General features: G+C 42.9%; 4 protein-coding genes and 3 pseudogenes across 18 annotated transcripts; 4 read left to right on the top strand and 3 right to left on the bottom strand.

Annotated features, from left to right (window-relative positions):
- The first annotated feature begins 615 nt into the window (after positions 1–615).
- PIK3R5 (phosphoinositide-3-kinase regulatory subunit 5) lies at positions 616–69,598 on the top strand. Of its 6 annotated transcripts, XM_039847335.1 has the most exons (21): positions 618–936; positions 12,682–12,791; positions 39,822–40,131; positions 43,876–43,991; positions 45,884–45,984; positions 48,129–48,197; positions 48,967–49,105; positions 58,423–58,492; positions 61,000–61,174; positions 61,769–61,922; positions 62,628–62,711; positions 63,000–63,711; positions 63,842–64,004; positions 64,302–64,427; positions 64,928–65,056; positions 65,261–65,354; positions 65,573–65,649; positions 68,061–68,154; positions 68,233–68,315; positions 68,685–68,797; positions 68,938–69,598. In XM_039847335.1, the coding sequence occupies exons 4-21, from the start codon at positions 43,889–43,891 to the stop codon at positions 69,083–69,085; spliced, it is 2,634 nt and encodes an 877-aa protein (XP_039703269.1). In that variant the 5' UTR covers positions 618–936; positions 12,682–12,791; positions 39,822–40,131; positions 43,876–43,888; the 3' UTR covers positions 69,086–69,598. The 6 variants fall into 6 exon arrangements, with proteins under 6 accessions (XP_039703272.1, XP_039703271.1, XP_039703269.1 ...); XM_039847337.1 differs by lacking the exon at positions 39,822–40,131 and having other exon boundaries at positions 617–936; XM_039847336.1 differs by lacking the exon at positions 12,682–12,791.
- A 5,913-nt stretch (positions 69,599–75,511) lies between these two features.
- LOC120589942 (uncharacterized) lies at positions 75,512–75,630 on the bottom strand (annotated as a pseudogene).
- Positions 75,631–81,662: 6,032 nt separating this feature from the next.
- On the top strand, positions 81,663–141,203 carry PIK3R6 (phosphoinositide-3-kinase regulatory subunit 6). Of its 9 annotated transcripts, none has more exons than XM_039847328.1 (20): positions 81,663–82,576; positions 95,892–95,993; positions 107,207–107,290; positions 107,849–107,893; positions 108,625–108,677; positions 109,087–109,219; positions 109,390–109,459; positions 110,494–110,677; positions 115,865–116,030; positions 118,295–118,381; positions 119,559–119,982; positions 120,277–120,355; positions 120,913–121,035; positions 124,609–124,719; positions 126,290–126,380; positions 126,696–126,766; positions 127,269–127,359; positions 129,704–129,774; positions 138,767–138,879; positions 139,442–141,203. In XM_039847328.1, the coding sequence occupies exons 2-20, from the start codon at positions 95,981–95,983 to the stop codon at positions 139,596–139,598; spliced, it is 2,166 nt and encodes a 721-aa protein (XP_039703262.1). In that variant the 5' UTR covers positions 81,663–82,576; positions 95,892–95,980; the 3' UTR covers positions 139,599–141,203. The 9 variants fall into 9 exon arrangements, with proteins under 9 accessions (XP_039703262.1, XP_039703258.1, XP_039703260.1 ...); XM_039847324.1 differs by having other exon boundaries at positions 107,849–107,940; positions 108,629–108,677; XM_039847326.1 differs by having other exon boundaries at positions 108,625–108,693; positions 139,442–141,202.
- Positions 112,103–112,221, bottom strand: LOC120590010 (uncharacterized; annotated as a pseudogene).
- Positions 141,204–141,992: 789 nt separating the features above from the next.
- On the top strand, positions 141,993–144,643 carry MFSD6L (major facilitator superfamily domain containing 6 like). Its single transcript, XM_039847333.1, has one exon. The coding sequence runs from the start codon at positions 142,650–142,652 to the stop codon at positions 144,441–144,443; it is 1,794 nt and encodes a 597-aa protein (XP_039703267.1). The 5' UTR covers positions 141,993–142,649; the 3' UTR covers positions 144,444–144,643.
- Positions 144,644–180,137: 35,494 nt separating this feature from the next.
- On the top strand, positions 180,138–191,783 carry CCDC42 (coiled-coil domain containing 42). Of its 2 annotated transcripts, XM_039847321.1 has the most exons (7): positions 180,311–180,393; positions 180,742–180,847; positions 181,155–181,259; positions 182,819–183,016; positions 187,669–187,890; positions 188,103–188,261; positions 191,574–191,783. In XM_039847321.1, exons 1-7 carry the CDS (start codon positions 180,311–180,313, stop codon positions 191,649–191,651), a joined length of 951 nt encoding a protein of 316 aa, XP_039703255.1. In that variant the 3' UTR covers positions 191,652–191,783. The 2 variants fall into 2 exon arrangements, with proteins under 2 accessions (XP_039703256.1, XP_039703255.1); XM_039847322.1 differs by lacking the exon at positions 187,669–187,890 and having other exon boundaries at positions 180,138–180,393.
- A 19,931-nt stretch (positions 191,784–211,714) lies between these two features.
- LOC120589928 (uncharacterized) lies at positions 211,715–211,833 on the bottom strand (annotated as a pseudogene).
- Between the last annotated feature and the right edge of the window lie 21,244 nt (positions 211,834–233,077).

Here is a 233,077-nt window from a genome sequence, read left to right as displayed (position 1 = left end):
TATGCAGTGACTTCCAGGATTCTGTGACCCAGCTCTTGATTTAACAACATCCGTTACGACGTCCGTAGGGAGAGCAGGGGAGGCAAGAAGAGGGCCTTGACTCTAGGGATGATCCCCCTCTCCCTTCAGGGGCTGAAAAATGGCTGAAGTGACGGCCACTGGTGAAAGAAGGTGGTAACGTCAGACCAGAGGCTGGAGCAGTAGTGCTGAAAGTCTGGATTGGCTGTAATTTCTAGGAAGGTTTCTGCAGAAGGGTAAGGGTCAAAGCATCCGTCTGCACAGCAGGGGTGCAGTCATTTTAAATGTTAGCACCCAAAGAAAATAGAAGTAGGAGGAGGAAGTGGGGCGCTGGGTCGCAGTGACAGAAGGAAGCAGCTCGTGGGAGCTTCCCCTTTCTCCTCCTTCCCCGAAGCCCCCACCCCAAGTCTCTCTCCTGCTCCGCCCACCTCTCCTGCGAGGTCAAAGCCGCGCTTCCGCTCCTTTGACGGAACCGCACCTTACTCCTGGGGGTTTCGGTGTTGGTGCTCCGTGCTGGCATCCCTCTTCCGACAGTGGCCGCCCACCCTCCAAGGCCTGTCCCTTCTGAAGGCAGACAGACTCAGAACTGGGGTTTGCTTTATAGGCGCTCGGCTGGCTGCGGCGAGACTCTGAGGACACATGTGCTAAACTGGCACTTCGTGGACATTGCCCGGCCACCAGATGGCGTGAGAGGCCCGCTGGGTGGCCAGCCCCGCCCAGGGCCCGACCTAAATCAAAGCCCTGCCCTTCAGTGTGGCCCCGCCCCGGTCCCCGCCCCCAGCCCACCATTGGCGCGGAGCCTGGGCAGATGCCGGGACCTGCCTCCCAACTCGAGCCCCCGCGCAGTGGTCCTGACCGTAACCGGAATCGCAGGGAATCGCCGCTGGAGAGGGGCTCGGCGCCCGGCAGGGACTGCAGGTGTGAGACCGCGCGGCCGGGACGAGGGTAGCTGAGGGCACGCGTAGGGCTCATCTGAGGGCTGGGAACCGTCGGGGAGCAGTGAGCTCTGAGAGCAGTGGCTACAGCGAGTAGGCTGGACAGATCCTGCTGTCTAACGGCTTCGTGGATAGGGAACACTGCCCAGGCACGGGTTCCGCACACTAGCGTTCTCAATAATCCCGGAGACAGAAGGGGACCGTCCACCGTTATCTAGGTGGCCACTGCTGGACCGTCTCTGTGCGGTCCGAATGTGGCCGAAGCTTCCTGACTCCTTCGCAGGCCGCCAAGTGTCGCGGAGTCAAGGAGTCTGCTTCCCTCGTCCTGAGAATTCTCTCTGTAAGCATTAGCCACTGGGTCTTTTGCCATGAAGTCTCTGAAAGTGCCTGCCTCAGCCCTCTCCTGATAGCGAGCATGGGCCCCCAGACAGTGGCTGCTCTTCTAGAAAACTGCTCGACGCTGTCAGAGGACCAGTCTTTACACCTTGGCTGTCCCTTGCGTGACGCTGTGTGTGCATGTGTGCATGTGTTTGCGCGTGCGCGTGCGGGCTGGCCCATCCCAGGGCTGGGGTAAATAAGCAAGAAGTTCAGGTCAGTAGGAGGAAGGAGTTTGTTCAGAGGGAAAAGGAAGGCGAGATGAAAGCAGCAGGATGTGGTATCTAGTGAGTTAACAAGCCTCTGTACAGAGAGGAGGGGTGGGTTTAGGCTAAATGAGGGCTAAAAGTAGGCCAGGTCTGCTTCCAGGGCCCCTTTTGGATGGCCCTTCTCTTCCTCCCTCCCATGGTCTCTGTATCTTCCCATCCAGCTTTCCTTACTCCTGGTCTGGGACCATCTGGTAAGGCGTTGGTTCCCAGAGCTTGTAAAACACACATTCTCCAGGCCCCGGTCCCACAGTATAGCTTTCCAGGGGTGGGGTCTGGAATCCATATTCTAACATTTGAGTAAGCTTGAGTGATGACAATGAAGCCATTGCTTGGTGACTCTGTGTGATGTGGAAAGGAGACCTGGGTTCCAGCCAGGCCCAGCTTTGTGACCTAGAGCATCTTACTGCCCCTCTCCCAGCCTGTTTTCCTGTCTGTATAATGGACTCTAATAGAGACCTCAGAGGGCTGTGGAAAAATTAAATGAGGTAAGTATGGGTGTTTGCAGAAGAAGAGTGTCAAGGGCTTATCTGCTTCCTCAGCATGGCCACCATAGTGTGGAATGGTCAAGCTCTCTCTTCCTGCTTCAGGACACCCTCACTTGCTTTTTGAAGCATAACTGGCCAGGACTGTGGGTCAGGAAGGCTTGGGTCTTTGTGTACTGGGCCTCATAGGGCTTTTAAGAAATCTCTCTCTCTTATCTCTAGTTGAGATGGGGGTGGGGGGTGATTAATATCTTTTCTCCCCAAGCTGCAGTGGAAGCCACAACTTCTGCCTCCCCTGCCTGCCTCTCATGAGCCCCTTTTGTTTCTTTCAAGAATAATAGGTAGTATTGGGCAAAAGCATGTTTGGGGTTATTGATGAGGAGGCTCCACAGTGAAGGCTGTGGAGGAGGTTGGCTGTTGGAGGCTGCTCTACAGTTTCAGCTTAGTCATTGATTGTGGGATCTGCTGGCTGAGAAGTGGGAGAAGAAAGCCAGTAGCTTTTTTGCCTGGGCAACCTAGAGTTGGAAGCCCCAGCTTGGATTCAGCTGAGTACTCAATCTGTGCAAATTTGGACTTGATTTAAAGAGGTTCACCCCAAGGGGATAAGCTGGTGGCTCAGTAGGACCCCTGTAAACCTAAGACTTGTTTAGCTTAGTTCTGGATGAGCTGAAAATCTGGATCAGCTTCTTGAGAGAGGAAGCTTCTGGAGTGGCCAGATAGAGTGATCACCAGGTTAAGGAAGAAGTGTTATGTTTGATTTTTGATCCTTTGGCATAGATGAAGGTAGGGAAGGGGGTATGAAGAAAAACTATATTTTCTGCTCAAGAGGAAAATGAGACATTCTCACAACAAACATATATTGCATATTAGGATTTCCATTGACTTGGAGATATACATACTTTCACATTTTAACAGCTCTGAAATCAAGATGCATCTTACTATCTGTGGCATCTTAACAGCAATATTTCTTTCTTAGTGATACACGAAATGTCGCATCTTACAATTAATAGCATCTTAGATTCTGTTAAACATGATGTGTGTTTTATAAATTTGGGGGGCATTTTAGACCTACACAGGTACACACAGAATTATCTCATTCCCATATGCAAATTTGCATACATTAATTTTCCCAGTAGCGCTACCTTCTAAACACCAAAACTTTTCACTATATCTAGTTTTAAAGGAAATCTTATAAAATGTGTTGCTTGAATTTATAAATACAGCATATTATGTCTTATTTAATAAGTTCTTGAAAATATCACATGGTTCTACCTACCATTCTCTTTTGTACCTCGGATCTGCTCAGGACACAGTTTCTACCTTTTTCTTTCATCTTTCTTTTTGCCCTTTTTCCCAGTACGTCATCGTCTTTAATCTTCACAGCCACACTCTGAAGTAGCGACAGCTATTGCTCTCATTTTATGCATGAGGAGACTCAGGACCAAGCCCGCATGGCTAGAAAGTGGCAGAGTTGGGATGTCTCTAGCTGGCATCTACTCTTGACCAGAGATGACTAAGCCTGAGTGGCAGACTGCATGTGCCCTTGGGTGTGAAGTGCATGCCCTGTAGGGCACAACGTTTGGGACATGAATGTGGCGGTCCATAGGTCTTTTTTGTTTGCTTCCAGGCTAACAGCTAGGTTCTGGATAGTCGGGATTATCAGTTAAGTGACTTCTGGGTGAGATGTAGCTATAGCAAGGTGCACCCAATAGGAATGTGGGGGCAATGAATAGGAAGAAGTGGGTGATTTTGCTGGCACAAAGCAGACACTTGGTCCTTCTTGAGTCTGAGTCTACCATTTGGGGCAATAGCTTTTGGGCTTTAGAGTTTGGCCTCAGTGGGAGGCTCCTGCCTCCAGCCTCTAGCCTCCAGCCTCCCCCCACTCCCAGTCCAACCCCTCTCCTGCTGTCATGGTGATGAAAGACAACAAATCAGAGCAAGTCACTTTTCAACTGCAAACCCTGCAGAGCTGCCATTGCCCTCTGGAGAAGACCAATACCCCCTAGCATGACTAGCAAGGCCTCCCGCCACCTAGCCTGCTTCATCTTCTGAATCTCAAGCCAACCTCTGTGCCTTTGCATGTGCTATTCCTTCTCCCCACTCTCCATTGCCCTTCTTCTACCTGCCTAGTGGATCATGAATTCATCCTTGGATGCTCAGATCAAATATTGTCATCTTCAAAGTCTTCCTTAACCCCCTCCTCACTCCACAGCACTGACTACCCCTTCCTTCTGTCTTTGCCATGCCTGTTATTGTCTTACTATCAGAGCACTCACTGCCCTGGCCTACAAGGTCTGACCAGTGACTTGGTGGCTTGCTCATGATAGCCTCCTGATGCTCAATGTGGCTAAGCTGTCACCATGAAACTCTCTAGGATCTCATAAGCAAGAGGTCCATGCACATCAACAGTGGAAGCTGCCTGAACGCAGTGTCGGGGGACAGTGTCGGGGGGAGAAGGGTGGGGTCAGGAGGGAGTGGTGTGCTTTTTATTTTCATGTACTCCAGAGTCTTCTTGCTGTTGTTGTTGATCTAGGCAAATGAGCCTGTGTGGGTTTCTTGTGGGGGCAGGGCTGGTGTGAGAGCTGATGGTGGCTTCTAGGCTTCTGCCTCCCATGGAGTCAGGGAGCCTCATTGTTGCCTGAATCTTCCACTCCTAGCCATGGGATCTTGGGTAAGTCCAAGTCTGGGTGTCAGTTTCCCCATCTGTATAGCAGCATGGCACCAGATGCTTTCTGTAGCCCCTTTCTAACCTCTGACATTCCATACATTGGCTCAGCACTTCAGCATGGAGCACTTTCTACGTGCCAAGCTTGTGCTGAACTCTGAGATCCTGAGCAAGACATATTACGCTTCTGCTCTCTGGAAATTAGCCCTCTGGAAATGACAGTCTAGTAGGCAAGACACAATATACACGTATCATTTAATTACAGTCATGAGAATTATGGAGTCCTGTGAGCTACAAAGTAAAGAAAATGGTAACACTAATAATAGTAATACCTAACATTTAGCAGACACGTGCTAAATGCTCTTTGGGTGCATCCTCTGAGGTATTCTTTTCAACAACTCGGCGGGATATGTAGACTTCCTGTTCTGTGAGAATTAGATGAGATAACTGCTAGCAAGTACCTTGTCCATTATCTGGCATAGACCAGGGGCTCATCCCCTCTTCATCTCCTATATCTCCTGCATTTCTTCCTTCCCTGCCTCCCCCATACTGCAATGTCCAGCTTAACTACGTTAAGGCCATTCATACTATTACAGGGTGTCTCCCTTTTCCTTTTACTGCTCATCACCAGAGAACATGTTTCAGAGCTACTGCTGCAGGCTCCATGCTGGAGTCCTCTGCCTGTGTGCTTTCATGCTGGCCATCAACAGCAGAAAGAGCCCCCGTCCACAGAAGACCACTGCGTCGTTTGCTCGGCCTTGCTTTTGTCTCTCTCTAGCTGCTCTTCTTAAAGGGTTAATAAACCTTGTTCTTCTGTCTCATCTAAGAAGTCACCTGTTCAGTCCCCACATCCTTCTTCTTTATCCAAAGTTGTTGCCCCAGAACCACGAAGTCTGCAGACGTATTTTTAGGTTTTAGGTTTGAGCATTTGTTCCTGAATGGCTTGGTGGTTTTGTCTCTAGTCAGGCAGATCTTCACATAGCCACTTCCATGCAAGCTAACTGAGGTGACTTGCCTCCTTGTTGCATTTTCTGGGTTCGTTAGATCACATCTACACCTACAACTCTTAAAGGCAAGTTTCAAACTCTCTCTAGATAGTGTGTTGTAGGAAGTGACACCCGACAGAGGAAATTGGACACTCAGACAACTTTGTTAGAGGAAGGAGAATTTATTAGGATGGGGTGGGGGAGCTTCTGGTGGTGGGGTGCAAGCGGGGGAGTAATTTCCAGACCACTGGTCTTACAGGTCGTTTGTCTTGCGACCTTGGCATTGTCAGCACTATTATAGGATTCTCGAACAGAGAGACAGGGCATTGAGGCTATAAGTAGGAAGCAACACTTATTGATGCCGACACCTTCTCAGCATATTCCTATCCAACGGCTGAGCTCTAATTGTAACATAACAAGCAGTTTTACACAGTCTTCTTATTCCTACACAGCTACAGAGATAAGAACATTAGTTGGATAGCAAGCTATGAATCAACAGATGTGAGCTGGAGAGTCCTTGAGGTGGGGGAGGTAGCTATGGGAAAACATGTTAGCTGGAGAGCATAGGGCAGAATCGGGGGAGAGTTGGTTATTTCTGCAGGCCCTTTCCTTTGCATTTTTTCAGATACCTCCTCTCCTCTCTCTAGTGGGCCTCTTTGAAAAACTGATAAAAGTGACAGATCCTCCCCATCTCCCCGCAAAGCACACGTGTGCATGTGCATGCATGATTTCTCTCCTTCTCTCTTTCAAAGTTTTGCATAAAACTTCAGGGTCTTCTCAGACCTCTGCAGTCAACTGAGGAACTCAAGTTAATAATTCCTGCATCATAAAACAGGACTTTCTCTACACCAATTTCTTTGGATGCTTCCCAGCACCGCTCCACAGAAATATAAGCTGTTGTGAGAGGCAAACTGGGGGTGATAATAGGTAATGGAAATCTGCAGACTGCAGAGGAGGTCACTGGTGACTCACTGGTGAGATATCCAGGGAGCGTGCAGGGAGCTGAGCTCCCCGACCGCTCACCGAGCCACCGTCATGCGTATGCTTCCTGGATTTCTCAAGTCTTGAATTCGACTCATTTCCAATTTGATTAAAGAACATTACCTTTGCTAGTGGTGTCCTTACAAGAGGCCCTCTGTTCTTGTCCCCAAACCAGAGAACTAGATTTAAGGCCAGGAATGAAAGAGAAAATGTGTGTTTGTGACTATTCACCTCAATAGAGATGGTTTAGGATAGAGATGGCTGCCCTACTGTTTTTTTTTTTTTGCCATAGACATTCACAGCCTCTTGAGTTCTCAGGGTCTGGCATAGGCTTAGGGCTTTGTTTCTCTGATGTGGTCACAGCTCTTGAGACCTAGTGCCTTGAAGTCAGGTACCACATGAAGTTTGCTTTAGTTCCCTGTTTCTAAGGATTTTTAAAAGCAGGAATGGAAGTTAAGGTGGTCAAATACTTCTTTAAGCACCTACTAGGAAATTCTTGTATTCTTTTACCCCGAGATAGATTTTTGTGATGCATTATATCATTAACTTCCTTATATTGACCCCTCCTTGCACTTCTGGAATAAACTCCATTTGGTCAAGGTGTTTTATTCCTTTAACACAGCTAGGTTTGATTTGCTATGATTCTATGTAGAATTTTTACATCTATACTCATAAGTAAGGTCAGCTTGTATTTTCCTTTCTGTCTTGCTGTTGTTGACAGGCCTTGATGTGCTGGCTTTGCAAAGTGATTCTGAATGCATTTCACCTTTTGTACCCTGGGCCAGCTTATACTACAGTGGAATGATCTGTTTCTTGAAAGTTGGGTGAATGGTTCTGGTCTGTAGGTCCTCTGCTGCCAGATTCTTGGTTTCCCACTCCGCAAGCCTTCTTCTTCTCTTCTCCCTTCCTCAGTCATCCCAGGGATATACCTATCACCTCAGTGCTCCAGAACTGAGAGCCATCTTGACTCTTGGTCCATTTCCACACCGAGCTGCTTAGAGCCATCTGGAGTGCAGTTTAACTCCATTTAATGCAGGTACTGCATTTAATGGGGATGCTGGTCAACCACTTTATACCCAGAGAAAGGTAGCCAAAATGGTGATGCTATAATACGAAATGGTTAAAGAGGTAGAGATGTTTACCTCTAGGAAAAGGACACAAGGGAGAAGTAATATCTATCTTCAGATGTTTGAAGGGCAGCATGCTTTGGAAAAGGTGAAGACCTACTCTGTGGAGGTCTTTCTCCAGGAAGCAAAAGGGACTAATGAAGGGAAATTGTAGGAAATAGACTATAGCTCACTACAGGGAAGATTTTGGAGAAATCCAGAGCAGATCAACAATGGAATAGGTGGCCTTGTTGGAGTGAGTTCCCTGTCGGGGAAAGTGTTCAGGGAAAATACAAGTCAGATGGAGAAATGATGGTGGTGAGAATGAAGACGAAGATCACTCCATTTCTAAGAGTCTCTAGTTCTCTAAATCATAGTGGCTGTGTCTGACAGGTTGTATAAAAATTGTTTGTTCTGAGAACATAATTTTAATTTAAGAAGTTCAGTGGCCTTGAATAAACAAATCCCAAAGCTGGGAAGTTCCCTCACAAATCCCATAGCCCTGCTTCACCGCTCGTTCCCTCAGAGCAGGAGCAATTTGGTGTTTAGAAAATCATAGCCATTCGTGATGAGCAACCTTGGAGCCATCACTGGATGCAGGAACCCTCACCCCTATCCTATGCTGGAGCATGAGCTGTTCTTGAGATCTCTTGTTCTCGCTCTCCCAGTACCTAGTGAAGTACACTAATTGAGCTCCACTTCAGAATTGCCTTCCTATGTGGCTGACCCAGATAAGCTCTCGAGGTCAACCTACCCAATCTGCACGTTGAGCTGGGAATTAATGGCCTCTTGTTCTTGGGGTTTTCAAGCCAATGTTTCACAGACCTTTGCATTTTGCATTCACTTCTGTACTGACATCTTGGGACTTTCGTTCTGAGAAAACTAAAAGCTCAGAGCTTTCCTTGGCCTATTATTGTGCTTAAGAAAACATAGGGGGCTGTGCTGTGATGTTCAGACTACATGAAGGGAATAGGAGATATGATCTCTGGTCCTAACTGTTCCCTGCTTACCTCCTCATCTCTCTGAGTCTGTTCCCTCCTGGATCAAATGGACTCTACTTTTCTGACATCCTATGAGTTTTCAAAGTCTACTCTTCAGGATTAGATTTGTAGAAGTTGGTCAGATGGGCTGAGCAGAGAGGGGACTTACTCCTTCCCTCAAGGTGCCCCTTTTATGGCAGGACGACCAGTGACTATGAATCCTTCTTCAGACCACAGTAGGGTCATGCTTTCTTCTGCCCATGCTTCTCTTTTGGATGGCTTCATCTAAGGTCATTGGTGGCTTTGTAATGGCAAATGCCAATGGCCTTCTCCCAACCTGCATCTCTCTTTGAAGTTTCTGTAGCGTTTGTTGCCTAACACTTTCACCTGGAGCCTTTTTTCTCACTACTTACACCTCCCACTGTTCCTCTGCAGACTCCTGTTCTTGTCATACTCAATATGCTTGTCTCTCTCACCCAAACCCTGTCTCCAAGTCCATACTGGTTATTTTCACTATTTCATCTTCAACATATGTCCAGAGCCCAACTCTTCTTCCACAAAGTAGGCTTCCTCTGCAGACTTCCCCATTTTGTCTCTAGTGAAACCAGACTCCCAGTCTTGAAACCTTGGCATCATCTCTGAGTCTGCCCTTCACCTTCCTATTCTCCTATCCAGCCAGTTTTTTAAAAACCAAATTTGTTGGAGTAACATTGGTTAATAAAATTATATAAGTTTCAAGTGTACAATTCTATAATACATTATCTGTAAATTGCATTGTGTGCTCACCACCCAAAGTCTAGTCTCCTTCATCAGCTTCGATGGTGCTTCTTTCCTTAGGGTTCTTGCTTCTCTCACTTCCCTATTCTTCATTCTGCCACCTAATCCGGCTTTCGTCATTGTATGCCTGCTCGTGGGCCTTCCGGCCACAGTCTCTTCCTAGCTTCAGCAGGAGATTCTTCTTATGAAAACTCCTTCATCACTATGTTCAGAAGCCTTCGATGCTGATGCACCTCATAGGGAAAGTCCAGAACGTTGGTCTTCTGTCCAAGTGTCAAAGCCAAGTCCCACTCTTTCAGTCGTCTCCATGAATCTTCACCTTCTCCCCCAGCCAGACTGCCTGACTCACTTTCCCCAAGACTTAACGTGTGCTCTTTCCTCTTTCATCCCACTCCTGATGAAGAAAACTTCCCTGCCATTTTGTCCAGCACTGACTCCCCAGTGCCTAGCAGAGCCAATGTTGGGTGCTCCACTGGCGTTTGCTGAATGAAAAATTGCCTGGTTGAGCAGCCAGCACAGAGGAGGCCTGGCCCTCAACCTTGGATTTTTTGGCTACCCTCCGTCTGAGATCTTTCTGGGGTTCAGTCATCCTCACCCTCAGGGATTGCACCCTGCAGGCACCTCATTGGTCTTCTATGGGCATTTGAAGGGGCGGAACCATGTGTCTTTGCCCTTCAATACACAGCAAGGCAGATGTCCTCCTCTGGACTGCTTTAGACCCCATGAGCCTTTATTCCTTGGGAATCTCTTCCCATTCTCCAGGTTAGTCAGATTTATGATGAGCAGTTCACTAAGTCTGACAGGCGTAAGACCTGGGGAACTGTCCCCAAATAAGCCACTCCCAGACTGGTGACCTCTGCTTTACAGGAGCCTGGGGAAGTATCTGTTTGCAACATGGTGTTTACAAGGTAGAGGGGCTTCCTGTCCCGCCTGCCCAGCCTGCTGTGGGGCAATCAGGAGCTGTGTTTTCAGGGGGAGTGGGGCAAAGAAATGCTTGGAGGATTTCCGGGGATTCTTCAAAGATCCCCAGGAGGTGCCTGCCCATACTGACCCTGGAGGAGGTCAAGGAAAATGTAGAACTCAAGTTTTTAAATTGGGAGAAAAGAAAGCATTACTAATAATTATTATCAATTTGCATATTGCCCTTTACAGCTTTTAAACCATTGTTCACTAATGTGGCCCTATGTGTGTAATGTAGAACTATTTAGAGCAAAAAAGGACTCTCTCTTCTATTTTTCCCAAGCAGGGGGCATGGAGAAAAGACAGTGTTTTGATTTGTTTTGTTTTGTTTTATTTTGAAGGGGAGAGGAAAGAGGACTTTCTAGGGTAGGGAGAGAGTGGTGGAAAGGACTTCTCTGGGGACAGAAACCTCTCATTCCAATTCAGAGTTCACTCAAGATGGAGAGTTATGTCTTCTTCATACACACCTGAGAAATGAGCTAAGGAGGCAAAGACTGGCCTCCCTATTTCCTCAGAGGGCCTTGGCAGCCCTGGGGCACCCACCCACCAGCCTGGAACCACTGCTATGGCACCCACAAGAACACAAGCTTGTTTCCAGGGCCCCTTGCTATCTCCATTCCTAATATGAGCAGCTGGAAAGATCTGGCAAAGTGCTTCAGGCTCTCTTGGTCCTGAGGAGAGGAATACTCTGTGTTCCCTCTCAGGTGAGTGGGAAGTCCAAGAGTAGATGATCCAAAGATGGTGCTCACCCTTACCGCCTGAGTTTTAATGACCAGAGGTCGTTTTCTGTGGTTAATTCTTTTTCTGAACTCGTTAGAGAAGAATGAAGAACAAGAGCTGCCCAGCTGCAGGGCAGAGGTGCAAAGGACTCCTGTGATGTCAGCATGTGAGCCTGTGGGCCATGGTGTGATAATACTGTTTTGTGTAGGGAGGTTTCCCATAAAGTGCAAAAGAAGAAAAAGGATAAGGTCATGGCCTTTTAAAGAAACTGATAGTAAAAAATCTCCTATATGAGTGAGAGAGAGAGATTGGCCTGAGGGGTGGCGTTGAGGAGGGTGATGAGACGTCGAGCAAGGACGAACTTTGTGTGGCATCAAGAAGACACATTTCTGAACTAGTGAGGCTAAAGAGCTCAGGTCCAAGGCACGTGAGCTGTTTGGGGGTCAGAAGAGGAGGTTGTCCTAGAAGATACCTGAATCAGCTAGAAAAACAAGATGATGGAGACTGTGAGAGTTGATAGAAGTAAGCTCTCAGTATGGGACCATATTCTGGATCCAGTGGACATTGCATTCTCCCATCTCTGGCTCAAGGCAATTATGGTTCAACATTCTTCTCTGAGATGGTTGTATCTGACTGAGAATGCCCCTTCTTGGGTCATGGCTCAACTCTACTGGGTTTTCATCAAGAATATACTGAAGGTTGTAGCCACAGTTCAGTTTCACCTTGGGTCCAGAGCTCAGTCACCTCGGAGAGTTCTGTTCCATCCAACATTTTTAAAAATGAAGGATTACTTATTGTTGGTTGTGTATTCCTAAGATCTGCTCAGTATGTGGAGGTGGGAACATCATCATTATTTTTTATAAAGACTTAAGTTTTTAGAGCAATTTTAGGGTTACAACAAAATTGAGAGGAGATTTCCCATATAACCTTGGACACTGAACATGCTTAGCCTTCACCATTATCAACATCACTCATCAGAATTATATATATATATATATATATATATATATATATATATATATATATATATTTATTTATTTTATTTTTTTTTACCAACGATGAACCTACATCGACACATCATAATCACTCAAAGTCCATAGTTTACCTTAGAGTTCATTCTTGGTGTTGTACATTCTATGGGTTTAGATAAATGTATAATGACAAATATCCATCATTATAATACCATAGAATATCTTCACTACCCTAAAATTTCTCTGTGCTCTGCCTATTCATGTCTTCCTCTCTCCCTGCCCCTGGCAATCATCGATCTTTTTATTGTCTCCAGAATTTTGTCTTGGGAACATTATTTTCTTTAAACTATTTGATCTTGTTTAAGAAGGAAAAGTTTGGTAATGCCCATACTTTATTTTCATGGCACCTTCTTATTAACCACTAAGAGATTATCTCCAATTCTTTTACCAAAACAGTACTCTCTCAACTTGAATTGCTTCACTACTGGCCAACTCAGTTTGCTCCAAAGAATGCCTTTAAATGACTTGATCTCTGTTGTTGCTGCCCCAGAGTAGGATACAAAGAGGTGGGTATGCCATACAGAGAGTATATGTTACTTTTCTGGAGGATGACTTCAGCCTTTATGAGCTGTCCCCTTACAAGGGAATTTTGGGTACACCATGTGGCCTCTATCTAAGGTCAGACCATAAAACATACTCCACAAATTTGGGGAAAATCCCACTAGCTGTATCTAAATGACACAGTAGCAGACAAACAAAAACATAATTTTGCTTCATAGATTAACTCAGTGTTGACTGAAAAATTAGTTAGTATATTAGTATGTCTGTTATAGCGGAGAGACCCAAAATAGTAGCCACTTAAACAGGATAGAGGTTAATTTCTCCCTCATGTAACAGTCTGAGAATAAGTGAATAAGTGATGACATCTTCGTAAGTTTGGAACCTATGCTACTTCTTTCTTGTTGCTCCTCCTTCCTCAACATGTAGCTGTTATGTCATGGCCCATGCTGGCTGTTCTAGCAATTACAATTACATCTGAATTCTAGCTAGCAGGAGGAGGAAAGAAAAAGAAGAAGGTATGCTTTTTCCATTTAAAAGCATTTGGAAATTGTAACCGTCAGTGTTTACTCATATTTCATTGGCTAGAATGGAGTCATATGGCCACATTTAGCGATAAGAGAATCTGAGAAATGTAATCTAAAATTTCTAAAAATATTACTACAGAAGAAGGGAGAATGAATTCAGAAGGAATATATATATATATATAATATATAAATATATATATATAAAGATTTTTATATATATATAAAATATATATATAAAGATATATATATATAAAATATATATATATAAAGATATATATATATAAAAAATATATATATATATATATATATATAAAGATTTTTTTCATCCCTTCTGTTGTGCAATAAGCATGCCTTCTAAGTTCTATTGAAAACTGTTCATTAAAAAAATGGCACGCTATACCAAAAGGTGGAATCAAGCCAAATATCCATCTACAGATGAATGGGTAAACAAAATGTGGCGTATACATACAAGGGAATAATATTAATTACCCTTAAAAAGGAAAGAAATTCTGACACATGCTATAACATGGAAGAAACGTAAAGATGTTATGCTAGGTGAAATAAGCCAGACACAGAAGAACAAATACTGTATTATTCCATTTATATTAGGTACTTATGAGTCAAACTCATAGAGGCAGAAAGTAGAATGGTGGTTACAGTGGGCTGGGAGGAGGGAGAATGGGGAGTTGATGTTTAATGGGTACAGAGTTTCAGTTTGGGAAGATGAAAAAGTTCTGGAGGTAATGGTGGTAATGGTTTTAAACAGTGCAAATGTTCTTAATGCCACAGAACTGTACGTTTAAAATGGGAAATCTTATGTTATTTATATTTTGCCACAAATTTTTTAAATTAAAAGATCGAAAAACAGAATTCTCTGGCATTTTAGGAGAGATTCCCTGCAGATCAAGATCCTCATTTGGGTGAAGTTATTAAGCCAGTGGTGAATCCATCTGTCTGTGTTACCATTCGGCTCACATTTTGCTACATGGTCATGAGACTATAGTAAGGTTTCCTAAAATTCAGGTATGCTCTTTTTGTGGCATTTTTGTGTATTACCTGTTCAGTTAGTGAATCCATTCTTGCCTCTGGTGGTTCCTAGATCCCTTGCTGAGTGTTCACGAACTGCTTCTTAATATGTGTAGAGAATGTTGCCAGGGGGCTGGTGGGCTCAGAGACTGTAGTTTCCAGACACTAGCCTTCTCTAGTGTCTGTCTCCATTTTTCTCTATCTCACTCTCTGTCTCTCTTGTACATCTTTCATTTTCTCTGATTCTTCAGAGATTATCAGTAGCAGTTCCCTTTCACAACCTCAAGTTTCTTTATGACTCTGAGATGTATTTATCCTCATCTGCAACCCTCAACTTGTCTTCAGCAGTGAACTCCCTGTTTGACTTTAGGGCCCTCTCTGTTGGACCTTCTCCCTCAGTCTCCCCCTCACCCCCTTGCTGTTGTCGACTTCTAAATCCCCGAGCCGATGCATCATTCACCAGTCGAACATTTGGCAATAGCTCCACATGGTCCTTGAGTAAACCCTTAAGCACTTTGCTTGGCATTTAAAGCCATGTGCAATCTGCCACCCCAGCCTGTGCAGCTTAATCTCCCGTTGTGCCCCATGTCATACTTTATCCTGCACTGGGGCTGAACACCCAGCTGTTTCCTCAAGGAACCATGCTGGCTCATGCCTCTTGCCTCTGTCCATTTTCTCACCACTGTGCCTGAATCCTGGGGCAACTTCTCCTTCCTGAAGAGTTCTCTCAGGAGTGATCCTCTTGGAGAAACTTTGCTAATTGATTTTCTCCTTCCTCCAAGTTTCTATTGCACCTGTCTCATATTAACCTCCACTGGGATGCCTTACCCATTGAGTAGTGTCTGGTTTGAAGGTTATTTTGAATGATGCTGCTGTGAAGTTTCTGGCACATGTCCTTTTAGTTCATGTCCTAGGAGTACATTCCTAGTTGTGGAATTGCTGTATCATGGGGTATGCAGTTTTAGTGGGTACTGCTAAATGGTTTTCCATTTGGAAATTGGCTGTACCAGTTTACACTCCCACCTGCAGTTGTAAGGGCTTCACATTCTCACAAACAGTGTTTTACTCTTTTTCATTTGAGCCATTCTGGTGGGTGTATAGTGATATCACACCATGGTTTGAATTTGCATTTATGTAATGACTAATGAAATTGAGCACCTTTTTATGTTTATTGCCCATTTGGATATCTTCTTTTGTAAACAGTCTATTCAAGCCTTTTGCCCATTTTTCTATCCGGTTGTCTGTCTTTTTCGTATTTGCTGTAGTTCCTAATACTCCTCTCAGGAGCCCATCTTTCCCTCTGGCCATGAGCTCCTTGAGATTTCTGGACACCCCCCCCCACCGCCCCCGCCAATAAAGTCCCTCAAATAATAGACCCTCCATGCACATCTGCTTTTGACTCAATAAACCATCTTTGATCCATACTTTCTCGTAGGAAAATCATCCCCCTGGAGGAAAAAGATGGAGGGAATAGCATGGGAGCAGTTCTGCTCTCTCTTGGGCATCTGTGACTACTGCCCCACCTGTCCTGAGTGGTTAGCCTAATCTCTCCAAGTTTCGGCTCTGAAGATAACTCCATGGACCCTTCTTGATGTCTTCAGTGTTCTTCTCAAGCCTTTCTTTTGTGACCTGCTCACTCTTGCTCTTTCATGTCCATTCTTATTTGGAACTTTGCTTCTATCCTCTGTGCATGCCCCAGGAAGTCATGCTAGCCCTCTACATTCTCATGAAACTCTGTGACTGTGCCTTTAGAATTTAATTTTCAGAGTTTTCTTTTCCTGTTACGCCATCCTCTCTGATTCCTGGCCTCTTAGAAATCTGCTTTCTTGAAATCTAAGTTATATGTCTGACTATGTCTAGCATTTTCTTCCATGATTAGCCCAAACTTTGATGTGATGTGGTCATTTTCTCATCTTCCCCTCACTCCTGCTTTACGAACTTTTAGTTATTCTTGGTCGGAATCAAAGACCAAAAAAATGAAATGGTTTTCCTCATTGCTTCCTAAACCTTCCAAGACATGAGATGATCAGAGGAGCAAGTGTTTATCAGACAACCTCGTTTTAACATAATGAGACCTCCAGCTACTGTCCAGGTGAAATGCTGCATCCCTGGGCTTTGCCGTGGGTCAGTTTTATGATTCATATGAGAAAAGCGACATCCACATTTCAGTTAAGCTCTCTGTGTATGATCCCATGTGTTTCTCTCTGCTATCTTCCTTCAAACCTCTGTATCAGTTACTTATTCATTCATTATTCATCCATCCAGCAAATATGTACCAGGCACTCTTCTAAGCCCTCATGGAGTTTACAATTTAATGGGGCTGGAGAAGAGAGACAGATAATAAACAAGATAAGTAATAAGTAACAATGTTTTGTGTGTCCGTTGCTGTCAGAGGGATAGAGAAATAAAGCACGATGTACCAGAGGTGGGGTTTGCCAGAAGGCCTTGTTGAGAACATAACATAAATACTGGAAATTGGTGAGGAAACAAGCCAAGTAGACATCTGGGAAAAGAGCACTGCGGGCAGATGGAATAGCAAGTGCAAAGATCCTGAGGCAGGAGCATGCCTGGTGTGTTGCTGTGGTCATTCTAGTCCTCAGAATGTGGCAACTTCCATGATGGCATCAGTGGAGCTTAATATCTGAAATGAGAGATAGTGTATTAGTCATCTTTGGATCTACCACAGCATCTAGCAAATTATCTTGTGGTCATATTCACTCAGTAAGAAAACTTTATTTGAGTCAATGAATTTAGGTTAGACAACCTTTAAGGGCTCTTTCACCTCAGAATTGCTGTGATTATATGAGCTGCCTGACACCCATTTCTGAGCAGCTTTCTCTCTGAACACATGGTCGGTCGCTCCTGGCCCTATGGCCTGGTCTCTGTCAAAGTGTGAGGCCTATACCAAGTACGTATGTTCCAGATACTATTGCTGTGTAACAAATTACACAATACAGTGGTAGAAGACTAAGTATTTTAGTATGCTCGTGGATTCTGTGGGCATTTGGGCAGGGCACAGTGTCTGCTTTGCACCCTGTTCAGTGTAAATGCTCAAGGTAAGATGGTTGCTGGGTCCAGCAGCCTCCTTCCTCCCACTGCTTGCCACCTGTATGGATGAGGTCCTCGAGGCATGGGGAAGGTGGGTTGTCAGGCACAGAGCAGGCTTGTCTGTGTTCAACAATGTCTGGGAAGGCTTGTACAGCTGGGGACTGAAACTGTAGTCAGAGTGCCTACATGGACCTCTCCATGTGGCTTGGGCTTCCTCGCATCATGACAACATTCAGATGAATGGTCAGATTACTTACAGGACAGCTCAGAGCTCCAAGTGCCAGTGTTAGCAAATGAGGCAGTAGCTTCATCGTCTTAATGACCTAGCTTGGAAAGCCGCACAGTGTCACCTCTACTGTAATCTATTGGTCGAAGCAGTTACAAGCCTAGCCAGATTTATGGAGAGGGGAATTAGATTCTACCTCTTCATGGGGAAGTAGCAAGGCTGCACTGTAGAAGAGGAAATGGGAAATGTGACCATCTTTGGAAAATGGAATCTCATAATGTGCCTTGTATTTCCCTGGAGAGAATTTCTCATTTTGTGTTGTCGCTGGGCTGTGGTGGATTTTCAGATGTCTACTTTGCACCCTGTCCAGTGTAAACTCTCAGTGTAAGATGGTTGCTGGGACCAGTGGCCTCCTTCCTCCCACTGCTTGCCACCTGTATGGATGAGGTCCCCTAGGCATGGAGAAGGCAGGCAGTCAGGCACAGGGCGGGTGCTCTGTAAGAGTATGTATGCCCCTGGGGCATAGCAGATGACATAGTGTCATTGTTATTCTTTTACTAAGTGTAATTAATAATGGTCTCAGGGTGGAGAATGTACTTGTTCTTAAGGGATGCATGCTAAAATATTAGAACGAACCATATGAACTTGATAACATGTGCTCCTGTTTAATATGATTCAATCTATTTTTTTTTGTCATAATATCTGCAACTTGCAACTTACTTTCAAGTGGTTCAGCACAATATGTGTGTGTATGTGTGTGTGTGTGTGTGTGTGTGTGTGTGTGTGTGTGTGATTGATCTGAGGATATGGTCTGGCCACTGGAGTAACAGCCAAATGGGAATAAGGCTACAGGCAGATAGAGGCTGAGCTCTCTGTCTCCTTTTCGTCCATCTATGACTCCTACCCACAGCCTGCCTCCCAGCCTTGCCTCCAGGGAGGGTGTGTGCTGATGGGGCTCAGTGGGGCCTCAGCAGGCTGGGTCTATATAGGCCCAAATTCCCCCAGCCTGAATGGGTAAGGCAAGATAGCTCAATAGCTCAATTTTCTGGGTGGGCAAACCCCTGGCTCCCCATCGGGAAGAGCGGGCAGGGAAGGCATTGGTGAAGCAGCAGGAGTGGGGAGAGGCATTCCTGAGGAGGAGGCTCTGGTTACCAATGAAAGAGGAAAGAAGGCACAGGGTGGGGTGGGGAGTGGAAACAGAGATGGGCTTTCCTGGGGGTAGCTGTGTATTCCTGGAAGGGGCTGAGCGGGCAGAGGCAGGGTGTGGTTCTTGGGGAGGCTGTGAGAGGAGCAGGTGGCTGAAGCGAGAAGGGGTGGGGGTCCTGGGCTGAGGAGACTTATAATCTTTGGTCCCAGCTCTGGGGTCTACCGATTCCTCCAGGGGCTATTGAAAGAGCCCAGGACCCTGTGAGACCCTAGCAGCAAGAGGGAGAGAAGCTGAGATGGAGTGGGGAGGGATGATGGCCAGGGGCCCACTTGTGCGGAGGTGTAGGGTGTCTTGTCTTTCCTGGGCTGTCTACTCCCAGGCATTCAGGACACCTGACACCACTGGGCCTCCCTGGAGCCCCCAAACCCTGCCGACTGGAAATTCTCAGAGAATTCAGATGAGCCTGGAGAAGCCCATCCATATGAGTTTTCAAAAGGTTCATCTAAGCACCAGGGAATCTTCTTGCTTTCCTGGGGGTCCTGAGGATACTGATGGAGCAGGCAAGCAGTGGATCCCCAAGCACTCCTGGCCTGTGCCCTTGCGCCTCTTCAAGCTGCAGACCTTTCGGAGACTCTGCCACATCCTGTGCCCGGTCCTGCCGTGTGCTCTCGAAGCACAGGCCAGATGTGCAAATTCTGCGGCTGTGCCCAGGGCTGAGCAGAGCACAACTTGCTTTTCTTGGAAATCATTGGTGATTTGTTAGAAAAACAGGAAACATTGGGGCTGCTGGTGTACATTTTGACTTTTTTGTTTTTGTTTTTGAACCCCTTTCATCTGTCTCAGCCTCGGGACATTTTTTGGGTATTTCTGCTCTGCCCTGCCCTTCAAGCCTCCTCCTTATCAATCTACCCCCTCCCATGCATCCTCTGTTGTCTCTCTCCCTCTTGCCTCTGCCACCTTCTCTCCCCACCCCAATCACTGCTGTGGTGAGGAGGCAGGTCTGGGGAACCATGGAAACAGGTGTCATATCTTGGTCACATATGTAACTTGGGGCATGTGCTTCTGTGGAGTTGGGCTTCCCTGCACCTGTCATTCTCCCCCCGCCCCGTGCTCCCTACACCTTTATCACGGTGGTTAGACAGGAAGCAGAGTGGTCTTCAAGCCCCGGGACTTGCAGCAGCTGGGGCAGCTGTCCTGGTGCTGACAAATGGGGATGATATGGCTGGGAAGGGAAATCCTTCATCCCTCTTAGGTCGACTGGAGCTGGAGGGGCCTTCGGAAGTCACTTCATCTATGGAGACACTGAGGCTGAGAGAGGAGGAGAACTCTCTAAGGGCCCCATATTGGATGCCTTGATTAAAGAAGAGGAATGGGAAGGGGTGAGGAAATCTGATCTAAGCTCTGGCTCTGCCCAGACCGTCCATTCCCTAGCTGTCTCAGAAATGCACTAGGCAGGAGGTGGGGTGGGGGGAACTGTGTTTATTTTGTGCCTTGGGTCTTCAGTAAAGTGTGGAAAGCACTGCTGCTTCTTGATGCTCCTTGGAGAGTTTTTTCTGGTTCTCATCGTGTTGGAGGTGAGCATATCCAGTGGTTGGTCTGAGGGTATAGTCAAGCCTTCTTGCTGTCCATTCCCCACCCTATAATGTGCCAATGCGGAGAGACCCATCTCCCATTTATGGGCAAAGAAATAGATACAGAGAGGTTTCATGGCTTAACCTATTGTTCTCCCCAAGCCAGCCCCCACAAGGCAAGAAGGCCAGTGGCTCTCTGCACAAGGAGCTGCTGTGCCCCCGGTCCCCACCCCCATCCCCTTGCTGGGCTGTGCCCTGGGCCTTCATTCAGTGCCTCTGCACCACACCTTCAGCTGGGGCCTCCCCGTCTCCCAGGGGAACCGCTTTAGGGGCTGCCCTTCTGAAGTCATTTGAGAAGTCTGATATGAGAGATGAGAAACTCCCCAAACCTCACAGGGGATTGTTTTAAAAGATATTTAACTGTCTAGAGACAGAGAGGATGTGTAAGACTAAGACCGAGTTGGGGACCAGCATGAGAAACTAAAACACATTTAGGGAGCTTGCCATTAAAGAAGTGGACTTGAGGAATTCTGGATTAGAGAGGGAGAGTGGGCAGGAAGGTGACCCCTCCTCACACCAGGACTCCTGAATATAGTAGACATCTGAAGGCACCAAAAGGCCCTGCAAGGGGTGGGATTTTCCTCCTCTTTCTGATTACGTTCCCATTTCTTTGGATGGCAGAGACTCTTACCAGGGGTTCGTGGCCTTGGATGGGAAACATATGACATCTTTATTTGCATTCACCTCTAACTGAACTTCAGTGTTTCCTTCCATTATGAATGTAGGCAACAAACTATAGTCATATTACTAGCACCTGTGACTTGGTCCAGATGTTTTGTTATCCAGATGTTTTTATATCACTTTGTAGTTGTGCAGGTACCGCAACTGTCATTTATGTTTTTTACTACTTCAAAGTGATAATAGTGATTACACTCATGCTAGATTTTATTTAATGTGTTAATGAGGAGAGCATATATTAACATTTCACAAATCTGATTATTAAAAAAATTGATAATTCTATATCAGTGTAATTCACTTCCTCTACAGTTCGATGTATTTTATTTCGTGTATTTAAAACTGAATGTTATCCTGGAGAGGGGTCTAAAAACTTCTCCAGATTGCCAAATGAGTCTAGAGCAAAAAAAGTTAGGAATTCCTGCTACTAGAGCAATTAGATAAAAAATTCTAGGTGTTACCTGACAGCTAAGGAGGGCTTTGGTGTTAGGCAGATCCGAGTTGACATCCTTGCTGCAGGCCCTGAAAAAAGTGACTTTAGCTCTCAGAGCCATAGTTTCCTTATGTGTAAATGGGGGTAAAAGGTCTACTCTGAAGGATCATTCCATATGCAAGTACCTGTCTGGTCCGGTGCCTGGCAAGAAGTGGGAACTTCATCATGGATAGTAGCTTGTAGCAGTGGCAGCAGTTTATTTAAGCTCACAAGACTCAAGCAGAATTGTTTTTTATTAAAAGAGGAAACTCAAGGCCAAGTTAATTACTTACTGTCCCTCATGCAGAAGGGAAAACTACTAGGACGATGTCTCTTATCTTTTTCTTTGGCTCTGGGCTGGTAGCCCCCAGGTATCCAATATGAATCTTGGTCCATAAATTGAAGTAGTTAAAAACTAGCCATGGTATTTCCATACGATGAAATATTATTCAGTCATAAAAGTACTGTTACATGCTACAACTTGGGTGAACCTAGATAACATGCTAAGGAAAAAAAAAAAAACAGATGCCAAAGACCACATATTTTAGGATTTCATTTTATATGAAATGTTCAGAATGAGGAAATTTATAGAAACAGAGAAAAGATTAGTGGTTGCTGCATGGTAAGGGGAGGGAGAATGGAGAGTGACTGCTAATTGGGGGGTGATGGAAATGTTCTAGATTTAAGTCATGGTGATTGTTGCACAGCATAGTGAATATGATAAAAATTCCTGGAGCACATACTTTAAAATGGCGAAATTTATATTATAGAATTATATATAAATTTAAAAAGTTAAAAACCACTATCAATTCCATGGACATAACAAAGAAATATTGAAAGCATATCTATGCCCACAAATTTGGTAACTTAGGTGAAATGGACCAATTCTTTGAAAGACACAATCTGTCAAAGCTCATGTAATATATCTGAATCTATTAAAGAAATTTAATCAATTATTAGTAACTTTTCAAAGCAGAAAGCACTAGGATCAGATATTTTCACTGGTAAATTTGACCAAACATTTAAGGAACAAATAATACCAATTCTCTACAATATATTCCAGAAAATAGAAGCAGGAGGACACTTCCTAAAACATTCAATGAGGTCTGTGTTACTTTAATACCAAAATCGCCAAAGATATTATAAGAAAGGAAAACTACAAACCAATATCTTTCATGAACATAGATGTAAAAACCCTCAACAAAAGTTTAACAAATTGAATCCAATAATGTATAAAAATAATTATATACCACGACTAAGTGAGATTTATTCCTGGTATGCAGTCTGCTTCAACATTTGAAAGTCAGTTAGTCTAGTCCATTACATCAACAGGATAAAGAAGAAAAATCATATGATCATCAATTGATACAGAAAAACTATTTGACAGAATCTAACATGCATTCATCATAAAATCTCTCCGCAAGCTAGGAATAGAGGGGAAACTTCCTGAACTAGTTAACGAATATCTACAAAAACCCTACAGCCAATATCATACTTATGGTGAGAAACTAGATGCTTTCTCCCTAAAATAGGAACAAGGTAAGGATGTCCCCTCTCATTCCTCTTATTCAACATTGTAATAGAAGTCATAGCTAATGCAATAAGACAAGGAAATAAAAGGATTGGGAAGAAAGAAATGAAACTACCTTTATTTACAGATGACATGGTCGTCTATGTAGAAAATCCCAAAGAATTGACAAAAAAACTCCTGGAACTCATAAGCAATAATGGGAAGGTTGCGAAGTACAAGATTTATATAAAGAAATCTATTGTTTTCCTATATGCCAGGAATGAGCTATTGGCATTTGAAATTTAAAAAAAAAAAATCATTGACATTAGTACCAAAAAAGTTAAATACTTAGGTGTAAATCTAACAAAATATGTGGAAGATCTATATGAAGAATACGTCAAAACTCTGATGAACAAAGTCAAAGAAGATTTAAATAAATGGAAAGATATTCCATGGTTATGGATAGGCAGACTCAGTATTGTTACCATGCCAGTTCTTCCCTTGCTGGATCTATAACAGATTCAATGCCATTCCTCTCAGAATCCCAGAAAATTACTTTTTCTATTGCAACAAACTGATTCTAAAGTTTACATGGAAAGGCAAAAGACCCAGAATAGCCAAAACAATCTTAAAGTAAAAGAATAAAGTTAGAGAAAGGATATTACCTGACTCCAAGACTTACTATAAAGTTACAGTAATACAAACAGTGTGATACAAGTGAGAGAATAGGCAAACAAATCAATGGGACAGAATAGAGAGCTTAGAAATAGACCCACACAAATATAAGCAACTGATCTTTGACAAATTAACAAAGGCAATTCAATCAAGACAGGATAGTTTTGTTTTGTTTTGTTTTAAACAAACGATGCTGGAACAACTGGTATCCATAGCAAAAAGTGAATTGATACACTAACCTTAAACCTTTCACAAAAATGAACTCAAAAATGGATCATAAACCTAAAGGTAAAATGCAAAACTATAAAACTTCTAGAAGATGACAGGAGAAAACCTAGATGTTTTTGGAGATCTTAGGTATAACACCAAAAGCATAACCCATGAAAGAATATTTTAATAAGCTGAATTTTGTTAAAATTAAAACTTCTGCTCCATGCAGAACACCATTAAAAGAATGAAAAGAGAAGCCATAGACTGGGAGAAAGTATTTACAAAACATTTATCTGTAAAAGACTTGTATCCAAAACATACAAAGAATTTTTAAAACTTAACAATAAGAAAATAAGTAACCCAATTTTAAAAAGTAGGCAAAAGTTCTGAATCACTCACCACAGAAGATACACAAATGGCAAATAAGCATATTAAGAGATACTCAACATCATATGTCATTAGGGATTGGAAGTTAAAACAACAATGAGATACTGCTATATCTGTATCTATTAAAGAAATTTAATCTATTGTTAGTAACCTTCTAAAACAGAAAGCACCAGGACCAGATGTTTTCACTGGTAAATTTTAGTTTACTTATTAGAATGGCTAAAATCTAAAATACTGACAACTACAAATGCTGATGAGGATGCTGATTCATTGCTGGTAGGCATGCAAAATGGCACAGCTGCTTCAGAAGACAGTCGGCAGTTTCTTAGAAAGCTAAGAAATCTTGCCCTGTGATCCAGCAATCATGCTTCTAAGTACTTACCCAAATAAATTGAAAACTTTGTTCCACACAAAAACCTGCACATGACTGTTTATAGCAGCTTTATTCATAATTGCCAAAAGTTAGAAGCAACCAAGATGTCCTACAGTAGGTGAATGGGTAAACAAAGCATCCATAGAATAGAACATTATTTAGCGATAGAAAGAAATGAGCTATTAAGCCATGAAAAGACATTGATTAGCCTTAAATGCATGTTGCTAAGAGAACGAATCTAGTCTGAAAAATCTACACTATGTGTAATGCCAGCTGTGTGACATTCTAGAAAAGGGAAAATTATAGAGACAGTAAAAAGATCCATGGTTGCCAGCGGGTGGAGAGAAGAGAAGGTATCACAGGGGATTTTTAAGGCGGTGAAATTATTCTGTGTGATACTGTAATGGTGGATACATGATGTTTTGTTTTTGGCAAAACCTGTAGAACTGTACAACACAAAGAGTGAACCCTAATGTAAACTGTGGGCTTTAATTAATACTATTGCATCAATATTAGCTCATCAATTCTAACAAATATACCACACTAATGGAAGATATTAATAATAGGGGAAACTGTGGGTGGGAGAGGCAGGTGGGAGGTGCAGAAGGAGTGTATGGGAACTTTATTTTCTGTTCAGTTTTTCTATAAACCTAAAACTGCTCTAAGAATTACAGAAAAAAGAGGAAAAAAGATTTTTTATCTTCTTACATCAACTGAAATCCAGCTCTGAGCCCCATCCGTCCTGCTAGGAGTTATCTATGAGCTCAGAGTTTTCTACTTTCCTGACACAAGCTTCCCCAAAGTGGTTGCTTTATAAGTGTAGGGACAGAGTGAGGGAAGAGAACAATGTACAGAAAGAAATAAATTAGTAGCACCATACGTTGTCCTGTAGTCATACACTGTGGCCTGAGGAACAGCTCCTAGAAAGCATGAGTTCTGACCTGAATCCCTTCCTTTGGCCTCTGGCAGAGGAAATACAGGAGGAAGCCAGTTCTCCCAGTCAACCTGCCCACTCCATGGGTGGCCAAAAATGACTCGTTCAACACCTCCGAGGACTGACTCACTGGGAAGTTACAATAGACGTGATTTCCCCTTGAGGCCTGGGGAATCTCCCCTATTGCTCGTATGGTCATAACATCATGGCCACATATTTGGGTGGGGCTTTTGGTTTGCATAGCACATTTGCACACTCATGTAACTGCCCAGGGAGAATCCGGCGGGGTGCTGTGCTTGACGCTGGGGTTAGAACTGTTTGCATAGTGGACAGTTTATTGTCAAAGCTGAAAATCCAGGAGAGGAAACAGTTACAAAGTAGGCAAAGGGGAAGCAAAGAGGGTGGGTGGGCACCTAACCCAACCTGGAGTCAGGAAGCCTTCCCTGAAAAAGTGACCTTGTAAATGGAAGATGAAAAAAATGTATATTAGGAGCCTCATCCAAAGCAGCAGAAGATGGTGGAAATGTTTCAGGCAGAGGGCACACAGGCAGGAAGAGGTTCATGTTAGAGAAGAAAGATAAAGGGATGAGACTGGTCAAGCGGGAAGGGCCCAGACTTCTCGGGGTCATGTAAACTGGTTTAGGGGGTCAGACTTTGTCCTAAGGCATTGGAAAACAATTAGAAAGCTTTAAGTGGCAAGGGGGAAATGACAATCAGATGCACTCTTTTGGAGACAACTCTGCGTAGAACAATGTCTATGCTGTGATCCCATGAACATAAGAAGAAATGCATGTGTGTGGGGATGTATGCAGGCATATAAATGCATTAAAAAGGACTGGAAGGATAAGAGGCCAAATTGAGGTGGAGAATGTGTGTGTTTGAAAAAGGAAAGTGGAACACAGGTAAATGGTCAGAAAAACTTTAAAGATTTATTTTATATACTTAGTATTGCATGACACTTTAAAAAAACATTTGCATTGAGGTATAGTTTATATGTAGCGAAATGCACCAATTTTACAGTTTGCTGAGTAATGGGAGATTATCTATCTATCTATCTATCTATCTATCTATCTATCTATCTATCTATCTATCTACCCATGTAACCTGTACTCTTATCAAGTTGTAGAATATTTCCATCATCCCATAAAGTTCCTTCATGCTCATTCCTGGTCAACTCTCCCTGTACCTCCTAGAGACAACTACCATTGTGGTTTATTTCTCCATAGGTTAGTTTTTGCCTGTTCTAGAACTTCTTGTAAATGAAGTTCCAGCTTCATTTGTATAACATGTTTTTGGTATTCATCTATGTTGTTACATGTATTAGTGGTTTGTTATTTTTTATTCCTTGCATTGCTAAATAGTAATATATTGTATTAATATACCAAATATATTTATTCATTCTCCTGTTGATGGATCAGGTTGTTTCTAGATTGAGGCTATTGTGAATAAAGATGCTATGAACATCATTGCACAAGTCTTTTTGTCAACATGTGTTTTTATTTATTTTGGGTAAAGATGTGGAATTATTGGGTCAAAAGATATTTGCTAACTTTATTAAATCTCAAACTGATTTTCAAAGCAGTTCCACCAATAATGTATGGTTGCTCCATATCCTCGCCAGCTTGGTATTGTTCATCTTTTTTAATTTTAGCTACTCTAGCGTAGTATAATCTCATTGTGGTTTTAGATTTGCATTTTCCTGATGATTAATGATGATAAGCATATTTTCATGTATTTATTGACTATTTGGATATCTTTTGTGAAGTTCCGATCTTATTCGTCTATTCAGTTCTGGGATACAACTCATTTGTCAGATATATGTATTGTGAATATTTTCTCCCAGTCTGTGGTCATTATACAATTTTGTCATTTCAAAATGTTATATACATGGAAGCATACAGTAGATAATCTTTTGGGATTGGCTTTTTTATTCAGCATAATTTTCTGGAGATTCATCCAAGTTTTTCTACGTATCAATAATTATTTCCTTTTTATTGCTGAATGGTATAGAGATGTACCATAGTTTAATTTTTCACCCACTGAAGAACATCTGGGTTGTTTCCAGTTTTTGGCTATTCTGAATAAAGCTGCTATAAACATTCATGCACAGGGTTTTGTGTGAACATAAGTTTTCATTTCCAGGAGTGCAATTGCTGGGCCATGTATTTCTGACATATATATTTAGCTATAACTTTAGCTATGTCCCATGAATTTTGATATGTTGTATATTCATTTGCATTCTGTTAAATGTATTTTTGTATTTCCCTTGAGACTTCCTCCTTGGCCCGTTATTTAGTTGTGTGTTTAGTTTCTAAGTGTATGGAGATTTTCTGTTATCTGTTATCGCTTTGTAGTTTGATTCCATTGTGGTTACAGAACTGACTCTGCATGATTTCAATTATTTTAAATGTGTTGAGGTTAGTTTTATGGCCCAGAATATGGTCTATCTTGGTACATGTTCCATGGATACTTGAATGTGTATTCTGTTGTTGGGCAGAGTGTTCCAGAAATATTGATTAGGTTCAGTTGATTGATGGTACTAGTCAGTTCTTATGTATCCTTGCTGAATTTCTGTATAGTTGTTCTATCAATTATTGAAAGAGAGATTTTGAAGTCTTCAACTGTAATTATGGATTTGTCTATTTCTCTTTTCGATTTTATCAACTTTTACTTTGCATATTTTGCAACTCAGTCGTTTGGTAAATCACATTTAGGATTACAGTGTCTTCTTGGTAGGTTGACTTTTTAGTTATTATATAATGTACCTCTCTGTCACTGGTAATTTTTCTTGCTTTGATGTCTGCTTTGTCTGATATTAATATAGCCACTTCTTTCTTTTGATTAATATTTACATGATATATCTTTGTACATTTATTACTTTCAACTTTCCTGTATCATTATATTTGGAAGCGAGTCCATTGACGATGGCAGATAGTTGGGTCATATTTTGTAATCTATTACCACTCTGTCTTTTAATTGGTATATTTGGCCCAATTAAAGTTAATGTAATTATTGATATTTTGGAGCTTAAGTGCTATTTTATTATTTGTTTTCTGTTCTTTTCCTTTGCTTTTGTTGTTGCTTCTGTTTTTTCTGCCTTTATGGATTGCTTGAATATTTTTAAATTCATTTTGATTTCTCTATAATGTTTTTGTACGTATCTTTTGAATAGCTTTTTTAGTGGTTGCTCAAGGCGTTATATTATACCTACATAATTTATCACAGTCTAATGATATCATAAATTTACCAGTTCTAATAAAGTGTGAAAGCCTTACCTCCCTATATGCCCGTTTACCTTTTCCCATTTATAATAAAATTGCCTTAAATATTTACTCTGCATACATTTAGAACCACATCAGATAATGTTATAATTTTTGATTCAGTCATCAAACAATTTAGAAAACTCAAGAAGAGAAGGAAAGTCTATTGTATTTATCTAGATTTTAGCTTGCCATGTTCTTCAATCTTGATGTTTCAAGATATTTTTCCTTTATCATCCTCTTTCTGTTTAGAGAATCTCCTATAGCCCTTCTTTTAGAGTAGGTATACAGTTGACAAATTCTCTTAGTTCCCCCTTCATTCCTGAAGGATATTTTTTCTGGCTACAGGATTCCAAGTTGACAGTGCTTTTCTTTCGGCACTTGAAAAATGTTGTTCTATTCCTTTTGGCCTTTGTGACTCCTGATGAGAAATCTACTGTCATTTGAATTGTTTTTTTCTCTAAGAAAAGATATTGTTCCTCTCTTGCTGCTTTCAAGATTTTTTTCTTTGTCTTTAGTTTTCAGAAGTCTGACTGTAATGTGTCTTAGTGTGTATTTCTTAGCTTTATTCTACCTAGGATCATATGGCTTCTTGAATCTGTAGTTTTATATATTTTGCCAAATTTGCCTAGTTTTTTGTCATTATTTCTTTGAATACTTTTTAATCTCTACCCTCTCCCACTGGGACTCTGATCACATGAATATTAGACCTTTTGTTATAGTCCCACAGTTTCCTGAGGCTCTGTTCATTTTTCTTCAATTTATTTTCTCTCTATTGTTCAGACTGGGTAATGTTATTATTTTATATTCAAGTTCATTGATTCTTCCCTCTGTCCCCTCCATTCTGGTGTTGAGCCCATCCACTGAGTTTTTTATTTAAGTTATTATATTTTTCCATTCAAAAATTTCCATTTGAAACTTATTTATCTCTTCTATTTCTTTGCTGAGATTTTTCTAGTTTTTATTCATTTATAAATGTTCATTGAAATATTTATAATTGCTCATTGAAGGATTTCTAATGATGACTGCTTTAAAATCTTTGTTAGATAACTTTAATATCTCATTCTGGTGTTGGCATCTATCGATTGCCTTTTTTCATTCAGTTGGAGATCTCCCTTGGTCTTGAGATGACAAATTATTTTCTATTGAAACCTGGACATTTTGGGTATTATGAGAGTTATGAGGTTCTGGGTCTTATTTAAACCTTCTATTTTAGTTTGCTTTCTCTGACGCTTTTCTGGAAAGGGAAGTAGGGATGGGGGATACCACCACCTTACTGCTAGGTGAAGGTGCAAGTCCAGGTTCTATTCTCAGCTTCCACTGGAATCTGGGAGGTGCTCCTTATTACTGCTGGATGGGGTAAGAATTCCAGCTCCCATTAGGTCTCTACTGATACCTCCTTAGCTGAGAGGTACAGGAGTGCCTCATTACTGTCCATTGATCCCATATCATGGAGAAAATGACTTCATCACCACTGGACAGTAGCAAAAGTCTTGACTCCCTCACTAGGCTTCCTCTGACACTACCCCAGGGTGGGGTGCGGGGGCCTTTATTGTTGGGTGGGACTAGAAGTTCAGGCTCCCCAGAGGTTTCCAGTGACACCACAGGGTGAAGGGGGCTCATTATTGCCAGTGGATATGAAAAGCCTGGCTCCCTATTTGGCTTTCTCAGACACCACCCATGGTTGGGGAGAAGGGTTGGGGCACCTCATTATAGCCTGGCTGGAGTGAAATCTAGGCTCCCTACTTGGCCTTTGCTAGTGGAGATTGAGCCACAGTTTTTTCTGTAGTGTTTGGCTGGAGTGGAGTGGAGTGGTTATTGTCCAAAAATGTTTTGTCTTGCTAAACTACCTTTCCTGGTCTTTTGCTAGAGAGAGTAGGCTTTTCTCTGGGTCTTTGTTTTTTTGTTTGCACCCACTAGTGTTTCCAACTTGCTGGCTTTTGAGCTCCAAGTCTGAGATATACAAGCCAAAATAATAATAATAATAATAATAATAATAATAATAATAATAATAATAATAAATTTCACTACCATGTCACTTTTTGCTCCCAAGGTCCCTATCTGCTCTGTCTTATTCTCCCCAACTTTAGAGTCTTTTATGTTAGTTTTTTATATAATGCCCAGGGTTTGTAGTTGTATTTAGTAAGAGGAATAGGAAAAACTACATCTTCTCCACTTTACCAGAACCACTGTTTATTTTTTATGTACCTAACACCTATTATTTGTATGATTAAAAAATAATGCATAAAATTAGTTATTAAAATGTTTGTAGAAAAAAATAAAAAGTATACCTAATCTTGTCTCTCAGAGATAACCACTGTTAACACTTTGGCAAGTAATTATATAGAGTAGTTTCTTTTTAGATGTAGATAGAGATCTTTAAAAAAACATAATTGGAAACATCTTAGGGTCCTTTTGGTCACAATTACCAGAAATGAACTTCTGCTATGTAGAGAAAAAAGAAGAGATTCAGCAAAAGGATACTGGCGCATCTCATAAAACCCAGTTTTAAACAAAACTTCTTAACAGAGTTGCCTCTCTCTCACCTCCCTTTGTCTTCTCAGTCTATTATTCCCGGCCTCTACATGTTCATCTAAGATCACCAAAAACCTCCATGTCTTCAAACGCAATGGCCACTTCTCTGCCCACATTTTATGGATTTCGCAGCAGCGTTCCACACTCCCTCTTTGAAACACCCTTGTTTTGAGTTTCCATGACATTGCATTCTCCTCTTACTTTATGAGTTGCACCTTCTCAGTGTCCTTTTGCTGATTATTCATGTGCTACCTCTTATCATCGGATGCCCCAGGGCTGAGCCCTAGGCTCTTCACTCCCTCATCACACAGTTCATAGCCTCAGTGACCAGTATATTAACCCTCAGATTTAGAGCTGCATCCCAGACCTCTCCATTGGGGTCAAAATGTGATACAACTTGGACTCTTGTTTTCCCCTCTCAAATTGTCCTTTCCCCAAATTCCTCCATCTCAACAAATGTGACCTGCCAATCTTCACTGAAGAAAAAGACAGAAGTGGATCAAATATATGAAAAGGCTGCACACCCTCTTGGGTGCCACACTTTAATCATCCATGATGCACGATCCACCCACCTATAGATATCTTGACCACTCTATAGATCAAAATTTGGGCCTGAACTGAAGTCTAGACTTCCTTAACCCATTTCTTTCTGATTTAGACATAATGTCAACCCCTGACTCTGGCCTGTCAGTATTGATTTTCAGTTTGGATTGTGTGCATATATCCTCCTTTTTTTCTAGTCTTCATAGGTATATTTGATAAGAAGTTGGGAGAGACTGCCTCAATGCCTGCTGTCCTCATGTCATAGTAAATAGCCCCTTAGAGTCCTAGAGAGTTCTAGACTGGGCTAAATGGGACTCTTGAAATCAGTGTCTGTTTCATAAAAAGTTGTAAATATCTCACTTGGCCAAGTATCAGGAAGTGTGTCTGATTTCAGTTCTGTCCACAAACATTGATGTTTTCTTTTCTTGTTAGAGAAGTTTCTCTTGCACTAATAAACCATATTCATGAATGGGATAGAGAAGGGAAAAGCGAGATTTCTCTTACATAATTGGCCAAGAATTTAAAGAGAAGAGGAGACTAAAGAAGGTGAGAATAATAACCTGCTGTGGATTAACAGAGACAATGGGGCAGTAAATGGTTTCACTCTGGGAGAAGGAAAGATGATGGAGAGAAGAGATAATGAATTTGAACAATCTATGCCTATTTTTTTTTCAACCTGTAAAGCTTCTGGAAGTCACAGTGCTCTATAAAATCTTTGCCCAAAACTATGATATATTCTCGTCTGTCTTACAAACTGAAAATGATTCTGCAGATGGTGATCAGCCTATAATGATTGCAGTTTGTCACAACCACAATCTTTTTCCATATACAGAAGGACCAGAAAACTGCCAATATGTGGGTAATTGCCCTTTCTTGAGTTTTTATGTTTACATTCACTTGTTGCTTTGTTACTGGGCTGTCATTTGATGGCAAACAAGACAGGCTGTACATTTGAAAGGTGGTGTATTAAACACCCAGGGCCAGGTATCCATGGTTTAGCCTAGGGACTCATAAAATTTGGTTACTGCCTGGAGTTATAACTTGGTAAACTCTTAAAGTCTTTCTCTGGTCCCCTCATCTTTAATATGGGAATAAGAAAGTATCTATCTCATGTGGATTCACTGAATTAATTCATAGAAAACACCTAGAACAGTGCCTGACACATAGTAAGCCCTCAATTAACATTTGCTACTATTATTATAATTATTATATGCAAAGCCAACATCATGCATTCTGTTTTCTTTTTACTACTCTTCTAGATGATTACCTGGGTAGAAGGGAGTCAAGTAGACCTAGGTTCAAGTTCTGTCTAGGCTACTTGCTAGTTGTATGAACTTGGGAAAGTCATTTAGTTACCAGGAGCTGCACTTGCTTATCCATATATGTTTAGTGTTTTATGGGGTTGTTCAGAATCAATATCATGTGCTCTAAGCCCTAAGCACAGTGTCTGGCATAGTCAGTGCTGCATACGTGTTAGCATCTTTCTCCTTCCCTCCTCCATTTCTCATCTCATTTCTTCTTGGTCTTAACTACAACTTTGTCTTCCTGAGCATTCCTGGGCCTTTTCCTTGGTAAAGAAGAGCATGAGCAAAGTCGGGAAGTAGGAAAAGGCTTATCTATGCTCTCTGTAGCGGTTCTCCCATTTTGCACACTTCTACTTCATCCAGCTCCTTCCCTGTTCCCCCACCCCATCCCACGCCAACTCCACCTACCTTTTCATATTTCCTTCCTCTTCTGGCCCTAGAGTCCTTCCTCTGCCCAATATCCCACTGTTGCTGCTGTAATAAACTCATCTGTTAGCTAAATGTCCCTCCAGGAATCTTATATCTTGAAAAATAAGCTAGGATAGAGGAAGTGAGTCACCCTAACCCATGGGGAATGAATCACTGACAATGAGAATTCAGACACTTGTCATGAAAGATGGCTTCCCTGGAAGCCTCAAATTATAACACTGAGGCGAAACTGCATATACTCTTTTGAGTGTCTAGAAAACAGTACAAATGATTTCCTATGAACATGGCATAGGAAAGAACACGGGCTATGGGAGTCAGGCCAACAGGGGTCAGGCACGCTTCCAGCTCAGGCCATAGGAACTATGACTGCAGGAACTCGGGCAAATAAATGGCTCATTCTCCCTGTTCTACAAGAATTGTGGAAAACTAGGATTATATTATGGGGTGATTATGATCCTTAAACTAGATAATCAAGTGAAAATGCCCAGCATAGTACCGTACATAGAATAGCCACTTAGTAATAGCCAGTTTGCCTGCTTCCTCTCTCTCTCCCTTCCTCCCTTCCTTTCTCCTTTCTTCTTTCCTTCCTGTTCTCTGGATAAAAACTTATACACAATTGACATTCCTATGTTATATCAAAATATGTTAATTCTTTTCTTAAACTCTTTTTTAAAATTGTGGTAAAATACATGACATAAAATGTACCAACTCAACTATTTGTAAGTGTACAGTTCAATAGTGTTAAATACATTTACATTGTGCAACCAATCTACAGAGAACTCTTTTCATCTTGGAAAACTGGAAGTCCGTACCCATTAAACAATAACTCTCCATCCCCTTCTCCCACCCAGCCCCCGGCAACCACTATTCTGCCTTCTGTCTCTATGAATTTAACTGCTCTAGGTACCCCATATAAGTGGAACCAAACATTGTTTTCTTTTTTTGTGACTGGCTTATTTCACTTAACATAATGTCCTCAGTGTTCATCAATGTTGTAGCATGTGTCAGAAATCTCTTCCTTTTTAAGGTCAAATAATATTCCATTGTATGTATATACCCCATTTTATTTATCCATTCATCTGTCGATGGATATTTGGGTTGCTTCTACCTTTTGGCTATTGTAAATAATACTACTGTGAACATGAGTGCACAATATCTGTTCAAGTACCTGATTTCAATTCTTTTGGGTATATACCCAGAAGTGGAATTACTGGATCATATAATAATTCTATTTTTAATTTTTTGAGGAACCCCATACCGTTTTTCATAGTGGCTGCAGCATATTACATTTCTACCAGCAGTGCTCAAAAGTTCCAATTTTTTCACATCCTTGCTAACATTTATCTTCGTTTTGTTTTATTTTTGATAATAGCCATCCTAATGGGTATGAGATTGTATCTCACTGTGGTTTTGATTTGCATTTCCCTAATGATTAGTGATGTTGAGCATCTTTTCATGGGCTTATTGGCCATTTGTGTATCTTCTTTGGAAAAATGTTTATTCAAGTACTTTGTCCATTTTTAAATTAGATTGTTTATTTTTGTTGTTCTCGAGTTTATAGGAGTTCTTATATATTCTGGATATTAACTCCTTATCAGATATATGATTTGCAAATATGTCCCCTTGTTCTGCAGATTGTCTTTTCATTCTGTTGTTTCCTTTGACACACAGTTTTAAATTTTGATGTAGTCCAAATGATCATTTTTAAGAGTTTTATAGTTTAAGCTCTTTACATTTAGTCTCTGATTCATTTTGAATTAATTCTTCATGTTATTGAATCTTCCTACCTAACAATGGGGTAGGCATTTTCATTTATTTGTTTGCTTTTTTTGTCCCTCAGAAGTTTTATTTCATTGAAATCTTGCACATTTTTAAAGCTTATTTTCTCTTATTTGTTCTTTTTGTTACTATTATATGTGGGATCTTTTTCTAACATAATTTCTGTTTTTTATTTGTATAATTGAACAACATCAATTTCTATTCTAATTTGTACCCAATCACCTTACTTAATTCTATTTTTTGCTATAGCCACTTTTCAGTTGATTATTTTGGGTTTACATGAATATATTGAGGGTGAAAAAAATGAATTATGCCAATTTTATATTTGGCAAAGCTATAATTCATACTGAGCCTCAGTGAATGACATATGACACATAAAGTCTTAGAAAGTGCCTCACCCACACACTCATCCTGAAGTTACTCGAAATACCTGAGCTGAGCAAGAAATGAATTACAATAAAGACCTTGTAAACAGGGACAGCATGGTAGGAAACAAACAAATAAAACAGTGAGCAATGAAATAACTCAAACTTAAAGCCCCTGTCCAAAAACAAACGAACAATTGCTGTTATCATAGTTATTCTACTTACTATGAATGTCAAAAATAATTATATAAAGAATTGTGATGTAGTGTAAAGATATTTAATAAAATCTGGACCTGTATTTAAAAAAAAATTGTAATGTTAGGACATTAAGATTAAAAGAGAAGCTAAAATCATAGACTCAGAAATAATTTTTAATATTGTTTAGGAATTCTAGATCCAGATCTTTGCTAATAAAATTTTAAATCTTGATTAAAGTGAATGATATTGTCAAAACTTAAATTCACAAAATCAACACATGAAGAAATTGAATACCTAAAGAGCCCCAAAACTCCAGAAGAAATTTGAAAAAGGATTCCAAAAATAACCTTGAGGAGAGGCACTCACTGCTTGGCAGCAGAGGCTGATTCTCACCTAAGCAAGAGGTACTGTGACTATGAGTTTCGAGGCTCAGATTCTAGTTATAAATTTGACACTTCCTAACCTAGGCAAGTCCCTCCACTGCCCAGAGCCTCCATCTTTTCATCTGTAGAATGGGAGAGTTGCACTAGATGATCTCTAAGGTGCCCTCCTCATCTTACAGTCCAGTGTATGTATATATTTGTAAAATAGAAAATATTTCCAAGCCTCATTGTGCATCAGAATCATCCAGGGAGTGTTTTATTTCTTGGCCCAATCTCAAAGGCATCTAGATTTGGGCAGCAGAATTGTGTACGTTAAGAAAGTACCCTGATAGTTAATAGATAGCATTTATTGAACGTTTATTATGTGCCAGGCACTATTCTAAACATTTTCCATATATTAACTCATTCTGCTCAACCTTGAGCTCTTGCAGACCCCAAGGACACACCTAGCATGTTCGGTCCTTTTAGGTGACATCAAAACAGTGACAGACACAAATACAAACTGGGCATCAACATTGTATGGTACCATTTGGTCGTAGGTATCATCAAGATGTTCCAGAATGTATTCATTATTAAGTTTTTCTAGATTGCCATCAAAATGTAAAACAACATAACCATTCTCATAGAGAGCCCTCAGAAACCCTCCAGAAACCCCAGAGATTCTCAGCCCCAGTTAGGGGATTTTAAGGCAGCTAGACCTGCATGGTCCACTCACCAGTAATTAGGAACAGTGACTATACATGAAATAGCAACTTGTTTAAACAAGTTCATGAAGGGCAGCAAGACATTGGATAACTGAGAAAGATATATAAAGGATATGTAAGAGTACGTAACTGTATAAAGGGTCATAGAGCCATGTATGCCCTCCACCCAGCTTCCCCTAATGTTCACAACTTACATTACATGGTGCTGTTATCAAAACCTGGTACAATACTGTTAACTAAACTACAGACCTTATTTGGATGTTAGTTGTTTCCCCTGCCATTTTCCCTTTCAGTTCCAGAATCCAGCCCAGGATCTCACATTGCATTTAGTTTTTATGTCTCCTAAGTATCCTCCAATCTGTGACAGTTCCTCAGCTTTTCCTTATCTTTTATGACCTTGACATTTTGGTGAGTACTGGTCAGTTAGAATTTCTCTCAAATGGATTTTAAATAATGTTTTCTCATAGTTATGCATTTTTGGAAGCATCTCACAAAAGTGATGTCATATCCCTCTCGGTGCATCATATTAGGGCATACATGATGTTGATATGTCTTATTATTGGTGATATTAACTTTGATCAAGGTGGTGCTGGGTTTCTCCACTCTAAAGTTATTATTTTCTCCTTTGTAATTGATCAATTTCTTGGGGTGGGATACTCCGATACTATGCAAATATCCTGTTTCCTCTCAGATTTTCACCCACAGATTTTAGCATCCATCAATGGCTTTGCCTGCAGAATTATTACCATTGTGTTTACCTAATGGCGCTTTTGTATTTCTCTCATTCTTCCCACATTTATTAATTGAAATTCTTTTGTAAAAGAGACCTGTTTTCCACCTCTATTTATTTTTAATTTTATTATTTATAACAATAATGTAACTCATGGGTATTTATTTCAAACTATGAATTATAATTCAACCCTTTTGTTATGTAGTTTTTCAAGTTATCCTGGCTTTGGCCATTAATAGCTTCTTCAAGCTAGCTCTCATGTCCTTTTGACATTCCTTATCCTTTTGCAAGTATTGATTTATTTTCTGCAATACAAGATGCTCCAGGTTTATCTTATATATTTTCTGCCCCAGTCCTAGAATCAGCCATTGGTTCCTTTGACTGGAGAGTGGTATTTAGAAACCAAGATCTGGGCATTAAGTGTGCTCATACCTTCTGGGATGTTGTTTCTAGGCTCTCTCAGTTGACAGCTAGAAAATATACGTGTGCATATTAATCCAAGCATATACACATTTTTATTACTTATATACGTACCTACCTATATATACATTAAAAATCATGAGTTCATATTGATTTCTCCAATTCCGGTCTAACACGATAAGATTGGTTCATTCTAGACCTCCCTCTTTTCCTTATTTGTAACTTCTTTCTCTAACAATAAGAAATCGGCTCTTGTTATCTATGTATATTTACTTATTTGTTCAATTCTAGCATACATATAATGAAGTTTCAGGATGTTTAACTCATATCCCTATGAAAAACAGGTATAATAACTAAAAAAAACCAATATTTGTCTATAGTTCTTTTTGTCTTTAGCCTCATAGTATTCTGTCAAAATGCTATTTTCCAAAGTTACTCAGGTTAGTTCTTTTACTTTCTGTCACTTTCAATGTGGTTATGTTAATCATTTATAATACAGATAGGTAAATTTGTTATTGTTTGTATTTCATTTTTGCCCTCCCCCCCTTAACATCCTGTTTTATTTGAGTTATTTATTTAGTTTGGGATCTGTAAAATATTGCTATGGTTCTAAGAGTCAAAATGATACATAAAGGAATTCCCAGAGAAGTGTTGCCCCTTCTGATCCCTGCCCCCATGTCACTCCTCTCTGCTTTCAACCCCTTTCTCATCCCAATCTATTTAGTTTCTGATGCATCCTTCCTGTATTGGAAGTGAGAATTTTTAAAATTAGGTCACAGTCATGAGGAGCTGAATGGGGGCAGGAAGGGAGGTTAAGCCACAAGGGACAAGAGAAAGGGGGAGAGGAAAGACTGACCTAGGACTGAAGCAAGTGGGGTCAGCACAAAACCACCTGCCTTGGTGTCTCTCTTATTTCTACCTGTGGGACTAAGGCTTCAATGCATAGTCCTAGAACATTCCAGAACACCAAGGAAGCACCGTGGGATGCCTGCCAGAGCCTGGAGGCCCATGCTTCTCTCCTTGTGAGATTTGGCCCTTCCAATTCTGCCATTCTGCACTGTTTGAGAAGTCCCCCAATAAAAGAAGCCCTCCTCCCTGCCTCCCATGGGGCTGCCTCAGGAAGTGGGCCTCAGGCCGATCTTGACTCTCTGACTAATCCTGCATGTTATGGAAGACGACCCGTTCTGTATCATGGGGTCATGTCAACATGTGAAGAGGAGGTCTCCCTCGGCCCATTTCTCCAAACTGTTATATTCAGTGTCCCCAGTAAAGACTCATCCTTCCTAGGTCAGAAGAGGAACTTGGAGGTGGGGGCAAGCCCTGTTTTTGAGTTTCAGCACTGTCCCACGGTGGATGGGGTGGGCATTCCCATTCCCAGCAGCCAATGGCATTTCACAACAGAAACTCTTCTGGGCAAGGTGGTGAGGGGTGCTGGAAATTGCGTGCTGGGAGAAGCCAAGTCTTGCTTGCCAAGCCTTTGAAAAAGGCATCATCCCTAGAGAGAGAGAGGGATGCTACCTTTTTTCCCCTTCATCTCCATCCCAAAGCCAATGGAGTTCTGCTGACAAGTCACAAGAAACGGCTGATGACTGACTCATCAAACGGAAATGAGCGTGCCATAGGACTAGGCAGTGAGCTGGGTCAACCCCCAGGGTGGCTCAGATGAGGATCCCCAGCTGGGCCTCCACTTCCCTCAGCTGCCAGGGTCCTGCCTCTCAGAGAAGCCGGGGGCAAGTTCTAGATGGCCTCAGGATGCCAGGTAAGCTGGCACGCCAGGAAATCTGTCCAGTGCCCATCCGTGGAGAAGGCCGTAATTGCCTCAAGTGAACAACCAGTGACATTGGGACCAGGAGATGGGTAAGTCACAGGGGCCCAGAGAAGGGAAGAAGCATGAACCAGCAGGCATTGGAGGTGTGTGGGAGCAGTCTTTAGCCTCTGTGGAGGACACTGTGTTCTGACCCATAAGGACGGGGGTGAGGCAGAAGGGGTGTTGGCTGAGACTGTTCATTTGCATCTTGCACATTTGTATCAGTTACTGTGGGACATAATAGGGCAGGGTGACTCATTCCTACCTCATTGCACAACAGACTTGTCCATTGTCGTGGGGGCGGAGCGGGTATTTAAACCCAATTCCCACGGTAAAGCCCTTGTTCCAGACTAGAGACAACTGGGCCCCATAGGCCACCGTGGTCATTGCCCAATTTAGCCAGGAGTGCCACTTCTGTGACCCCTGGACCTATCGCAGGACTGTGGGCAGCTGTGAAGACAGACGTGGTGGCCTCAAGATTCTGAGGAGTTGGGAGTCTGGGTCTCTTAAAGCAAGATCATGTTATATAGTTAACTGAGCCTTCACTTGAGGGGTAGAAGCATGAACTGATTTTATTTTCTTCCAGTAACTGCATTTGATGGTGCCAAGGGGCAGTGTGTGGTAGTGGTCAAGAGCCAGACTCCCTGGCTTCATATCCTGGCTTTGCCACATCCTAGCTGTGTGACCTGAGACCGGTTGTTTCACTTCTCTGTGCCACAAATTTCCCAGTCTCTTCATCCAACTCCCTAGAGCTTCCCCTAAAGGTGGTCCAACCTGCATCAGACTCTTACTGCTAAACCTTTCCTCACCTGCCAGGAGCCCTCCAGGGTGAAGTATCAACAAAACGGATCCAGTCCAGCTTTTGTTCCTAGTGTCTACCACCTGCCTCGCCTCCCCCATACACACACACAAGAGCTCACATCTTTGCTTTACCCAGCAGTGGGCCTGCAAGCTGCCCCTCTGGTCCTCCTCCCAGCCCTGCCATGTCTCATGGGGAGCACAGAAGGAAGCGTGCTGGCTGTGTAGAGGGAGAACTGAGAACAAAATGGCAGCATCCCCACCCAACAGTCTGAATGAGGGATTCTCTGAAAGCCCCTGTGCCCTTGGCGGACAACCCCTCCTCTCTTCCCAGTGTTCTTGTACTGACTGGGGCAGGTGGGCAGCTGTGTTGGTTCTGGAGCGACACCTCCCAGCAAGATCCCCAGTGTTGTTGCTAGTCCCCATTCCTTACAGCTCACTGTGACTCTCAGAACTTTAGCATGCAGGTCATTTTGCTCTTTGAGTTGGGCCTCATCTACAGTTTCAGAATACAGAAGTCTTACTTGACATCCTTGTCTGCGGTGCCCATGTTGACCCCGCCCCAGGTTAGCCCCACCCTGCCTGCCCCTCCTCCTCTCTGGGTCTCAGATGCCCCTTCTGTGAAAGGAAGGACTTACAGGGGGCTGACCTTTGAGCTGCCTCCAAGAACCTGCCCTGGGGCTGAAAGGAAGAGATCAGCCTTTGGGGACAAAAGCCTTCGGTGACATCTGGGCCAGCCAGTCATGTCCCAAACTCACCCATTTGAAAGTGCCTTGTCTTCCAACTCTTCCAGCAGGTGCCATTAGTTCTGAGCCTGAGAAGGACCAGGCTTGAGAGGGTCTTGTATTTGGGCTGCCACTGAAGGTAGAAGGGTGAACACAAGTGTTCATCCCTAGGGACACACATCCATGCCGGCTACCGGCACAATTCAGGTGAGGGAGGAGCCAAAAAGCCTGAAATCCGCCCAACCTGGCTCAGGGTCAGTGGACTCACGGCCTGGACTACCTGTGGAGGAGTCAGCAGACAAAAAGCCCCAAGGCAACTGTGAAAGTTGCCCTGGAAGGTCCCAAGGACATCTTTGGGCATCCAGGCACTACTAGTGGAAACACCCAAGGTCCATGGTCCGGAGAGTTTTTCTGAACTTAATCTGCTACCTCAGCAACTAGAAGGTGTGGAACATGGAAGGCTAGTGTGTGCTCCAGGGTTGCACTTACTGGCAGGCTCATTCCTGCACCCAGACCTTTGCACATGTCTCTTCTTTCTGGAATGTTTTTCCCCTAACTTCACTTTTGGCTTCCTCATTTAGCGGAAATATCCCTTCTGAGAGGCTTTCCTGACATCCAACAACCTAGAGTGGGCTCCTGTTTTGGCCCCTCCCGGCACCATCTCTTTCTTCATAGCATGATCACCTGCTGTGACGACCTCTTTTTTTGGTCTGTTAAGTTGTTTAGTGTCTCTGTCTCTCACCAAGTAGCTTGCCTGCTTTATTCACTGCTGTGTCGCTAGTGCTTGACACATAGTAGATGGTCAGTAAATATATGAAAAAACAAATGCATGCATTCTGCTTCCTGTGTGCCCACCCCTACACCATCCCAGGGACATCACTGAAGTCATGTGATGCTGGACAGCTCACAAAGGGCTTATGTTTCCCTGGGCTCATGTTTCCTCCCAGGTCGGGGGAGGAGGAAGATTTGCCTACCGGGCTGTCTGTAAGATGAATGCCCCAGCCATGCAGCTGGGCTCAGGTTAGGATTTTGTAGCTCTTTGCATGTTGTTTACATGGCTTAGCTCTGAGCTCTGTGTTTCTGCTTGTGGTTTCCTGGTCTGTCCCCAGTTCCACGGAGCTGGACCACTACTTCCTCAGCTTCCCTCTATGACCTGGTCTAATTGGTGAGAAACAGGGTCTTCCTGGAAGGGTGAATGCAGTGAAATTCCTGAAGGAAAGAATGATGTGGCAAAGACTGTGGCGTGATAGCTTTTTTGCCTTGAAAACTTTCTCAACACATTCACTATGGCATTTAATCTTCACAGCAGCCTTTTAGGGTTGGTACTCTCTTCATCCCATTTTACAGATAAGTAAACTGAGGTTCATAAAAGTTTAAAAATTGGTCCAAAGGCACATGACTAGCAAATATCTGAGTCAAGATCTAAGTCCAAGTCTGTGGATACCAGAGGCCAGGCTTATTCACTGCGCTAAATGACCCGTCATGGCTTCCCAAGGGACCCAGGGGCCCTCACACATAACTAAGAAGCTAGGCTGACCTGCTGGGGGCTCTCGGTAGAACAAGATAGGGGTGCCAAGTGGGGGTCTTTGGGAAACGGATAACACTGCCAAGGCTAAGAGAAAGCAAAGGAAAATGGCAACAGTGGAGGTGAGGGCACTAAAAGAACAGGTGCCTGTGGCCTGGGCACCCAAGCAGAGGGTGGGGTGGGGTGAGGTGGGGGATGTATGAAGGCAGTTCCCACCAGACCTTAGAGTTGGAGCACTCAGTGCACTGAGGGAGATCTCTGTGCTCTTTTCATCAGGAACAGATTCCTTATCCATCTCTGGAGGGTGGGGGGCGGGGGGAATGCAGGCCTGGAAATTCAGAAAAAGTCCCCCAAGTAATTTTGATTTTTCCCTTGGTGTCCTCCTGCCCAGCCTACTGAGGTCTGGCCACTTTCCGGGCACTCCCTAGGCTCTTGGAGACACTTGCCACTGCCAGGTGGGACAGGTGCCTCTCCATTCCTGTCCTTGACCCCTCACTTCCTATAGCATTGAGCTGATGGGCTGCAGGAGGGCCCCTTCCTGCCATTCAGAGCAGCACCTCCAGGAGCCATTCCAGCCCTGAAGGCAGCTGTAAGCCCCCTCATTCTGCATTCATGGCGCTCAAGCTATAACAAGGTTGATGGCACCGGGCCGTGAGTGCCCATTGTCTGTGCCATCTGCCCTGCTAGTCAATGTGCAACTCAGACATGGGAGTCTCTAGGCTGACTGGTGTTTGTCCCCCATGCAGGCAATGACTCAAGATGCAGCCAGGAGCCACAACATGCACAGAAGACCGCATCCGGCATGCTCTGGAGCGCTGCTTGCACGGGCTCAGCCTCAACCGCCGTTCCACCTCCTGGTCAGGTAGGTCCGAGGAAGCTGAGGAGGTGCTCTTAGGGCCCAAAGAAGCCTCAGGCATTGCTGTGAGCACTGGACCAGGCATAGAAGCTGGCAGATTCTGATTCCAACTGTGTGTGACTTGAGCAAACCCTGGACCTTACCTGGGCAGGTGCTCAGCACAGGTGCCCTTGGTATGTTGCAGTTTCTCCTTTCTTCCATGCTGTCTTCCTCATACTCCTCAGGGCTGTATCTTGCTTCCTTAGCATGTGCTAGAAGCATAGCAGTTATTGAACCTGCTTAGGGATACCACAACTGCTGATTCCAGAAGAGCACCTGGGAATTCATAAACAGCTTTCCCCAGAATTCTGTTTTCTTGATTTTTAGTTCATTCCACATCCCCATCCTTCTCTTCCCCATAGAACAAGGAACAGTCTTAGCAGAGCTTCAGGGAGCAAGAGGCCTCCATGCTCCATGTTCCTCAGGACTGAGAAATGGAGGGTATCTGCAGTCTGGGGCAGTTGTTTGTGTCCCTGAAGGCTGGTGCCTAATTGTAATAATTCTTTATATTTGTAAAGATTTTTCACATCCTGTATCTCATTTGCCTCCCGAACTACCCCATGAGATAGACACCCTCTGCTCCTTGAATGTATGTGGTTCCTTTCCATCTCACGATCTTTGCATTCTGCTGCTAGGAACTCTCCCCTCAGAACTGCACACAGCTGGCCCTTCCTCATCCAGGTCTCAGCTCAAATATCACCTCCTCTGAGAGGCTTTCCTTGTCTTTCAGATTAAACAGATCTGAAACTGTCTCTCACTGGCTATTAAACTTGTACAAGACACTTAACCTCTCAGGACCTCACCTGCCTTGTCTATAAAATGAGAATAATAACTACAGGAACCACCTTCCTTAAGGGAGGATGGGAGACTCATGGGGGTAATGTATGCAAAGGACTAGCACACAGTAGGTCATTTATAAATGGTAGTCGTTGTTTTTTTTTTAATTGCTTCCTATCCAGAGTTTGATGGAGCCTAAGCTGATGGAATCGAGGGGGCCATCATTAAGTAAAAGAATATCTGTAAAATATTCTTTTTGTATCTGTAAAAGTCAGATCCAAAAATATCTGACTTTTGCAAATTTTACAAAAACTTATGACCATATGAACACACTGCTGGGATCCTCAGGACTTTGGAAGGAGCCTATACATATGAGGGGGCCTGGAAATTAAGCTCCATGAAACTCATCGTCAAGCCACTTCCACCTCTACTGTTTTCACTCCCCACTACACAGACACAGAGACACACACACACACACACAGAGGCCTCCATGACCACTTCTTTAAATATTAGGGGTTTACACTTGCTGACTCCAGGGAAACAGAGATTGACAAAATAAGAAAGTTTCGGGGAAGTTACAGATGACAAAGTGCTCATTGTAGTTTTCAAAATACAAATTAATTTAGCTTCCCCTTCCTGGAGTCCATTCCAGGCAGTCCTGGGAAGTCCCATGGACTCAGCTCTGTGTTGGGGTGTGTGTGAGGATGTCACCATGGTTCCTCTCCTTATTCTTCCAGCAGTCTCTGCCTCTGTCTTCCTTCCCTGCATCTCAGAGTTCCAGCACCCAATGTAGGAAACTGAGGCACAGAGGTGGTGGGAGAATGGGTGCTCTCCAGAGGCACTGGAAGCAGAATCATGGCTGGTTCATCGGCCTCTGAATGGAATTCCAGCCCCTCTCTACATCTCTCAAGACTCCAGGAATAAGAAACTTGTCATTATGTCTTGATGGGGCATAATAGGATTGAGTGTTGGTCCTGAATTTTCTGAGACTCTTACTTTTAAGGAATGCCCCAGTGCAGCCCCAGGGGTTCCCAATCCTCTCCAACCCCAAACTGACCAATGACCTCTCTCTCTCTTTTCAGCTGGGCTATGTCTGAACTGCTGGAGCCTACAGGAGCTGGTCAGCAGGGATCCAGGCCATTTCCTTATCCTCCTGGAACAGATCCTGCAGAAAACCCGAGAGGTGAGGGCCAGCCAAGGACTGAAAAGTAGAGCTGGGATTGGCCTTGTAGAATCGAGAAAGAGGTCCTCACAGATGGTCAGTTCTAGGGTGCCTGGGACACCAAAGGGCTTGGCAAAGGCACTGAGAATCTGTGAGTTCTCTGTTTTAGTGGTACTTGTGGATCGAAGGTTTCTGGGAAGGGATGTTGTCCTTCAATGAGAACACGTGATATGTGAGCCAGGGTCCTGAGTTTAAGCTGCTGCTTTAGACAGGCATTGCTTATAAGTCAACGTATTGACTAGAAAGGAGGGAGGAAGCCATACTGAATTCCTTTCCTCCAAAAGATCCGTATAAACAAAGACACAAAAGAGAAAACTGATTAGAGAAGTAAACTGATACCTCTTCTAACAATTAAGAAAAAAATAGGCTTTTATGACTAAGAGGAAGAGTGCATTTAATGCTGAGCTACGCTGAGGTTTCAGAATAGCTGTGAGTCCCTAAAGAGGATTCTGGCTCTTTCATAAAGAATTCTCTTTAAAGTTTTGGGTTTTTTTTTTTTTTTCGTAAGTACATAACTGAGTTGGAAAACACTTGACTTTCTCAGTTTGCTTTCCCTTTACCTATAAGAAGAAAGTCTTGGTTTATTGAGACTCCCAAGGTTCCAGTTCTGACGTGGCCATTTGCCTGGTGCATTTATACCCTGATCACAAGCAAACCAATTCAGAATTGCTAAACCACCTCTTACAAACCTAAATATGAGAGATCAACTGCTGTGCAGTGATAAGAGGAAGGTTTCGTAGAAGGGACTGGGCAGCAGGTGGAGCAGAAACATGGTCCATCCAGAATAAATTTGAGCCTGTAGAGGTCACCAGGTGCAGCAGAGATGGTGAGGCTTTCTCTGCATCTTCAACCCCTTGAGTTCTAGAATGAGCTGAGAGACCAAAGAATTCTAAATCATGTGTGTGCACATGTGTGTGTGGTATGTTGGGTAAGCTCTATCAAAGAGACAACGCACAAAAGAATAATTAGAACTTGTAAACAAATACGGGAAAAATGTTGCCCCAGTTATAATAAAATAAATGCAAATTAAAACCATAATGTGAAAGCCTTTGCCTGGCAAATTAGCAAAAAATGATAATAACCAGTACAGAAAAGGGTATAGTGAAACTGGTACTTTCATACATATAAGATATTATAAATAGCAAAATCCTTTTGGGAAGCAATTAGACAATATATTTCAAAGATCATAATCATATTTATAGTCTTCGATTGATTTATTCCACTTCTTGAACTCTATCCTAAATAAATAATACAAATTACAGAAAAAGAAATTTACTCGAAGGTTTCATTACATAAGTATTTAAATAGCAATAAATAATCTAAAATGTCTAAAATGAAACTAATAAATCATAGATATCTACCAGAAGGAATATTCTGCAGCTAATAAAAATAATGGATATTAGCCAAGGATATAAACAAAATTTAATATGCCATAAAATGGTATCAGTAATATTTATTAAATGGCTTAGGGGAAATTGATTAAACATTTGGAAAAATACAAAGTGAGATGCCTAATTCATACTATATAGCAGATGGAATTCTAGGTGTATTAAATATTTAAATTTAAGAAAATTAAGCTTCAAGGAAAAAAGAAGATATTTCAGAGTAGTCACATGATCCTTGCATGCCAAAGCAAAAATCTATAGAAGAAAAAATTAACACTTGTAATTTATATAATCAAAAAAATCCATAAAATTAAAAGACAACAAACTGGAAAAAAATATTTACGATAGAAATAACAAGTAAATCTATAACCAGGAGGGGGAAAAACATCGCCTTAGAGACCATGTAGCAAAACAGAAATTCATTTATAATATTATATGTAGAAGACATTAAGAGTAAAAATATACACACTATGATGACAACTTTGCAGAGGAAAATACATAGAGGAAAATGGTGTAAGGAGAAGTACGTCGAAACATTAGCTGTGGTTGAGTTTGGAAAGGGGGTATTGTGAATGTTTTTTTTTCTAACTTCTATTTTCCAAATTTTTGTCTTGTGGTTACACTGCTTTTCACTTAAAAAAGAGAGAATAAAACAAGAAAGCACTACTGTTGTACACCCTGTGAATGAGCCTAACCCCTCCTCTACTGTCCTCTTCACAGGTCCAAGAGCAGGGTACCTATGACCTCCTCGCCCCCTTGGCCCTACTCTTCTACTCCACTGTCCTCTGTGTAAGTACCAGGGTGGGCCATGGGCGTGGAGGGAAGAAAGGAAAGAACATCCATGGGGTGGGGGAGTGCATAGCCCTCATAACTCTGAGGATAAACGCTGAGAGAGAAACTGTCAAGCAATGACACTTGAGATGGGTGTCAATCCTCTGATGGCTTCAGTAACTCCATGTGGATGCCATTGTGCTTGGCATGTCTGGTTGGGCACCCATGGAGGAACTGCTGTCACATCCTGTTCACGAGCCATGAAAGATATTCTGTTAAGAGATGTTATGTCCACCTCAATTTGTACCCCAACAGTTAGTTTCACACTATGTAATCAGCCTTTGTATTTGCCAGATTAGTGGCACCAAATGATTCCATGTACACTGAGTCAATCCACTTCAAAGAATAAACATATGCCTCTAGTGAGAATAATGTGGTGAAGACCATTCCCCAGAATAAGAGGCAGCAATGGCACCATTTAAGATGACCTCCAAGGTGACAGCTTTTCAGAGAAGTTCTCTCATATATTGGGTAAACTGTGTTATGATTGGTGAAAAAACAAGGCCTTTATAGTAGAGACATCCTTGGGAGCCATGTTGTCCATCTGTAACTCTTTCTCTCTGTGAGTTACTTCCAGTTCTTCCTGACCTTGTCCTTGGACATACTGCTGCCAGCAAATGTGTGCCCTTTGTGGAACATACCAGAAAAGTTGCAGGTTCTATTTTGGAATATCAGTGAGCTTTCTCTCACTCAGACTTCTCTGCTTTCCACTCCCTCTCCATTTCAGACTCCACACTTCCCACCAGACTCAGATCTCCTTCTGAAAGCAGCCAGAACCTACCACCGATTCCTGACCTGGCCTGTTCCCTACTGCAGCATCTGCCAGGAACTGCTCACCTTCATCGATGCTGAACTCAAGGCCCCAGGTAAGTGTTGAGTTAGCTGGCACGTGGAGCAGGGATCGGGAGGTTTCCAGCTCTTCAGAAACTATTCTTTGGCTATGATCTTTCTCACCTTTCATCCTTTAGCTCATCCCTCCCCATGGCCTTGCTTCAGAATCTTGGAGTTTCCTCTTCATGTGCTGTGTACACCATGTGTGCATCAGTTTCAGGTGGCTGAAAGCAGTGAACATAGGCAGTAACTCAAGGATGAATTCTTAGGGGAAGCCAAGCAGGGTTTCAGGTCAAGGAGACCCCACCATGTGACCTATGCCTCTGCTCCAGTTGTCCAAGGGGTCTCTGAGGCTTCCCAAGTCAGAAGGAGAAGCCCCCACCATATTGACAAGAGGCCCTCATTTGTTTTCTTTGCCTCAGGAGCAAACAGGGAAATGTATGTGTGGATAGATTTAGTCCTGGCTGGGGAGGGTGGCTGGTGTTAGGAATTGATAGGTTGATGGTTGATGGGCACCATGATAAGTGTGTACAATGGCCTGATACTGTCTAAATTTTCATATGCGACGCCTGAAAAGTAGGAATTCTTGAGAAATTGCAGGTTCTATAATAGACATGAAAACGAAGTCTTAGAAAACTATTGTAAGCAAGAGAAAATATTGAGAGGTGGCCTGATACTGTAGTAATTCAGCACGTCAATAGCTCAAAGGAATAAAGTAACATAAACATCTTGATAGATGCCTCTAAAGCTTTTGATGGAATTAAAAATCCATTCCTGATATTCAACCTCTCTAATATATGGAAATTACTAATATGTGGAAATGTTCTTAATAATAAAGTAACAGCCCACAATGAAATAGTAGAGGCATTTCCATTTAAGTCAGTAATCTTCCCCTTCATGCGTATAGGTACTTTGGACTAGAAAACAGGTAGGTAAGAGCTTTCCTGGATAATGGCATTAACCAGAAAAAAAACATAATGGAAAAAAATTATAATAGCAACTAAAAATATAAAAGAAATAGAAGAAATGTGAATAACCTACATAGAGAAAACAAGCCTAACTGAAGGATAAATAATTTAAGAGACATGTTGCTAGATTCAATCAGTATTGTAATAACATTAGGTGTTACGGAAATAAATGTAACCATGATTGAAATACCAACATCTTTTAAAACCTTTAACAAAACAGATAAAGTCTGTCTGAAAGAATTCATCCTCTACAGCAGCATTTTTTGATGTATTTATTATGTATTTACATATTCTTAAAGAAGATTAAGAATGAGATATTTTTCTTACTAGGTCTTTGAAGGTACTCTAAGGCTATAGTTATTAAAATAGCACGCTATTGGTATAAGAATAGATAAATTAGTGAAACAACATAATAAAATAGCTAGAAACAAATTAAATATATAAAATTTTATTACTTGACAAAGTGGCATGCTCAGACCAGTGATAAAAAAAAAATCGGTCATTTAATAAATGGTATTAGGATAAGTGACAGGCCATAAAAAGTGAGTTAGAATTCTATCTCAAAAAAAAAAAATTGACTTCTATCTCAAACATAAAAGTAACTTACAAATAGATTAAAGATTTAAGTGTGGAAAACAAGACCATAAAAGTAATGGAAGAAAAATATGTTATATCAGCATGGAGTGGAGAAGAGCTGCCAAACATGTCCCTCCAAAGCAAAAATTATAAAAGGCCAACAGATTTGAGGGCATAAAATTTAAAGCTTTTATGTGGCAAAACCCACTATAAGTAAATGACAGACTAAGAAAAATATTTGTAATATAAATGAATAGTATTCGAACCCACAAAAAGTTCTTTTAAGTTGATTAAAAATAAGGCAAACACACTAATGAAAATATAGACAAAGAACATGATTCAAGCACTTCAAAAAAGAACCATAAACAGCTGAGCAACACCCCCCAAAATATTTACCCTCACTAGTAATAAAGACAATGCAAAACTAAACAGCGTGACACCTTTTTCCCCCTATCAAATTGGCAAACATAAGAAGGAACAAAAAGACCAGTGTTGGTCAGGAAAATGGAGTTCATTCTCTAAAACATTATTTTTTTCACCCAGCAATTCCATTCCTGGAAATTTATCCTGACGAATAATTTGGATATGCAAAAATTTTTTCTACAAGGTTGTTTATCGATGAGTTATTTCTAATCAACCAATCCCCAAAGACCTAAATATTGAACTTGGTTGAGGTATATTGTAGCAAAGTCGTTAAAAATAATTAAAAATAATATCATAGAAGCACAGTTACTGAGATCAAAAGTTGTTCAGTAACTTGAGTGGGGAGAAAAAAAAGAGCCGGTCCAAAAAATCTATGCGTGTGGTATAGTATTAAAAAATTTTTTAAATTTATTGGAGGGTGACATTGAATAATAAAATTATATAGATTTGAAGTGTACAATTCAATAATACATCATCTGTATATTGTGTTGTGTGTTTACCATCCAAAATCAAATTTCCTTCTGTCACCATATATTTGACTCCGTTTACCCTTATCTACCTCTCTCCTCCCCTCTTTCCCTCTGGTGGCCATGAACCTGTTGTGTGTGTCTATGAGTTTTTATTTTTTGCTTATTTGTTTGTTGCTTTCAGTTTTATATCCCACATATGAGTGAAATCATATAATTCTCAACATTTTCTGTCTGACTTATTTTGCTTAGCGTGATTACCTCAAGATCCATTCATGTTGCAAATTGCAGTATTTCATCTCTTCTTATGGCTGAGTAATATTCTATTATATATATGTACCACATCTTTATCCAACTGAATTCTTTATCCAGTCATCTATCAAAGAACATTTTAGTTGTTTCCATGTCTTGGCCACTGTGAAAAATACTGCAGTGGACATTGGGGTGCATATATCTTTATGGATATGTTTTCGAATTTTTGAGGTAGATACCCAGAAGAGAGATTGCTGGTGCATATGGTAATTCTATTCTTAATTCTGTTCTTTTTAAGGAACTTCCATACTGTTTAATCTATATATGCACCACACTTTATTTAGACGTTTAATTCTCATTGTACACATTAAACACACAGGACAAAAGTAGCAAACCTTATTCCCCAATGATTCATGAACCCTAGAAAGCTCAGGACTGAAGCTTTGTCTTTAAATTCTTTCAGTGAGGTTCCTGACTACCTTCCCCAACCAATCATCTGATTTGTCTGCCCCCAACCAATCAGCTGAACTGTTAGCCCAATCGATCAGCTGATCTGCCTTCCCTCAGTCATTCAACCATCTGTTGTTACAGAGGAGCAGAGGAGGCACAGGCTAAGGCTGGCCATAACCTATGTCTACTTATTATATGGACTTCACCTCATAGGAGAGACTTGGGCAGAAGAATTAAGAAATCAGGAAGACCCTGAGAAAGTGTTGAACTAGGAAAGGTGCTCAGGCACATGCTGACTTGACAGACTGCCATCCTAACTTTCCAAGACACCCTAAATGAACAAACCAGTTTAAGAACCTCTTTCATTGCTGTCCTCCCCACTGCCTCCCAAATCAAGCAGATCTAGATCACTTCTGGGCTTCTAGCTTGTGACCAGAATTCCTTTAACAAGAATGCAAAGCTTTTCTTCCCATCTGTAATTGAGACAGAAAAGACTTAACATGCAAAGGCCTTGGCAGGGCCTTCAGTCTATACTAAAGATTTAAACGACTCTTTCTTACTTTGAAATAGGGATACAGAGATGTTGGGTTTGGGGAGGGCTGTCACCTGTGTGTGGGGAAATCACTTCCCAGTTTCAAGTGGAACCAGCTGGCTCTCCTCCACTGAATGCACACTATGCTCGGAGATACTTTTGTGGGCAGCTGAGCAGGAACTCTGCTCTGGGCAGCTGCGAGCAGATGTGGAGCAAGGGGGCAGGCTATGGAGAGGCCCAGACTCTGAGACATGGGGTTCTAAGCCTGGAGATAAGAGCCAGGCAGAGCAGCAACTGGAGATGGAAATGGTATGAAGGTCCTTTGGACTCAGAGCAGGGAGGACCCTTGGAACTCTTGCCATTCACTGCTGAGGGCCTCCCCCTGAACGTTGCCCCTGAGACAATATGCTGGTGACCTAGGAGAAGGCAAAGGTCTAGAGAAGGATGTACAGACCAGGCTGCCTGTGGTAAGAATTTCTCCTCTTCCAGGGAAAGCAGATCTGAAACAGGAAACCATTAACTCTGTCTTGTCAGAGAGTTGTCTTCAAACAATTAAAAAAGCCTAATTCACACAAATGTATATTGAGCCTATGTCAAAGATATGTTCGACTCCCTTACTGAGGGAGCCAGTAAGATGGTAGTGCTGGTTTAAAGGAGAATACGAAAAACTAAAATAAGTTTCTCACATAAGCTAGAGTAAGATTGCAAAATTAGAAACAAAATTAGTTAAAATTATATAGGGGAATAAAACTGTTACTGTTGAGGTTATCTTTTATACTGAAAAAAATTACTGATCTCACATCCACAAGTTAACCTCTAATTTCACAGAGCCTGAGCCTTCATCAACAGCAAATAGTAAGTTAAACTAAATTACAATCTTCTACATGAGCCTTAAATGGGCTTGTTAGAAAACGTGGTTTTGTAAAGGCATGTGGTAATATTTTTTCCTTATTTCTGGGTGCCCCCACCCCCAATGAGCCCAACTGAAGGAGGCAATGGGAGGGAGTAGGAAGGGGGCCAGAATGGAGGCTGAGGGATGAGCTCTCAGAGGAGAGGCTGGGGCTGAATAGCTTAGTGGTTACCAGTACTTGGTATTAGACCATTGTGGTTTCAAATCCTGGAGCTGTAGGGCCTTTGGTGAGACATTTTACTTATAGGAGCCTCAGTTTCCTGACCTATAAAATGGGAATATAATAATATCTCCCTTTCTGATAAGTTTGTGAGGATAAATGCTAAGGCACATTGATTTCACATTGCTGGGGCACTAAGGTTTGGGGTGGTGTTAGCTTAAGAGAAAGGTCCTGGCAAGATCATAGGGAGAAGATGACAAGGGACTTGAAGAGCTGGGCCCTCCACCAAGGGAGACTTACGGATCTAGTTGCCATGGAGATTAGTGAAACAGTTTATCCTACTTTGATGTGGCTGGGTGCCAGAGGAAGTGGGCAGGTTATGAAGCCCATGGGCCTCCCCCTTTTTCCTGACTCCACCCCCCAATAGAGTGCCTACTGCTTCTACTGTGAAGGTGGCAGGAAACCTCACGTCAGTATTGCTGGGTCCTGCCCACCACAGCTCTCTTGAGTTGAGCCCACATGTTTGTTGAATGTTTACTCTATGCTGGCATGGCTGTGCAGACCACAATACTTGCCTGCAAAGAATTTATCTGTAATCCTGAGGGGCAACAGTGTGCATCATATGTGGGAGTCACTCAAAAGCACACAAGCCTCAGTGATTGCATCTCACCCAGACCACAGCCCTATGGAGTAAGAGGAAAAAGCAATATTATTCCCATTTCATACACGAGACAATCAAGACTCAGGGAAGTTTAGTGTTTCTTGCTAAAGCTATAAAGTCAAGTGTGAAAGAGGGAACATGGGTCTTGGTATGTCAGAGACCTGTGCTTTGTCACTTATTGGCCAATGACCTGGGACAGGTTATGTAAGTTCTCTGAGCCTCCTGGTCAAAATTAGAACTGTAATCATTGTTGATGATAATGATGATGATGATGACGGCAATAGTTGCGTTAACTGTGTGCTTATGGTGCATTAAACCCTGCTAAGGGTCAGTCTCATCTATCCTCAGAACATTCCCCTGTATAGTTACTATTATTTCCATCTTTCAGATGATGAAACTGAAGACTAGACAACCAAGTAGTTTGCACATGGTCACATTGCTAACAAGAGCTCTACCACTAGAACCCACGTCTTCTCGATTCCAAAACCTGTAAACTTTGATTCCAAAAACCACATTCTCACATTTGCATAAAGCTGTGTTTCTACCAAGAGGCCTAGGCAGGTGACTGCATGGCTGAAAGTCTCTGGGCTGTCCTGGCTGCCAAGTGCTTTCTGCCTTTAGGCAATTTCTCCTGTCCCTTTCCTTTTCACTTAGTGCCTTCCTACTTTTTGACCTCCTGTCAAAGCTGGAACAAACCTGAATTAGGTTAGTTTTGCCTATCAGCTGGTGGCAGGTGAATTCTGAATATTCTTTCCCAGTAATACGTTTCTTTTGGGACATTACTAGTCATAAACATTTGCACTTTCTCCTTTTTGTCTCTGATTGTGGAACAAAAGGTTTAAACCCCTTGAAAGAACACCAACCAACATTGACTAATAGGTGAGCATCTGTGCCATTTTTACCCACAGAATACTCTGACACCAGACACATGGGTCCCCCACCTCATCCTGCCACCCCACATACCAACCAATTCTCCAGCCCTCCAACCACCAGCTGGGTATCCAACAATTCAGTTCAATTCTGACACTAACTACCTGGAGTCGGCACAGATTCCACAGGTTAAGGGCCTCAGCCCATAAGACTGCCCTCACTTCAAATGCCAATAACAAGTCCGGGCCTCCCTTACTACTGACCAACTAGCTACAAATCAGGGTTCTCATGACCCCCTCCTCAGGTTCAATAATTTGATAGAACATTTCACAGGACTCAGCAAAGCACTTTAGTCACATTCGTTATAAAGGATACAGATGAACAGCCAGGCGAAAAGGTATACAGGACAAGGTCTGGAAGGGTCCTGAGTTCAGGAGCTTCTGTCTCTGTAGAGTTGGGGCACATTTACCTCTTGGCACATGGATGCATTTACCAATCTGGAAGCTCTCTGAACTCCATTGTTTAGGGTTTTTATGGGGGTTCTATTAAGTAGGCATGATTGATTAAAATTTAGCTATTAACTCAGTCATCTCACCCATTAAGCTCCTCTACCCTTCCTGAAAGTTCCAATTACATGGTTGGTTCCATAGGGCAACTAGCCCTTACCAGAAGCTACATAGGGACCCACCAAGAGTCACCTCATTAGCATAAACTCAGGTCCAGTTAAAAGGGGCTAGTTATAAATAACAAAAGATGCTCCTTTCACACCTATCACACATAAAATTACAAGGATTTAGAAGCCCTGTCCCAGGAATTGGGGATTAATACGTACGTACATACATACATACATACATATATTTCTTATTATATCACATGATCACAAGGGGAGATTTAAGGAAAGGAGTGAAAGGCAGCTGTTCAAGAAATCATAGGGTGTGATCAGCTGGAACTGAACAAGCTGCCTATAACAGGAAGCCCAAAATAACAGTGACTTAAACTTTTTGCAACCCCCCTCACTTTTTCCTTTCTGTGTACTGGAATGAGGACATGATGGTCAGAACTCCAGCAGCCATCTTAGACCATGAAGTGATCTTGAGGATGGTATCTCCTGCTAAGGATGGTGGAGCAGAAAAATGGGAGAAGCTTGGTCCAGGATGTTCGTGGGACCACTGTGATCACCCTGGACTGCCTCCTACTGGATTTTAAAAATGTTTTTGTGGTGGGGTGGGGGAGAGGAGGGAGTTCTATCTGATGCTCTGTGCTCCACTTGGGAACTGCTGGTGTCTAGGATATTTAGCTCTGGAAATAACTCCCTCTGGGTGAGGGTGTGTCAAGGGGCACAGCTATCCTCCTAAAAGTCCCCTAGCAGCAAAATCAGGCAAACAGCAAGATTATATGGAGCCAGTATAGCTGATAAGAAGCAGGTCCCAGCTCTAACCACACTACAATTCCCAAATGAGACTATTAGGGTATCCTAAGATAAACAGGTAGAGAAATATAAGATGTGGAAGAATGTTCCTTGTCATGAAGACTAATGGTGAAAAGCAAGCTTCGCTTCAAGTAAAAAGTGGTCAACAGTATCAAACACTCAAAAAAATATTATTCAAGGAGAATGATGATAAGGTCGAGGTGTTGGGCTTTGTGAGTTCAGGAGGGCAGTTCCAGGAGTACCATGGGATTGGATGCTGATGGTCGGTGTTTGGGGGAAACCTGATGTGAAGGGAGAGTGATCTTACCATCTGCTTCCCACCGCCCTCCCCTCAGGAGTGTGACCAGCTGTGTGGCCTGTGTCAATAGAGGCACAATTAAAGGTGAAGCGATTGGCCCACGGAGTGCGGGCTACCTGTTATGCAGTAAAAGAAAAGTGCAGAAGAGTCAAGAGAAGGCTGTCTGTGTGTTCTGCCTCGGAGCCTCTGGAGGGATGGGTGTTCCCGTTCGATACAGCATTTTACTGGGGAGTTGAGGGGGCGATGAGGGGAGCTTTTGCATGTTGTTCATGTTAGCAGCTACCAGACGGTGTTCCAAGTCCTGATAGTAACAGCCACTGTTTCAGGGACTTTACTATCAAAGTAGACATAACATTAACCTCTAAACATATGACAATCACCTAAAAGAAACATCCAACGAAAGGCTCCAAATCAAAGCAATCAGGTTCTAAATTAGAACAGAGCATACATCGGTAATTTTCTGCCATTTGTGGCTGTCTCTAACCCCAGTCTTGGCTGTGTACTTTCCGAGATTTCCTTTCTACTCCCAGCTCACACCCAGTCCAGGGCAGCTCTGTTCCCCACAGCAGGGACCACCATGAGAATTTCCAAGCTCTAACAAGAGGCTACCAGCCTCCCTGAGTCCCATCGCCTGCTTCTGTTCCCTTGTTGGTGCCGAGAGTGAACTATTGTTTAATCTCCTCACCGAGGTTGACACAGAACTGAATACATACTGTTATGGGTCTATTTTCCAGCTGCAGAACTGAATCAAGTTGCAAGCAAAAAGGAAAAACTTTTGACTCATTTCTTCTCCACACTTTTGAAATCAGAGGAGATGGAAAGGTAGATGAGGCTGGAGAGGAAGGCTGGGAGGAGGACCATGGTGCAGAGGCTCAACCTTAGAGATAGACAGTCCCCTCAGGGTCCCCTGAAAGAGTGTGAGGAGCCAGGCAGAGAAGCTGAGGGGAAGGTAGGGAGCTGTGGAAGGTGCTGAAACTGAGTGAACAGGTCGAGGAGTGCCTGGCACACCTTGCAGGTCACCAAGACTGAGAGAGGGGAGCAGTGACAGGAACTAGGAGCAGCTGGACCTCAGTTCTCCTCCTAGTGTGCTCAGCGCCACAATCTGAAGAGAAAAGCTTTGCAGGGTGGCTCAAGCCATGGTAGGGACTCATACCATTAAAAGCCATGGAGGCCTCAGGTCTAATCTGCCCCTTGTCCTGAACCTCATCCAGGAACTCCCAACCTCATTGTCCAGTGCTGGGCTTGCTGCAAGGTGCAGGGCCATGATTTCTGAAGTAACAGGTAAACTATGAACTCTTTTTTTCTTTTTCTTTCCTTCCTTATTTTTTTTTATTTTTTTATTTTTTTTGGCCACAGGAATCTCCTACCAGAGACTGGTGAGGGCTGAGCAGGGCCTGCCCGTTAGGAGTCACCGAAGCTCCACTGTGTGAGTGCTCTTAGGCAGGGAAAACAGGGGGTGGGGATGGGAGGACCCCTTCCCCATCGTTTTGCTATTGTTATAGCACCCCACTCCATGCATCTGGCATTCCTTCCATCACTGCACGCCCTCTTACCCCAGCCACCAACAAACAAGCTTCAGGGGGACACCCCTGGAATGGCTGGTGATGTTTTGTGCACAGGTTTGTTTTTCTGGGCTGAGGGCCTTTCATCAGATTCCTAAACTGGTCAGAGACTTTTTTTAAAAAAAGGTTAAGAACCACCTGAATTGATTGGGGCAGGTGCTGGGCACACATTACCTCACTTTACCCCACTTTTCAGATGAGGAAACTGGGGGTCGGAGAGGCCAAGTAACTTCCCCAAGGTCACACAGCTAGTTAAGTGTCTGAGCCAGGATTTGAACCTCAGTATTACCCAAAAACTCACATTCTTTTCAAATGTCTTTCTGCTTGTAACTAAAAAAGTAATTTCCAAACATTTTTTACCAGAATCTACAATAAAAAAATCATTTTATATGACAACCTGACGCGTCTTAGTGTCGCATGTGCATTACACACACACACACACACACACACACACACACACACACACACACACACAGCGCTACACCTGAAACAAGTTTCAGGAAATAAACTTACTCTTACTTCATACGATGGGCTCTGTTCCATTCTATTCCATTTCATTTAAAAGGCAGTTCTGGTTGTGATTTAATTACCTGCTCATGGGTCCCGGCTTACGGTTTGACAAGCACTGGAGAAGCCTCCATTCTGAAGACCCTCTGGAAGGTCTCCAAGCATGTGGGTGCTGTCTTGCTTTGACACTTGGAAGCCCAGAGACCCCAGACTCCACCGGCTTAGAAATTAGAGTCACCCCAGTCCCTCCCCATCCTCAGCCCCGGGGTTCACTGAACATTGACACCACTGAGCAAACATCTATCGAGTCCCTCCCAGGTAAAAACAAACAAGCAAGCCAGTGGTAGGTTTTGAGAGAGACAGGGCATACAAATGTTTAGTAACTAACGTTAGGTTAGTATATAAATAAGACACCTCCCGGGGGCTGGATCAGGTGAATGGTGAGTAGTCACCAACACCTGTCGGGCCCTTGCTGAGATCTGGGCACTGCTGTAAGCATTGCTACAGCATCCACTCCTCAAGTTAACTCTATGAGAAAGGTATTTTTTAGATTGGGGACCTGAGGAGCAGGGAGGTTAATAGAAAGGGCTTGGTGCTGAGAGATGGTCTCATTTTCATTCTGTAAGATGGGAACAATGGCAAGTTCTTCGGCAGTGAAAGCATGCAGTGGCGAGAGCACAGGCTTGCCTGGCCTGGTCCTGCACGCAGCGCGGCTCAGAGCGTGTCTGTGGAAGGAATGATCTAGTGCTCAGTGGAGAGGGCCTCAGTTAGAGGCTGCTCAAGTGGGCCTACCGCCTTTTTCTTATAGAGAAATCAAATATAGTTTCTCCCCAAATGATGGGGACTTTGACAGAGCCTGGTCCTGTCCCTGTGCCTTAAGCCCAGGGCCCTGCTCTGGGACAGATGTCCACAGAAATCAGAGGGAATGCTACCTACCTGGTGCTTCTCTGCACTGAGTTTAAACATAGCATGGATTTGTAAGAGAGCAGGAGCGAGTGTGAGAGGTTCATACTAAAGCATTTATAGGTATAAGACCATCATGGTTTGAACATACTTCGAGAAAATGCAGTGATGAGGGTTGACATGGGCGAAGTGAGAACAGTTTGGTGTTGTTTACTGTTAACTGCGTGATCCACACCCTCGGGGTTCATGACTCTCTTAACATTTGGGTGTGTTTGAAAGTTTCATAATGAACACATTTCAACACTGGCACCAAGGAGGAGCCCAGGGTGCAGCGGGAGGAGAGTTGGCTGAGCACACCACTCCCTCCCCAGCCTGATACTAGCCTGTGCGAGTAACTAGCTTTGGCAATTTAGAAAAGGTGTCCCCTGGGAGTGGAGGACTCAGACGCAGCCCTGACTTGGCTCCCCTTCCTCCTGGCATACGCTACTCCATGCCACAACCCTTGGCTTTTTCTCTCATGACCATTTCCTGAGGCCACATTAGGCCACACTGCACCATGGTGTGTGTCTGCCCTCCTTCCCCCTCCACGGAATTATCGCTTGGCTTCAAGTCACCTCACCTAAAATACAACCCTCTTTTGAGTAATCTTGTATCTATTTAGATGTGCTGTAAGAACAATGTTTATATAAAAATTAAGGTAAAATTAATTTTTGAAAATCGAGTTCAATTTTTAAAAAGATCTTTGAAAATACCTGGTTAAAAAAAAACAAAACTGAAAAGTAGACCATAAACTTTCTTCTTGGAACTAGGACCCTCGAGCCCCATCACCACCAACCCCCCTCACTCTGGCCTCAGGCCCTGCCTGGGCTATGGGGAGGCCTTGGCCTCAACGGGGCCCAGCACCAGTTTGAGGTGCGTGGCTGTGCCCCCAATGCCCACAGCCACTCCTCTGTGCCCTCAGCACTGTACTATTGCTGAACCCAGTGGAAGTGCAGGCTGAGTTCCTCACCGTAGCTAACAAGCTGAGCACGCCCGGGCACACGCCCCACAGCGCCTACATCACCCTGCTCCTGCACGCCTTCCAGGCCACCTTTGGGACCAACTGTGACCTCCCAGGTCTGCACCGTAGGCTGCAGGTATGTGTCTGGTGTCCTGGGGCTACACACCATCCCCTTCCAGCAGAGCACTCCTTCCGAGAGGCACGCTCCCCTGTCTGCTTCATCTCAGTGCTACAGTCTCCAGTGCACTCAGGCCTCCCTTACCCCAAGGGACATGGCAGGGCAGTGGCTGGAGAATTGGCCTGGTCAAGAGGCTTTTGTTGTGCTGGGTCTGGACCAGGGTGGTTGGCCCCCTGGGCAGTGGGGCTGGGCACAGAGCCTCAGAGGAATGAGATTTAGGCTGAAGCTGGCTGAGCTGGTTTCTAGTCCTAGCTCTGTGACAGGGCAGTTGTGAGACCCTGGTCAGCCTTGTTTCCTCTCTGGCCTGCAGTAGTGAACGCTGAAGTCCCTCCCAACTCTGCAGTGCTCTGGCTCTGGGCCTTTCTCTCATGACCATTTCCTGAGAATAGAGTAAGGGGAGGCGTGGCTCCCTGGTCAGTGGTGGGTAAAGGTGGGTGATGAGGTCAGGGAGGGGATTGGTCATTGATGCCCTCAGTAAGGCCCTGGGAGGTAGAGAAGTCGGGCAGCCACACGGTGGTACAGGAGCAAGCCTGTCTCCTCCTGGGACTTCAGTCCAAGACCCTGGCAGAGCTTGAGGACATTTTCACGGAGACTGCAGAGGCACAGGAGCTGGCTTCTGGCATCGGGGATGCAGCCGAGGCCCGGCAGTGGCTAAGGACCAAGCTGCAGGCAGTGGGAGAGAAAGCTGGCTTCCGTGGTGTCTTAGGTAAGGCTCTTGGGAGAGTGGGGCCCACTTTCCCCATCGCCAGCTCTGGCTCCCTCAGCGAGCAGTCCAGGTCTGTCTTCTGGTTGTGCTCCACACAGTCACTCAAGGACCTGCATTCCTCAACATCTCCTTGCTCCACCATCCTCTGGGACATTGTTACTGTCTGCAGGGTTAGGGTTTGGCTGCCATCATGTGGTGGCTTGTGGGAGGAGGAAAAGAGAATGCTAATCTAGGGCAAGGCACTTCCTTTTTACATAGTTTACATATTTAGATAATGCAGAAGTTGCAAGCATTATGTCTACACATACCCCTTGTCTCACTTTGGTCACATGGCCACACCTCACCCCAAGGAGTCTGGGAAACTTCCTTTCCACAACTTTATTACCATAGAAGAGGGATACAATATTCCTCACAACACCTGAAGACATAGTGCCATTGTTTTTCTGCTTGGACCCTGTAAAAGGAGCCTCAGATGTTGTGTTGGCCACATTTACACAGTTTACAAAGGGTTATGGCATCCACATGGTGCCCTTGAAAGAAGGTCTTCTGGCTGCAAGCTAGGCATCCCAGCTTCCAGCTCAGCTTCGGCCCACTCGGCTGCGTGGCCTGTGCCAGTCCTCTGCCAACTCTAAGACGAGAGGACAGGGCTGGCCAATCTCAAGACCCCTTCCCAGGCCTTACCCACTGCCTGCCCTGTTCTTACAGACACTGCAAAACCCGGCAAGCTCCACACCATCCCCATTCCTGTCGCCAGGTGCTATACTTACGACTGGAACCAGGACAGCTTTGGTAAGCAGCTGGCTGGGGCCCTCATGGTGCCTGCCCCCCAAACTGCCTGGGCTCTCTTCCTGGTCCTGGTCTGTGCAGCTGCCTCCCATACCCCAGCAGCCCTCCCACCTGAGCAGGCTCTAAGCAGAGCAGAGGGAAGTACTCTGAGTCCTAGGCTGGCCTGGACCCTCCTTCTGCCCTCTTGTCCCCAAGTCCATTGTGTCTTAGCCTGTCGCCCCTCCCAAGGGCGAGCAAGAGGGGTTTCAAGGGTCCGGACACCCAAATGATGCCTCCCTTTCTCGCCTGCAGACATCTTGCAGGAAATCCTGCTCAAGGAACAGGAGCTGCTCCAGCCAGGGATCCTGGGGGACGATGAGGAAGAGGAAGAGGAGGAGGAAGAGGACTTGGAAACAGATGGGCATTGTGCCAAGAGGGACTCGCTGCTTTCCACCAGCTCAGAGGCCTTCCACGACTCCTCCCTGTCCCTTGCCTCATCTCAGGCCTCCGGGGCCACCCTCTCCCGCCAGTTGCTGACCTCCTTTGTCTCGGGCCTCTCGGATGGTATGGACAGTGGCTACATGGAAGACAGTGAGGAGAGCTCCTCAGAGTGGCCCAAGAGGCCTGGTAGTCGAGAACGCCGGGGCTGCCGCAGGCCTGGGCAGAAGTTTAACAGGATCTATAAACTCTTCAAGAGCACCAGCCAGCTGGTAATGCGGAGGGACTCTCGGGGCCTGGAAGGCAGCTCGGACACAGCCCTGCCCCTGAGGCGGGCTGGGAGCCTATGCAGCCCCCTGGACACCCCAGCACTGCCCCCTGCCCGAGCCCAGCGCTCCCTCTCCCTGCCCCAGCCCAAGCTCAACGCCCAGCTGCCCAGCTGGCTCCTGGCCCCTGCCTCTCGCCATCAGCGCCGCCGCCCCTTCCTGAGTGGGGACGAGGACCCCAAGGCTTCCACACTACGTGTTGTGGTCTTCGGCTCCGATCGGATTTCGGGGAAGGTGGCTCGGGCATACAGCAACCTGCGGTAAGAACTGGAATAGGGGGCATCACTCTGCCCTGGGTAGCAGAGTGATGGTGCTGGCGGAATGTGGGTCTTGAAGCTTAAGTCCAAGAGGGACCAAGGAGCTCCCTTCTCACCATCTTCTTCTTGCCAGGCGGCTGGAGAACAACCGCCCGCTCCTCACACGGTTCTTCAAGCTTCAGTTCTTCTATGTTCCTGTGAAGCGAAGCCAGGGGACCAGCTCTAACGCCTGCCCAACCCCTCGGAGCCAGACACCCCCACTTCCCACAGACTCCTCAAAGCACCCCGGCTCTGCAGTATGTCCCCAGCCTTGGACCAAATGGGGTGGGGAAGGTAGAGTAGACATGAGTAGGTTTCAGTTCCCTGAGGGTGCTACTTGGAAGTCACCAAGAGCAATCACCTATGTTTACAGGATGTCTCCTCCTGCCTGGTCCTGGCTTCCAGAAATGGTCCCTGCCCTGCACTTGGGGGTGGCATTTTGCTGTATGGCATACTGAAAGTTGTCAGACTTCTCCAAGAGCAGGGGGAAGCTCAGATTGAGGCTGCAAGTGCCGTCCAGGGTAGCTGGGAATGACTCTCACCCCTTGTCCCAGGAGCTGGGCACGGCCCCATGGGAGGAGAGTACCAATGACATTTCCTACTACCTCGGCATGCTCGACCCCTGGTATGAGCGCAACGTGCTGGGCCTCATGCACCTGCCCCCTGAAGTCCTGTGCCAGGTAAGTGGCCCCTGGGATGAGTGAGAGGACCACTGGCTGCAGTCACACAACCTCGCTTAGAAGGCTCTGGTTTGGGGAGATCAAGCTTCAGGCCTCCAAGGAGGATCAGGGCTCACTTGGAAATAAGCAGGGAGGGTAGGTGAGAGGCAGGACCGATCCTGAACCCAGGACACTGAGGGCCAGGGACAGAGTCACTATAGCGACAGGGAAAGTCCTCAAAAGGATCTAGGGCACCCATCTTCAACTCCCAGCTTTGTCCATCTCAGCCAGGGGCCTCCCTGGAGGCCCGTGTGCCAAGTGAGGGAGGGATATGGAGACCAGGCTGTGGGTCCTCCCCTGACCATTCTGTTTCCTGCTTCCATCTCACCTGGCCCTCTCTGGCCGTTTGCCTGTGTACCTCATGTCTGTGTGTGCGTTCCTCTCTTTTCCTCTCATATTCTCTTTCTCTCTTGCTCTCTCTCCACCTGTTCCTCTGGCTCCGGCCCCCCACCCCCCACCAGCAGTCCCTGAAGGCTGACTCCCGGCCCCTGGAGGGCTCCCTCACCCAGCTGCCCATCCTGGCCGACATGCTGCTCTATTACTGCCGCTTCGCTGCACGGCCGGTGCTGCTGCAGGTCTATCAGACAGAGGTAAGGCCTGTCCTGCCACTCCATGCCACCTCCTCCATCAGACTCACTGGCAGGCCTTCCTCAGCATTGCCAGGTTCCAGCCTGTGCCCTGCTGGGCCTGTACGGCCTGCCCTTACCCCATAGCAGCCCCCGGCCCTGTGCTGGAGGAGCCTGGTGGGCCCCTGCAGGAGGTCCACACTGATGCCCTGGTCCTGCCCTCTCCAGCTGACTTTTATTACCGGGGAGAAGACGACAGAGATCTTCATTCATTCCCTGGAACTTGGTCACTCTGCTGCCACTCGTGCCATCAAGGCTTCAGGTAGGTGCTGCCTGACCCTGGGTGGAGACAGATGGGGAGAGTGGGGAGGCGGGGCCAAAGAGGCAGGGCCACAAAGAGACAGAGTTCTGGGAAAGTGGGACCCCCTGAAAGGTTGGGTCATCAGAAGGCAGGGCCAAAGGTGGGGGTGAGGGTAGGCGAAGCCCTTGGGTCTGAGAGGCACTAAGAGAGAGTAAAAGGTCTGTCTGTGTGTGGCACAGGTCCCGGCAGCAAGAGGCTGGGCATTGATGGGGACCGGGAGGCCGTCCCTTTAACACTACAGATAATTTACAGCAAGGTAAGACTTCTGGGGTCTGTTCCTGATCTTCCCTTACACAGAGCCAGACTCTTAGGTTCCTGGACCCCAGTTTTTAAGCTGGAAGGCTACAGAAGGCTCCCCTGGACCCTGAGAGAAGGGGGGAAGGGGTGGGAGAGGACATCTTTCTCCCCCGCACCTCCAAAGCCTCCCCACTTCTGTGTTCTCCCCACACCTGAATGTGCTCAGCAGCTTCCGTGAAGTGTCAGGGCCTGGCTACAGGGCTAAGGTGAGAGTGGGGCCAGGGTGGGTCTTCCAGAGGCACAGAGCAAGGCAGAGGCCAGAGTCTGTGGGCTGGGGCACCTGGCTAGGTGCATGGGAGGTGGGACTGGTATGAAAAGAGAGTGAGGATATTTGTGGGGTAGGGGTGGGAGGGGATGCGCATGAGCACACCGGAGGGCATGAGTCTCTGAGCACGTCTCGCCCTGGAGTACAGGCCACGAGAGGCTCAACCTCACCAGTGGGGAGGCTTCTTGCTTTCTTTTCTTTCTTCCTTCCTTCGAGCATTCAAAAGATAGTCATTTAACACCTATTCTTGCCAGGCTCTGTGCTGGGCAAGGGGAAATGCAGTAAGCAGAAAGGGCTAGGCCCTTCATGTAACTTTTTTAGAGGAGAGAGACAGACAAGAAACAAGTAAATGGCCAAGATAATGTCAAAGAGTGGTGAGTGATGACAAGGCAATAAAAGGGCTGAATGGGATAGTGATGATGGGGCTACTTTACTTGTGGTGGCAATGGAGACGGGCAGGAGGGACTAACCTTGGGACCTGTGTGTCAGGTGTTCAATACTTACTGTGTCTCAGAAGTCTTTCTAGGCACAGGCATGTTGTGAAGAGTGAACAAAATGCTTACAGCCTAGAGGGGATGGTAGGCATTTGTTAGATGAACCTACAGATGTATAATTACAACTGTGAAAAAGAGATGAAGGAGAAGTACATGGTACTGTGAGAACCTCTAAGGGGGTAATTCGACCCAGTCAGGGAAGCTAGACAAGACTTCCTAGAGAAGAGACAATGAGTCAGTATTAGAAAGAGCACCAGGAGTTCATTAATTCAGCTAAGAAGTGAGGGATGTGTTCTCCAGGCAGAGGGGCCAGCATGTGCAAAGGCCCTAAAATGGGAGAGAACATGAACATCCAAGGGCACGGAAGGAAGGCCAGAGAGGCTGGAGCAGAGAGAGTGGGTGTGAACGTGATGACGAGGGGAGGCTACAGAGATCGGCGGGGCCGGAATACCAAGGGCCTTGATCGTAATGAGAGGAGTGATGGGTATCCTTTGATGTGGCTTAAGTTTGAGGTGGGGCTGGGAATGTGTGGGACATGATCAGATTTGAGGTTTGGAAGCTCCCTCTGGCAGCTCTGTGAAGAACAGAGTGGTGGGGTCCACGGGTGACATGGTTAGGCCAATAGGTTTTCCAGGAGAGAAATGTGGGTGGCCTGCATTAGACTGGTGGTGGTGGTAGTGGTGGAGATGGAAAGAAATGGGAGCTGTATCTGGATTATGTAAGCCTCAGGGCTTAGGGATTGGAAAAGGAGAGACTTGGACTTCTGGATTTCAGTGTTCTGCGACTTATAGTACCACATTCTCGGAAGCAGCCCAAGTCCAATGGGGGAAGATCATGAGTTTGGGATATGTTGAGTCTGAGGTGCCTTTGAGAAGTAGAAGGAGAAAGTTAGAACAGGCAATTGGATGAATGTACCTGAACTCAGACATGAAACATGAAGATGGGTGTATAGGTAGTCATGGCAAAAAAGCACAGGGGAGGTTCCCTAATGGAGAAAGTAGTAATGCAAAGAGCAGAGGACCCAGGAGAAGTTCCTGAGCCCTGCATCATGTGACAGACAAAGGAGGGCGATCACACAGAGCAGAGGCTCCAGCTAGAAAAGTGGTGGGGAAACCAGGAGTTTGCCATCAAGAAAGCCCAGGAGAGGAGAGGGGTGAACAGATTCAAATTTTCTTGTGAGGTCAAGTAAGCTGACCTTGAGACTGATCAAGGACTGAGAAATGATCTTGGGTTTGGTAACATGGAGGTCCCTGGTGAAAGAGACATTCAGACAAGTACCCAAAGAGGGGGTTCTCCAGTCCCATGGACCCCCCTCTTCCTTGCTCTGGGCTCAGCGAGAGATAATCAAGACCACCCCTTGAGGTGCTCTCAGCTCTCCTGCCCTGTGACCCATAGACTAAGCCTGGTGCTCCTCCCTGGAGTCACCAAGATCTATACAGGGGTAAGGGGCTCTTAGTGAGGAAGCCAGCAGACTCAGGTGAATGAGGGAGAGCTTCCTGGGTGTGCCGACTGTGGGCAGCTCCCTGGTGATCTGGAGCCTCCACTTTGAAGGGAAGGCAGCAGGTACTGGGGCCTCCAGGCTGAGAGGATCTGGCTTTGCCACAATTCCAGGGGGCCATCAGTGGACGAAGTCGCTGGAGTAACATTGAGAAGGTCTGTACCTCCATCAACCTCAACAAAGCCTGCCGGAGACAGGAGGAGCTAGGTGAGTAGGACGGCCAGGGCACAGGGGTGATGGCAGGGAGGGGTTCTGAGCCTGGCCTGAGCCACCCCTACCCTTCAGATGCCAGCGTGGAGGCCCTGACGCTAAACCTGACAGAAGTGGTGAAAAGGCAAAACCCCAAATCCAAGAAGGGCTTTAACCAGGTATGGCTCTCCTCGTGAGGGGAGATATGTGTGTGGAAAGTTTCTGCCCTGAGTCTGAGGCAGAGCTGGCTGTGTCAGAGAACTGCAGGGCTCTCATGGTGAGGGCAGTGGGTAGTGCAGTTTTTCCTCGGGGGACACTTGCTTCTTCCAGGCTCGGGAAAGGACAGAGGCTGGAGAGAAGTCAGGGCCTGATGGAGTCCTCAGGACCCCTCCTTGGAGCTGGCCTTTAGCCTTAGAGTGCTGCCAAGCAAACTCCTGCTCCCACCCCCCAGGCCTTGTTGGCCGTTCCAAGGGAGGGAACTGGGAACAGCTATGGGCTGGGAGCTCTGTGGCCAGGGCTCTGGAGGCTGAACTGGGCCTTCCTTCCAGATCAGCACATCGCAGATCAAAGTGGACAAGGTACAGATTATTGGATCCAACAGCTGCCCCTTTGCCGTGTGTCTGGACCAAGATGAGAGGAAAATCCTGCAGAGTGTGATCAGGTAGGAAAGGGGGTCCCCTAGCTCTGCTTCAGCAAAGTATGATAGCAGAGAAGGGGTCAGTTCCTGCACACCCCCACCCAGAGGCCTAGAGGTTGCCGGAGGGATGGGAGGCTTGCCCTTATGCCTGCCTTGCCCCACAGGTGTGAGGTCTCACCTTGCTACAAGCCAGAGAAGAGCACTCTCTGTACCCAACTGCAGAGGTCCCCCGACCCAGCTGTCCAGGCTGCACCCGACCTCTGCTCCCTCCTCTGCCTGCCCATCATGACTTTCAGTGGAGCGCTACCTTAGCGAGACCCTGCACCAGCCTGGACAGAAAGCCCTGAAGCAGTTTCTTCTGAGCCCCTCTCCGAACAGTCGGCTGTGAGGGTCTCACTCTTCGTGGAGAAGCAAATGGCCTTGTGCTGGGTCAGGGTCTTGCTGTGGGCCCTGCACTGGGCAGGGGGCAAGGGGTTGATTGTTTCTGGGGCCTTGGGGCTCTGTTTGGGACAGAAACAGGCATTAAGGAGAACGGGCCTGGTCACACACCCCTCAGATTCCTTGAAGTAGAAAGGGGAGCTGACCTCCAAAGGCCCTGGGCACTACCGTGGTCTAGGATCCTTTCTAGAATGGATCCTTTCTAAATATGTAAGGCTTTTGTGGTCTGGGTTATGGTTTAGGCCTCTTTTCCCAACCCCTTCCTTTGTCAAAGACTTGGGGAACCCTTTGGGTCTGGAATTCAGTCTCCTCTACTCTAGAAACATGAGTGAGACTTACAAACTTAAGTACCACCCCCAAACTCCTCTCTCTCTCACTCACACACACACACACACACACACACACATGCTATACAAAGATAACGCATATGCTGCACATGACTTTTTTTCTCTCAGGTTCCCTGGGTCTTCTGAAAAACAGCACTAACTCTTTACTTGTCTACTCTCAGGACCCGGTACAGATTCTCTCTGGAGCCCCATTCTGGATCCGAGGTCCTTGGGAGATAGGACAGGCTTAGATTCAGCTGTGACCGAACGACCAGAAGGAAGTTAATTAGCTTCTTCGAGCCTCCCTTTCCTCAGCACTAAACTGGGGGGAAATAAGTCCTTCTTAAAGGGTTGAAAAGGGATTTCAAAGTGCCTGGCCCCCTGGCTGGCTCACAGCTGGTGCTCAGTAAAGATCAACAGCCTTGCTCTCTAAACCTTGACTCCCCTGTCTGGTACTAGGGTGCCAGAGCTCTCATGACCTCTGGGAGGCTCTTCATTCACTGTTTTCTAATTTATCAAGACTAAGGGGGTGAGGAGTGCTCAGATGTATCCTATGGAGGAGGAATTGCCTGTGTCAGCGTGAGAGGAGGGTTGCACAGGTGCTCCCAGCCTTCACCTCCTTCTCTCCCAGGTTGGTCCTTATGCCCCCCACTTCCATGTCACTCCTTGGGCTCCCCAGAGGAATAGAGGATGGAGTGCCTGGCCTCGCGGAGCTTAGAACCTGATTAGGGGAAAATGGGTGATAGAACATGAGAGCAAAAAATGTAAAACTGCCCGGTTAGAGTGCTTTGAGAAGTTTGAAGTTAATATGGGCTAGGGTGATAGGGTGGAGAGCAGGGCTTGGGGCCAGGATTTGAACTGGTAGGAGTGGGGAAAGGAATCATGGAAGCAGACAGTTGGATCCCACACAGAGACCCTCCTCCCTCTCCTTCTGCTTCATCCTGCTCCAAAGGTTCTGGGCGTATCTAGCCCATGAAACCCCAGCCAAGAGAGCTCACACTTGAGAGAAATAGACAAAGCCAGCTCCTACCCAGTTTGACATTCCTCCCCCGTCCTGGCCAGGCTCCAGAGAATGATCAGATATATACCTTCAATATTTTCTATGTGTGAGCAGATTGCCTACTACATGACCAATGGGTATCCAAGAACAAGTAAATGGAATTTAATATTATTGTCAAATAAAACTTATTAGTCTTGTATTTAATGATCTAGAGTTATTTTGCTATATGGCAATTACATAAATCATTCATATATAGCAGAAATAAGATTGTCGAGTGATTGTTTTATTTACCTTTTTGTAATTTTCCTCTCTATAGCAAATATATTTGCACTGAAATTTTCCCTGACACTAATCCATTTAAGCCTCATCATGCTGCTGAGAGGAAGAGAAGTGAACTCTGGATCTGGGGCAGTTTTAGTCTTGGATCATAGGGAGGGAGAGAAGAAAAGGGGAAGGGATGGTGGAATATACCTGTGACCGGGGAGAAGTAGGTAAGCACCAGGCTTCAAACACAACTGCTTGGGATGGAGGAAGAAGGAACTATGAGATGCTCTAGCTCTGCATCAGCTATAGCTACTACAACCATAAAGCACACCTGACACTCAGTGGACTAAAACTATGATTATTTATTCTTGCTCATGCATCTATAGGACATTTAGGGATTCCTTGGGCTCAGAGTAGCTTGACTCCAAGCTGCAGGCGTGTTCAGGTCTGCTTAGTGGGCCTCTCAGGCGCCTTGGGCCAGCACATTAGCACAAGAGACAGGTAAGCAGAGACACGTGATGCTTTCCAGGGCCAGGGCCTGGAACTGGCACAATATTTCTTCTCCCAGCATTCAACTGGCCAAAATTGATGGAGCGCATCAACCCACATATTCAGTAAAATTGGCATAGCTCACAGGATCAAAAGAATTACATGATAAGAGCACCTCGCCAATGATATTCTTTCCAAAGTCCCATAACCCCCATCTAATCATGAGAAAAATATAAGATTAACCCAGATTGTGGGACATTCTATGGGATAATCTGACTAATACTCTTCTAGATAGTCAGCGTTGTGAAAATCAAGGAGGGACTAAGAAACTCACAGACCAAAGGAGACCGAAAACTAAATGCAGCGTGGTGCCCTGGATTGGTTCCTGAAACAGAAAGAGGATACTGATGGAACACTGGCGAAACCTCAATAAAGTCTGGAGTTTGGTTTTTAACACACACACGCACACACGCACGCACGGACTCACGCACAGGCACACACAGGCACCTTGTCGTCAAACTCCTGAGGGGAAAAAAAGGTTTTATCTTCAAAGCATCAACAATTAAACTGAGAGCTCTCTTCTCAACAGAAAAAAATGGAAGCCAGAAGGCAATGAAAAGTGCTGAAAAAAAAAATCCATCAACTTTGAATTCCATACCTAGAATAGCCCGATGATTTTTAAAAATTATACACTGCTCGCAAGAGACACACTTAAAATCTAAGAACGCAGAAAAGCTAAAAGCAAAAGGATAATACCATGCAAACTTGACCAAAAAAGCTGGTGGTGCTACCCTAAAATCAGACAAAGATTTTAAGGCATGAAGCACTACAAAAGATTAAGAGAGACATTTAATAAAGAACGAAGAGTCAATTCAACAAAAAGATATCACAATCATAAATCTGCATGTACCCAATAACATACATTTAAACTATAAAGCAAAAACTGACAGAACTAAGTCTCCATAGCCATAGTGAAAGGATTTAACACGCCTCTCTCAATAGCTGATAGAACAAATAGACTCACACACACACACACACACACACACACACACACACACACACACACACTCAGTAGCGGTATAGAGGATCTGGACAAAACAATAAATGTGATCTCATTGAAATAGAACACTGTGACCTACAACAATTTACATTATTTTTAAGTACGAGTAAAATATGAAACTTCAAGTGATGGAAATCAAAGTACATTCTCTGACTACAATGAAATTAAACTATCAATAACAAAAAGATTACTAGAAGATCCCAACTACCTGGGAATTAAGCACTACATCTCAATAATTTACAGGTCAAAAAAATAAAAATAGAAGCTAGAAAATATATTGAACTGGTTAATAATATATGATATTGAAACTCATGGGATGCTAAAGCAATGCTTAGGAGGAAATTTATTGCCATGAAAAGCATATCTTAGAATGAAGCAAAAGCTAAAAATCATTTACATTTACATCTCATAAAGCTAGAGGAAGAACAGTAGGTCAATCCTAAAGAAAGTGAAAAGAAGGAAATAAGCGTAAGAATAGAAATCTGAGGTAGAAAGCCAACATACTAATTGATAAACCCCCAGAAAGACGGAGAGAGGACAAGTTATCAATATCAGGAATAAAAAGGAAGACATTTCTACAGAGCCTACACACACTAAAAAGATAATAAAAAATATTATGTATTCACCAATAAATTGGCAATTTGGATAAAATAGAGACATTACTCAAAATTACAATTTGCAAATTTGACAAAAGAAATGGATATCCGGAGTAAGCTGATATATATTAAAGAAATTGAAAACATTATTTTCTTAATTAGACTAGCAACAAATCATCTTTTTTACTGTCTCCTAGTTACACATTTTCCAGAATATCATATAGTTAGAACTATATAGTATATAGCTTTTTCATATTGACTTTCTTCACTTAGCAATGTGCATTTAAGGTTCCTTCATGTCTTTTCATTTCATAGTTTATTTTTTTTGTCGCTGAGTAATATTCCATTGTATTGATGTACCCAAGTTTGTTTATTCATTCACTTACTGAAGGACATCTTGGTTGATGCCAATTTTTGGCAATTATGAATAAATTACTATAAACATTCATGTGCTGATTTTTGTGTGGATATGTTTCCACCTCATTTGAGTAAATACCAAAAAGCACAATTACTCAATTATCTGGTATAAGTATACTTAGTTTAAAAAACAAAAACAAAAACAAATTTTCTTCCTAAGGAGCTGTGTCCTTTTTCATTCTTACCAAATGGATGAGAGTTCCTGTGGTTCCACATCTTCATCAGCATTTGGTGTTGTCACTGTCTTGGGTTTTATCTGTTCTAATGGATGTGCATAAGATCTCATTGTTCTTTTAATTTACAATTCCCTAACGACTATGATGTTGAGCGTTTTTTCATGTTTATTTGCCATGGTGTATCTCTTTGGCGAGGTGTCTGTTCAGATCTTTTGCCCATTTTTAATTGGGTTGTTTGTTTTCTTATCGTTGAATTTTAAGCTTTCTTTGTATATTTTGGATACTAGTGTTTTTTTTTTATCAGAGAAATGTTTTGCAAATGTTTTCTTCCAGTTTGTGGCTTCTCTTTTCATTCTCTTAACCTTTTGCAGAGCAGATAGTCTTAATTGTAATAAAGTCCAGTTTATCAATTTGTTCTCTTCTGGAAGCTTGGAGCTTCTTCTGGAGCCTGGAACATAAGGATCTGTCACCATCCTCAGACCACTCCCTGAGGTCCCTGACATCCAAGTCATGCCTCCTCCAGAGCAACAGCCCTCTCACCACCCTGGGGCAAGGAACATCCACAGTCTGCTCTAAGCAGAGGAGACAGAGGTTTCCAGCTGCTACACCTTCACACCTGCAGGGGATGAGTGTGGCCCCCCACCTGCTTGGTGCCTCTCCCAGGGCTCCAGGCTTCTTGTCCCTCACTGTCACACCAACCACACCCTCCGCTGCTGGGAGTTAGCTGTTGCCCTCAGAAGAGGGCTTCTTGGTTTTCCTGGGAAGAAGATGCTCCCTCCTTTCTCAAGTCTCTGAATCCCTCTATTTCCTCCCCCAAACCTACCTATAAAATCGGGTTCCCTTTACAACCCCTCTGGGGGCAAAGGCAGTGTGATAGAATTTCAATTTAAAATGGAACCAGAGAATATGAAATGGAAAATCGCACACATACACCATCAGGAAAACAAAACTTTAGAACTGAGAGACTGGTTTTTCATAAATGCCTGATTTACAAAAAACTGGTAATATTGGAATTCCTTAAATGACAGGGAGTTGGTCAGGGGTTGCCTCATATCAACCTTGGGAAGTTTTGCTTGTGGTTTCCAGAGGCATGAACAAGAAATGACCCAGGTTGGGTTAATCTCACAAAATCAGCTGAATGGAGCTTTGTTTGTATAACTGGACTCATTTTGTCTACTCAGAGAATTTTTAAGGCTGGTCTCCATTTGTTTTTTATTTTAACAGACTCTATCTGAATTCTTCCCTTTTTACATTCCCTGCTCATAAATACAGCCTCCCCCAAATCCTCAAGGGACTCACCTGTAGCTTATTACAGTTTGTATGTCCCAAATTGCAATTCCTCTGCTATCACCGAATAAACTCATCTTTTTTGACAATTTTGAGCTTGTCTCAGTTTACCTTTTTATTTAGGTTGACGACAGGCAGGCGGCAGACTGGCCCTACCCATGCCACTTTAGTTCTGTTTGGTGCAGCAGGCACACTTGTGTCCCTGCGCAGACCACAGCCCCTTTGTGTTAGTTATCTCAGGTTGCCATGACAAAATACCATAGAGTGGGTGCCTTTAACACAGACATTTATTTTTCACAGTTCTGAAGGCTGGGATGTCCAAGATCAAGGTGCTGGCAGATTCGGTATCTGGTGAGACCTCCTCCTTGTTTACAGACAGCCACCTTCTCATTGTGTCTTTGCATGGTGGAAAGAGGAAGTTCTGGTCTCTTTTCTTCTTATAAGGACAGTAATCTCATCACAGGAGCTCCACCCTCATAATGTCACCTAAACTTAATTACCCACCCCCCCCCAGAGGCCCCACCTCCTAATACCATCATATTGGAGGTTCAACATATGAATGTTCAGAGGACGCTGTAAATATATATGTGTAATGCAGTGTGTGTGTGTGTGTGTGTGTGTGTGCGCGCACGTGTGTAGAGAGAGAGGAGAGAGAGGTGGGAGGGGTTGTTTGGGTTTTTTTTAATGCCCGTAGCACCTGGTATTCCTAGGTGGTCTCCTATCCAACTACTAACCAGGCCTGACCCTGCTTAGCTTCCAAGATCAGACGAGATCGGATACATTCAGGGTGGCATAGCCGTAGATGAGAAAGGGATTTTAAAATGGAGCCAGAGCTGCCATCCCAGAGGAACTGCTTTGCATGTCTTATTCCTCTTACTCTTCAAACCTTTGGAATATTATAACAGGGCAAAATAACCTTTGGACTAGGCCCAAAGCAAACAACTGTAAAGATGACAAGAAAGCAGATATTATAACTACTAGACTGATGACTACCGAACTAAAAATTAAAAACATTATTTGGAATTAGTGTCACTATGTCAGCTTATCTGCATCAATAGAAATGCCTTTCTTTTACTGACGTCATTATTCCCCTCTCTTTCTCATAAATACCCCTTGCCTTTATCTCCCAATCAGAATGCTATTTGGGCTTCTGCCTGAACCAGTGCTTCCCAAGAAAAGTTATTCTTTTGACCTCAAATAAATGCTTGTTGCCTCTCACTTTGGCCTTTTATTTTTAGGTTAGCAACACATCCATAACATAGTGAGTGTGTAGTCCCTGGAGGGGTGTCTGCGGCCACATCCATGTGTGTGCGCCTCTCTCTGCACAGAATGAGTAGGAAGAGACAGTGTCCATTTGGGAAATCTCAGAAATTCAAAGCTGGAAGGCTGAGCTTCCTAGTCGTTGTTGCAACCCAACCAGGAAATTGCCACTGAATGTCAAATTAGCACAAACTGAGACATTAGCAAACACTTTATAGCACTCACTGTACACATGCCAAGTTCTGTCTCTGTGCTTTGCATGCTTATGTCATCTCACTCATGCCTCCCAACAGCCAATGAGGCAGGTGGTATTATGCTCCCATTTTCCAGATGGAAAAACTGAGACAAGGTAAGGAGCTTGCCCAAGATCACAGAAATAGCAAAAAGGGGAAGCCAGGATTCAAGCTCAGGCACTGGGGTCCCAGAGTCCCTAAGCTATGCTGCTCCCTCAACTCCCTAATGTGAGTTGTGGGGAAACCAAGGCCCAGAAAAGTAAAGTTCACACAGGTATTGAAGAGTGATGGCTTTATTTTAATAGAATTCTGCAAGAGCTCTGACTAAGCTGGAAGCTACACTATTCCCGCCTCCTCAGGAATGGTGGAGGTGGGGAGGGAAGGTGTGTGTGGAAGCGCAGGGCTGGGGGGCGGCGTGGGGATGGGTAGGGATGGGGGAGGGGAGTAGTTGGAAGAGGACAGGAAAGCTGGGCCAGAATGGATTGGCAGAGTTCCAGGCAAGTCTGACTGTCCACTACCAAGGGGAGGCAGTCAGGAAGGAAGCCCTAAGTGAACGTCGTTCCAGGCCCAAGAACTGGCCCAAGGTGGGTCCCCTGAGACTCCTGGAGATAGGAAAGTAGAAGGGAAGCAGCCCTACCCATTCCCCCAACCCCAACCCACACCCCGCACACCTAAGCAAAGAGACTTTTTGTCACCAGGACCAGAGGCCTTCTCTGAGCAAACTGTAACACCAAGTCTCTGAGGCCAGAACCAAGATTATCTAGAAGCTGAGAAAGTTGGCAAGGGCTTTGCAGACACCCTCTCCAATCCCTCTGGTTACAGATGAGGAAATTGATACCCAGAGAGGAGGAGGGCCTATGCAGCTAAAAGCAAGCAAGGATGAGAGCCCGGCCAGGTCGCTTGTTCCCCCCTTTTAGGGTATGTCTGTGTGTGTAAGCACGTATGTGTACATGTGCAAGGGACAGCGTGTTAGGCAATTTGCATAGATAATAAAGGGTTGGGATATTTCAGTTTTCTCACTGATCTCTTAGTCGACTCCTAGCCTTCTTGATCTGCTGGCCAGTCCCTCTTCTTGGTGGAAATTCATTTGCAAGAGGAGAGCAGTGACTGTAATGGGTATTTTATACAGACGAGAGGCTTCAGCGCCTCCTTTGAATTCTGGGAAGCTGGCAGACTTCCTCCCAAGCTCAGCTTCTCCAGCTCCAGGAGGAACCTACAGTATTAGGGAGGTAAAGACTTAGGGCTGAGTAAGAGAAGGAGAGTCCACATGGCCTCCCTTTCCAAGCTGACCTGAGAACAGCGGAAGCAAGGGGAGACCAGGCCCTGTGCTCCATGGCAATGCCAAGTTCTCTCTGTCCCTCATCCAGTTCCAGAGTGGCCTGAGGGTACAAGGAGTTTGGAAATGGGGCAGGCGCACCTGCAGAAAGAAGCAGTGGCGGGGGGCAAGAAGGATGTTCACAAGGTTTTCTTCACCAACTTGAAGGTCATCTTATAGAAGAGAGTGGGCTAATTTTCTCTGTATCTTTCCATTCTTGACCCAAGTAAAGGTATTACTACTCCAGAAGATATAGACATTTATATTTAAGAAAAGAATGTGGTTGTTCTGTAAATACTGATACATAATGATCTCAAAAGAAACTAAGCTACTTGAAGAACAGTTTGTATAAATCACCCCCAGATACTGACTGTGGTTATCATTGGGTGGGGAGAGAAAAGAAACTGTCAACCCCAAGAAAGAATATACCTGCCAAGAAGGACTCTTTTTGTTTAACTGGGCTTAAATTCATAACCAGAGACTAACAGCCATTGGTTACAGAGGTCCCTCATGCACACTGCATTCAAGGGATAGCCACAGACTGAGCTGTCAGCCTCCTGCACTCTTTTTCTTTGGTCTGTGCTAACCCTCAGAAGAGAGCTCCTAGGAGAGAAATTTAACCAATGGGCTGAAGACCTGCCCCATCCAATCAGGGCTGCACAACGATTCCTCATTTGCATATTTGCTGACCAATCAGAATGTATAGAGCAGACCAATCAGGACAGTGCTATTTGAGCCAATAAACTCGGTGAATTTAGATTCTTCATCTGCATGAAAATGGACCAGTGAGGGACGGATGCTGGAACTTTTCTTTACATAAGCCAGCCTACTCTGTGCCTTGGCGGTGGACCTGGCTGTTTTTGCAAACTGAACTCTAACACCTGAGGCACCTTGCTTGCGCTGTCTCAGCCCAACTGTTTCGTAATTGACCAGTATCACAGTTGAGCTGTTTCAGCCAAGTTGTTCCACAGCCAAGCTGTTTAACTATGGAGCAGTTTTCACTGAATAAAGCTCCTACCCTGACCTCAGGCCAAATTGGGAATTTCTGTTGTTGGACTGGCAGCAATGATCTTTGGTTGACAAAACTGGGGAGAGTAAAGAGGGAGCTCTCTTTTTTACTTTATGTATTGCTATAATGTTTGAGAGTTTTTATGATGAAATTTAAAAAAAAGTCGATGGTGTTTAAAATCAAAACGCCTCCCTACCAAATGAGAAGAGTGGCTAAAAGCGTGAGCAGATGGATATAAATCACAAATCTGCTTTCCATGACTATCACCCCAGTTAGTTCTAATTCTACGTGCTTGCACACAGCACAGGACAACACTGTTGGAAGAATGGAAAATTCCCAGCATGTGTACTGTTCCTTCCTTCCCACATTCACAACAGATAGTACTAGTTGCTAAAAAGTTCCTAGGTGATGCCGGTGCTGCTGCTCCAGGAACCACACTTTGCTAATCACTGGTTTAGAGTATGACTTTGTCCTGCTACCCCTGCTTCCCTGGGCCATGTGTGTGAGAACTGGAGGGAATTCACTAGAAGCAGAGGTGCCCATCAGGTGGGTACCAGTCATGCCACTGCCTTGGTCTTACTAGCGTGGAGTTGAGAGCCAAGACGTGTGGGCCAGGCTTCAGGCTGGCTCATCCTGCAGCTCCTCCCTGCAATGCTGTGGGAAGCCCCTGGACTGGGTGTTTTCTGGTTCAAGTTCCAATACCACTGGTTATTTGAGCCTTTAAACTCTAGTTTACCCATCTCTATATTTGTCCATAACTCATGAGGTGATGGTATAAATTAAGTAAATCATATTTTGATAACAGCCGTTTTCTGGTTTATCACTTCACACAGCTTTCTAAGAATGAGATCTGTCAGCCAGAGAGCCATTCGTTTTGAGGTATTGATAATGAATTTGGAATATAAAAACTGAAGTAAGGATTAAAATGGAGTTGAAGTGCTCTGAATGCACTTCAAAAGACTTTGATATGCCTGAAAAAATATGGGTGGGAGGAGCCAGGAGTTAGTGAGTTGGGGTCACTTGGGAAGAAAAGTGAAAGGGAAAAAACCCTCTACCCTATCCTAGCCTACCAGTCCAATGGCATGGAATGGAGGAAGGGTGTCCAGACAACAAAATATCTGCATAGGATTTGTACACTTCTTTCCTTTTTCATCCCCCCACCCCTTCGATGGATTCTTTCATACAATCTACATTATTTAGTATTTTCTGAGTATATTCTTTAGAAAACTCAAATACAATCTACATTATTTAGTATTTTCTGAGTATATTCTTTAGAAAACTCAAAGAGATGATGAATTCTGCATCTGCTGCTGAATAATCCCAGAGACAACTCCCAGAGAAGGTGGGACTGGAGCAAGGACACAAGAGACCCTGGGTTTCTTGTATTCAAAGCAAGTACTTTCCTGCCTCTAATAGCCTGCTCCTTCAGATGCCAGCACTGGTTCCCCTGCCACCACTGCTTTGTTCACAATTGCCAGAGGATTTCATTTTTGTTTAAAGCTCTCAGGTGCTTTGTAATAGGAAAATAGATAAGAAGTATTTTTCTAAATAGAAGGGACTGGAGGGGCTCTCCTGGAAAAAGTTATAGAAGACAGAATAGAAACAGTCTATTGTCTGCAGAAAAGACCAGTAACTTCATAGCTCCATGGCAAGTTACGTGAGCAGACTTTCCAATGTCCAGGCTGAGACAGAGGAACCTGAGAAGAAACCTCACCTCCTTCTTGCAGGGCTCAGCTCTGGAGCTGTCCACAGGCACCAAGCAGCCCCCTCCAGGGCTACCACACCCAGTGCAGTTACAGACATAGCAGCCAATGATAAGAGGAGCAGTACAGCCACAAGAGGCGACATCAGCTTGTGATTTCCGATTCAGTTAGGCCAAAGCTGATAAGGAGAGGGGGCTGTCCATGATGGCCACACTGCCTGGCTGCCGCTGAGTGCCGAGCCTTCAGGGGCTAAGTTCTTGGTCCGCATTCATTTCATTCATTTATGCCTTTCTTTCTCATCCATCCATCCACCCATCCACTCATCCACTCATTCATCCACTTGCTTTATTTAACGAGTCAAGCATTCTTTTAACATTCTTTTATCCGGTGATGAGTGGAATAATGAGTAAGACCTACTCTCTGCTTCCCCAAAACTTACTGTAGAAAGGCAGAGGGTCACGGCAAGCATGTGACCTGAGAACACTAATACAAAGATGCAAGATAGAATGTGATCGCTGTCACATTCTATAGGCAGAGAGGGGGACCGAAAAGTACATATGGGAAGGAAGCAGAGCCATAGAGTAAATTATTTAAATTTCTTGACTTTATTTTTTTTCAAATGTCCTTAGGACTGCTGGGAAATGAAGGGGATGAAATAGAACACATTCAAGCCCTTGCAAAAATAGTAACGTCTCCTTTGGCTGCAAGCGACAGAAACCCAACTCAAACAGGCTTAATTTAAAAAAGGGAGTAAATTTATTGGATCATTTAGTTGAACAATTTAAGAGTAGATCTAGGCATCAGAGTTTTGAGCATAGCTGAATCCAGATGTCCAAACAATGCTGTCAGCCATATGTCTCTCTCCATTTACCCATTAAGCCAAATCAACGACACCATAGTCTGTGAGCTTTACAGAGGTCTAGAAATGTTTTCGCAGGGTCCCAAAATATTGCTTGGCTTAAAAATGTGAGAAAAAAAGAATATGACAAACTAGCAACATGTCATCTTGGAGGTAATCTGCTCCCTAGCACTGTTCTCTCCTAAGTGTCAAGGTCAGCGAACGCCTTTTCTTCTTTTGCATCTGTGTCCTCTCTGCAATCTGACAGCGTTGACTCTCATTTCCTTGACACTCTCTCCTCCTCCAGCTTCTGCAGCACTCCATTTTTCTTCCTGCCTTTCTGACTTCTTTTTTGGTCTTCTCTGCTAGACAAAGGATGATTAGGGGTAGACCAGAAGGGTTGGGAAGAGAATCCCACAGCACAGGTGAAGGCTTGGATCACTGAGGAGTGGTAGTCATTCAGGACTTCTGGGAGGGGTCAGAGTGAGGGGTAAAGCCTGAGGTTGGAGATTAAGGAAGAACCAGATCAAGAAGTTTCTTGCAAGTCACAGTAAGGAGTTTGTTTGGCAGTTCTCTTGAAAGTAATAGGGAGCTATTGAAGGTGTAATGTCATCAGATTGTGTTTCGCGATCAGAAAAAGACCTTTGGCTGTGAGGTGGAGGCAGCATTAGAGGGAGACATCAGGCTATTGCTGTAACTTAGGAGAAAGACAATGGTGGCTTGATGAAGCAGGGACAGGTGGGAAAAGGGGGTAGATTCACAAGTTAATAACCGGATGTGGTGCTGTTTAGATGTAATTGGTGAGGGAGCCAGGGGTGTTAAGGATGACAGTCAGGCTTCTAATTCTGAGGTGAGGAGGAGAAAAGTGGGTTTAGAGGGGAAGATAATGAGCTTGGTTCATATACATTGAGTCAGAGGTGCTTGGATGAGCTTGGTTCGTACACATTGAGTTGGAGGTGCTTGAGGACCATCTGGCTGACAATGTTCAGAGGTGGGGATGGTTGGTAAGCTTGGGAGAGAGGTCAGGGCTCCCTGCATCACTGCCCAGTCATTATCAGGGGGGACCCTGTAGAGGCCCTGCTCCTGCCTGATTAGAATAGGGAAAATCCAGTGACCGTGGGTGACCACAAATGCTTCTCTCAGAGCAATCTCACAGCAGGATGTGTTCTGGGAGGAGCTTTGAGGCCCTTGTGGAAGGGGAAGGAAGAGGAGGGGACAGAGCTGGGCCTGGGCTTTTCTCTGCAGATCTGGAGACTGCAGTTGAGACTGAAAACATCAGTGCGGGCTCCTCTAAGATACTGGGTTCTCTGGGACTGGCAACCTCCCTGGCAGGACTGTGGTGAACTAATTGGCTAAAGGACTTGGGAAGCAAGCGGCAGCAGCTGAGCCAAGGTAGGGGCTTACTGGGGTGGGGTTTCCCGGGAAGGAGCTGGGAAAAATGGATCTGAGCAGAGTAGATGGGGGTGACTGGAGAAAGGATGCTGGAAGGGGATCCTGTGAAGGGCTGAAACACCTCCAGCTCTTATGAACATAAGGCCTATCCTTTCTGAGAAGGATTACCCAGATCTGGTGACTACTAGGACTGCTCTGCAAAGTTTAGATTGTTCAGCCCATTTCCACAAGAAGAAAGGACACAGGACCCTGTGAGAAGGCTTCTCCTTTCTTCTTCATATCCTACAAATGCCAATAATAATAAGACTAATTATATGTGCCTGGTGCTGTGGAGTGCACCCATTGGATTCTCACGAACAATTGGAGGTAGGCTGGGCACGTGTTTTAATGCTCATTTTATAGGTTGGGAGGCTGAGGCTTAGAGAGATGAAGCAACTTGCCAAAGATTGCAGAGTGGGTAAGCAAGGCATAGGACTCAGAATGAACTTTCTAGGTCCCCTTCTGTACCCCATTAGGGACATCATCTCTCCATCCCTCTCCTGGAGAATTTGGAGACAGTCACACTGGTCTGGACTTTCACTCCACACACATGGATTGAACATCTTCTACATGTGCAGCCAACGCCAGAGTCCAACCAAGACCAGGTCTCTTCCATTGAGAAGCTGACCGACAAACACAGAAAGTAAAATGTGCCAGGGCCCTGGGTGAGGTGGTGTGCAAAGGCAGAGAGACCTTTGGGTGCAGGATCAGGGAGGACTCTGCGAAAAGTGTATCTGAGACTTGAGGGAGTGTGTAGACATGAGGCAACAGGCATCCAGAGCAAAATGTGGAAACCCATGGAGTAGGAAAGTGGGTGTGAAAGTTGACGTTAAAGGAAAGAACAGCTAGATTTGGCTGCTGAAGCATGGAGTTTTTGGAGGACTTACAGGTGTGGGCCTGTTCCATTCATTTTGCTCTAAGTGGTTTTCGAATATCACCTCATTTAGTCTTCATAGCAATCCTGTGAGGTAGGTGCTAGTATTAGTTCTCCTTTAAAGATAGGGAAACTGACCCCTCAGAAAAGAGTGCTGATTATTATGTGATGTGATAGAAGTGTTAGCTAAAGCTATAGTGGTAATCATATTGGAATATATAAATGGATTAAATCAATATGTATACATCTTGAACTTAGGCAATAATATGTCAACTATATATTGATAAAAATTAAGTAAATAAATAAATATTGATTAAACTAAAAAAAAGGTAGGGAAACTGAGGCACAAAGTTTTTAAACAACCCAAGTTGCCATAGCAACAGAGAGAGTTGAATCCAGGCTGTCCAGCACCAAATGCCACCTGCCAGGCCACTTTGCCACACAGCCTCTCACCAGGGCCTGCCACTTACCTCTGTTATCTCTTGTTACCCAAGAGAGCTCCTGGACTGACATGGTGGACATGAATGCCAGGCTGTGGTCATCGCCATCTGGTCCCCAAAGCTTCCCAGTCTGCTTGTGGGCCTTGTCAGATTCCTCCCAGACTCCCTGCCCCCTGGAACAATGCTCCCCAGACTGGCTCTCCAATATCCAGGTGTTTCCTTCCCAGCCAGTAGCAGATGTAGAGGAGGAAACAGGCCTGCTCCATCTATAGGAGACAGCCACAGGGGAGCAGGGCCCTCACTTCCCTGGCCCTGAAGGATCTGGAAAGCCCAAGTGGGCCCCTTGGTATGAGGGTTGAGGGTTGAGGGTTGAGGGAGCCTTCTCAGAACTCCGAGTTCTGCATTTCCATTCCTTTTTCCCCTCACTGTGAGTCCACTCATCAATATTTTAAACCAGACAACCAGATGGCAAGTCTGGCAAGTTTGACCACTTCCATGGATAGAAAAGATCAGAGTACTGGAAATAGCATCTGCCCCTGAAACCCTAGGGCTGTGAAGCAGCACATGTGGGTGGAGAGGAAAGTGGACTGATATGGGGAGCTGGGGAAGTGGCAGGCTCAGAAGGTCCCTTCTCTCTGTGCCAAAGTGGTGAGTGGAGAACAGGAAAGAGGCAGAAGTGTGGTCCTCGGAAACTCCATGTTTTATTCCTAGGTTTTAGTCCAAAAGGGGCAGCCGCGGGAAAGTCTGGGTGGTGGTTCTGCTATCTGAACAGCCTGTCCTAGGAGCCAGCGATGGGGGGATTGAGGTGCAGGGGTGAGCAGGGGATCATCAGCACCCGGGATCTTCACTGTGAAACACTGATTCTGAGCCAGGCGTCTTCACATCCTCCTCCAAACCCTGCTTTCTTCAGTCCTTACTCTAGCCAGAAGCCTTCCCCGTGTTCTTACACCAACTTATGGGCAGCAGCAACTGTGAGCACACTCCCATCGGCTTCTTCCTGCTGTGTCCCATAGAGCCTCTCCTATGGTCTTGGGCCTACTTTACCCCAAGGGCAAAGTGTGTTTGCACCTGCCCTGAGGACTGTTCATTGCAAATGTTCTGTATTTAGGGAGGAATGCCCTCTGAATCCCAATTTATTCATTCACTCATTCATTTCACTCATTATTTTTCTCTGGTCTTATCCCTCTGTTAAGAACTTTGAAGGGTCCGAGATTTTACCCCACTCGTAACTAACAAGTTAGCCTGCCACAGTTTCAAGGACACTGGCAAAAACACAAGACTCTTGAAGGCAGAGAGCATGAGACTCTAAGGTCAGAGTCAAAGGACTTTATTACTCACAGCACAACCAGCAGCATGAGTATTATGGATAGAAAAGATGATTCCCCTTGCCCCGCAAGCTCCATGGGGGCAGCACTGAGGTGGAGCCAAGTGGATGCTGTGTGTCACAACTGAGGAGCCCTGAACTTAGGAAACCCAATTTTCACAATGGGCTGCCAGCAAATCTGCCCAACATTTGCCCTGGAAAGAGATGTTGTCTCTATTATACTAGATGGCAAATAAATTTGCCCTCTGCCCTGGAGGGAGGCACTATGTCTCTTCCAAGGCTGTTCACCATACAAACCTTCTTGAAGAGATGATCTGGAACAAAAGCTCACAAGGTATGCACAAACCTGTGTAGAATTGTCTGCCAACACCCTCCTACTGTCCCCTTGCTATTGTGCCCCAGCTGCATTATCCCTCAGACGCCTCACATCTCAGTGCTTGGCTGCATGCTCCCTTTGCCTGGAATGTGTTTCCTGCATATATCGCCCAGCTTGCTCCCTTTCACCTGCAGCTTTCTACTCAGATGTAACCTCTTCAGTGAGACCTCCCTGAAGATACTCCCCAACTCTGGAATCCCACATTCCCCTTCTCAGCCTTATTCTTATAGCAGTGATCATCATCTACTATACAATTTAATGACTGAGTTTGTCCCCTCACTACATACCCACTGGAGTGCAACTTTTATGAGAGCAGGCGTCTATTTTAAATTATTGCCATGTCTCCATTACCTAGAACAGTATCCGACATATAGAAAGGGCTCAATAGATATTCATTGACTGGATGAAGGAACCCATCCATTTATTTATTTGGTCTTCTATCGAAGACCTAGTTTTCCTACCTCATGCCTGTAGGACAGTATCTAGCATATAATAAGGCTCAATAACTATTGAACAAATGAAATTGAAGGAATGCTATGCGCAGTGTAGGCTGAGAGGCCTCAGTGTGGTGACCGTAAGGCTTTTCCCAGGTTTAGGGATTTGCCCCTTGGCCACTTTCCACACTGTCTATGCCAGGTGCTGGAATCTTCCTGACTAGTTGCAGAGGCTTGCATATTTCTTTCCTGTGATATTACATTCTTGCAGTGACTGAGGAAACTGGGAGAGAGCAGGACATATGAACTGAGCTCTGATGTGCCATTTGCTTGGTCAGTGGCACAAAAGCGGCAGTCAAACACTGTAGCAAGGTGGGGCCTGAGACAGATTCCCATGCACAGGTGGCAAAGGTGGCCACCAGGTGAATGTGGCAGAGCACGATGTCTGTGTCCTAGTTCCCATGAAATATCTGTCTCCTTTGCCATTACTCTGAGCATCAACATAATGTTTCCTGTGCCATTTGTCCTACCAGCTGCACCTGACAGACTTGTTTCTGCTCCCCAGCCTGAGAGCAGCTTGGGAACACTGACCTGATCTTGTCTTCATGAGTGCCTGATAGTCATTCATTCAAAATTTATTGAGGGCCTTTGATGGGAGGTAAACAATGTCAGGTAATGGGGACACAGATGTGAATGTAACAGAGTCGTGTCCTCATGGAGCCTGCATTCTAGCGGAGGCAGCCAGACATATTACGTCAGGGGCTATGGAGAAGGAGAGAGGTGCCCCATAAGTGTTTGTCGAATGACTCACATGGGCACTGTGGGCCAACCCCAATGTCCAGCTCACATTGGGCATTCTGTAACTAACTCTCTTCTTTGAGAACTAGGACTTCAGCTACAGTATAGCTTATGGATTACAGTCTTGTCTGCCTCCAAAAGCCCAGCAGGGTGCATGGCTGATGCTATAGACAAGACGATAATGGAAGATGCAGTACAGTAGAAAGGGTGGGTGCTGAAGCCCTGGTGGGTGCATGGTCCTTCTATAGGGCAGCTGCAGTTCCATGCCCCCTGATGGTTGCCGCATGAATCATGGGCCTGGTGTTACCAGATCTTCTAGTTATTCCTTTTAAATAAAAGCTGGGAGTCGATTTTTATGTGAAATATGACTTCTAAATGTTGGCTGCAGATTCAGATCTTCTAACACTATGGGTTCTTCTCGGGAAGGGAACTGATGGTCCAAAGGAAGGGTGAGAAGGATGCTTGCTTTTCACTGTATAAGCCACTTGTACCTTTTAGATGTTTACTATAGGCACAGTTTTTAATGTGAAAAGTGAATTTTAACAATATGCTAGGCAGAGCATGTCTCTGGTCTCCCGTGTGAAATGGGTGTGTTGTCAGCATGTTGTGAATATCAAGCCTGTATGAATGAGAGTGTGCTGGTCATGGGCTGGGAGTGTGGCAAGCAGGGCTGGTAGACCCATGTCTCACTTATTTATCTCTAAACTCTTGGGCCCTGTACAATTTCTGTCACATGGATGCTTTTTGTTCTATAGATGCTCTTTGATTTATTCAGCAACCTGTCACTCAAAACACTGCCAGAAACTAGAAAAAGAGCCAGAGGGCTTCTGAGCAGCTTAAATAGATGTTCCAAGTCTGTGAATGGAAGTTTCACACTCTTTGCATAGCTAGGTTTCTAAGTCTTTGTTTCGTACAAGACAATCCCATGTGCTTCTCTGGCTTCTCAGCCTTCCGCAAATTGGCAGTTGGGTGGAAGAACAGAGATGGCTGAGACAGGGCTCCAGCCAGAGGGGCCTGTGTGCAAATTAGAAAGAAGCATCCCCTCCGAGCAGACAAGTTATAGCAAGTGCCTCTTTGGACAAATGAATTTAAAAACCTGGTCCTCCCTGGCTCAGGAAATTATCAAAAGGCCAATGAAATGGTGGGCTGGACGGCAGGCCCCATTCACTCACCATGTTCAAGGTGCAGCCCCCACTGCTGAAACAGGAATCATACATGAGAATTCAGAAAGGAGCCATGCAGTGTAGGGTAGAGACTTCCTTTACCTACCAGTAGCTCCTGCCATCTTCACCGTGTTATTGCATGGTAAATGCAGTCAGCGCCTATGAGATTTGTCGAGAAAATCTTCAGAGGCATGTTTGAGTGCTTAAATGGGCAAGCTTTATTTCCTAAGAAACTTGTGTCATCCTGAAATGAAGACAAATGAAATGCTGATGCGTTTTGAGAATGACCTAGGTTCTGCTTGTTTCCATTTCCTGTCACAATGAAAACTTGTCCCCTGATGTTCACCCCAACACCGGTGTGGTCAGCAGCCCCAAAGGACAGAAAATAGATTACAGAGGTCCCTGCAGAGGAGCAAGGAGGTGGCACAAAGAATCCCCAGCACCTGCACAAATATATACAAGCATCGAATAAGTGTTTGATGAATAAATGAGTGAGCAACTGAATGAATAGACAAATAAATAAGGAGGCTTTCTGACACTGATTGTTTAAGCTTTTTAAAATTTTACTTTCAATGAAAAATCAGCTCAGGACACCTCAACTTTACACAGTAAGTCTGAGACACGCACTCTTTTTTAATCTATGTCTTTGTGGCTTTTTTTCTTTCAAGGCTGCTCAATTGTTCATTATTAGCTGATTCCGCCTGGACAGAGTTCACCCATGTGTTCATTTTACTTGACTAAGTCAGAGGGTACTTGGTGAGGTTTGGAGGGAGAAAGGAGGGGTATGGAGGGCAAAGCGGGTAGCCATGATCACATACCCCAGATTGAGATATGAGCTCTAGCCCTGGTTTCCTCATTCATTGGCCATGTGACTTCTGGCAGACACTTCACCTTTGTTCATACATCACATATTTCTCCAAAATATATATTCATTGTCTACTGGATGCCAATACTGCCCTAAGTGCTGGACATGCTGTAGTGAATAAGGCATACCAGAACCCAGTGTTTGTGGAGCTCACTTTCTAATAAGTTGCCAAAAAAAACCCTAACAAATACACAGGAAAATTTCTGATACTGATAAATGCTATGAATAAAATTAAAAAGTATGCCAAAGCGTGACCGGAAGGGCTATTTTAGATAGATTGGTCAGGAAAGTCCTCTCTAAGGAAATGACATTTAAAATGAGACTTGAATGTTGAGAAGAAGCCAGCCGTGAGGAAGCTGGGGGAAATGTATTCTAGGCAGGGTATGCAAAGGCCCTGAAATAGGACTCAATTTGGCAAAATGGAGCAGCACAAAGAGCTATGAGGCGAGAGCCTGGTGAGCCAAAGGGAGAGGAGAGTGAGACAAGGCTTGGAGAGGTGCACTGGGGACAGACCAGGCAAAATGTAGGCAGACCGAGGATTGCGGAGTTTACTATAAGATCTAAGAGAAGCAACTGGAGGTTTTTAATCAGGAACCGAATCATAGTGAGGAAGAGTGGAAGTTTAGAGAACTGCTGGGGGCACTGCCATAATCTGAGCACGAGATAATGGTGGCTTGAACCCAGTGTGGGCAGTGGGGTTGGAGTGGAGGTTATTAAGATCGTTCTTCATAGCCACACAGTTAATAGAGGGGACCTGGGAACCCGACTTTCCGGGTCCCACTTGGGAAGATTCTCTCGGCTTCCTTCCACCACTGGATTGTGGGTCAGGGCCCAGATCTGCCCTGTCACCACTGCCTATCCACCTTGCATGGTGGTTCTAACCACACGGCGTTGCCATTTTCCAGCTCCACTCCCCAGACTGGGAACACCCCACTGTCAGCCATAGTCTTTCAATTACAGTTGAATTTTTACGTTTGAATTTTCATAGCTCATTCAGATTTCAGTGTCTTACCACAAAAACATGCCACACAAGGAGCATTTTTAGAGAGAACAAATTGTGTGAATGCTTGAAGGCTTAACATATTCCTTTCTTTAGCAGAGTTTTGGGTCCCTGATCTCTATGTCCAGCCCTTTATCAAAATGTTGCCATCAAATCGTCTGACATTTTATCTGGTGCTTTTGAGTGTCCATCTCACAAACAGAGGAGGAGGCTGCCGCTCAGAGAGAGCCACACAAGTGAGGATGGGATTAGAGAGCCGGAACTAGAATCCAGTTCTTCCAATTCCGGTTGGTCACGGTCAGCCTCACAGCTCAGCAGTCCCAGGTGCCCAGGAAGTGAGAGAAGAGAAATTATTTTAATAGTTTTATTGTTTCTCCCTCCCCCGTTTTAAGTTACACACAGTGCAATGCAATGGCAGTGTTTTTAAGTTGCGTGGTGGGCTCGCAGGTGTCCATTTTATTGCTGTTTCCCAACTTACATATACCTTAGCTCTCTCAATTCTGTGCCATCTGTTATGCAATAAAGTCAAACATACTCAATATTAAGAAATCAGAAGATGTAGAAATGTATTAAAATGAAAATTTCCTATAACCCCATCAAAAGTGGTAATTTTCTTTGTAGCTTAATGTGTATCATTACAAGATAAGGGACTCTTATACCCACATACAAATAAATACAAGTAAAACTGGAGAAATTTGGATGAAATTGTATCAATGTCAATACCCTGGTTATAATATTATTCTGTAGTTTCACAAGATGTTACCATTGGGGGGAAGTGGGTGAAGGATACACAGGGTCTCTCTTGTTTTCCCTCTCATACCTGCATGTAAATCAACAGTATCTCAAAATTTAACGTTTAATTTAAAAAACAGCTCTTTTTAAAAACATAACATCAATACTATTACCTCCCTTCCCAAATTCCCCAAATTTCTGTAGTGTTCAAATTCCCAATTGCCTCTAGTATAATAGTTTTTTTTTTTGTAATAGTTTGAATTGAGATCCAAAGTTCACACATTCACTTGGTTGATAATGTCACTAAATCCTTGTTAATCTATAGCCTCCCCATTTATCTTTCTGTCTCCCCTTACCGCCACTATCCCATCTTCCTTGCAATTTATTTGTTAAAGAAAACAGCATCCTGTATAGTTTCTCAGAGTTTGTATTTCTCATCCTGGCAGTATGCATTAGTATGTTCTGCATTTCCTATAAATTGATAATTGGCTATAAAGGCTTATTTGCTTTTAGGATATGTAAAATTATGAGGAAGTTTAAAAAAAAACAAAATGGTTATAAAGGGTGTATATTGAAATATCAGTCACCTTCCCACCCTGGTTCCTTGGGTGTCTTCCCAGAGGCAGCTAGCGTCTTGTGTGTAAATGATCTGGTTTATAAAGCTGTGAGAGTACAATTGAATGAGCATTCTGCTGCTTTTTGTTTGTTTTTGTAAATTCTAAAATTGGTAAAAACTTTTTAAGCATATAAACACAGGAGATGTGGCCCTCTCTTTTAGAAAGATACTTTACTTTTTTATTTTTAAAATTTATATGCAACGAAATGGGCTGTTTTTGCCATACAACTCTATGAGTTTCAACACATGTATAGATAGATTTACGTGACCATCGCCAAATTCAGGATATAGAGCAGTTTCATCACCCCCAAAATTCTTTCTTGCCCCTCTGTAGTCAATCCCTCTCTTTACCCCAACCCCTTACAACCACTGATCTATTTTCTGACCCTACAGTTTTTCCTCTTCTAGAATGTCATGTAAATGGAAGCGTACAGCAGGTAACCTTTTGAGTCTGGCTTCTTTTATTCAGCATAATGTCTTTGAGAGTCACACATGTCGTTGCTTGTATCCATAGTTCATCTCTTTTTATTGCCAAGTATGCCACCATATGGATGTATCACAGTTTGCTTCTCCATGCACCCGTTGAAGGCATTGGATAATATCCAGTGTGGGGCAACTATAAATAGAGCTGCTGTACATATCTATGAACAGGTTTTTGTGTGAATGAAAGTTTTCATTGCTCTAGAGGAAATAGTTGAGAGTAGAATTGCAGGATCATATAGTAAGTAATATTTAACTCTAAGAGAAATTGCCAAACTTTTTTCCAGAATGGCTGGGCCATTTTGCATTCCCACCTGTAATATATGAGAGTTTCAGTTCCTAAACATCCTCTCCACCACTTTGTATTGTCTTCTTTTCAATTTTAGTCATTCTGATAGGTGGTATGTCATGATTTTAGTCTGTATTTCCCTGATGGCTAATAACATGCATTTTTTCTTGTGCTTCTTTGCCATTCACACATCTTTTTGGATGAGCTATCTGTTTAAATATTTTGCCATTTGAGGATATTATTGGTTTTCTTACTATTGAGTTTTGAGAGTTTTTTAGATATTCTGGATACAAGTTCTTTGTCAAACACATGATTTGAAAATATTTTTTCCAAGTCTGTACTTTGTCTTTTCATTTTCTTAAAGGTATCCTTTGTAAAACCAAAGTTTTTAATTTTAGTGAAATCCAATTTATCAGTTTTTTTCTTTTATGGATCATGCTTTTGGTGCTATATCTAAAAACTCTTTTCCTGACCCAAGATCATCAAGACTTATTCTTATGTTTTCTTCTACAAGTTTATAGTTTTAGATTTTACATTCAAATCTGTGATACATTTTGAGTTCATTTTGGTTTCAGGTGTGAGATTTAAGTTGAGATCCTTCCTTCCTTCCTTCCTTCCTTCCTTCCTTCCTTCCTTCCTTTTCCTTCCTTCCTTTTCCTTCCTTCCTTCTTCTTCTTCCTTCCTTTCCTTCTTCCTTCTTCCTTCCTTCCTTCCTTCCTTCCTTCCTTCCTTCCTTCCCTTCCTTCTTCCTTCCATCTTTTCCTCTTTTTCCTTTCCTGCCTTCCTTTTTTTTTGCATATCAATGATCAACTCTTCCAATACCATTTGTTGAAAAGACCATCCTTTCTCCATTTACTTGTTTTTGCAACTTTGTCAAAAATCAGTTGCCATATCTATATGGGTCTATTTCTGAACGCTCTGTTCAATTGATCTGTGTCTTGATCTGTGTCTAATTCTTTACTAGTAACTTTATAATAATTCTTAAAATGGAGATGAGTCCTCAAATGCTTTTTTCTTAAATTGTTTGGCTATTCCATTTCCTTATAAATTTTAGAATTTGCTTATCTGTACCTACAAAAAAACACTGCTGGTAATTTTATTGGAATTATATTAAATCTATAAATCAATTTGGAGAGAACTGACATCTTAACTCTACTAGGTCTTCCAAGTCATGAACGCATTGTGTGTCTCCACTTATTTAGGTCTTTTAAAAATTTCTTTAGGTAACTACATGGCCACCACAGCCACCACTGCTGCTGCTACTGCTGTTGCAGGATTGCCTGGGGGCTGTAGCAGGAGAAAATGGAAAAGAAAAAGGAAACTTCCCCCTCCCCCACATCCCCCACCATCCCCCCTCGGCTGCCCTACTCACCAATCCTTAGGGGACCATTTTCTACTCCTCAGGCCAGAAAGAGAAGGTTTTTATTCTAGTTCTTTCTGTCTGCCTTCAGTATGCACTTCTCGGTTTCAGGCTGTCCTTTGGGTCTAGACCAGAGTAAAAAGGGAAGGGAGTTGGGCAAAAAATTTATTGCCAGATTGTTCTTCAAGTACTGGTTTCCTTCCCCATTTTGCCTACTATCTTCTAATTTTGAGAATCCCCAGATAGCTATTTCATGCATACCATCTAGACTTTTTAGTTGCATTCAGTGAGAGAGTTCCAGTGGAGTGTACTTACTCTATCTACACCAGATTCTTAGAACCTCCAACATCACAATTGATGTTTACTTTTTCCTGACTTTTTAAAGCATGTATATGCAAATTTAGGAATATACTTTTCAAAATTAATGTGTTAAAATGTGTTAACTGTTTTGTTACCAACTGTTTAAAATGAAAGCTTCTAAAAATCTTTTTAATTCAGTAAATATAGATATACATCATTATTTTTATGTATGCGTAGTATTACATTGCACAGGTTATGCTGATTTGCTTAATTGATACTCTGTAATTGGGCTTTTAAGTTTCTTCTGGTTTTTCTTCATCATAAGCAATGTTTTAATGAACATCTTTGTACATATTTCTTATTCACTTCTCCAGTTATTTCCTTAGGATAAATTCCTAAAAGTGGAATTGCTTAGACAAAAAGTATGCATATTCTGAGTTTTGATAATTATTGCCCAACTCCAGAAAAGCTATACCAATTTCCAGTCTCACCAAATGAATATCTTCACCAATGGTTGATGTAATTATCTTTTCTAATCTTTGCCAATGGTATATTAAATTTAAATTTTTGTTTCTATGATCATCAATAGGCTAAAAATATTTAGTACATTATAATTTTAATACATTAATTTAATTAGTTGATATTTACTTAGAATTTTTACATCTATTTTTATAGGTGAGCCTCGTCTATTTTCTATTGTGACAAAATATATATACCATAAAATTTACCATTTTTATTCATTTTAAAGTGTACAATTCAGTGGCATTAAGTATATTTGCAGTGTTGTACAATCACCACCACTATCCATTTTCAGAACTTTTTCATCATCCTAAACAGAAACTCTGTACTGATTCAATAATAACTCTCCATTTCTCCCACCTCCCAGTCCCTAGTAACCTCTATTATACTTTGTCTCTGTGAATTTGCCTATTCTAGGTGCCTCATATAAGTGGAATCATATAATATTTGTTCTTTTGTGTCTGACTTATTTAACTTAGCAGGAAGTTTTCAAGGTTCATCTGCATTGTAGCATGTTATCAGAATTTCATTCTTTTTTAAGGCTGAATAATTTTGTATTGTATGTATACACCATATATTGTTTATTCATTCATCTGTTGATGGATATTTGGAACATTTTCATCTTTTGGCTATTTTGAATAATGCTGCTATGAACATTGGTGTGCAAGCATCTGTTGGAGTCCTTGCTTTCAATTCTTTTGGGTACTTATTTACCTAGAAGTAGAATTACTGGGCCATATGATAAATCCATGTTTAACTGTTCTCCGCAGCAGCTGCACCATTTTAAATAACAACCAACAATGCACGGAGCTCTCATTTCTTCACATCCTTGCCAACACTGTTCTTTTCTATTGTTTTTCTTTTTAAAATAGCTATCTCAATGGGTGTGAAATGCATTTATTTTTTAAAACTACCTTTATTAGATTTACTAGGTTTGAGAGAATTTATCAGAAACCATCTAAGCAGATGTCACTTTTTAGGACCTAGTTCTTTGACAGCTTTCTCTATTTCCTCACTGGTTACTAATATAAGCAGTTTTGTAACTCTTCTAGAACTTTTGAGTCATTTTTATTTTCCTAGAAAACTATGTATGATATAGAGGGTTCAGATTTTATATATATCATTCCTAATATTGTCTCTTTGTTCTCTCTCTCTCTGGATTAGCTTTCCCAGGGTATGTGTGTGTGTGTGTGTGTGTGTGTGTGTGTGTGTGTGTGTTTATTAAATCTTTTTTCTTCAAGTAATAAGCTATGGAACTCATTCAGAGTTCCTCTTCTTTTCAGTTGTGGAGTTTATTTGGGAGCAGACTTTGGGAGGCCCTTTCATTGGGGTCACAGTGGGGCAGGGCAGCACATGGGGCATGGGCTCTAGAGCAAATGGTCTGAGTTCAAGAGCTCATTCCTTTACTTACTAGCTATTTGACCTTAAATAGTCATTTAAGCTCTCTGTGCTTTAATTTCCCCATCTGTAGATGGCGAGAAAACAATCTTTACCTCATAAAGTTAATATTAATGTTAAAAAGAGTTGACAGTTTTTAAGTGCTTAGATGAGTGCCTGGCATGTAGCAAGCATCATAGAAGTGTCTCTTAAATAAATCTAGACCTCTATCCAGTGTGCTAGAAGCCTAGGTCCCTGGGAGCCTCTCCATTCCCCAAAATACTTTCTGTACCTTCCTATCACTTACACTACTGCCTCTTATTTCGCAGAACCACCTCTGTACAGAAAAACAACCACTTTACCTTCCATTCTGCTGTCCGAGACAACCACATCCTTCTCACACATACCCAAGGCTCCCATGGAGAGCTCAGGTCAGTATGGTCTGGGGAGAGGGGTCCAGTGCACCTGACTGTAGCATGAGGGAAGTCCTCTCTTGCAGGTGAGGGTGTCCCCAGGGCTAGCAGGACCACCTCCACCTCGCTGGGCTGTGAAACCCCAACTTGACTGCCCAAATATGAGAACATCTTGAAAGATGGACATCCACACACTTGTATGAGCCTCTACTGTTTGCCAATCACTGAGTTTGACATTGGGAATAATGACTAATAGTCAAGATTTATTACCAAACACTCGCATTTATTTAATAAAACCTCTAGAGTTTATAATATATCAAGTAGTAGTAAAACCACTTGACAAATATTAACTTATTTAGTCTTTATAAAGACCCCATAAGATAAATATTGTTTTTGCTCTCACTTTATGGAAGGGGAAAGCGCAAAATGATATCGTTCCCAAGGTCACACAGATATTGTATGGTCAAACCAGGATTTGAAACTCAACAATCTAGTTCCAGTATCCATGCTCTTAGTGATTTCGTTATAGTTTGCCTCATGCAAATGTCAGAAGGATTCTGTGAAGTGGGAATATCAGTATGTTTATCTTCATTTTACTGAAAGGGAAACTAAGGCTCAGAGAGCTTGGGCAATTTGCTTAAAGCCACATAGCTAATAAGTGACAGAGCTAGGATTGGAACCTAGGTCTGGCTTATTCCAAAACCCAGACTCTTCAGCCTATATCAACCTGAGACAGCAAAGAGAGACGACCCTTCCCCCAAGATGTGTATCAACTAATCGTCACCCATCAAATCAGATACCACTCCTCAGGCCACCAGGTGTAGACTCTGGTGTCCTTGAAGATCGCTGTACTGGGGAAGGGAAAGAGACACCCCAAAGTAGGCATAGCTACCAGGTTGTTATTATTCCTAACAACCCACCCTTTCCATACCCCACTCATCGTCAAAGAGCCTCACACTGTCAGAAGATCCAGCCAAGTCAGGCAAGCTCAGTGAATTCTGGTAATGCAATATTCCAGATTGTCTTAAACCAAAGGAGTTTGTGTTAGGAGAATAGTGATGGGGCCAGTACTTGAAAATGTCTTAAATATTTCAAAACCAACTTACTTTGCACCCACTTTAATTATTACAATATGGTGCTGTGTTTTAGAAAGAGCAATGTACTGATAAAGTTCTTTAAAAACAGATAATAAAAAGCCATACAGCTAATTTAATTTTTTTAGAAGTGGCCAAGCACTGAAGGAAAGTTGAAGCACCAAGTAGCAGAAAGGGCAAAGAACAAGGTGGATCTGCCTCCAGGGTAGGAAGACCTCAGGGAGTGCTCCAGATGTTCTTCCTTCCTGGCCATTATCTGCACAGGGTTCATCTAGAGGAAGAGAGAGTTGCTGGCCAGATAGTCCTGTGCCCACTCCAAGGCCAGGTCAAAGCAGGGCACCTGGGTCGCAGTCTCACCAAGACTACAATAAGCAGAGAAGGCTACTGGGCAGGTGATACCACTGACATCCACTCCCAAAGATGTGATAAATAACACCTCCTCCCACCCACCTCCCACCCCACCCCCCACCATCATTCCAATGGGTGAGAGAAATGTCCGAAAATTAGGATACTTGCCCTGGGAGCACTGAAGGGTAGTTTTCCCATTATGTCCATGCTGTCTTCCCAAATTGCCATTATTTTAAACTTTTCTCATCTTCTTATAGCCCTTTGGGTCCTCTCATCCTAGAGTTAAGAAGAGGGGCACCTGAAAAGTAAGATACTTATTCTGAGGGATGTAAAAGAGCAATGTTTCAAGGGCACCAAAGTTATTGTTATTTTGCCATTCCTGCAAACACAGGCAAGATTGCAAACATTTTTAGAACAATCTGAGACTTTATTCTGCATGAGAGTGAGAGGGGATCAAGCATGGGATGGAAGGAGTATGTGCCGTGTTACTCTGGACAGTGGTATGTCTGGGTGCTGAGCTCATGATTTCACTGAGCAGCTGAGATGCTGATATGGAGCTGTCTGAACACCAGGGGATTCTCAGACGTGTCCTCACCCCTGGTTAGAAAGACAGTCAGTGAAGTCCAGAAGGTCAGGACCCCTTGGGCTCCAGGAGGATGGACCCCAGCTCAGGGGTTAAGGTCAGGAAAAAGTCACTCTTCAAAATGAAAACTAAATGTTAATAATTTCATAGTGACTTTAAGAAGGAGTGGACCAAAAAGAGTTCATTGGTGTCTTTCCCATTTCCATTCCAGAGAGGGGGTGCTGGTTCTGAAGGATGATATCCAGAGAGTGGGAAAGGACAATTCTTTTCAGCACCCCAGCTTGAGGGAAACATCCCTTGGGAATTACAAATTCAATTCCTTTGGTAATAATTTTAAGTGTACCAAGCGACCTGAGCATCCATGCAACCTTTTCATCTGGGTAGACGTATCCACCCCTCCCACTCTCCATTTCTCAGCTGGAGAAGGCTGAGGAAATATTAAGTTTGATTGTTCCACCAGCTTTGCCCATCCTGATGCCATGGTCCTCTATATGGTGGGTGTTTTAGTCAGGGTTCTACAGAGAAACAGAACCAGTAAGATGTATGTACATATATAGAATAAGATTAATTATAAGGAATTGGCTCATGTGATTATGGAGGCTGACAAGTCCCAAGATCTGCAGCCAGCAAACTGAAGGCCCAGGAAAACCAATGATATAACTCCAGTTCAAAGGCTGGCAGGCTTGAGACTCAGGAAGAGCTGATGTTTCAGTTCAAGTCCAAAGGCAGAAAAAAAGCAATGTCTCAGAAGGCAGCCAAGTAGAAAGAGTTCCCTCTTACTTGGGGGAGGATCAATTCTTTGTTCTATTCAGGCCTTCAACTGATTGGATGAGGCCCACTCACATTAGGGAGGGCAATCTGCTTTGCACAGTCTATTGATTTAAATGTTAAACTGATCCAAAATACTCTCACTGACATACACTCAATAATGTCTGACCAAATTTCTGAACACTTTGTAACTCAATCAAGCTGACGCATAAAAATTAATCATCACAATTGGGTATGGGGTAACTGCAAAAAGACAGAAACTGGTCTGCTTGAAAAAAATCTTAGATTTTATTAATGTCATGCCTGTACCCAAGGAAAGTTAGAGCACTGGTGTCAGCAAGGGTTACATCTCTGAACAAAAACTGTATCTCTTGCAAAGCAAGCCAACGAACAACAACAAATATAAACAAACAAACTTTCTCCAATAGTACTTTTAAATTATCCACTGCCACGATGATAGCCAGGAGCATTGCCAGGGAGGGGCCATCCTGACACTGTGGCTGTCATCCTTTTTTTACATATTAGTTTCAGGATACAGCACAATGGTTAGACATTTATGTATCTTACTCCAGTTCCACCTGGCACACATACAGCCGTTACATTATTGACTATGTTCCCCACACTGTATGTGTAACGGCACACATACAGCCGTTACATTATTGACTATGTTCCCCACCCATCCCCATGAGTGTTTTGCAACCACCAATTTATGACCTTCATCTTTTTTTTACAGCTTTATTGAAATATAATAGACAATTAGTTGCTCATATTTACATTGTACAATTTAATGAGCTTTTTCGATTATAGTTGCATACAATAGTATATCAGTTTCATTAGTACAGCATAGTGATTAAAGATCTATATAAATCACAAAGTGATCACCCCACTAAATCTAGTACTCCTCTTCCCCCTTATATATGTATTACAACACTGGTGACTATTTTCCTTATGCTATGCTTATATCTCCAAGACTATTTTTTAACTATCTATTTTACTTCTTATTCTCTTTGCCCTTTTTCACCATACTCCCCAACACCCACATCTAGTAGTCCTCGAAATAGTCTTTGTATCTATGAGTTTGTCTCCATTTTTGTTGTTGTTTATTTTGTTCTTTAGATTCTACATGTATGTGAAATCATGTGGTATTTGTCTTTCTCTGACTTACTTCACTCAGCACAATAATCAAGGCAATATCTTTTCCCACCCCCTTCCTTTTAGTCTGAGTGTGGCTTTTAATCTAAAGTGAGTCTCTTGTAGGGGTCTTGTTTTCTTATCTATTCAGCTACCCTATCTTTTAGTTGGAGCACTTAATTCTATTCCATTTGAGATACTTGTTGATAGGAATGTAGTTATTACCATTCTTTATTTATGTTTTTGTTGTTTGTTTTTTCTTCTTAAAGAAGTACCTCCAACATTTCCTGTAATACTGGTTTGATGATGATGAATTCCTTTAACTTTTTTTTTTTTTTTTTGGTCTGGGAAGCTCTTTATCTGTTCTTTAACTCTAAATGATAGCTTTGCTGGATAAAGTATTCTTGATTGTAGATCCTGGATTTTCATCACGTTGAAAATTTTGTGCCAAGCCCTTCTGTTCTTCACAGTTTCTTTTGAGAAATCAGCTGCCAGTCTTACAGGTGCTCCCTTGTAGGTAACTAACTGCTTTTCTCTTGCTGCTTTAAAGATTCTCTCTTTGTATTTAACCTTTGGCATTTTAATTATGATGTGTCTTGGTGTGGGCCTCTTTGGATTCCTCTTTCTGGAGACACTCTGAACTTCTTGGGGTTGTATGTCTATTTCCTTCAAATAGCTCTTCAACTTCTTGTTTTCCTTCAGGTACTCCTATGACACGTACATTTTCATATTTAATTGTGTCCCAAAGGCTTCCTAAATTACTATCATAGTCTTGGCTTCTTTTTTCTTGCTGTTCTGATTGGATGTCCTTGGCTTGCCATCCTCTATATCAGTTATTCAATCCTCTGTTTCATCTACTCTTTTGATTCCCTCTAATATACTCTTCATCTCAGATAATGCATTCTTTATTTCTGACTGGTTCTCTTTTATAATTTCCATTTTAATTTTTGTGTTTTTTATCTCTTTGCTAAGGTTCTCACTGAGTTCATCTATACTTCTCTTAAGTTCATTGACAATTCTTATAACCAATGTTTTAAACTTTGCATCCATTAGATTCCTTACTTCATTTTTCCTGGATCTCTGTTCTGTTCTTTCATATGGAAACTGTTTCTTTGTCTCCTCATTTTGGCTGCCTTTCTGTGTGTGTTTCTATGTACTAAGCACAACTCCTAATTCTCTTGGTTTTATTAGTGTGGCTTTGTATAGTAGATGTCCAGTGGTGCAGTCCTGAGAGGGGTCCAGCTGCAAGCCAAGTTTAGCTCCAACTTGCGCCCCCTATAGGGTCACTTGGTACGATTCAGCAAACAATCCACAGATGCTGTGCTTATAGTTGCCTCAAGAGGCCACACCAGAAACCGAGGCCAGCTTCCACCAGTGTGGGGCTTGGAGCTGCTCAGCAAGGGGCACAGGACAAGCTGAGGACACAACTGGTTGTGGCTTGAGTAGGACTATAAGTTGGGAGAGGCAGAGTTTCAGGGAATCCTCTGGGCGGAACAACCTCTGTTATCCTGTTTGATGACTTCTCAGCTATGGCAGAGCTGCGTCCACACATTGGGAGGGGGGAGGGCTCAACAGAGGAACAATGGACACCACCAGCACTTCTGCCCAGGAGAAAGCCTCATCTTAGGCCTCTGCTCCAAGAACTCAGTGTCCCCCTGTAAGTCACTGATGCCCCCCAAGCAGATGACCTAGTACTAGTGCTCAGAGCGAGCAAGTCCGTCACCGAGAAAGTCCACTCCCAGGCATGGTCCCTTTAAAAGGAACGTCTGCAGCTGCTGACTGCAGCTGCCATAGCCTCTGTCCCACTCAGCCATTGGGGACCAGGCAGCCTCGCATCTTCGCTCCCTCCTACCATTGCAGGGTGATTTCTTAATTCTCTCCCTAGTTGTAAGGCTTTTGTTCATCTAGATCCCAGGTGACTCTCCTTGCTGTTTGCTCAGTGCTTATGTCACAACTTTGATGTAGTTGCAAGAGGAGATATACTAAGCCTCTATCATTTATGCCATTTTGCCTGGTCTATGACCTTCACCTTTAATTCAGGGATGATTGTCCTCTATGAACTCTGAGCATCTTGTCACTTGACTCTTTCCTTGACTAACATATCAGTTATCCAGAACTCCAAGATTATCACCTAAGACAGTAATTCTCACTCTAGCTGTACATTAGATTCTCCTCAGAAGTTATTTTAAAAATTACTTATTATCCTGCACCCTCAAAGATCCAATTTAATGGATTTGAGGTAGTCTGTACATTGGTAATTTTTAAAGCTTTCCGGGTAATTCTAAAGTGCAGCCAAGGCTGGAAACTAGGCTGGGAAATGCAAACAATCCTAAGAGCGGGTTGGGATAGATTTGACTCTGTCTAGGATCACAAAGCAATGGAAAGCTGGCATTGCCAAGTCTTAGGACAGCTTTTAATGGCCAAAATTGAGGAACAGATCCTGAACTATGGGGAGTCTAGCATGCCAGGACCCTGTCAACCTTTCTTCTCTTTCCCTCCCTATTCTCTCTTTAGCTATAATGACACCTATCCTGATCTGAAAGCTGGGAACCTTTTTTCAGGCAACTTTATCAGGACATTATTCCTGCTCTGAAACCCCAAGCACACATAGATAGACATATGCTCATAGACTCTTCTCTCTTTTCCCAGTAAGCAGGTGAATGGTCACGTGTAAGAGTGCAGCTTTAGAGAAAGAGCATTTGACAAAGAGAAAGCTCTGCTCCAACAGCTCTGTGACCTTGATTAAATCACCTCTCCCCTCTGGGCCTCATTCCCCCATCTATAAAATGGGAAGAGAGTTTTCGAGGTCCCTCTGTGTCTGAACTTCTGAGATTGGAGAGGCAGTATGGGGCAAGGATAATGTCTCTTGATCTAGAATCTACAAAACAAGAAGAACAATAGTTGTCCTGCCAAATTCAGAGGGCTCTGCTCAGAATTTAATGAGATAATAGACTTTGCATAACTATGAATTAGTTAGAGAATGTTAGCTGCTATAACAAATGAACCCAGCATCAATGGATTAACACAACAAAGGCTTATTTCTCACATCACCGTCCAATCTGGGCTCCAAAGAGTCTTTCAGGGACTGAGGCTTCTTCCCTCTCATGGGGCCATCACCTTCAACATGTATCTTCCAACATCACCACAGAATGGGAAGAGAGAGCATGGAGGATAGTGCAGAGGATTTTATGACCAGGCCTGAAAGTGGCATATATCACTTCCACATTTCCATAGGCCAGAACTCAGTCACATGGCTCCTAGCTAACTCCAGCAGAGTCTGGGAAATGAAGTCTTCCCATCTATCTGCAACAAAAATGAAATTGGTTTGAACACATAACGTGGTCTTGCCTGTGTAAGACTCTGAGTGAATGCCTTTCAAGTAAAATGTTAGGTATTAATAGTAATATGGATACCTGATAGTAACATCCCACATGCCTGGATGGAAGAGAGGATAGTAATGAACATCATTTATTTATTGGCAGTTCTGAGTCAAGAATAATGTTAGACATGCACATCATATATGAACAACCCAGAGACACTTGAATCACACACACGCACACACAAAAATCCCATTTCTTTCTTTTATTTAATCAAATCAAATCCAGCTTCAAGCTCTCATTCTCCAAGATGAGTACATATTTCAAAGTCATTTACTTGAGGTGCCTCCCCCTCAACTTAGGATCTTATGAAAAGCCCAAGGCTTATAAAGTCTGGATGGTTGGAAGATTCTGTGGTCTGAAGTCCACTGTGGCTGCAGCTCCCAAAACAGCTTGGCCAGGCTTGCATGGTCCATAGGGAGAGAGAGGGCTCCTTTAGGGACATTCTTGTGCTCTGGCAAAGTTGACCCAGGAGACCATAGCAGTGGCGTTCAAGGGCACAGAGTTTATTGCTTAGCTGCCCTCATCTAAGATCTCTGTCACCATCAGTAAGCTATGTCCCAGGTAGCCCTAGCTTTCTTCATTCCCTGGGTCCCCGTAACTCTTGTGCCCTATAACCCTTGGGAAATCCAATCTCACACTCTTAGGTTGCCCCTTTCCACTTTCCACTAAAGGCAGCAGGCTTCCTCTTCATCCCCTTAAGATATCCAGCTTGTATCAATCACATAGACAGGGATCTCAAACTCCTGGGCCTAGGAGAATGTAGATGAGTGAAACAAGGAGAATGGGAACTAGGGAAAACTAGGGAACCTATGTGCCATCTCAAGGGAACAGCTCCCAGGCCTTGTCGATTGTCGCATGTGAGAAGAATGAATGCCCAGCATCAACAGACTTTCAAGAGATGCCAAAACCCCCAACTTTAATGCAAAATCTCCTGAATTGTAAATGCTGGCAGCTAATTCAATTTTTAAAGACACTATACAAGCCCAAACAAAACACGTCTGCAAGCCAGATGTGGACCAAAGCCTGATAGTTTGTTCCGGCTGCCCAGAAACGTTCAAAAACAAAGTTTATTTGGGGCTGTCTCCCGGGGCTACTGGCAACTTCTCTATTTTTCTCTGAAACATAAAAACTTAACTCTTTTTGCAAAGCAGAGGAAAGTAAAGCTCAGAAGACAAAGGCTTGTCTGCCCTCCTAGTGAGGGCAGAGAGGAAATCACAATGATCACAGTTATAAGTCTTTGCGCGCAGTNACACTCTTAGGTTGCCCCTTTCCACTTTCCACTAAAGGCAGCAGGCTTCCTCTTCATCCCCTTAAGATATCCAGCTTGTATCAATCACATAGACAGGGATCTCAAACTCCTGGGCCTAGGAGAATGTAGATGAGTGAAACAAGGAGAATGGGAACTAGGGAAAGCTAGGGAACCTACGTGCCATCTCAAGGGAACAGCTCCCAGGCCCTGTCGATTGTCGCATGTGAGGAAATGCCCAAGCAGAAGCAGTACAAGAACTACTGGCCAAACAAACTGCAAGCCAGATGTGGACCAACCTGATAGTTTGTTCCCGGCTGCTTAGAAACTTTCAAAACAAAGTTTGTTGGGGCATCTCCCGGGGCTACTCTATTTTTCTCTGAAACAACTCTTTTTGCAAAGCAGAGAAGATGAGCTATCACCCTCGCGTGAAAACAGAAGAAAGAAGAAATCTATAAGTCTGCACTTCTACTTTCTGAATCCATGAGTGGTGGGAGGCAGAGGGCAGGAAAAGAACAGGAAGGAAGAAGAAAAAGGAAGGAAGGAATGGAAAAGGAAAGGAAAATGAAGAAGGCAGGAAGGCAGGAAAGAGCGGAACGGAAGGAAGGAAGGAAGGAAGGAAGGAAGGAAGGAAGGAAGGAAGGAAGGAAGGAAGGAAGGAAGGAAGGAGACTTAACACCAATGAAGTTTTAATAACTCATCCTGCATTAAATCTTCATGCACAGTGGAGATGGGTAGATGGAAGGGCAGCTAGTGACCAGCCTTCATGCCAGACTAAATGATTTCATTTCCAGTTTGGGGAGATGCTGCAAATGGGCTATAACTGCCTGCCCATTTGCTGCCTGCTCTCAGCCTGAAGGAGACTTAGGCTCAGACCTTTACATGATCCGGGGGTACAAATGAGAGGTAGAAGGAAAATGGGTGTTTCAGAGATCCTAGGTGGCCCTGGTAGACTTTACACAAATCCATGCCAGAGCCATGGAGGGGCCAGTCTGTGAGCACCAGGGTAGGGGTGCCTTGGCCTAAACACATTTTGATTCCTGGATGGTAACCTGCTGATTTTTAAAATTTGTGATCTCTATTCTATCTACTTCAGAGGGACCTGAGTTATCAGAGACAATTAGTTATATGCTAAGTAGAATATAAAGCAGGAACACCAAAGAGGAACAAAGAAGAGAGGTCTCTGTCACTTGAGATGAGCTGATCTTTTAGGCTGGGCCCCATTTGCAAGTTTCCTGATAGCTAAGGCAAAAGGGGAACTGAGGCATGTGGTTTGTATTGTCTGACAACCAGAAAATGCACGCTTGCCTATAAAGACAAACTCTTGGTTGGCATCAATTATAAAGGGGAATTTATGGTTACGGGGAGTGTCTCCAATATTTCCTGTGCTAGTCGGATCCTCCAAGAGGCAGATACCAAGACAGAATTAGACACGCAAGGATTTTATATGGGTAAACAGCTGTGGGACAGACAATGGAGAGGGAGCTAGTGAAGGCTAGAAGAGCGAGCTGTCAGACCATGATGCGAAGCTGACTCTGAACGGAGGAGAAAGGGGTGAGTGGAAATGTCTTAGATGACAGGTCATTGAGAAGGGCTCAGCAAGGCGACTGGGGAACCCCTGAGCCCAAGTCAGCAATCAGAAAAGACTTGCTTCTTCCCCGGATGAGCCTGCTTCAGAATTCCTGCTGTTCTCTGCGTTGGTTGGGAAGCATGGCCTTGCCACAAAACGTTGGATTTCACAGCATAGCAATACAAAGCTCCCTGACCCTGGTCAATTAAACCTTATAGTGGGAAATCAGCAAAGTACCACACTTTTCAAGTGTCAGTTACTTATTTTTGTACCACCTTCACAGTTTTGCTGTGTCAATGTCCCACTAAGAAAAAAATCATTCTGACCCTTGTTAAACCTTAAAGAAGACTTTATTCAAGACCTGCATTGGGACAAAGGCCTCAGCTCAACTCTGATTAAGAAAAAGACAGCTGGGGATTTATAGCCAGCAAACAGAGTGAGAGGGCCAGAGAATGGAAAGTTACCAAAAGAGACTTCAAAAATGGGGGAATTCTTATTAAACTGACCTAACAGGATTTTTGCTAGAGGCAGGTCAAGGACTTATATATTAAAGGTGTGGGGTGAAGAACTTGATCAGATTTGAAGTGGGCTGGGCAGGTCAAAGACAGGACAGGGGCCAAGGTTAGGACCTAGTGGAAATGAGGGCTCTGAAGAGCCTGAGGAAAGTTTGGTCAGGAAGAGAGTCTTTGTCACCTCCTGGTATTATCTGATATGTTTCTTTAAATTGACTTTAACTTTAGCTTCATGCATAAGTTGAGGAACTAGTTATATATATTTTTCTAATACACATTAAAATGGGTGCACATTATTCAGAATTTAGGATCATTGGGTACCATCTAAAATGTCTTGTGTATCACCACTGGCATACATTCCACACTTCAGGAAATGTTGGTTTTACGAAGAACACAGAGATGCTGATTGAAAGGCTGTATTTCAGCTCTGGCCCATATGTTGGCTGTTAGCTCTAAGCTGATTACTTTGGGGCACCTCTTGAGTCTCACAGAAGGGGCTAAAGACATTTTCATGGAGAGTGGAGGAGAGAGTGAGGTAAAAGCAGGGGCCTGAGCTCCAAAGCTCCTGGCCTCAAAGCTTCCCTACTCCCGCTGCCCAGATGTGGAGTTGGACCTCCAGCGGAGCGTGCAGGCCGTGCTCCGGGAGCTCAGCGCTCAGACCCCAGCCCTGCAGAGAAACCAAGGTAAGAGCCTACAGGTATCATCCTTCTGCTTCCTGTGCACCCCACACCAGTCACCTCTGCCCACACATTCTCCAGAAAGTGCCTGAGCACGGAGCTCACAGAGCGAGGGTCTTCGAGCTGAGCCCTCATTCTACTGGAAATCCCTGAAGCCCAAAGGACCCAGAAGACTTCTCTGCCCCCGCTCTCCCTGGCAGCCACTGTGGCAGAGCGCCTTGGGGATCTGCAACTCGGCTTGCAAATAAAATTCCCCTGGACCCACCAGGCCCACATGTCTTCCATAAGCCATATGCACCTACCTCTCCCCGCTAGTGTCCTACCTTCCCTCTATTCTGTCCTGAGAATTCACAGTCCACCAAGGGAAGCATATCAGAATTCCCCCACACACAAGCAGCCCACACATGCGTACCTGGAGCCAAGCACCCAGCTGAGGGGTGAGCCCTGTGGCTGGTCAAAGTCATGGTCTAGGACTCCAGGACTCAGGGCCCTGCTCAGAGGGGTCTCCTCTAAGAGCTGCCTGGCCCGCCTGGTTGTGCGGGGCTCCCCTTTTTTCTGGCCCAGGTATGTGGAGATGGTCCCTGCACAAGAAGGTCGAGCGAGATCCTGGGAAGAGTCCGGCGCTGGTCCGAATTCTGCTCAGAGAACTGGAGAAGGTGGGTTCCCGGGCTTCAGGAGGCCAACAGGAATTAGACGAAGAGAGGCCAATCCACTGTGGCCTCAGTCCTATCAGTGCTGCGTCCCCCCAAACTGTGGTCATTTGTGGGCCATCTGCATCACTTTTACCACATGTGTCTCCCTCCTGTACTTTTCTATAAGCAATATTTTCTTGACATTGACTCCTATTGTTTAATCTGAGCTAACAGATTTCTAAAAGAAACTATAACACGACCATCAATGGAAAATCCATATCACTTGACGGAAACAAAAAGCACCTAAAAACATAAAACGTAACTATTAAAAATGTTCAAAATAATCCACCTAAAGTTATCCTCCACACCTCCCAGTGCTCTGCATATGACTCTTTGGGGAACACTGTATTCAAGGGGGCCTCCAATTGGGACTTTCTTGTCACTTTGCTGCCTGCCCCTGCCCTGAGTCAATGCTGCCCCTCTGCCATGGAGTTCCCTGCACCCCTCCTCCCACGCCTTCACACTTGGACTCCTACACCTGTGCTCTCTCCCTCTCCCTCACTCCTTCTCTACTAGAGCAGACTGTGGCCCTTTTCCATTCTCCTTGGCATAGTAGGATGCTGCCTTCCACCCCCAAACTGCCTGCTGCTAGGATGTGCCCCCTCCGCCCCCAGGACAATAAATGTCCCATAATCCCCTGTTTTCTAGGCAGAAAGGGAGGACGAACGGCATGTCATCATTCCCTTGCTGCACACTCTAATGTACGTGCTCACGAAGGTGAGCTGGGGCTGAGGGGCGGGGTGGTCATGGTGATACATGATGAGTGACTGGGCTGGACATTATCCTTGCCCCTCAGTGGACACCCAGGAGCCTAGGAGAACTCTTGGATTGCCTGCCCCCTCCCTAACAGATGAAGACACGAAACTGGGTTGGAAAGGGATTTGCTGGAGGAAGAAGTTAGGATGAATTTCCCTCTTGGGAAGTTTGAGTGGGGTGTCAAAGAGGTGATGTCTTACAGACACTGGGAGAAGAGGCTAAAGGTATAGATTTGAGAGAGAAGTGTAGTCCAAGTCCTACTGTCAGGTGCCACCTTGCTCCTCTCCCACCCCACCCTACCGCACCCTGATCCCTTTGTGACCTCTGGCACCTCAATTCCTCCCTGTCACACAGGCCACAGGTATCACAGAGGAGCTCTACCGGAGGACTTACGCCTTTTGCATGAGATTACTGACCCTGCCTGCCCCCTACTGCACGGTCGCTCTGGATTGCGCCATAAGGCTGAAAACAGAGCAAGCTGTCCCAGGTAGGAGCTGCTGGCAGCTTCATCTCCCACACTGCAACTCAGCTTCATCCAAGACCTTACACTTGTCTCCAAGATTCTGGGGAGCTCAAAAATCTCAGCACCCTCTGTGGGAAGGTGGGAAGTGGGGGTCAGAGAATTCAACTGGCCGGCTGAAGTGGTCTGCTTTGCAGGAACGCTGTACCAAAGGCTGGTCATTGCCGAGCAGAACTTAAGGAGTGAACTGTATCCCTACCAGGAGAGGTGAGTTGCCGGGAGAGGTTGCTGCCTTCCACTCCACCCAGGTGTTGGGTCTGTGTGACTGCTCACTTCCAGGACGACAAAAGAGGAGGCTGGCTTGAGAGGAACCCCAGCACAGCTACCCATCCATGACATTTGTCCAGCAGTGGGGTGTGTTTTCAAGGTGGATGGGGTGTGTCCTTCCTTGGAGACCACTGAAGGCAGAATAAGTCTTTCTTCTTGAGCTACATTCAGAGCTCTCCTGCTCACATGCAGAGGGTGGGCAGGATCACTGACCACTCTGGAGTTCTGCTGTTTCACCTCCAAACTGCTCTTGGCTATGATGTAGCATCAACCAGCCAGGCAGCCAGAGGCAGCTCCAGAATATGTACATAGTGGAGGGAGTTCAAGCAATAATCACACTATAAAATCTGCAGGCTTCATCTATGTGTGCCTGACTCTCTAGATAAGATTGAGGAAATGTCCACTGTTTATGTTAGAGACAGAGACTGATGCATTGGGGGTACATAGTACCTCTGCTGAAAGATACGACTTGAGGCTCTGTTCATGGACGGTGCAGGGAGATGAAGGGATCCTAAGCAGTGGAGAGATTGGGAGGACACAGTTGTGTGGGGAGGAGAGGGTAGGTGAGGTTGGTTTTCTGGTGTGATAAGGGTGATGAGAGAAGATGGAACTCACTCAGGGTTCAGAGCTCCAGTTTTGGTGGGAAGGGTGTAGGGCCTCCTAGAGGGCATGGTTAACGAGCCATGATGCTGAGGGAGGAGGCAGGATTTAGGTTGAAAAGTACCTAGACACGAAACTAAAGAGACTGAGAAGGACCAGCTGCCTCTCTAGAAGGGCCACACATGCTCTTATTTGCCATGGTCCCTACCACTTCCTATTCTTGTTCCCTCCATAGATTTTTTTTTTAACTTGAAACAACTGTTTTTTGAGGATGTAAAAAACTTAGGGGGCAGAAAGGCTCTGAGAATACTCCTCCAATAATTCTTCCAGTCCTTATCCTCATCAGCACCAACCCCCTCCACCTCTGTCCTCAGAGTGTTCCTCTTTGTGGATCCTGAGCTGGTATCTCCCTCGGTGTGCAGTGCCCTGCTGCTGGAGATCGAGGCAGCCCAGGTGCAGCAGACACCTGAGGCCTGCATGCGCTACGTGGTGTCCCATGCCCTGCAGGTGGCTCTGGGGGAGGCCTGCCACACAAGTGCTCTGCAAAGGAAGCTGCAGGTAACTGCCCTTCCCCGACCCTTGTTGGTTCCAACCCAGGGCCCTGCATGCCCCCACCAATTGCTCATTCTACTGTCTTCTTCCCTCTCTTGTTGCCATATAACCTTCTCCTAAATCAAAAATTAAAACACGTTCAGTAAGAAAAATCTGAAAAAATGCAGATAAGTCACAGAAGAAAATAAAAATCGCTCACACCCCTCTACCTAAACATATTAGCAATTAACATTTTGGTATATTTTCTTACTAATAATGACAATAATAATCACAATAGCTACTGTTTATTGAATGTCTGCTGTGTTCCAGGCACTGTGTTAAGCACCTTACATGTATCTCATTTGAAAATTCTCACCACAAAATCGTGAAATGGATATCACTATCAAAACTAAGATATTGATAACCTTGTGGTCACACAAATGCAAAGTGACTGAGCTAGGATTTGAACTCAGATCTGACTTCAAACCTATGATCAGTAGTCTCCCAGATCCACTCCCCTGCCACTTCTTTTTAACAAATTGAGATGTCAAACTCTGTATACAGTTTTATATTCTGCATGTTTATGTGCACATATATAATTCGTTTCCCAAGCCATTGGAAATATGCCATATGAAAATATTTTCCTTGGAAAATACTTCTAATGGTAGCAAATATTCTCTCTTGTGAATGTGTTGTTTTTATGTAAGACAAGTTGCCTGTTCCTGTTGTGGGCATTTAATTTGTTTCCAACACTTACCCATCTATTTCCTCGTATTCTCTCTGACTCACAACCATGACCCCGTCCACAGCCAAGGCTTCAGTAGGTAGAAGATCCTCTGGCCAAGGGTTTTATGTACAGTGGATTTCACAAAGGTGATATGGCAGGTAGGAGAGGATGCTGTCTGGGGCGGTGAGTCCAGCACTTGGGGATGACATTTTTGCAGGGAAAGGCTCCTGTCCTCTGGGAAAGGCTGGACTGGATAATGGCTAAGGTTCTGAGCGGCTTTGACTTAAAGTTGTGGTGCTGCTGCTGCAGGATGGGGCAGGTGCCGGTAGAGAGGGTGTCCTCAAGGGGTCAGCTATCCCCTGCTTGTCCTGCCCCAGGAAGTGGGTGTCAGTCCTTTTGCCAACGCATGTCTCAGACTCTGCTTTGCCCATCAAAATGCACTAGATGTGTTGCCCTTCCTTCTCTCATTTTCCATCTTGAATCATCTACATCTTGTATTCTTCTTTTGATAGGTGTCTTTTATGTAGGGCTATGTCCTTCCTTAAACCATGTTGATTTCATTGTTATCATTCCTTTTCTCTAAAAGTACCATTCGCACCTTTATTTTTATTTATTTATTTATTTATTTTAGGCGAGGCAACCCTTCGTTGACCTCACAGATTGCAAGGACCTTGTCAGCTTACACTCCCTTATTTTTTTTATTTTTATTTTTTTATTTTATTTTATGCCTACAGCACCTGGTCTTCCTATGTGGTCTCTCATCCAAATACTAACCAGGCCTGACCCTGCTTCGCTTCTGAGATCAGACGGGATCTGGCTTGTTCAGGGAAGCATGGCCGTAGACTCCATTCACACCTTTAGCATATCATTCCTTTGTGGTTGCCCACCCGCTTGGACTTGTAGAGGGTTCTTGATTCACTTCCTCCACCCCACCAAACTTGACATCTCTCCTTCTGTATCATCTCCTTTTGGGAGTTCACAGCACACAGTCACATCGTGGAGGAATTGCCCCCTCCACGCACACATATGCTAACTTGTACCTAAGCCCCATTGTGGTTCTAGCACAGACATCTATGGCCCCTATGTGGGCTACTGGGCGTCCCCTCTCCCTGCGATTAGCCATGGCTCTCAGGAAGGTGGGTAGAGGAGGGGAAGAGCTGTCTTGACCAGAATTTGGTTGCTGACTCCTCCACTCCTCCAGTGGCTCTGGCAATTGCTTCTGGCTCACCAAACAGTCCATAGTAAAGGAACCATTTCGACACAACCAATCCAAACACGTAAGAACGTTAATTTTTGTTTCTCAGTGATATGGAGAATAGATGATGCCAAGCCTCACTCCACCCCTGAGTTGGATATAGCTGGGGCTCGGGAATAGGCTTAGGAATAAGGCCAGTCTGGGTTTGAGGGTTTCAGGAATGGAATAGGATTGGAAGGTATCAGGATAGGAATAAAGTAGGGTTCAGGGCTGGAATTAGCAGGTCTGTTGCATACACTATTTTGCAATAAAAAATGCTGAAAGTAAAAGCTGTATTTTTTAGTCATAGTCAAAATGTTAGGCACCCCACCCCTACCTCATGTTATCCAGAGCCCAACGCTCTGAGTCCCCATTTTTGCATATAGAGAATTAAGAGGAGGAGAGAAAGAATTGCAAGGAGAGGCTTAGGGAATACATCACTGATCTCAAGTTAGAGATTCTCAGAAGCTTAGAGTTAAGAGGTCCTCAACAGTCCCCTGGCACCTATCCTCCCACATTGGGTGCTGCGGCTCCTAGACATCAGACTGGCTTGGAGCTCTCTAGCACATGTTGACCACCACTCTCCACCCTCCTGGGACCTTTGGCCTCCTTATCTGAAATTCTGCCTCTTGAGACAGCTTTAGCGATGCCATTCTCAATCATCCCTGCTAGATAGAGGACAAGTGGAGCCTGGGAGAGGTGGCTCAGCCAGCCACGGTCTGGTGAGTAAGCCTTATCTGACCATCAGCCCACATCCTATATGCTGAGGACCTGGTTTGAGGCCCAGGTGGGGATTAGATTTGTCTTCCCACATTTCCAGGGAACCAGTTGACAAGGTCTTGACACTGGGAGGTCAGCTTGGGACAACCCATCTCTCTGACTCTCTGCACTATGTTCTAGATGCTAGAGATGGGTGTCTCCAGCTAGGTCAGCGCCATGTGGGGTCAGGGCAGCAAGGACCAGGGGAGGCTTCTTTGAGAAGCCTTGAAGCCAGGGATTTCTGGAGAGATGTGGGAACAAGGCCAAGGAAGGCATCTGGAGACATAGTTTGAGAGTCAGCTCTCAATGGGTTAGCAGCAGGACTGTGAACCAGCCATAGCTTTTCAGGATCTAATTTGCCTCATTTCTTCATTCTACTGAGCTCCAGAAAGAGCTTGCCCACAACTGGTTCTATAGGAAGCTCTGGAACTGAGCTCACCTTTCAAAGTTGTCCTGAATTAGGGTGAAGGGGCCAGGGTTTTTTACTTCCACGACTACTAGTTATTAGGTGGGGACTGTCTTCAGAAAGAGGGGTATGACCTTGGAGAGGTGACTTACTTCAGTTGAGGGCAGTTTTGGAGAGAGACTCAGCTGAGAGCTGTCAGCTGCCAACACTCCCAGCAGAGAGGCTAATAAATGCCTTAGTCCTGAAAATGGGAATCCGGGTAGTCACCATGGCATTTATCATATCATTTCACTCAGAGTCAAAGCCAAAGTCATTACAATGGCCTATAAGACTCTCGTGATCTGCCCCCACATCCTCATTTCTATCGCTTATCCATCTCCTATACTCTCCCTTTTTCTCTCTGCTTTAGCTACACGGGCCTCCTTATTGTTCCTCAAACACGCCAGACACATTTACACCCTGGACCCACGGGGCCCTTGCCACTGTCCTTCCCCCCGTGCTTGATTATGTTCTTCTGTGGATGTGCTGGCATTTTAAATATTCCATAAAACCCTTTAGGTCCTTACTCAAAAGTAATTTCTCAGCGAGGCTTCTCTGATCACACTAAAATTTTAGCCTCTCCCCAAAATTCACGTCCTCCTTTCCTGTTTTATTTTATCTTCAACACTTACTGTTATTTATTATACTATAAATTTTACTTATCTTGTTTATCATCTACCCCCACCCTCACGGAGACACACTATACTATAAGATCCATGAAGACAGGAATTTTTGTCTGTTTTGTTCCCTGCTGTACCCCAGCACCTAGAACAGTGCCTGGCACATAGTGGATGCTCGATAAATAATTAATTTATAAGATGAAGCACTAAGATGAGATGATCCCTATGGCCCCTTCCAACTCTGATTCCATATGCCTCTAAATGTGTTTGTTTATTCAGTTAATTGTTCAGCAAATATTTATTAGAGTCCTAGCTAGTGTGAAGGACTCACACTGCCATAGCTCAGGAAGTTGAAACCCCTCTCAGCAGACCTCTAGCTCGGACGAAAGATTAGAGCAAGCTCTGTTGTGCCTGCTCATGTCACTTGTTTGGACCCTGAAACTCCAGTTATAAGATGAGATTAGTTGGAGGGGGTCAGGGGTGAGGGAAGACAGCCAGAGACCATGATCTAGGGTAGTTCTTCTCAGAGTGTCAGAGCTATACCACTGGAGGCAGGAGGCTGCCATGCTAAAGAGCAGGGAATGGCACCATGAGAAACGCTTTCAAAACACGTTTCTATTAAGGAGAAAGGCTTGTCTTTGTGCTTTGCCCCTAACCTCTTTCACACTTACTAATCTCCCTTTTTAAAAAGAGAAAGCAAGTTTCAAGCTCTTAAGCCTTGGCAGACTGTGGTACCTGGCTAGAATTTAATATAAAGCTTTGTGATCATTATATTCATCTTAGCTATTTTCTATTTATGACAAGTGACACTAGCCTTTTTATTTAGAGTAGCAATATAAAGTTTCCTTTTGAAATACTTTTGAACCAAAAAAAGTGAGCTGATTTAAAGAAAAATAACTAATAAATAATAGTCTAGGTGCTATGGCAAGGCAGTATAAGGATGACAGTTTAGGCAACACTCAAAAATATTTATTGAGCACCTACTATGTGCCAGGAGCTGTGCTAGATGCTGAGGATGCAGCTATAAATAAAACAGACAAACCTTTGCCTTCCTAGAGTTTACATCCTGGTGGGGCAGAACGTTGATCCAAGTGCTTGGTGACGATCTAAGGAGAGTGGGCGCCATCCCTGCCCCATTCGGTTTCCAACATTGCGGGTCACCAGCTATCTCCCCACATCAGGGTGTGCGAGGTAGAGGGCCCTGCAGTTGCAGGCGGCATCTGGCAACAGCTGTGGCAAGTCAGGAGCGGTTCCCTGGCTGTGCGGCTCCGACGCCTTGGCGCGGAAGCTCGGTCTGGCGCCCTCCACCCCCTCCCGGGCAGAGGGGAGGTGCCAGGTTGAACAGTCTGTGCACCTGTAGATTTGCCATCGGAGTTGGGGTGGATGGTTGCTGGGCTGGGATTCAGGCTCTAACGCTCCTCCCCGACAGGCCAGCCCCCGCCGCGCCCTGGAGCACTATTTCCATGCAGTGGTAGCAGCCACGGAGCAAATGGCTAGCGAGACCAGCCCGAGCCGGGAAGGACACCTGGAAAGGCTGGAAGAGATTTACTGCTCGCTGCTGGGGCCGGCGGCGGCCGCCAGGGGACGCTGCAGCGGTAAGTGGCGGGCCGACCAGCGGCAGCAGCAGGGCCCGGCCCAGGTGCGGTGAGCTGCGGTTGGAGGACCCTGCAGGGGGCGCCAGAAAGCACCGCTGTGCCTGCCAGGAGTCTGGGTGACTGAGGCCGGGTGGGACACTTGGCCGCTCCTAGGAACCTGGGGACTGAGGGTGCCCAGGAGCTTGCAAGGTCCTGGATTAAAAAGGTGGGTAATTTGGTCATAACAGCTGACATCTGCAAGGCACCTACTAGACCCCAGTAAAGTGTTCTAAGCACTTTACGTATATTCAAATATATTACATATATTAAATCAATTAATCCTCATAGTAAACTTATGAGATATGAAAGTATTATCTCCATTTTAGAGATGAGAAAACTGAGAAAGAGGCTATAAATCTTGCCAAAGATCACCAGCTAATAAGTGACAGAGCCAAGATCCAAACACAGCCTCTAGTTCTTAACCACTATGCTATAGTAACCAAAGGATCTCATGGTCCAGGGAGGCTCTAAAGAGTATCTAAAATAGCAGCAGAGTCAACATCGCTTACATCTGGTATCATCGATTTTTGTTCCACACGCTTCCTATTTGCATTTTTATAAGACAATGCCATTTACTCATGGGAAGCAAGCTCATGTGGGTTGGGAAACCCTAAAGAACCCTGAGAAGTGTCTTGGAACATGTCTTTCTGGCTGTTGGAGGATGATTCTGATTTGTGTCCCATTTCATGGTCTCCCAAAGCACCCATGGAATCTGTCAGCCTGCATGTCGCAGAACACACCATGCACCTTAGGCATATGGTACTGACCTAAGGACTAGAAACCGTGGGCAGAGATAAGTATGCCAGCCCTGGGGCTTGACCTTGGCAGCCCAGGGATGGTGGAAACCGCAGAAGTCAGGGTGAGGAAGACAGGGTGCCCGACCCCCCAAGACTTTCTCTATCTTTCCAGTCTTCTGTTCTCTTGTTTTGCTTTAATATTCTATACCTCTGCATACTTCTGTGCCTCTATTAATAACCACATGGAAATGTCCGTCCATGAAGCCTCCCTCCTCCTGAAGCTGGGGCAAACCCAGAGGCAAATCTGGCTTTGCTCTCTTTGGGTACAACTTGCTAACTCAGCAGTAACTCTGCATGGACAGGATGAGACCTGGTCTAGAACACCCCTACCCTCACAGCCACATCCAGCACCTGCCTCCTACCATGACTTGTCCTACACATCTTAATAACCAGCCAGCACCCTTGTTGAGCCCCTGCTGCTACGGGGGCATCATGGTACAGTGGTTGTGAGCACAGTGTCCTGGGTACTCTGAAGCCGGGCTGCCTGGACTCAAATTCTGGCTCTACCACTTACTGTGTGGCCTTTGGCCACTTACTTAACCTCTCTGTACCCCCAGCTCCTCCTCTGTAAAGTGAGGATAATCATATTACCTGTGGCCCAGGTTCACTGGCAGGATCTGCTGATGGCAATGTGTGCCAGGTGAGAACAGTGCCTAGAAGTAGTAAGTGTTCTGTGAACATTGATTTGTCTCCCTTAAGGAAGCTTGCAGCCTTGTTAGGGAGGGAGCCATGCTATGATGAAGTTAGACCCTAAAGGTACCCATTAGGTGTGCCCAGTGTGCAGCCAGTAAGGTTTGCTGGGGAGAGAATGACCACCAGGGCTGGAGAGGTCAGGATGTCTTCCAGAAGGAGGACAGGGGGAGGGGCTGGGCCTGGTCTCTCCATGGACTTCAGGGTTCCTGCTGTCCTTAGTACTTGGCTGATGAGCTCTCTTCAGCATTACCCACAAGAGCAAACATTAATTGAGTGTTTGCTGTGTGCAAGCCACTGGAAGAGACCCTGAGAAATACAGAGGCCTTTCCCCCCTCATCTGGATGTAGGCAGAATGTCTAGGAACAATGAGAAAGGCAGTATGGCTGCAATATGGGGTCAGAGGGGGGATCAACTATAGGAGAAAAGGTTGAGAAAAAAACTGTGGGCTGATTTGTGAAGGGTCCTAAAGGCTAAGCTAGAAAATTTGCAGGAAACAGGGAGTTTCTAAGCATTCTTGTGCAGAGGGGACCACTGCGGTGTTAGGCCCTGGATGAGCCATTAGTGGCAGAGAAGGAGAGGAACCCAACAAGAACAGATATAGGAGGGTGAAGGTCTTCGCCACCCCTTCTAGACCCCATACAGGAGCTAGGAGTAGAATAGGGTGGGGAGGGGAAGGCAGAGGAGAATCCAACAATGCTCTCCTCCATGGTCTCCATAGCCTGCTCCTTCCTTCAGGTGACCCCCTTCCAGACCGGCCACCAAACATCCCTCTGCCCAGCCCACACATCACCTTCCACCTGTGGACAGATGAGGAGCAGCTCTGTAAGTGCCATGCTTTGACCTCTTCCATGGAAGCTGGCTGAAAACAGTGGCATATGTGTGTATCTGAGTCTTTGTGTGTGTGTGTCTCTGTGCATCTGTGTATGTGTGTTTGTGTACATGTGTGTATGTGTGTGTACATGTCTGTGTCTTTGTATATTTGTTTGTCTGTGTATGTCTGTGTATGTATCTATATGTGTCTGTATGTGTATCTATTGTGTCTGTGTGTCTTTGTGTAACTCTATATCTATTGTGTGTGTCTATGTATGTCTTTGTGTGCGCATCTGTGCGTGTCTAGGTTGTATCTGTGTTTATCTGTATGAGTCTGTGTGTGTCTCTGTGTGTATACATCAGTGTGTTCCTTGTACCCTGAGTTGTTCTGTACGTCTGGAAGAAGAATGCATTTTCTCTGTCAGAATAGTTTGGTTCATTAGCCACTGGTCTCACATGTCTAGAAAGTACCACATGCCCATGATGATGCCAACAGACAATGCAAGTGCCCAAGAAGGCAGTCACAAAAGAAGTTATGGTTCCTGAATCTGGAGGGGGGTGTCTTTCAGAGAGACCTGATCACCTACACTTTCCCTCCACACTGGTGTTCCTGTCCCACTGTCCCCTGGCTCTTGTCAAGGGAGAGGGAAAGACAAAGGTACCGGATGCAGTGGGTAATGCTGGACTGGTGAACAGGGTTCAAGTCCGTCATTTCCTTTCACATGCTGTGTCACCCCAGACATACTTAGTTTTCTCTCTGGGCTTCAATTTCCTCATGGGAAATAAAATGAAGATAGTATAGAAAAGCCTGGGAGTCTTTCCAGGAACTGATGGTCTGTTATCTGCGTCTCAGGGGAAGGATGATCAGAGAATAGGAGGATGCTGATGAGCAAATGTGAAAAAGAGAGCTCTAGGAGTCAGGAGGTACTGGGTTAAGCTGATTTCTTTACTGCAGGACTTCTCAGAGCCTTTAAGATGTTTACTGACGGAACTCAACAAGAGGTAATAGGCATGTGTGGGGTTCTCAGTCTGTTGGTCACAGAACCTATGTCCTTTCATGGAACATCTAACACATGTTCAGCTAAACAGTGTTTGAGAAACATGGAACCCCAGGCCTTGCCAGGGTAAGGCCCTGCCAGCCTCCTGTACCCTCTCCCTCGTAACGGTCCCCTTTTTCTCTGCATCCCAGGGAAGGAACTGGTTCTCTTCCTATGCCCGCAATCCCAAGTGCGCCTCAGCGCTGACTTGGAGGCCTTGGATCTGCAGGGCCTTCAGCCAGACAGGATGCTGGCCCGGGCGTCCGTGCTGTCCACCGACAGTGGTACTCTGAGCGAGCATCTTAGGAGCTCGACGAGGCTCCAAGCGCCCAGCAGCCCTGAGATGGAGCATGCTGGCCTGCAGCGAAAAGGGGGCATCAAGAAGCGGGTGTGGCCCCCTAACATCTTGATGCCCTGCAGCTGGGATGGGCCCCTGGGGCTGCACCAGAGAACTGGCAGGCCCAGTGGGAATTGGGGACTGCTGCCCGGTGTCTCCCGCCTGCACACGGCCCGGGTGCTGGTACTGGGGGATGACAGGATGCTGGGGCGCCTGGCCCAGGCCTACCACAGCCTCAGGTAGGGCCCCAAGGAGGGCGGCTAGGGTGGGGCATAGTGAGGACACAGTTGGGCCTGGCATGGGCTGGTGAAGGATCAAGGAATGGCTAGGGAGGATCAGGAAGCAGAAGCCAGGATTGGATTGGGGAGGGTGGTGCACAGTGAGCCCATTCCATAGATGAGAAAACAGAGGCTAGAGAGATCAGGTAAATCAATAGTCAAGAGATAACTAAGAACGGAGCCAGGATGAGGAACCAAGTCTGTTTGAAGCCAAAACTCCTGCCCTCATCCCTGTGTTCTGCTGTTCCTTCCCAGGAAACGAGAGACCCAGATGTTCTGCCTCACTCCCAGACTCAGCCTGCAGCTCTATTACATCCCTGTGCTGACACCTGAGGTGGCTGGATGGGAAGGGAGGGATGGAGGGGGTGTCAGGAGCAGGAGTCTGGGTTAAGGGATGGGCAGGGCTACACTGCAGCTCTGCCTCCCCTGGCTCTGAGAAGTAGGGTCACCCTTCCTCAGGATATGGAGTTGAGAGAGACCTCAGAGGTCAACTGTTCCAGAAGACACAGACGTGGGCCCTGTGGGTTGAATGTGGTCAGAGAGATGTTCTCTCACAGTGGCAGCCTTCCCATTGCTGGTTTTCATTTTGTATTTCTAATGGAATTAGTTGCAGAGAGCATTGTTATTGGAGAGCATTAAATTCCAAGCTACCCTTGTCTCTCCCCTTTCAAGGCTGATGCTCATTTTTCAAGTGGTCCTGGCAAGTGGCCCTCAGAAAAGGGTATTCTAGCTTCTTCTGAGGTAGTAAACAAAACAATCTTTCCATGGTTCAGAAATAGCCCCAAGAGACTGATTTGACCACATTCCCAAAGCTGGTACCTGGGGACCCTCCAGCCAGTAAGAGTGTCAGAGAGAGGGCCTGAGAGGCCAGCCTCATCCCCTTATCCCCAGAAGCCCGCATCATCCAGGCATTTGGAGCTCGGGGAGCTGGCAGCGTTCCTGGGCCGTGCGGACCCGTGGTATGAGAGTACCATCAACACCCTGAGCCCAGCCATCCACAAGCTCGCAGAGATGGTAGGGGCAGCAAAGGTAGGAGGGTGGGAGGGAAATGGGAGGGGGCTATTTTAGATGCTACTCTTGACCCTGGACCTCAACAGTCAGCCCAGGGGCACAATGGTGGAAGGAGGAAGGAAAGGAATATAGGAGAGGAGCCCTGACCAGCTAGGGGTTGGAATTTACCTGGAACACTGACCAGGCACCTATAGTCAGCCCTGCATATCCACAGGTCCTACATCTGGGGATTCAACCAACCCCAGATAGAAAATATTCAGAAAAAAAAGTTACATTGTTGCTGACGTGTACTATGTAGTTAGGACTATGATGGTTGTGTCTGCACTGAACATGTACATACTTTTTTTCTTGTCATTATTCTTGTCCTTAAGCAATACAGTGTGACAACTGTTTACATAGCATTTTCATTGTATTAAGCATTATGAGTAATCTAGAGGTGGTTTAAAGTGTACAGGAAAATGTGCATGGTTATATGCAAATACTATACCATTTTATATAAAGGACTTGAGCATCCTTGGATTTTGGTATCCAAGGGGGTCCTGGAACAAGTCTCCTGCAGATATCAGGGGACAATTGTACATTGGACAGGACCACTATGGAAAAGATGAAGTAAAACATTTTTTCTTAAGTGAGTAAGCCAGTTATATTCCTTCTTTTATCAGTTTCCTGTGATGATTTCTTTGTGATTCTAGTAGCTAATGCTTCTTGAACACTTCCATGTGGCAAGCACTTACACACAGCATCCCCATCAAGTAGATACTCTTGTCCACAGGTGGTGTTGTTGCCATATCTTCATTTTTCAGATCAAACAACTGAGGCACGAAGAGATTAGGTAATTTGTCTCAAGTAAGAAAATGAGTGGTAGAGTCTCACCTGGAAGCAAGCAGTTTGATTCCAGAGCACGATCTCTTAACCACAAACACAGTGCCAGCCCCTAACCCTGGCCGACCGTGGGGAAGGAGTTAACCTTTTACTCATCTAAAAAGCCCTTTATATATTAAGAGAATCTTACCCTTTTTGTGGTCATATGTGTTGCAGACATATTATTCCTCTTTGTTATTTGCTATTAACTATGTCAGTAGTGTTTTTCGATCTTCAGAAGTTTAATATTTTTTTGGAATGCATATTCTCTTTATTTAAAAAAACTTCTTTATCAAGTTCATATCCCTTCAAGAAGCTATATTTACTATCAAATTTAATATATACTTTGTTTACAAACATTGCAATATATGTAACATTTCATTTCTCTATGTTTTACTAAAGCATGTATTCATGTGTTAATTTATCGATTTAATAGTTATATTAGTAACATAATCTACTTTTGTGGAAATATATTAAAGAAAAAAGAGGACATATGTCAATTTGATTTGACTTGTCACAATTCTAAACAAAGAAAAGAGGACTCGGTTAAATAAGTTTAATGTTTCATTAAAAATAACTTTTATTTTTACCAAATAAATGTGTGCACACATATTTAAAATGCAAATAAGTTTAAAGTTTAAAAACCTAAAGAAATATACTCTTTGGCACCAGTACAGGAGAGGAACCACTTTCAACTTTTTTAATTTTTATTTTACTTTTGCATTTTTAAATAATGTGCGTATGGCTGTCTCATGATTTCTGTACTTCGACCTTACTGATTGGCTTTTTGTTGCTACACATGAAGGTTTAAACTTTCTTAAAACCCTAAAATTCTTTACTTTAATTCTTCAAAGATGTTTAATATTTTTATACATGGCAATTTTATGCTTTGAAAGGCCTTCTTCACTGATTAAATGATATCCAAGATTAAATAAATATTCACTAATATTTTAACACTTTTAATACCTCAATTTTTACAGTTCAATAACCCATCTGCAATAATTTCAGCATTTAGTGTGAAATATGTAATTTCATATTTTCCAAATGGTTAGCCAGTTGTCCTAAGCTATTTTTTGCATAAACCATTTTGACCTATCAATTTAAAATGTCACTTTTATGAGTCACTAAATTCTTACATATGCTTGAGTTTATTTCTAGATACTTATTCTTTTTCATTAATCTATTCATTTCTGTACGAATTAGCACTTTCATATTTTGATAGCTGTCAGAGTAAGCCTATCCCATTACTCTTCTTTTTCAAAACTTTTCAGACTATGCTTATTTATGTTTGTTTCCAGATTAATTTGTTGTCATTTTTTTAAATTATTTTGGGATTAGGATTGAAATTTAGAGGAGAATTAGCATCTTTAACATATTAAATCACCCTCTCTGGAAGTGTGGTATAACTCTTTGTTTATTAAAATCTTGTATATCTCTCAGGATAGTTATACAGTTTTCATTGTATAGCTTTTACCCATTTCTTGCTAAATTTACCTTTCATGTTTGAAGTTTTTTCTTGTAGTTATGGATGGTATCTTTCTCCCATTATATTTGGGTAGTAGTTACTGCTAGTATAAACAGAACCTATTGATTTTTATGTATTTGATTTTAAACTTGCCATTTAACTGAGCTCTGTATGTTGTGTCATTGCCTGATTGGTACCTTCTTACATCTTTTATTCTAATAAAGATGTTCGTGGGAGGCATGTTTTCAAAATTATTGCTTATCTGAAAATGTCTGCATATATATGAAACACTGTTTAGCTGGGTATTAAAATATCTTTTCCTTGAAATGTGAAGGACATTGCAGGAGGAACATCTAATGCTGGTCTCATTTATGCGCCTTTGTTGGTAGCTTTTCCCCTGCCAGGACACATGTAGGATTTTGGGTTTTCCCTGCTCTCCTTCCCTCTTATAATTAATAATTTGTATGGCCCTTATACTTATTCTAAAAGCAAGTTTCCACATGTAAAGACTGGAAACAGTGTGAGCAATGACAGCATCATTAGAATAAGTTCATAGTTCCTCAGCGTGACCTTTTTGAAGGAAACAGTATTTCAATAGACCAGATATGAGAATCAGAAGAGATATTATAGGATAGGATACAAGATAAATTAGATAAACTCTGAGCTTCTTTCCAACTCAGATACTATCGGAGTCTATTTAGACATTCTGTTCTCTTTACCTAAAAAACTCAATCATTATGCTTTATAATTGTATGGGGTTGAGGAAGGTCTGTAAGACATGGCACTAGTCCTTCCCAATAACAAGTAAACACTAATTAATTAATATATTCAGATATATTCAGATATATCAGATCATCTGGTTCAACCTCTCATGCCCAAGGTTACCTGGCTAGTGAAAATCTATTCCAAATTTGAAACCCAGTTGAGATTCTCTCATCATTAGTTATCTTCTCAAGCATTTTGTCTACCTCAAGCGCCCAGCACAGTGCCTTACACATGGAGGTGCCCAATATGTCTTTGTATAATTGAAATGAATCAGAGCCCCTGGGGAGATAGTGCTTTGAACAGGTATATTTTGACTAGGAGTTGAAATTGAGTAATACAAAAGGCTTAGACTGTGCTGAAGAATGAGCTGGGTTAGTGCATCACAGAGGGTGTAGGGGGCTTTGGAGTTTCTCTATTAAGAAAGTCATACCTCCCATAGTAACACTGAGGGAGGTGGCTGAAAACATCTTCTGTCTCCCTCACAGCCTCCCTCCTTGGGCACATCCCGAACTGTAGACCCCTTCATCCTGGATGTCATCACCTACTATGTTCGCATGGGCACTCAACCTATCTATTTCCAAATCTATACAGTAAAGGTAAGCTTTCCACCTGGGGCTCCAAGGATACCATGGCAGCCTGCTGGACCCCAGGATCCCACTACCCTGGCTCTGGGGAAACACAGGTTGCCAGCTGCATGTCATAAAATCACCCAGACTCTCTTGGTTGTTAACTGTATCTTCTTAATCTCTGGATTTCTGTGAATGCCCATTTTTCATGCCTCTGCCTCTAGCTTCCTGTCTTACTGAACTTTTATCACTCTGCATCCTGTGGTAGACCTTTTCTTTATTGCCTTCCTGATTTTGACTTAAATGAAGGAGTTAGGCCCTTTCCTTGATTTCCAAAATACAAAGCAAAACAACACAAAACAAACAAATGGAAAAAAACTCTCAAAGTTCACTGGTAAAAGGAATAAACATCTTAGCAATGCAAATGACTTAATTAAAGATTAGATAGCTGTCACTGCCCTTCAGCCAAAGGTCCCCAGTAGCACACCTGTAGCTGAGCAGAGTTGGGTTTCCTGACTTGCTGCAGTGAGGGGGAACACACCATGGAGAACCATGAGGCATCTCAGGAAGAGGCTGTTAGAAAGAACTTATTATATGATTTGAGTTCCTGCTGGGTGATTTTGAAGAGAGTTCCCAAAAGCTGGACTCTTCTCTGGGTTGGATGCTGTCAGGAAGCAGGAGTGATTCTATGGCTGGGGAATCTCAGTAGTTCTTACTATTATTCTTTGACCCTAAAAAGCAGAAGCCACTTATATTTGCCAAGATAGGAGGGTAGGGGGAATGACCCACATAGAGTTTCTGTTTTTGCCTGTGTTCAGACATGATTGTGGCATGGTCTGGTTTCTTTCTTGACCCATTACAGTCACGGAACGGCCTTGCCTAATAATGTTGGCATCTGTGAAATTGTTTATGGTCAACAGGAAAACACTAAGTCCTCACTGTGAGTGCTAAGCCAGCTCCCGGCTTCTGGCGGCCACTCTTCTCTCTCTCCATCCCTGTTCTCAAAAATCCTGTGGCCACTCTTCCTTGTTGTTCCAACATCCTCCCTCTTACCCCATCCACACCTTGCCTCACCCTTTTTTATCTGTCTCTCTTCCCTCAGGAGCCACTCCTCCCCCCAAATTTCCTCCGAGTCTCACTGAAAGGAAATCAGCTCACTAACCCTTCCCTTGCACAGCCCTGGACCTCTCTGTGCCTGTGGAGGACTCAAGTTCTCCTCTCTGGCCTTCTCTTACTGGTGTCTACAAGAGATTCGATAACCTCCATTATATGAATTTTGTCCCCTGCTCCCGTCATCCCCATTAGTAGTGGTTACAGGTAGTTTGGGTTTCAGTAATAGTTTTTCCACTATTTATAAATATATTGTTATAGATATGATATATGGATAGATATATGGACAAAGTCAGATTAAGTAATCATTGGGTGTAGCTTAAAATCTAATATTGGAAGGTGGGATGGGAAGGAAGACCCCTGCCCTGCCTCTAGACACTCCAAACCATCCACATCCTCAGGCTCTGGGGGTTGGAAGTAGGAGCCGCCTCTGGCAGAGAGTTGGCCTCTAACCTCCATCCAACCTCCCTCCCTGCCTCTCTCCCTCTAGATCTTCTTCAGTGACCTGAGCCAAGACTCTTCAGAGGACATTTTTCTCACTGAGCTAAAGGTGAAGATCCAAGACTCCAAATTCCCCAAAGGTAAGGATCTGTTCCCCTCTTTTCCAAAGCTCGCCCTGACTCAGCTTCCCCTAACCGCATTTCCAGAAGGTCCTCCCTCCTCTTACTTAGTGATGCCCCCATTCCACTTTCCCTGAACACCAGGGTACCCTCAGCTCCTTCCAAGCTCATCTAGACTGAAGGGCAGCCTGGGCCTCCTGAGGTGCTGCCTTTTCACCTAGGGACAGATGCTGTGAAAGTTCTGCAGCCTAGGCTCCTCAGTGAGGTGGAGAAGATGGTGGGGGCGAAGGGGGGAGAGGGGACACCCACATTCAGCCTCTTCTCATCTTTCCTTAGATGGTTTCTCACCCAGGAGGAGAGGCATGGCAGAGGGCCCAGGGGCTGAGCTCTCCATTTGCTACCAGAAGGTCAGTGGAACGGGCATCGTCAGGAGGTAGTCAAGAGGTACTGCTGTATGGAAGCAGGTGTCAGGAACATGTGGGACAGTAGGGGTGGGGGGATGCGGATAGGGGGAAGCAGACAGAACCAGAGGAAGCTTCTGCTTTTTTCTTGGCACTGCCCCCAGTTTCCTAGCCTTCGGAGAGTTTTGCAGAGATGTGAGGGTTATGATTGTTCTTACATATAGACAAGGAGGGGATCTGATTTTTAAAACAAGGGGGCTATCCCCTTGCTCAAAAATACCTTCCTCACTAGCTGACCAGATGCATTGGAGATGGAGTCCTTTGGGTCTAGAAGGCTGCACATGCTCCCTGGGGCTAAGAGCACTCTAAACCCGTATCCCTTATGGGACATTAATGACACAGAAAAGGCTCTTGGGGCAGGGACAGAAAGCAAGACTGCTGACATGAGGATGCATGGGGACAGGATTGTCCTGAGGACCCCCATCTGTGCCTACATTCTCTTCCCTAGGCCCTGCTCAGCCACCGGACCCAAGAAGTCGCCGTTTCGCTGCGTGCCACTGGCCTGGTCCTGAAGGCCCTTCCAGCCAGTGACACTGAAGGTGAGGAGCTGGAAAATCAGAGCAGAGAAAAAAGGGACAAGAAGGGGAAAGCTAGGGGCAGGGGGAGAGGAAGAGGGGGTCAAGTGATAGGAGATGCAGTGAGCCAGGTGAAGGAGGCCTCCCGCTCCATCCCTGAGATTGTGTAATGTTGTTGAGCTCCCACTCATGCTAGGCTCAGGACTGGGCACCAGGCTGCCTGGGTGAAGCATAGTTCCCGCCCTCAGATGCTCACTGTTGAATAATTCCTGCTCTAGCACTGAATTACACCTCTGCAGCCTGATGAGATACAAGCTGGAAGGTGGAGGGACCACATGGAGGAGGTGTAACTGGCCTCAGGCTTCTGCATTGGGCCTACAGAGCCAGTTGAGTTTTGTCTGGAAAATTTTTATTTTGAATATTGTTCCATGGGGCAGGTACTCTCCATTTCACAAAAGGCATCACTAGTCCAAATTATCTAATTCTGGCTAATTATCTAAATATATACATATATATATTTAGATAATACATATATATATATATATATATGTATGTATGTATGTATTAGATAATAAGATAGCTATCTAATGATCTAAATCCAAATGTAGATAATAAAAATACCTATTTATGTGCAGATAGTTATATGCATAAATTATAAACATGAGTTCTTGTTAGCTCCCTGGTCTCCTGGAATAAAGGTTGGTAATGTGGATTACTAACCATTGCACACATTGATCAGAGGCCAGGTAATGTTCTATGTCAAACGTATTAATTCTTTTAAGCATATTAACCCAATGAGATAGGTATTATTATTATTAGCAACTTTTTACTCGAGAGGAAACTGAAACAAACAAAAAAATAACTTGCCCAAGGTCTCATCTCAGGTGATCTCACAGAGGAGCCCATATTCCTCACTACTATGCTCTACCACCTCCTCTGTGATTGCCAAATCTCAACAGACCAGAACTAAGGGATGTGACTCACAGGTGCTTGTAGAAGATCATTTCAGAGCAAATAAACTTGACTCAGGCAGAGATGTATCTTGTTCACCACTCTACCCCTAGTGCCTAGCACATGTCCTGGCACACAGTAGTAGATACAAAATAAATATTTGCTGAATAAATGAAGCGCTACTTTTTATCCAAAATTTTGTTTTAAAAAGAATGAATGAATCTGGAATATTCCACAATAAACATAGAATGAAAAGACACATTAGCCAGGCTGGAATGCCTATGCAGAAGCTGTCTCTGATCCTTCCCTCCTCTCCCGTCCAACTACGAGTAATTGCTCTGACTCTAAAATCCTCTGTGGCTTTGCTAGCATTCCAGTTATGACACCTGTCTGTCTATAAGGCATTCGTGTTCATATATGGGTACCATCATTCCTAAATTTTCTTGGCATTTGGCACAAAGAAGAAACTAAAGAAATAATTATTGATTTGATCATTTCCTGATAAAATGTCTTCCAGGTGGGTTGAATTGTGGATAATTATGTGAAACTCTATCACAGAGAAACATTCTTTACTTGTAGGTCTTTAACACCACAAAGGAGACATGTGACTTTGGCAATAGCTCTTAACCAAGAGGTGATCACAGAGTTGGTCAAGAGTGCAGATTCTAGAAACTTAAAGGCAGGCTTCGAAGTCCAGCTTTACCACTTACCACTATGTGACCTCGGGCAAGTTACTTGGGACCTCTCTACATGTTTTTTTCACTTCCAAAATGGAGATGAAATACTAATTTATGTGCACATAGTAAACTATAATGTTAACTCTTATTGTTAAAATTGTACTTCTTCTATTTCCCTTACAAGTCTCCCACCAGCCCCCCACCCCCCAATTGATGCCTCCTACAAGTTTTCCACCACAAAACCCTATCAGAAGTGATTCCAGAACCCTCCTCAGAGGCATAAACATTTAAGAACCCTCCTTTGTCGTACACAACATCCCGGGCTAGGTGTTCCTTCGGTTTTCAATATGCTCAGTAGCTGCAGTGAAGTTCAACAGAATTTCTCCCACTGAAAAAGGGGTGCAGAAGGAGGTGAAGAAAGAGATCTGGGTTGGCGATAGCTGCTAAGCCTGAAGATGCAGAAACTTTGTAGTTTCACCAGGGAAGAGAGAGGGATGATCAGGAAGAAATTAAAATTTGGCTAGAACCAAGGTGGAGTCCAGAAAGTCCAGGTAATGGAAGGGGGTTAAAAATGGGAGGTTGAGATGGGTTCATTAAGGTCTTCTTAGGACCTAGAATAGGACCTAGAATCTTGAACACCCCTACTTTCCTGGAGGCCCATTCAGAGCTGCCCAACCCCCATCTCATTCCTCCCAGTTCCAAAGCCCACTCACTGCCCCCCATCGTTGCTCCCCTTACAGACCACATGTGCCTGAATGTCAGTGTGATAGAGGTGGTCAAGTCATCCAACCTGGCTGGAAGGTCCTTCTCTGTAAGTACCGGGTAGAATGGGAACTGAAGATATTCAAACAGGCTTGGTAGCTAGGAGACCAGAGGTCAGAGAAAGGGATTTGTGAGCCTTTCTGAGCCTTTGCTATTGAAGCAGGTCTTCTTGTTGGAAAGAATCTGCTTTCCAGTCAGTCGGTTCAAAATATTAAACATCATCTAACATGAATAAGGCATTATAAGAGTTAAGGCCTTGCCTTCCAACTGCTGACCGCCTGAAGACCCAGATAACTACAAAATGCACACACATCTGGCATCTCTCTGCATTACACAAAAGCCAGACTTTAAACAACAGCAACCGAACTTTTGACCAAATCACACCACCTCTTTCAACTTCATTGCCCTACAGCTGCTCTTTGCCCTTTGCCTTTGCCCTTATTGGTACTTATCAATATGGATTCCCTTACTGATACAGACAGGGCTCACCCATTTTCTCCCTACCTGATGGCCTCTCTGGACTTTATTTTCCTAGTCAGCTGGACCTTGGACCCCATGATTACACCTGAAAAGTGTTCTCAGATACTCTCAGTTCCCCCATACCACCAACCAGGCAGACACTCACTTTAGATCAAGCCGTCTCCTCAGTCTGTATGCTCAGTGGTTGAATGTTTCTGGATTAGATCCAACAACCACGTAGTTTAGGGCCACAGCAAACTCATGACCACTCCCCTCAACCAGATCCTTGGCATCACTCAACACTTTTCTCTTCCATCTCTTCCTGACTCTTCTCCATCTTTCCAGTTCTCTTTTCTCCGGGTTTGATCTCTCCCTCACTACTGCTCCTTTATTTTAGCCTATAAACATATTCAAGTCTTTTCCATCCTAGAAAGAAAAATCTCTGCCATGACCCAACTATCTCTCTGGCTACCACTCTATCTCATCCTTCCCTTCTCAGTCAAGCTTCTTGAGAGATATCTCTAGAGGAGTTTCCAGTGCCTTACCAATGACTGTCCTACCCACTACCATCCGCTTACAGCCCGCCCCATGGTGGAAAAGTCACCACCATGTCACCAAGACCAAAGGTCACTTTTTAGTCCTTATATTTTTTATTCTTTTTAAAATAATGTTTTAGCTTATAAACAAAGGTTTTCTTATTTAGTTTGGGAAATACAAAGAAGCACAAAAAAGTAACTCTACTAGTAATCTCATCATCTAGAAAGGATGACTATTAATATTTTGAAGTATAATTTTTAGGTATCCAGCCTTTTTTCCCTATATATTTTTACATAATTGATAGCTAGCTACATACATACTGGTCTGTAACTTGATGTTTTTATTTAAAAATATACTAAAGCATTATGAATATGGCTTGTCAGGATCTTATGTCACTATGTTTTATGTCATTAAACATATTTTATTAAATATTTATTACATTATGGCTACATATGCCTGCATAATTATTTAGTTGAGTTTTTATAATACACTTAAGTAAGTTCTCATTTTTCACTATTATAAACAATACTGTGAGGAACATACTTGGGGATATATATGTGCTGAAAATCATTGTTATGCCTTTTTAAAAAATGCCTACAAATGATAACACACTCAAGTGGCACCCATATTTTTGGATTTTTTATATATTTTGCCAAATTGCTTTCCAGAAAATCTATACCGAATTTCATTCTCACCATAGTGTTTGAATGCTAATTTTGCTGCACAATGAACACATTGGCTAATATTTTTATCTTTGCAAATTTGTCAAACTTTTCATTATTTCAATTTTTATTTCTTTCATTACCGATTGATGAAGTGGAAGAATTTCTTATATTGATTGATTATTTCTATTTCTTCATTTGCGTATTTCCTGTTTATTACACTTATCCTAAATTAATATTGTGGCGTCTCTATTTTACAATATGCAAAGACTAATCCCTTATTTGTCATGTATTTTGGAAATACTCTTCTCAGTTTGTCTTTTAATGTTGTTTATGATTTATTTTACCTAAAATAGGTTTATATATTGAGATAGCAAAATCTACTAATTGTTTTTCTTTGATGATTTCTGCCTCTAGTATGATTATATATTACATATGTCTGATTCTTTTTCAAACACCATATTTCATCAAATTAAAAGATATCATATCAGTAAGAAAGAAAGAATACTTCCCCAACTATGAACAGTGCTTTCTTATCACATTGGTTGCAAAATACTTCTTAATTTTGGAGATGTTAAAATATTTCTCATAGTTTTTATTCCTTTTCATATTTCTTTATCATTTTAAACATTTTTACTTTATAGTCTGATTTCTGTATTTACATTATCTAAATTATTGGGACTGTAATCCTTCTATTTATTAGGTCCACTGACGCCCATGGTAGCTTAATTTCCTAAATGTTTCTTCAATAGTGAACTCATATTTGTTGAAGTTTTATCTGTGGGAAACCTGAGTGGAAAATTTGTCCTCCTAGAGAAATTCTGTACTTGCTCTTGCCAAGAGCCTCGGACTACATTTTGAATTAACTTCTTGGCTCATAAATTTCCAGACCATGCAGACAGTGTAAAATTGTACCCCAAATCCATATATGGACAGGTTTGTGGCTATGAATTTCCAGGGGAGACTTTTCGCCTTCACTCACAGCACAAACCACAGCAGACAAGCTTCCCTGTGATCTCCCATTGCTGCTCGTGCCTTTTTCCTAATCTAGTCTCTCACTGAGAGTATAACCTTCAATAGTCCTTGAAGGGGATCTGTCTTAAACCCCTGCCTCATTTGGGGCCCAAGACCTTGTCTCCTATCCTCCATGTCTACTGAATACAAGCCCCTTGATTCTTGATATTAGCAAATGCCCCTGAGACAGCCAAACACATCTTCAATTTTGATATTTATTGACATTTTATTCAGTGCCTGGCACATGATCAATTTTTTAATATCCTGAGACAACTAAAAATACATGCATGTTTTCTATCTACAGAATATAAAGTGTGATGTTTAGTTATCAAATCAAATACATATTACTCTAATTTACAACTTTTTTGTCCACCTCATCTATTTAAAACTGAGAGAGGTTTGTCAACTTTCCCGTTATGATTTTGATTTTGTCAATTCTATCTCAGTTCTGAACCCAAATTTTCTTCATCTCTCATTACTGCTGCTGTGAAATATGATGCCTTCTTTGTATGAGACTCCTCTCTCTCTCTCTCGCTCTCTCTCTCTCTCTCTCTCTCTCTCTCTCTCTCTCGGATACTTCATTTCATAGAAGATTCTGAAGAATCACAAGCATATGCCATAGTGGGATTTTTTTCATTCATTATTTTGGATCTTTTAAGGATATTCTCAGTCTAAAGACTCAAATCCTCTGGTTCTGAGATATTTTCTACAGTTTTAAAAATTATTTCCTTCCTCTATTTGCTAGTCTATTTCTGAACTACAGACAGTCAGATGTTAGGCCTTCTAGAGTGATATTCTTATTTTCTAATCTTTTTTTCTCCCATTTTCCTTCTCTTCAAGTTTTGGGAGCTTTCTTCAAGTTCATTTATTGAATGTTTAAATTTCAAGAATTCGTTCTTGTTTTCTAACTATACATTTTAATAGTATTCTATTCTTGCTTCATTGATGCATTATCTTCTTTTTCTCTCTAAAGATAGTAATTATTATTTATTTGAAGTTTTCTTCTGCTCTCTCTATTGTGTCTATTTCCTGTGAATTCCTGTTCTCTGTTTGCTCATTTTGGCCTCTCTCTTTTTTCTTTTTTTATGTTAGAGGTTCTCTCCAAATACATGGTATCCTTGGCTGCCTATTCACATTTAGAGTGAGACACTAAAAAGCTGAGTCAGGGGAGGGCTTCTCAGTGGGCAGTCAGAAGGCCATGATCCTTTCCATGGGCGGGGAACCCAGATATCAGCATATGCATGTTTTTGCTAGGACAGTCTCGTTTTTCTAGTAAAAGGATCCTTCAGTCTCCTGCCTTGGGGAATGAAGGGGTAGGGGATTTTGGACTGCTGGATCTGGGTTGGGTGAGGTGATTAGAGCTCTCATCATTCAGCAATCCAACTATATGGAGTAGAGCACTTCACTCCTTCCTTCTCTATTTGTGGTATCCGCAAGTCCAGAGTCTCTCTGGTCTAGTTTCTCTGGTCTCTGTGGCAGAGGGAGGATTCATTGCTTGGCTGCTGAGGGTAGAAATGGGAACCTGAAGTCACCTAATTGTTCCTCATACCAACTTTCAATAAATTCTCTTTTTTAGGCTCCATCTTATTCGCACTATCTGTGGAAACTGTAGCCTCCAATTCATGAAACTTTCTAGAGTTTTGATCCTTATGTTTGACTTTACTCTCTCTGTACTCAAATATATATTATAGTTTAGGGCTTTAGGTATCTTCTAGTTTCATTAAAGATGCACTTCCTTGTTTTGAGGCGAATTATAAAAAGGAAAATGAGAAAATACATACTGCCATTTTGAAGTCAGAAATCTTCATTCTTTTATTTTTAAAACATTTAAATTTTATTTTAGCTACGCTTCTTATAAATGGGATTTTATCCTGACTCAGTCTGAAAGTCTTTGTTTTCTAATAAAGAAGAGTTTAATCCATGACACTAACTTTATGTGCTATTTGATCTTACTTTGCCATCTTATGCTGTGCTTTCAGGGGTTTTTAAAATGTTTTTTGCTGTTTTTTATGTTTCTTTGTACTCAGGTTTTGTTTGTTTATTGTTCCCCCTCTGATGATTTGGAAATTATATGTTCTTCTTTTTCTATCGGCGGTTACCCTTAACTTGAAAATATGTTTGAAAGTACGTTTATATGTTAATACTCCAATAAAGCTAGCTTGCAACACTCATGGAAGTTCTCCCTAGTTTTCTATTCCTTTGATCAGTTTTGAATGACTTCCACCATTAGAGCTGATGCCCTGTCCTCTGAGTTTTTAAGCTTCCTAAATCTGTGAATCCTGAGACTACTTTCTTGTAGTTCTTTGATGTGTCTCATTGTTACTTTTTGGCCTCTTTCCCTGGACTCTAAACTAGTGCCTTAAATAACTACTGTTCTCTACTTCTACCTATGGCTCACTTCTGTCAAACTTCTGTCAAACCCCTTACACAGTTTTAATACAATTTATTAAGGACGCCAGAATCTGTATCTCCTGATCTGACATTCACTCCTGAGTTTCTGACTCCTGCATTCAACTAAGTTAGCATGAACTGGATGTCCCACAACACCCCAAACTCAAAATATTCAAAAGTAAATTCAGTGCTTTCTAATAGTTAAGAGCCCTCTAGAGCCAGACTGCCTATATTCAGACCTTGGCTGTGCTATTTCCCAACTGTGAGACTTTAGGCAGTTATCAAGCTCTCTGTGCCTCGGTCTCATTATCTGTAAAATGGGGATAATAATAGTACCTAACTTATCTAGTTGTGGGGATTAAATAATTGCAATATGTAAAGCTCGTTGGAAGAGTGCTTAGCCGAGTCAGGGCAATATGTGTGTTAGTGGTTGTTTTTATTTCCTCCCCTCCCCCCTCCCACGTCCTGTCTCTCACTTAATGGTACCATCATTAACCAGTTGCCTCTGCCAGAAACCTAGGAGTCATCTCAGATACCTCCTCCTCTTCACTTCCCCAAGTCCTGCTGATTTTCTCTCTCAAACACTTCTCAAACCTCTCTCTTCCTCTCCATCCTCCTTCTTCAGATCCAGCTAGGTTGACCAACCATCCCAATTTGCCTGGAACTGAGAGGTTTCCGGGGATGGGGGACTTTTCAGTGCTAAAAACCAGGACAGTCCCAGGCAAGCCAGGACAAGTTGTTCACCTTCGGTCCAGACCTTCATCCATCCCTTTTTCCTGGACAAACATGATAGCCTCCCAGCTGGTCTCCCCGATGTTACTCCTTAGGTCTACTTTCCACATCTCTGCCCCAGTGATCTTTTTAAAATAGATCTCGAACATGCTTAAACCCCCTCCACCATTTCCCATTGGAGGGCAGAAAAACTCTTCAGTGTTTCAAAGCTTGGCTCCTCTTCCTCTCCATCCACAACTCTGGCCACCCCCTGCAGGCCCTTCACACCGTGGTATTTGGAAGTGTTCTGGCAGTCACACCCCTGTACCTTTGTTCATGTGCTTTGCTTGGCCCGAAACTGCATTCTTCCCTTCTTCTTCCCCACCTTCCTTTTAGAACTCCTATTTCTCCTTCAAAATGAAACTCAGGTGTCAACTCTCCCATCCTGATGCTCTTCCCCCTTCCCTCCACATCCTCCACCCCACCCTACTCTCCACTTCCCTGTGAGCTAGGTGCCCCACTTCTGTGCTCCTGTAGAGCCCTGGTGACACAGCCATGGAAGCACTGCAACACCATAAATGACATGATCTTTGTGTGTCAATGGACTGTGATCTCCCTTTACTCAGACCCTTGTCTGAGTCCTCGCTGTTCTCTCCAGCACTTAGCATGGTGTCTGGTCCACATCAGATGTTTTCTGGGTTAGCTAGTGCATCCTCTACCCCTATAGGATCTCATCCCAAACAGAAGCTCACTTTTTCTGAGGCTGCCTATCCATGGTAGGAGAGCTCTGATTGTCTGAGAGACCTATTGTACTGAGCTAAAATCTTCCTTCCTATAGGACAGCTCTGTTTAACCTTTAAACTCCAAAGTGGACCTATTTACCCTGATGTATTCTCTTTTGAAGTGAGTTCCTTACAATGGTTTCTGTTTTTAATGACCTCTTTAAACAACCTGATTGTGAGCTTTTTGAAAAAATCTAAACTTATCGCCCCAGTGAGTTCCTTTTTACTCCTGCACTAATCTGCGGGGGGAAATTCCTCTTTGAACTCGAATAGGTGCATGTGCATGTTCTGTCCCAGTGAGTCAAATGATAAACACTGAGAGATAGAGGAAGTTCACAGTGAGCTAGAGTGAAGGTATTCTGGGCTTTGAGAACAGCAAGGCTTGGGCATTGTGGCTTGGTGAGTTTAAGGGGCAGCAAAGATATTATTTAGGCTGGATTTAAATTTAGATATAGAAAAGTAATGAAGGGTAGTAGAATTAGAGCTTCGGGGTATGGAAGGCAGGAAGCCACCAACAGAGAACAACTAGCAGCATTTTGCTTATCCCCTCAAGACCTAAGACTGGGACCCTTTGCATATTCTGCATCTGGTCCTTTCAACTGACCTTCATGGTCACATTTATACACTGAAATCCAAGACCCCTGCGGTCCTCAGAGGCCACAGCCAGGCATGTCGGGTGTGTCTAGGGGTACAGCCCACAAAGGGGAAATAAAGGCATCTGTCTGCACTGCAGGTAGGTGGGAGGAGGCCCCAAGACTACCTCTGGTTATCTAAAGGGCAGGGCCATGGAGGCCCAGATCCTGCCAGGAGACACTTAGAACAGCTTGATGCAGTAGCAGAAACACTCGAGTCAGAGAGCTGGGTCCGATACCTACCACTGTGAGACTTTCAGTGGGTCACAGTCAATCCTTCCAGAGTTCCGTCTTCTCCTCTGTGAGAACCTTGAGTTTCCCTCACCAGTAGGGTCATTTCATTTAGGATACCACCCATATCATAAACCGAATGTCTCTGGCTTCCCCCCAGGCCCCAGCTCACCAGGACTTCAGCCTCCCTGTTGTCTCCCCACGTATTTCTGGAAGGTCACGGATGAAACCTGAGTGCTCACAATCACCCAGCTAGCTGTCCGGTCCATTCCACTAGGTTCCACTGCCTCGCCCCCGCCCTCTACCCCGTCCCCTGCCATACCTGCCCACTGTGACTGAGAGCTCCAGGGTACCAAAGCTGCTACAGGGTCTGTTGCACAGCAGGAGAGAAGTCCCCTCTCTTTTTGTGTTACCCTCTGTCTTAGAAAGATTTTGGTAAATCTTTCTGTCTTTGCTCACAATCCACCTGTTGTGAGTAATAGTAGAGCCAAGATTGGAACCTGAGCAGTCTGGCTGTAAAGTCTGTGCTTTGACCCTCCTCCTGGGAGAGTCTTGCATACTCTGCTGATAGATTTCTGGCTGGCCTATCCCAACCCAACAAAAGTGCAGCAGAAATTCCGGGACATGCTTGATGCCCCAATTTAGGCGGCTGCTAAAGCCTCTGCTCTATGACAATGAAAAGGTAGATTAGTTCAGTGGTTCTCAGCCCTGCCTACAATAGGGAGCTTATTTTAAAATGCTCACATATAGCTGGATTCCAGACCACTTAAATCAGAATCTTTACTTTTATGTTTTGAAAGATGGTTCTTATGAGCAGAGAGGGTTGAGAACATTTAGATGAGATAGACTAAGGCTCTAGCACCTCGGCTGTTCTGTGGTAGCGAATCACCCAAAGCTACTGCCCATGTGTGGATTGAGCCAGCAACCCAGAAAGGCCCTCTGAAAGCCCCACCTGGAATCCAGGCTGCTCCAATTTTCTGCCCAGTGGGACAGAGCCCCTCAGCAGCAGCTGCCTCAGGTCAGGGGTCAGTGGGCTGCCTGGGGGCTGCTTTCTTTTGGCTCTGGGGACTTTCTAGAGAAACCATGGGATATGGAAGGTGAAACACCTTGCCCCAGGTTCCCTATGCAGAGGATGAACCCCTTCCACCAGTATCTTGCCCCCAGACAATTCCATGGTACAAATTGATAAGGCCTGATCTGAGTCATGGGGGTAGGTGGCCACTTTCTGAACTCTCTGTTTCTGCCCCAGGTAAATAATTTTGTATGTAATTCAACATAGAACTGAGGTCAAGCCTTATAAAATTCCACCCATGACATGACTAGCATACAGGAGCTGCTCAGGTAACTTGATAACCTGGCAAGCTCTAGCCACATCATTCCAGGTTGTGTTCAAAATTAAGGACAACAGATCGGGTCAAGAACCACAGAAACAATGAAAGACCCAGGGGCAAGAGCAGCCTAGTAGCGGTTTCTGCAGGATTGTCACTGCTCTGAGTCACTTGCAGGAAGAGAGCCATGGACCCCATGTGCTTGACTGAAGAAACACACCAGAGTCCAGGGTGGGAGAAATTGGCAGGGCCATCTGTCACAAAGGTGACACATGAGCTGTCTCTTTGTTGCAGACGGTGACAAACACCTTCCGGACAGCCAACATCCAGATCCAGAGCCAGGACCAGAGGCTGCTGACACTGCTGCTGGACAAAGACAATCGGCGTACCTTCAGGGATGTGATCAGGTGAAGCTGGGCCTGCCATCCCTAGGGTTCCATGCCTCATGGGGCAAACCCAAGCAGCAGCCAGCCTCTACCATCTCCTGCCTCTCGCCCAGGATGCCTGGCCAGAGGTAGATCCTGTGGCCAGGCAAGTGTCCCTAGTGGGCATGGACTTAGGCCACTGCCCTATGACTTGAATCCAGGAAGGAGGGCAAATGAACAGCTAACCCTGGGCAGCAGCTGATATTCAAATTTCCCAAGATTCCTGCGTGAACACTCAGCCTGTAGCCCTCCACCACTGGCTATCCTATTGTGGCAGCTGTGCCCCAGTTAAAGTGACCCTTACTGGTCTCCCCTGGGGAGGTGTATTTGGGTAAGGAAGGCATACACAGTGACCCATCCAGGCATGTCATCCTCTCCCAGTGTTTGCCCTAGGCCTAAGATGCTCTTTCTTGTCCTGACATTTTCTCTTCCCTCTATTAGGCTCTCTCTTCTAGACCCTACAATAAAAGGACTACCTTTAGAATCTCCAGGCAGATTTGACCCCTGAGATCCATCTCCTGAGCTGGCCTTTCTCCACCCACAGGTTTGAGGTTGTTCGCTGCCCAGAGCCATGCTCTGGGATCCAGAAGTCTAAGGCACTTTGGCTCAGTTCACACCAGAAGAAGGAAATGGAAAGGACCAAAGCCATGCCCAAACCCCTTCTAATGCCCATCAACACATTCTCCGGCATCGTCCAGTGAGCCTGAAGGGGCAGTGGAAGAACTGAATCTGAGAGCCACGGGCCCAAGAGGAAGGATACACTACCCCACCAGTCCCAAACACACACCAATGGATGGAGCCAGGTCAAGAGGCCCTAGGCATCTTCTTGCCCTAAATAGGAGCCAGCAAGTGCCCAGAACACAAGAGGCTGGCTGTGGTGGGTAATGGAGCAGGTCTACATGAAGGCTCAAGGGTGGCCTGGGCAAAGCTGCTCACATACAAAGCCCAGCTTTTGCACAAATGTCCACTCTTTCATTGATTTTCAATTCCCACCTCTCTCATTCAAGCTCCCCACTTAGCCCTTAAGATCAAAGTGAGAGCTGTGCCCAGGGCCCTGTGCCCTGGGGGAAAATGAGAAGTAGGCAAAGGCAACTATACCTCCTCCTCCTGAGTCTGCTTCCTTCCTTCACTTTGGCATCTGCCCACCTCACCCAATCCTAGGCAGCCATCTCTCTCAGTTGAGAGGAAAGTGTCAGATTCAATAAATGCACACTAAAGTGTTTCTGCTTTTATCCAATACCAAGCAATATTTATATTTTAATAGAGATTAGGAGCAGTACTTCATTTAACCTAATGAATTCTCTTAGGCCAGGTAAGAGTTCTGTGAAGTATTTACTTGTGTGTTCTGTCTAACTGCCTACCCCTCTCCTCATTCACATTGGCTTAGGGACTCCTGACCAGCACTGTCCCAAAACAAAGGTGGGAATGCAGGCTAGTTGCAGAGAAACCAGAGATTAAGGACATCAAAATCCTTGGCTTTTGAGTTTGAAAACTTAAACCCACATGTATAATGACACAGAACCAGTTCCCTCACCCCCGGGACTAGGTGTGAGGTGAGGGGAAAAGTAACAGAGAGAACATGAAGGCTTGACTTGAGTTCATCCCTATTACCTGGGCAGAATCTCCAGGTATCGTCGGTTGGGAGTGGGGGTGGAGGGTGGAAGAATCCCTTTTGCATTTGGGGATCCAATAGTAGAGAGGTAGGCACTTCACTTTTGACCTCATTGCCCCAGGAATGGGCACAAGTCCCAGAGCACATTCTCAATGCCTAGGGGAATGGCATAAGAAGGGCTGCCTGGTGTGTCTAGGTAGATGGCCCCAAGGGCAGCCTTAGAGAGAGAGTCCTTGTGCCCCAATAGGCATGAGAAGCAGGTGAAGTTTTCTGAGGCAGTTGAAAGCAACAAGCCCAAGGGGGTCTGACAGTAAAAAGAAAGAGGTGCAGGTGTAAGTGGCAGTGGGGACTACGGACCTAAATCTCATAAGATGGACAGCAGCATGGTGGAGTGCCTGCCCCTCAGTGGAGATCAGCCCTAGACATGTGAAGACTGAGGAGTAGATGGCTGTGAGATCATCCACTGAAGCTGCAGAACCCAGGGAGGAGAGAGACTAGGGACAGCCTTCAATAGAACTGAAGTGGTTTTAAACCAGAAGTGATTGACATCACTGAATTTGAGTGAGTTTACCTGGAGGTGGTTAGATTTTTTTTTCCTGCCACGGGGGTGATTTATATCAATTTGGGCATTCATAGTTACTAGGTTCTTTAAGTAAACATTCACAGTGTGTTAGGCGAGGGCTCTTGGCCTCCTCCCCCAATAATCTCTCTATCAACTTGCAATGGAAGCAAATGATAGACCAAATTCTGCTACACATACACCACCTCCCTCACTCCCCACCCCCAGCCAAATTAGGTGCCCTGAAGAAACCTGGCACAAAAAGTTCATTGAATCAGTGGCTGGACACTGGACCATATCAAAGTAAGGCGTATGGCACCACTCCAAAGGATCTGGACTGTAGGAATATATAGGTTCTTAAACTGTATTCATTGAGGGAGGAAATGCTCCAAAAAAACTATAACCAATCCATGTGACTAGACACCACTAAATTTGCCAGTGAAATTTTGCCAATATCTATCATGCTAATTAATGAAGCCACTTCTGTTGTTCTAAGATTGTTGAAGAGCTAGTATTTGCTGCCTCCGTAGTGTAGCTTTTTGATTAAATATTAGCTAACCACCTTTGGAGTGTGTACTTCCTTACTGGACAACTTAAGTGTAGATTAAAACTATCCAATACATTCATACTGTTTCAGTGTCTGGGGTGGCCGTCTGGATGGGGTGCTGGAGTGCCACTCCAAGACCCTTCAACTGTCAGCCCTCCCTAGGAATTGTCCAAACTTGAGGAAACTGTATCCACCTTCCAGGGGGAGCTCATATCCAATGAAACAGCTCTAGGTCCTGGAGACAAAGATAGCTGCCTCGCTGGAGCTTTGATTCTGAAGGAAGCAGAAAATAAACAAGAAAAACATGCGAAATATAAACCAGGAGTGTGTTGGAAAATGAATAATACAGGCTATGGAGAAAAAGTAGGGAAGGGGAGTGTGCGAGTCTGGGGAAGGGTGAGATTTGGTATTTCAGTGACGATGAACAAGGATGGTCCTTCAAAGTAACTGAGTGGCCCTTGATCAGAGGGCATTTGAGTAAAGAACTGAAAAAGATGAGAGAGCTCATATCATGGCTTCCATTCTCGCTACCCCACCCCACTCGCTGTGACAGTTTCACTCGCCTGAAGCAGTTTAGAGATCTCAGATTCGTGGGCGACGCGAAGCAGCGTCGGGAGCCTGGGGGCCCAGCTTGGAGCGCACCCTGCAGGCTGCAGGCCGCGACCTTTGCGCACCTGCATATGTCCCGCGGGTGGAACAGCCGAGGGCTCGCGTTGCAGGAGGCAGGGAGTGGGGAGGCCTAGGAGGCGGCGGGACCTAGCAGGTGTAGCCCACAGGTGCGCCGGCCCCGCCCCCAGGTGCACCGCCGTTCGGGGCGGGGCCACTTCCGGGCCGGAGGCCGGACGTGAGGGATGAGGTCAACCGTTGGCCTGGAGACCGCGGCACCGCCAGAGGCTGGAGGCACCGCCCGCTAGCTCCTCCGCCCGAGCCTCCCTCCGGGGGACATGGCGTCGCGCCTTCCCCGGCCGCGGCCACGCCTGCCCGGTGCCCAGCTCCGCCCTCCGCCTGCTCGGGTCTGACCGAGCCGGGCAGCCATGAACGCCAATCCCCAGTGGGACATCAGCAGGACGCTGGGAGTGGCCAGACTCTTCCAATTGGTGTGTGGGGTCCGGGATGCCTGCGTGACTCCGTTTCTGACCCTCTACTTGAGGCAACTGGGCTTGGCCGCGCCCTGGGTGGGCATCCTAATGGGAACCAAGCACCTGATCGCAGCCTTCTGGGCTCCCTTCTGTGCCTTCCTGGCCAAAAGCTACCAGAAAAGAAGGATGCTTCTGATAGGCTCGCTGCTTGGCTCGGTGGGAGCCAGCCTGTTGATGGCCCTGGTGCCACCGCTGGACAAAGATCTAGGATACCGCTCCTGTAATGGCAGCCACAGCGTGACCACCACAGTCCTACCTCCCGGGGTCGCACTAACTCTGAACTTCACCTCAGCCCAAGAGCTGGCCTTAAACCACCCCGCGGAGGCGCCCAGCCTCCCAGACAAGAGGAGTACGGGGATCCGGGACGCCTCTGGCTTCAGAAAAGGATCTGGGCGAAGTATCAAAGAACCTTTCAGTCATCTGCCCAGCTACTTTGTGGGCTCCATTGAAGGAGCCGGGACCGCATCTGGCGTTCTCCTCCACCCTGTCACTTCAGGGATAAAAGATAATCCCTGGGAAGGTGCTTTTAAGGTGGTCAGTACTGCCCTCCCTTTGCTTGCCGGGGATTCAGCACTGGGAAGTCCAGCCAACTTGTCAGTAACCAAGGGGAACATCGGGGCCCTTGACCTCTCCTGGGAAGGGTTGCAATGGACTTTCATTCTCTCCTTGGGGTCTGTGGTGTTCTGGGAGCTGCTGACAGCCCCTCTGGAGCAGGTGGCAGATGACAGCCTTTATGAGTACCTAGATTTTGTGGATGCAACTGACCGTTACAAAAACCTTTGGATCTGGAGGCTGCTGGGCATGTCGGCAGGTGTATGTGGCATTGCAGCCTTGGAGGGGCAGCTGGACTGCTTCCTGGTGACAAGTGGCCCCCGAGGTGTGATACACTTCTATGGCTACTCGCTGGTCAGCACCCTGGCTTTACTGGTGAGCATCGCATTTCCCGTCCCTGTCTACAGGCGGCGGGAGCCCAGCTACAAACCGGTCAAAGTACTGTCTCTGGTGGGGGGTGACCCCCGCCTTATTCTTCTAGCCTTCACTGTCTTTCTGATAGGAGCCGCCACCAGCACAGTACAGAATTTTCTGTTCTGGCACATGAAAGACCATGGGAGCAGCGAGCTGGTCATGGGTTTCTCAGTCGCCCTGAGCTTGCTGGGGGAAATTCTACTTCATCCATTCAAAACAAGGTTGCTCAGGAAACTGTCCAGGGTGGGCTCCGTGGGGCTGGGGCTAGGCTGCCTCTCAGGGCAGCTGCTGTACTACTCTTTCCTCTGGAGCTGGTGGTCTGTCCTCCCTGCTCAGATCATGAGTGCCATCAGCAACGGGGCTCTGTGGTGGGCAGTGGAGGCCTCAATAGAGGACCTGGCCACTCCCAGAACAGAGAGACCTTTGAGTACCATGTTCAGAAGCCACTTCTATGGGGGCGGGGCCAGCCTGGGTAGCTTTGTGGGGGGCTTCGTTGTGATGCACTTCAGCCTGGCTGTGCTCTACCAGGCCAGCTGCGTGGTCCTGTTGCTCTGGCTGGCCCTGTTCCTGTCCATTCAGCCAAAACTGCCTCAGGAACGGAAAATCAACTACTCAAAGCTGCTGGCTGTGGAGGCAAGTGATACGAGTGACTCTGAGCAGGGGACTGAACGGGACTGGCTTGTGAAGGCCATGAGGGAGGAACACTCAGACTGGAAGGGCTGAGAGAAAGTCAAGATGTGCTGATCTTGGAAGCAGCCTAAAGACTAGGCAAAACTCAGTCTGCTGAGGACAAAACCCATGAGTCCTACCTCGGGCTTCAGGGAACCTTGGGAGAGGGAAAGCATGTCTGTGCTGAAGCCCAGCTGGATCATCTCATTGTATGATTTTCTTTACTTTTCTAGTAAAAGGAGACTTCACTTTTTGCAGTTCAATCTTTTTTAAATAATGGAGGAAAAATACATTTGCTAAAAAGCAACAAAAAGCCCCCTTCATGTTCATCATATTTTGCTGTATAAGATTTGTGAGAGCTTTACTAGTACTGACTCTGCTGCTATTGATTTCAGCCATGGCTGGAGTGCTCAGATCCTGGCAGTGCCAGGGAGGCAATGGGGACCTGCAGGATTCAGGTGGCAGAGGAGGCAGTTGGCTTCGATTGAGTCGTGTACATTCCTATGGGTCCTAAGGGGCATGAGCCTGATCCTATTAAAGCCATGCTGTGGGCAGGTAAGAATTGTAATAAAAACCGAAACTCCTCTCTCTTCTCCCACTGATATACAGGTGCCCACACTCACACCCAGGTACTTAAGTTTCCAATAAGAGAAAATGACGGGAAACGTAATATGTGTTCAGGGGAGAGAGGTTAATATGTGTTCAGGAGGAGAGTGGAGGTTAATAGGTTTATTCATTCTTATTCTCAGATGTGTTTGTCACCAGGGTTAGGATCCTTAGACTTGTTGTCCATACTTACGTCAGATCAAAGGCAATTTTGTGTCCTTTGGACTCACAATGCATTCTCCATCTCTCAAGAGCTTGTAGAGATTTTTTGCATCTGCTTTGATTAGGGTGTGGCAGTCTCTGTAGGGTTAGGATGCTACAGGTACTCCACAATGCACCTGTGTTTAGCCACTTGGTAGGGTGCCTTCTTGAACCCTCCACATTTCCCAGGAAAGAATCCTTTATTCCAGAGGCCAGCCCTCAGAGTCCAATTATTCTATCTTATTATCAGATAAGTATAGGATATTGGATTTAGAAGGGGCATAATATTATAAATGAGACGGTGTCTCAAAACTAGAGAAGGGAGACACATGCATAAATGTCCACTGGGCCAGACACAGTTCTAGAAACTTTATTCTTTTTAAATTCTCCCAAAGTAGCTCTAGGGTACAAATAAACAACAAAAAATTACCTCTGCCTTAAATAAGTAAGGATTCGCTTGTCTCACATAAGAAGCCTAGGGGTGGTATAGCTGCTCAGCGATGCCACTAAGGACCTAAATCTTTTCATCTCTTTGCTCTATCATTCTCAGCTTATAGGCCTCCCGTATTTGTTCACTCATAATAACAGGATAGCTGCTGCAACTCCAGTCCTTTCATCCATGCTCCAGGCAGGAAGAAGAGGGCAAAGAAGCAACAAGATTGAATGCCTACATCAGGAAAACAAAAACTTTCCCAGAAATCCTCAGCAGATTTCTGAGTGAACTGTACCATGTGGCCACCCCAAACTGCAAAGGAGTCTGGGAGGTAGAGTATTTTCTACTGGGCACATTTATGCCCCAAGTAAAATCAGGATCCTTTTAGGAATAAGGGAGAGCTGGCAATGTCTAGCACAGTACCAGAAGTGGAATTAACATCTAGGCCTCTCTCATTCCAAAGCCTGTGTTCTTTTCTGCATGGCAAGCCCACTTCCCCACAGAAATAACTTTAGCAATTTGACCTCTCACCACAACCCAGGAATAAATCAAATTTGTTACCTGACTTTTACAAACAAGAAAACAAAATCTTGGAAAAGTCACACATTGGGTCACTAGCAAAAACATCACCAGAGCCCTGATCTCCTTATCCCATATTTAATGCATTTTCTGCTATGCCAGTAGTTTCACACCTGGCTGGCCATCCAAGTCACCTGAGGAACATATCCAAAAAGACAGGTTCCTGGGTTCCATCAGAATCTCTCAGGTGGGACCCAGAAACCTGTATTTTTAATGCAATGTCCAAGTGATTCTGATGGGACTAACCAAGCACCTGGGTGGGCATCCTAATGGGAACCAAGCACCTGATCGCAGCCTTCTGGGCTCCCATGTAGATAGATAGATAGATAGATAGATAGATAGATAGATAGATAGATATACATATAGATATACATATAGATATTTCATATATATATATATGAAACCATCACCACAATCAAAGTAGTGAACATATATATCACCCTCAAAGTATACTTGGTTACCTTTCCAACCCCGTGTGTCTCACCACTCCTTCGCCAAATGTTTCTTAGCATGCAATGAAAGGAATGATAGCTATCGAGTGGTTACTATATGCTAGACACTGTTCTAAACATTCCACATGTACTAGCTCATTTAATCCTCAAAGCATATTAGGATATAGCCACTATTACCACCTCCAATTTACAGATGACAAAACTGACAGCTAGGTAACTTACTTGTGATCACAGAGCTAATAGGTGGCAGGGTTGGCATTCAGATCCAGCCTGGTGGCACTGGAGCCTGAGACTTTAACTGCTATGCTCCATGGCTGAGAAATTGGAGAAAAGGTGGGAGAAATTAAATGTTTAGATTTAAGACAGCTATCGCTTGAAATTTACTGGATAGTAGACAGTATTTACTATTGTAGGTAGACAGAACATACAATACCAAAACACAAACACGTGTGTGTCCCCCTAACATAAACAAGAGGATGAGGAATAGGGCTTGGCTGAAGAAAAAAGTTAAGAAAGTAAGTGTGATTTAACCTGAAGATGAGGAAAAGGTGGGAAAAAGATGAACATGAGGTGGAAGAGGAGGAAGAGGCAGAAAAGGAGACCGAGTAATATAATGGTTTAAGAATCTAAAAGATGTTATGGGAAGGATGCTGAGAAATTTGTGTTTTGGCAATTTGATATTTTACTAGCCTCTATTTGTGAAGAATTGTGTTACTTACCATGGGAAACACAGGAATGAATAAAATGCATAGCCTCTAACCTCAAGAAGCTAATAGTCTAACTGGGAGATTTACTTCTATCCATACATGCATACACAGGAAGCCCAGGACACTGAAAAATGCCATAAAAAAAAAAAAAGCATTACAGGAGGTTAGGAAAGGGATACATAATTTCTGACTCAAGAACTCAAGGAAGATTTTGTGGAATTACATTTAAGCTACGCTTGAAAAATAGTAATCCTAAGTAGAGAGGGTGGTAACTCAGGGAAGGGCATTCTAAGCAGAGGGAACATCATGAGCAAAGATACAGAGCTAACTGTAACTTGACCTCTCAGCACAACCCAGGAATAAAATCAAATTTGTTACCTGACTTTGTTCACTCATAATAACAAGATAGCAATACACACACACACACACACACACACACACACACACACACATTATACATATATATTTCATAGATATATATATATAGATAGATAGATATAGATATAGATATAGATATGAAACCATCACTACAATCAAAGTAGTGAACATATATATCACCCCCAAAATTTCCTTCTGTCCCTTTGTCCACTCTCCTCCCCTCTCCCTCTACCCTGGTCCTAGATAGCCTCTGATCTGCTTTCTGTCCCTAGATATATAGTAGTTTGTATTTTTAAAGACTATAGTACATACCTTTTTGTGTCTTAACTTCGTTCACTTGTCATAATTGCAATGATTTCTGACACCAACTACCTGGACTTAGGCCAGACTCTATAGGTTAAGGGTACACGACTGCCCTCAATTCAGACACACTCACTTCTGACTAACTGGCTACAAATTTGGGGATCCCCATTCCCCCCTCAGTTTCAATAATTCACTAGAAAAATTCTCAGAACTCAAGAAAGCACTGTATTTTGATAACAGTTTTAATACAGTCAAAGGACACAAATTTTGATAACAGTTTTAATATAGTCAAAGGACACAAATTAGAATTAGCCAAAAGAAGAAATGTGAAACATCATGTCCTCTCCCTGTGAAGTCAGGATACATCATGCTCTCAGCACATTGATGCATGACAATACATGAAGTATTACCAACCAGAAGGACTCACCAAACTTTGGTGTCTATGGTTTTTTTAGAGGCTTCATTACATAGGCATGATTCATTGAATCATTGGCCTGTTACTCAATCTCCTCTCTCTTCCTCAGAAATCAGGCTACCAGGATATCATGTGGCTCAAAGCCCTAGATTTCTGATCACATGGTTGGTCTTTCTGGCATGGACAACCCCCATTCTGAGTCATCTCATTCACATAAACACAAGTGTGGTCTGAGAGAACCACCATGAAAATTCCAAGGATTTAGAGGCTACCTCCCAGGAACCAGGGGCAAAAGCCATCCAGAAGTTCTAACATAAAACATGTACAGAAACAGAACAAGACAGGACAAGCTAAATGTCAAGTGGGAAGTTCAAACAGTCAGTATTTCACAAAGTCTGGGGCAGGTGTGACGGTTGAAGGTTGGGACGTTCAGAAGACACCATCACAGAGATGATGAAATCTGCCTGCATATTAAAAGAAGGACTGGGTCATAAAGACTTAGTCTTCAAGTTGCGACTTTACTCTATTGACTACCCAGTGGGTCAGTTAAGCTTCATAAAATCAAAAGTAAACAAATTCTTAGCTTTCAGCCTTATGGCTATCAGAGATATTGAGTCTTAACATATCTTGGTTCCAGCTAAGACAAAAGTAAATATTGAATGAGCCATTAATTTTTATCCTCAGTCTTATTTAAACCATTACCAAATGAGTTTTGTAGAACATTTAATCCTAGTAGGGTGGGGATGGGAGCATTGAAAAAGGATTCTGTGTGGCTAACCAAACAGGGAAACAATGTAAATTATGGTCACCTCTTAGAAACTTGCAATATATATTAGCGATTAAAAACTCTGAAAAGCCCTGTAGTCAACAAACTTGTTTAGCTCTGTTGGACCTGTAATTCCCCTTTCATATCCAGTAACACCACCTTCTTCCAGGTAACACTGACCACTGTCTTGCAGAACTAGTATTCCTTAGAAGAGACTTTGGAAAACACCGATGTTGGTAGTTTTCTCTGTGGCCTTGTCAACTCACCTGAGTTGGTGCTCAGTGACAATTCTGGGCTCTCACACCCTGACTGGCAAGAATCCTGGGTATCCCTGCTAAGAGCTTGGCAAAGCTTATCTCATTAAGTTAGAGCATCATCTGATTTCACAGGTGAAGTAACCAAGTTTCAGAAAGGTTCAAATTCAAAAGCAGTTCTGTGTGACATCAGAATCATGGCAGAGTGAGGGATCTCCCTGGATCTCTCCCTTTGAAATAATAAGCTGACTATCTGAAACTCAACAGATAACACCCAACCTGCACTCAAGCACATCTGACAAATCTTCATGTCAGAGCTTCAAAAGGTCATAACCAGGCAAGTCTGCGGGGTAGACTGGAAGGAAGAAAGAAGCTGCCATGTGCAGCTAGAGCTCCCTAAAGATGAAGCGGGAGGGGAGAAGTTGCAGTCAGTTCCCCGAACAGCCCTGCCTGAGGGATCAGAGTGTTCTGCACAGAGGAGTGCGGGGATCAGAGCAGAAAGTGGAGTAGGAACTAAGTGTGGTGGGGAAATAGCTCTGTCTTAGCAACCACTGTCGCCAAGAGGGAAGTTGAGATACAGAGCCTGGCAGTGCCCCTGCCCCCATCAACTCAGAGCATGCCCTCCTCCCACCCTATATCCTCCCAGACTTAGCACCACAGAGCCCCAGGGGAATTTGTGCAACAGGTACTGAAACATAAACCATGGCCAGTCCCACAGATAGGCGATAGGACTGAGGAGATCTGATTGTGGATCGAATATATAGTTTATTAGACAGAGGGCGGGGGGGACGGGGGGAAGCATTTTAGCCTCAAAGTAGAGATCCAAGAGGCTTGGATGCCACCTACTGGAAATCAAAAGAAAAACCCCTTCTTATCAACTGGCTAAAGAGAGACTTCTATATAATAAATCTTCTTTTGGGGAAAAAAGAAAGAAAAAGCAGAGTACACACTTATTAATGCCCAGGTGGAGTAGTCCAATAAACACCATGAACAACCAAGGTGACAAGGCAGCTCAGGAAGAAAAAGAAAAATCTCTGAAAAGTAAGCTTAAGAACATAGAAATATGTGATTTAAATGACGGAAAATTCAGGACTGCACTTCTGAAAAAAGTCAATGAAATGCAAGATAAATCTGATCAACAATTCCAAACACATAAAATCAAAATAGACCAACAGAAGAGTTTTTTAGCAAAGAGATCAAGACCCTAAAAAAGAACCAAATATAACTTCTGGAAATAAAGAATATATTAAAAGAGATGAAGAATGAAATAGCAAGCTTAAGAAATAGAGCTGACCAGATGGAGGAAGGAATCAGTGATACTGAAGGCAGAAATCTGGAAATTAGAAGGAAGAAGACAGAGACCTGAGAATTAAAAAAAAGAAAAAAGAAAGAAAAAATTATACAAGAACTATCTGACATTATCAGGCAAATAAACATAAGAATAATGGGCATACTGGAAGGAGAAGAGAAGGAGAAGGGAACAGAGAGCATATTCAAACAAAAACTTGATGAGAATTTCCAAAATCTAAGGAATGAGCTTGATCTTTAAATTCAAGAAGAAAATAGGACACTCGATTATCTCAATACACACAAAAAAGCCTTCTCTAATTATATTAAAACTGTCGAAAATTAATGGCAAAGAAAGAATTATCAAGGCAGCCAGGGAAAAGAAGACAGTAACCTATAAAAGAAACCCCATTAGACTATCTTTCGACATCTCAGCACAAAACTTACAAGCAAGAAAGGAGTGGAACCAAATATTCAAATTATTAAGCAAAAGGAATTACCAACCAAAAATAATGTATCCAGCAAAGCTCTCCTTTAGATACAAAGGAGAAATAAAGTCATTTACAGACATAAAAAAGTTGAGGGAGTTCTCTGCTACAAGGTCTGCATTGCACAAAATACTGAAGGGGGTCATCCCACATGAGACAGAAGAGTAAAAAAATACATAACTATGAATAAGACAAGCAACAGGCAGACAGAAGCAGGATAGTGCAACCCATATTAAGAACAAGGTTTTATAAATATAAACATTAAGATGATAATTGCTACTGCAAGTTAGAAATGAATGCATACATAGGGACAATTTGAGACAACAAAAACAGAAAAGGGGAGGGAGTAAAGATCCAAACTTCACAAAGGGGTATGGAGGTAAGGTGCATGCAGAAGAAAATGGACTAGTGTATGTATAACTATCTTTTATATCATCTTAATGGTAAGCACACACCAAAAATCCAGAACTGAGATCCATAACATAAAACACAAGGGACCAGAGGGAAAATCCACAAAACCCTACCAAATTAAAATAATAGACAGAAGCACAAAGACAAAGAAACAATGGAAACACTGAGGTATCAGAAAACAAAGGATAAAATAACTATAGGAAAACCTCATATTTCAATAATAACTCTAATGTAAATGGACTGAACTCAACAATAAAAAGGCACAGAGTTGCAGATTGGATCGACAATAAAACCCAACCATATGCTGCCTTCAAGAGACACATCTCAGTTGTAAAGATGAATATAGACTCAAAGTGAAAGGGTAGGAAATTATATTCCAAGCAAATGGCATCCAGAGAAAAGTGGATGTAGTTGTACTTATATCTGATAAAATAGACTTCAAGTTAAAAATGGTAAAGAGAGATACTGAGGGACACTTCTTAACAATAAAAAGAATCATACCTCAAATAAACATAACACTTAATATTTATGCCCCAGTCAGGGAGCCCTGAATATATATAAAGCAATTACTAACAGAACTAAAGGGAGAAACTGACCAAAACATGATCACAGTAGGGTACCTAAATGTCCCACTGTCAGATGTGGATAGATTATCCAAACAGTAAGGAGATAATATCCTTAAATGATACAGTAGACCAATTGGAAATAATTGGCATTTACAGAGCCTTTTATTCCAAAGGAGCTGCTTATACATTCTTCTCTAGTTTACAAGGAACATTCTCAACGATAGACCACATGCTGAGGCACAAAACTAGCCTCAACAAATATAAGAGGATAGAAATTATATGAAGTATATTCTCTGATCATAATGCTTTGAAGCTGGAGATCAACTGTAAAAAGAAAGTGGGAAGAACTACAAATACATGGAGATTAAATAACATGCTACTGAAGAATGAGTTGGTCATAGGAAAAATAAAAAGCGAGATCAAGAGATACATAGAAATGAATAAGAATGAAAGCACATCATATCAAAATGTGGGGGACATGGCAAAACTGGTAATAAGAGGAAAGTTCATATCATTACAAAACTATCTCAAAAAAAAAAAAAAAAAAAAAAAACAAGAACAATCCAAAATAAACAACCTAACACTGCATCTTAAAAAACTAGAAAAAGGACAAATGAAGCCCAAAGTCAACAGAAGGAAGGAAATAATCAAAATTAGAGCAGAATTAAATGAAATTGAGAACAAATAGACAATAGAAAAATGCAACGAAGAGCTGGTTCTTTGAGAAGATTAATATAATTGACAAATCCCTGGCTAGACTCACTAAATTAAAAAGAGAAATGACATAAATAAACAAAATCAGGAATGGAAGAGAAGTTAAAACAGATACCACCGAAAAACAAAGGATTATACAAGAATACTATGGAAAATTATATGACAACAAATTTAATAACATAGAAGAAATGGACAAGTTCTTAGAAATACACAACCGCTCTAGACTGAATCACAAAGAACTGGAAAAGCTAAATAGACCAATCAACAGTATGGAAATTGAAACAATCATCAAAAATCTACCTAAAAGTTAAAGTCCAGAACCACAGCGCTTCACCAATGAATTCTACCAAATATTCAAAAAGGATTTAATTCCTACTCTTCTCAAACTCTTCCAAAAAATCGAAGAGGAGGCAATACTTCCTAACTCATTTTTATGAGGCCAACATTATCCTGATACCGAAACCTGGTAAATATAACACAAAAAAAGAAAACTATAGACCAATATCTGTCATGAACACAGATGCAAAAAATCCTAAATAAGATACTACTGAATCAAATACAACACATTAAAAATATTATACACTATGATCAAGTGGGCTTCATCCCAGGGGCACAGGGATGGTTTAACATATGCAAATCAATTAATGTGATACAACACTACATAAACAAAATGAAGAATAAGAATTATCTGATCATATCAATAGATGCAGAAAAGACTTTGACAAGATACAGCATCCATTTATGATTAAAACATTTAATAAAAATAGATATAGAGGAAAAGTACTTTAACATAATAAAGGCCATAAAGACAAACCTTTTTAGTGGAAAACTAAAAACCTTTCCTCTATGATCGGGAACAAGATAAGGCTGTCCACTACCACCACTATTATTCAATATAATTTTAGAAGTCCTAGTGAGTGCAATCAGGTAAGAGAAAGAAAGAAAAGGCATCCAAATAGGAAATGAAAAAGTCAAACTGTCACTATTTGTGAATGACATGATTCTCTATATAGAAAACCCTAAATCACTAAAAACTACTAGAAATAATAAACAATACAGTAAAGTTTCAGGGTACAAAATCAATGTTTAAAAATTCATAATGTTCTTATACTCTAATAATGAATTTTTAGAAAAAGAAATGAAAAAATCTCTTTTGTAATTGCAACAAAAGGATAAAATACATAGGAATAAACCTAATGAAACATTTGAAAGACCTATTCAATGAAAACTATAAGACGCTATTAAAAAAAATTGAAGAAGACACAAAGAAAGGTAAAGATATTCCATGTTCTTGGATTGGAAGAATCAACATAATTAAAATGACCTTATTACCTAAAGCATTGTACAGATTTAATGCAATCTCCATCAAAATCCCATCAGCATTTTTTTTAAAGAAATAGAACAAAAAATCATCAGATCTATATGGAAACACAAAAGACCCCTAATAGTGAAAGCAAACCTGAGAAAAAAGAAAGACTGGAGGTATCACTCTGCCCAACTTCAAATTGTACTACTAAGTGACAATAATCAAAGCAGCATGGTATTGGCAGAGAAACAGACTCACAGACCAGTGGAACAGAATTGAGAGTCCAGAGGTAAGCCCCTTTTTATATGGGCAAATAATTTTCAACAAAGAAGCCAAAAACATACAATAGGTAAAGGAAAGCCTCTTCAATAAATGGTGCTAGAGAAACTGGAAAGCCACATACAAAAGAATGAAACTAGAGTACTGTCTATTACTAAACACCAAAATTAACTCCAGATGGATCAAGGACCAGAATATAAGACCTGAAACAATAAATTACATAGAAGAAAACATAGATACTAAACTCATGGACCTTAGACTTAGAGAGGATTTTATGAATTTGAACTCAAAGGCAAGGGAAGTAAAAGCAAAAGTAAATGAGTGAGACTATATCAACTAAACAGCAAAAGAAACTATCGATAAGACAGAGGCAACCATCCGAATGGGAGAATATATTTGCAAACAATGCCTCTGATAAGGGCCTAATACCCAAAATATATAAAGAACTCCTACAACTCAATAACAACACCACTAACAACAACAGTCCAATTAAAAAATGGGCAGAGGACTCGAATAGACACTTCCCCCAAGAAAACATAAGAATGGCCGACAGACATACTTAACTTCATTAGCGATTAGGAAAATGCAAATCAAAACCACAATGAGATAACCATCTCACACCTGTAAGAACGGCTGTCATCAACAGGACAAGTAATAACAAGTGTTGGAGAGAATGTAAGGAAAAAGAAACCCTTATACACTGCTGGTGGGACTGCAGATTGGTACAACCACTATGGAAAACAGTAGGAAGTTTCCTCAAAAACCTAAGATTTAATTACCATATGATCTAGCAACCCCTCTTCTGGGTATTTACCCAAAAACCTGAATAAATCTTCAAAGATATACGTACCCTGATGTTCATATCAGCATTATTCATGGTGGCCAGGACATGGAAGAAACCGAAGTGTTGATTGGATAAAGAAGATGTAGTACATATATACAGTGGAGTACTACTCAGCTATAAGAAAAGATGAAATACTGCCATTTGTGACAACAGGATGGATCTTGAGATAATCATGCTAAGAAAAATAAGTCAGACAGAAAAAGTTGAAAACCACATGATATCACTCATATGTGAGATATAAATCTAAAAGTAACAAACAAACATGACAAACAGAGACTCATGGACATGGACGGTGGATTAGTGGTTACCAGAGGGAAGGGGAGAGGTAGATAGGGGTAAAACAGGTCTAATATTTGGTAATGGTAGGAAATCTAACTATGGGTGGTCAACACAAAATGTGAAGATTTTACCAGCCAGTATATATATGACATACTGTTGACTTGTACACTTGAAACTTACTGGATTTCGTTGATCAATGTTAGCCCAATAATTTTTAATTTAAAAAATCCACTATGCTAAACGAAAGGAGCCTGACACATAACAGTATGTATTGTATGATCCCATTTATATGAAATTCTAGAATAAGTAAAGTTAATCTGTAGTGAAATAAAGCATGGTAATGGTTGCTTGCATAAGGAGGAAGGATGAGATAGGGAGGTGGGTGTAATATTGACAGGAAAGGGGTATCAAGAAATTTTCTGGGGTTCATGGAAATGTTCTACATCTGGATTTAAATGGTGGTAGCATGGTAGTATACATTTGTCAAAATTCTTTAATCAAACAGTAAGTAGGCTTAAAATTAGGCTTTTTATTGTATGCAAATTACATCAAAGTTGATTAACAAACAGAAAAAAAAGGAGTTTTGTTTGAGCTCATCCTCTCATTCTCTTTGTTAAAACTGTTTCTGATAAGTGAAGAGGCCATTCCTAGCAAGGGAGCAAAAGATGATCAGAGGCAGAGGCATGGCAGGGAAGAGTCACTAAGCTGGCTTACAGATTGTGTATAAGGAGTCATGGAAAATAAGGATGGAGACATGGGTTGGAATCAGATTGTGGACATCCTAAATATCACCCTAGGGGAAAGGAAACTCACACAGGTTGAACTGTGCCTGCCCTCTCTGTGCCTAACACCTGCATATGATAACACTTATAATCCTCACAACAATACTAATGCTAGTTTTACAAAAGGGAAAACTGAGGCACAGGAGGTGAACTGCCTTACCTGTTCAGGGTCATGACTATTAGGTTGTGGAGCACAGCTGGAATCCAGATCTGACCACTATAAATCCCATGTACTTCCTCTAAATATCATGCTGCTTCCAGGAAGTGAAAATTTTACCAGCCAGTGGACAGTCACTGAAAGTTTTTGTCTCTCTCTTGCTAGTTGCATTGTGAACAATATCTGAATTAGGGGAGCTTCTGAGGGCTGGGATGTCTGTTTTGGACAGACCATTGCAAGTATCCAGGCAGGAAGGGGCTACATCTCAAAAGTGTGTGAGGATCTAATGACAAGATAATATATGTGCTATGAACTGAATTCATACATTGAAGCCATAACCCCCAATATTTGGTGGGGCCTTTAAGAGGTATTTAGAGTTAAATGAGGTCATAATGGTAGGACCCTATTCCCATAGTTTGATATCTTTATAAGAGGAGGAGGAGGAGACACCAAAGAACACTCATGTACATTCTCACTCTCCACCTCTCTCTCCCCATCTCTCTCCCTTCTCCCCACCCCTGCCCCATTCCCCACCCCACCCCTATCCTTATCCCGCTCCATTCATCCATGAGTGCACAGAAGAAAAGCCATGTGATGACTAGTGAAAAAGAAGATAAGCCAGGAAGAGAGGCCTCATCGGAAATTGAAATACCAGCATCTTGATCATGGACTTCTAGATCATGAACTCTAGAACTGTGAGAAAATAAATATCTGTTGTTTAAACCGCAGCCTGTGGTGTTTGGTTATGGCAGCCAGAGAAGACTAATGCAGTATGCAAAGGAGTTTTAGAGGTGGAATCAATAATATAACCCTTGGCTTTTGATTGGATAATGAGGTGGAGGGTTAAGGAAGAAGGAAGTATCAAAGATCGTGAACGATTTTGCAATTTTGAACCCGCGTGATGAGGGAGAAAGTCTATACAAATGGCAGAATTCAGAAAGACAGGAAACTAATACGTAGATCATAAATTAAAGGCAATACAGCAAAAACATTACTCCTAATCCTATAATAGCTGACTGTCACAGCCAGGAACATCACCGTTTGGTGACACTTGTGATGTGGGGAAGAATAGAAGGCATTCCCAATATCCAGGTTTTTCACAGCCACATTTCTGAAACTTTACTCTTTTTTCAACCTGGTTGAGAAATAGCTTGGAGAAATGAGGTTGGACTAGACTGAAGTTCTTTTCAATACTCGGAGCCTATGGTTTATGATAGGAATGTGATTTGGTAAGGTGTCTTCTGTTATAGAGGGAAGATTGAGATGTGATCTCTTGGGCAAATTTAGCTTCCAAGTCTGAAAAACAAGGGCCTTGGCTTCCATCATGATCTTCAAAATTTGTGCCACTCGACTCACATGCTTTCTTCCTTTAAGCAGCCCCAGGTATTTCTTCTTGAGAAGACAGGCTACCCTAATGCTGCCACGGTCACTCCCCCCACCTCAACCCTTCTCATCGAGCAGAATAGCACGGCATCCTGGAACCCAAAAGATGACAAGGCATGAAATTACTGACTGTTCATTTCCTTCCCTGAACCTAGTACTAAGCCCCTGGTCTGGTGTGCAGTGTGGGCATATTGAGCACCAAGCCCTAGCCGTAGAGGAGAGAGAGATCCCCTAGCCCTGCCTGCCCTCAAAGCCAGGGCCTAGGGCATGGTGAAATAATCCAGAGGATCAATCTGTGGGGACTGGAATTGAGTACCTATGGGTGGGAGCTTCAGTGTGGGGTCTGTGGTGGAAAGGGTAGGCACCCTCAGTGCAGGGAACTCATTCCTGGTGGCACCGAACTTTCTACTCCTTCACCACAGCTTAATCCATGTCAACCATCATAGGCTGCAGCCTTAGACTCTTGCATCCCCTCTACCCTTTGCAAAAGGTGAGGGCATCCTCTGGGCCTGAGAAGCCATTTTATGTAAGAGCCTTATGCTAGAGCTGAAGAGGGCTCCTGAGAGCAAACCAAGACAAGAAGAAAGGAAAGGAAGAAGGGATTCCACCAGCAGTTCATAAGCTTTCCACCAGAGGACACCAAAAATGCTGAGAAAACTTCCCACCGGCTTCCCTGTCCTGTGCCCTTTCTTCCCAAAGCTTCAGCTCAGACTGAGACAAGCTCCCTGAAGAACCTTTAGTTCTTGGAGCTTGGAACTACAGAAAAAAAAATGTGGATGAGCTAGCTTTGTGTGAGAAACAAGAGATAGGTCCAGGAGAAGGACCTGGGTAAAGGGGAAGCTACAAGGGTTTGCACTGGACTTGACCAGTAAGAAACACAGGTACCAATAGCCATGCCAGCCCAGAGCAGCCTAGAACAGCCCTGGGCACTTCTTCCTTAGGAAACAGGCTACCCTAATGACACTTAGTCTGGGTCAGAGTGAGTGGGAGTCAGTGTGTGTTAAAGAAACAGGAGGAATTATTGCACGTTTCACTTGAGTTTTCTAGCACAGATAAGGGGCCACATAGGGTCAAAGCCACAGTAATATCAGTTTCACAGATCCTCATCTCCTGCTCCTCAGCCCCAATCCCTTTCCAGCCTTGGCTGCCCAAGTCTCAATGTTTATATCTGGGTACCTTCAGAGAGGGCCTCTGAGTGTTTAAAAATAAGTCTGTTCTCACCAGGCATCCACCAGGTCCCCACTACCAATGGAAAATGATGAGAGGGTTTGTCATGGGAGACCTTCAAGAAAATCCTGAGACTCTCTTATATCATGTTGCAATGTCTTCCTTTTTTCAGGAAGCAGGAGGCATCAACAGTCTTTGTATTGTTCTTGGCAAGTTATGTCAAAATCTGTGTGCCTTTTTCTCAAAAAAAAAATAAATAAATAAAGACTATATTTCCAGGAAAGAGAAACTCTAACACATGCTTTTGCTTAGAGGTTGTACTGGCTGGCTTTCTAGGTTTCTGTTGAACAATAGTGAGAAGCTTGCCCTCAATGAGGTGGATCAGGTGAGAGATCCACTGAACTTTCCTTAAATGAGATCAGAGAGCTGTGAATGGGCATCACCAGGGACCCACCATTTCTAAGGAAAATTGTGAGAAAGATCTGAATGTCTTTCCCTTCATGACAGGTGCCCACCTTGCCTCGGAGACCAGCTGTGAGCAGCAAACACACCTGGCTGTGTCTATCCCTGGGACTGGTAAGCCAGACCAACTCAGGAACTCAGGATGTTTGCACAGTTAAAGAAATCCTGCCTTGCACAGAGGGCCAGAGGTAGTGTGGGTAATATCTAAATTTTGTTTAGTATTATCTTGAATAGAGATTAAAAAAGCATTTACAAAACAAAATAATTTTTTTAAATAACTCTTCTTTGTTAATTGATGCCCAGATATCTTTATCTCATTGCAACCAAAGGAATCTAAATAAAATCAACCTGGGAAAGAAGAGCTACCAGATGCTACTACTACATTCAAACTGGGTCCCACCACCACTTTCATAACCGCCACCAGTGGAAATGAGTGATAGGGTTCACAGGTAGGAGACAAAGACTGCAGAGAGACAGGTCTAGTATCAGAGGACACAATAGAGTGAAAAAGCAACCTACGGAATGAGAGAAAATATTTGCAAATCATACATCTGACAAGGGGTTAATATCCAGAATATATAGAAGAACTCCTACAACTTAACACCCAAAACCAAACAATCCAATTTTAAAAATAGACAAAGGACTTGAATAGACATTTATCCAAAGAAGACATACAAGTGGCCAACAAATACATAAAAAGATGCTCCACATCACTAAACATTGGGAAACTGCAAACCAAAACCACAATGAGATACCAACTCATACCCATCAGGATGGCTAATACTCACACTCCATACACACACACACACACACACACACACACACACACACACACACACAAAATAACAAGTATTGACAGAGACATGGAGAAATTGAAACCCTTGTGTGCTGTTGGAGAGAATGTAAAATAGTGCAGCCACTATGGAAAACAATACAGAGGTAACTCAAAAAATTGAAAATAGAACTATCATATGACCCAGTAATACTATTTCTGGCATACACCCAAAAGAATTGGAAGCAGGGTGTGGAAGAGATATTTGTATACCCACGTTCATGGCAACATCATTCATAACAGGTAAAAGGTAAAAGCAACCCAGGTGTCTATCGACAAATAAATGGATAAACATACATTGTATATACATAGATGGATTATTATTAAGCTTTTAAAAGGAAGAAAACCCTATCACATGCTCCAACATTGATTAACCTTGAGAACATTATGCTAAATGAAATAAGCCAGTTCCCAAAAGACAAACATTGTATGATTTTGCTTATATGAGGTACCTAGAGTAGTCAAATTCATAAAGACAGAAAATAGAATGGTGGTTGCCAAGGGCTGAGGAAGAGGGGAAAATGAGAAGTTGTTTAATAGGTATGAAATTTTAGTTTTACAAGATAAAAAGAATTCTGGAGATTGGTTGCACAGCGATGTGAATGTATTTAACACTACCGAACTGTACACTTTAAAATGTGTTCAGATAAATTTTGTGTTATGTGTATTTTAACACAATTAAAATTTTTTACAATAAAAGAGGCAGGTCTAATGGAAGAAGAATCTGTTCTGCTTGAGTTTTGCTCTTGGAGCTGAGAGTTCTGGGGTGGGAGTAGGGTTCCCAGCCCTGACCCTTTAGTGCTAAGAAAGGTTTAGATTCCGCTGGAGGAGAGGAGGCACATGATTTATTCAGCAAAGCAGCTGTTTCTTCTCTAGCTGTTCCTCCAGCTAAAAGACTTAGCAAGGCTCAAATAAGTGTAGGGCCAGAAGAATGGTCTTCTTCACCCCAAGAGGAGTTTAAACTGTTTGGACAATGAAGGAATTTCAGGGAACTCACAGCCGTGCTAGATGTATCCCCAGGTTTGTGAGCAAAGATAATGCCTTACATTTTCAAAAGTATTCTCCTCCCAAGATTTTCTACTCATGATTTCTGACCTTTGCTTCCAGATACAATTTTAACCAAAGTTAAATCAAAACATTTGAAGCTTATAGCTCATATTTCCACAATATTCTTTGTCTAGTTTTCTATCAGTTTTCCTGTCTTTTTTCTTGTTCTTTTATAGGAGTATCTTACATATTATAGGTATTAATCCTTTGTTGATTGTCATGCTAACAATATCTGTCCAATCTGTCACTCATCTGCTAACTTTGTCTCTGGTATGCTTTTTCGAACACGAATCTTTGATTTTTATGTAATCAAACCCTTAAATTTTTCCCCTTACAATTTGTTTTGAGAATTTTATTTAATAATCGTTCTTACTGCACCCCATTCCCAGGTTACAAAGGTGTGTTCTACATTTTTAAATAATAGCTTCATAATTTTAATCTCTCATATTTATGCCTTTAATCTATTTGAAGTTTCTTCCACAAAGCCTTAAGGTTAGGGATCTACCTTTATATTTCTCCATTTAGCCGATTTTTAAAATACCATAAAATAAATAATCCACTCTTTCTCTACTGTTTTATGGTACTACCTCTATATACCTAGGTCTGCTTTTGAGTTCTCTATTTAGTTTCCTGCACTAATGTCACACTGTTTTCAGTACTTAGCTTTTACTATGTCTCATTCTTTGGTAAGGTGAGTTCTTCTCCTTCGTTCTTATTTTACAAGCTTTATTTTCCCTTGTAAATTGCAGAATAATTTTGTCACCATCCTGCCAAAGCATCTGGAATTTTTATTGGAATTGTATATAATTTGTGCATTCATTTGGAAGAATTTAGCATCTTTACAATGTTAAGTCATCTTATCCATGAATATGGTATATCTCTCCATTTATTCAGGTCTTCTTTGTGTCCTTTATAGAGTTTTAAATTTTACTCCATAGAGCTCACATGTGGTTTCATTATATAAGGTCCTAAATTGTTGATAGTTTTCAATGCCACTGAGAAAGTCTATTTTACTTTCTCTTATATTTTCTATTTGTTACTGACTATTGCTAGTCAAAACAAACTCTATTGGTTTTTGCATGCTGGGCACAATCTCCAGCTGTCTTGCTAAACCCTTTTTTTTAGTCCTATGTTTCTTGACTCAGTTGGGTTTACTATGTAATGAACATATCATCTGTAAACAATAACAGTCTTGTCTTTACCTTCTTGACACCTGAACCTTTTGTTGTTATTGGTGTTGGTGTTGGTGATGTTCATCATTTTAGTGTGTTAGCAAGCACTTCTAATACCATATTGAATAATAGTAGTAAAGTGACCATTTTTGTTTTGTTCCAAATATTAAAAAGATACATCTAAAGTTTTAAATATGATGTTTGCTAAAGGTATTATTAAGCAAAGGAGTTACCTTTTCTTTCTAGTTTTCATAACATTTTCATCTTAAACTTTATTAAGAATTTCCTGCATCTATTGAGAAGATCAAGTAGAGATCTCTTCTCTATTACAATTGTGTAGAGAACTTTATATTACTATTGATTTTTAACTAAATGAATTCTTAGATCTACTTGATCATGATAAATTATGTTTTTAAAAATATGCTGTTGAATTTTCCTGAATAAATATATATATTAGATTTTTTTCATTGATGTTCACTTTGTTTTCTTTCCTTTTACCTTCTTAACCAGTTTTATCATTATGGTTAAACTAGTCTCATAAAATAAGTAAAGCACCTTTCCTTCTTTTTTATATTATCTATTTTATTTTTTAAAAAATTGTGTAAGATAAAGCTTATCTGTTCAACAAATGGTAAAACTGTGCCTGGAGGTCAGTAGAATAAGTTTTCTTGTGTATAAGAAAACTTTATATGTGAGTGTTATGCTTTTAAGTGGTTTGTATTTTAGTATTTCCAAAGGACCTGTTTTAAGTTTTGTTAATTTTATTCATCATATTTGTTATCTCTTTTCAATTCTGCAAGATTTACTTTGTTATTTGCTTCCTTCTTATTTTTGTGTGTTCACTCTGTTGCTCTTTTTCTTTTTTCTTTTCCTTTTTACTTCTTGAGTTATATATTTGCATCATCTGTTCTCAGTATTTCTCATTTTCCAATAAATGTAGTCAAAATTTTTAACTTCCCTTATGTATTACTTTAGTGAAAATTTTGACATTGAAATTCAGCACAAACTTTGGCATTGTAATTCAGTTCTAAATATTTCATAATTTCCCTTGTTGTTTCCTCTTTAGCCAAGTAATTTTAATTTTTTCCCAGGAATATGGGACTTTGAAGTGTTCTCTTCTTATTAAATTCTAACTTTATTTCAATATTCTTGGGAAATGTAAACAATATTGTTCTTCGTAATTTGTGGCGATCTCCTATGCCTGTTAGGTATAAAGATGTGTGTGTGTTTGTGAACACATATTTTAGTTACAGATTATTTGTATTAGTCAAATATGCTACTCATTTTTGATCTGCTTGATGCATCATATTCTGAAAGAGTTGTGCTAAAATCTTCAAATATAATTTTTAATTCATCCCCATTTTTAATTTTTCCCCATTTTAACTATTTGTTGCTTTATATATTTTGAGGCTACATTGTTAGGTACATATATATTTGTGATTGTTATTTCCTCTTGATTTATTATTCCTTATTAATATATAACATTTCTATTTGTTCTTTATGTTTTTTCACCCTAAATTTATTTTTTTATGCTAAAATTGCTACCCGGAAGTTCTTTTTTTTAATGTGCCAGAGTTGTTTAACCTTTTATTTTTCCAGTTTTGCTTAAATGATCTCTTGCTAACAATATATTATTACAATCAGAGAGTCTCCGTATTTTGATTTGTGAGTTTAATTCATCTTCATTTATATTTATTAATGTTATTTTAGGACTTCTTTCTGATGCCTCATTTTGTGTTTTCTACTTACTATACTTTCTACTCCTTTACATCTTTGGATAGTTCAAAATTTCCTTCCTTCAAATGAAAAGTTTGGACTTTTTACTTTCTATTGACAAGATCAAAATATTCTGTAGAAAATAATACATTCCATTTATACTCTTCTCATGGTTAACCCTAAGTTATTATGACCCTTACCTGTCAATTTCTTAAGCTTAACAAATCTATGTGTTTCATTAAACAGGACAAGTACTCTAGCAAACTTCCATAATCCTCCAATTTTTCCTCCTTCCACCAGTTCTCTATTGTCTTTCCCTAGCCATGCTTACATGCTACAACTTTATTTCTAAATTGTTTTATATATACATTGTTATATATAATACATATATAATTGTTATATATAATACATATATATTATATTATATTATATTATATATATATATATATATATATATATATATATATATATATATATATTCAGGAGAGAAGCATTGTTAATTTACATAACATTATACCTTTCTAAGATATGTCCTCCCCTTTATTTTGCATGCCTCATTGCTTTATCTTGGATTATTTTCCCATCTTACTGAGGCACTTCTCTTTTAAAAATGCTTTCAAGGTAGACCAGCTTCAGAATGGTGAAGTGAAGATCTTGGCAAACCACTCTCCCATAAAAACAACAAAAATACTGGCAAAACAACTTAAATCAATGATTTCAGAACTCTGGAAATGTACCAAAGCCACTAAATGAACTGAAAATCATCTATCCAAGAGAAACTACTGAACTTCAATAAGACAGTGGTGTCTGTGGAATTTTAACTTGGGTCTATTCCCATTCTCTTTCCCTCTGCATTTTGGTGGCCTAGTAGATATGAAAAGTCAGCAGTCCCAAAGCTAATGGAGAAGACCAACCTCTTTTGGAGCTCTGTTAAAGACCTCATCCATAGAGTACAGTCAATTTTGTCTCCAAATTAGCAGCTACCTGGAAAATATCCATTCCCAAGGTGTTGTGGCTATGTAATTTGACTCACAGCTGGGTAGGGGCAGGCAGGGTTACTATCCCTGGGGCATTACCAAAAACAATAGCAATCTACTGGCAATATCTCAGCTACCTAAGGCTGTGATTTTGGTTGGGGCAAACAAGAACCTGGCCAACAACAACAAAGGTTTAAAAGTAAGCCCTGGAAAGTTAGAAAACCACAGGGAACTTTGAAAAGCTCCAGCATCTTCTTGGGGATCTAGAAGGCTGCACACATGTGCATGCTTGGGAAAGACCTTGGAAAGAAGGCCTCAATTACTCACCTCTGGCTGACCTTCAGGACCTGTGCACTCAGGAATTGAAAGCTAAGGCTGTTCGGGCATTCAAACTGCCTGAAATGTGTGCCTTCAGACTGTTTCCCTTGTCAAAGAATAGAAGACATATAGACAAGGTATTTAAGAAAGTCTTCAGACCAGTCATTGACTCACCACTAAATTATACTGAACTAGAAATGAACCTTAGGAAACCAGATTTAAAAATAAGAATTAAAAAGAAAAAAAACAATAACTAGCAGAGAACTCCAGGGCTTAACACTGCAGGGACTATAAAATCTCTAGAATTAATTCAGAAAATTCACTAAAAAAATAGGCGGCAATAAGAAAAACAATAATAAAAAAGTAAAACAAACCCAGGGAAAGGGAATCTGATTTAAAGTTGTTACGATATATTAATTAAATGTTTAATTTTTGACAAAAATGTATGAGATATGTAAAGAAACATAAAAGTAATGCCACATACACAGTAAAATAAACAGCCAACAGAAGATATCTCTGAGGGGGTACAGATGCTTAATTTAGTGGACAAAGACTTTAAATCAGCTATTATAAATATTTTTTAAAAGCTAAAGGATTTCATATCTAAAAATAATTAAAGAAAGGTATGACAATAATGTCTCACCAAGTAGAAATTTAAAAAAAGAATAAATTAGAAATTCTGGAGTTGAAATGAAAATTTCACTAAAGGGTCTCAAGAACAAACTAAGGCTATCCAGAAGAAAGAATCAGCAAACTCAAAGACAGATTAATAGAGATGATCCAGTCCAAGAACAAGAATGAAGAAAAAAAAATGAACAGAGTCTCAGAGACCAATAAGATACCTTCAAACATATTGACACATACCAATTAATAGTCCCCAAAGGAGAAGAAATAATAGGAAGAATAAAGAATATTTGAAAAAATTAGGACTAAAAATTCCCCCAAATTGATGAAAACATTTAATGTACATATCCAGGAAGCTTAACAAATTCCAAGTGGAATAATTCAGAGAGATCCACATCTACACACATCGTAGTCCAATTGACATAAGTCAAAGACAAAGAAAATATCTTGAAAGCAGCAAAAGGAAAACCATTTATCATGTATCAGGGAGCTTCAGTAAAATTAACAGCTGACTCCTTATCATAAATGATAGAGGCAGAAGACAGTGGAATGACACCTTCAAAGTACTGGGGAAAAAGACTGGCAGTCAAGAATTCTATACCTAGAAAAACTCTCCTTCCAAAATGGAATAAAATTAAGATATTTCTAAACACAAACAGAGAACTGCCCAGAAATACTAAAGGGAGTCCTTCAGGCTGAAATGAAAGGACATTAGACAGTAACTTGAATCCACATGAAGAAATAAGGAACACTAGTAAAAGTAACTATATGGGTAAACATAAAAGACAGTATAAATATATTTTTGTTATAATTCTTTTCTTCTATCTGGTTTAATACCAACTGCATAAAGCAATAATTATAAAACTGTACTGATGGGCTTATAATGTGTATAGATGTAATTTATAAGGCAATAATAGCACAAAGGAGAAAGGATATGAGGTATATTGGAGCAAAGTTTGGTGGACTACTGAAATTAAGTTAACATCAACCCAAACCAGATTGTTTTAAATTAAAATGCTAATTGCAATTCCAAGGGTTCTGTTAAAGAGAATAATAAAATAATTTGTTAAATGGTTTCAGTGAAGGTCCTGATGTGGTAAACTTTTTGAGGATGTATGTGCCTAACAATATTTTTAATTCATAGTCACATTTTAATAGCAGTTAAGATGCATTAAAAACTCTAGAATTTGAAAAGTTCTTGTCTTTAAGTCTTTTGAAAATACTACTCCATGTAATATTGCATCCAGTTTCCTGTTGAGAAGTCTAATGTCAGCTTATTTATTGTTACTTGTAGGTGATCTGGAAGATCTTAGAATTTTCCTTCAACAACAACAAATAATAATAAAATATCCAGGAATAAACTTAACAAAAAATGAACAAGACTTATAAAAAGAAAACTTTAAAATTCTGTTGAAGGACAAAAAAAATGAAGACTGAAACAAATGAAAAGCATACCAGATTTTTTATAGGTAAATTCAACATTACAAACATGTTAATTCTCTCTACATTGGTTTTTACATTTAATGCAATCTCAATAAAAGTACTAACTAGATCTTGTTGTTTTATTGATATTTTTATTTGAAACTAGACAAGCTATTCCAAAGTTTATATATGAAAGTAAATAAGAATAACTGTGAAGACTAAGAAAGTAGCACAGTGAGAGGATGCCAGCTCTAAAAGATGTTAAAAACATAAAGTCTCAATATGTAAAGACCAATTAAACAGAAAATGTTTATGAAAAAAAGACGGACTAGTCGATAAATGGTTTGGAGACAGTTGGGCAGCTATCAGAAGGGAAGAAGAGCTGAATTCTACCTCACGCCTATCTCACAAAATAAACTCTAATTGGCTTAAAGATAAAAATGTAAAAATTGAAACCATAAAAGTATTTGAAGAAAACATGGGAACATTCCTAATAGCCTTGCAATAAAAAGTCTTTAACTATGACTCGAATTCCAGAAGTCATAAAAAACACTAATGTGTTTGATACATAATAATAAAAATAAATTTTACCAAAAAAACACCGCACCATAAGTCAAAAGACCAAAGACAAACTAGGAAAAATATTTGTAACTCATTTTATGTACAAAAAAGTTTTCTCTCTACAAATCTCTAAAAATCTGTAAGGAAAAGACCAACAAACCCAACTGATTGATGGACTAAGGTTAACACAAGCAATTCATAGAAGAGGAAATACAAATGGATTGACCCAGAAATCCCATTTCTTGGAACTTATCCTATGGATACAACCACCTATATCTGAAATGATATTTATACGAAGTTATGTATTACAAAAATTGGAAATAACCCAAATCTCCATCAAAGACACCAGTTTAAAAAAGTATGATATAGCCATGTAATTGAGCATTATACAAATAAAAGCAGCCCTTTTCATAATGGTATAGAAAAATACTTTATATATATATAATAATTTTATATATCTATAAAGTTTAAAAAATAAAAGTAAGGGCAGAACGGTGTCTATATGCCACCTTTTGTATAGAAACAAAGAAAAATAAGAATACATGTCTGCTTGTAATTGCATAAAGAAACTCTAAAAAATACACAAAAAGTAATAAAAGTGTGATATTTGGGGGAGTGCAAACTGGGGGAATAAAAGAAGGGATGAAATTTAGACTTTTCACTGTGTACCTCTTTTTGGGATTTTTTGAATCACAAGAATGAATTATCTGTTCAAATTTTAAAAATTAAATTTAAAATGCTCTTCTACTTGTCTTTGATATTCTTATATTTCACTGAACTATGTTTAGGTGTGGTTGGTGATTTTCTTTTCCCCTTAGATATGAGCTTTTTAAAATTTGAGGTCTCTTCTGGAAGTTCTTTGCCATTATTTCTTCAAATATTTCATCCTTCTCCATTTTTTTCTTCTTATGAAATTCCTATTAGTATTTAGATTTCCTACTTTTTTACTTCAATCCTGTAGTTTAGCTTTTATTGTTTATCTCTTTCTGATGCCTTCTTGAAAAGTTCCTAAAAATGGTCTTCCAGTCACTAATTGTTCTTTGCCTAATTCCGTACTGCATCCATGGAGTTATTTCACTCAGTTTTCATATCCAGTGTATCCATCAAATTTGTTCATCATTTTTGCTTGCTTGTGGCTTCATGTTTCCAATAGCTTCCCTCATCTCTCTGAAGATATTTGTTATGTTTATTTTAAAGTTTTATTCCTTAGATCTATTAGTTCTGCTTCCTTTGGTACAGGCTCTTTAGTCTGTTGCCTTTCTTTTATGTTGACCTCCTCATACATTCCATTATTTTTCCTTATGAGCTCATATGTTCTTGAACCCACCAACTACCTTGGCCAGTGATGTGAGGGAGCCTCTGGTGCTGCTCTCTGAGAGTAAACACTGTCCTTTTACTTCTCCCAAGCAGTAATACTGTTTCTCAGTAAATCTTGTGGAACCTCTTTCCCAGACATTGTTTTTTCCAGGGATGCCTCGTTCTGTTGCAACTCCCTGACCTATGGAAGAAGGAACAATTACCTGGGTGCTCCTGTATCTGCTCCAGTGGTGCCTCATTCTCACCCCACTGCTATGGGCTGGCACTAAGTTGGTACTGGGTCGATGTCGTTTTCTTGCCACACATGGCAATAGGATACATGCAACGATCTTCCCAGAGCAATGTGAAGGAGAGAAATGGCACATTCTGACCCCAATTTTTGGTATCTGGCCCTCTTTTGTTCTAGACTGCCATTTTACAAAGAGAGAGAGACATCCAACCACTTTCTGCCTTTCTGGGGTTTTCCTCTTAGTTTTTATGTCTAGTTCAAGGATCCATCAACTTCTCTCCCACCTCTGTAGCCTCTCCAGGGACAGGAGCAAAGAGCTTCTCCTGGTCTTCAGTCTTGTGGGAAACCTGAAGTTAGTCTTATTTGGAATCCCAATCTTTATGCTGCTGAAGATGAAATTAAATCTCCAAGTCTCCTTTTTTTTCTCCCTGTGTAATGAGAAGAATTGAACATTTCTTTTAGCTCTAAAATTCTGTAATTCTGTGTGGTAAATGAAGGGTAGCAGGTAAGAGACATTGAGATATTTTAAAACTACACAGTTTCCAAGGAGATAAAGAGACATAATGAGGGAACACCCAACAAGAGAGTTATTAATAAGAATGGATGTCAAGTTTAGAAAGTGGAATGTCAATCAAGTTTCAAGGAAGGAGGAGAAGGGGGAGGATGTTGACAGAGGTTCATAGGAGAAAAGAGGTGAGAATGACAAATACCTTAAAGAGATGCAGTATTTTCTTCTCAATTTATTATTAAATACTTCTAACACAGCAAAAGTACAAATAATAACCTATTGAACACTTGTGTCTGCAGTGCCCAATCTAAAATATTACTCCTTGCCAGTATACAGTAACCCTCCCTCCACTACCACCAAGAGATCGTAACCATTATTCTAATTTGTTACCATTCCCCATAGTTTTTATACTTTGGCTACTCATGTGTGTACTAGAGGGCAATATTTTTATCTTTTAAAAAATCAGTTTTGATGTTTGAAGACTGAGAAGCATGACTATTGAAATATTGGTTTGAGGTTAAAAAAAAAAATGTGTCATTGCTGAAGGAGTTCCAGGCAAGGAAAATAATAAAATTAATAGAATAACTTGGATCAGAGCATGAGAAGCTTCTCTATGCATTTAGGTCTCTCCTTAGTGACAAGGTCACTAGCAGAAGCTCCCATCTGTGGACTGAGAGCATTGGCCAGCCTCCCGGTATAGGGAGAGGGCCACACTCCTAGAACAGGAAGGTCAAAGTAAAGAGATGATGCCTAGCAGAACTGTTAATTTGGACCACTGGGAATTCTCTTCTCAGAAACATTAGTATTGAGAAATCGGGCATCAAAACACAGCAGGGAGTCATTTACCATTTCAGGGACAAGCCACAGAGCAGGCTGAGGTTTGGGGCCAGGCTCCAAGATCAGAGTTGGCCCATGACTAACCAGTGAGATGAAAACAAGTAGGGTTCTGCCTCATCCCTGTCCTGTGGGAGGCGCTTGAAACTGCTTAGGAAGGGGACTGTCATCCTCAACAAACTGCCAAAATGGATAACAGAATCATTCCGTGAAAAGTTGCACAATTCTATTAGTGAAAACAATTCTATCAGTGAAAACCCACCTGAGCCATCTTTAGAAACCTAACCCTATAGAGAACATAACTAAGCCCTGGACTCGTCTTAAACAGATTAAAATGCACTCTAAATATAATTGGGGGGAGGGGGGAATAATAATAATATTTTAGTTGACATTAAATATAATGGGGAGAATAAGTGAGAGGATTTTTATAATTTAGCTTTGAAATTATTTGTCTATGAGTAACTCATTTAATTTGCAATTAGCTTTGATTTTTCCCCCCAAAAGTCTGTGCATAATCAGGAATTCTTGAGAAGTGAGGAAATCAAAGCCACAGATTACTTTCAAATGTGTGAAATGCTATATGAATGCTAAAGTAAACAACTCATGGAGTTGGAATATTACCTTTGTGTGCATTTAATTAAACATTTAATCTTTATTTTGTGGTTTCCTTTTTGTATTTTAGAGCCAATAATCATTTGCAAGCATCAAACACTGTTGTAGGCTCTTGAAAATCTCATAGATCTTGCATCTGTGCCCACAAGGCCTGGAGGATAAACTATCCAGATGGGGAGATTTTATGGGAGGTGCCTGGGTCTGTGGATACTACTGGCTCCCTTGTCCCAACTCTCCACCCCTCCCCATTCATGGTCATCCATGGTGGTACTGAGGGCTGTGCCCCTGAAGACAACATCCCCAGATGTAGTCACTAGATTTATTTATTCCCAGTTTGCCGCCTCGACCACCGTAATAGTGGGAACCTTGTTTTGTTCACTGCTGTACCCAGTCTAGAAGAACGTCAGGCACATCCCAGGTACTCAACATAGGTATTTGTTGGTGGCACAATCACTGGTAGGAAACAAGATTGAATGGTAGATAAACACGGCTCCAGCTTTATCTTTATTGCTTGAAGGATATATGATGAGAAAATATTCACTTGTTACCCTTCTAATTCAAAAATTACATAATTTCACAATGAGATATCACCTCACACCCATCAGGATGGCTGCTATAAAAAAAAAAACAACAACAACAAACAGAAGTAACAGGGGTTGGTGAGGATGTGAAGAAACTGGAATCGTTGTTACTGATGGGAATGTACAATGGTGCAGCCGCTCTGGAAAACAGTATGATGATTCTTCAAAAATCTGAAAATAGAATTATCATATGATCCAGCAATTTCCCTTCTGAATACATGCTTTTAAAAAAGCAGGTTCTCAAAGAGATATTTTCACCACGGTATTCATAGCAGCATTACTCACAATAAGCAAAAGGTGTTTGCAACTCAGATGTCCATCAACAGGTACAAAAGGATAAATAAAATGTGAGATATGTATATGTGTGTGTGTGTGTATGTATGTATATATATATACATATATATATACATATATATATATTCCCAATGTGTGTATGTGTGTATGTTTATATATATACACATACACAATCAAATGTCATTCAGCCTAAAAGGAAAGAAGTCTTGTCACATGTTCCAATATTCATTAACTTTGAGGAAAGTATGTTAAGTGAAATAAGCCAGTCACAAAAGGACAAATACTGTATGATACCACTTATGTGAAGTAGCTAGAGTAGCCAAATTCATAGAAAATGAATAGTGGTTGCCAAAGGCTGGGAAGGAGAGGGGAATTGGGAGTTGTTGATTAATAGGTATAGAATTTCAGTTTTGCAAGATAAAAATGTTCTGGACATTGGTTGCACAACAATATGAATGTATTTAACAACACTCAACAGTACACTTAAAAATGGTTAGGATAGGAAATTTTATGTTATGTGTATTTTGCCACAATCAAAAAAACAATTTTTAAGTAAAATAATTTTAAAAGTAAATGGGTTGGAATACAGTTATAATTTTGAATGTGGAAGACTTTTTTAAACCAAACATAAAATCCTTCAAAAAAAAGTAAACAGATTTGGCTAGATAAATATTTTAAATTTCTATGATAAAAAAAAACATGAACAGTTAAAAGACAAACGATAGGCTAGGAGAAAATATTTGTGTATATATTTTGGACAGTATTGATCATAAAAGAAAACTATTATATGGGAGCAGGAAAATTTAATGGGTTTAGTTCATAGAAATTTAGTCAATTCATTGACTAAAGTCAATGAATTTAGAAGAGACACTGGGAGAAACAAACAAAATAAGGAGGAGGAGACTGCAGAATGTTGTGTTTGTAAACAAAAGAGTAGTTGAGCTGAGACACAATTATTCAAGTAAATGAAATTGTGTGGGTACCACTCAAGATAGATTCCATCCATCACAGGCCCTCTTCTCATGTCACTGATACCATTAACCACATGCAAATGAGGCAAGTAAGTCCTGAGAGGAGTTTGAGAAGAGTTTGTACAATGTCAAAGAATAAAGTCACAAAGGGGTGGACTTAGGTTGTTAAGAAAAGAGTCTTCACTGAGCCTGAGGGCTCAAAACATTCTTGGGAACTGCAGATGTGCTGTATTTCCTGTGATGTGGTCACAGGGTAAAAAGACCAAAGTTTCCTTCCCATCTTCTGTTTGGTGCCATCTCTACTTTTAAGCTCATTCTTCTGGTGATTAGGCGAGTCGGCTTGGGTTATTATTGGTCAGCTTACCCTCGGTTGCCTTCCCTATCTCTTATTGTATCTAATGTGGGTCCAACCCACTCAAAAATATTAGGATGGGTATAAGAAAGCATAAGAATTATAGAATTACTACCCAGAATACATAAAGACCTCCTATAAATCAATAAAAATTTAAAAATGCAATTTTTAATGTGCATTAAATATGAATAAAAAACACAGAGAAAGAAATGGCTATGTTTATGAAAAGATGCATAGCTTCACTCATAATTAGGGAAATTAATTTAAAACAACAGTCAAGTATCATTTTCACCTATCAGACTGGCAAAAAAATTATAAAGTTTAGTAATATATGGTGTGGATGACAATGCAGGGAAATGAAGACTCCATATATTTTTGGTCAGAATATAAACTTGCAAGTCTTCAGAGACTCAATTATGACTTATGTACCTCATTTCATCAAGGCTATATTCTGGCAGCTCTCTCACCAGGGACGGAGTAGCATCATTTTCATTGGATATCCTGCTACATAATTTATTTTTACATTTAATTCTAATCCATTTTTAATTTAAATTCATATACTCTTGAACAACCGCTAGATTAAAGAGGAAAATCAAAGGGAAACTTAAAAAATGTCTCAAGACAAATGAAAACGAGAGCACGACTTATGGATGCAGCAACAACAGTACTAAGAGGGAACTTTATAACAGTAAATACCTATATTAAATAAGAAAAAGATCTCAAATAACCTAACTTTACCCTTCAAGGAACTAAAAAAAGAAAAAAATAAACTAAACCCAAAGTTAGCAGAAAGAAGGAAATAATAAGGATCAGAGGAGAGATAAATCAAATAGAGAATAGAAAAGCAACAGAAAAAAATTTTTAAAAACTAAGAATTGGGTTTTGAAAATATAAACCTCACAAACCCTTTGCTAGACTAAGAAAAAAAGAGAGAAGACTCAAATAAAACCAGAAATAAAAGAAGAGACGTTACAACAAATGCCTCAGAAATTAAAAAAAAAACTATAGGGGACTGTTATGAGCAACTATATGAACAAATTGGATGACCTAGAAGAAATGGGTAAATTCCTAGAAACATACAACCTACCAAGACTGAAAAAAGAAATAGAAAGACCGAGCAGACCAATAACAAGTAAGAAGATTAAAGTGGTAATCTAAAACTTCCCAACAAAGAAAAGCACAAGACCAGATGGCTTCATGGCTAAATTCTACCAAACATTAAAAGAATTAATACCAACGCCTTCCAAATTCTTCTCAAAAAATAGAATAAGAGAGAACACTTCCAAACTCATTTTATGAGGCGAGCATCACCTTGATACCAAAGTCAGACAAAGATACCACAGAATGAAAAACCACATGATCACCTCAATAGAAGCAAAAGCATTTGACAAAATTCAACATGCATTCATAATAAACACTCGCAATAAAACAGATACAAAAGGAAATTTCCTCAACACAATAAAGGTAATTTATGAAAAGTCCTTACCTAACATCATAATCCATGGAGGAAAACTGAAAGCTTTTCCTTTAAGATCCAGTACATGGCAAGGATGCCAACTCTAGTCACATACATTGTAAAAAAAAAAAAAAATTAAATAACACAATAATACAAAGGGTAAAAAGTAAAAGTACCAGCACCCCTCCAATGCCATTTCCTTTCCCAGAAGTATGGTAATATCCTTCTAAAGCTTTTTCTATACTTAAATCATACACACATGTGTGTATGCACACGTGTGCATGTGTGTACATGCACATGCATACGCACACACACACACACATGCACATACACTGACTAGGTCACACTATACAGACTGTTCTGCATCTTGCTTTTGTCACACAGCAGTTTATCTCCATGTCTGTGCATATACATCAATCTCACTCTTCTTGAAAATTGTATAGTATAACATTAAATTCTAATAGTTTTTCATTAATTAACCATTCTCTTGGATATTCACAGTATGTGATCACAGTATCTGCTGTTATATAAAAAAGGGGATAAAAAAGAAAGCAATTTTATCGTCTTTTTGAAATCAATCTAAAACGATTGCAGTGACACAAGAAAGCCTATGTCCCTAACTTTAACAAGAACATCTCTGCAAATTTTAATGTTATCTGTAGGGTTTAGATAGATATTTTTTATCATGTTAATAAAGTGCCTTTGTACACCAATAGTTTGTTTTTTAATCAAAATGAATGTTGAATTTTTCAATGCCACGTTGGCATCTATGGCAATGATAATAAGTCTTTTCTCTTGAAACATATTGATAGAATTAATTTTATTAATAGATTTCTTAACATTAAACTATTTTTGTATTCATGGTTCTGGTGAATTATTTTTTAATACTACACTAAATTAAATTTGATAATGCTTCCATTAAGATTATCATACATGAGATTGTGATTGGCCTGTTTTCTTTCTTTCTTTTTTGTCAGTTAGTTTCTTTATGAAGCTCTGTTTTCAACTTACTTTCAAACATCCTTTTAATTCTCAAAAAGAGTACAGCACAAACTGGTTTGAACACGGCTAGCCCCTTGCAAAGTAACCAGTCCTGTGACTGGTTCCCATCAAAGGTCAGTGAACAAAAGTGATGATTTGTTTGTTCAGAGCAGAAGGACCTTTTTTTTTTCTCTTTCTCTCTTTCCTCTTCCACAGCAATCATAGAGGTCATGGAGCTGCAAAATGGAAAGGGCTTAGACCCTTTACTGCTTGGAAGAAAATCTCCCAGGAAAGCTGCCCCACTAGGAAAATCCACATTGGACCTTCTTAAGCTACTGAGACTTGAGGCTGTTACAGTAACTATTACAATACAATACAAGGAGTTTTCTATAACATCCATTTCAAAATATACAGTCATACACCACGTAGCGACTTTTGGGTCCAGGACATACCACATCTATGACAGTACAGTGGTCCCTTATGATTATGCAGTGAAGGTTTAGTAGAAGCTTTTGCAGACTTCAACAAGCTTCTTAAAAAGTTTGAAAACACAGGTCCCAACACTGAAAGATTTTCATTAACAGAAAGGAATGTTCATGGTGCATTGTCTACTTACAAGTAAATCTATGATGAAAAAAAGAAACCAGCCAAGCAAACCACCATGGACATATTTCTGGAATGAAATATGTCATCTCCTCAAGAAAAGCCTGAGGCAGGTCCTTCAGGAGGTATTCCAGAAGGCATTACTATTATAGGAGATGACTACACCATGCATGTTTTTCACCTGAAGACTTTCCAGTGGGATAAGATGTGGAGGTGGAAGATATTGATAATCCTGACCTTTATAGGCTAAGCTAATAAATGTGTATGTTTCTATCTTAGTTTTTAACAGAACTTAAATAAAAATTTTAAGTGGAAAACTTATAGAATAGGGATATACAGATGGAATATATTTTTGTACAGCTGTAATGTGTGTTTTAAGCTAAGTATTATTACAAAAGAGTGAAAAAGTAAAAATGAGTCAAAAGTTAAAAAAATTAAAGTTTATAAAGTAAAAAAGTTACAGTAAGTGAAGGTTAACTTATTGAAGCAAGAAAAATATCTTTTATAAATTTGGTGTAGCCTAAGTGTTAATAAAGTCTACGGTAGTGCACAGTAAGGTAGTGCACAGTAAGGTCCCAGGCCTCCATGTTCATTCATTGCTCTCTCACTGACCCCCAGAGCAACATCCATCCTGCAAGCGCCATTCATGGGAAGTACCCTGTACATGTGTATCATTTGTCATCTTTTATACCACATTTTTACTGTACCTTTTCTAGGTTTAGATATGTTTAAATATACAAATAGTATTATGTTACAACTCCCTACAGCACTCAGTATAGTAACATGCTGTACAGGTTTGTAGCCTGAGAGCAAGTAGGCTGTATGATATAAGCTAGGTGTATAGTAGGCTGGACCACCTAGGTTTGTGTAAGTGCACCCTGTGATGTTCACACAACTACAGAATCTCCCAAGGACGCATTTCTCAGAACGCATGCTCGTTGACACATAACTGTATTTAAATAATTTATTTGCATGACTCCACTTTAAGAGAAATATAATACATATATGGAATATAACAGACAAAAATGGTTTCCTCATCCTAGCTACTCTATTGTGTACCCAGCACTATGCTGGTCTGTATGACAGGATAATATTTTTCGAGATATTAACCAAGATTATTTCTTCTGATATTTGTAAGCAGATAATTGTCTCAGAGAGAGGACGGGACAGGACAGAAAACAGAAAATATTATGCCTATTGGTTTCCAACAACCTAAATCCATTAGGAGATTTTACTAGTTGCCTCAGAAGTATCTAGTAAAATCTAGATACCTATCAAGATAGAAAAGAAGCGGGGAGAAAGCAGTGCCCACTCAGGCAGGGAAGAGGAGGGGAGCGGGGGAGAGCACAGACCTGGGTGAGCACAGACAGCCCATAGCCTCTGGGAAGACAGAGAGACAGAGAGGAATGGTGGTGGGTGATGAGGGCGAAGATTCTCATGACTCTCATGCAAGGTACAGACCAAGGGGCAGTAAGAGCTCTCACATGTGAGAGGTACACCAACAGGAGAGGTGAGAGGTACATAGCAGCTACCTGTATGCACCAATCTGGCCCTGGACCGCCTGATTCCATAGATGCAACAAGGAGGCGTCTATGTACCAGGGCAAACAGGTGATTAGAGAAACAGCCTCTTCTTCAAGGGTTGGCATAACAGCGCCCCTCAGGGTAAAGGAAGAGAAACCCCAAAGTGACTTGCCAGGCTCTAAGAATAAGCAAGAGAAAAACAAACCCCTTTGAGGAGCTTATGTTGGGTTCTTGTTATCATCCTGCTGGGTCTGTTTCTTTGGGGGTGCTCCTAATGGAGCACCATCTCTGGTGGGGTAGGCATGCTGGGAGGTGGGGATGTGTGCTGTGGGTGGAGTGGGGGCTGTCTGCTAAGGACGCGGGGCAGGCTGGAAGGGGCAAGCTCTGGAAGAGAGGGTGGGGGTGGGGGGGCGGAGTGAGAATAGAGGAGGGCGGGAGTGAGCAGCGACCCCCACCAGTCTCCTCCTCCCACTCTAGGATTTAGGGAGCAGTGTGGCGGCCAGCAGGGGGCACCAGAGGATCAGCAATGTCGCGGAGGTGCGCTTGCTGAGCTCTCTCCCTCGAGCTTGCTCTCACCATCACCGCCCCCAACACGCCCTCCCCCACCCCGCGCTCCGATCTAGAGCAGATCAAGGCCACGCGGTGGGCGTGAGCAAAGGGGTCAAGAAAGCGGAGAGCAGAGCCAGGGGGCCGCAGTGAGCTCAAGGTCACTGCGGGCAGTTACCTCCCGGCCAGGACCCCAAGGCGCTCTTTTCACACCCACGGTCTCAAATTTAAGACGTTGGACCTCAGGCCAAATGGGCTTATGCTCCGACCAGATCAAGAAAAGCATCCATCATAAAGTAAACATATAAAATGTGTGATTTGTGTTACCGTGGTTTGTAATTTCTTTATATTTTAATATTCTGCAAACCCCAAAAGATGGTACTGGCCCTGCGTCTGTTATCTTTCCAGGGACCTTGCCCTAGACCCTCCTCCATATTTCCCTCCCCCCACCCCCCGCCCCGCACCCCGTCTGGGACAGGGATGGGGATGGGGGGAGGAGGGGTTCTTTAGCTTCTTGCCTATCCCTCAACCCCTATCCCACCACACACCCCTACACAGCCTTCACTCAGCACTGGGTTCTCAACTTCAGTTTTCCTTCCATTCTTGCCAGGTCCCCCATTTCTCTCTTCAACCGCTGCACCCCTGCCTCAGTTAAACACTTTCCGTCCTTTTTTTCTTCTCAGCCATCTGTCCCAGGCCCAGCCCCTTTCCTCACCCTCACACACCCCTGCACTCGGGAGGAGGCCCCAGGGGCCAGGCTCCCTCACAAGGAGGCCCCTCTACCAAAACACCATTTATTGGTCATGGACACCAGACCCTGCCTCCCAGCCCTGGACGCCAGCATCGAATCAGGCCTAACTTCCTCTCGAAGCTCCTGAGGGGTAAATGCACAAGCAGGGACCCCAGCTGGAGTAGGGTTAGTGGGGCAGCGGTCAAGGAGCAAAGCCTGGGTTCCATGTGTGGTCCACAGAACCCGATGACCTGTTGCTAGGTAACCAGAGCTCCTTTCACGTCCGTCCCCCAACACATCATCCTGACCGGCTGATCAGCAGCCCCCAGCTATCTTCCTTGGAGTCTCTCAGACCCCTCCGCTCTCTGTGGACCCTGAAAAGCAGGAGGAAGGAAGAAGGGAGAGCCCAACCACTAACCCTGATCCATTTGTGGCTCCACTACCAACTGTTTCACTGTGAAGATTCAGTTGCCTGGGCCATTAGGTCATTGCCACCATGAGCCTGGGCATCATGGAGGAGGAAGATCTGGCCGAGTACTTCCGGCTGCAGTATGGGGAGCGTCTGCTGCAACTGCTGCAGTGAGTGTCTGAGGGTCTGGGTGACCCCTTCTCTGCCTAGGATCCCCCACACCCACCCTTGCCCCACCTTCCCCTTCTACTCCCAGTGTCTCATATCACCCTGCCCCATCACCCTGGCACCAATCCACCTGCATTAACCTGGATCCCCACTCCTTATTACCCTGCTTCAGCTTGCTTCTCAGATACTAACACAGCCCTCTCTCCCTCTCAACACACCATTACTTTCACTCCAGTGAGGGACGGGACCCCCTTCCCTTCCCATGGATATCTTCACGGGTCACTCCCAGTACCAGCCTATACTCCAGGTACTCAGAACCCACGAGACCCCTTTGCCTATGTCTTGGGCAGGAAATTTCCCAACGTTGAGGAGCAGTCGGAGTCCCCATCCATACGGCTACTGGAGAAGAAAAAGGAGGCCAAGATCATGCACCATGCTATGTTGCAGAAGAAGGAGGTGTGGGAATAGGGGGTGGGTACAGGAGGGGCCACGGGGCTCAGAGAGAGCCTGAGGACAGCCCTTCATTTTGTGGATGGCGGTGGCTAGAACCAGGGGTCCTGGGTGGTGGTTCTGTGTTCCCTCTGTGGAGACAGAAACAATTCAAGCCTTGCGGGTACCAGTGTCCTGGGATGCTCTGCTCTGAACCAGGGATGGGGTGGAAAGTGGGAGGCCTGGGGATAGAGGCACTGGGGCAGGGGATGCTGGGGCCTTCCTCGGTATCCAAGTCAGGGCCCTCCTGACCTCTCTGCTTCCCCACCTCCAGACATTTCAGCGCAGAATGGAAACCCTCAACCTGCGCTGGGAGGAACTGGGCATTAAGGAGGCCCAGCTGAAGGCCCATATTCAGAAGTTTGAGCAATTCATCCAGGTATGAGGGATATTGGCCTGCTGCAGCAGGCCAGGGGCCCCCACACTCTGCGGTCCCCTTCCCCTTCCTCCTCCTCTTCCATCTCCTCCTCCTCGTTGCTTTGGCTGACTCTTCATCCTGAGTTAGATGTCTCTTCCATGCTCAGCAATGCCTGGGGCTTCTCCTTTTACATCCTCACTTATTGCTGTTTATAATTTCTTGTTTACCTGTTAGTCTCTGCCCCTTCTAGATTGCCATTTACCATTTCCTTACCCATACCTGGTACATACAATTTATCCAATTAATGAATGAATGGATGGATGAATGAATGAATGTGCTATGGTCAGGGCTACGCACTGGGAGACAAAGATGAGTCAGGATTTTAGTTCTCCCTACTCACCCCTCCCCACCCTCCTGGAACTGAGGGTCCAGGGAGGGGTGGTTGAAGGACCAGAGTCCATTCTGAGGCAACTCCTCTCAACTGGTCCTTTGAGGGAAGATTTAGCCATTTTAAAATCCAGGTTTCTCCAAGGAGGAAGGGCCTGGCCCAGCTCCAGGGAGTAATCGCTGGCCTCTGCTACAGGAGAGTCCTGCTCTTAAGCATCTTGTCTTGCTCTATGCCTAAACCAGGTGAGCAAGGAAACTGATGGACCAAGCATCTTTTCCAGAGATCCAGTCTTTCTTACTGGCCAGAGAAATGCTAGCAGAGTGGTTGGGGCAGTAGGAGGTTTGAGGGTGAGGAGTTCTCCAAATGGTTACCAGAGGACCAGCAGTGTCAGAATCCTGGAAAGCTTGTTACAAATAGACTCCTGGGACTCTCCTCTCTCTTTGCTTTCAGTAGGCCTGAGGTCAAGGTCTAGCAACTGTATTTTAAATCTTCCCAGGGGATAGCGATGCACAGTTGGACTTGAAAATCACCGGTTTAGGGCCCCTCAGTCCTCTCTTGGGCTTATGGGGCACAGTGCAGATCTGCCATGTGCATTCTTCACATGCCTCCAAGTGTTCACCAAATACTACCACCACACATGCCAATCCAGTAGATTCACAGGAGCCCCTGAAGAGGGAAAGAAGCCACAAAAATGCATTGTGGGGATGGGTTTCCCCCTAATCTTTCAGAGAGAGCTTTGCAAGAGGAATAGAAGTGTGGTCAGCTCAGCTGTAGTAGCTGAGCCTCGTGTCTTTTCCTGGGTATCAAATTGCCTGCACCATCTCCTCCTGCCTGATCCTGATGCCAGTCTGAGCTGCTAGCTACATGCTCTATGAAATGGCCTTGCCCTATCAGGCCCTCTGGACCAGGCCCATCTCCTATCTCATCTCCCGATAACTTGAGCACTATTGCCCCAGCTTTTGGAAGAGAGGGGCTACTGCCTCTCATTTTTCACAGTTGGAGAAATTGAGCCACCAAATACCAAATGAGGAGAAAATTCAAGCCTCCTTGCTCATATGGGTGGCCCAGTGATCCCTCTCCATCCTCAGTGTGGCTCGACCTCAACAAAAAGAAGCCTTATGGGGGCACCATCAGCCTGGGGCCCAAGGAGGGTGGGACAAATGCCTGACAGATGCCACCTCCCTGGCCCCAGGAGAATGACCAGAAACGGATCCGAGCGCTGAAGAAAGCCAACAAGGAGCGAGACCTCAAGAGGCAGCGCATGCGTGAGCTGGCCAAGGCCAAGCAGGAGATGGCAGCCCTGCGGCTGGAGCACCAGCGACTGAGCAGCAAGCTGCAGGACTACTCCATCTTCAACAAGTACCTGGAGAAGGTGGTGGAGAACTCCGAGGTGAGTGGGTTGGGAGTTTCTTCCTCAGCCCACTTCCCCTTCCCCAGGGCATGGAGCTATGGGGGCTTGGGCCCCTCTGCAGGGGTGGTCACCTCACTCTGAGGACATGCCTCCAGCACTAAAGGGCAGCTAGAAAAGGGCCCTGGTAAGTGTTGGGGGCCAGGTGGTATATCTTGGTGTCTGTGCGAGTGAGCTGTGTAAATGTCTGTCTATGGGTGATGTGTGTGTTGGGAGAATGAGGTTTCTTTTTGCAGCACCAACAGTAAGCTTTGCCTGCATCAGGATGTGGCCTACTTCTATCCCTGCTTCTCCCCCTCCCTGGTGTTTGTGTTTACTTGAGAATAAATGGGAAGAGGAAGGGAGAGAAACTGGAAAGCACTCAATCTAATGCAGAGCTTGAGAGCTTAGTATGTGCTGGGCCCTGAGCGAGGTGCATAAACTTCGTTCTGTCCACTCACTAGTCCCCAGAAGAAAGCCATCCATCATGCCGCCTTGTTGCGGAGGAGGAAATGGAGGCTCAGAGAGGTTAGGTAACCTGCTCAGGGTCTCACAGCCAGTCAGTGGCAGAGCCTTTGCTTCTAACCACTCCTCTGTGGGCTTCACATTGCCATTGACAACTACGCTTCCTAAAGTCATCCAGTTTTCAGACCTACGGGAACTTCTCCGCCCTCTTCCCACCCATGCATCTTGCAGTATAGTTGACCCTTGAACAATACAGGATGAACTGTGTAGGTCCACTTATTCACAGATTTTTTTACAGTAGACACTTTGAGAAAGCTCACAGATGAGTGAGTGGCCTAAAACATGACATAAACTTACAGTATCAATAAATACAGTACAATAATATAAATGTGCTTTTTCTTCCTTATGATTTTCTTAATATTCCTCTATCTTACTTTATAGTAAGAATATAGCATATGATACATATAGCATTCAAAGTATAAGTTAATCGACTATTTATGTTATGAGTAAGACTTCCAGTCAACAGACTATTAGTAGTTAAGTTTTGGGGGAGTCAAAAGTTATATGAGGACTTTATCCAGTAATAAATTATTGTGACCCTGGAAGTTCCCATGGGCTTTGTGTCTTAACAAAACTTAAAAGATCTGAGTTCATTGACTAACAAAACAAAACAAAACAAAACAAAAATTATACTTGGATTTGCCACTGCACTGGATGGAGATCAGCGTCCCTAACTCCTGAGTATGCCCTCTCTGGTAGGGATCGATGTCCTGTGGAGGGTGTGGAGAGACAAAGGATGCAGAGCTTTTTAAAGCCTCAGCAATTTCCATATAGAATGATTTCCTTAATTTATGTATACGTGAATCCCTAATCTGTGTTATTTCCTCCATTCTAAGGTACTACTTATTGTACCATAAATTGTTCATTTAACAATTGGGTTTGTTGTTGTTGTTGTTGTTGTTGTTGTTGTTGTTGTTGTTGTTTGGTGGGGGGGGATGAGAGAAGACCACTATATTAAAGCAGCAGTTAAATGATAAGATATGACTCAGATTCAGAGCTGATAAAATGTATGTCTTAGAACTGAGGAGATTGGCCAGTATCTCTCTGGCCCATATCTCCCTCCTGAGCTTCAGGCCCCCACATCCAATTTATTGAGTCCACAACCGATCTCCTCTGCTTCCTGCCATCCCAAGCCAGCCTCCTGCTGGTGTGTCTGGTACTGGTGAATGGCATAGCCCCCACCCACAGCCCCCAACCACAGCCTCATCAGAATTTGAGCCTCATCCTTGACTCCTCCTCTTCCCTCATTCCCCGCAGCCATCAATCAGCAAATCTGGTCTATTCTGCCTCCTAAGTATTTCTGGAATCCAGCCCCTGCCCCTTCCTCATCCAGACCACCAGTGTACCCCATCTGGAGTTCAACTTTGCGTTATTCCTGGCCACCAGCCTGTCCAGCATTCTACAGCCAGCGTGGCCCCTCTTTCTCTCTCTTTCCTTTCTTTTTCTTACAAAATATTTTAAACATACTGGAAAGTATAGAGCAATATATAACAGCACCCAGTACTCACCACAGCTTTGTCAAATCTTCATATTTTCCCCTATTTGCCCCCAATTCTTTTTTTCTTTAATAAAACACTACAGGTAATTGAAACCCCTTGTGTATGCCCCTTCCGACCCGGTTCTTCCCCTCTCCTCAAAAATAACCAGATCCCTGATTTTCTGATTTCTCATTCACATGCTTGTTTTTATTGCTTTGTCAACATCTCACATCTCCATAAACTATGAATAGTATTGCATATGTCCTTTGTGACTTTTTTATCAATATTTTTTAAAACTTTTTATTATGAAAAATTTCAAGCATATACAAAAGTAGAACAAGTAGTCTATTAAATGCCCATTACTCATTGTCTAATTTCAGTTATTATCAACTCATAGTCATATCCCCCATACCTCCCACCCCTGCCATTTTGAAGCAAACGATATTTTTTTATCCCTAAGTATTTTCCTTGAAAAGAGAAGGGCTCTTTTTAACATAGTCACAATACCATTGTCACATCTAGTAAAATTTTGATAATAATTTCTTAATATCAAATATCCAGTTAATGTTAAAATTCCCCCAGTTATTGCACAAATGCTTTTTAGACAGTTAGTTTGTTCCAATCAGGGTTCAAACAAGGTCCCCACACTGCATTTGGTTGATATGTTTCTCAAGTCACAGACATTATTATGCTGATCAAAATCCAGACATAAAAAAGAACATACTATATGATTCCACTGATAAGTTTAAAAACAGGTAAAATGAATCTTTAGTAATAGAAGTCACAATTCTGGTTTTCTTAGGAGTGGGGGACAGGTACTGACTAATGGGGGCAGAAGACCCTTCTAGGGTGCTAGAAATGTTCTATCACTTCCTCATATATAGCTAGAATACGACCATAAAGAAAAGGACTTCATAAGGAGAACCTTCCCCTCATTAATTATTTGATCCCCATGTGGGTCTTAAAGAAGCCAGTTAAATGCTCGATTCTTTATTACAGTTTTCAGAATAATAAGTTGGCTCTCCAGCATCCTCTAAAAGTGACCTGTAATGATGTTGTCATTTTGAATTCATGGATTTTTAATATATTTGATATGTTTCAATCCTTTGCACTTATTCTTACTGATGGTCAAAGTGTCGCATCTTTGGACAGTGGAAGTCCCTTCAAAATGAGTCCTTTTGCCATCAGCATTAAGTTTTGAAGAGGTGCTCCTGGTAGCTCCGATGTAGTCCATTCATTTTAACTTGTGTGCTGTTGTTGCATCATGTGCTGAGTGAACTTTCAGAAATACAGACATGAAGTTATCTCTCTGCTTCTTAAAATCCTTCAATGGATGAAGTTCACACTCCTTCTCAGGGTTTACTGGGCACTGTTTTTTCACTTCTCCAGGTTGATCTCTCCCTCCCCATCTTGAACTCAGGCTATTCATACTGAACTCTCTCAAGCATCCTGAACATGCCACACACACCCCATCATCTTTACCCAGGCTGTCTCCTCTACCTGTACTTCCTCACCTTCCCCCACCTGCCTTTGCCTGGCTACCTTCTGTTCATATCTTTGGTCACATTCCAGCCATCCTTTCCCCCAGGAAATCTTTTCTGGCTATTCCTACCTCCTCGAATGCCGACTTGGGCGGCCCTTCCCCACAGAGACATATCTGGGGAAAGGTTAGCAGGGCAGTTCCCAGAACACCAATCTATCACTAGAAATGTCATGAAATGAACAAAGTGCTCAGGGAGTATCCCCTGGTGGCTGGAAGGCACACTTCGATAAACCCCTGGGGAGGTGAGTTGGCACCCTGGAACTGGTGTTCATACCGTCTTCCAAAGAGTGAGGGCTTCTCTTCTGCTGGGGTGGCCTGAGAGTTAGGACCAGTGTGGCATAGCTCAGGACCATGCTGGAGGGGGCAGCTGAGCCTGGCAGGCTTCCTGCCCCACTGGTATCCTCCCCAGCCACTGCTGGAGGGAGACCTTAGCAAATGTTGAACAAATATCAGAGAATGCCATGTTGAAAATATTACACCCACAATCTCCATCCAGTCCCATCCCCCAGTCATAGATAGGGCTTATCGCTCTATGTTGTAACTGACTATTTACTTGTCTGTCAGTTCTCCCTCCCTCCACACCACCCCAAGTTGTAGGCTTCATAAGAGCAGGGTATGGCTTTCTTATCTCCTGCTCTGTCCCTAGTCTTTAGCATAGTTCCTGGCTTGTACTTGGTTCTTGGTACATTCTTGTTGAATAGAATCATTATTGCCTTGGGAGACATCTCAGAATGCACCTCCTCCCTTCCCACCCCCACCAGCAATTCTCAAGCCTAGAATCACCTTTTGCAAAATTCAGATGCCAGGGACCACCTCAGACCTGTTTATTAATCCAAATCTCTGGGTGTCCTTTTAAAAGCTCCTGGGGTGATTCCAACATGCAGTCAAGACTGAGAATCCCAGGTCCAGTGGCATGTGCCCCCAACACATGGCCATTGACCCATGTCAACCTTAGAGGAGCAAGCAGCAGGACTGCAACATCCTCACAGGCTCTGCCGGGTTACCCTTGACCCAGGCCAAAGCATCTAGACCAACAGTTGGCGGGCAGCAAGGGCAGCTGTGCTGGTCCTCTGGGCTGGCAGGGCAGTGACCTGAGCCCTCCAATGCAGTTTGAAGAGATCCACGAAGTGATAGCGCGCTACAAGACGCTGGTGAGCATGCACTGTGACCTTATGCAGTCAGCCCAGGAGGGCCAGGAGAAGATCGAGCGCGCCAAAGCGCGGCTGGCGCGCTACATGGAAGAGAAGGACGACGAGATCCTGCAGCACAACAACGAGCTGGCACGCCTGCAGATGCGCTTTGACCGCGCCCGCAGCGATGTCATCATCTGGGTGAGCGGCCAGGATAGGCAGGGGGCTTCTAGGTGCTGGGTGAAGAGAAAGTAAGGGGAAGGCATGTCTCTGTCTCTCCTCTGTCTCTCTGTCTCTCTCTCTCCTCTGCCCCCTCCTCCTTCCTCCCTCTCCCCCAATTTCCTCCCTCTCTCCCCTCTCTCCCTCCCTCTCTCTCCCGCTGCGTTCAAGCCCCGCCCTTATCCCTTCCCTAGGAATCTCGCTGGGCACACATCCAGAACACCGCTGCCAAGAAGACCCTCTTGCTTGGCACCATTAAGATGGCAACGCTGAACCTCTTCCAGATCGTGAGCAAGCAGCTGAAGGAGACAACCTACGTGTCCCTGGAGGACACACACAAACAGCTGGACATGGTAAGAAGAAGCACAGGTGCCAGGTGGGCTGTGCCTACTGAGCCAAGATGGTTCTTGATTGGTTGAATCAAGGAATGAACAGGACAAAGCCATAGTTCTCAAATGTTAACAGGATCAGAATCACCTGCGGGCTGGGGAGTATTGATGGGCCCCACCCCCAGAGTCTCCGACTCAATAGGTCTGAGATGAGAACCCATGAATTTCCATTTTCAACAAGTTCCCAGGTGATTGATGGTGCTGTTCTGGATTCCACACTTTGAGAACCACTGCATTAGAGCTAAGACCCTGTCATTCCAATCAACTTGAGCAGTAGCAGGTACCCACTATGAACTCATTGGTTCTATACAATAGTCTTATTAAATTCTAGTGAGTTGCCAAAGGCTTGTGCCTGAGGCCCATTCTTTGGGAAAAGAGAAAATTGGTGGAATTAGAGTCATGTTCGTACCCATCTGAGATTTTCTCTTTGAAGTAACTGAAAGGAAATTGAAAAGGAAATAACTTTTTCACTGTATGATCCAAAGCTCTTTGATGCCATGTCCATATGCCACCTAAAATCATCTCACTTCTGACCAAAGGTAAACACATCCTACAATTTGGGAAACTCCCCACCAGCAGTGCATTAGCCTTAGCTCTTCAGTGAATAGAAAGTAAGCTCCTGAGGACTGTGATTTTTGTTTTGTTCCCTGCTGTATCCACAGTATCAGGAACGATGTCTGGCACATAGTAGACACTCAATAAGTATTTGATGGATGAAAATGAAACACAAGCCAAAAAAGGCAAAACTTGATAAAATGTAAAGAACTTCACCTACTGGTCAAAAAGAAGCGTTTCCCAAACCAAAAAATCAGCCTGCTTCTTAAGGCATGTTAGAGCAGAATTACTGAGAGTCCAATGGTTGTAAAGGGAATTTGTAAGAAAGTTTGTTCTGAAGCAGCAATTCTCAAACTCTTTGGTATATGGATACCTTTATGCCCTTAAAATTTATTGAAGACCCCCAAAGAGCTTATGTTTATATGGGTTCTATCTATTGATATTTACCATATTGGAAACTCGAACAGAAAAAATTTAAATATTTCATTCATTTTTAAATGACGATAAGAAGCATGTTAATATAAATAGCATTTTTAATGAAAAACGCATTTTCAAAAAATATTTTGTGGGAAAAGTTATTATTCAACACTTTTGAAAATCTCTTTAATGCCTGGCTTCATAGAGGGCAGGTAGATTATCATATCTGCTTCTGCATTCATGCTGTTGTGATAGCCTAAATCATGGAAACATCCCACTCTGGTAAAAGCCACTGTACAGTTGTGAGACAATAAGAGTGAAAAAGATAAATAACATCTTACTATTATTGTAAAAAGAGTTTTGGCCTTGCAGCCCCTCCGCCCAGCAGTAGGGTCTCAGGGATTCCTGGAGGACCTCGGATCTCTTTCCTTTAGCTGTTGTAGGGTCTCAGGGATTCCTGGAGGACCTCAGGTCCCTTTCCTTTAGCTGTTGTAAAAAAAAAAAAAGGTAGGGCAGGATTTGGTGATCTCCATCTTTGCCCCTTCCTGAACATTCCCTGCTTAGATTACAGCTTCCAACCCGTCCACTGCAAAATTTGAGCTTTCTGACTCCTTCCCAATCTTGATTTGCCTCTACAGGAATACTCCATATTGCCCAAATGTTATTTTAAAATATCCTACTTCATTCCCATAGGATATGAGCCTGCTGACAGAAATACAAATGATCGAGTAGCCTGAAAAATTAAAAATAAAGACCAGGAAAAATATGTTAAAATCTGAGGTCAAGGCAAGAGAGAGAAATAAAGACCAAAGATTCTTGTATTATGAAAGGGACAGTAGTTGGCTCTGAGCTTCCTGGTAACCAGAAAGAAAAGCAACACAGTTCTGGTACCAAAATAAGAAAACATAAGGTTTCCTCAGAGAGAGAGAATCTTTTCTAGGACATAACTCTAACTGAAATTTCTCAAGGAGGCTTTAGAGACACTCAATGAATAATGTTCCCAACAATATCCCTATGACAGATCCAATCACGATCTTCGGAAGGGAGCCACTTATCTAGAACGAGAAGCATGGTACCATAGTACGACTTAGGAAAAGTGATTCTACAAAAGGCCAAGACAATTTGAATTCAATATACTGTGTCTTGGAAGGCCCAGAATTATCCTTGAATAAAGCTCAAACTGTCTGGAGCAGTATTTTCCAAACTGTTCTTGGGAAATCCTAGAATCTCAAGATGTTGGTATGTTTCCTATAGGGGGACTAAAAGGACTCTATGGAATAATAAATTTAGAAAACTCTAAAGTTAAACAAAGTTAGATAATTTTTAAATACGGGACTTTGCAGAGTCTTTGCTGTGGTTCTTCCCTGAGACTCTCTAGGCAGATAACGTTTCTGAAACTTACTTGATCACAGAACGCTTTTGGGGATATGCGATTATTTATTATATGAACATAGTTTGAAAAATGTGAGACTTGTCTTCTCGATAACCTTGAGAAAGTTACCTTAATTCATTGACTTTTTTTTCATTAATTCAACAAATACTTATTGGCTTCTTGGTAATTCACTGACTCTTTATTTTCTCATTTGCAAAATAGAAATTATATCAGTAACAGTAACAGTATTAGTGACGGACAGTTATTGAGAGTTTCAGACTCTGTGTAGTCCCATCTCCAAGAACATTCTTGCGAAGGAGAAATTTTAGAACTGAGATCTTGGAGGCCATCTAGGCCAACCTTTTCTCCATCTTCTCTTTATAAAGATGAAGAAACTGAGTCCTAGAAAGATGAAGGGATTTTCCTAGAGGTGCATTGGATCCCCAGGTCTTCTGATTGCATGTTCTTTAAAAGAGAAGCTAGTGAATAGAATATAAACTTCTCTAGATGACTCAAGATTATCATAATGAGCATCAGTTCTGGGTTTTAGGTAAATAACCACCAGAAAGGTTATTAAATTGTGGAGAACCGTCTGCCTCAATGCTGGCTGGACCCTGCCTGCTACACACTTCTCATCCCCAGTCTGCTCAGGGTCCTCTCTCTCTTCTCCCTTTAGTTAGATGATCACCCTGTACTTTCTGCTGTCACTGTGTCTGTCTCTACAAGTTCCCAACTCCGTTCCTATTTATTGCTTTTAGTCTTCTAAGCCTGATCCTCCATTTCAACTAAAATAATTGTTAAATAAGGGAAAGTGGCCACAAGAAATCAGTCACAGGAAAATGGTGACTCCTTACATGCCTGGACATGCTTTTTTTTTGGATGGAGTGGCCTGTTGCTGGGTGGGGTTAACTCTGGTCCCCTTGCCTTGTTAGATTCAGCAGTTTATCCAGGACCTGTCGGACATCTGGGCAGAGGTGAAGAAAAAGGACCAACAGCAGATCCGGTTTTAAGGAGTAGCTATGGTTCCAGAATGTTCTGAAGCAGGGACTGTAAGAGAATAAGTTCCTGGTGAGCTCACAGTCCAGCCAGCCCCGTCCAGCCCTCTGGGACCCTTGCGCCTTTCTGCTGGCAGACACCCTGCCATTTCCCCTCAGGCCTCAATCCGTCCCATCCTGGAAAACATTAAATTCTATAAGAATTTTGTTCCTAAGTTCTCTCTCTTTTTGGTTGTTTATTCATAGGGAAGAGGGTCCATCAAGAAGAGAACCCCCAAAAGCATTCTTTCTTGAGGCTGATCACTTAGGCTGCCCAGGGTCTAGAAACTAAATCTCAGGTCTGGTGTCTCCTAGGCTTTGGACTTGCACACATTATTCACATGGTCAGCAGACCAATGGGATGAGTACACGGGACTCTTTTTTCCTTTACCATTTCAAAAAAAAAAAATTGTAATTGGTGTTTCTAATTGGGGTACAGAGGCTCACTAGAAACTATGAAGGAAGCTTCCCAAGTCAGAGTTCCAACTCTTCCCTGACTTTGGGAGCAAGCCCTGCTCTCCCACGCTCTGTGAACCCTAAAACTACAGTATGGTATCAGCAACACTGACGTAGGAATAGCAGGCAGGCTGCCAGATGACAGCAGGCTGGGAAGATGGCTCAAAGCCAGCAAAACTAAACTGCAAAGAGGTAAATGTAAAGTCTGACACTTAGGGTCAAAAACTCAGTTGCACATTTCTAAATCATCGATGGCAAAAGTCATGTCAGAGACTAAACGAAGGAAGCAGCACTTATTAAGCACATGCTTCATGTTGATCATCCCAGTGAAAACTCTGTGCGGCACCATTTTCCCTGTCTTACCTAGCAGGCCACTTGCCCAAGGACACTGGCTACAAGGCGTCAGGATTCATGCTGGGTCTGCCTGCCCTGGGCTTGGGCTCCTTTAGCTGGGCTGCCTCTCAGAAGACAGAACTTCTGCTTTCCCCTCCAAAGCAGACTGAGGAACAGGCCAAAACAAGGCTCCTCGTTTGCTCCCTGGCCCTATGATCTCAGAGGGATTCTGGGGTCCCCATTACCTCCAGGAGACAGTGCTGCTGCAAGCTTCCCCGCTGAGATCCTGCTGTGGACAGAGGTACCCCTCATCTTTGCATATACCACTTTACAGCAATGGTTCTCAGCATGGCTCCCAGACAAGCAGCATCATCACCTGGGAACTTATTAGAAATGCAAATTCTCAGGCCCCACTACAGACCTGAAAATCAGAAACTCTGGCGGGACCCAGCCTATGTGTCTTAACAAGCCTTCCAGGTGATTCTGATGCATGCTTAAGTTTGAGAAACACTGCTTTACAGTGAACCAAACACTTTCAAGAACTTAGGCTCCTTTCATCTCCTAACATGTGAGGTAATACATGCCAGTAATAACCTGTATTAGTCAGAAAAGTAGAACCACAGAAGATATATAAAGATATGTACAATGGGCTTCGCTACAGGGATTTGACCTTAGGCAGCTGTAGGCTCTGATTAAGCAGTCTCTGCAAAGCTGTCATCTTCGCATCTGATGCTGGACCTTGAAGCCCACAGTGGGAGGTAGTTGGGAAAGAAATACAGATATAAAGTGGGGAGATCAAGAGTAAGTCAGAACCCATACGCACAAGCGGGGCCCGTGGGGATGGACAGAAACCGACGGCAGTTCTTGTCACTTCTGAGCCTGGCGGTGTGTGTGTCCTGCAGAAGCCAGGGTGCTTCATCATGGAGCTGAACACACACACATGGCCCAGGACTCAGAGCACCTGAAGGAGGATCCAGGGAGAGCGGAGGACTGTGGCCAAGCTGCCCCCCACAGGGGTGAGGTGATGAGGTGAGCCAGCAGAGCAGCACGGGCATGTGAGAGAGACAGAGTAGCTAGCTGCCGCTTCACTGCCACTCTCCAAATCTCTATGATGTAACTGCATTCTGTGGAAATACCCAGGAAAAGAAGTTCTGAGAAATATAGTTCAGTCTAGCCAAGCTACCACGTCCCCAAGCCTCTACACTACCATTATCTCTGTTTCACAGGTGAGGAAAAGAGTAGGGGATTGAGCTGCCTGGCCCTGACCAAAGAAACGTTTCTGTGGAAGGGGTTGAAGGGAAGAGGGCATCTGGCAAAGCCAGGAGCGGGCAGTTCTGGGGGTAGTGCTCAGAGGGGAGCGAATAGAGTCTCTCACTGGAAGGAGACATCAGGGCCTTCCAGAAACAGGCCTATGGGTGAAGGATATGCCTCTACAAAGCTTCCTCTCACTTTTAAGCCTCTCGAACTGTGTCCTAGGAGCAAAAGGCGTTTCAGGACAAACAGGTCCTGCAAGCCCCCAATATACACATCCCCCACTGTTTTCTACTGTTTCTGTGAGGTACTCTTTGAGAAGTCCAACCTATAAGATCTGAACACACTTCTTGAAAGTTGAGGGCACTCTCAGCCAGCCCCGCTTCTCAGGCCTGAGCCGAAAACCCTCTCTCTCCCTTACCCTTCTCTCTCCCTCCTGGCTCCTCTGATTGAGCATCAGGTTTCCTGCTTGATGGAAATGGGGAGTTGTGAAGAGTTGCACTTAGAATTCCTGTGATCACACACAAGCTTATCTTAATCCACACATGTTTATAAACATATGTATAGCTCACTCTGATACTACTGCATTTTTCAGATTTCAGAAGGGCCCAGGCTTGGAGAAGAAGAAATTCTGTGGATCTAGGCTGATTTCTTGATTACAAGTGAAGCCACAAATCTATAAACTCATTCCCAAACCCACAAACAGGGCAGAGCAAATCCAGACAGTTCAGGGATTCACATAAGCTGGAGCCAGAGGGCTTCCCATCAGGAATGGGGCCAGGCAGTAGTCACTCCTTCTCCCCAGTCCCTCAGCATGTCCACCCTGGGCCCGGGACTCACAGAAAGAAGCCAAAGCCTGCCCAATCAAGAGAGATTGGGGCTCCTAGATGCATGAGATCATGTTCCAAGAGAAAGAAGACAGAGTTAAAGGCCGACTAGAGTTTTCCCAGCAAGAAAAGACACCAACTCATTAAAGCAGAAATAACTAATTGGTTCCAGAAATGAGTGGTTCTCATCAGCAAAGACAGGAAGTACTGCTCCAAGTGTTTTCTGGGTAAAGAGAGGCAAGACCTTCAGGAACTCACTTTCAATGCTAGAACACCTCATTCCCTTCAAACCCATTAGCTCTTTCTGACAGAAAGGAGAGGGAGAGAGGGAGGAAAAGGAAAGAGTGGGGCCTCAAGGTGTGAAAGAGCTCAGCCTGCAGGCAGCCAAGCAGGCGGACATCTCCTTGTCTGTCACATACTCCACGCCACACACACAGCCCCCAAACAGCAGTTGATGTTCAAAAGCTGCTGGTGAGAAAGGGATTGGAACAAAGAATTGAAAGCTTGTAGGAGTGACCTTTCTCTCTCTGGAGTAGCTAAAGGGTCTATGCTTCTGTGGGATTAGCTACTGGCCTTTGGGATCAGAGCCCTTCCTCACACAATTTTACCCTCACAGTCCCTTTCCCAGACTCAGGGCCAGAGTCCCACATCTTATATACAAGGTTTTCAGCCAGCTGGAGGGACTCTGGAAACTTCCTCTTTTCATTTCAAGCCATTTTAGGGTTGCTCACTTAGGCACCTGAGCAAGCTCCTTTGCTCTGGGACTTTTAATCCAGAAATATCTACCAGAATTGTTGTGTGTGCATAGCAGGGAGCTGAGGGCAAGCAGAGGCCCCTGCCCCAGGAGCTTGTCTTCCCCTGGGAGATAAGAACCTGCTGAGAACTGTAACACCAGTTCAGTGTAGGCCTACCTCAGCTTTCCTCCCCTGCAATGGCCTGATGTTCCCCTAAGCTTTAACTCTATGAAACTTTTAACATTTTGAAATTGAGAAGGCTCCCATAGTAGACCACAGAGTCAGGAATGATAACAGCCAGGCTTGGAAGCATCCAGAGTGTGGTAATACCACCCTCTAAGGAGCAAATAATCATTTTAGGAACTTTATGAGGAAACAAGCTAGATCTAGAAACATCCAACAGAGCAAAAGTCAGCTGCATAGTGATATGAAATAGATTGTATTAATTTTCCAGTCTGCATAACAAACAACTACAAACTTGTCTTAAAACAACACACACTTATCTCAAAGTAGTAGGTTAGAAGTCTGTGTGGACTCAACTGAGTTCTCTGTTCAAGGCTGAAACCAAGGTATTAGTAAGCCCGGCTCTGATCTGGAGAGTCTGGGAAAGAATCCACTGCCCAGCTCGTTCAAGTTGTTGGCAGAATCCAGTTCCTTGCAGCTGTGTGTCTAAAGTCCCCATTTCTTTGCTGGCTGCCAGATGGAGTCTGCTCTCTGCCCTAGAGGCCACCTGCATTTCTTGTCATGTGCTATGGCTTCCATCTTCGAAGCCAGCAATGGAGCCACTGTCATGCTTTGAATCCCTCGGACTTTCTCTTCCAAAACCAGCCAGAGAAAACTTTTTGCTTTTAGTGGGCTCATGACATTAGGGTAGGCCATCCAGATAATCTCCTTTTTGCCATATAACCTGGGAGTAACACCAGTGGGCAAAGGTCACATGGGTTGTTTTAAAACTTCCTACCACACCGATCAAGAAAGGACATAAAAACAGCTTGAGAAGGAATAGAAAGGGGGAGAGGAAGAGGGATGTGATGAGGTTAGTCAAAGGCCAGGATGCGATGTGACTGGAAAGAAATCCTTCAGATGTGCACCTGGCCTAATATTTACTAGTGATATTTTCATCAAGACAGGGTTTTCCTGGAGCTCATAGCCCTCCAGGGAGTTAAAGAATGGGCCTGAGTCAGTCTGGGAATCTCCTGATGTTTTATGAAATGTTTATATCCATGCATTATGATTTTTCATGAGTGAGGTGAATGGGGGTGAGGGCAGAAAAAAGTCCATATCTTTCAGTAGATTCTCCCAAGAATTTTTACCCAAAAAGTTTAGGAACTACTGCTTTAAAAAAAAAAAAGTGATAGCTCTATTGAGATATAATTCATATGCCATACAATTCACACATTTAAAGTATACAATTGGTTAGTTTTTAGTATATTGACAGAGTTGTGCAACCATGAGCACAATTAATGAGAAAATTTTCATCACCTTCCCGCAAAAAATTCATATCCATTAGCAGTCATTCCTATTTCCTGCCAAACCCTCAGTCCTAAGCAACCAATAATCTACTTTCTTTTTCTCTGCCTATTGTGGACATTTTGAAAAAATGGAATCATATAATATATTGTCTTTTGCATTGTCTTATTTTACTTAGCATAATGTTTTCAAGGTCCATCCATGTTATAGCATGCATCAGCATAGCATTCCTTTTTATGGCTGAATAATATTCCATTTTATGGATATATCACACTTTATGTATCCAGTTGATGGACATTTGGATTGTTTCTATTATTTGGCTATTATGAATAATGCTGCTATGAACATTCTTGTGCAAGTTTTTCTGTGAACATAGATTTTCATTTCTCATGGATATATATACCTAGGAGCAGAATTGCTAGTTCATACGGTAACTCTACTTAACCTTTTGAGGAACTGCTAAACTGTTTGGAACTCCTGTATTTTGAGATACTCTGGGAGCACTTTTATTTCAGAGATTAATGGCAAATTAGAAAAAGAAGGAAGGCCAGCTGGCAAGGAATAGTCAGAAGAAAAACCAGGGTTTAATGAAGCAATGAGCTAGGATAGTTCAAGATTGTTTGATACAATACCCAATTACAAGCAGCCCAGACTCAAGAGAAAGAGTCTGGACCATGAATTAGAGACCAGGCATCATCCCAGTCCTACCCATAATTCACTTCACAGCCCCCACATGCATCACCTTCCACTTTTACCCATCCTCTCCATCCTCCATCCTCACACCTGGGCTTCAGCACCAAGCATTGATGGAAGCAAAGGGGACAGATTAGCAAAGAATTGATATTGCCTCTTGGAGCTTATGGTCTCTTGGGAAAGAGAGACATTAAATCAATAGTTATAAAGAGTTAAATAACTAAGTAATTATCACTGCAAGGCTGTCAAGAAGTACTGGGTGCTGAAATCATATAAGGGGGTAGAGGTGGGGAACAAAGCAAGTCTTTCTGAGAAAGCTATGTAACGTTTAGAAAGAGACTTTAGGATGAATAGGTATGTTATTTTTTTAACCAGAGATAATGAGGAGAATGAGGAGGGAAAGGAAGAGGGAGAATAAGGCTGTCTTAACACAAAATGGGGAGACCCTGGGTCTGGAAGGGATAGATCAAAAGGCTAGTGTCACTGGATAGAGATAGGCAGAGTTAGATCAGGTGGGGTCTTTTGGGTAGGACTTTCCAAGGATCTTGTGTTTTATTCTAAGGGGACCGAAGAACACTAGAGGATTTTATTTTATTTACTTTTTTTAAAGGAAGAATAAGAGACCAAAGGTTCAACTGAGTAGAAGTTCGTTTATTTTTTTGTTTTATAGTGACAGGCTTAGAAACCCAATTTGGCACAGAGTCTAGGATCTGTGGAATGATGTTTGGGGAAGGAGAAAAGGAGTAGATCTTTCCATCTGAAAAATAAAACAAAGCAAAACTCACAAACCTTTTCTGTCCTGTGCTAGAAAGGCAAGACTCTGAGTGCTGCTGGTGAAATCTAGGCCTAATCAGGTAGGCACAGGGCTTCTAGCCCCTACATGGACAGCTTTCCTTGAGGGCTAACCCACTGTTTGCTGCAAGGCAAGGTGCCAGACTCAGGATGATGACAGCACACAGTTGTCTTAGCAGAAGCCAAACTGGCACTGCTGTCAGTAGTCTACACAGCATGTCAGTTTCTGACCAAGCTCGGGAGAAGCATGGTCAGATTTGCCCTTGGAAAAGATAGCTCTGGCTTCTGTGTGAATGGATTGGATGGGGCACAAAAAAGAAGGAGGTCAGAGTGGATGTGGGGAGCCATCTTGGTAAAGGATAATTTTTTAAAACTGAAATTATGACTGCCATATAAATGCAGAATGGACTCGTCTTAAAGATTTTATCGAACTCATCAATTGAGGGAACCAGTATGCTGTAAAATCCAGTTCAAAGGAGAAGCCAAAGAACAGGCACACACAAACTATCAGGAATGTTGAGGTTAATTTGCTAATAGATGCAAAAATGATCTCTGCCACAGAGCAGAAGTTTAATTGCATCTCTCCTGTGCAAAATTCATTTGCATTTCTATAAACAGAAATCATTTACATCGCCTACATAAGTTAACTTCTGCCTCTACAGAGTTGCAAAATGGTAAAGAAAAAAGAAAAAGGAAAGAAAGGTACAAAACCCTACAGAATAAGATAACTCTAGAGGGTCCTCTAGAGACACCACCACTAAAAGGAAACTAATATTTTTGCCTATTTCAAGGTCTTTCATAAATTTTGCTGACATTCTGGAGCTGCTGCAGTGGTCCACGCAAACCTGGACTTAGGTGGAGAGATGGTATATGAAACAGATTCAAGTGGAGTGCTGCCACTGAATTAGGGTGGTGAGGGTCCACAGAACTTCCTCACTCTTGACAAACAGATCCTGGGACAGCTCAGGAAGCCTGGGACTCTTTAGAATGCAGTTTGAAAACTTTTGGTCTTGGTTTTCCTAGGTTCCTGCCTGCTTAGCATTCTAGGATACCTTGACTTTCTGGTTCCTCAAATCCTACTCTGGACTATTTATGTTATTGAAGTACTACTTCCTACTTGTATTTAAATACCTTAGAACACTAAAGATGAATTGTGTAATTTTTAAGAGGCAATCTAGCATTGCGGTTTTCAGTATAAACTCTTGGAATCAGACTCTGAACTCTGTGACCCTGGGCACATTTTTAATCTCTCTGTGCCTCTGTTTCCTCACCTTAAAATGGGGATAATAGTAGCTCATTTGGGTTGCTTTCAGGATTAAATCAATTAATATATACACATCCTGAGGCACAACAAATGTGATCAAGGGAGAGGTTAAGGATTGTTTTCATGCTAAGTTTTTACCCAGCCTTCTCTCTTTCCCTACAATTTTTTTCTGCATGTGCCCTCTCAAGCTCTTCTGGGGCCCTAGTTGCAGAGAGAGAAAGAGTTGAGGACTGGTTAGTACCTCTCCTCCATGGGAGGTACCAGCAGAGTTAAATATGTTGATAATAATTATTATTACAATAAAAAATGTTGCATAGCACTTACAAAGTGTATTCTTTGCTACTTTGGTCCTTAAAGAGGCGAAGCTAATTCTGGTCCCTTTGAGTGTGGGCTGGACTCAGCGCTTACTTCAAAAGAATAGAATATGGCAGAAGTGAAGGTATATGACGTCTTAGATTAGGTCGTAAAAAGCATTGTGGCTTCCTCCTTTCTCTCTCTCTGGGTTTATTCAATCTGGGGAAAGCCAACTGCCATGCCATGAGGACACTCAAGCAGTTGCTGTGGAGAAGTCCACATGGTGAAGAACTGAAGTCACCTGCCAACTGCCATGTGAGTGCATCTTGGAAGAGAATCTTCCTCCCTCAGGTAAGCCATCAGATGCCTGTAGCCCTGGTCAACATCTTGACTGCACCGTCGTGATAGATCTGGAGCTCGAATCACCTAGTTAAGCTGCTCATAGATTCTGATACTCAGAAATTGTGAGATAATATTATTTTTTTTCTTTTTTGCCACCTCACTTTCTTGGAGAGTCGTTCCTTAGCTGACAATCTAATCTAAAGTAGCTACCCAATCACTCTCGAGTGTATAGGCCACTGTATTTTTTATAGTACCTATTACGACTAAATTTTCTTATTTGTTCATTGTTAACTAGCTCCACTATAATTAAGTTCCGTGAGAGCCAAAATAGTTTCTTCCTTATTCAGAGATGTGTTCTTGTTGTCCAGAGCAGTGCCTGGTACATAGTAAGTGCTCACTAAATGTTTGTTGGATGAACAAAATAAATGAACTATATGTTCTTTAACAGGAGTACCTATGTTGATCTACTTTGGATCTCTACAATTCTGAACACTGTGGCTTGAACATGATTGGAGCTCAATTAATATTACAGACTAAAGTAATATACTTTTATAAGACAGTAAAAAAATAAAAAATGAGCAGTGATTATCTTAGAATCCTTTATATAATACGTGTAATCTTGTTTTATGCCTCTAAGTTTGAAGTAATTTACTACTCAGCGATAGATAACTATTACAAATAGCTAGCATTTTTTCCTTTGTTGCCTAATCATTTGAAAATAAGTTGCAGTCATCATGATGCTTCAGCTCTAAATACTTTAGCATGTATCCTCTAAGAACAATGACACATGAAAAATTTATTTCAATTTATGAGGAATTATCACACCCATGAATTTGAACATTGATTAAATAATATCTAATACACAGTTTATAAATTTCTCCAATAGTCCCTAAAATATTCCCATTTCATTCAGAGTAAAAAGCCAAAGTCCTTACTTAGGCCATGAGGTCCTCCATGATCAGCTCCCACCCCTTCTCTATCACCTCTCTGACCTCTATCCTACCCTCCCCCTTACTTACTCCTCTCCAGCATCACCAACCAGCTCTGATACTCAAGGCACACTCCCACATCATGTCCTTTGCTCTTGCTATTCCCTGTGTGCAGAATTCACTCTCACCTCCTCAAGGTCTAGGCTCAAATGGCTCAGATATCTTCTCCTCGGCAGAATCTACCATAGCTACCATTTTAAAATCGCAGTCCTCACCCCTGGCACTCCCATCTCTTTGCCCTGTAGATTTTTCTCCATAAACGTAACATCTTCTAACATACTGCATCATTTACTTGTGTAATGTTTGTCTCCCCTGTTAGAATATAAGCTCCAAGAGGGCTGAGTTGTCACCTATGTTCACTACAGTATCCACACTGCCTAGAACAGTGCCTGCTGAAAACATTAATGAATATTTGTAAGCTGGATAAATGAGTGAATGAATAAGTGAACTGAGAGAAATACCACTCGTGGGTACTTGCAAACGGGACACTGGGTAGCATAATGATAATGAATTGAACATCACTGCTGGAGAAGTCTGCCATGTTTTGGGGAGACCCAGGCAAGATGAGGGTGAGCCTTGATAGCCAGACAGGAAATGAGGGACAAAGGCATGAAATGGATATCTTATTCCTGCCACGAGGATTATCTGTGTTCTATGTCACATCCTGTGTCTCAGAACATCCCACTTATCTCAGAACATTTTTATATTCTCCTTTAAGAAAAAGTTAATAATAGTAAGAATTGCTGGCATGTCATATTGAATTCTTACCATGTAACAATCGTGGTGCCAAATACTTTTTTTTATGTTGCAGCTTTTTTTTCATTATTTTTTTGTTTTTCAATTGCAGTTTACAGTAAAAATTATATTAGTTTCAGGTGTAGAGCATAGTGGTTAGACATTTATATAACTTATAAGGTGATTTCCCTGATAAGTCTAGTTCCCAGCTAGCACCATACATAGTTGTTATGATATTATTGACTATATTCCCTATGCTGTACTTCACATCCTTGTGACTATTTTGTAACCACCAACATGGTGTCAAACACTTTAAACCCAGTTTCATTTATTCTCTCAACAATCCTACAAGGCAGGCATTACCATAAATCTCATTTTGTGGACAAGGACAATTCAGAGGTTTAACTGACTTTTAAAATTAATATTTAATTTATTGAAATTACCATATTAAAAAAACCAGTTCTTCCTTAAGTTTTGGCTTACAAATCTTATTCTATTTATGTCCAACATATTTTAACAATCACTGTTAAAAGGATTTTGAATGATTTGATACAAAGTTAAACTCTTTTAAACATTTTAAATTGCATTTAAACATTTACTGTGTTTAGTTTCTTCATGGACTTTAACAGTCTGACTTAACATACAAAACCTTTCCAAGTATTTAAATTTAAATTATTCATTCAATAAATTAAACTTACAAATATGGCGAACTTTGAGTTCTCTTAAATGTTCCAATACTATATATACATTTAAGAAATTTTCAGTTTAAAATTATAAATCCAAATCAGTTACATACTAATTTTCTATTGGAATTTCAAGGTTTTTACTATAAACAGTCAAATTCAATTGAGCTATAAATACATAAATACCAAATGTGCACAGATTCTTTTACATAAAAACATTAATACCATGATTTGAATTTCCTTAAACTTTCTGTACTTAATTTTAAATCTTTGAAGATGCTCACTCACCAAGAAAACCATAATATTCATTTCACACTGTTTGGAGAGTTACCTTCTAGACTCTTCTGAGATTACAGAACATCTATTCTGCCCTGTTGATCATTGTTGTGTCCATGACCCCATAATTCAAAAAAGGTGCCACATGGCCTAGGACTCTTAGATCTAAGTTATATGTTACACTCCTACCCAGGAAACTCTACTGCCTGATTTAATTTTGGATGTCTTTGGCTTTTAAGATTAATCGCTTCTATCTAAAGCTTAAGATCTTTGAACCAGATGGAATCCTGTATTCTTTCATCTTCTACTGTTTCTTTGGACCATGCAAGTCTTGGAGATATTAAACTGATACCTGATTGAATCATGGCTTAGAAATCAGCTCTTTTTCAGGCATCCATCAACAGTGGAAACAGAGTTAGGCGGTCATAAGTTCCTTCCCTGGTCTGTAACACCATACCCTGTACTTCCACAGCTCTTAGGGCAGGAAATATGGAGACTTCCTCCAGGAGTCCTGTGTTGGATTTTATCCTACCTTACAGGATAAAGTCCACACAGATGGGACCAGAAGACACAAAGGCAGCAGCATTGCAGTTAGATATGCTCCTCCAGAGGGAGCATAGAGGTGCCTGAGTACTTTTCTTTTTCATCTCCTTTTTAATTAGAGAAGTCCCCTTTATCCATGGGGGATATATTCCAAGACCCCCAGTGAATGATTGAAACCACAGATAGTACTGAACCCTATACATACTATGCTTTTTCCTATACATACATATCTATGATAGTTTAATTTATAAATTAGGCACAGTGAGAGATTAACACAATAACTAATAATAGTGTAGAATAATTAAAACAATATACTTTGACATTCATCTGTGTTTACTGGGTACCTATTATATGTCAGGCATTATTGAAGAGAGGAGTTTGGGGATGAATAAGAAAAAATTAAACAAGATAGTTTCAGGTTGTGAGGAGCTATCCTCTATTGAGTGCTTACAAAGAGCTGATGCTGTTCTAAGTGTGTTACTTAAATTGACTTGTTTAAACCTCCCAGCTCTTCTGTGGGGCAGGAAACCATAGATATTCCCATTCTGCAGGTGAAGTGACTGTTTTTATTTATTTGCTGCATAGCAATTCACCCCCAAAATTTAGTGGCTTAAAACAGCAATCATTTTATTTTGTCACAATTCAGTGGGTCAGGAATTCAGGCAGGGCTCAGCAGGGACAGCTCATCTCTGCTTCACAGTGTTAGCTGGGCTTTAGGCTAGGACTGGAGGATCAAGATGTCTTTCCATATGACTGGGGACTTGGGGTTGGCTGTCAGCTGGGGCATTTCAGTGTCTTTTATGCGACCTCTATCTCCAGCTGGATGGCTGGGACTTCTCTACAGTTGGCTTTCCAGAGTGCAAACACAGACATTTCAAGTGACAGCATCAAGTCCACCACATTCAAGTGGTCAATGAATGTCACAGAGCCAGCTCAGGTTCTGGAAGGGAAATGGACATGGGAGTTATGACAAAGTCACATTGCAAAGGACATGCAGGATGGAGGGAACTGCTGTGGCTGTCTTTGGAAACAATCTTATGCAGACATGGGGTTTAAATAACTTGTTCAAAGTCATAACTAGTTAAGGGGAGGTCAGTAGAGTAAAGATCAGACACACAGAAATCTGGAGAAGGACATTTCAGATGAAGCGATATGCATGTGAGTGAGGGCCCAGAGACGTGAAACCTGGAGTGGAATGTTCAGTTTGCTGGAAGAAGTAGGTAGACAAGAATGAAGCAAAAAAGGTAGACTGGGGCCAAACTGTGGATGACCTGGAACACCAGGCTAGACTATTTAGACGCAATTCTACAGGCAGCGGGAAGCTATGGGAAGGTTCGGAGCAGGAGAGTGACTTGATCAGGACTGTGCTTTAGGGAGATTAAGACAGCCATATGTGTGCTGGATGAATGGGGTCAGCCCAGTAAATGGAGTGCTGAGCACCTGACCTAGATAGCATATGTGGGAGCAGAGGGGTGAGTATAAATGTAGGAAACATCTCAGGTGGATTTGACACAACTTGACAACTTGGTGTTTTGCAGATGAGGAAATTGTGGCCCTGAGAGATAAATACTCCAGGATCTCCTAGCAAAGCAGATGGCAAAGGCAGAGAATAAGAGGTCAGTGGGCAAAAGAATAAGTAGAGGGTGGGGCCCAGGAGCCCAGGTCATTGGACCCCCTAGTCTGTTCATATACAATGGGAGCTTTCAGGGTGGGAATCAGAAAAGTTGGCTCCAGTGACTGTTCTGTGGGGCATGTTGGCATCAGCATGGCATGAGGGTCAATTCTGTGACTTGTCCAATGGGAGATGACTTGGCTTGACATGACAGAAAGAGCCCCACCTGCACTCTTCTCTCTGAGAGGCACTCACTTGCACTCAGAGTGAGGCCAGGTCCATTCCAGGTTAGATGGGGACTGGGTTTTGACAAGGAAATGGAGGGTTGAATTTTTGCTACCTTCACATACACCCTGAGTTGTTTTGAGGGTCTTTCTGAGTAATAATTTTTTCAAAAGGCAGCAGGGAAAAGAAGAAGGACTGTGAAATACAGTTCTTTCAAAGCTCTTAGTTTGAAAGGACACTGAGTTTTGTTTTGTTTTGTTTTTTTAAAGAGCCTGGTTGATCTCATTCTTAGCATCTCTGGCTGAAAGGGGCTCCCCACCCCCTCTGTACTAGTTGCTCTTTGGGATTTATATCTTCTATTCTTCTGACACACTTCATGCAGGGAGAGCTCATTTTGGCTTCTTCAAAAATTGGACTCTAAATTTAGAACTGGCCTCAAAACTTCTGATCTTTGAGCTCAACTTGTCTGGCTTGGCCCAGCCTGTAACAGCCACCTCTTATCAGCATTAATGTTGTTCCTATTTGGTTCTTCAGTTGTCTTAGATACAGGAATTGGTATGATCAGTCACGGCCGAAAAAATGTAAGCCAGAGCCCACCAGTCTGCCCAGCTCTTCTCTTGTAAATAATGTTCTCTCAGAGCAGAACATGTTTTCCTCTCATTTTCGAAGAGCTGGGCCCCTTGGGCCCATTCCAAATTCCTCTGGTCTCCCTTCCATCTGTTGCAAGTTCCTTCCCTGCCTTCTCATCCCTGGAATCACCAGAAAGGGGAGGAAGCAGTGCTTGGTTTGTGCCTCGGCCAGCTGCTTACCATCTGGACACAGGCCCATTAACCCCTGACCTTCAGCCATAATCCTTCCTCTCGCCTCCTTCCACAAAACCTATGTTGGGAGAAGGCGTGAGCAGTCAAGGGGCCTCCCAGTTCCCACCGGGTGGTCCTTTACATGCCCACTTCTCACAGAGGAGATGCCATCTCCCTCAGAGCCCTGCACGAACTATCTAGTGTGCAGCAGGCAGCTGGTTCCGAGTTCTGAGCTTTGCTCCTTCTATTTGTCTCTGGGCAAGTCACTTGACTTTCTAGCTGAGCCTGTTTTCTCATCTATAAAATGAATAATGAATGAATGGGCCTCTAACCTTAGGGTGCATCCCACTTAAGACATTCCATGTCTCTATGACCATGACCAGTTTTTGTTAGAGAGTGTTTTTTCAGCATTAAAGAGAGGAGCATCACACAGTGTCATCCACAACATCTTGAAGAGCAACAGTCGTGAACGCATTAGAGAGTTTCAGCATCCTTCAATGAAATCCAGAGATATAACCTCCCAAACTCAACTCAGAACAATTCTGCAGGAAACCAAGGCTCCCCTGGATCTCATCTATGATTGTTTTAAAGATCCACAGCATTCTAAAAATAAAAGCTAAATTCTTTAGAGCAGCGTTTCCAGAATTGCTTTCTATAGAACCCCAATAGAATCCCATGAGTACTTGGGTTTTGCTCACCTATTGTCCAATAAGTTTGGAAAAACCTGGTTTTCTTTACTGCAGGACTTCTCAGAGCCTTTAACAGGCTAATGTGCCTTGAACTTAGAGCCACTACTACAGACATCCTGCTTACCCTTCATAACAGCCTTTGTTTTTGCCATTTTGCTATTTCCATTTTACAGATGAGAAAATGAGGCTCAGAGAGGTGAAGTGACTTGCCCAGTTTTGCAACTTGGAAGTGAAGGGGTTGGGATTTGAATCTAGAGCCATGTTCCTAACATGAGACAATATTTACATCCCATGTTAGTAAGCTCCAGAAAGAAGTTACTGGCCCTGAGAGCCTGCCTTTGTCTCAGCTGAAACACCTCAGGGAAAAAAATGAGACAAAAGGCAGCCTTCTGGAGTAAAGGGACATGCTATGTGTATATAAAAGCCCCAGGTATAAGGGCCTGTAGCTGTTTCTTGGGGACAACTCATTCAGGGGTTTGGGAATTCACAGACATCTATGCTGCTCCTCACACCTGGAACCAATCTCTGGAATAAGTCAGGTGGTGTGCCATCCCCTTTACAAGGAAGATGTGCAAAGATTTACAAAGGCTCAGAGATGCTCATTTCAGAAATATCCATCGTTGTGCCCAGATTTGTACCACACAACTCCCCTCTTCAACACTGCTGATTGAACGGGCTCAGCAATAGTCTCCCAGCGGCCAGTCTGCTACTAGGGGATTCTGAGACATTGAATTAGTTGTTAGTTACTTGTTCCTTCTTTCATTTCTCTAACAAGAATTTATTGAACACACTACCATACATTGAAGACACAGTGGTGAACAAGTCCAATTCTCCCGTTCTCAAGGAGAAACAGACTTTAAACAAAAATAATGCTCATAAGTGGTATAGTTACAACCAAGGTAAGTTCTCTGAAAAGAAAGAACGTTGTTCTATGATGATATGTGTCAAAGGAACACGATCTGGTTTAGGAAGGAGTTGTGTGGTCACAGAGGGGCACCACTTACAAGTCCCTTCAAGAGACCCTCTTTCGAGGAATGTAGTTGGCTGACAGCCTCCAACTGCCACACCTTCAGATCAGCCTCAGTGTTCATACCAAGGCTACTCCCTCACCAGGTACTCCTAGCCAATGACTGAGCTACAGCTGCGAAACTACAGCCGGACCATCTCTGCTAATACAGGACTCCCTAATGGGCAGCCTTTGCTCTGTGCTTTCTATCGGCTTGACTGAGACTTTCTCAGAGCTGCAATGCAGTCTGAAGCTCTTGCTTCCCTCTTCTTTCAAAGGTGTTCTACCTGAAGGCTCTCCCTACCTCCTCCTGCTCCCTCACTCCTTTTCATCCTTTTGGCATCTGCTTCTTAAAAAATATATTCAACTGAGTAAATCTTAAAGATCTTATTGGCTTTATTCAATGATGCATAAATCAGGCAGCATTCTATCTAGCATATAGGAAGGAGCTCCTCAGAGCTCCCTTTAATGAAAGACTTTTATAGACAGAAAGGGGCAGGAGCAAAGAAGTTACGCTAGGCAAAAAAGTGAGTTGGTTATTGCAAGGTCACTTTCTTTTAGGGGATGGCAGGGTTCTATCAGGCAGATTACCTAATTAGTGCTTCTCAGGCAATTGCTGTTCAGCTGGTTTAAGATTCCACTTCTGGGAGAACCAAAACTGCAATTAAGTCTCGGTTTGGTAACATGAGGCTTAGGATAAGTGACTTCATTTTAGTCCTGTTGTCTTGCTTTTAACATAAAGAAACTTAGAAATTAAATATTTTGGGCTGAACAATAAATAAAAAATATATAATCCAGCAAAAGCGGTAGTATACACCAAAGAAGTTCCTAAAGGAAAATACTTAGCTTTGTTAGAAAAGAAGAAAAGTATGTAACCAATGATCTAAGATTCTACTTTAAAAAGCTAGACAAGGAAGAGCAAAGTAAACCCAAAGTAAATAAAAGGAAGGAAATAATAATAAGAGTAGATATTTGTGATGTAAAAAACACACAAACAGAAAATTAACAAAGCCAAAATTTGGTTCACTAAAGATATCAACAATGGCTTCTATAACAAAAATACCATAAATTGGGTGGCTTATGAATCACAGCAATTTATTTCTCATAGTTCTGGAGGCTGAGAAGTGCAAGATCATGGGTAGATTCAGTGTCTGGTGAGGACCCACTCCATAAGTTTTAATCTCACAAGGCAGAAGGGGCCAGGAGCTCTGTGGGATCTCTTTTGTAAGAGCACTAGTCCCATTCACGAGGACTCTGCCATCATGACCTAATTACCTCCCAAAGACCCTTCCTCCTAAAAAAGAGGGGAGGGGTGGAGAAAATATCAACAAAATTAGTAAATCCTAGCTAGACTGATCAAGGAAAGAGAGGGAGAGAATAAATTATGAATATAAGGAATACAAGAGAAGATATCGAAACGGAGCCTATAGACATTAAAAAGAATGATAAAAATAATAAGACAATTAAAAGAATAATAAGAAAATATTATGAACAACTTTATGCCAATAAATTTGACAAAAGAAGAAATGGGCAAATTGCTTGACAAATTACAACTTACCAAAATTGACACAAGATGAAATTGAAAATCTATATCATTTTATCTATTAAGGAAATTAAGGAGATTCATTGCCAAAACCCTTCCCATAAAGAAAACATTAAGAAAGAAATAATACCAAATTTACACGGACTTTCATAAAATAGAAGAAACACTTGACAATTCATTTTATGAGGCCAGAAATACACTGACACAAAAACTCAACAAAGACATTATAAGTAGATAGATAGATAGATAGATAGATAGATAGATAGATAGATAGATAGATAGATAGATGATAGAAGATAGATCGGAATCCAGATCTCAGTATCTTAATTCAACAAGACTTTTATTTCTTATTATGCTACATATCTAAAATAGGTCATCAGGAGGCTTTGCTAGTCATAGACGCTCAGGAACCAGACTGATGAAACTTTCTTTCATCTCATCATGTGCTCCCCTTATGATTAAAGCAGAGAACAGAGACATAGGGAATCGCACACTGATTTTGAAAGCTTCTGCCATGGACATGTGTCACCTACGCTCATGTTCATAACCATGTCCCGAGATGGTGAAGTCCTACACGTTCCTGGAAGGAAAGGAAAATGGATAATGATTATCTCAGGAGTCATAGATGTATATATAGTAACAGAAGAGCCTACATATGTAAGATGAATGACCTGCCCAGTGAGAGTACAGAGTAGGCAACAAGGAGGCCCTGGTGCCTTGCCTTAAGAAATTCCACCAGCCTGAGAGATGGGCATGAAGGACGCTGAGATAGAGGAAATGGGGGAGGGGAGACTCGGTGAATTCATAAAAGGATTGATCAACTATATCTAATGTGATTGAGGGGTCATGCAAGATGAGGATGCGAACAACTAGGATGTCACTGGTACCAGAATGAGAAGTATGTCTGTGGCATGATGGAGTTAGAAGCCAGAGGAGTAAGAACTGAGTGTGAGGTGAAGAAAGGAAAACGGAATATAATGCCCTTTAAAGAAAGTGATTGTGAAAGAGAAAAAGGCAGTAAGTGGAAGTGTCAAGAGAGGATCTGTTTGTTACTTCAATGGGAGAGCCTAGAGAATCTTTAAATATTGATGTGAAAGATATAGTTTGGAGGAAGTGGTTCAATATATGAGAAAGGAATCAGATCTTGGAAGGCAGGACCTGAAAGTTGGAAGTGAAGGATGCCGTGAGGAAGCATGGGGATTGTGGATCGCTGAGCCGTTGTGAGTGGAGACAAGTAGGCAAAGGAAGCCAGAAGGAAAGGAAGGAGAATGGAGCAAATGCAAAGTGAGGCAGAGACTCTGAGAGGAAGGGAACCTACAGTAGTCTAGCTGGTCCCTGAGGCTGCTTCCCTTCTGACTTCCACTCCAGGTCTGGACCTTCTGTGTCCTTACAACTCCCATTTTATTGAAAATATTTCGTTCATTCAATAAATATTTACGGAGCATCTGCTACGCACCAAGTCTGGTCTTGAGCACTGTAGGTAGAACATGACAGATGCCGTTCTTGTCCTTGGGATCTGTTTCTGCATCCATCCAAAGAAGCCGAGTGGCCCAACCTCTTTGGCTGGGCAAGCGCCCTCAGTTTGGACTGATTTATTGAAAAGCAACAAAGAGATACCACAGACATGGGGGTCAGAGCAAAGAGGACTTCTCATTATGGAAAGGGGAATAAGGCTTGTCATCTGGAATGGCTGGGGACTTTGGGTGGGTGGGGGGCATCCAGATCTGTCTCTGAAGCAACTCGATACAGAGAATCACTCTGTGCCTTGAGAACGCTGTGATATGCGCATGATTGTGGTTGGCAGTATGTGTGTGAAGAGAGACAGACCAACAGAAGTGACGCTCTCCTAGGAAGCGTGCTCATTCTGGTTTTTTTGTTATTGTTTTTTACTTTTTGTTGTAGAAATTTTTAAACATACATAAAAGTTAAGAGAATAGTACTGTGAACCTCCATCACCCACTATTCTGACTTCTACTGGCCCCTTCCTCCTCCAAAAACTTCTGACTTCTCCATGACTCCCATTTGGCAAATAGTTTTGTACTTTCTCATGAAATCTTAATTTTAGCTTCTTTTGAAACCAGCACTATTTCTAGGCTTTTCTGTTATGTGTGTCAATAAATTTCTATATTTCAGTTTAAAGTGAATTTTTATATCTCATAATGGAAAAAATCCTATCTAATATAGAGACATAAGAATCTTGTCTAATAAAGAGAATATAGAGTTAAGACCCACCCAAACTTATCTGCCTGTCACCCTGAGCCTAACTACCATTTCAAGGGCATCCACGCTGTGTTAGTTATCTAAGGTTGCCTAATAAATAACACAAAACTAGTAACTATGGTAATCAGCCTCCAAGATGGCCCTTAAAACTTCGCCTCCTGATATTTGTATTTTTAGGTGAGGCAACCCTTGGTTGACCTCACAGATTGCAAGGACCTTGTCAGTTTACAATCTCTTATTTTTTTTATTATTATTTTTTTTACACCTACAGCACCTGGTCTTCCTACGTGGTCTCCCATCCAAGTACAAACCAGGCCCAACCCTGCTTAGCTTCTGAGATAAGACGGTATTGGGCTTATTCAGGTTAGCATGGCCGTAGACCACCTCCTAGTATTCTTGCCGGAGTGTCATTTCCTACTTGTCTTATTCTGTAAAACAAACAGAACATATTTGAAATGACAATGTGTGACTTCCAAGCTAGGTCACAAGAGACATTGTGCTTTGCTCCTTGCTCCCCCTGGACATATCCTGCTGCTTTGTGATGTCTGGGTGAGCACACAGGAGGGTGCCTGTCTTGCCCTGGGGAGCCAGGAAGGGCTTCCTAGCGGAAGCAATGACTAAATTGAGTCCTAAAATTTATCCTCCCCCTCTGAATATTCAGTGGACAAAGCTCTCTGAAGGCATGTTGACAGATGAGGACACTCACTTCCTTTTAAAACAGGCTCTCGTGCTTCCAGGATGTCAGGGGACACATCTAGTCAATATATACACCCTGGAGAGAAGAAAGCCAGACAAGGCCCCCCAACCCTATTTCCCTGCTGGATCGCACCACAGCATTTTCTCAGGGATCTCCTGCAGCCAGTGCCCCAGCCTCTGTGGTCAGCTCAGAGAAGTGGCCACAGTTCCTACAGGCAAGGACAATGGGGAAGTCTGATGGAGAGAGGGTGTTGGCCCCGTGCAAAGACACAGATATACACTTCCTGAGCTGTGTTGTTGGTTGGGGAAGGCTGAGCTAGAAAGCCTATGCTTGCCTGACCTCCACACCTTTGCTGACCAGCTGTCTCCATTCCTGTCTGTTCTCTTTCCAAAAGGGGAGCTCAGAGCATGCTAGAATGTCCCTCCCCTTCCAACAACAACTCCTGGCTCTCCCTCCCACACACTTCCCACTCCCACAGCCCACCCCTTCCTGGCAAGGTGCCTTCACCTGGCCTGCCTTCTCTCCCTGGGCTCATTCTTACTTCGTTGTTCTTCTTTTCTTCCCTTTTGCTTGTGTGTTGTAGCAATGCGTGTACATGAACGTGTATTTCTGTGCACATTCGTAAGAGTGTGCATGTGTCTGTGTATACCACAGTATATTGGCGTATGTGCCCGAACTGGCAATTGATCAGGACCAGGGGCTCCGATGTGATAGGAGGCTGCAGAGGTCCTGACCCTTTAGCACTTCCTGGAAAAGGCCTCCCTATTCTGGCCCCTCCCTACCTCCCAGTCTCATATCTCACTACACCAACATGGAACTCACCCACCCCCTCACTCTCTTTCCTCAGCCTAGGGTTTCTATTCCTAATCCTTATCCACTATTAGGCAAACTACTGCGTGTACTTTAAGCTTGGCTCCAGTGTCACCTCCTCCCGGGAGCCTCCTTGAGTCCCTGAGTCTTGGCTGGGTACTCCCTACAGCAGTGGGCAGTGCCTCATCTCTCCCCCAGGGCTAGCTGCTTGTTGGTCATCTTCCCCCAGCTTCTGGCACAGTGCCTGGCCCAGAATGGTAACCCACTGCAGGGGTTAATGCAGCCACGGGTCTGGCTGCTGGGGCAGGGCAAGGGGAGAAAGACAAAATTTGGAGAGGGAATTATATATAATAATTTATCACCCCCACTCCCCACCCCAGCTAAGCAATCTACACTGACTCTTTCTCCTGGTGGGAATTGCAGGTATGTTGGCGAACGTGGGTTAACTTTGTTCTTGGAATTGGGGGTAAATTGTGCCCTCCACCCTATTACCCACATACACACTGGCACCACACCGGGCCGCTTTCTGAAAAGAACGTGAGCTATCATTCTACATTTCTAATCTTCCTGGTTTAAGGCCACGGTCAAACATACTCGCAGCTCTGACCCTCGCTAATCATCCTCCACACCTCAAACACACGTTAAAGTCAGTCTGGACGGGAGCTTGTGGTGGAAGACATTGAACCCGGGGAGGCCCCACAGAGGACCCGCCTCTTCAGCCATCCCCTTGCTCCCCAAGCCAATCACTGAGCACCTTTGGTTTCCGGAGCAAGGGTTGGGGGCGGGGGCAGAGAGCGGGGCTGCAAGAGGTTTCAAGCCAGGCAGGCTGCATGCTCTGGGGGCTGACGCAACTAGAGAATTTGGCTTCTTTTTATCACATATATCATTTTGCCATATATGGTCACCGAGAGCTACTGGCAACGAGACTTGGGCCCAGATGGTGGGCTCCCAGAGTGCAATGAGCTACATACCAGCCTAGAACAAACAGACCATCGCTCACTCCGCAGGACAGGTGGGTGGGCCAAGAGAGGGGTTATATATAGTTCTGGTCACATTCCTTCACTAATGCATGTTGGCCCCCAAATGCACAAACAATCTCCATTTCTGGCTCTTTTTACTGAATTTGCTAATTGCTATTCTTCTATAACCAAGGGAATGAAAAAAATTCCAGGAGGAATGTGGGGGAAGAGATCTGCTGGCCGTTATTTCCCTTCCTTGATCCTCCCCTCCTCCCACCCCCTTTTCCCTTCCTCTCTCTATTGCCCCTGACGTCTTTCCCATCCTGGCCACCCCCAGCGGGCCTCTTCTGCTGACTTTCTTCCATTCTCCCCTTGCCTTTCATCTCTTTCTTCCCTGCATACCTCCAGGCCAGGCAAAGCTGGCCTGTTGCAAATGATCCCTGAGGCTGGGCAGGATTCAGAGAGGTAGAGTCACAGCAAACAAGATCCCCAGCTCCCAGAACCTGTCTTTGCAAAATATTGAGGTTCACCCTCCCTACCTGGCCTGACCGAGCAAGAGATGCTGCCCCAGCCTGCCCAGGATCCTGAAGGCAGCAAAAATGGCAGCACAGGAAGCTAATCCTGGAAATAACAACAAACCTGAATAAATATTGGTGATCCCCAAAAGCCATTGTCGGAACCTCACTTTCTGTCTGCAGCCTGAGGCAGTCAAAATTTCCAAGGCTTATCACCTGTAGAATCAAGTAGCTCTGAAAATGGATAGTGCTGGAGCATCAGGCAAGACAAACTCTGAGAGGAAACTTTAGGTCATGCAGAGAAATGCTCTTGGCACACTCCTTGATTTTGACACAAGCAGCATGGTGTTCCCCCCTGCCCTCCATTGGGCTGTCAAGGAGTAGATTTCAAAGCTTGCTTCTTTATTTAATAAGAGCACAAAATAGTGGTGGCCCAAAGATGAGGTGATGTCAGCCAGCTGAGAGAACAGCTACACTTCTCTGCCCAGCAGGAAAGAAAAAAACAAAAACAAAACAAAAAAAGGGAATGGCTGAGTGAACAGTGGTCCTGTCTCTAACCCAGAAAGTTGGCAGCATATAGGTTCAGGTCTCCCTCCACCCTGCTGCTCCACTTTTCACCTTTTTTGAGAAGAATCAGAAGAAAGAGGAATCTGTGCTTTCAAGAGGGTCAAAGATGAGGTTAGTGTTGTGAGGGAGTAAGGTAGAAGCAGCCGGAATCAGCAAACTGAGGATGGTAACTGGAATTGACAAGTCGAGGAAAAGCCAAAAGGCCAAGAGACAGAGGTCAGAGAAATGGTTTTGTATTCGTGTGTTCATTGTTGACAGCACTTAATGGAACCTGGACTCAAAATATGAGACTTTGAGAGATTGTTGATTGCCTCTGAGGTACTTTTCCTGCGTTTAGGGTAAGCCGCCACCAGTGGGACTTTGTTGTGGCATTGGAACAGTCTGACCACAGTCAGAGCATGGATAACTAACTGTATAGTTAGCATACCTTTCCTCTCATCGTTTTTATTAAACATACACACACATGACTCTTAAGTTAAAAATCAAGAAAACCGAGTTAGAAAAACCAGTTCCCGATTTGCCACAATCCACCAAAATGAAGGCTACAAATATCCTTTGACTTATCAGGCTGCAATTCACCTAATAGGAATTTAGCCTATGATCCATGTGTAACGGTGGTCACTGCAATTGTTTGTAATAGTGAAAGCACAGAAAACAACCAAAGTGTTTATCCACAAAGACCAGATTAAAGAAGAAATTTTAAAGGGCTCCCATGCCTAGAATCATATCTACATTCTTCATCCCGAGGTTCAAAGTCCCAGAGTTCTAAAGATGAAAAGAACTCAGCACTTTGTCAGCCAGCCACCATGCATGTGACTTCCCTGGTTGATCGAGCCAACCGTAGGCCAAGATATTCCTATTGCCATATAGGAAGGAGTAATGGAGACCACCATCCATGAAGACCTTGATCAGGTGGAACAAGAACCCCTTCCTCAACTCTCTTTGCAAGTGGCCAAACCCTCAGTTGCTCTGGGAGCACAGGCGGGGGCTGCTGTGTAAGTTATGGTTGTACATGCTCAAGTGCGGGTTTTGTGGCCCCCTCCCCTTCCCCGGCCCCAGTGCATAAATTGTACAGAACATTGCGATTGGATTCAGGACTGTCCTCTCCTCACCTTTATACACATTAAACACACGTGAATCTAAAAAAAAAAAAAATCAACTGAAAACCTAAAGAAACTCCTTGAAAAAGATTTCACTTCCCCCAACCCCCAAGAGAAAAAACAAGACAGCACAACCACAATAGCTTCCTATAAGCCAAACTAAATGAGCTAATTAAAACAAAAAACAATCCCCAGACTCTTTTCACTAAGGACAGACTCTACTGGTTTTTGCTCTTTTTTCCTCTCTGACGATTTCAGTGAAAGAAAATCTTGCCTTTTCGTTTCACCTGCTTGATTTGATGACCACACACCTCTCTCCCCTGAGAGACTCAGCTCTACAGTTGCACTTGGAATTCACATCCTGTTGCTCTTTTTTTTTTCTTTTTTCTTTTTCTGTTTTATTATCCTTTTCAAAGAACAAAATGTGTATTTTTTATCATATAGCATAGAACATGTATTATGTTACAAAAGAACTAAGGAACGATGTCTAATACAAGACAAAAGTTCATTTCTCTCCCATGTGAAAGAGGTCCAGACGTGTGCAGCCTGGGGCTGGTATGTTGTCAGCACCCTGGCATCATCAGAGACCCAGACTTAGTCTTCGTGCTCTGATTCCCAAGGCCTGCCTTCCATCCTTAAAATTCATCATAACCATTGGAGATCTAATGATCAGAGTTGTGTTTCGGGCCAGGAGCAGCAAAGTATGGTCAGGAACTTCTGACTTCTGGGAAGGCTAATAAAGAGGGGTCGAATTATTGGTGAAGTGATCCTTTTATCTTTCCCTCCTGTTGCTCTTTCTGCTGTACCACCCGTGGAGTTGCCGGAAAGGGCAAGGCAGGCTAGGTTTGAAGGTCAAAGAGAGTAGCCACTCACTGAAGCTCTGATGGTGAGGTCCCTTGCTCCAGCACTGACGCCGTGCTTCACTACATTAGAGAGGAAGTGAAATGTCAGCAGCAAAGCGTCCCTTTGGTTTTAGTTTTCCACTAAAAGAAGCAGGTAAGGAAACCACAGGAAAAGCTTGTATAAAGCTTCTTGATCCAATCAAGTGCACCCCAGAGGAAATAAGAATCCATCAAAGGAAGGTGCTGACAAGGCTCAGGTGAGGCTGGGTCAGGAAAACCAGACTCGAGGAGCTCGGGTTTTCAAGTCCTTACAGATAGTATCATTCTTTAAAAATGTTTTCATTATCAAAATTTTCAAACATATGCAAAAGTAGAGAAAATAATACAAAGAACCCTTCCCTTGTACCTATCACCCAGTTTCAGTGGTTAGAAACACTCTGCCATTCCTACTTCTTTGTCTCCTCCCACATTTTTTTCCTTGAAATATTGAAAAGCAAATTTCAGATATATTATTTCATCCTTAAATACAGCAGTATTTATCCCTAACTGGTAAGAACTAAAGATAAGGATAAGGATTTTGTTTATTAACGCCACCATCACACCAATACCATGAGGGCACTCAGAACAGGCCTCCCCAAGATGAGCTCCTTTGGCACGTGAATTATTTTGAGCTGAAGGCAATCGAGACCCTGAGGGCTCATGAGAAACTTTTACCTCTTTCTTAAAACATTTAAATTAGAGGCCTTGCCCATGATAGGAGTTATCACCAGAAATAACGTTTTATGACCTATCTGTGGGGCAGGACAAACTTCTAAACAGTGAACATCTGCTCTTCTTATCATCCTGCGAATGACCTTCCCCCTCTCTGAAGCCCCAAGGTGCTTTACCTCATCCTTAGCTCAGAGTGTCTTACATGCTTCATTTTCCCTTTCTGTCTGTGAACTTCTCATGTATGTGGGGTTCACATAGGTACCTATGTAGTTAAATTTGGTTATTTTCTCTTGTTAATCTGTCTCATGTCAATTTGATTGGTTAGACCAGCCAGAAAAACCTAGAAAGGTAGAAGAAAGTTTCTTCCTCCCACATAGTTACATCCCACAGAATTAATAACGATTCCTTAATATAAAGTAATCTGTGTTCAGTTTTCTCTAATTGTCCCCAAAATGCCTATTTTCAGTTTGTTCAAATCAGTATCCAAAGTCTACGCATTGTGTTTGGTTAACATGTTCAAGTCTTCATTTATAACATTTTCCACTTTCCTGCTGTTTTTAATGTCATCTATTTGTCAAAGAAACTGGGTCATTTATCCTATAGAATTAGTCACATTGGCTGGCTGTATCTTCATTGAGTGGTTTAACTGTTCCTCAACGATTAAGTCATATGTTAAAATTCAAGATCTGGGTATTCTCAACCCTGGCTGCACATCAATATCACCTGGGGAAATTTTAAACATTTCTGAACTTCTGGCCTCATCCCTGATGATTCTGATTCAGCAATCTAGGGTACAGCCCACGAGTCCTTTTTTTTTTAAGCCACCCAAGTGATTCTGATGTGCATCTCTCAGTTGAGAACCACTGACCCCAATAGTTGGGCTTTTCTCAAAAGGGCTACTGACTATCCAGAAGGAGGGCAGGGAGGAGGGATAGAGGGAGGAGGGGCAGGTGAAAGAGAAGTTGACAAACACTTATTGAGCACTGAGCACTTAGGTTGGGATGGCATTATTGAGAAAGAAATAAAAGAGGTTCGATTTACTAGTTTAAAAGTTTACACCAGGGAACCAAATCCTGACTCTAAAAATGTAACAGATATCAAATCCCAGACCTAGCCCATGTTTAACTCCCTGTCTCCTCTAAGTAAACATAATTGGGAGATAACAGATTATGGCAGGAATGGAGGAGCTGTGGGAATCAGACCCTGCACCCAGAATGGGAGTCCGCCCTCCCGTGGGCCCTGTGAGAACCCATCTTTTTCTGTATTCTAGGCCCTCTGCGCTGAAGCCCCCTTTCACTTAATACTGCAGATTATTTCCACTCTTTGTAAGTCTACTTGTGAACAAGAAAAAGACGAAAATGAAGGATACTCTCAATACGTTAAAAAGCTTTGTGACATTCAGCGCACGGGCTAAATTCCTTATTTGATATATGAAGAAGCCATATTCCACTATAATTAAAAGAAAAATAGTTTTTTTCTATCTTCTTAAATGAAAGTCTAACAAATATTTAAAGAATATCAATTCAAAAGGGTACTCTTTATGATTATGATAAATTTCTCATTATTCACAGAAGTGAGTCAATCGATATTAAGATTCAAACTGGAAGAAAAAAACAGCCTAAAAGAAAAGAGGAATACGTTTGATTCATTAAAATATAACAAATTTAATGCAGACTAGAAAGATACCATAATGTTAAGTCAAAAGCAACAGGTTAGGAGAAATAATTTAACAATATTTTCCAAAATAAAGATCTCCCACATAGCAGTAACTAAGTAGGAAAGGGACAAAAAATAGAAACATGTAATTCACAGATAAGGATTCCCACATGGCCAAGAAACAAAAACATGATCAACTGCAGTAGTATCCAAAGAAGCGCATATTAAAACAGCAAGAAGAAACTAAAATTTCACTAAAAAATTGGATGAAAGTTGTCTGTTAATGGTGAATGCTGGCAAGAGTGTGAAGAAGGGAATTCTCTTGTGTATTATTGGTCAGACTGAAGGTCAATTTGACCATATCTACTGAAATATTAAATGCCTGTACCTTTTGACTGACAGATCCACTTCTAAATAGATACCTAATTTGAAGAAGCAATAGCATATACACCCAAAGAGCCATTGGTCCTTCACTCATCCATTTATTCAGTGAATATCTGCTGAGTGTCTACTATGTACCAGACACAGTTTTAGGCACAGTAAGAACAAGCAGAAAAGTTGTTTGTTTGTTTTTTTAAGAAAAAGAACAATAAACAAATGAACATTCTATCAATCAAATGACTAAATAGGATAAAATCATATGGTAACAAGTGCTATGAAAAAACTATATCATGCAGCATGTTAATGAAGAAAATTTGGGACCCAGTTAAATGTCCCTCGAATGGGAAATAGTTTTAAATAAATATATCCATACTGTGGACTATTATGTAGTATTTAGAAAGGATAAGATAGTCCTGTATATACTGACATAGTGAGTTCTCCAAGATATAAATCCACTGAATAAAAGCAAAACCTTGCAATTCAGTACATAGAATTTAATCCCATTTATCTAAAAAAGAAAAGTATCAAATTACATATATGCACATGTATGTATGAAAATGAAAAAAGTTCTTGAAGAATACACAGCAAATGGATAATGTGGTCATTTCTAAGCATGGGGATTAGGATTTGAAGGGAAAATCAATGGGAATTTTTGCTTCTTCTGTGTGGTTTGAATTTTTTACATTGAAAATGTTTTTATAACATTTTAAAAGAAACATAGTAAAAGGAACAAAATAACTGTTACAGAAGAAGATGGAGACCTCCCCAATTCAATTTACAAAACTAATATAACCCTGATATTGAAACCTGACATCATGAGCACAAATAAAGAAGACTAGAGATCAATGTTGTTTAGGAATATGGATGGAAAATTCCTATGTAGAACATTAGCAAAAGGAATCCAGCAGTATATAAAAAATAAAAAATAAAAAAAAAAAAGCATGACTAAGCAGGGTTTATTCCAGAATCACAAGCATGGATGACTATCGGGAAATCTATTAATACAATTTATCAGGACAATCAGTATTGCTCTGGATCTGGGCAACAGGGCCCCCCACTCCACCCCTTCTCCAGCCTTGCTTCTCCCAGAGGGCAAAGGACTCCTGTGGGCCAAGAGGACTTGTCCTGTGTTCCTCCTCCCAGACCACATTTTTGATACCAAGACTCCAAAATCGCCTGCCCCAGTAGCCCCAAGCCCGTTTCCAGGACCTGTACTGGCTTCTTCCCCTTCCTCAAGGGTGGATCCTCCCACCAGAATAGTACACACCCCAAGGCCTGAGGGATGGCCAAGATGAAGCTGTTTGTGGGGGGCTGGCAATGTAGTAGGGTGGAACTTGGATATGTGAGCTGGGGTGTCCATAGCTGTGCACAGGAGGCATCTCATGGTGTGGGATGGAACCGGGGGTGAGAAGAGAAGTAGGGAGGGCTGTAGCCTGGGGTTGAGAACGGGCGAACTCTCTCTAAGCTTCCATAAGCCAAGGAGTATGAGAATTCTAGATTCACATTTGGCCTCCCTGGTTGTTATGAAGATAAACGTCAAGGTAGGAGACAAAAACATATTTTATTTAACAGTTTGACATTTTAGTTTGCAATTTCGAAATATGTAGAAATATGACAGGCTAGGCCTCCATTTGTACTCTTGGCCCAGGCCCCACAATTGTTGAGGGCAATAATAGAACCTAAGGGAAAAAAAGGTGTGACACCAAAAATAGATAAGACATTGGAAAGATAAATTGAGAGGGAGAAGAGACAGACAGTGAGAGAAAAGATGGAAAAGGAGACATCCTAAAACTCAATCACCTGCTCCTTAATGTATGCTTACCAATGCCTTCCTTCTGCTAGTCAGGGTGAGGAACACCAGTGTAAGGAAGGGTGGTGAGCAGACCCTATGAGTTGTGCAACTGAGGAGGTGAGAGTAGGGACAATTTTCTGTCACTAAAGATGGAATCTTCTATTTATCCTTAAGGCCATTTATCCTTAATCTTTGTTTGTTTTGGCAAAACACACTAGAATTGACCCTTTATTGCACAAATATAAAGCAAGTTCCTATCTATTGTTCTTAGACAAACTGTGAAATCAACACAACCTGAATGCATTTGTTAATTATGGTGGTTTTCTCATGCCAGTCTCAGGTGTCTGCTGAATCAGGGTGTGTAAGAATGTGCCACTACTCTGGTTTTTTCTACGGAGAGGTGGTTTTGTGTTTATTTTTCAAGGGAGATTTGTTCTCTGGAGATGAGAATCCAAGAAACAAAACACGAGAGAAGTCACTTCAAGATTTCTAAATGGTCTTCTATCTTTAATCTTGCCCCAATCCCAAAATGACTTTTTTTCTTCTTAAATCGTTTCATTAAGGCATAATTTACATATCATAAAATTGATCCATTTTAAAGATAAAGTTAGACAAATTTTAGTAATTTGTACAGTATGCAACCATCACTAGAATCCAGTTTTATAATATTTCCATCACCCCAAAAATGTCCTGTGTGCCTTTTTGCAGTCAATCCTCATTCCCACCCCTTGCCTCAGGAAACCACTAATCTGCTTTCTGTCTCTATAGTTTTGTCTTTTTTAGAAATTTCATATAAATATAATCATACAATATGTAGTCTTTTGTAGTCTTGTTTCTTTCACTTAGCATAATATTTTTGAGGTTCATCCATGTTGCAGAATGTATCAGTACTTCACACTGATATTGCATTCATACTGTTACTAAATGGTGTTCATTGTATGGATGTACCACATTTGTTTATCCATTCATTAGTTGAACATTTGTGTTGTTTCCTGTTTTGGGCCGTTATTTAAAATGTTGCTGTGAACAATTGCTACAAGTCTTTGTATGGACATATATTTTAGTTTGTCTTGAATATATACCTAAAAGTAGAATTGCTGAATCATATGTTAAGTTTATGTTGAAAATTCTAAGTAGCTGCCAAACTATTTTCTAAAGTGGCTGAGTCATTTAAATTCCCGCCAGTAATGAGGGTTCCAGTTTCTTCATCTGCTTGTCAACACTTAATATTGTCAGTTTTTTTTACTATAGCCATTCTAGTGGGGTAGTTCATTGTTTTAATATGTATTTTCCTCATGTCTAATGATGTTGAGCATCCTTTCATGTGGTTATTTGTCATCCAAATATCTTTTTCAGGGAAGTATCTATTTAAATCTTTTGCTCATTTTAAAATTAGTTTGTTTATTTTTTTATTAATAACGATCTGTTAAAAACATAAATTGGGTCAGGTAACCTTCTTTTTGAAAACCTTTCAATGATTTCACATTTACCTTCCTCTCCTACCACCTCCTCTTCTCCAGGTTAACTCCCACTCGTCCTTCTCTCTGCTCAGGTATCTCTTCTTCAAACTAAGTCAGGAACTTCTGATATGATATACTTTGTCATGGCCCCTGGATATTTACTTCATGAAACTTGATACCATTATAATTAAATATGTAGTCATACAACTTTAATCTTTGTCTCCTCTGCCCTTCAACAGGCTTCATGAAAGGGCATGGGCATGGGTGACATCTTGTTGCCCCATTGCATCCTCAGCATTTAGCCAGTGCCAGGTACACAGAGGGTGTCCCAAACACATTTGTTGAATGAATAATTGAACGAAGAGGTCCTGCTTCTCTGAGGAGTGAGATCCCTAAAAGGCCAAGTTCATTCCAACCCAGGGCATGACAGCAGTAAACCGACAGGGGGACAGTGGTCAGAGCCACTGCATGATCAGAGCTACAAGGAGGAACTGTGGACTGAAAAATAACAGGATGTCTCTGAGAGGAACTTTCAAAATATGAAGTGTGTATACTAAGAGCCTGTCTTAGAGACTGGCCTCCAGCTGGAGAGAATCTGTACACTTGGAATTTCTTCCTGGAAAACAACAATTTAACTCTTGAATTGAGAGTAGATAAGGAATTTTAGTGGATGAGGTAAGAAAGAAGCTCTACTATAGAAGAGGCTTTGGGAAAGGCCTCTGTAATTCAGTCTTAAAAGAAGGCATTTCCTTTCCACGCCCTAGGTTATGATATAAAACATTAACCAGAGATCAGTATTGTCGGGAGACCCAACAGGGCCCTGGAACCTAGACTCTGCATGAAATTTTGTCTCAATCATTTTCTTTTTCTTTCTCACAGTCCCGTTTCCCACCTTCTCTCTCTCTCTCTCTCTCTCAATCTCTCTCTCTCTCTCTCCTTAGAATGGAAACATATTTATTGGTAACCTGACGTTAATCAAAGTTTGGATAAATTGAACATTTTACCCTCAAAAAATCGAAATGTTCCCAAATGAGATTCTGACATATTACTGTTGACCCTTGAACAACACCAGGGTTAGGAGCGTCAACCTCCAGTGCAGTTGAAAATCCACCTAGTTTGACTCCCCAAAAACTTAATTGACCCTCAGTATTTATGAGGATTGGTTCCAGGTCCCCCTGTAGATACCAAAATTCATGGATGATTAAGTCCCCTATGTAAAATGGGGTAGATCAAGACATACAGTCTGCCCTCCACATCCGTAGACTCCCAACCAGAGATCAAAAACAGTACAGGTATTCAATAAAAGTTCCAAGATCCTCTAGATCAGCAGTCCCCAACCTTTTTGGCTTTAGGGACGGGTGCTCCTATGAGAATCTAATGCCTGATGATCTGAGGTGGAGCTGAGGCGGTGATGCTGGCGCTGCAAATACAGGTGAAGCTTTATTCGCTTTCCCAGCACTCACCTCCTGCTGTGCGGCCCAGTTCCTAATAGGCCACGGACCATACTGGACTGCTGTCCCGGGGGTTGGGGACCCCTGCTCTAGATTGTGATTCAGAGACACTTATATTAAAAAGTGCCACTTAAGTTGTGGGCATTGCTTATTTATTCTTACAGATACATTGGAAAGAAAACCTCTAAAGAACACACCAAGGTAAATGGTTATCTATTATTTGTTGAAAGGCAGGGGAATAGGAAAATGCAGATCAGGGATTAGAGGCAAATTTTTTCTTAGATAATTTATTTTAAAACAATCTCAAATTTATACAAAATTTTCAAGTATGGTTAAAAAAAAAAAAAAAAAAAAGCCTTGCTCCTGAACTATTTGAGAGAAACTCGCTAATATGGTGCCCCATCACCCTGAGGACTTCAGTGTGGATTTCCTACGAGAACCTTCCCTGACATATAATTTTAAAACTTGGGAAATCGACATTGATATATTTCCATTATTCAAGTTTCACGAAGTGTTTTAATAATGTCCTTTATAAAAATGAAAAGATCCAACTCATAATCACATGTTGCCTTTAGTTGTCACATCTCTTTAGTCTTCTCCAGTCTGGAATAGTTTCTTAGTGCTTCCTCAGCCTTCATGATCGTAAAGATTACAGGCCAGTAATCATGTCGAATGTCTTTCAGTTTGGGTTTGCCTGTTGTTTCCTCTTGAATTAGCTTCGGCTTCTGAATCTTGGGCAGGAATATCACAGAAGCAATATATCCTCTTACTGCATCCTATCAGGCCGCACGTGATTTTGATTTGTCCCATTACTGATGACGTTACCAGTAATCACTTCATTAAGGTGGGGTCTGCCAGGGCTCTCCAGTGTAAAGTTACTCTTTTCCCCTTTTTAACAAATGAGTATTTTGTGGGGAGTACTTTGAGACTATTTAAATGTCCTGTGCTGGCTCAAATTTTCAACTTATTCATTTTTTAATTTATAGACTCAAAGTTCCCTGTTTTATTACTATTTAGCTTCTTATACTTTTCTTTTTTGGAACCATGTGAATGGATTAACTATTTTTAAAACTAATTTTTTAAAGAAGGGACCTGAAGTCTAAAACCTCCACTGATCATGAAGCTTTGCTGAATTCACCATTATTCTTTGGCCAGGCTGAAGGCGTACACGACCCAAGGTGCCTGGATGTATGCGTGGTGGGTTGGAGGGTATTGTCCACCCCAGTGAAACTCAGGACTGAGAGTGGGCAGGGACATTTCCCCACATGGCAATGGGTGGCTGCTACCAAAAACAGGGAGAATGAAAACTGGATGTCAAAGACAAGAGCAGATATAAAAACAAGAAAACACAGAAAAGAGGCTACGACCAGAGGGCACTGGGAGTCCAGTGTTGGGAAATAGGGGATGTATTGGAATGAAAATGTGTGCCAGGAGGTAAAGGAACAAGCCCCAGGGCCAGAGGGTGATCACGGGCAGTGAGGCCCCTGCTCTCTGGCATGTTCCATTGGACGCCAAGCCACTTTCCACGAAGTTGGGACCCAAGTGGGGACAATTGGCACCACCTGGTTGAGGAGGTCATTCGAAAGCAGAGGATCAGCTCCTAGGAAGGCCTGATGACATCTCCAAGAAAGTATGTGTGTATAGATAGAAGACTTTAAATGAAAGAACAACCCGGAATCTGCTAGTCTCTTCCCAGAGGTGGACCTCAGGCCAGCACTTGAACTTTGGCAGTGATGCTAGTGTGGAGAAAGTTGTCAGCAGTCACTGAATTCTTTGTACACTCCATTTTTTAAACACAGGAAGTATCTGCCACATTACATGAATTATGCTTAATGCCACTCATTCTATGCCTCTCCCCCAGGCTTTTCTCTCCCCACCTCTCAGCCATGGAGTCCGCTTATCATTCCTGCGTTCATGGGATATTTTAGGAAACTGTATGTTGGCAGCTGTCCCTGGCCTGAGCAGAGCACACCTCCGCAGACAGACACATTCTGCAAATTTCTAACAAAGCAAATATGTTGATTTTGGCCTATGTTAGCTCCAACTTATCAGACTATATTGCTTGGTTGACTAGAAGGAAATATCTAGGGAAAACACATTTTATGATTTTAATTGTTATTATAGGTGCTCTCAAAAAATAAATCTGTGACCCGCAATATATTTCAGTGAAAGAACACACATCTGGTTCCAATTAGCTCTGGAGCCTGTTGGCTGACTTAGCACGGGAGCCTTTTCTGGAAGTCAGCTTTGTGTCTCAGGGATTTTGTTTTCACCCAGAGAGGCACAGTGGAGACCTTGTTCCAGCACAAAAGCATTAACTGTTAGTGCGACCCCTTGCAAACATGGCAATGCTAACCAAAGACCTCAAAACGTCAGAATCCTGTCGTGGATGACTGAGACAGGCAAGTCTGAAGGCAAGGGCAGAATGGATGGAGAAAGAGTTCCAGAATAGCCCAACAGACTCGGCTTTGGGCATTGCCATTTTAACCTCTATTCACAAGGAGGACCAATAGAAGCTTTCATAAAGACAGTGGCACTTCTCACCCTCGTTCTGGCTAAGAGAACAGAATCAGTAATAAACATTATGCTATGTTCACTTTCATTATGAGCAAGATGGCAAAACCTGTAGCAGACATCCTAGGATAGTTCACTTTCTTCTCTAAAGATGACAAGAGCTATAATAAACACACCAGCATATCTCATTTCCTTTTGGGTAAGATGGCAGGATTAATGATAAAAATGGGTGAAATGAAGCCAACACAGCCAATATCTACACTGGACCATAGACTCCAAGGAGCTCACAAAGCAATGTCCAGGAGGAGATGTCTTTGACTTGAATGAACCCTTATGATTTTAAAACTTATTGGCAGTAGCAGTTTCTGTCTAACGGAGGTATCACAGCTCTTTCTGAAATCTTCTCTGGGAGCAGGAAGAATAAGATAGCTTCGATCTCCAGTTTCGTCCTCTCAACCCATATTCTTGCCATGGATGTTGGGAGCCATCTGGAAAAATAGCGTTCTGCCCTGCTCCTGGGACATGAGTGGGTCTTGCTTGGGGTGGCCTCTCCTCCTTCTCCACCTAAACGGCCCTTCCTCCCCTAATCGCACCCTATACAGCCCCAAGAACTCCTTAGCTTTTCACTTAGCTGCATGTACCTCGCTTCTCAAAGGAAACAGAGAGACCAATTTTTACCAGTTACGCCATCGAACAGAGTGAGGTAATGATAACCTCGAACAAACCTGACTTGATAGGGAAAAGATAGTTTTTTTTCCCAACTGCATACATACATCCACATATAGATTTTAGCCTTCAAGAGCCTTTGACAAGTTATCCCACATAAGTCTTCATGAGCCATTAAATGACTGGTTACTTTTTGTCACAAGTAGGAAGCTACCTCAGGTGCAGGAATAAAGGGGCACTTCTCTGGATGGAAATGTATGAATAATAATTTTTGAAATAGCCAACAATTACTGAGCACTAACTATGTGCAAGGCATTGCTCTAAGCTTGTCCCAAGCATAAACTCACTGAAGCCCTCTAAGGGAGGTACCATGAGGGTACCAATTGTACAGTTACAAAGAAATTAAGTGACTTGGCTGAGGTAACTCAGCTAGTTCTAGAACAATCATTGCTGTCTTTATAATAATTCATTTAGGTTCTATGGTAAAATCTCATTGTAATGTTTGTGACTGACACAGGTATTAAAAATTTCATGAGAATAAATTGCAGAAAGATCCTATTAGGCTGCTGGTCACAGTGTTGGCTCTGTTGGCCCTCAGTCTCCTGACAATTCTAACCTTGAGTCATCCCCCAACAATGTTGCCTCCTTTCCAAGCCCCAGCCACCACCCTTATTCAGGCCTTTACTCTGTTTGCTTGAACGCTTATAAATGGCCTCCTAACTAGTCTCCTGGCTTTCTGTTGCTTCCCTGCTCTGATTCAGTTATCACATCACTGCCAGATTAAATGAACACGGAACAGCTCTGTCCTAGCCCTAGCCAGCTCAAAGCCCACCATTATCTATGTCCAAGGCCTTCTATAGCACGCCACAGACAACTTTTCCAGTGTTGCCCAAATTATGCTTTTTGACTCAATATATTTTTGTTAAGTGATGACCTTGAGCCAAAGTACTGCGGCAGGTTATGGAAATTCAAAGATGAAAGGTCATAGTCCTTGTCCTCAAGTTTTTTTTTGTTTTTTTTTGTTTTTGCAGTAAGAAGACAGACTTGTAAACAAATGCAAAATCCTAAGTTAACTGTTCCATCATGGACTGTACAGAGACAGCAGGAGAAGAAGCACCTTATCTTCCCAGGATCATCTGAGACAGGGAACTTTGAGCTGAGAGAACAAGCCAAAATCCCAAGTGGATCAGGGGAGCAAGTTTCAGAAGGTGGGCACAGCGCACAGTGACACTGTGAAAGGAGGGGAACTAAGTCTTGTGGGAGCCTAGAGTTTGACAGGAAGTAGAGTAAGTTGAGAAAACAGGGGCCAGATAAAGGCCCTTCATGAGCAAAGTATTGTATGGATATAAATCCAACTCCGAACTACAAAATTATTTTGAAGTTGGTCTGGAAAAATAATATGTACATTGCCCCCAAATTTTTAAGAATAATGAGGAAAGGACAAAAAACTGCTCTACTAAATATTAAAATATATTTTAGGATCACAATGGTTGGAATTGTGTGGTCCTGGTGAGAATTAGAAAGATAGATAAAGGAATAGAATAGGAAGTATAGAAGCGGGTCCAAGTATATAATACTAAACTAACAAATATAAATGTGGCATCTCGAATCAGTATCGAAATGATGTATTATTCAAAAGATATTGTTAGAACAACTACTTCATTTATTTTGAAAAAAAAGTTGGATTCCCTATCCTTCCCCATCATTCACAAAACAAATCTAGATCAGTGCTGTTCAACAGAACTTTTTGCAATGATGGAAATATTCTATATCTGCACTATTCAGTATGGTAGCCACTGGCCACATGTGATTATTGAGCACTTGAAATGGGGCTAGTACGTTGAAGAACTGAACTTTTTATTTTAATTTGGATCAAATTTACATAGCCATTATGGCTGGTGGCTGAATAGCACAGTTCTAAATGCACTAAACGTACAAATATAGAATAGAAAATAATAAAATATTAAAATAAAATATAAGTAAAAATGTAATATTATGGTAAACAAAGGTCTTCTTTGGTATCATATAAAAGCAGAAATCATAAAAGAAAAGATGCCTTTGACTGTAAAAATGTCAAACTTTGGAATATATAAAATACAATCTAATAAAATAAATTAAAAAGTAAAGTCAGACAAAATTTACTTCATAGATAACAGATAAAGGATTTATAGTTTTGATATCTGATTATAAATTAATAAATTAATTGTAAATTGATATTGTAATTTAATAAAAAATGAAGGAGTCTTAGGAAAATAAGCAGACACGAATAAGAAAATCACAAAAGATGAACTACAAATATCTAATAAATAGGAAAGAAAAACTTTAACCTCACCAATAATCACAAATTCCTCAATTCATCAAACTGGTGATGCCTTAAAAATGTTGCTATAGGCATCGTTTAGGAGGGTGGGTAGGAAAGCAAGCATTTTCCTACATTGTATGTGCAAGTGTAAATTTATGCAAGTGGAAAGCAGTTTAGCAATATGGATCCAATTACACACTCTTGGGTCCAATTTCAGATATATTTACATCCTCCATGTTTATTTTACATGAAAACTCACAAATTAAGACCCCCGGATGGCCATTATTATTGTGTGTGTGTGGTATAGTGAATTTTTATTTAATTGAATCAAATATTTCTGGATGGCCAATATTTAGGCTCTATGATAGCCATAGTCCAGGTCCCATCTCTGCGTACTTGGTGGCATTCCTTGTGGCAAAGGGGAGCCATGGGAAGGTGAGACGGTGTCCTGAGAGCTCAGGAAATAATAATCACTGCTGTTACTTAGCAATTAGCTGTGTGCCAAGCACAGGACACACAGCATCTCGTTTAATTCTCACCACAACCTGGTGAGAGAGATATTATTATCCCCATTTTACAGGTACAGAAACAGCCCCAGAGGAGTTCAGTGTTATCATCATGCAGCCAGAAAACCAGGATTTATACCCAGGTCTGTGATTCCAAGCTGTGCTCCTTTTGCTGGCAAGGATTCCAGAACTTCATGCAGCATTCAAGTCTCCTCAGAGAGAGCCTGTGGCCAGTACGACCCCACAAACAGAGAAGCTACAACCCTGGGCCCTCCTGATCAGGATCTGGGCCCTCACCAGCAAAGGCAGGCACACAACCCCCAGCACCACACATATCAAGTGACTTGTCGAACTCTTAGCTACTCCCTCTGTGACCTGAAGAAAACTGGTATATATGTGTGTGGGGAGGAGCTGGGTTTTAACTCATTTGAAAAGCCTAACTTGTCGAGGCTGAGATGGGGTACAGCTCGAAGAAAAGGAATCTGGGGAATTGAGTGTCCCCAGACTTTTCCATCTGCTCTTAGACATGGCCCTGCCAAGTGACGACGGATGCTGTGTGTGTGCCCAGCCCAGTCTCGGGTCATCCATCTCTGGTGTTGGGCTAGGGCCACAGGTTCTGTAGCCGGGTAGGTGGGGGTGAGCTCCCTGGGGAGGGAGGACTTGGAGGCTGCCAGCTCCCTCTTGCAGCATAGTTAGAGGGTGAGATAGTTGCATGCTCAGAAGGAAATGGGGTGGGTGAGCAAAGCCAAACACCATTTGGTCTCCATCAAGGCTCAGAAAGCAATTTGGGTCAACACTGCCGTCAGTGTTGGGTCTGTAGCAGGGAGATAGCAGCTGGGATATTGCCGGGGTGGCTGAATCTGCCCCAAAACAGGAGTGCGGGGAACCTAGAGAAAGACGGTCTCCACTGGGCAGGGAGGGATAGAACTGGGTAGGATTCGCTGAGATGAATAGAGGGGAGCATATGGATCACTATTTTAAAACTAACAGACCTGCATCTTTCCTTGAGGAAAGGAGTGTTTTGCTTTTGTGTCTGTTTTCAAAGCAGTTAGAAGAAAGTAGCTGTGTGAACTTGGACAATCACTTGCTCTGTTGAGCCTCAGCTGCAATATCTGTGGATTGGGAACTAAGTCAGAGGATGTCATGTTAAGGTCCCTTTTCGAGTTAAAGTCAAGGGTACTTAAACTTTCTCCAAGATAAGATTACCTAGGACACTTGTTAAATACATTCCCAAGTTCTGCCCCAGACCTATTGAGAGTCTCCGGGAGAAGGGCCTGGGAACCTGCACTTTATTTATGTTTTTATAGATGAGGATCCTGAAGCACAATTTATTTACTTATTTATTTTTCTCATTTTCTTGCTATATTATTGACATGCAACACTGTATAAGTTTAAGGTGTACAGCATAATGACTTGACATGCTTATATATTGCAAAATGATTATCACAATAAGTTTGGTTACTATCCATCACCTTATACAGTTACAAAAAAAAATTTTCCCTTGTGATGAGAACTTTCAGGATCTACTCTCCTAGCAACTTTCAAATATACGATACACTGTCGTAAACTATAGTCACCATGCTGTACATGAAATCCCCAGGACTTATTTATCTTAAAACTAGAAGTTTGTACCTTCTGACTCAATTCACCCATGCCCGCCCCCGCCGCAGATACACACACACACTCTGCCTCTGGCAACTATCAATCTGTTCTCTGTTGCTGTGAGTTCCATTTTTTAAAAAAATTCCACATGTAAGTGAGATCACACAGCAGTTGTCTTTCTCTGTCTGACTTATTTCACTGGAATCTGTATTTTAATCACTACCCTGGATGAGTCCTACATCAGGAAAATTCAGAAATTGCTGTAGGGAATGGGACGTCTGTAAACTCCCTTAATCCTATTTTGGAGAAAGGAAGAGAGAAGGAAGAGAGACTGGGAGCACTGGCCTTTAAGGACTCAGTTTTCAGGGAGTAGAGCCTCTAGTCCCTGAGTCCTATCACCTCTGGTGTCCCTGACCTGCTGCTGTTCAGTAGCCCTGGAGCTCTGAAGTTCTCCTTCAGTGAACTTGCTCACTGATCTAGGCACCCAGAAGGGGCAGCAGGAGATCAGCACAGGATTTGGGGGACACAATCCAGGCCAGGATTTAGGAAACAGGGGTTCTGTCTCATCTCTGCTCTGATCTTGACAGAGCAGTTTGTGTGGTCTTGATCCAGGGCTTAACTTCTGGGCCCCAATTTCTTCATCAGTAAAATAGAGACAATTAATAAACTCACTGATTGTTCAATAGTCAATAAATATTACTGAGGTCTGTTTGGAACTATCTTTTAGGCTTGCTGGCAGCTTCCAGTGAGATATTGATAGAAGTACTTTGAGCAGTATGAAGCTCTTTATCAGCATTTCCCAAAGTGTGCACCATAGATCTGGGCTATTAATAGTGTTCCATGAAAATAAATAGGGTCTGTATTCAGTTGAGGAAATGCTCCATTAAATCTAATTAAACAGTCTTTGATTTAGGACTTCTCTGAGTCTTTTATTGAATGTGCACTGGGATTGGCCAAGGCTGAGGCCCTGTGTGAGGGGAGCGGAGGGGTTAGTATTTAGACCTCCTCAGACTGCTTTGTTTGGTGATATCACTAATCAGTGGAGCCTGTTGTGCATGCATGTGTGTGTGTGTGTGTGTGTGTGTGTGTGTGAA

The sequence above is a fragment of the Pteropus medius genome, unplaced genomic scaffold, assembly GCF_902729225.1.
Source record: "Pteropus medius unplaced genomic scaffold, Ma_sr-lr_union100, whole genome shotgun sequence".
NCBI lineage: Eukaryota > Metazoa > Chordata > Mammalia > Chiroptera > Pteropodidae > Pteropus > Pteropus medius.
The sequence above is the reverse complement of the archived record's forward strand: the minus strand, read 5'-3'. Positions and strand labels throughout refer to the sequence as shown.

Bases quoted from the DNA above. Each gene is read 5' to 3' on its own strand.
- PIK3R5 (XM_039847337.1), top strand. From the start codon at position 43,889: ATGCAGCCAGGAGCCACAACATGCACAGAAGACCGCATCCGGCATGCT. The intron at 62,712-62,999 runs GTAAGCAGCTGG...TCTCGCCTGCAG, and splicing joins CTGGAACCAGGACAGCTTTG to ACATCTTGCAGGAAATCCTG. The intron at 64,005-64,301 runs GTATGTCCCCAG...CCCTTGTCCCAG, and splicing joins CAAAGCACCCCGGCTCTGCA to GAGCTGGGCACGGCCCCATG.
- PIK3R6 (XM_039847323.1), top strand. The intron at 121,036-124,608 runs GTAGGGGCAGCA...TCTCCCTCACAG, and splicing joins TCCACAAGCTCGCAGAGATG to CCTCCCTCCTTGGGCACATC. The intron at 129,775-138,766 runs GTAAGTACCGGG...TCTTTGTTGCAG, and splicing joins TGGCTGGAAGGTCCTTCTCT to ACGGTGACAAACACCTTCCG.
- MFSD6L (XM_039847333.1), top strand. From the start codon at position 142,650: ATGAACGCCAATCCCCAGTGGGACATCAGCAGGACGCTGGGAGTGGCC.
- CCDC42 (XM_039847321.1), top strand. From the start codon at position 180,311: ATGAGCCTGGGCATCATGGAGGAGGAAGATCTGGCCGAGTACTTCCGG. The intron at 180,394-180,741 runs GTGAGTGTCTGA...TGTCTTGGGCAG, and splicing joins CGTCTGCTGCAACTGCTGCA to GAAATTTCCCAACGTTGAGG. The intron at 180,848-181,154 runs GTGTGGGAATAG...CCCCACCTCCAG, and splicing joins CTATGTTGCAGAAGAAGGAG to ACATTTCAGCGCAGAATGGA.